Source organism: Schistocerca cancellata, chromosome 1 (genome assembly GCF_023864275.1).
Source record: "Schistocerca cancellata isolate TAMUIC-IGC-003103 chromosome 1, iqSchCanc2.1, whole genome shotgun sequence".
NCBI classification, from domain to species: Eukaryota; Metazoa; Arthropoda; class Insecta; order Orthoptera; family Acrididae; genus Schistocerca; species Schistocerca cancellata.
The window spans coordinates 315,607,308-315,895,665 of NC_064626.1; the positions used below are offsets into that span (position 1 = coordinate 315,607,308).

A 288,358-nucleotide genomic window follows, 5' to 3' on the forward strand; every position below is an offset into this window, starting at 1 on the left:
CGTCAGTGGGGTCTTTACTTAGTTTCCTATATGTTTGCAGATCTAATAAGTCATTAATCTTACTATGATAGTTGGTCACATTCAAAACAGCCGTTGCATTTCACGTGTCAGGGAGAGTGATGACACTATCATCCTCATTCACGCGTTTTAAGGCATTCCTCTCACCCACAGTTAAATTTCTTTTTGAAGCTTTGCACAAGACAATACTCTTACAACTTCTATACTGATTTCTTCAGCCGTAACCTTGTGCACTCTACGATGTCTGCTTCTACACTGGCTATTTTTTCTTCCATGGGTACAACTCGTGGGCTAATGGCAAAATTTCCACCCTTGGCAAGGACAGATGTCTCATTGTCAGATAACAAATGTGCAGATAAATAGATAATGGTGCAGGAAGTGTCTAAGTGGTGGATCCTCTTATTAGGTTGAATTGACAGCCTGTTGCATGATTTTATTAGGAAGTGTATGTTGACAACATCTAATAGACAGAAAAAGAATTTTTATAACTTGCAACCTAATAAGAGGATCCACCTTTTAAACACTTCCCACACCATTATCAATTTATCTGAACATTTGTTATCTGATGACAAGAGATCTGTGCTTGTCAAGGGTGGAAATTTTGCCATTTGCCTATCAGTTGTCCACACGGAAGAAATAAAAGCCAGTGTAGAAGCAGACATTCATAGTGTTACGACTGAAGAAACCTGTATAGACACTGTAAGAGTAATGTCTCGTGCAAAGCCCCCAAAAAGTAATTTAACAGTGGGTGAGACTAATGCCTTAAGATACTTGACTGAGAACAACAGTGTTGTTATTTTCCCTGCAGACAGTGGAAACGCAATGATTGTTTTGAATGTGACCGACTATCATACTAAGATTAATGACTTGTTAGATCCGCAAACATATAGGAAACTAAGTAAAGACCCCACTGACAAAGTTCTTAGAACTGTTATGCAGGTGATAAAGAAGTCCTTTGTCGAACAAAGCATTCAGAAATTTATAATTTATAAAAAGCAGCTACCAGCCACATGAATGGTTTAAAAAGGTTTATTATCTTTATTATCTTTAAACCATTCATGTGGCTGGTAGCTGCTTTTTCTAAATTATAAACCTTAGTACAACAGCCACGTTTCTCAACATGTCGACTTTCAACAAAATAGCATTCAGAAATGTCTGTTCAACTCAGCTGCACTCACAGCAAGACAGTATAGATTGCCAATGGTTCACAAAGAACATGTTCCTTTCGGGCCTATGGTGACTGATAGTGAGTACTTTTGGTTTGATCACCTATTCAATTGCCAAGTTCTTGACAGCATTATTACAACCACATGTGGGCCGATTGGATTCGTACATCAAGAATTTGGCACATTTTATCAGTAAATTAAATGGCATAGTGGTACAGCCGGAGTACATTTTAATTAGTTTTGATGTGGTGTCACTGTTCCCAATGTTGCGGAACTGTTTAAATATAGCCTCAAATGGAATGAGGAGTTCTATGAACAGACGGATGATGTTGCTATAGGGAGCGCCTTAAACTTGGTTATAGTGAACTTGTTTATGGAAAAAAAAAATGAGGAGCAGGCATTGGAAACTGAGAACAAGAAACCAAATATTTGGTTCTGTTACTGGGAGATGCAGAAGCTTGCACAGGATAGAGTAGCATGGAGAGCTGCATCAAACCAGTCTCAGGACTGACGATAGGTTTGTTGTGTGGCAGCATGGCAGGGAGGAACTGCATCATTTTCACAAACATCTGAATGGGATCATTCCGAAGATTCAGTTTACCAAGGAGGAGGCGGCAAACGGAAAATTAAATTTTCTTAATGTATTAGTTTTCAAGAAAGAAGATGGTAGCTTTCCCCACACAGTTTACCAAAAACTCACACACATAGACCGTTACCTACACTGGTATTCAAACCACCACCCACAACAAAAGGGAGGTGTCATAAAAACATTGAACCAGAGCTACTTGACTCACAATTAAAATATCTCACCACTGCATTGTTCAAGAATGGTTATTCGTTCACTGAGGTGAAAAGAACATTAATACCACAGTGTAGAAATCATAGTGATGCTAAAGTGTCAGTGAAAGCGAAAGTTTTCATGCCATTGATTAAGGACGTGACTGACCGCATAGGAAAAATCTTGAGAAAGCGGAAGATAGCAGTAAAATACATACCCATACAGAAGATACAAGATAATCTAAAATCATCCAAGGATGCTCACCAATTGCTGGAAAAAGATGGTGGAATTTATAAGATTCCATGTAGATTGTTTGAGGCACAAATTGGCAAGTCAAGGTTTATCACTGCACCAAGAACAAACAAGTTGAAAATGGAGTTGACAAAATAGTCTCTTCAAAATATTGCAACGAATTAGTTCTTGGATCTGTACTTTGAATACGAATCACTGTCCAGTGAGTAGTCTATTAGTAAAGACATCCAATGAAAAAGTTAAGTCTGTTCAACAAAATATTGCCTTCCTTGGTGTATAAGGAGATGTCTTAATTACACAGGCGAAAACTAAAGTCCGTCTTAAAGTGTGCTTTTAATCTTAAAAGTACACTTCGACAGCCTGAGACAAGTCCGCCGATCAGTTTGGCCAAAATTAAACACCGATGATATACCACATTTCCAGCAGAATGGTGCCCTGGTGGAGTGGGCTGATGAGCGGACGATGCAATGTCAGCCAGTGATCAACTGCGTGGTTGGCAAGCATCAGGAGCTGACTCGAAGCTGCTTGTGGAGATGCAATTTTGGCCCTAAATACACTGTCAGCAGATACATACAGGAATACAATTGAAGCTCAATGTGTTTGTGGAAGTATAATGTAGTGTGGCATTCTCTGACAATGAAGCCTCGTCACGTGACCTCTGTGCTGAAGGGACCATCTGGCACAGCCACTGGCCTGCTGCAGGGGTCAAGTGGTAGGCCATGCATCCTGCTGTTTCAGCAATGTAGCATCAGAACGTAGTCACGACACACCATGAAGTCTCTCTGTTGTGATGATATGTAGAGCCAAGATGTTGTCAAAATGTACAAATAGAATCTTCTGTGACCATAGTATTTTGTAGCTTACTAACTGATAGCCCGTTATTTGCCTACTTCCCTACCCTGCATTTACGCTCCTTTACTGCCAGGCAGGATGAAATGTCATGAAATTGTCAGCTGTTGACCTGCATAGTAATAATGAAATATAAAATTTTATATTTGATTAATTGCTTACGATCAGTTTCTCGTATTCTGACAATGTCATATCTGTTCAATAAAGTAACTGTTTCCAATTTTGTATATGGTATTCAGATTGTAACTGTAAAATTTTACTTTATTATGACACTTATACAAACTAAACCATTAGGTAACAAAATATTCAATAGAAAGAGTACATTTATGAATTTAGCTCATCAATGAAGTTCACGGTGTGCTGAATAGCCTGACACTTTATTGGAAGTCTGTAGGAAATTGATAATGTCCATACTTTTTGCTCATTATATAATTAGATGGCACATGCTTGCATGTGGGGCAGACAAACACTGAATGCCTGTTTGCATTTCCCACTGGACAGTTTACACTTACAGAAATATTTTTTAAGACTGGTAGGCGCTTTGTCCACAGGGCCATACCTTTTTTAGCATGATAAATTAAAATCATTTCACAGTACATTCTTATTTGCTATTAAAGAAATTTGTTATTCACATTGAACTTAATTCTATAAATTTGAACATAATTTTAATTAATTTGTCCCATTGATAGCAGGAAAATGTACATTTGGCCACTTTGAGATACAGGCTGTTGAATGTTTTACATAGCCTTGAAAATCTACAATGAGAGTTGAAGGAATTGTTTCATGTCTAATTTATTGTTACAGTGCATGAAAATGTTATGAATCTCATATCCTAACAGTATTTCACATTGGTTGTTCGGGAGTTAAAAAGTCTTACTAGATTTTCACAAAGAAGCATAGAAGGTCGTAAAAAAACTACGAACAATTGATGGATGTAGTAAAAACTTAGAGTTGATATGCATAGAGAGACATACTGTGAAGAATTTTTAAAAGAAGTTCGATTTGAATTTCAAAACATTTGCTTCTTTATAGGCAATGAACATTACTACTGTTAGCTCCTGGATTTTTGTGTAGAGGTACAAGAGACAGTTCAACAATTGAAAAATAGCAAGGCACAAGGACCCGGAGCTGTCTGCATAGAGTTGTTGAAGGCTGAGCAAAACATATTATTTGAACAATATTGCAAAGCTGTTTTATCTCTGCCTTAGTATAGGGGAAACACCTGCCAAAGTTGAAGAAGTGTTCATCACAAACATATTAAGGGAAGCAAGGATGATTGCACAAATTATAAAGGCATCACAGTTCTCAATTCTATATCAAATTATGAAGTAAGATACTTAAAAGTAGAAATGTGTAAGTATAAGAACTGAGTGGCTTCTGGGCAGGCAGGTTTCCTACTGATAATATTTGCAGCATTAGACATGTGCCTGGCAAGCGAAGGAGTAAAGGTAAGAACTCACTAAATAATTGAGGCACTGGGTTGATGACACATTAACAAGACTCACAACATTGCTAACTTCTCTCCCTCTCCCTCCCTCCCTTCCTCCCTCCCTCCCTCCACCCCCTTTCCCTCCCTCCGTCAACTTAGGCACACATGTGGTTTAAATAGCCTGTGACAGTGTACCATATTCTTGGATGTGGGAAGCAATGAAAACAACATAAATAAATGTCAGGTACAAGCCATTAGAAAGTGGTAGTTAGGTAATAAACTGTTGTCGAAGCAGGGAAGCTACTATCACAGAAATTTAGCAAAGGACTGATACAAGAATACTGCTTAATGCCTACCCTCTGTAGAGTGTTTTTGAAAAAAGCACTGAAAAATTGATTAGGGGAGTACAAAAATGTGGGAATTTAAACAGGTGATCACAATCAGGTCATTTTCAATGAAGAGGGGGAGGATGTATTCATATGTTAAGAAAGTTTAAGGGAAAATATGAGCAGTGAAATATGAAAATAAGCTTTACAAAGACTGAATAGTTTTGTTGTTGGAAGCATAGGAAGAAATACTAACAAAGAGATAGAGGGGCTGGCCAGTACTTACCTCAGCTCAGTACAGCCGATAGATACACACAAAACAAAACCGAAAATTTATGTTCCTAGCTTTCGGAACAAATGTTCCTTCATCAGGGAGGAGAGAGGGGGAAAGAAAGGGAAGAAGGGAAAGGAGATTCAGTTACTCACAACCCAGGTTATGAAGCAACAGGGAAAGGAAAATAGGGAAGGTAGCAAGGATGGAGGCACATGGACAACCATGCCTCCATCCTTGCTACCTTCCCTATTTTCCTTTCCCTGTTGCTTCATAACCTGGGTTGTGAGTAACTGAATCTCCTTTCCCTTCTTCCCTTTCTTTCCCCTCTCTCCTCCCTGATGAAGGAACATTTGTTCCGAAAGCTAGGAACATAAATTTTCGGTTTTGTTTTGTGTGTATCTATCGGCTGTACTGAGCTGAGGTAAGTACTGGCCAGCCCCTCTATCTCTTTGTTAGTATTTGTTTCACATCTCTATATGAGATTTTCCATTAATCATTTAGAAGCATAGGAAGAGATCTTTTTATGGATGATGGATCTATAGCAAAGGTAATTGATCACATAAACATTTTGGACAAGGGTGGTTGCAATGAGGAAATGACGCACAGAACAGGAAAGGGAATGGTAGTAGTTGTGCAGCTACACTCCATTATTTGGAATATAAAAAGTCAAAAATTTGAAAAGGAGGGTATACAAAACTATAGCTGAGAGCATTGCTCTGTGTGGTGCTGAACTGTGGGGTCAACGAGAAGTAGTTAAAGGCAATGAAAATAGATTATGGAGGTGAGGTGAAGTGAAGTAAAAAATAAGAAATGAAGTGCTATGAGAACACATGGGAGCTACCAAGGACAGTGCAGACACAGTCGAAAACAAATGCCTCATGTATGGACAGAGTAGAGATGGTGTTCTACAGAGAAAAAAAAGGAAGAACTGTGCTACATTGGAAAGATGGAGTGAGATGTGTGATCCGGGACAGAGCCATGCAAGAAGAGGACTGGCAAAATAGGAACTGGAAACTTTGATGCAAAATATGCCCCATGAAGTAGAAAACACACAAAAAGGAAGGAAGGAAGATTTTCACATATAACAAGACGTATCGAGATATACTGGAAGTCATTTTCAATTTTATTGCTTCAAAACACTTTTTACACTGCAACAAATTTAGAGAAACCAAAAATTCAGTCAGTGGACAAACTCAGTCTGTATCACAGAACCCTTTTATATGCATCAGAGCATTGTGCCATGGCTGGTTCAGTCAGTGGGTCACACACAATTCTATCACTCAACAAACAGCAATAATATTTGTGGTATTCCTTCAAATCATCTGTTTCTCTCACCTTGTCAGCAGGTGTTAAGTTTTGCTGTTTGAAGATGCCTTGGGAACTGAAAGATGTACAAAGGTCGTCCCTTTCTTTTCAAGGCTGCTCGATTTAATTTTGATTTAGCATACATTGAAATAGGTTTTTTTTTTTTTTTTTTTTGACAAGAGCTGTATTCTACAATAGATCATTCGAGCTTTTTGTAAGCAATCTCCTTTGTAGAGTGATTGCACTTCCTTACTATTCTACCAGTGAACTGAAATCTGCTGCTGTTTCATCTACAACTAAGTCTATGTGATTGCTCCACTTCATATCCCTGCGTAGATAGATTCACCATAAACTGTCAATAGAAAATTATACATTAAAACTACCTGAGAGAAATGGTGCAGTGATAAGCCATTGGACACACATTTCAAAAATAGTCTTACATGTTTAGTTAGTTTCACTGTGAGTGCCAGAGACTAACGTAAATGCTGAAATGGTTCCTTTGGGGGGGGGGGGGGCGGACCAATTTCCTTCCCTAATTACGAGTTAGTGCTCCACCTCTGAGGCCGTCAAAGAGACGTTAAACTCTAATCCTCCTTAACTATGAAACTGCTTGCTGGTCTTCTTGTGAGGAATGTTATGTAATATAACCATATCTTCCAAGGAATAGGCTAACTCCTTCCTACCTCATCTACATCTACATCTACATCCACATCCATACTCCGCAAGCCACCTGACGGTGTGTGGCGGAGGGTACCTTCAGTACCTCTATCGGTTCTCCCTTCTATTCCAGTCTCGTATTGATCGTGGAAAGAAGGATTGTCGGTATGCCTCTGTGTGGGCTCTAATCTCTCTGATTTTATACTCATGGTCTCTTCGCGAGATATACGTAGGAGGGAGCAATATACTGCTTGACTCTTCGGTGGAGGTATGTTCTCGAAACTTTGGCAAAAACCCGTACCGAGCTACTGAGCGTCTCTCCTGCAGAGTCTTCCACTGGAGTTTATCTATCATCTCCGTAACGCTTTCGCGATTACTAAATGATCCTGTAAGGAAGCGCGCTGCTCTCCGTTGGATCTTCTCTATGTCTTGTATCAACCCTATCTGGTACGGATCCCACACTGCTGAGCAGTATTCAAGCAGTGGGCGAACAAGCGTACTGTAACCTACTTCCTTTGTTTTTGGATTGCATTTCCTTAGGATTCTTCCAATGAATCTCAGTCTGGCATCTGCTTTACCGACAATCAACTTTATATGATCATTCCATTTTAAATCACTCTTAATGCGTACTCCCAGATAATTTATGGTATTAACTGCTTCCAGTTGCTGACCTGCTATTTTGTAGCTAAATGATAAAGGATCTATCTTTCTGTGTATTCGCAGCACATTACACTTGTCTACATTGAGATTCAATTGCCATTCCCTGCACCATGCGGCAATTCGCTGCAGATCCTCCTGCATTCCAGTACAATTTTCCATTGTTACAACCTCTCGATACACCACAGCATCATCTGCAAAAAGCCTCAGTCAACTTCCAATGTCATCCACCAGGTCATTTATGTATATTGTGAATAGCAACGGTCCTATGACACTCCCCTGCGGCACACCTGAAATCACTCTTACTTCGGAAGACTTCTCTCCATTGAGAATAACATGCTGCGTCCTGTTATCTAGGAACTCTTCAATCCAATCACACAATTGGTCTGATAGTCCATATGCTCTTACTTTGTTCATTAAACGACTGTGGGGAACTGTATCGAACGCCTTGCGGAAGTCAAGAAACACGGCATCTACCTGTGAACCCGTGTCTATGGCCCTGTGAGTCTCGTGGACGAATAGCGCGAGCTGGGTTTCACATGACCGTCTTTTTCGAAACCCATGCTGATTCCTACAGAGTAGATTTCTCGTCTCCAGAAAAGTCATTATACTTGAACACAATACGTGTTCCAAAATTCTACAACTGATCGACGTTAGAGATATAGGTCTATAGTTCTGCACATCTGTTCGACGTCCCTTCTTGAAAACGGGGATGACCTGTGCCCTTTTCCAATCCTTTGGAATGCTACGCTCTTCTAGAGACCTACGGTACACCGCTGCAAGAAGGGGGGCAAGTTCCTTCGCGTACTCTGTGTAAAATTGAACTGGTATCCCATCAGGTCCAGAGGCCCTTCCTCTTTTGAGCGATTTTAATTGTTTCTCTATCCCTCTGTCGTCTATTTCGATATCTACCATTTTGTCATTTGTGCGACAATCTAGAGAAGGAACTACAGTGCAATCTTCCTCTGTGAAACAACTTTGGAAAAAGACATTTAGTATTTCGGCCTTTAGTCTGTCATCCTCTGTTTCAGTACCATTTTGGTCACAGTGTGTCTGGACATTTTGTTTTGCTCCACCTACCGCTTTGACATAAGACCAAAATTTCTTAGGATTTTCTGCCAAGTCAGTACATAGAACTTTACTTTCGAATTCACTGAACGCCTCTCGCATAGCCCTCCTCACACTACATTTCGCTTCGTGTAATTTTTGTTTGTCTGCAAGGCTTTGGCTATGTTTATGTTTGCTGTGAAGTTCCCTTTGCTTCCGCAGCAGTTTTCTAACTCGGTTGTTGTACCACGGTGGCTCTTTTCCATCTCTTACGATCTTGCTTGGCACATACTCATCTACCATCAATACTAATACAATAACAAGATATACTGAGCAGATATTGGGGAAATGGAAAGTGCTATTGATGTGCAGTTTTCACACAATGGATTGGTAGTCAGGGGCTCGTATTGTTAGCCAATTAACAGATTGCAGTAATCCTTAGGAAGTGTATTTTTTGTCCAAACATACACTTTTTTAAATGGAGCAATGCCTAATGATATTAACATATTAAAACTAGGGCAGATTTGAATGTCAGTGGTGGTTGTTGGAGGAGACTAGTGTGAGTCTTCTGTGAGATATCATACTTTGAAAAGTTCCCACACCAACACCAGTCTGTGCCATTCAACCTGCGTACTTGCTAGGTACGAAGTCATTATGTTTGCTGACAATGTACATGTGATTTCTTTAAGTGTATAGTGATTTGCTGGTCAGTTACTGTGTGATAGTCCAAGCAATAGGTTTTGAGTCGACAACAGGATTTATCAATGCAGAAAAAAAACCAACATGCTCATGGTGTATAGAGAGTATAGGAAGAACGCAGTTCATTCTTGTACGGCATATGTAGCAAGACATCCCAACAGGTATCAACCATCTTGGCAATTATTTACCAACCTCATCAACCAGTTATGTGAAAGTGGTAGTGTACAGACAACATAACAGAAGGAAACAAGTGATGGCGGAAGAAGGGGAATTAATGTTCTTGCTGCTGCAGTTGATCCAAACATTAGCTCCCACACAATCGCAAGAGGAAGTGACCTGAGTCAGGCAACTGTCCTACACATTCTCCATCGAAATAGGTTCCATCACTATCACATATCTCTCTCCATCAAGAGCTGCGTGGAAATGATTATGTGAATCATGTTAACTTCTGTACATGGGCAGTAAGACAGGATACTTCAGATGTGTCATGGCTTTTGTTTAGTGATGAAGCCACATTTATCAATCATGGACAGATAAACTGCCAAAACATGCACTATTTGTTTATTGACAATACCTGTGGGCTTCATGAGATGGAATGTGTGCATTCATGGAATGTAAACGTGTGCAATGGGATTGTGAACCATCAGTTCACAGGCCCGTTTTTCGTAGATGGAACACTGAATATACACAAGTATCAAAGCCTCCTAACAGACCATCTTCCACAGATGTTAGATGATGTTCCTCTGCACACTAGGAGGGACCTGTGGTATCAACACAATGCCTGTCCAATCCATAGTGCTTGAAGTACAGCAGCACATCCTTACAAATTATTTCCAAATAATTTGTATTGGACACAGTGGAGATGTACCTGGGCTGGCTCATTTCTCTCTGTGAATGCTGGTGTTCCACCTGACGAAGCCACTGGGCATTGTCGACAGACCAGCAGTGGATGTTTAGGTGGTTTAGCTGGACATGATTAGTGAAGAGTACATTGTTGGACTATCACAATCATATACAATATTACAAGTATAAAAAAAGGTAAACATGCAGGCGCTTCAGTCTGGAACCACGCGACCACTGCAGTCACAGGTTTGAATCCTGCCTCGGCCATGGATGTATGTGATGTCCTTAGGTTAGTTAGGTTTAAGTTGTTCTAAGTTCTAGGGGACTGATGACCTGAGATGTTAAGTCCCATAGTGCTCAGAGCCATTTGAACACACACACACACACACGCGCGCACGCAGAGGAAAAACTATAAGCAGTGCATTGCCCAACTGCAGGTAGTACCCAAGGAATCACTAGATCTAAACGAAGTGAAAAGGATAGAGTATATCACAAGAGAGAGTGTAATGACTGGACGGCTCACCTTGTGGAAGCTCCCTATATGTCAAAGTACCGGGGTTGGTGTAGATGGACTGAAAACAGCCAAATAACTCAACTGATCACTCAGAAAAAAATACAGAGAACAACAGGATCATAGCAGCTTTATAGACTTTCTGTTGAAGCATTGAGCGATTTCGCTCATCACCTGGCTCCAGAAACACACTCGTGGGGGGGGGGGGGGGGGAGAGTGGCTTTGTTTCTTAATGATGTTGCTGTATAGTGCCGAAGAACAATGGAGCTGTATGTATTTAGTATGTGTATATGTATTTATTTATTTATTATTTGTTTACTTTGGGTCCTTGGCATCAGGCTATATGCCGACTAGCTCTGCAGATGACGAAGAAATTGAAGAAATGTATGATGAAATAAAAGAAATTATTCAGATAGTGAAGGGAGATGAAAATTTAATAGTCATGGGTGACTGGAAATCGTTGGTAGGAAAAGGGAGAGAAGGAAACGTAGTAGGTGAATATGGATTGGGGCTAAGAAATGAAAGAGGAAGCTGCCTGGTAGAATTTTGCACAGAGCATAACTTAATCATAGTTAACACTTGGTTCAAGAATCATGAAAGAAGGCTGTATACATGGAAGAAGCCTGGAGATACTGACAGGTTTCAGATAGATTATATAATGGTAAGACAGAGATTTAGGAACCAGGTTTTAAATTGTAAGACCTTTCCAGGGCCAGATGCGAACTCTGACCACAATCTGTTGGTTATGAACTGTAGCTTAAAACTGAAGAAACTACAAAAAGGTGGTAATTTAAGGAGATGGGACCTGGATAAACTGACTAAACCAGAGGTTGTACAGAGTTTCAGGGATAGCATAAGGAAACAATTGACAAGAATGGGGGGAAGAAACACAGTAGAAGAAGAATGGGTAGCTTTGAGGGATGAAGTAGTGAAGGCAGCAGAGGATCAAGTAGGTAAAAAGACGAGGGCTAGTAGAAATCCTTGGGTAACAGAAGAAATATTGAATGTAATTGATGAAAGGAGAAAATATAAAAATGCAGTAAATGAATCAGGCAAAAAGGAATACAAACATCTCAAAAATGAGATCGACAGGAAGTGCAAAATGGCTAAGCAGGGATGGCTAGAGGACAAATGTAAGGATGTAGAGGCTGATCTCACTAGGGGTAAGATAGATACTGCCTACAGGAAAATTAAAGAGACCTTTGGAGAAAAGAGAACCACTTGTATGAATATCAAGAGCTCAGATGGAAACCCAGTTCTAAGCAAAGAAGGGAAAGCAGAAAGGTGGAAGGAATATATAGAGGGTCTATACAAGGGCAATGTACTTGAGGACAATATCATGGAAATGGAAGAGGATGTAGATGAAGATGAAATGGGAGATATGATACCGCGTGAAGTGTTTGACAGAGCACTGAAAGACCTGAGTCAAAACAAGGCCCCGGGAGTAGACAACATTCCATTAGAACTACTGACGGCCCTGGGAGAGCCAGTCCTGACAAAACTCTACCATCTGGTGAGCAAGATGTTTTAGACATGTGAAATACCCTCAGACTTCAAGAAGAATATAATAATTCCTATCCCAAAGAAGGCAGGTGTTGACAGATGTGAAAATTACCGAACTATCAGTTTAATAAGTCACGGCTGCAAAATACTAACGCGAATTCTTTACAGACGAATGGAAAAACTAGTAGAAGCCGACCTCGGGGAAGATCAGTTTGGATTCCGTAGAAATATCGGAACACGTGAGGCAATACTGACCCTACGACTTATCTTAGAAGATAGATTAAGGAAAGGCAAACCTACATTTCTAGCATTTGTAGACTGAGAGAAAGCTTTTGACAATGTTGACTGGAATACTCTCTTTCAAATTCAGAAGGTGGCAGGGGTAAAATACAGGGAGCGAAAAGCTATTTACAATTTGCACAGAAACCAGATGGCAGTTATGAGAGTCAAGGGACATGAAAGGGAAGCAGTGGTTGGGAAGGAGTGAGACAGGGTTGTAGCCTCTCCCCGATGTTATTCAATCTCTATAATGAGCAAGCAGTGAAGGAATCAAAAGAAAAATTTGGAGTAGGTATTAAAATCCATGGAGAAGAAATAAAAACTTTGAGGTTCGCCGATGACATTGTAATTCTGTCAGAGACAGCAAAGGACTTGGAAGAGCAGCTAATCGGAATGGACAGTGTCTTGAAAGGAGGGTATAAGATGAACATCAACCAAAGCAAAACGAGGATAATGGAATGTAGTTGAATTAAGTCGGGTGATGCTGAGGGAATTCGATTAGGAAATGAGACACTTAAAGTAGTAAAGGAGTTTTGCTATTTGGGGAGCAAAATAACTGATGATGGTCGAAGTAGAGAGGATATAAAATGTAGACTGGCAATGGCAAGGAAAGCATTTCTGAAGAAGAGAAATGTATAGATTTAAGTGTCAGGAAGTCGTTTCTGAAAGTATTTGTATGGAGTGTAGCCATGTATGGAAGTGAAACATGGACGATAAATAGTTTGGACAAGAAGAGAATAGAAGCTTTTGAAATGTGGTGCTACAGAAGATTAGATGTACTGAATAGGATTGGGGAGAAGAGAAGTTTGTGGCACAACTCGACTAGAAGAAGGGATCAGTTGGTAGGACATGTTCTGAGGCATCAAGGGATCACCAATTTGGTATTGGATGGCAGCGTGGAGGGTAAAAATCGTAGAGGGAGACCAAGAGATGAATACACCAAACAGATACAGAAGGATGTAGGTTGCAGCAGGTACTGGGAGATGATGAAGCTTACACAGGATAGAGTAGCATGGAGAGCTGCATCAAACCAGTCTCAGGACTGAAGACCACAACAACAACAACAACAACAACAACAACAACATACGTATTTATTTATTTTTTATTTGTTTACTTTGGGTCCTTGGCACCAGGCTATGGAGTATTCCTTGACCTAATGTCCAGAATTGGCACCATTTTTACTGCAAGGCTTTCAAGGCAGCTTTACCACATTATACAGTATTAAGGTTTACTCAAATGTGCTACAAATATAAGGTTTCATGTGATGTTAGTAGAAGTGGGGGACAGTTTAGTGATGTGCTGTGGCAATTTGCAGTTAATGTGCTTAATTTGCTGATTAATTTTTATATTTAAGCTATAACTTTTGTTTTAAAATGAGAATGGCAGCTGCTGTTTCACATTTATTTTATAAACGAAGTGCTACATCCCCACGTAACATGATCAGTTTTCCAGGAAACATATGATCAGCTTTATTGAAGGAATAGAGTAGAGTTTAATGTCTCATTGACAACACAGTCAGAGATTGCACTCTCGATGTTATGGAAATTTGCGTTGTTGTGCTATCTTGTTGCAATCACACATCAGTTACTCTACTCAGTCCAAAGTTGTGGAATCCGTAAGTATTACGTTGGTGCATAAGTTTGTAGTGCTTTTGGCCTGCATGTCAATATTCTGGTTGCTGTGGGTTTATTTACAGATTTTTTTTTAATTTGTAATTCACTGTTGCTATTTGAATTTACATATGGTCATATTGTAATTTGGAGATAGTGAGTGGAGCTTTGGGCAGTAGAAAATAGAGTGACAAATGGAGAAATCTGAACATTTCTGATTTATTCTTCTGTTTGATTTCAGTAGAGGGGTAACAGCAGTGGAGGGAGCAAGAAACATTTGTGCACTGGGTAGATCAAGGTAAGAAAATGGTTTTATCGGTAGTTCTGACATTAATGACTCTACATGTTCAGGAAGAGCTTCAGCATTTGATGGAGACTGTTAATCCACAATGATCCATGTCAGTGCACTCAAGAACTGGTAAACATGATGAACTGTTATCATGTCACTGTCATGTGACATATGTATCAGCGCTGCATGCTAAAAGCCAAAATTAAAAAAATCAGCATGTGTGCATCTCTGCTTGCTCGTCATCAATTGGTTCATGAACAATATCCACCATTTCTACCTTATAGCGTTACTGGTGATGAGAAATGGTGTCTTTATACTAACATAATGAAAAGAAAGGAATGGTTGAGCCCAAACAAAGTGGCAGCTCCCTGTACAAAGACCTGTGCACATGCACAAAAGATGATGATATACATGTGGTGGAACAATGATGGTGTGGTGTATTATTAATTGCTTCCCTTAGGTGTAACCATCAGTGCTGACATTTTTTGTCAACAAGTGAGACATCTTGCAGACACAGTCCAAGAACAACAACCAAGAATACTAGTTGAAGTGATGCTACTCCAAGAGTAACGCCTGACTGCTTTCTGCTAGACTAACCAAAAACACTATACAGGAGTTGGGTACAGAAGTCATTCTTCATCCAACTTACTCATCTGATCTTGCACCCTCAGATTTTCACATTCTCCACTCTTTATCGAACAGCCTTCAAGGAACTTCCTTTCTGGGAGAAGATGTGCTCCAAACATTGTTTGACGAGTTCTTCACCTCAAAACCACATCTACAGTTGCAGAATCAAGAAGTTACCATAGTATTGGCAGACTGTCATATATAGTAAAGGAGCATACATTATTGATGACTAAACACTCTGTTATGTGTATTTGTTGCATTTATCACACTTATGGAAAAATCCTACAAACTTATGCACCAACCTAATAGTTTTCAAGAGTGACAAGTAGCAGTGGGATTGATCATAACTATTAAACCTTCCTCTATGCCATCTGTGTAAACTGCACAAAAACAGTCAGTGTATCAGAATGCAATGGTCTTTTGGGCATTATTTGGGTATTACAATCACACCAATAGCAGAATGTTTGTTTGTGTGTTTGCACAACCACATAAGTGGAAATACGCTTCATCACGGCACAAAAGGACAGCGTTTGGGGAAACAAGTGCTGCTCATTCGGTTTCGTCACGCAGATGCAGTGCTCTACACTGGGCACCACTTTTCTTGTCCTTCCTCTCTCTTCATTCACCCACTGACACTGCAAAAAATTTTACTGTTTAACATACTGTGCTCATTGCTGATGTCTGACAATGAGAAAAATATAAAAAGTTTAACTTTAAATTCTGATTCCATTAAGGAAACCATCAGCAGTGGAAATCATCATAAAGCTTCAGAAGCATTACAAAAAGGAAGCTTCAAAAGACATTCACTTTAAAAGTGGTAAGAGTATACTTAGAAACTTAGTTTTAACTACAGGTGTATCAAAAGAACAAATCCATATCCTGCTGAAAGGTGACACTCCAGCAGTACGTCAGGAAAGGATATATAACTGATTAAGTGCTATGCACTGAAGTGACAAAAGTCAGGGGACAGCAGTAAGCACACGTGCAGATGGCGGTAGTACTGCTTACCTAAGGTATAAAAGGGCAGTATATTTGTGGGGCTGTCATTTGTACTCAGGTGACTCATGTGAAAAGATTTCCAATGTGATTACAGACGCTTGACAGGAATTAACAGACCTTGAATGGAGAATGGTAGTTGAAGTTAGACACAAGGGACACTCCATTTTAAAAATTCAATATTCCAAGATCTGCAATCTCAAGTGTGTGCCAAGAATACCAAATTTCAGATATTACCTCTCGCCACAGACAACGTAGTGGCTGACTGCTTTCACTTAATGACCAAGAGCAGCAATGAAATGATAATTAAATCAAGACCCTAAGCTGCCAACATGTGTTGATATGCATCAACGGGGCTCGAACCCGGGATCTCCTGCTTACATGGCAGACACTATCCATCTGAGCCACCGAGGGCACAGAGGATAGTGTGACTGTAGGAATTTAAGCCTTACACGCTCCCCGTGAGACCCACATTCCCAACTTAATGTCCACACATTACATTCGTAGTGCCCCTGCCCATTACACTCACTCATTACTCGCTGCAGACAATCTTACCGAGTCCTGTAAGTGATCGAGCAATGCATGTGCATCCGCACAGGAGGAGGTTAATTGCCAGTTAACCTTAAGAATATGAGAATGGTATCTGTTCTTTCAGACATGTCAGAAAGAACAGATACCATTTTCATATATTCATATAAGAGCAGCAGTGTTTGCATAGAATTGTCAGTGCTAACAGACAAGTAACACTGCATGAAATAACTGGAGAAATCAATGTGGGACATATGACAAATGTATCCATTAGGAGAGTGCAGTGAAATTTGATGTTGATAGGCTATGTCAGCAGACAATTGACACGAGTGCCTTTGTTAACAATACAACATTGTCTTCAATGCCTCTCCTGGGCTTGTTACAATATCGCTTGGACACTAGATGACTGGAAAACCATGGCCTGGTCAGACGAGTCCTGATTTCAAGTAGTAAGGGCCAATAGTAGGGTTTGACTGTAGTGCAGACCCCATGAAGCCATGGATCCAAGTTGTCAGCAAGGTACTGTGCAAGCTGGTGGTGACTCCATAATGCTGTAGGCTGTGTTTGCATGGAATGCACTTGGTCCTCTGGTCCAACTGAACGATCATTGATTGGAAATGATTACAGTCAGCTACTTGAAGACCATTTGCAGTCACTTATTACTTCATGTTCCTAAAACACTGATGGAATTTCTATGGATGACAATGTGCCATGTCATTCAAGCGAATGATTTGGCCACACAGATTGCCCAGTGTTAAATCCATTGAACATATATGGGACATAATTGAGAGGTCAGTTTATGCACAGAATCCTGCAGCAGCAACACCTTCACAATTATGGATGGCTATAGAGGAAGCATGGCTCAGTATTTCTGTAAGGAACTCCTTGTTAGGAGTCCTTGTTATTGAGTCTGTGCCACATCGAGCGCACTACACCTGGCAAAAGGAAATCCATCACAGTGTTAGGAGGTATCCTATGACTTGTCACCTAAGTGTATTTTGTACCTGTCATTTTGTCTGAAGAAATGAGCTCAAACAAGTCAGTAAGATACCTGGAAAGTTTCGATATCACCTTAGCGTGGGTAAAATAGGTTAGTCAACCTTGTATCCATAAGTCTATTAACAGATCAAACTACTAGGAAATAATCACACTTCCAAAGATAATGAGCATATGATTGTCAGAACCATTACACAATCTCCTTCCTGCACCTTTACATTAATTTTATCGTTTTTATATCAGTTGTTTGACACATTGACTGCCGTGATGCTGCTGGCCACAGCAGAGCCTCATGCCTAATGCTGAGTGTCTCACCTGGCCTAGCAATGAAACATCTGCCAATAAACGTGTGACAGTCAACTTATTAATTGATGTTCCCACCTGCATCATGAACATTTCATGGCTTACGGTGCACAATCAGTAGGAATTTTGATTAATGGCAATTTGTGTCGAACCATCTTAATGAAATCTTTGTAGGTAGTTTACCAGCTGTCTTTGTTCCTTAATACAATGAAGAGCCAAAGAAACTGGTTCACCTGCCTAATATCTTTGTAGGGCTCCCGCGAGCATGCAGAAGTGCCGCAGCATGATGTGGCATGGACTTGACTAATGTCTGAAGTAGTGCTGGAGGGAATTGACACCACAAATCCTACTCATCTGTCCACAAATCTGTAGGAGTAAGTGATCTCCTCTGAACACCATGTTGCAAGGAATTGCAGATACGCTGAATAACATTCATGTCTCAGGAGTTTGGTGGCCACCGGAAGTGTTTAAACTCAGAGTTTTCCTGGAGCCATTGTGTAGCAATTCTGGACGTGTGACGTGTTGCATTGTCCTGCTGGAATTGCCCAAGTCTGTCGGAATGCAAAATGGACACAGGTGATCTGACAGGATGCTTACATCCATCATGTCACCTGTCACAGTCTTATATAAACATACCATGTGTCCTATATCACTCCAACTGCACATGCCCCAGACCATTACAGAGCCTCCACCAGCTTTAATAGTCCCCTGCTGACATGCAGTGTCCTGGATTAATTAGGTGTCCCCATACCCATACATGCCCATCCGCTTGATACAATTTGAAACAAGACTCATCCGATCAGGCAACATATTTCCAGTCATCATCAGTCCTATGTCGGTGTTGACGGGTCCAGGCAAGGCATAAAGCTTTGTGTTGTGCAGTCATCAACAGTACACACGTGGACCTTCGGCTCTGAAAGCCCATATTGATGATGTTTCATTGAATGGTTTGCATACTGACACTTGTCGGTGGCCCCACATTGAAATCTGCAGCAATTTGTGGAAGGGTTGCACATTTGTCACATTGAACAATTCTTTTCAGTCATCTTTGGTCCCGTTCTGGCAGGATCTTTTCCGGCTGCAGTGACCAGTGACGCTGGAGATTTGATGTTTTACCAGATTCGTGATATTCACAGCACACTTGTGAAATGGTCGTATAGAAAATCCAAACTTCATCGCTACCTCGGAGATGCTGTGTCCCATTGTCCATGCACCGACTGTAGCATGTTCAGACTCACTTAAATCTTGATAACCTGCCATTGTAGCAGCAGTAACTGATCTAACAACTGCACTAGACACTTGTCATCTTACATAGGCATTGCGAACCACTGCATCGTATTCTGCCAGTTTCCGTATCTCTCTATTTGAATACCCATGCCTATGCCAGTTTCTTTGGTGTTTCAGTGTATATATCAGTGTGTTTTCTTTAGGAATGGTAATCAATATAACTGCTCAGTTTATTATGTATTTCTACTCCCACCATGAGCCATGTGGTGGTAAATATGCATACCAATAAAACAGGAGTACAAAATCTGTGCTGGAAAACTTTTAAAAATCTGCAGGAAATTAGCAGTGGCAACTTCTGTTAATAAACATATGCCATCAGGAGGGAGGCATTTCCCAACATGCTGGGGTTTTACTGCCAACTTTGTACCATACATATGATAAATCCTCATCTGCAGCGACTTCAATACCAGAGTTAGTTTCATGACTTTCATAAAATCCTTCAAGCACAGGCAATCAGTCTTCCCTGCCTACTGCATCAGCATTAGATGTTTTAACCACTGCTCCACCTGATACTGTGTTACCAAAATTACCTTCTGTGATGGTAGTAGTGTTTGAAACAGTAGCTACATCATTTGCACAAGTCTTCAAATTCTGAACCATCCATGTGCACTTCTTAATCTCTCCCCAGCTGTTCATTACACAGTCAGCCAGAAGTTCATCTGCCATACAACTGTGCCATGTATTTGTTTGCGGGTATAGCATGTACGTAAACTAGCTGTAAATGTGCTTACCTGTATTGGCTATTCTGTAATTTAAAATGGAGGAAATGTTACTTACTGTGAACTGAACTTACCATTATTTGCATCAGAATTGTAAATCCAAGCTGATCACAAAACCATTTCTGAAGAGAATCTTAAGGACAATTGGTAAACTTTCTTACTATTCCTTACTTGTTAACTGATATCTCAACCCTGTCAACTTAGAAACATAAAAATGGTATTCATACTAATCACAGAAACTATTGTGAATTTATTAATACCAATAAAATTGATTGATTGATTGTAGTAAATAAAGTAACAAACAGCACTGAAGACCAGTGGAACATATAAACCAGTGTCAGTTAAGTCTAATTTTTATTAATACCACATGTATTCCTCATTTCTCTCCACCCTCTGCTTTCACAGACTTTTTTAGGACAGCTGATAATAGTTTTGGTGATAATGGTATCTCCTTGCCAGGGGTTCTTTATTGGTTATGAATTTCTTGTCCTGCTGAAGTCTAATGGAAGCTTTAGCATTTATGTTTTCTTCAGGATATAAAACAGGCATAGTCAGTCAGTCAGTCAGTCAGTCAGTCATTTGTTTCTTTAGGACTTTTAGTACATTTTGTTTCAGTTAGCATGGTCATTGATACAAAAGAAGCTGACAGTGTTCAGGTAGCTTACAACTTTCAGCAGCAGTACAACTGCTGCCCACCAAAAAAATATGCTACCTTTGCTGCAACTGCATAATTTTTGCAAGATAAGTTAAATGATCTTTTGAGTTAGAATTGCAAAGGCATTGCAGTTATATGCCTTACACAGTTGTTAAATTAAAAATACCAACTGTTATTAATGTCACTCAAAATGTTGTGAGAGCTGAGTACCAATGTAAGCAGTTTAGTTTCATGTTTTCCTTGTAGTTTGTTTGAATGATGTACATGGTCAGTTTCAGTGAATAGTTAATTTAAATGGTTCCTTTAGCAGTGACTCCCATTTAGAAGGCTACCAATTTTAAGTCAATGTGAAGTTTAATAGGACATTGTGGGTCAAGTCCTGTTCCAGTATATGAAGACTTGTTACATCAGCTAAAGATGTTCAAAATGTTTAAGTAAGGGGGGGAGGTGAATATCCACAGACCTAATGTACATCCTACAAGGTTGGAATATGAGAAAAGATGCAGTTGCAGTGTACGGAAGCCAAGAGAATGCTGACCAGTTGCTTGGCCTCTGGTATGCAGTCTGTGGACTCAGAAGACGTGCAGAATAAACAGGATTATGGCATATTATGGAATCTCTTAGGAGAAAACCAAATGATGGTTTTTAATGCAACATAAGACAGCTTTTGTGTTGCTGCTAGATAGGGTGCACTCTGTTTGCGTTCTCATAGAGGAAGAATGTATTAGAGTCATGTTAATGGACTGAAGTGTAAATGAAATGCAGTTATCAAATTAACATCTGGAAATGGATGGTTGACAGTGAAAATTCGTGTTCAGTCATCATTTGATAATTTGGTATAGTCCACATGGGAGCAGCCAGAATTACAAGCCAGATTCATCAAAACAAAAAAATAAATTCAACAAAACACTGTGACACACGGCACAGGATGCAAGTGAAATAGTACCAAGTGATACAAAACTAAAGTAATCCAACTAACACAACCTAAAACCCGAACATTTTTTTTTCTCATCTTAAATTTATAACTCAAATGCTGTGGCAAGTGAGTTACCAAGGCTTGCCGTTTATAGAATATGTTAAAGAACTATTAGAAAGACTTACTGTAACTCTGTACACATTTCCCAAGAAGGTTGCTCTTCTTGAAAGGTATAGGATTTATTTTCAAGAATTCATCAATTTCACTGAATCAGTGTTATAAAAGTACAAAAGCCAATTTGACCATTCACAGTGACTGTACATTATATTATGCAACAACTTTATGTTACATTCTCATCTGCACGAACTTAATCATATAAAATTTGTTTTCCATAAAAATTTCATGGGATTTTAGTCATGTCAAATCCCATAACCAAGAAGAAACTGGGTGAGTGGAAGGACAGTCATTTCAGGAACAGCAGTAGTGTTGATTATGGTCTCTGGGAGAGTAATGTTATGGTTACCAGAAAAGCAGAAGAAGAGCATGTCAACACTATCAAAGAATAGGAAGGCTTCACGTCCTGACAAAAAGTACATTGCATTACTAAAACTGCTCATTGATCATGGAACAGCTTCTGACACTGTTCATCAAGGCAAGTTGACATGTGTCTTAGGTGACCTGGGGCTGGATGGTTGCGACATCTAATCGACTGGGAAACTGTACTGGAACCAAAAAACTGGTTTTTTTGTGTGCTTGCATGTTTTCAGCTGTCAGTAGTAGTAGTAGCAGTAGTAGTAGTAGTAGTAGTAGTATTGGTCGTGAAAGGATTTTGCCAAGGCATCATTCTCCCTCCTTCCTCCCCATCTTTTCTGGAAAGGTTTCCCAAGACGCTCTTGGAAAGTATGAAGGAGAGATGATTAATGGAGTTACCATCAGTAATATCAGAGATACTGATGACACTGTCTGATCTGCAACAATGTTGGAAGATCAGCAAGAACTACTAAACACTTACTGAAGAGAGGAATACTATAATGTTACAGTTAAACACCAAGAAGATAAAATTGATGGTTGTCTGCAGAAACCAAGATGAAATTCAGGGCACTCTTACACTCGGTAATAAGATCAAAAGAGCTTCATTATACAAGTATTTGAATATGCCAAAGCAATGATAACTGGGACTTCTCTCAAGAAAATTCATGGCTGAATTTAATAGATAAGAAGTTCCTTGCAGAAAAGAAGACAGTTCTGTTGATGAGTATTACACTTCAAACTCCACTCCTTCAGTGCTGTGTGCTCAGTATCCTACTCGATGGAGCCGAGTTGTGGACACTTGCTGCATTATTAGGTAAGAATTGGAGGTATTTGAAATATGAGTGTATTGTAAGGTATTAAGGATACCATGGATAGATAAAGTCATACTTGTGGCAGTTCTGTAGTGTATGAACATAGGGTTATAAATTCGCAATATCATCATGAGGGGAAAAAAAGAATACTTTGACCAAGAGATACAGCCTTTGACAATTAATACTTGAAGAATTGCCGACATGGTCCAGGATGTAAAAGATTATCCTGGCCAGTGGTTTGAACTGAGCGTGGATTTTCTGTTCAGAACAGCCATGGACAAACAACACGTCATTCTACTGACTGACTGTGCTACGAGAGGAAGAGGCACTTTAAGAAATAAAGTTTACAAATCACTTGATAACAAACTAGACATAGTTTGCCATGTTTATCAGATAGAAATCTCATTCCTTAGAGTTTTGAGAGGTACCATTCTTACAGTTTCAGATTTGCTAATATTTCTCACCGGTACCATGAATAAACATGTTGCCAGTAACCGATTAACACAAAATGTCACCATTTACAACAGAATAAGAAAGGGAAAAACTGAAGTGAAATGGTGAATGGCAGTATGGATGCATCAGTTAATGACGTGCACTTTTCATTTTTATGACGTAACATATATATTCTTGTCCTGATAATTGTGTGTGTATTATGAAGATAAAAACTTGGGGCACATTTTAATTTATACATCACAATCAACACTATCTTGGTGCCAGTTATGAGTTACCAGTTCATGTTGTTGCTGGTAAGACCCTCCTTGATGCAGCTTGCTTGCGGGAAACTTATACCTGAATGTTTTAGATCTGACTTTCCATAATTATGAGAACATGCCAGAAAACCATCTACGTGCATCCTCTAGCAACAACTTAAGGTGATCTGCAACCCTGCACAGCAACAACATAGGAGTATTTTGGTATCATCTGGATGTTCATCACACATCCAGAAGGTAAATGGAAACATTGATCCTAGATGTAACTTTAAAAATATGTACATAAACAATCAGCAAGGTTGTTCCTGGACTTACTTTACTTTATTCCTGGTGTATAATCAACATCAGCATTGTAATTACAGTGGCAACTTGAACTCTCAATTTTTATCAACAGCTGTATAGTCAAATGGTATCAACATGCACACTGGCAACAGCGACAGCACCCTTCTTAATGCAAACATTTTACTTGCTGACCTTTTTAATTTCCTATGATTGCCTATAATTACCACATTTTGTTATATTTGAAAATCCAAACTGCTTTTCCCCCAAGTAAACAAATAACAGAAAATCTGTATAGTTATGTGGTAGCCATGCAGCAGCAGCAGCATTAGAGGTGCTGTAACTCAACTGATGTGTATAGGGTTCATGTCCCCTCCAAACCATATATTTTATATGCACTGTATTGTTTGTTGGTGTGTTCCAAGCATAACAAAAATAGAGCCAACATATGCCGAACATGATACACTGCTCCACAGATGGGCATAGGACAGTCATTTATTCCCAGGATGTCTTGGCACATGCAGGACATTAGCGAGCGTCCTGGCACTCTTCCTGTACGATGGTTTCAATGCACATGAAGCAGCAGCCAGATGCAGTGTTGAACCTCACTGTGCCCAGAAGTGGATCAAGTGGTGGCATGAGATGGTAGAAACTGGCTGTTTTAGAGTGTCTGGTTATGAAATTTGTCGATGCCTCAGGAAGACAAGGTGTTAGCTGGCAACTATATGGAATGTCCATTTTTAAATGTCTTCCAACTCAAGAACAACAAAAATTTCCTTGGATGCTCACAAACTGTTTGCAAACTCTTACAGGGTGCTGGCCTTAGAGTCTCTGCTAATAAAGAGCCCCTCTCTGCTGATCTCGAGTCATTAATCAGCTCGGGGAATGAAGGTCTGGTAGTGGTCTACAGGCCACAGAGAGCACATTATAATCCACAGTACATGGCGCAACATTCGCTCATTAGCCATGTGACAGTTTCTTGCTGGGGGTCTGAACGTGGCACAAGTGTATTAAATTCATGGTCGTCTCACCACAGATCAGTATGTACACATAATGAAACATGTTATGGTGCAAGTTTGAAATTGTGCTATCCCAGTGGAGGGATCCAGTTTCAGCAGTTCAGTTCACACGAGTCAAATCATTCAGGAATGGTGTTCACAACGGGCTGGCACTGAATCAACTGGCCAGTTTGAGTGCCAGACTAGAATCCCACTGAAATTTTTGGGCTAAAATGAAGCTTCATATGGCTTACACTTGCCACCACCAAGCCCCATGTACACCTAACCAACTGTGGGACATAGTGTTGGAGACATGGGACAGTATTAAAGATGGTGAGATGTAGTATTTCTAGAGACTTAATGCCTCTGTGGCTAATTGGGCTCATTTTGGCAGCTGGCCAAATACCATTTGGACTCGCATTTACTCCACTGTTTGCAATTCAACAGGAGTTTGACATACACTATGTAAAGTCATTGTGTCTGAGTATATGCCTAGATACCAGTTGTTCAGAGGCTGGTTTAGCATTTTCCATTGATAACACATTCTCAATCTTGCCACGCCAAGTAACGTCGAAATCAAAACATGGGGTTACTACATCACCTGGGTTATTCGCCCGCTAGGTTTCTATTTTCTGGGGATAATTCATTTTAGATAGTCCCATGAATTCCACACAAGACGTTGCCGTTTATTCATGAAATGGTGTGATAAACACAAGAAGTGGACATGGTTTTCTATTGCTTTCTGTCGAGAGCATATCACAAATGTGACACGATGTCCATCAAGTATTTGCACAACAGCTTCACAAAGTTCACAAAATTATCAAACCACTTAATAAAAACATGAATAAAACCAGATACTAGCTTGACAAGGTAAAGTTATCCTCACATGAGATAGCACGCCCTAATACGCAACAATGTCAAATATTAAGATGCCCATAGTATAATGTAATGAATAAGCCACCTTGGACTAAAAACCTAGTCTCAGTTACATTGCTTTGTTTGAAGAACTGTTCACTGTAGCGAATGACAGACTTTTGTTAAGAATATAATCATAAGAATATTATAGCTATAGCCACTCAATTTCAGATATTACAGCCCTACACGCCAAAGCACTCAAAAAACTTTAAACACAACACTTAAAAAGCAAGGATCCTCAACAATGTCCACCTCCATAATTGTCTTATTGTCACTGCTTTAAGAACTAAGTTCTGATACTTCCAGACGCAGCTGAGCATACACTTTAGTCAGAATCTAGCTCTCTCACATCTGCAGACTCTCCCACAATTGGCACCTTTTCTCTACATTCAAAATTATTTTTCAGTAATGCTATTAATATTTGGATAAATTAAAAACTACATCAAATCAGAACATAAGTAGTAATCACCTCAAATTCTAATTCCACTAAGACAAAGCATAGCGCACTGCATCAGGTGTCTGTAGCCCCAAATAAAAGGGCAAAAAAAAGTCACTTTTGAGCTTGGCGCTCAAAATTTCAGTTTGTAGACTGATAAAAGAAAATACTTCTTTCATTCGTGCCAAGGAATTGAATAATTATTCAAATAGTTATTCTTTCTCACTTTTGAAACCAGAGATTCATAAAAGACAAAATTTTGCTATGAGTCTTATCTATATTCACTCCTCAAAATAATAATATCCTAATAATTCTAATAATAAAATAATAATTCTAATAACAAAGTATCTATAAAAGCAACATCCTTCAAATAACTTGGATGAATCTTTTGTAAATTTTTCTGTTTCCTGATACTATTTTTGTCAGCCTGTACTACAATAGTTCTCTTAAAGACTACAAACAGTGCACAACAGTGTTGCACTAATCAATGCAAGACAAGCTACCATAGAAAGGCCATTGGCATCTACCACGACAAACACAAAAAATATTGGCCAGCTGATGCAACCAACCTCCAATTCAACATGTGCAACCAGGCACTTACCTGTGAGCTACTTGCACGACACTACCACCACCTTTGGATCACATGTAGCACACTGCTGGTTGAATTTGTACATATTTTGCCATCACTGTTGACATTCTATACTTACATGTCTAATGAGTATTAATTTCCAATGTTGTGTATAGTACATCTTGCTAGTTTGATAATGTGTTCCCACTATAACTCAACATGGGCATTAATGGGGTCAAAGTGTTGACAATTTATAATGTGCCTGTACATGCAAAAATGGGCAGTATAGGACTTAGTCATTGTGAGTGTGAACAGGTTTTTTTTCCCCTGAAGTGTACATTTGATCTGTCAGCTGTGAGCAGACACCGCTAAGTAATGTATGTGTGGCCATAGTGTCAATATTGTCATTATACAAATTGCAAAGGAGCAACATCCATAGATCAAGTGGTCAACACATTCTCCAGAATGTTTTCCCTGCTTCAAAAGGGTGCGCAGAGTCCGTGTCGCACACCTTGGCTTCTGAACAAAAATGGCATGTCGACACTTGCCATGACTTGATTGAAATGCAAAAAACAGACAATTCTTTAATGAAAAAATAAATAAAAATAAAAGATTCATCACAAGTGACAAGACTTTTGTCGACAAGAAACTACCCCCAAAATAACACAGTGCAGAAATTCACTTTAAGGGTCAACACCTTGATAACATAACCTACATTCAAGCCAAGATGGTGAGCGACTTTAACAACATCCTAAGGAAGGAATTTTTCCAACACATTCACGGAGTTGTACGAGTGTTCTGTGCATTGTGTTTAGTGGGGGTGGGGGGAAGAGACTACGTAAACACATGAAACATTAAAACCACCATTTTAAATTTTAGTTTATTTTTTTCAAACCCATTCTGGAAACTTTTTGGATTGACAGGGTACATGTTAGCATGTGAAAGATACTCTCATAAAATCTAAAGGGACTCTTGAGAATAGAAACACACTAGTCCCATACCTCAGTTAAAGTTTATTAAGTTTCAAACTTCATTCATGTAAAATATATAGTTTTATGAACTCTGGTGAATGTTTGTGGAACATCTTGATTTTACATCATTTCATTAAGGATTAGTATAGAAGAATTTTAGCGGCCGAGATGGTGTTTTACACGATTTTCTACTTCAATATACTGCATGTACAAAACTTCACTGTCAGTACCTCACTCATTCTGGAGAATGAAATTTATTTTCTATAAAATCTCACCACAGGAAATACACTGAAATCAGCTCAGTAGTTCACATTACTGTAGCTATGTTTTCCAAATTATTGTCTGGTTGAAAAATCAATTTTAATTTTGATTTATTTAAGATTCATAATCGTGTATTTATGCTTCCACTCAACAAATAAGTATTCAAATTTAAAAATAGAATCTTTTAGGAACAAAACTGAATGTAAAATAACTTTGCTGTAGTATATCCAGTTGGTGTAACTTCCAAGTAAAGGACTTTCCACAAGTCTGCACAACACACACTAAGCTGTAAATGTGTCAACTTAAGAAATGTAACAGTGGCACTGCTTGCTCAGTGGCATATGTCTGCCTGAAGCTCATCCCTATTAACTGTTACTGGATACATTTCAGCTGCAAGTAACACCTCCATCACATTACTGCCATGACTCATTAGTAGCTCCTGATGGGGTAAGATTTTACTTGCAGCTGGAACATATTCGCTTCTACAACATTTAACAGTATTAATGAGTCATTGCTGTCTTGCTAAATGGTTGCTGTTCTGTAATACAAGGGGCATTTTAAAAGTCCAAGATATGGCACCACTGGCGCGTATCGAGGTCATGTTAAGTTAGTAGCATCTTTGGAGAACGCACACCAAGTTTCTACCATATTGGTCTATTTGTGTGTGTTTGGCATTCATGTGAGTCATGGATGTCTAGCGATTTAAAAAAAATCGACGAAAAAGAATTGTGTGTGGTGATTAATCATTACTTTATGAAAGGCAAAACGCCTCAGGAGACTAAAGAGAAGCTTGATAAACATTACGGTGACTCTGCACCTTCGATTAGAACAGTTTTAAGTGGCTTCAAAATTTTCAGAGTGGTCATATGGACACAAATGGTGGTGAACATTATGTACACCCTGTGGAGGTTACGACTCCAGAAATAACTGGTAAATGAATGAATGGATACTTAATATTCTGCATAAACATTTGGACATGAGAAAGTTATCCGCAAGATGGGTTCCGCGATTGCTCACGCTTGACCAAAAATGGAATTGTGTGAAGTGTTGCAAGGATGTGTTGCTGTTCAGGAAGAATCTACAGCACTTTAAGCATCATTTTGTCACTGTGGATGAAACACGGATACATTACTATACTCCTCAGACCAAACAACAATCCAAACAACAGGTTACCTAGGGAGAATCTGCACCAAAAAAAAGGTGAAGACCATTCTTTCAGCTGGAAAGATTATTGCGACTGTCTTTTGGGAGTCGCAAAGGGTAATCCCATCGACTATCTGGAGAAGGGTAAAACTATTACAGGTGAATATTATTCATCATTATTGGACAGTTTGAAAACAGAGCTGCAAGAAAAACACCAGCGATTGGACTGCAAAAAAGTCCTTTTCCATCACAACAATGCACCAGCACACACGCTCAGCAGTTGTGGTCACAAAATTAATGGAAATAGGATTCCAACTCTCTTTTACATCCTCCCTATTCTCCAGACTTGGCTCCCTTGGACTACTATTTGTTCCCTAATTTGAAGAAATACCTGGTGGGACAAAGAATTTATTCAAACGAGAAGATGATTGCAGCAACTAATAGCTATCTTGCAGACTTGGACAATTCCTACTTCCTACTATTCGGAAGGGATCAACAAATTAGAACAGCGTTGGACGAAGTGCGAAAGTCTAAAAGGAGACTATGTCGATAAATAAAAAAGGTTACCACAAACACATATGTAGTTTTTATTTTTGCATGGACTTTTCAAATGCCCCTCTTGGATAACTGCTTCAAAGGGGAGTAATAAAGTGCAAGACCATGACCAAATGGAGCTATGTGCATAATGGGTCACAAGATAGATCTTGAGTTGCTTATTGTAATGACAAGGAATGTTCAGTATTATTTGTTTCAAATTATTCATTGTGTAACAGTAAGAAAAACTGTGCAATGAAAACTGAATAGATTTCTCACAAATATTAAAAAATGAATGGCCAGAATTTTCTTCACTGTTGGTGAACCTGACACTTACAAATTTAATAGGATCCAATGTGGAATATATTTTCTTAGTAGGTACAATCAGCATTATTTTAGAAACTGAACTAAATATCGAGCATACCTAGTTCCAACACTGTTTTGTTGGGACATTTTCAGTTATCAGTTTAAATTCTAGTACTGGATCTTCAGATACTTCGATCTGGTAACTAACGTAAGTAACAAATTTGGCTTTAGGTTGACACTTTCTTTCAGAATACAACATGCCATGACTAGTTGAGCTTGAAGTCCATTATAAAGGTACCCTCCACATCCCAAATGGCTTCCCAGCACTTTTCCCTCTAACAATATGCCTTCTTTCACACTTTTGATTTCATGGAATCAAGTCTATGCTTGAAGTACACCAAATGTGGTATTTGGAATTTACTTTGAGTGTTCTTGGCATTGAATCAATACTACCCTCCTTAATACACTGAATAAAGTTCAGTGTACTTATGTTCCTTTCCACGTGGTATGTGTACTGCTTGAACAGCCACAATGATATTCTCTCTTACACGACAAGTAACTGCATTGAACCTTCCTTCAGAAAAAGCTTCAGACAGAACTCATTTAACCACTGTAGTAGTAAATGATCTTGAGAGCAGTTGTAAAATTCTCTAGGACCTCCTTAAACAGTATCTTGGCCATTGTCCACATCTGTAAACACTTATTTCCCACCACACAATATTCATGTTTATTCAGTTTTCTGGAACATGTCAGAGTAAGATTGTTACAAGAGTGAGGCATATCAACAATCCTCTCTCATACACGACACTGATGCTGCAAAGGAAATCTATGTTGCTTGGTACGGAGGGGTATAAAATGGAAAAGAAAATGTACTTTATTTGAGAGTTTATTTTCACTTATAATTTGCAGCTGAGACTCAGGCTAACATTAGTGATTCCAACTTTGTGTATGTTCTCTATTATTCAAAAAACAACAAATAGTGTTTGAAAGAACAGAAAAAACAGGTGTGTAACACTGTCTCTTTCCAAGTGTCCACATTTCAACTACAAATTAAAACAAGTAATATCACAATATAATTACATTCATATTCCAGAAATGATATACAAGTCACAGAGGTAATTATTTTCACAACACAAATCTCAAGCTAACTGTATAATTAATAAATATTTTACATACAGTAATCATTTCTGTTTTGCTCTATATGTGTGTACATCATGTACATCTAAAAGTGCATGTAACTGTCACAATGAGGCTCCTGTGTACTACAGATCTGTTATGTGCCTATCAGATAAGTTTAACAATTGTGGGGAAACATTTTGTGGTCATGGGAAGCTACACTAAACATTAGTATCACATTCAATAGCTACTATTATTCAATATGAATATTCAAAAGACTGTCTCTCTGACACACATACAAGTGATACTAAAATATTTTATGAAGTGCTCATAGCTCAAAGTGTAAGGTGAAGGTACAGTATAAAGGTAGGAACTGATGGAAGGCATTATATTCATCAATCTTATTCTGTGGAGGAAACGCAGCTGTATCTTGAGAAGGCACCAATGAGGTGATTCATTAGAAAATGAGTAGAAATATTTACCTTCAATTGTCAGGAAGAACATCAGTCAGAAGAATATAAAATATTTGGTACAATTTCCTTCAAGTTTAAATTAAAACATAATGCATGAATCAGTCTTCCGAAGTTTGTGAGCTACATTATAATTACAGATGATTGTATGGTTGCAGGTATTCTTTATAAGGTAGAGCTACACTTTCAAGTAATTTATCCACCCCATCAACTTTTTGCCACTCATAATCTCATTACATAAATCTGATGAAAGTCTTATATACACAGTGGTTAACACAGTCCAGTCTATCATTTTCATCCACAGCACCTTTGTCTACATATATTTACAGCCTTCACTAGCCCCAGTGCAGCTGACTTCTTTACCTTCAGCAGGCAGTAACATTGAATTAGCAACTGCTACTGCCGAACTGTTGTGTCTGCATCAAGGAGGGCCAGTACCCACAGCTGAAGTCTCATTCCCATGGTGATCACTATCCACTCCACCAGCTTTAACAAGCCTGCAACAGACAAAATGAAAGAGTTTTAAGAGATTGTAGAGTTTTTATATTGCTATTCAGAGAGTTGCATCATATTGCAATTAGGTTACAAAGCTCAGCTCTAGTTTTGGACAAAAACATATTGAACAGTAGTTCTAAAATCAACAAAACTGAGAAAAGCCATCCACTCACATGGCTGACACATACTGTAGACCCTGCATGAGGGGGCAAAATAGTATACTAACAAGTAATTTGAAACTTATTGGAACTGTGTGTGTGTATTTCAATAATTTACAGGAGAATTATAATTTCCTTATACAGTATATTGTCTATTAAGCCACATAAAAATTGAAGCAGCAGGAAAATTTGAGACTGTTCCCAAGTTCTTTATGTCAGAATTTTATTAAATTTAGGTAGGAGCTGGTCAAGACCTTTGAAGGAATCGCATGAGTATTCACTTGGAAGGGTTTAGGGAAAATATACAGAAAAAGCTCAATGCAACTAGGTAAGCACGAAATTGCTTCCTTCCAAATAATATTCCTAATTTTGCTCAGTCAGAAACAGCCATCTTCTCCAGCTTGTCTTCCATCTTACTGTAAGAATAATATGAGACTAATTTATTTTCAAATAGCTTTACAAACTGCTTCATCATACCCAATTTAGCATTGTCAGTGATTAGAGAAAGCATTTTCAGAAGAGCATTATGACATCTTTTCCCCTCAAAGAAGACAAAATTAACTATCAGACCTGGTTATATTCAAAATACCTGTCAACATTTAATATCTCTGTATTACCTACAAGTACCACAAATCTTTCACCTCATCATTGTTTTCGTCTATTTTCAACACACACTGCTCTTCTTCCATTCATCTTTAACAATGTGATTTTTTTACAGTTAACATAGAGACTCGTTTATTTTACAAAGCTCTCAGTTTTGATGAGAATTTACACAACCATTTCATCATTTGTTGGTATGTTAGCTTAGATGTATCTTGCTGTCAACAAAAGCTACCAGAACATTAACTGTTAAGATCCAAAAGAACAACACAATAATATTAATATGTCCTTTAGTTAGCTAACAGCTGAAGTTTTTTTCACTTTGTACACAATTTGAACACAAACTTCTGTCAATAATATGGTACTTTAGTCAGCAATTTATAATTACTCTTGGGGAATCACTCGAGATTAATGAAGATCTTTAGAAGTGAGTATTTAACACTGTAATAAAAATATTACTACTTTAAACTAGAGAAAAATGAACAATTTGTTACCAAGAGCAAGAAATAAAAATGTAAGGGTTAAGTAGCTGAGAAGTCTGGTCTCACGTAAATTGGTTTGATTTTCTCTGGATTTTTACAGTTAAAAATTACTGATGGCAACAAACCATAGGTAAAAATTAAAAACTTTTGTTTATATTAACTACCTCTTCACAGGAAATGAGCCAGTAAACTTAATAACTATACTCCCTGTGTAAATAAGGCACCTACCTTTACCGCAAATGCTGTTTCATAGCCACCTTTGGATTGCATCTGGTTCTGTATTGCCTGTAAATGGGAGTTTGCAATGTCTGCATCTCCTGAACCAATGTGGCATGTGTGCTGGAAGTTTGTAGGTTCTCCAATCATGGACCTGTCAATTCTTTGTCTTGTCCTCCGTTGTTGCCTCTTCCGCTGCAAGGAAAGGAAACGTTAGTTTATAAGTTTGTAATTTCTGCACAGCACTACCTGACGATCTACAGCTGATATCTATGTAGCAGGTATATTACTTTGCTTGTAACATAAGCAGTGCTGTTACTTTGCTCACTGACTATGGACTACCATCCAAGTTACATCTGTCTAACACATATGCTCCTCAGGCAAGAATATGGGGGAAAAACTGGACACGTATGAGCTGGACTCTCACCCTTAATCACGTATATACTTTGGAGTAAAGGAGAAAGAGTGGTCTCTATTACTCCAAAGTATACTCATGTTAAAAAACCACCAGAACACTTTGAACAACTAGTGATAGGAAATTCACATTCATGGAACAAGTACATTAGGGCATTCTACAGAAACTAATAGCATTTCAGTCGTTGCAGTTTGGAAATGTCCTGTTGCCTAGTAGGCACTGATAACTTCTTCCATGCATGATAACATAAGGTGTTAATAGTGTCCTGTCAAAGCCAACCATGTGGCATTCTGAAGTTCATTTGTGATGCTTGGCATTGGGTCACAGCACAGCACCAATCGCTTCACCATATCCCATACATTTGCAATTGGTGACAAGTCTGGTGGGCCAGGACAAAAGTCTGACATCCTGTGACACCAAAAATGCAGCTACAGGTCGTACTGGATTTTGTTGCTGAAAAATAGAATCTGGAATGTTGTGCAGAAGGGGTATGGCCACAGGTCACAGGATGTTATTCATGTAGGTCACATGGCCCTGGACAGGCACCAACTACAATTTTTGGTTGTACACAATAGCACCCCACACCAAAAGGCCTGGACTTGGCACTGTGTGTCTTGTGCAAATGCAGTCACTTTGATGCCGGTCCCCCTGCCTGGGGCAAACCAAAATGCGGCCATCATTTTTTAACAGAACAGAACCTGAATTTGTGTGAAAATCATATCTAATGCCATTCTTGTCCCCAATGACATTGTTCCATACACCATTGCCATCTAGCATGTTTCTGCACATTCGTCAAAGGCAAGCAAAGAAGTGGACAATGTGCACGTAACTCATGCGCAAACAGCAATAGATTGTCATCCCTCATTTTCTCAGTCTACAGCCTTCAGTGAACCATTCTGCACACACCCATTGCACTGCTGGAACACTTTGCCCTACACGAATAGAAATTTCCCAGATGGATGCATCACATTCTATCATGACAAAGCGCTCTCTTTCAAAATCACTGATGCGATGATACTGTTAACATACATGTCCATGAGGCATCCTGCACGTCTGCTAAATTCGCATTTATCTGTTACCTATGGTTTATAATGGTAACAAGAGCCACATGCACATTTTACCCATAGGTGGTGTTGCACCATGATATCTATGTTCACTCTGAACATGTGGGCCAACATGGTTCAAATGCTACTCATTTATGCAGAACATATTAATTTACATATCCTGCGAATATGAACATCCTATCTCTAGTCGTTCAACCTATTCTGTCTATTCTGAACTTACATTCTACCGAAACTTTCCCAGAAAATTAATAATGGAGGGGAGAAAGAAATGCTTTTTCGGACGATAGTATGCGATAGCCAGGAAGCATTTCCAATATTATTTAGATTAAAAGACTATTCAGAAAATATTAATTTGAGACGAATTCAATATTTCTATGAAACTTAGTAGGCGTAAATACTAATACTTAGAAATTCATAATTAGTGCCAAAGATGTGAAGTAATTTATGCAGCCATAACAACAGTGACTATAGTAAATTCACTTTTTTGTAAAAAAAGTGTGCAGTGCCTTGCATATCTGCTTCCATACAGCTTGCTTAGGATATTTATTACCAATTTTATGAACATTGTTAATGAAGCAATGGAAACAATTAGGTTGCATCTATTCATGGGTAAAGGAGGGACGACCAAGAGCAGCGGTGTTCGCTTAGAGTTGGCAGTGCTAACAGAAAGAACACCACATGAAGTAACAACAAATATAAACATGGGATGTATGATGAATGTAGCCATTAGAGCAATGTGTTGAAATGTGGTATTAATGGGCTATGGCAGTAGATAACTGATGTTAAGTGCCTTTGCTAACAGCATGACATCACCTGTAGCGCCCCTCGTTGACTTGTGACCCATCTCAGATGGAGCCTAGGGAACTGCAGAACGGTGGCCTGGTCAAATGAGTTCCAATTTCAGTTGGTACGAGCTTGTGGTAGGGTTTGAGTGTGGCACTCACAAAGCCACAGAACCAAGTTGTCAGCAAGGCACTGTGCAAGCTGGTGGTGTCTCCCCAATGGCATGGGCTATGTTTACATTGAACAGACTAGGTCCTCTCGTCCAGCTGAACTGTTCGCTGACAAACTGGTTATGTTCAGCTACTTTGAGACTGTTTGCAGCCATTCATAGACTTCGTGTACTCAAACAACAATGGAATTTTTATGGATGACATTGTGCCATGTCACTGGGCCACAATTGCTCGCAGCTGGTATTTGACGACCAATCTGAACAATTTGAGTAAATAATCCCCCAGATTGCTCAACATGAATTCCATCTAACATTTATAGGACATAATTGAGAGATCAGTTCACACACAAACTCCTGTACCAGCATTCTTTTTGCAATTATGGATAGCTATGGACGCAGCATGGCTCAGTATGTCTACAGGGGACTTTCAATGACTTGTGTGCATGCCAAGCCGAGTTACGGCACTAAGCCATGCAGAAGGAGATTTGACACGCTATTAGGAGGTATCCCAGAACTCCTGTTACATCAGTGTAAAACTTAACAAAAACGTAACTGCAATAGGAAGAGACCACTGGACTGTCTGGATAGTTGGGTGGATGGAACAGTAATTTGTAGCTTAATTCCAACATTGACTATAGAAATGGTAAAAATATGACGTGGTGCATCGTCCTGGTGGAATCCTGCTCTGCCTTAGGCCACACCCAATTTTAATTTTGCTCGAGTTGAATGTTCACCATCCAGAATGAAGAGCTGGACTATTAACCAAAAATTCATTCAGTAATTCACATACCTGTGAAGAAACTATGACTGTATCTTGATTGTAAACATGAATTACAAAAGGGGTTAATTTTTCAGTATATTTGTTGCAAAATTTACCATGAAATCCCCCTGCTGCTGACAAATGATCAATGACAAAGAATTTCATGCCTATTTGGTATCTAGTAGTATGTGGGGTGAAGAAAATTGTTAAAGACTGAATGGTCACAACAATACTTTAGTACCTAGGTTTAGGCAGATATTATGGACTACTATCAAGCCACTATCTGTTTCTCTTTAACGAATCCACTTTCACAAATTATGGTGCAATAAACCATCAATGGAAGACGGCTAGGACACCATGGTCCTGAGGAATGGCCCCCATGGTCATCAATTTAGTACCATTAGATTTCTTTTTGGAGTGAAATTACAATTAAATCAATAACATTAACTGCTGATAGGCGTTGAAATACATCAATGGGGACAGTTGAAAATGTGTGCCCTGACCGGGAATCAAACCCGGGATCTCCTGCTTACATGGCAGACGCTCTATCCATCTGAGCCACCGAGGATAGTGCGACTGCAGGGATTTATCGCCGACGCGCTCCCCACGAGACCCACATTCTCAACTTATAGTCCACACACTACATTCGTAGTGCCCCTGCCATTATACCAATTACTCGCAGCGGACAATCCACCAAGTCCCGTAAGAGTTCAGGCGATTCGTGTGCATCTGCACTAAAGGAGGTCATCAGCTGGTTAGCTTTAACAATATGAAGGAGAGATTTCTTTAGAATTGTATTTACATCTCCAAATCCACAATCTTAGGTGACTTCTTGAATTTTGTTGCTCCACGATGCCATTAACTTTACATCATCATCCACAGGTCATTTCAAAGACGCACTGAATTGTGCATTCATAAAAATGAGCACTTGTTTTTAACACTTCATTTAAGTGAACATTCTGCCACCAGAAACCATTGCAGCAAGATTCTGGCCTTGTGTAACGTCCAGTTATCCAACTCTAATATGCTATATCCCTGTGGTAGACACGAACCTTCAAGAGATGCAGATGGTCCACAATAATGTTCATGTAGCACAAAGCGGTCTTGGTGCCTTCAGTTACAGCCGCAGGTCCTATTAAACTGAATCCCCCCCCCCCCCCCCCAGCACAATATGCTATCGACCTGTACCTGAGGTGTAGTCCCCATTTTGAGCAGCCATTTGCCTGGAGGGCTATGTATCCAGGCACAACTATCAACCTGGTGTATCAAGACAGGTTATTTAGTCCTCAAGGTGCTATGTTTCGATTTTTTTTACCATCTAATGGCAGTGCCCACTGCAATCATAACGGACTGTCACTGGATCAGTGAGGGGGGTGGGAGGGGGGACAGGTAGGGAGAGAGGTAGGGAGAGAGGTAGGGGGGGGGGGGAGAGAGAGAGAGAGAGAGAGAGAGAGAGAGAGAGAGAGGCCTATCCAGCTTTACTGAGCAGATAATCCTTTGACCTTCACTTTCTGTGATGAGGCATGGATGTCCAACATCTTGTTGCCTACTTATGGTTTCAGTGCCCTTCACTCACTTTCAGTAGACTCTAAGGACAGGTAGCATGGAACCAACAGATCACCTTCGCTGCTTCCTAGATGCTCGTTCCGTGGCTTCGGGCCGTTTCGTCAAAGTACATTATGTCTACATCTACATCAATACTCCACAAGCCACCATACAGTGCGTGGAAGGAGGAAACCTCTACCACTACTTGTCATTTACCCTCCTGTTCCACTTGTAAATAGAGCAAGGGAAAAATGACTGACTGTACGCCTCCATATGAGCCCTAATTTCTCGTCTATCTCTGTAGTCCTTATGTGCAGTGTGTGTTGGCAGCAATAGAATCATTCAGCAGCCAGCTTCAAATGCCAGTCCTCTAAGTAAGGATCCCAAACACTAGAGCAGTACTCAATAATACGTCACACCGGCATCCTATATTCCGTCTCCGTTACAGGTGAACCACTCTTTCCTAAAATTCTCCCAATAAACCGAAGTTGACCATTTGCCTTCCTTATCACAGATTTCCGCCCCACAAACCATGAACCTTGCCGTTCATGGGGAGGCTTGCATGCCTCAGCGATACAGATAGCCATACTGCAGGTGCAACCATAACTAAGGGATATCTGTTGAGAGGCCAGACAAATGTGTGGTTCCTGAAGAGGGGCAGCAGCCTTTTCAGTAGTTGCAGGGGCAACAGTCTGGATGATTGACTGATCTGGCCTTGTAACATTAACCAAAACGGCCTTGCTGCAATGGTACTGCGAATGGCTGAAAGCAAGGGGGGAAACTACAGCCGTAATTTTCCTGAAGGTATGCAGCTTTACTGTATGGTTAAATGATGATGATATCCTCTTGAATAAAATATTCCAGGGTAAAATAGTCCCCCCATTCGGATTTCCAGGTGGAAACTACTCATGACATCATTGTCTGGAGAAAGAAAACAGGTGTTCTACAGATTGGAGCATTGAATGTCAGATCCTTCATCGGGCAGATTAAAAAATTTAAAAAAGAAAATGGACAGGTTAAAGCTAGATATAGTGGGAGTTAGGGAAGTTTGGTGGCAGGAGGAACAAGACTTCTGTCCAGGTGAATAGAGGGTTATAAAAACAAAATCAAATGGGGGTAATGTAGGAGTAGGTTTAATAATGAATGAAAAAAATAGGAGCATGGGTAAGCTACTATGAACAGATTAGTGAAAACATTATTGTAGCCAAGATAGACACGAAGCCCGCACATACCACAGTAGTACAAGTTTATATGCCAACTAGTTCCCCACATGATGAAGAGACTGAATAAATGTATGACGTGACTAAAGAAATTATTCAGATAGTTAAGGCAAACGAAAATTTAATAGTCATGGGGGACTGGAATACCAAAGTAGGGAAAGGAAGAGGAGGAAGAGTAGTAGGTGAATATGGACTGGGATAAGGACTGAAAGAGGAAGCCACCTGGCAGAATTTTGCACAGAGCTAACACTTTGTTTAAGAATCATGAAAGAAGGTTGTATACATGGAAGAGGCCTGGAGACACTGGACGATTTCAGACAGATTATATAATGGTAAGACAGATTTAAATTTTAAGTTATTTCCAGGGAAAGATGTGGATTGACCACAATTTATTGGTTATGAACTGTAGATTAAAACTGAAGAAACTGCAAAAAGATAGGAATTTAAGGAGATGGGACCGGGATAAACTGAAAGAACCTGAGGTTGTAGAGTGTTTCAGAGTGTACATTAGGAAACAATAGACATGAACAGGGAAATGAAATACATTAGAAGAAGAATGGGTAGTTTTGAGAGATGAGATAGTGAAGGAAGCAGAGGATCAAGTAGGTAAAAAGAAGAGGGCTAGTAGAAACCTCTGGGTAACAGAAGAGATATTTAATTTAATAGAGGAAAGGAGAAAATATAAAATTGCGGTAAATGAAGAAGGCGAAAAGGAATAGAAACATATTAAAAATGAGTGACAGGAAGTGCAAAATAGGTAAGGAAGGGTGGCTAGAGGACAAATGTAAGGAGGTACAGGCATATATCACTAGGGGTAAGATAGATGCAGCACACAGGAAAATGTAGAGACCTTTGGAGAAAAGAGAACCACCTGTATGAATATCAAGAGCTCAGATGGAAAACTAGTCCTAAGCAAAGACAGGAAAGCAGAAAGATGGAAGGAGCGTGTGGAGGGTCTATACAAGGGCGATGTACTTACGGGCAACATTATGGAAATGGAAGAGGATGTAGATGAAGATGAAATGGAGATATGATACTGCATGAAGAACTTGACACAGCACTGCAACACCTAGGTCAAAGAAAGGCCCCAGGAATAGACAACTTTCCGTTAGAGCTACTGATGGCCTTCGGAGAACCAGTCCTGACAAAAAACTACCATCTGGTGATCAAGATGTACGAGACACGCGAAATACCCTTGGACTTCAAGAAGAATGTAATAATTCCAATCCCAAAGAAAGCAGGTGTAGACAGGTGTGAAAATTACCAAACTATCAGTTTGGTAAATTTAACGGCTGCAAAATACTAACACGAATTCTTTACGGACAAATGGAAAAACTGGTGATGCCAAAATCGCGGAAGATCAGTTTGGATTCCGTAGAAATGTTGGAACACATAAGGTAATACTGACCCTATAACTTATCTTAGAAAATAAATTAAGGAAAGGCAAACCTACATTTCTAGCATTTATAGATGTTTCCAGAATGAGATTTTCACTCTGCAGCAGAGTGTGCACTGATATGAAACTTCCTGGCAGATTAAAACTGTGTGCCCGACCGAGACTTGCACTCGGGACCTTTGCCTTTCGCAGGCAAGTGCTCTACCATCTGAGCTACCGAAGCATGCCTCATGCCCGGTGCAATGGTCCCAAGTTCGAGTCTCCGTCGGGCACACAGTTTTCATCTGCCAGGAAGTTTCATTTATAGATGTTGACTGGAATACTCTCTTTAAAATTCTGAAGGTGGCAGGTGTTAAATACAGGAAATGAAAAGCTATTTACAATTCATCCAGAAACCAGATTGCAGTTATAATAGTAGAGGGGCATAAAAAGGGAAGCCGTGGTTGAGAAGGGACAGAGTTGAAGCCTATGCACAATGTTATTCAATCTGTATATTGAACAAGCAACAAAGGAAACAAAAGAAAAATTTGGAGCAGGAATTAAAATCCATGGAGAATAAATAGTAAACTGAGATTTGCCAATGACGTAACTGTCGCAGACAGCAAAGGACCTGGAAGAGCAGTTTAACAGAATGGACAGTGTCTTGAAAGGAGGATGTAAGATGAACAACAACAAAGCAAATTAATGATAATGGAAAGTAGTCGAATGAAGTCAGGTGGTGCTGAGGGGATTAGATTAGGAAATGAGACAAAGTAGATGAGTTTTGCTATTTTGGGAGCAAAATAACACATGATGGTCGAAGTAGAGGGGATATAAAATGTAGACTGGCTATGGTAAGGAAAGTCTTTCTAAAGAAGAAAAATTTGTTAACATCGATTTAAATCTCAGGAAGTCTTTTCTGGAAGTATTTGTATGTAGTATAGCCATTTATGAAAGTGAAACATGGACAATGAATAGTTTAGACAAAGAGAATAGAAGCTTTCGAAATGTGGTGCTACACAAGAACGTTGAAGATTAGGTGGTTAGAACACGTATCTAATGAGGAGGTACTGAATAGAATTGGGGAAGAGGAAATTTTGGCACAACCTGACTACAAGAAGGGACCAGTTGGTAGGACACATTTGGAGGCATCAAGGGATCACCAATTTAGTACTGGAGGGTATCATGGAGGGTAAAAATAGTAGAGGTAGACCAAGAGATGAATACACTAAGCAGATTCAGAAGGATGTAAGTTGCAATAGTTACTCTGAGATGAAGAAGCTTGCACAGGAGAGAGTAGCATCAAACCAGTATCTGGACTGAAGACAAAAAAAAAAAAAAAAAAAAAAAAAAAAAAAAAAAAAAAAAAAAAAAAAAATCACAGATTTCACATGCTCGCTCCACCTCATATTGCTTTGCAACGATATGCCCAGATATTTAAACAACTTGATGGTGTCACGTTGGACACTAGGAATACTGTATCTAAATATTAAGGTTTGTTCTCACCGTCGAGGACAACATACTGGGTTCATTAATTTAAGATACCTTTGAGCCACCTATGTATCTGAGAACTTATTCCATAAGCTCGTACCTTCATTAACAGCATGCTGTGTCTAACACTTTCCAGAAATGTCTGCGAAATATCCTTCAGTGGGTGCTATAAGCTGTGTTAGTGGACTTCTCCATTCGCTGGAGTAATTTCAAATTTTTCTTTGCTCTGTTTATGGTTTTGCAGACAGGAGAAGTAAGGGATACGAAATAGAAACTATTTAAACTTCCAGTCAAATGACCACATCTGGCACTAATTTGTATTGTTCTATACACAACATGCAAAATTTGTAATGGGAAAATGTTTTCAATGAAATGCAGTGCTTACAGCACCCACTGAAGGATATTTCGCAGACATTCCAGAGTGAGTCCAGAATGTCAGAAAAAGAAAGCCTGTACCTTGCAAAAGGTGGGGTAGAAGATTTTATTTTTTTAACTCTTTCATATTGTTGGAAAGGTTAGAAAACCAAGTTTTGCCAACAAAATTTCTCTTGGGAAAACTTTCTGCAGTCAAAGAAACTTTGAAAATTTCGGACTTTTTTCAGTTTTTTCAAACTATCTCAGTTTCATTTGCTTCTATCGCTTTGACGTCTATTTTCTTTTTTAAAGAGTACAAAATTCTGTACAAATTTGATTCTTACCACTTTTTTCTACTCCCAGTATCAAAGGCGCTACAGCTTGGCAAAAAATACCAATTTTTCAAATTTCGAGCAAAGTGGCAAATTACCCAATTTTTGAACACTTATTTCAGTTTCTATTTGTGAGGTATAAACATATTACTCATCATGTTATTCATTGGAATTTACCATCTCACTCTGCTGCAGGGCCAGGACAAACAGCATTATATTCAGTAACTACCAACACATTCACGTCGGATTGCGTGAAGTTTGTGTGTGTTACAATATGTAATATGATTGCATGCAGGTGCCGTACATTTTCTACAGTTGATTGACGTTAATGATCAGTTATAAGAAAAAGTATGTAGGAATTGTTCTTTAGCGGACAAAAGCGTATTTATTCTTTGGCGGGCGGAAGGCGATTATCTCTGGTGACTGTTCACAGCGCGCTGACAGCTATTAGCACACAACAATAAGGGTCCTACAGTTTGGAGTCGGTTCCATTCAGTATATGTTGTGGTGCTGAAAATGAGTATGTCTGACATGAATTTGTGTTTCATTTGCGAAAAAACTGTGGTGAGTGGTGGACGCAATGTGAAAAAGAAAGGACTGAGCACACTTATCGATTGTAGTGCTAAACGCAGGGAGTCTGCTCACACCCGTTTTTGAAAACATTCAGTGAAGTGATGGTGCATGAAGCATGCTACGAGAGGTACATTAATGAGAGAATGATAGCAGCTAGCCTTCGACATCCTCAAAAACCAATAGGTGTGCTACGTCGGTCGCAGGAAAAAGGTCAGTTCAATTTCAAAGAGAAATGCTTCTTATGTGCAAAAGGGGATTCTGATGACTTTTTAACACAGCAGTTAAGATTGCCATATGCCAAACGAAATTTTGTTTACAAAGTAATGAAACTGGAAGTGCAATCGACAGTATTAGAGCAGCCTAAACGACGTGGTGAGGAATTTGGTCAACAAGTGATAGAGCGGATTCAAAATGTAAATGATTTGGCTGCTGCAGATGGGTGGTACCACAGATTTTGCTACAGAAAGTTCTTCCACCGTGTTTCAGCTACTGGACAGAAACGAGGTTACCGACCTGCAACACAAGTAGATGAAGGCATGGAGGCTATATTTGCCTACCTGGAAACCAATACGAAAGAATGTCAGTTTTCTATGGACAAATACCCACATCACCTCGTCCTGATATTCGAACTGTCAAGAACTTTTCCAGAAATATGGTGATGATGTGGTGATAGCTGAAACAGCTTCAAAGCCAGCAGTCGTTATGTTTCAAGAATGTTGGGCACCAACTACTCAATGAAAATTGGTACACCAAAAGAAATTCAGATAATCAGCAAGAAAGACTACGAATCGTCAAAGCAGCTGCAAATATCATATTAGACGATATAAGATCAGTAGTGTAAGATGTAAAACAGTACCCTCCCTCTGATAATTTTTGATGTGATGTAGAGTCTGTCATACCAGAATCTGTAAGATTGCTCTTTGAAACTATAATTTTGAAACACAAGCGGTCTCCCACCTACACAAGATGCTGCACAACATCATTCGTTGCGGACTTACCAACAAGTCCAAAGTTGGATGGGAAACTTGAAACCTCCTGAGAAATGGGGCTGGAACCACAGTGACCACGGTCCAATACCCGTTAAGATCCAGCACCTGAAGCACTTCTTCACATTGTTTCATGCTCATGCAAGCTGAACTGTGGCGGAGCGTGCAGAAAAGCGGGTTTGAAATGTTCTTCAATTTGAAAGAAATGTGTTTGGGTCAACTGTGAAAACGTGCCAAAATTTTTATATGAAGACAGTGAAGATGTTACGGAGGATGTTGAGGAAACCGCTGACGAAATCGACGAACTTGCTGAGGTTGACTCACTGTTTAAAGAAGAGGTCAATCTGGGATCAATTCTATGTACAGACCCTGAATCCGTAACTTAAGGTATTTCTGGTGACACTGAGGAACCTGGCCCATCAAAACGTTGGAAGTGATGCTCATATCTGTCTCAAGTGCGCTGAAGTGCGATATTACAAGTATTACACACCCAGAACTGTCAACATTTTTTAGTAACTGACAATGCATTTTAATTGTAATAAAGCTACTTATTTTTAATGTCAACTGTGTGGCTTTTATATACAAGAATAGTTACCTACCTAATTAGGTTGCCTATTGCAGCTAATAATAGTTCAGTTTCCTGAGAGAATTTATTTTCTCTCTCTCTCTCTCTCTCTCTCTCTCTCTCTCTCTCTCTCTCTCTCTGTCTGTCTGTCTGTCTGTCTGTGTGTGTGTGTGTGTGTGTGTGTGTGTGTGTGTGTGTGTGTGTGTGTGTGTGTGTGTTTGTTAATGACGTATTTTTATATTTATAGTTTTACAAATACCAGGACTGAGGTGGCCCATAGTGAACTTCAGGTAGTGATGTAAGAATCACAACAGTTGGGTGCCCAGCAATCATGTTGCATACACATACACAGAAATTGAATACCTGAAAGTGAGGCGATAAATTCCAACATATAACATGATGTATAATGTATTTATACTACACGAACAGAATCTGAAAAAAATAGTGTTCAAAAATAAGGTATCTTGCGACTATGCTCAAAATTTGAAAAATTGATACTTTTTGAGGCGCTGTAGCGCCTTAGATATTGGGAGTAGAAAAAATGGCAGGAATCAAATTTGTAGAGAATTTTGTGCTCTTTAAAAAAGAAAACAGACGTTAAAGCGATAGGAGCAAATGAAATAGATATTTTGAAAAACTGAAAAATGTCCGAAATTTTCGAAGTTTTTTGACTGCAGAAAGTTTTCCCAAGCTTAATTTTGTTGGCAAAACTCTGTTTTCTAATCTTTCCAACCATATGAACGAGTTGAAAAAATAAACTCTTATACCCCACCTTTTGCAAGGTAAATCTGCTATTTGACTGCACTAAATCTCTTTTTCATAGAAACTACTCGCAGGTAAAGTGGGACTATCTCGAAGTAATATTTTCTTTTAGCTTAATACAGATAACGAATTAGAGAAGGTTTCAAGTTCGTCCTCTTATAGGCAAGGCAGCGGCCGCGAACGGTACCCACCTGTTGCGCAGCCGGCTGGTTTATGCAGCAGGAGAACCATTGCACCCACATCTCCCCCGCCATGTTGCCAGACTGGTAGCCAGACATTGAACACAATTTACCTGCAACAGAACAGATTACGTCAACATGGCAACAACGCAGCTCTTCAGCACAATTGCATCAGTCAAGCCTCGAGCCATTCTTATGCGACAAAGTGGAGAAGGAAGATTAGGATTTAACGTCCAGAACTGCACAGTATCTGAATGGAGAAGCGAGACGCAGCGAGTTAATTGCGGTCTTTTCAAATGATCGGTTCGGGCATTTAGTTCATTCAGTAGACACTCCAGGAGCTAATACCTTCCCAAAGCTTAATTTTCTAAACGTCTTGTATTTTGCATGTAAGTAGTCATTAGTGTAGAACCCAAGTTTTCGTCCTTAAGAATGCTGTGCTTACTTGAGAGCCTCCAGTTTTATCTGCACATATTTTTCCAGAATGTCTCACAACGAACAGTACTCAAGCTTTTCTTGTAGACGTTAAATTCCCTACCGTTTCCACTGGGTGGAATTCTTTTTACGCCAGATACTTACCAAAATGCAGAGCTTGAAAGGGCAAATTTCTTAAGTGCATTTTTAGCACTATAATTTTACAACTTTTTTTTTAAGAGTGAAATTGTACATGCATCTAACGGTCAACATTTATCAACACCGGGTATCCCCGTCCCTCTGCCCGTGGGATTGTGATTGCAGCTTGGTTTGTAAGCTGTCTGACCGCCTCGGTAGGCGCAAGGCCGGCGGTACCCCCCTCCCTCCCTCGACTTCCCACCATCACTGCTGTTAAGCTGCTGTTGAAATCTCGAGTCTTCTCAGAGTACTGCGGCCCTATGCAGCGATATGGATTCAGTACTTCCATATGCATACCCTAACGAAGAACTTCGTTGAAAATGAACCGATGTGGGATAGTCTGTTCAATATAATTAAATAATTTGTCTTCAGTATTAGTGCAGTAGCGCGGTCGAAACGGTTTCTAGTTAACTCGAACGAGCCTAATAATAATTCCCGCAACCATTGCTACGTTTTTTTTTCTGCACACGTAAATTTGTATGCTCAAAAATCTTGCCGCCCGTAAGAATTTGCCGCCCTGGATCCGGGCTCGTGTGGCCCGCGCATAAATACGGGTTACGATGACTACTACTACTACTACTACTACTACTACTGGCTGCGGTCAGACACAAAGCATTAACAGCCTGAAGTCTTCCAATTTCTGCCAGTTCAGAAGTAACGAGTGCAGCGATCAAGTGATTTACGAACACTAAATTTTACGTTGGTTGATTTTAAATAGTGTTGCAGTGTGCAGATCAAAAAAGCGCCGCAAAGGAGAGGAACAATGCACAGGAAGTATGTTTTGTGGATAGTTAGCTTTCTTATCTGAGGAGGAGTTTTAGATAGCACATACGATTAACCATGAATTCCTTCGGCATTCATTATAACACACACACACACACACACACACACACACACACACACACATAAGATCATTCATTTTTAAAAAATAAAACTGTTTCAAGAAAAGTCTCATTCTACAGTTTACATATGTGGTGATAATGTGGGAAAAGGGAGGGGGAGATGCAATAGACAGCGGGACGGGGGGGGGGGGGGTTTACTATCTAATTTCTGATTGCACTCAGGGCTAATAGGGTTCGGAACCAGTGGTCTAGCAGGAAGCAGGCGGGGGTTATCGTGTAGCAGCATCATTTCATTGCGATCTTCCTGGTCGTTCTTCGATTGTGTCTACAATACGTCTCCGTGTTAGCAAATTTTATCAGTGACGGTTACACACCGCGGGAAGCAATGTGTAGTACACCACATCGTCGCTGTTCCACCAGATGCAAGACGTTATCTTTTGCGAAAGTGCGCATGTCTTTGTAAGGGTTGTTGCTGCTTTGTTTGGTCTCAACCATTCCCTTCTATTCCTGATGTTAGCCATAAAGACGCTATTTCTCGTCACCAGAAACGATACACGATGGGAATGGCGGGTGGCGTACACGAACCACCCGATGACGAGGAAGCGGAGATGAACGTACGACCACCCGCTAATTTGTTGTGGTTTTGACCTAGAACATGCGGTACCGATACACCCAATTTCTTAACCTTCCTATCGCATGCAAATGTCGCACGTGGTGCAATGATCAAAGCTCATCACATTTGCCAGTTCTCGAGTACACTGACGTGGATTAATGCGTTTAAATCATCATCAAACACCAAAGGTATTCCTAAACGTGGATAGTTACTGAAGTCAAACCAAGACAACCATTTTCTTGTAGTGCTCTGTCCACTGGCACTGTCTCCACAGAGGTCGCAAATGCTTCTGGCTCCTACTGCTGCTGTAACCCCTCTATTGAACTCTAACAGAAGAATATGTCTGAAATGTCCCGATTTCTCCACACTCCAATGTAGGAGACAATCTGAGTAGCCGTCTTAGATTGTTCGGAGATAATGCTGTCGTTTATCGTCTAGTAAAGTCATCAGAAAATCAAAACAAATTGCAAAAGAATTTAGGAAAGATCTGTATGGTGCGACAATAAGCAACTGAATTTAAATAATGTGAAGTGTTAGGTCATCCATATGATTGCTGAAAGGAATAACGTTTGACAAGGTCAGAGTACTTTTTGTCACAGGAGATAAGGGGGAGAAAGTAGAGAAAAAAGTGGAAAGTGTCAAAACTTGGTTTCCCACTAGAGCGCGCAGCGCAGGCGCAGCGCTCGTCCGTCTCCGCACTACGAGATGGCGCTGCCATAAAGACGGACCAAATTCTGCTTCCGCCGATCCGCGAATTAATATGTAACGCAGTCAATGAGATTGCTGCTAACGTAGAACCTTTTCTCCTCTCGGATCACACTCGCGCAGTGATACCTGAACGCGCGAGGTATAACGAGTGTACAGACCACCTATTAGTCAGTCTGCATTTATCTGCACCTGTCTGCATTAGTCTGTACCAGTCTATAGTCAAGTTTTAGTTTGCGCCTAATAAGATTATCATATACACAGCCATGAAGAGAAATGAATAGACACTTTGTCAAGTATCAGAGATATGTGAGAATAAGATTAGCGTACCAAGACCAAAGGAACTTCAAATTGTCAATTGTAAATAGCATCCAGAATCAAGTTAAGCAGTTTTTATGCTTGTTATTATTTTAATAAATGTGTGTGAAAATTAATGAAGTTCTGTTTAAAATTGGTCACCGTCAATCTGCTACTCTAAGTGTGCAAGTGCGTCTGACCTAACGGCAGAAGATAAACACCGACAAGTCGGATAATCTGATGGTGTGTGTGTACCGAAGGTCTTACAGTACGCACACCACACTTAGCACACGTTCTCTAGGTCACGAAGAAACCACCTACAGACAGCAAACTAAAGCTTCATAAAATTCGGACCTTTTGTAAAGTCCATTGTATCTGTAGTAATTCGTCTAGAGTGGGGTCTAAGGAAAGCAAGGAAGGTTCACCGTGTTGACCATAGTGTTACATCGAATTTATATACTAGTTGCTTAAAAGCAAAGAACTTGAGGACAAACGTACTCCGCTGATTTTGAGATTACGTACGCGTTGGCATGCCCACTGTAAACACGCTCCTTGCAGCGGCGACTGCTAAGCGTCACACATGTGCTTAGGCGACTAGCACACAAATGGCCTTCAGGCAGCCTTCTGCGCATAGTGTTCTATGATATCATCCTTCCGGTGTCTCGGGCGAGGGCCGAACGCGTGTGCGTGGTGCTATTTCTTCGTAAGAGTAACAGCAGGTTACCGCCCCACCATCGTGCAATCCGACTGGCATTTTCCCATGGGTACTTCCCTTCCCCCCGTATAATTTATTCACTTTTGATTCTTGAACAGTATATTTGTTGTTACTAGCAGGAATTTATTGTAGGACAAAGGGGTCTTCCTATCATTCCTACTGCCGAGAAAGTATGCTTCTCTGTCCGTTTTCTGTTTCTTCTCCTGCTATAGCGCCCCAAATACCCACCATTTCTCGATTTTTATCTCACTTTACATACTGAACTACCGTGAAATATCCTAATGTATTTTCACCTTCTGCTCGAAACGTCAGCATGTCGACGTACACTACTGTTGTCGCTTCCATTCTAATGAGAATAATCTCGCTTGCATAGGACTTCAGTCTCGTCCACTCCCAAAAGACGAGTCAGGTATCTAAATAATGTTCCAATTCTCTCGGTGGTAGTATACAAAAAACCCCTTCCCATAACAAGTCATTGTTTCACTGTTAGGAACACCAATAGCCGACGAAATCTAACTCAGAATTAATAAATAATGATTTATTTATCCTTCTGTTCAGATTCCGTCCTTGGTGAATAAAAGAATACTGAATGAAAATTTGTAAAATTCAATTTTTTTCACCTCTATAACGCACTAAATGTTCCGGTGTAATTATATTAAATAGGAAACAATGGCAAATGTGATTTATTCAATACCTGTTTTCCACGTCTGATTGGACTATACGCCCTACTCGTTCCAATTGACTCATGGTGAGGAGATCCTCAAGGTTGTAGAACATGTTAGCAAAGAAGCATACGCAATACATATTTACCTTTCCAAAGTCCCATGGTCTTAATGGATGTCGGTAAGTCACAAAATATTAAACATTTTCATGTAAAAGGAAGTAAATTTCTCACAGAACTTAAATGTACTATACACCGAGGCACTGTACACTGTGGTATTTCTTAGACCATTTTAGTCATACATTATGGAAGAGAAAACCAGTTTACAACACTCAAATTGACCTCATTACTGCACTGCATATGCACGTAAGTCAGATTGTATTTAACTCAATCTGGTTTCCTTGAAATCATGTAGGAGACTGCAGTTTTTGGTGGTGCAGCTGAATCGACATCACACTAAAATTATACGATACTGCAAAAGATTGGACAATGTAAACAAGGCTATACTATCAGTGGATCGGGGTAATACTTACGACTCCTTCCCAGGCGAGCCAATACAGATGGAAGTGAAAACACACATGGTAACTGTTCCTATTAAATTGTGTAAACCAGACTATGATTCATGTAAAGCATAAAGATAATAAATTCTGTAATGCTACTATAAAAAAACCTTTTGTCTTTTGCTTCAATTCTAGACCCTGGTCAAGTATGTATGTATGTATGTATGTATGTATGTGTGCCATTAGCTATCACAGCAACAAATGCTGAAGCACCAATATTAATGCACCATGACTACCGTGTAAAACTACCGGAACATGACTTCGTGGTCGCTGAGAAACATACTTATTCCATCCCCATCCGTTTATGCAGGTATTGTAACAAAGAAAGATGGTCATGGGATACCTGAATCCGTGAAATTCTGGGTCTACATTCGTAGCGTTTCGTAGTTGAAAACAGGACCTCTAACGCAGAGATTCAGACAAATATGGAGTTCCAGATTACCAGCTTTCGAAAAGTTAATGAAAACTCGAGAAGGTTTTATAAATCCCGTGTTTATTTTCACATGCAGTGCTAGTCTCTACGAAAATCCACGACGCAAGCAAGCTATAGTTTCAGCTTTGCCACTTTCAAGGATTTTGACTTTGATGCTATTTACACTGGCAGAAATGCTCCAAGAGGAAGTGCATTTAACAGGGAGGAGCGACAAATAGCGCCGCTTAGTTGCGAACTTCTGGTGTTCAAACATGACTTGGATCTACAGAAACGAAACTTCGAGAGTGCACGCTTTGTGCTAGTTAATACTTGAGCCAATTGGTCATTGACGATTTTCCTGTGGTTGCTGAATACACTGTGCCAACCGATACCATATTGGATATCGTACAGGCTAGGACATTGAAGAATGATACTACTTGGTATGCAAATAACGTACATAAATCAATATTTTTTTAGAAATTTGTTACATAATGCGAGGTTGTCACGTCTTACAGTGTGCGACGATCTAGCCCATGGCTAACATTATGAAGAGGGGTTTCTACTTACAGCTGCTTTAATTAAGTAAGTGTCAGACGGGTATGTACTCATAGGAAATGACTCTGAAGGTAAATTTGGTCCATTCTTACTACAGCTGTCTTTGGATCTCCGAGCGTCTTCGCATTTGGAGCGAGTTCCGTACGATGGCCATTCCCACAGTGTCGAGGCGTACTTTTTTTAAACGATCGTGCGGCATCTGTGGCCAACATTTTCCATCATACAAAGCCACTAACCAACACATGTGATCACATATGAGCCGACAGGAGGTTTTGCCCATCAAGAAGATTCATCCTCAAAGAACTGCGGCTGGACGTACCAGTGAAGTTCTTTGCTTTATAAACGATAACGATCCTATATGATAGGATGAGGATGATGTGGACATATCGAATATTCCTAACATTATCCAAATAGATAACTAAGTGACTGCAATGCCAATCATAAATATAAAGGAACAGGTTCAAAGTCCTTTAGACAAGAAGAGAATAGAAGCTTTCGAAATGTGGAGCTACAGAAGAATGCTGAAGATTAGATGGGTAGATCACATAACTAATGAGGAGGTATTGAACAGAATTGGAGAGAAGAAAAATTTGTGGCACAACTTGACAAGAAGAAGGGATCGGTTGGTAGGGCATACTCTGAGGCATCAAGGGATCACCAATTTAGTACTGGAGGGCAGCGTGGGGGGTAAAAATCGTAGAGGGAGACTAAGAGATGAATACACTAAACAGATTCAGAAGCATGTAGGTTGTAGTAGGTACTGGGAGATGATGAAGCTTGTACAGGATAGAGTAACATGGAGAGCTGCATCAAACCAGTCTCTGGACTGAAGACGACAACAAAGTTATGTAAAACGTTTTATTTATTCAATTTTATAAAAATATTTTATAAAGAAACATTAAATAAACTTCGATGTGCTATGTTAATTTAATAATTTCTAACTTTAAAGCTGCAAAATATCTTGCGTCACACCAGGGGAGGGGGGATCACCTGTGGGGAGGAGAAGGAAGAGATCCAAAAATCATGAAATTCGTGTGACGGAACTTATAGACGGCCCCTTGGATGTGAACTATTTGTAGATTTTGAGTTCATCTTTTCGGCATTTCATGTAAATTTGTATATGATAATCATTTTTTCTTATTCACTTCTTAGGCTTAGCCTGAAAAGCTTGCTTACAGTAATTAGTATAGTTCCGTATGGTTCTTCAGTCTACCCATGCTGATTTACACTGAAGCGTCAAAGAAACTGGTGAAGGCATTCAATAGAATACAGGACTGCGGTCGGCAACTCCTATATGCTCTCAAAAAGTTTCGGAACATATTTCCACAGGATTTGAAACGCCAGCTCGTGCAAGCACTCGTTCTACCGAACCTCCACTATTGTGATGTGATTCAGCAAGGCACGAGTAGTGAAAACAAAAGACGGCTAGAGCTAACCATGAATGCCTGTGTGCTTTACACCTGCAACATTCGCCGATATTATCATGTTAGTGCTTCATACTCCGAGCTAGGGTGGCTGCGGCCGGACAAATTGCGTGACTACCACACTATGTCTACTTCACAGACTCCTCGTCGCGCAAGCACCCCAGTACCTTGCTTCAGAGATTAAAAACCTGTCATGCCATCATAATCTAAACACGAGGTCACTTATTTGGTATCCTAACTGTGCCCACTCACAAAACAAAAACTTTTGCTAACTCCTTCTCAGTTGCCGCTGTCCGCCTCTGGAACAAACTGCCCCTTACCTTGCGCAAAATTCAATCTCCTGCTGCTTTTAAGAAGAAGTTGAAGCATTTCCTACTATCATCTTCATAAAGTTCTCCACAAAATTAATGTACCAGGCCAATCCTCTCATCTGTCAAATAGCAAAGCTAGCGTCTCCTATCTTGCTCCTGAGATGCCTTCCTCTTCATCTATCTCTATTAGCCACGCAATCTTCTTTTCCTTTATATTTCCTTAATTATGTTTCATCATGTCTCTCTATTCTTCTCCTCCCTTCACCATGAGTCTCCCTCATACTCCCTGCTGCCAGCACTCCTATCTAAAATTTGTCTCTTCAATAATGTATAATTATAACAGTACTTATGATCTACGAATATAAACTCTATATGTATGTATTTCTAATTGTTTATTTCACTTTTTGCACTAGATGTAGTTTAACATGCCTACTAAAACGTATGAATGTAAAATAAGTAGAATGCCTGGTTAGATGTAAGAGGGCCTGATGGCCCTAATCTTGCCAGGTTAAATAAATCAATAAATAAATAAATAAATAAGAAGTGTGTGGCGCGGTTGTTAGATCGGTTACTGCTGCTACAATGTCAGGTTATCATGATTTAAGTGAGTTTAACATCGTTTTACAGTCGGCGCACGAGCGATGGGACACAGCATCTCCGAGGTAGCGAGAAGTGAGAATTTTCCAGAACGACCATTTCACGAGCGTACCGTGAACATCAGGAATCCGGTAAAACATCAAATATCCGACATCGCTGCGGCCGGAAAAAGACCCTACAAGAACGGGACCAATGACGACTGAAGAGAATGGTTCAACGTAACAAGAGTGCAACCCTTCCGCAAATTGCTGCAGATTTCAATGCTGGGCCATCAACAAGTGTCAGCGTGCGAACAATTTAACGAAACATTATCGATATGGGATTTCGGAACCGAAGGCCCACTAGTGTACCCTTGACTGCACGACACAAACCTTTACACCTCGCCTTTGCTCGTCAACGCCGACACTGCACTGTTTATGACTGGAGACATGTTGCCTGGTCGGGCGAGTCTCATTTTAAATTGTATCGAGCGGATGGACGTGTATGGGTATAGAGACAACCTCATGAATCCACGGAGCCTGCATTTCAGCAGGGGACTGTTCAAGCTGGTGGAGGCTCTGAAATGGTGTGGGGCGTGAGCAGTGATATGGGACCCCTGATACGTCTAGATACGACTGACAGGTGACACTGAAGCATCCTGTCTGATCACCTGCATCCATTTATGTTCATTGTGCATTCCGACGGACTTGGCCAATTCCAGCAGGACAATGCGACACCCCCCCACACATCTAGAGTTGTTACAGAGTGACTCCAGGAACACTTCTACGTTTGAACACTTCCGCTGGCCACCAAACTCCCCAGACATGAGCATTATTGAGCATATCTAGGATGATTTTGAACATGCTGTTCAGGCGAGATCTCCACCCGTTTGTACTCTTACGGATTTATGGACAGCTCTGCAGAATTCATGATGTCATTTCCCTCCAGTACTACTACAGACATAAGTCGAGTCCATCGCCACGTCGTATTGCGGCCCTTCTGCGTTCTTGCGGGGGCCCTACACGATATTAGGCAGGTATACCAGTTTCTTTAGCCCTTCAGTGTACGATAGGAATATTTACCTGTACGAGGTAAGTTTCATTTTACTGTATTTTTTTTTACAATGAGTATTCTGAAGATATGGTCTTCCGATTTTATTCTTTCTTGCGGATGTTCAATTAGGGACAATTAGGGACAATTCATAACTATTCTCATTTCTCTATTGCTCTTTCGATCTTCCATACATTACAACCGGAAGTAACGATGTTTTGTAAAACTTCAGCAGTGTTCCATTTCTAATTTCCTCTTTGTTACTTTCGCCTGAGAGATATGCTGAACTAAGTGAATGAACTATCTTACGCTGCAGATCAATTTAATCTCGGTGTTTCACGAATATTTTACACGCCTTACTTGCTCTACTTCTTTTCCTCTCTCTCTCTCTCTCTCTCTCTCTCTCTCTCTCTCTCTCTCTTTCTTTCTTTCTTTCTCTCTCTCTTTACCTATTAATTTGCAAATACTAGCTATAACGTTGTTTGGATTTTATTAAGATAAAAGAATAAAATGGTGTCACATTCATCCACTCTAAAAGGATTTCATTTATCCTAACATTAAAACTCTCGGTATGAACAACATCCATTACTTTTCGATGCAACTGAGATACACCGATAGATATGGAAAGTGTTATACTATGGCCACCTACTTGAACACGAAGAAACTGACGCTGGAGTATTGCCATGTCCGTGGAATATTTATGTTAAATTTTCATCCCTATGGAAGGGTATTTTTCAGTATAAAAAAAGGATGCACTACAGATGAACACATGCTGCATCTACATGAAAGCTGGCTTTTCACCGATTTTGAGAAAGGTCGAATCACTGGCATGCGAGCATCAACAAATAGATCACCAGGACGACAAAATGGTTATAGTCGAGTGAATGCTGAACAAGAGGTAAGGTGATGGACCCAGGAAAATAGTGTGGCAAGAAAAGTAAGCACAGGTCCTTCCAGAAGGGCTACAAGACGAGAATGTCGTAGCATTGTTCATTACAGAGTATCGCTACGAAGCCGTCGAGAACACACTTTTTTGAAACTCTGTTGAGATCTCAAGTTGTCATGTGTCGTTTTCCGCCGAAACGCGCCGCAGAAAGCAGAAAAAATCCTCTGGGTGTAGGACTAGTCGAGTGCGACACTAAGTACCATCTGTTTTCGGTATGTGGCAGTCAGGTAGACGCTCGAGTTTCCAAAAAGGACCTGGTGAAGGGTCACGGGGAACAGCGAGTCTCGACGCCCACAATTCTCCAGTTCCTGGGCTCATTGTGTGTGTAGCTATTGCTTACAATGAAAGCTATTTGTTAACTGTTGTAATGAGGCTGAATGCTCGCTAGTTCTGTGGCAAGAATGGTTGTCATACCCTTCATGCCCGGCGTACCAAATGGCGTATTCGAACAGGATAATACAAGACCCCATACTGCAGTTCACACCACAGACGCCCTTAGGAATGTACGGATCCTCGAATGGTCTGCCTGGTTCCCTGATTTGCCATCCATGCGGCGTGTATGGGGTGCGATGGGAAGACATCCTTTCATTATAGCCAGCTACCTTCAGGAACTGGCAAGTGTTATAGGCATAGCAATAAATTAATCACGGTGACATACGCAAGCTGTCTGCTTGCATGCGAAAATGAATTCAAGAGGATACTCGCTGACAGGAGGGTCGCCCCTTACGACGACGACTTCTGAACGGAATGAAACTGTGATACCCGTTATGTGATACACATCTCTACAAGTTTGATAAATATTGGGTTAGTGCTTCACGGTGTAATAATTTGAGGTGCTGAGAACCGTAAGGACCTAAAGCACACCATCGTCGATTTTGAGACTGTAGCATTTATGCATGCTGACATCTGATGACCTTAGGGTGAACCTGCTTTATCAGTTCTTTACCCTAAAGCCGTATAAATGAACATCTGCGAAAAGCTGTCGCACCGATGATATTCACTTACATAAGTGCCCAAATCAAAAATTTTCATTGTGTAGGAACACTCACAGCCTATAGTGACGCCCATTTCTTCATTGAAGCTGGAAGCTGTAGAAGGAACGCCCCATCATGACCTCACGTTCCAGAAGCTTGCAAAATGGTCGGTGAGGATACCAGAATCCTTGAGAGTTACCGACAGAAATACCCAACTAGAAGTTAGTGTTTGTGGTAAAAACATACATTTCGCAAATTTTACAATGGTGAAGTTTCCAGAAGGTCGTCATGAACTGTTTTTTAAAGTAACATCCTTCAATGGAGTCTTGGGAGGTCACCAGTTTTTTCAAGTCATATCGAGGGAGGCCACAAGTTTTAATTTCTCCACAGTTTGTAGATGCTTGTAGAATCAGGTATCCAAATACGTAGACAGAAGGCAAATATCAGCGTTGAAACACGGAGACTTAACGGAAGAACTAGATCAAACATGAAATACACAGAATTAAGGAAACAACTAGATTTGAAGCCTAAATTCAGACAGTTTTATCTCGACCTGAAGGCATGGAATGTAATTAAAATGATGATAACAAAGACCGCGAAGTGTTGCAATAGGTAGTAATTGCGTGTATGGTGCATTTAGTACCTGTTCATTAAGTTATGATTTTGTATGTATTGTACAGTAAGTTAACCGGGGACCTAGAAACGACGGAGAGGCTCCGTCCCCGCCGCAGCCGCAGTGGTCCACATTCCCACGACGACGACCACAGTCCACTTCACCCCTCCGCCGCCACACCCCGAACCCAGGGTTATTGTGCGGTTCGGCCCCCGGTGGACTCCCAGGGAACGTCTCACACCAGACGAGTGTAACCCCTATGTTTGCGTGGCAGAGTAATGGTGGTGTTCGCGTACGTGGAGAACTTGTTTGCGCAGCAATCGCCCACATAGTGTAACTGAGGCGGAATAAGGGGAACCAGCCCACATTCGCCGAGGCTGATGGAAAACCATCCACAGACTGGCCAGTTCACCGGACCTCGACACAAATCCGCCGGGCGGATTCGTGCCGGGGACCAGGCGCTCCTTCCCGCCCGGAAAACCGTGCCTTAGACCGCACTGCCAACCTGGCGGGCCAAGTTCTGATTTTAGTTTCACATTAATTACAAAACAACCAAAAAGACACTATCGCCACTAGCTCATATATGCGGATTATTATTATTACTAATCTTAAATAATAACTGAAATTCAACAACAAAGCGGGTACGTGATTTTTTAATAGGAAATTTAGGATGCTGCGACGTTTTTTAACCAAGTCAGACCTCTAAGACTGGTGACCTGTCTATAAGTTTGATTTTCGCCAATGTATGTTTTGAGAAAAACTTTGTATCTGGGCTTTAGGCCCTTATGATTTCCAGTGCCCCATTTCTATTCCTGTCTATGTCACGCGTAAGGATAAGAAGTTTTAATGAAGACTGTGTGATTCCCTGTTGTAATTTCCTTTTTCTTTTTAAGCCATTTGCTTCACGCTAGTGATGTTAACACAGTCCCCTTCCTCATCTGAACCCTGATTGATTTTCTTTCCTAATGACTTAAACACTAATCCTGACTACTCTCTTACTCTCTTACTCCCGAATTGCTTATCCCCTGCACGAAGGCCGGAATGCAGCGCTAATGGCGGCCCGCCGCACGCCGTGCTCGGGCGCTCGCCGCTCCTGTGTAGTGAGGCGGCGGCTCCCAGTCCGTGCTGTGGATGCAGCGCGGCAGGCTCCGGGAACAATGGCTGTGAGTGACCCGATTACCAAGCCCGGCCTCCAGCTGTGGCCAGCCACCACTAACCGGGCCAGGTCAGGCCTGCAGCTCCCGAGGCCACCGCTGGGCTCCCCGGAATACATGACGACCGCGTGCGCCCACACTTCCCAGGCGGCCAACACGGAGACGATACGAATACAAAGCTACGAGCTGGTCTTTACACAAAACGAGCAATGTGGCACGTTACCCGCCTAATCTAACAGTCCGGATACTCTCCACTTTCTCCAACCAGCCCTGCTCCGTGGCTCAGTAGGCACGACTTAATGTGGCATTTATGATCCGGAGACTTCGTAAGCATCTGCTTTGTTCTCTGGACTCGGTTGGCTGGAAACGTTACAGTCGGTAAGAAGCGTCGTTAAACACCCTCCCCCTCTCCTCCCACACACACTTATTCGATTTCTTATGGTCCAGGGTTTTTCGTATGTTCGATTACATGCTTTGGCTCGTTACAAACATTTGTGAAAGAGTGTGTATCCAGCTGCTGCCAGACCAGTCTGATCCTTTATACTACTCTCACAGGCAGTACGCGAATTGGACCATCGCTAGCCTTATTTCTCTGTAACTCCCGTTTCCGCCAGAAGCCTGCACGAGACAACCACCTTGTCCAACTCCCATTGGGAGATTAAACAATCAGAAAGCTCACTTCTGTAACTCTGCAGTGCTATTATCCAGAGTGGCCTTGGCTAATCTGGTGGTCTTCTCAGTTAGGTCAGTCTTCGCAGGGTGGAAATCAGAATCAGCTTCTATATCTAATCATATATCTTTTTGAAAGTCCTCTAGGGTGGATACTCCGGTATATAAGAATGGTCTTTATGTTCTGCATTTGCTGTTCAAGATGTGCTAGATTTAAAGCCAGGCTGATATTCACCCAGATCAGAATCAAGTTGGTTGGTGAACAGGGCATAACAAGGTCATTGTTATTCATATCTCCCGTATAATGTGATGGATACTCTGTACGGAATTTTGATCTGCGTATTTCCACATCTGCGCTACTATACCAGCTTCCCGGCAATTGACATTCTTGTGCGAAAGCACACGCTATGCCCGAACTCGTACGGGACTTCGTAGATTAATCTGCCACGAGTAATGAGTATGATGGGCAAACATCTAGTAGGCGCACTACGAATTTAGTGGTGTGGACATGTTGGAAATGTGGGCCTCCTGGGGAGCGTGCAAGGGATAAGTCCCAGCAGGCGCACTATCCTCTGTGCCCTCGATGGCGCAGATGGATAGAGCGTCTGCCATGAAGTAGGAGACTCCGGGTTCGAGTCCCGGTCGGGGCACACATTTTCAACATGTCCCCAACGAAGTATATCAACGCCTGTTTGCAGCTAGGGTGTCCATTTAATTATCATTTCATTTATACAAGCTTCACCTGAAGCCCTCCATTTCAATTTCTTCACTGGTTGGTAGTAGAGTGAGTGTTCCTAAAATGGGCGCATGGAAGGCAAGTCTCCATAGACTCCTTTGTCGCACGTAGTGGCCGCGCGGTTTGAGGCGCCATGTCACAAATTGCGCGGCCCCTTCAGCCAAAGGTTCGAGTCCTTCGTGGGCGCGCGCGCGAAGTTAGTTTAGGTAGTGTGAAAGTCTAGGGACCGATGACCGCAGTAGTTTGGTCCTTCAGGAATTCACACACATTTGAACATTTTTGAACTCCTTTGCACCGAGGAACGAAGGCTATTGGTGCAGTCTTTATTTTCTATGCACATCTTAAAAGTTTAACTGGCGTAATGAGTATTCCGTGAGTTTTCGGAATTGCAAACGGATTATGTCTTCGTCTCGCCACAATATTTTTCCTGACAACTTGTCTGAAGAAATATCTTGCCAAGAAGCCGACATTGTCCTGCGGCAACCCCAAAATATCAGATTTATTTAGTCGGTCCACTGTAAGTAGATCCGGGGAGATGTTCCAGGGGATCAGACGTTTATAACATAAGTGACTGATCAGTTCGTTAGGTGTTGATGTTTTGTTTCTCTACTTACGTGCAAAGCAGAAGAATAAATCTACTGGGCCAGCTGGCAACCTTTATACCGCACGAACTTTCACACAGCTGTCTACTAACAGGCCGAGAGAGTACAGGAAGCGAACGTTAACGGTCCTAATCCTACTTACTCGAGGTACGCGGGATGCTGCTTTCGTTCCTGACTATCTCACTCAAAGCGATGCAATTACTTCTGTTTGGTACTAAGTCTTCAACGCAATCGTACATCTGTTGCGATACTGTTTAATCGACCATTTTCTCTGTAAGAACTCTTGCACACAATGTTGAATCAAACAAGTAATTTGCTTGTGTAAAAACAGTCACACTCTGCAATATGGAGCATCTTTTTACCCAAATCTGATCCTCGGCATATTTCGACATTGATGCTCAATATTCTTACTAGCTCCTAGTTACTTGCCAAGGCGGGGATGGTATGTAAGCGGTGTGACGTCAAACAGTGAAGTTTATTCTTCTGGGGACTGCCGCACTGACTATACAACAGGACAACTGCTCACTACTTTTCCTAGCGGTTCGCGATTGGAAGACATTACTCAGAGCTGCTTTCTGATCGAGTTCCTTACTGTCAGAATAACATGCAATATGTCCAAAACTGGACAAAATTTACGCCTGACTTTATGCATTATCCTCTTAGTGATTTAGGAACCATGGAGAACCAGACAGCTATCTGAACTATCCCAACGATGCTAGCTCTTTCGGTGCTGAAATTTAACCTTAACTGCACAGGACCATGCCGAACAGGAGAACCCGATGAAAGGAGCTATTTCAACACAAGTACTTAGACTTAGCAGCAGGGCGTCCATTCTGGATACTGAATAGTTATAAAAACTCTTCTTGTGTCTTTATTCGTTTCTGACGATGACAGTATCTGCCGCCTGCGTGTAGTCGTTTGGTCCAGTAGCAGTGCGCCTCAACTCAGTGTTTTTTTTTATCCCCTCCCCGAAACTTATCACTGTTACAACAGCTGCTAATCTACACTCCTGGAAATGGAAAAAAGAACACATTGACACCGGTGTGTCAGACCCACCATACTTGCTCCGGACACTGCGAGAGGGCTGTACAAGCAATGATCACACGCACGGCACAGCGGACACACCAGGAACCGCGGTGTTGGCCGTCGAATGGCGCTAGCTGCGCAGCATTTGTGCACCGCCGCCGTCAGTGTCAGCCAGTTTGCCGTGGCATACGGAGCTCCATCGCAGTCTTTAACACTGGTAGCATGCCGCGACAGCGTGGACGTGAACCGTATGTGCAGCTGACGGACTTTGAGCGAGGGCGTATAGTGGGCATGCGGGAGGCCGGGTGGACGTACCGCCGAATTGCTCAACACGTGGGGCGTGAGGTCTCCACAGCACATCGATGTTGTCGCCAGTGGTCGGCGGAAGGTGCACGTGCCCGTCGACGCACGGATGCACGCCAAGACCGTAGGATCCTACGCAGTGCCGTAGGGGACCGCACCGCCACTTCCCAGCAAATTAGGGACACTGTTGCTCCTGGGGTATCGGCGAGGACCATTCGCAACCGTCTCCATGAAGCTGGGCTAGGGTCCCGCACACCGTTAGGCCGTCTCCCGCTCACGCCCCAACATCGTGCAGCCCGCCTCCAGTGGTGTCGCGACAGGCGTGAATGGAGGGACGAATGGAGACGTGTCGTCTTCAGCGATGAGAGTCGCTTCTGCCTTGGTGCCAATGATGGTCGTATGCGTGTTTGGCGCCGTGCAGGTGAGCGCCACAATCAGGACTGCATACGACCGAGGCACACAGGGCCAACACCCGGCATCATGGTGTGGGGAGCGATCTCCTACACTGGCCGTACACCACTGGTGATCGTCGAGGGGACACTGAATAGTGCACGGTACATCCAAACCGTCATCGAACCCATCGTTCTACCATTCCTAGACCGGCAAGGGAACTTGCTGTTCCAACAGGACAATGCACGTACGCATGTATCCCGTGCCACCCAACGTGCTCTAGAAGGTGTAAGTCAACTACCCTGGCCAGCAAGATCTCCGGATCTGTCCCCCATTGAGCATGTTTGGGACTGGATGAAGCGTCGTCTCACGCGGTCTGCACGTCCAGCACGAACGCTGGTCCAACTGAGGCGCCAAGTGGAAATGGCATGGCAAGCCGTTCCACAGGACTACATCCAGCATCTCTACGATCGTCTCCATGGGAGAATAGCAGCCTGCATTGCTGCGAAAGGTGGATATACACTGTACTAGTGCCGACATTGTGCATGCTCTGTTGCCTGTGTCTATGTGCCTGTGGTTCTGTCAGTGTGATCATGTGATGTATCTGACCCCAGGAATGTGTCAATAAAGTTTCCCCTTCCTGGGACAATGAATTCACGGTGTTCTTATTTCAATTTCCAGGAGTGTATTTTCGACGCCAATTTAAACGAGCTTATATTAATTTGTCCGTTAGATCTAATTTAAAATTTCATTTTCTTCACCGTAATTTTATTTCAACTTACACAGAAACCCCACTTTTTTTTTTTTTTTCAAAGAAAATTCCGCACTGGCTGTATGAATTTTATTAAATCTGCGACCGGTTTCACACCACTTATCGGTGCATTCTCAGGCAATCTGTACAAAAAATATAGTAAGAGCTCATATAAACTATTCGATCCCCAAATTCTGAGGTGTAAATTAAACTTTTAAATAGCCAGTTTTTTGAATGAAACAAGAAAGTACTTACATACGCTATTTATAACATAGTAACGTTGAACATTGCCCCTGTAGCCACTCCCCACCATTCACGTCCAATATACAGTCATCTGGCGAAAGCAGTAGTTAAAATTTAAAAATCTTTTTTTAAAAAAAATTTTAAAATAATGGGAGCGGCAATGACCTAGAAAATAAAAATAAAATACGATGCTGATAAAAACACCCCTAAACACGAACGACGAAGAGCGAAACATTAGCATGAACAAACAGTGGAATTAGGGCCATGTAAATATAACAGAACATACCGTGCAAGTTGAGAGGAGCCGCGCGGCAGCGGACATGGCCTGACTGGTACGGTGCGAGGAACAGGAAATTTAACTTAAAAGAGGGGAAAAAAAGAGAGTAAACGGGTTATTACATGCTTGAGAGTGTTTACCACGGTTCACCTGGACAGGCAGAGGTGCTTTAAGAGGTCCACTGAGAGGTAAGGTCGATGATACGTAAAGCAGTCGTGTTTGTGGAGGCAGCCGCCAACAAAAGTTCCCCCGTAAAGGCATTTCTTGCGAACTGGCGCTCTGTAAACCCAATGGCGAGCCTTTGTCTTGCCGTGGCTACGGAACTACACTGCTTTCGTCACTGCCTTTTTGAGAACGGCTTTGTCATCACTTTCACATGAAATTCTCTTTTGGAGGTATCATCAAGCAGAAGTTTAATTTTTTAGACACTTTTAATGATTTTATCACAATGAAAACTTTGTGTAACATCTGACATATTGAGGCAGTATTTAAACATCAATTAGTAATACATAATTTCTTACAATCTAAGCTGCTGCAGAAAGCACATCACTGCTACGAAATACTAGTGCCGAAGTATTAGAAGCTCCAGAAGGGTCTTGAAACGCCACTGGACGAAAATGTGAAATCTTCAAAATGGTTCTAATGGCTCTGAGCACTATGGGACTTAACATCTATGATCATCAGTCCCCTAGAACTTAGAACTACTTAAACCTAACTAACCTAAGGACATCACACAACACCCAGTCATCACGAGGCAGAGAAAATCCCTGACCCCTGTGAAATCTTAAAACATTGTCCAGCAACATAACTGAATCTTAATTCAACGCGAATATTTCGTATGTAATGGACCAGTGAGGAAGTAATAATAATTGACCTATATTAAAAGCAATGCACACATATCAATCCTAGAAGCAAACTTTCTAATGCTACTTGTTGCTTTGTACTGTGAAGGGGAAGAGAACGCGTCTTGTTGACAATATAAGAGAGATCTATGTCAAAAGCATATCTGAACTTCATTCCTGAACTGACAAATTATTTTCGCAATCTCCCCCCCCCCCCCACACACACACGTTGTATATATAATGTAATCGATCGAAGATAAATGAAAACAGGAATATATTAAAATTCTATTATTGGGTAGGGCTCTGCAACAAGAAAATGTCTTCAATCGAAAAAAAGCAAATGCCGTTTATCAAACGCACAAAACTGAATCGTTCTTCAGAAAGGAGGCTCTGTTAAAACGAATTTCAGCACACTCCTTATCAATCGCGATAAGCGAATGACTCAATACACCGTCCGCCCAAGACTTCCTTCCCGGCAGCTGAACAGAAGACGGTCACAGGCAACTTCTGTGCTGGACTAAATGCACAAAGCGTATGAAGCCTAACTGCTTGTTAACACATACATTGTTGGATATTTTGTTGACATGACAGCACAATTTGCAGTAGAACCCGTGTAGGAACTCCAGTCTCGATTTCAGGGAAGCAGATATTTGAAACTTGAGTACGGTGCGACAGCTATAGCTCCTACATGTTTAAATATGAAGTTTCTCACATATGACGACCACACAAGTTTCTTTGCAAAACGTTTAGAAGTCGCTCGACAACGAGGATGTCTAACCTTTGCCTAGTCAGTCGTACCAACTAACCATAATGGTTTTTCATTGGTGGAAACCGAAGAACTGGTTTGTACCACTCTCCTCCCTACACTATATATTGTGTGAGATTACCCGTGTACCCTTCTGATCAAACGAAATCGTTTGACACACAACATTCAGTTCAATTTTTATCTTTTTGTTTAGCCATTTTCTTTTGTAGGCTTCTCGCTCCCCTATCCACTTGTCAACCCAGTTCAATAAACACATTAGAAACCATTTGATTAACCTTTCTTCGGCGCAATTTTAAATTATATAAAATATTAAATGAATTATCAGACGGTTTTTCTTATTAAATCGTGTAAGTTTAGTGACGCCTTGACAATGAAGCCACAAGCAACCACCAGAAAAGAAGCTGCCTCAGTTAAATCAAGCAGGGTACCAACATGGTGACGACAGTGACAGGTAGTCGGTGATCTGATAGCTGCACCTGTCACTCACTTCAGATGGCGGTGTGTTTTAGTTTCCGGTAATTGTTTGCTGATACCTGTGATGGCAACCATATTGGACTGCATCAAACAGATGTGTTAATACGTATAGATGTTGTTAAACACTCCGTAAAACTTTTGAAACATTTTCTCATTGATCAGATGAGGTCGTGCACACGTAATCATGGACAAAAGTACATCAACCAAGGTACAGGGGGTGGACCAAAAGGTATGGGAACACCAAAACACACATTACCATGCCTAGTACGGAGTAGGAAAACTGATGGCATTCAAAACAGCTTCCAGCAGTCTCTTAAAGAATAAATATAAGTTTTACGGTTTTGAAAGAAATAATCTAGCATTCTCCTTTCAAAATAGTGGCTAGTTCAGGTAACGATACACACCCTTTTCTCCAAAGTAAACCACCAAGGCTCAATAATACTGAGATCTTGTTACTGGTGGCAAGGGAGGTGCGACAATTCATCCTCGTGTTCACAAAACCAGTCCTAGAAAATGAGAGCTTTGTGAATAGGGACCCCTCGTCTTTGAACTCAGCACCATCATTGAGGAACAAATACTGTACCATAGGATATGCCTGTTCAACCAGAATGGTGACTTAATCCTTGGGAGTAATGCGGCCTTGCACAGTAACCATGGGGCCCCACTTAAATATAAAGATATGGCTGCCCAAAACATACTTCACTCTTTGGGCGCAAATTCGGCCAGAAGTCGAATACAGCGTGAAAGTAGACTGATCCGACCAAATGACTTTCTTCCATTGCTCCATAGTCTAGGTTTTATGGCTTTGTACCACGTTTTCCTCTTACGGGCATTTACGTGACTGGCGAGTGGTTTTGGAATTCCGTCTCGCCCTGCAATTCCCTGCTTATGGTGCTCCCTTCGCGGTGTTTTGGTGCTCATAGGGTTCGCGATTGGGACACTCGTCTCTGCAGTGGCTTCTGCAGCTGGCATCCTCTTATTTTTTGTCAAAATTTTCTTCAGTGTTCATCCGTCACGACCACTGCGCGCGCGCAGTGGCTTCTGCAGCTGGCATCCTCTTATTTTTTGTCAAAATTTTCTTCAGTGTTCATCCGCACACACACACAACACACACACAACACACACACACACACACACACACACACACACACACAAACGCGCGCGCGCGCGGCGCGCGTTCGTTCTGACTTAGCGGTTGATGTTTTTCCGCTTTCCCTGTGTGAGGTATAGATCTTCGACACTGTCTCTAAAAAGCGAACACTTCTGCTACCTCGCTTACGGAAGTATCCAACATACGAACAGGAACAATCTGTCCACGTTCGAATTCACTTCGCTCCGACAACTGCACAGAAGAGTGTTCTGTCCACGACTGACGCTTGCATTGCGCAGGGGCCTCTCGCGGTCAAATGTGGATTTCGTGGTCAAACAACAGCGCAACCTGCATGCATGGCTAGCATCTGCATTTATGTCCAAACATGCATTTCTCGCTGTGTTTCCATATTTTTGTCCACCATTTTCAAGTAGTGATGGAACTCACGAGTTTAGTGTCTGCCAGTAGAGGCTCGATTAAACGTCAGGAAAACCTAGGTAGATCTCAAGTTCAACTGGAAGCGCATCTCTATCAATTTGGGAAAATGGTAAGCGAACTTATACCACTGAGATATCGTGTGCCACGTTAGGTGCGGTTACCGAAAGTATCTTTCCGAACTAACTGTAGGAAATTGCCCAGTAGAATTGTGAATGGGAGGTACGGACGTGTGTAGGGACTCTTCCTTAAGACTGCGGTTTCAGATACTATTACAAGATGAGGTCATACTACAACGTAATTAGCTAGTCCCAGCTTTATGCTGAACTATTCCCAATTATGTTTTCTATAAATATGTGAAATGTTCCTCGTCATTCCTAGTTCGAACGAGTTTTGCTTGTATGTATAGTGTAACGTTACAGAAATTTAAACAATATAAACGATGTCGATCCAACAAAAAAACTTAGTCTACTATCATCTTTGAGTTGCAGTTTGCAAAGGGAAAGAGGTCAGTACTTCTTTGACTGTGGAATATGAGTTCCATGTCAAACCCGCGTTTGCTCTGTCATCCGAAAACCAGTTTTAACGAAAGACTGAACACTTGTGACATTTCAAATCCGCCAGAGTACGTTAACAAGACGACAAAAAGCCCAACTGATTGCGGACACAATTAAAACCTCTGATTAGAAGTGTGTAATCGCATATGTTAGTATAAGCTGATTCATTTTTTATCCGTTTTACATTAAGCAGCGCCTCATTTCTCGTAAGATTCAGTCGTCAGCAAACATGAGCCCCGTCTCGAGCTGTGACTTTTCATTTTAGGGTACACTATGGACCGTGGTTACTTACCTCCACTGCGAAGAACAATGGAACAGTTCGGCGATCACAATCGATGTTGTTGTGATGACCATTCACAAGATATAGCCATATGAGAGATGGAACTTTGTCGTGTGAACAAAGGGGCACTCATAGAACTTGTGAAGAGTGCAAAATGCAAACTTCGTGAATTTACGGTTCTATTCATACACCAATCATAATAGTACACGTAGTACTTTGGAAAATATATAACTTCGCTGAGGACTCAATCATTTATATCATGAACAGAAAGTGAATTCACTCCTGTTTTAGAATAGTCAGAATACTTACGCCTCTGTCCTGTCACGTGTGGGTATCCAGAAGCAAATATTAAGTTGCATTTGGAAGGACCAAGGCTGTTTAGTCAGAGCGAAGAGACTTACAGCCTTTGTTAACTTAGAACTCACCGCTCTGTTATCAGACTAAGCTCGAGATCTTTATCCGTGTTAACAACGGAACACCAACCGGCACTCCAGTTGGTCGTTCACCCGGAATAGGGAACGTGAATATTTAGCGGGGCGAGCAGGGAGGGTGCCGGCGCGGGCGGGCGGATGCTGGCTGTAAATATTGACAGCTGCCGACTGCCTGCGCGCAGTGACGTCACGACGTAGTTCTGGCGCGAGGATGCGGTGACGTCACCGGCGAACGGCCGCCGCTATTCCTGAGAGCAGAGGGCTGGTTGCGCCACCTTGCGGCCTGACAGCTGGGCTGCGGGCGCCCTCGTATCAAACCGCTGGCGACCGCTGCTCGAACAGCACCATGTTCTCAGCTCATTTTACACGCCCTGCCTTAGCCGTAGCCACACCGCAGCTCACTTTACTCCGACGACTCGATTCGTAGTCTGAGAATAACATCGGTTCTGTACTTAGTGAGCATTACGTACACTGCGAGTAACTTGCCTTAGACTGAGACTCTAAACTTCGAAACACAGTATTCTACTACGTTGTCAAACATTTACCACACGAATTGAATGTCCTTTATGAAGAGGATCATTAACGAAAGTAAATATTAAAGTTTCACGTCCCATCGACGACTAGGCCATTAGAAACTGAACACAAGCTGACAAGGAGACGGCACGAGCGTTGGGTCCGGGATTTGTCCGAAATTGTGTGTGGTGAAAGAGAACCCCCTAACACCTCACGTGGTTAAAATATTAGGACGCACTACCCGGAAAATCCCGGGAAAAATCGATTCAAAGTTTCTTAGGTGCCTTATGAGTATAAAATGTTAGTAAATTGCCGAGCCGCCGTCTGGCTTAGATGTTTAGGGTTCGGACTCTTTACGCCAGAGGTTTCGGGTTCTATTCCTCCTCTGGCACTTTTTCCCTCTGTTTCATTTTCTTTTTTTATTCCACCAATTATTCAGAAAGTTTCCCAAACCTATATTATCTTTAACAAATTAGTTACATTATTGAATAAAAATTATTTTCTTTTCGTTCAACAACACAATTCATGCTGGTGGGTTTTCCATTTTTCATTGTAAAATTTTTCATTGTAAAATATATAAGGAGAATCATTGGTATTTAATCAAAATATCAAATTCGATTGGGAAACATTCAATTTTTATACATATATATAATTATAAACAAGAACCGCAGTGGTAATTATCGTAAAAACAAAGCAATAATTTTTGCGACATCTTGCGCAACATATTTGATTTGATTTTTTTACAATCACAGGGCGTTTGCAATAAATCTGTACAAAAATATGCCCCATTAACATTTACGAAAATTTTTTGAGTTTCTGATAATTTTGCGGCAAACCAGGCATATTGAACCATGTCTCGGAATACTGGTGATGATAACTGATGGTGAATTAGAGAATGAATTTTTATACAGTCTTCCCGGGAATTAATTTCACGATTCTCCTGTAACAACGCGCTGCAAGTTTGCAAGCAACAGAAGGAAAAAAAGTGCCGGAGGAGGAAGCGAACCCGAGACCTCTGCCGTAAGGGTTCGACCGCTAACCATGTAGGCCAGACGGCGGCTCGGCAGTGGACTAACATTTTACACTCATAAGGCACCTAAGAAACTTTGGATCGATTTTTCTCGGGATTTTCCGAGTAGTGCGTCCTATTATTTTAACCACATGAGGTGTTAGGGGTCCTGTTTCACCACAAAATTTCGGACAAATCCCGGACCCCATGGTCATGCCGTCTCCTTGTGAGAATGGAGAACGCCATGCTTCTTTTGAACCATCTTGACATTCACCTTAAGCGATTAAAGAAAATCATGGAAAATCTAAATGTGGATGGCCGAATTGTGCTTTGCACCGGTGTCGTCCCGAATAAGAGACCACTGTTTTCACCGCGCAGTATCGCTCAGTACCGGCGCTCTGCTAAGACACTTTATCGGTTTACTATCCTAATCAGCAGGGAAATGAAAAAGAATCTTTAAGGGGGAGGGGTTTTACGAACAATCTCTCCGAATTTCCAATACAATTGTGCAACCATTCAAATATTACTAGATACAGCCTTCCAGTTCTACGACAGATATCCCTTCGAACTACGTTGACTGAAAGAACTGCAAAATCGACTTCGTGTACAATGAGTCACGCTGCAGCTCAGTGTACGTCTGTAAAAAGTACACGAGATTGTGGGTCTGGTCATCAGTAGACGGTTGTATCAGCTACTTTCAAATGCTTTCTTTTTTCGTGCCGAATGACATTTTCTTCGCAAAATGCGAGTTATCTTAAATGTTCACCAAGTGAACGTCAGTTAAGAGCTCATGAAGTTATTGAGTGTAATCTGAGACGTAGCGACTATAGGAGGTTGAAAAAATACTTGTCTCCTTAGTCTGAAATAATTTTAACCATCACTTGCATTTATATCTTCAGCTCAGAGTATCTTAGAGAATAAGGTTTTCGCTTCCCTAACGCCACTTTATTCCAGGAATCATGTTTCATATTACGCCATGTTCATAATTTTTATTTCTGGACCATTTAATTACAACTGAATAATACTACTTTCCTGCCACATGCATTTCGCCTTTATTCTTTGCAACGTATGTTCAGTGGCAGGCTTCGTGGATGATTTTCTACATGATGTGTCTTTGTTCCATTTTTGGCGTTTTATTTTTCTTATAAATGCCATCTGACGTTTTGTTTTTCAGAGTTCACAGCACTAGATTCAGAACACTTGTTTTGGTGTTATCTTTTGTTCTTGGACGGTCCAAAAATAAGAATTATTAACATACCTTGTTATACGCAACTGAGGACGACAGTACAAGAAACACATAAAGATCACGTTTCATGGGTCCACGTTTTTTTTTTCCCTTTCTTTTCCCCGCACCACGAACTGAATGCCAACCGAAACTACTCGCAGCAAATCGTCTTCACCGGAACACCACATATTCTACACACAAACTGATGCTTGTAAAATAATGCTTGGACTGCGTGGGGGCGAATGGCGTGCAAATGGCTCTGAGCACTATGGGACTTAACATCTGAGGTCATTAGTCCCCTAGAACTTAGAACTACTTAAACCTACCTAACCTAAGGACATCACACACATCCATGCCCGAGGCAAGATTCGAACCTGCGACCGTAGAAGACGCGCGGTTCCGGAATGAAGCGCCTCGAACCGCTCGGCCACCGCAGCTGGCGCGAATGGTGTTTGTGCTTTTTTGCGGAAAATACTTGATAGTACATATGCATGTTTAGCGTGCCGTTACATGTGTGGCAGCCTCCCCCCCCCCCCAAAAGAGGGGAGAGAGAGAGAGAGAGAGAGAGAGAGAGAGAGAGAGAGAGAGAGAGAGAGAGAGAGAGAGAGGAGGGCGAAGATCACAACGGCAATGAGGTATTGCTCATCGCTGAACCAATACATTTTACACACGATTAAAAAAGTGTTATGTGACTAAGGCCTCCCGTCGGGTAGACCGTTCGCCGGGTGCAAGTCTTTCGATTTGACGCCACTTCGGCGACTTGCGCGTCGATGGGGATGAAATGATGATGATTAGGACAACCCAACACCCAGTCCCTGAGCGGAGAAAATCTCCGACCCAGCCGGGAATCGAACCCGGACTTTTTTTAATCTCATTTTGTTCGTTTTCGTTCGTTTCATTTGCTCGGGGGCGGACGTCGCAAGACACCCGTTTCAGTTCGTCGTTGATACGTTAACTCAGTTTTTTATTACAGAGGACAGCTAATCCTCTGACCGAACACACTGAGCTACCGTGCCGGCACCGTATCACCCGACGTGTCCCATTCGATTTTATCCTGTGGGGATATCAAGGGCCTTCTGCATGAAGAACTTGTTACATTGCCGGAGGACCAAGTGGGCAAGATTGTTGCGACAGTAGGATGTCTTCGAGATATCCCAGGTACCTTTGAGAGGGCGCAGCGTCCGTGTCAGGTGTGTGTCGATGCATCTGGGCAAAACTTTGAACATCTCCCGTGTTGGGTGTCCATTTGTAGCATACTACTGAAAAACTGCAACGCCATTTAGTAACCCCGGGTGGTCTTTGCGGCCACCCGGTTCATACTTGATTACTGATCCTTGTTGTAAGCCGATGGTTCAAATGGCTCTGAGCACTATGGGACTTAACATCTATGGTCATCAGTCCCCTAGAACTACTTAAACCTAACTAACCTAAGGACAGCACACAACACCCAACCATCACGAGGCAGAGAAAATCCCTGACCCCGCCGGGAATCGAACCCGGGAACCCGGGCGTGGGAAGCGAGAACGCTACCGCACGACCACGAGATGCGGGCGTAAGCCGATGTGCCATGACAGTTTGTCAACGTACTTTCGGATCATCCTTAGCTATAGAGCTATCAGAGGTCCACGTTACGTTGGGAAGGTTGCTTTACCTCGGAGGATGTTTCCAGTAGTCGGAGACGAAACGTCAGGGTTTTATAAATCGACCACGGCCCATCAGCACGGAAGTTTTAAGTGAACTAAGGACCACTCAGCTACCGGGGGGCGGACTTACACACGATGTGGAATTTCCTCCCCAGTCTCAACATGTGTTTCCAGTGCAGGCTCACGCTAGCGTACGGTGAGTAGCAACTAACGTCTTGCCGAACTAGACGTACGCCTGGAGGATTGCGGAGAGTCGTTAACGGCAGAGGGAGTGCACCAGCAGCTTAAGACCGCGCGCATAGCCGGTCGGCAGCTGCGGCGGTTCCGGCAGCTGTGGGTACAGCGGCGGCGGCGGGCAGCAAAAACCGGCGAGCGGAGAGCAGGCAGCCGAGGCGCTAGGAATTCAGCCCGGCGCTGCCCTCGACGCGCGCGCTTGTTACGGCCGGCCTCGAGAGCCGCCCTCCAAGGCGGCCGTCTGAGGAGCCTCGCCAACAGCCGGGTCAGCGCTGCGCCGGCAAGCCGAGCGCCGCGTCCCCGAAATGGCCTCGGCGCCTCCAGCATACACACACCGAATATTACGAACACCGTTTCATCCCCTCCGCTCTGACCTATGAGGTCATCAAAATTGTAAGGAGACAACACATCGTTATGTAACACTCGTAAAATATGTGACGTAACGAGAACTGCATTTATTTTCATGAGATCGAATTCCTTAGTTCGACTTTCCCTGATTGCATAAATTGATAACTTACGGTAGAAGTAAGATACAAATATGAAACTTGTATCGAATTGTTTATAACTAAGTTTTTTTTTCTGTTATAGGTTCGCAGTACGTAAGTAGTGGATGAGGCGCAGTGCCCAAGAAGACATGTTAACCAATCAGGAGAAGGCACAGTGTGTCCTGTGGTACCACGAGACACGATCACCAACCACAGTGCAGAGACACTTCCAGACAACATTTGGAAGTAATCCACCTGATGTCAAGAGCATTAAAGCCTGGTATGAGAAGTTCGAGAACACAGGATCGGTTGCTGACCTTCCGAGGTCTGGTCGACCAAGAACCTCAGCAGACAGGGTGGAAGCTGTAAGGCAGTCTTTTCTGCTAAGTCCGAAGAAATCGGTGCGCAGGGCCTCACGTGAATTACAGATGCCAAAAGCTCTCTCCATGACATTTTACACAAACGTTTGTTTCGTGCATAAAAAGTGCAAATCGTTCAGGCCTTTTTGCCCAATGACAGTACACGTCGGTTCGACTTTGCGGTCGAAATGCGATCACGTATTGAGGACGATGATGGTTATCTCAGACGAATTGCCTTTTCCGACGAAGCGACCTTTTTTGTCAGTCGAGTAGTGAATCGCGATAATGTGCGCATTTGGGGTTCGCAACTCCCTGGCGAGGTCATGGAGTGCACCAGAGGCACTCCAAAGGTGAATGTTTGGTGCGCGCCATTGCACGATCGAATTATCGGGCCATTCTTCTTCGCTGAGGCTACCATCACATCTGCAGTGTATCTGGATATTTTGTAACTGTATGCTGTTCCTCAGCTGCTTCAGTATCACCCCGATGTCTTGTTTCAGCAAGACGGTGCACCGCCTAATTGGCGTTTGGACATCCGTGTCGTGATGGGCCAACGGTTTGGCCTCCACGCTCTCCTGACATAACCCCGTTAGACTTCTTTTTATGGGGTTATGTCAAGAACGAGGTCTACACGTGTACCAGACCTTGAAACCCTGCGGCAACGGATAACCACAATCGTTGAATCGATCCCTCCAGTGATGTTGACTAATGCGTGGAAGGAAATTGAATATCGCCTAGATGCGCTACGTACTACCGAGGGTGCTCATGTGGAAGTTTACTGATGTGTGAAAAAAACTGATAGTTTGTAAACAATTAGACAACTGTTTCATATTTGTATCTTTCTTCTAGCCTGATTTATCAATTTATGTAGTCAGGGAAAGACTTTTCGGACACCCTGTATAAAACTCTACCCTGACGTTTCGTCTCCGACTGCGGGAAACATCCTCCAAGGTAAAGCAACCTACCCAATGTAACGTGGACCTCTGACAGCTCTACAGCTACAGAATGGTCCAAAAATACACTTAAACTGACATGGCACACTGGGATTACAACAAGGATCAGCAATCACACAGGAACCGAGTGGTCGCAAAGGCCACCCGGGGTACTAAACGACGTTGCAGTTTTTCAGTCGTATGCCAAAAATAGACACCCAACATGGGAGATGTTCGAAGTTTTGTCCAGATGCATCGACACGCACCTCACATGGACGCTGCATCCTCTCAACCTGGGATATCTTTAAGACATCCTGCTGCCGCAACAATCTTGCCCACTAGGTCCTCCGGCGACGTAACAAGCGTTTCATACAGAAGGCCCTTGATATCGCCACAGGAAAAAATCGAATGGGGACAGGTCGGCTGATATGGTGGCCATGCGATTCACCCATCGCGACAAATTCAGCGCCCGGAAAGGTTGCCTGCAGATGTGGTCTCACCTCTCTGTTGAAACGCGCACGTGCTCCGTCGCGCTGAAATCGAACGCGGCGACGAATAGGCATGGGAAAATCATTCAGCACGTCCGGCAGAATCTCTCGCAAGAATACGATATACGTGTGACCAAGTCTGTCCAGGAGAATGTACGGCCCAATTAAAGTCGACGACGATTCCAGTCCACATGTTAATGGTAAATTTGCGTTGCAAATGATGCACACATGTAGCGTATGCGTTAACTACCGCCCTAGTGTGCAGATTGTGAACGTTCACTTCACTCTCGAGTAAAACGCCACCTCATCGGTGGACAGGGCACTCGCTATTAAGCTTTGGTATCGTGACCATAGTGCCCTTTCGTGGCGTCTGTGATGCAGGGTCCAATCTGATTACTGATCTTTGTTGCACGTCCAATGTGCCATGCCAGTTTGTAAGCTTTTTTTTTTATCACCTTGTATATCCGTTCTCTCAAGTCACCATAGGATGCATCGCAGACGGTACCTTGTTCCTCTCAAACGGAGCGAGGCTAGAAACGACTGTCTCCATCAGAGCTTTCCAAACTGGATGTTGCTGCATCCTAGCGTCTCTAGTAGCAGCATCAACGGCGTCGGGAGACTAGTTGCATTCAGAATGTCAGTCAAATGAAAAACTTTATAAAGTAATACAAAACACCTTTTTTTTCTTCTTCCAGGGTAACCATGTATTACCATTAAACGAGTGATAGTATGTTGAATTCCACAGTTCTAACCACATAACTTTCCATTGTGGCCTTAGTTGCCTCTACTGCTGCTGTACATTGGTACGCTCCATCGGTCCCTGTCTTAAGAAGTTCTTCGAACGGTAATAGTGGGAGATCACGCATTTTCCCTCTACTCTGTTTCCTTGTTTCGTTCGTGACACGTGTCACTACTATTTTCAAAGTAGCAAAAACCATTGGGACGGTTCTGAAATCAGCTTTGGGCAAGACTGTTAAAATGATAAATTACATTAGGAGCAGGTCTTTCAAGTCTAAACTTATCGCTCATGTATGTGATGAGCTACAAACACAGCATTGTACACCACCTCTCCCATCGGCTGACTATCCATAGGGAGAATACTCATTCGTGTGTATGAAGTTAAGGATGCAATGCTCCAATTATTTCAGCGACAGCTATTTAAAACCCAACTATCAAGAATCAGATTTATACAACTGCTGGATTTCGTTTCAGCAAGATTATCCTCACCAACGTGAAAGTGCACTCATCGTTTTGCTGCAGTTTTTCACAACATATTCGTGTAAAGTGAATCTTCTATTATGACTAATATAATAACAGTTAACGTGCAAGTTTGAGAACAATAGATAACAATAGAATGCGTAACAATTGGTCTTACGTCCGAGACCTTAGGACACATACTTTTAATGCTCGTCAAGCCCATGCGAGTCATTGAATTCATAATAGTATTGGAAAGTCCTGCATCCCTAAAAAGTGTTTAATATGTAATTATAATGTACTTAGAAATGAAATAGCAAATTTACATTTCTTTAGATTATAATTTGTTAAAACATAATCTCTTATTGCCATTAGTAAAAATGTGTCTCGTCAAATTATATGTATTAGAAGGGTGTCGCAATTTGGGAAAATCTAGAGCGCTCTGGTCGCACTATACCCCGACTTCTCTTCTCTTAGCTTTGTGGTCCTTACAATAGATGTATGTCGATGGCAATACTTTCGTTCTGTAGTCTGTCGCAATGGCTGCTTCTCTTACTTTTCTCGTGGTGTTTCGCGTAAACAAAGTCTGCTTGCCTCCGGAGATTCCCATTTCTTTGTACGAAGCATTTCCGAAATACGTGTTGGTAGAACCTACCGGTAACAAATCTTGCACCACGCCTCTTAATTTCTTCGATGGCTTCCTTTAATCCGACCTCGTGGGGATACAAAAACTATCAGCACACGATAACAGGTCGCACTAATGTTCCGGTTGTGATCTCTCTTAATACAAGACGTTTCAGAATTCCTATCACAGGCTGCTAGGGTTTCTAGTCGGGACTAAGTAGACTAAGTTTGGATAGTGAAACCACGTCCGGATGATGATGGTGATTAGTGTTTTAGGGCGCACAACAGCGAGGTTATCAGCGCCCGTTCCCAAAAGTTCAATTCAGAGCCAAATTGTGAGAGAATTGGTATAGTTCAAATTGCAAGATTGGACACAGCACATCAAAACAGGGAGATAAAACTAAAAATAAAATAGCAGTACAAACAGGTAAAAATAATTAATTAACGGAGGCTGAGTGACCACTTACAAATAATGGGTGACCAAACTACTGGACAGCACATTAAGACTTCAATCCCAATATTTTGGGAAGAAGGCCAGACATCACACAAAAACGTAAAACTCTAGCGACACTCGCCTCATTATTAGTTAAAAGAGAGGGTAGGTCTGGTGGGAAACTGAAATCTTCCCTCAAACCCGCATATAAAACACACTCAGTTAACAGATGTCGTATCGACAGCTGTGTCCCACATGTCTGACACGTTGGTGGCTCCTCACGACGAAACAGAAAACCATGTGTCAAAGGACAATGTCCTATTCTAAGCCGTGTAAGGGCTACTTCCTCATCGCGTCGTCGTCGGAAGGAGGTGAGCCACGGTCGGACAGAATCCTTCACCGCTCGCAACTTATTATCCCTCACGTCCAGCCACTGAGCCTCCCACCAACGCATGACCTTCCGAGTCACGAAAGACGTAATGGCCTGCAGGGGGACGGAACAGCGAGCATTAAAACGTTCCGCGTGGATGTAAATGAGTTTGAAGATCTGATCACCTGCAAACCTCCCGCTCCATAGAACGTACACTGTTGAGACACACATGACCTGCGCGCTCTGTAGGAGCCCATGACATTGGCAGTGTTTCGACTACTTGTCGTTGGGTTCTTTTCTACGTGGCGAAGGACGACCTCTTCCAAGCCGAGAGCGCGGTGTACGTCCGTGGAGCACCGCTGTCAACCTTCCTCGTTGCGAACCTGCTAGTTTCTTACAACCTTTTTTTCCTCACTAAAATGGTATGAGATGTCGTAGTTACAAGGTGGACTGACGACAGCGCCGTCTTTGTGTACATGCGGTGATGCGGGAGATTTGAAAGTCATCGGATTTTTAAACTTTTTTCTTATCCAAATGGAACCTTTCCTGACATGTGTTTATATAATAAACTATCTACTAACCCCCCTACTACCACTAGAGGCCTGTAATAGGACTGTGAAACACACTGTATATTAACTACACTTTCCCATAATTCTCCGATTAAATCAAAAACCATCAATCGCCTTCCCTACAACAGATTTAGATTTATTTCATGTCGCTTTGCAGCATCACCTATGGATGTTTGATTTACCTGATTATGCAAAGTAATACTAATTTTCGAACATTACCGAACCGTTTTCCTGCCCGTCTGCAGTAACTTCTATTCCCCCAATTTTCGATAAAGCTGCCATTCATCAGACCAAATACGAATTCTGTCCAAGTCATGGTCTGTACTCAGGTTACTCATTCCGCCTGTCACCTCAGCCTACCTTCCAAAAATACTGAACTCAACTAAATAAATATTTGTCTGTTTTGATCTGACCCGTGAGTGCGTTCGTATGACGTTCCATTCCAAATGATGATTTTGCGGGTCAAAGTCGACGTCCGCTACTGGTAAATTCAACCCTACCGATGGTCTCGTGGACATCTAGGTCCGAGGTAGTGCGCTACTTCAATTGGACCAAGTAAGAGAGAGGTTGTGCGTCACTAAAAATGAACCGAATAGTGACAGTTATAAATAGTGAAGGTAAAAACAGTGACCGGTACAAATGAACATTTCCTCGAACTTATTATATTCCCAGAACTTATTATATTCAGAGCCGGTAAGTGAAGATAGCAAATTCGTAAACTTGCTCATCACTGATTAGGTTGTTTTAAAGATTTAAACGTTTCTAATGGGACGAATAATTGATGGAGTTCCACAACACAGCACGATAGATAGAGACTCCTCTGCATTGCAATAGCAGGTGACAGTCTTGAGTGAAGGAAAATGTGTGTGAGCGCAATGTTGAAGCGATCACTAAGGAAAAGAAATTTAATGTTAATTATCGAACATCTGAGAGCTCGCAGTTTGCACAGCACCGTAGCCAACAAAAGGGAAGAAATAAATAGCAATTTATTTTACAACAGGAGTGACTTTTGTTCATTAACCTCTGCACACCAAGTTAAGCAATTAAATGTTACTACGATGAGACCAAAAAATTTCAACAAGGTTTCTCTGGAGTCTTTAAAACAGTGGCAATCAAACTTTTTTGCCCAAGAGCAAATAGTGACGTTGTGAGGCAGCACATTGGGCCGCATATGTACAATATTAATTGGTAACGCAGATGAATTAGAACGTTATGAACCCCCTCTATAGATTAACTATAATACTGGCGCGACAAGTTAATGGCTAACGATGAAAGTCTCAAAGATAGAAGTCTGTATTATTCCGAACACTTAATGTCGACTGTTCTCTATCTCAGACTCCTTGTGCCCTCAGTGACATCGAAGTTATGACATAATTGCCTGACGAAATTTTGTTGTGTTGTCTGTGCAAGTTTACGTTTGCTTGATTAATAACGGTTATTGTATTTACCATTTAAATGCAGTATGAGTCATAAGTGTTTACTAAGTGTTTTGAACGTCATTTTTCTTCTACTGGTTGCGTTGTCTTTACAATAGTCTTAATTTCACATTCCTAGCTACAAATATGGACCGCATTTGAAGATGATCGTCTCTATTATGTGCTTTCATCATAAATCCACGTTACTCCTGTGTCAAAATTTATGCTATAGCAGCTGATTGGTACGAGTCGTGCACGCCCGTGAATTATTAGTACTGGAAGTCAAACTAAAACAGTCCTCATATTCTGTACCGTGTACTGGCTGCACTAGGTACCTCTGCCACTGAGCTAAACGACGAACTTTCCTCAGCCGGCGGGCAAGTTAACGAACGTCACTTAAAATTAAGCATTTCTTAAACTATTACCGTCTGAGTATTTTTGTTTGCTACTGAGCGGTAAAACTACCCTCTTAAGAAGCTCTTAATGATAGTTGACGATTTTTGCTTCGGCTGCTACGTGCATATTATTAATACCGCGGGCGGCACGAATAACTGATTCGGGCTGCGCGCGGCTCGCAGCTTGACCACCTGTAATATTTCTGGCTTGGAAGCCATCATACTCGGGCACAAGCAGCTCTTTTTAGAGCAGTTGAGAAGGCAGCAGTGGGAAGACGAAACATGGTGTGGTGTGTGAGGTACCGATAAGAGGTGGTTTGTTCGGTACGGATATCGTGAAAGACCGCCTAAATTGTGGTTCTTCTCCGCGATTGGCTGCTGCGTTCGAAAGATGCACGCCAAAATGATATTCTGTTATTAATATTAGACGAACCAAACCGTGTATTTACTTGCATTTCAAATTAAAACATCTTTCAACAGCATGCTATCAATCCATTATTTCAGAAGTATAACAACTAGCAGAATAATAAACACTGCTAAATTAGGAGGTAGACGTAGGACTTCGGTGATCTTCGGATCGCGCCTGATTTTGATAGGGGGCGATGTGGTTCGGCTGTAAAATCTTAGCTGGTATAAGAATGGGGTTTATCATGCGCTCGCATACCCCTACCTACCTCCCCCTCCCTCGCTCCCTCCCTCCTCCTCCTCTTTCAATTTGCCGTACACCACTGCTTTACAAAACTGGCCCTCTATTTACAGAAAGGAGAAGCGTTGCCGTATTTAGAACGACGGATATTTTTGGGAATTTTGTTCGGACGTTCACAACGGAAAGGAAATTGACTGTAGCCGTTCTATAGACATCACATCCCTGCATTAGAGGTTTGGGGGAAAATAACACGGGAAATCTACACCACCAAGGTGGCTGGACGAGCAAATACACTAGCAATGAGAAAGTAATGGGACAACAACGCTAAAAGCGGCACCACGAAATGTTAAACCTCTAATGTCAATATCAGGTGGTGGCTTCTGTCAAATTTGCGCAGTTCGAGCAAAAAATTAGCTGCGCAGGACGAATAGGGGATATTCAGTCTTCGACGTAGTGAATTTTCACGAGACTTCTGAGCATAATGTATCTGGAACATTGTACATAATTCATTGTCATCAAGAGAAAATCAGTAAGTGTGAGGCAATCGACAAAATGTCACCGGAGGCAACATCATATCTTAATGGGAATAGGTGGTACATGAATATTCAGAACGTACTAGTCTAGGTCACAGCGAATTCTTGCTTATTAAGGACAGGTGCAGTGTGGCTCTATATTGGGAATCGTGGTTAACAGTCCAATCGACATCGTGATTGGAGTCTGAGGCAGCGTAGGCTACGCAAAATTGACAGCTAACTGTTAAAACGTTCTGCAGTCTGTTATACTAATGGTTAAATTACACGCGAGTTTTCCTCTCCCTTTAGGCGAATTGCCCTAAGAAACTATTCGACCACTTAACCTCGGGTTATCTTATGTCTTCGAAAGCATCAGCCATATTTACAGGATAATGCACCAGCCCATACTCTGGTTAGCGTTCCGCGCATTTCCTTACAACGGCCTGGCCACTGCAGGCCCGGAACGAGAATATTTTTTCCACACAAGTGACTTCTTATGTGACGTCCATTGACAACGTGAGGGGCTATGTTTAAGATCTGGACCACCTACCGCTCCATCTTCGTGAGATGTCTTCGACCACCTTCCCCTCAAATGACGTTTACCCCACAGTCGGGTGAGAATTTAGTTTGTTTACTTGTTTTGAGCCCTGATTAAACGCTTTACCAGAACGATGTCTTATTTATGAAGTGTATCAATCAGTGTTTCAACAACTGATTTGATTGAAAACATTATTTTAAACCCTTATTTTAAACTCTGACGGACACACAGATACAGACAGACTCCACGAAATTAGTATGAGCTGTTTTGACGGATCTCTAAGAAGAATTGGCCTTTTATTGGTATATTATATACATGAAATGTCACTGCACGATTACTTAGTTAGCAGTCGAAAGACAACATTGTTATTACCTTCCTTCGAACCGCATGATTACGTAGCTTTTCAGTCTTTTGAGTTATGTCATCACTAAGACAGTTGTTGTCGGTGAACTTCAGCGTCTGACTTCTTTCTCGCACTTGTATCGACCTGCCACGCTCCTTAACATGCGAATTGTTAAGGTTTCGATGCAAATTCATGTAGTACAAAATAACATCGGCTTTATATGCGTTGCAGAAAATCGCTACTGACTCGCTGACTGACACGCACTGTTTCGAACGGCGCGGTTGAGAACTCCCAGAATGATATCCGACTCTTGGGCGGCACCTGTTTCATATCCGGGAATCCCAGGTACGCACACGTGTTCAAAAATGGTTCATATGGCTCTGAGCACTATGAGACTTAACATCTGAGGTCATCAGTCCCCTAGAGCTTAGAACTACTTGAACCTAACTAACCTAAAGACATCACAAACATCCATGCACGAGGCAGGATTCGAACCTGCGACAGTAGCAGCAGCGCAGTTCCCGAGTAAAGCGCCTAGAACCGCTCGGCCACAACGGCCGGCTACGCACACGTGTAAAACATTCAGTACAGTTCAGTTCAGAGAGGGCGTAAAGATTGTTGGGCAATACTGTCTATGCTAGGACTTAATTTTATACAACACAAAATGTTATCCGTTACAAAACGTTTATTCTCTTAAATAAAAAGTCGACGTGAGATGTTCATTGCTAACTCCACCTCTCCATTAAATTATTTTACATACAGGTGTTGAGAACTATTGAAATACACAACTGAATGAAAAGTCCAATAGTCCGCTGTGGCTTTAAGTCGGTTGGAGACAGCAGAATATTGGACTTAGCATTCAGTTTTCGATTATAACAATTTTAACTCTTGTATAAAACGCTTGTTATACTGTATGAAATGGTCTATCAATTACGTATAATTACTTTAGCTGTGGCCCGACTAATTTTAAAACTACATTTGAGTGAAAATTGGTGAGATTTTTCCTGATCTCTCATCCCATTTTGAACTCACGTTATGTCCGTTTCCGCGTTCTAACTGTAATGCTGTGCACAAATCATGAACATGGCCTCCTCAGGCAACCTTCGCAACTTTATGCCCCAAGCGTCGGGAGAAGACATTCAAGAACAGTGCAAGTGGAATAAATTAAAATACATTCTGTCCTTTATTTTCAACGACTTTCAAAGTTCCTAGAAATAGATTCAGTGCTGTTATAAATGTTTATCTGAACGAAAGTTCCAAGTAAATTCAATGCAGTTGCCTTCCCGGAAAGATATTCCGGTTTATGACGTCGGTCTTTTAAATGCATGTATGTTACCTACACTGATGATCCAGAACATTATGACCACTTGCTTAACAGCTTGTTTGTCCGTCTTTGGAACGAAATACGTCATTGTGTCAGTGTTTCAGGAATCAGACAGCGTGTTGGTATGTTTGTGGGAATATGTGGCATTAGATAGCTACGCACAGGTCATGTAATTCGAGTAAGTAACGGACCGATGATTTGCGTACGCAGTGATGGCGACCGATACCGACACAGAAGGGTTCCATATGATTTACCTCCGGCGAATTTGATTGCCGAGACATCAACTTGAGTCCATTATAGTGCTCCTCAAACCACTGCAGCTCGATTCTGGCTCCAAGACACGGACAATTACACTGCTGAAAGATTACATCACCATCGGGGAAGACATCAAGGGATACAGGTAGTTCGCAGATGTCGGCGTGTCTTTGATTACTACCACAGGCCTCATGGAAGCCCAGGAGAATGTTGTCCACAGCAAAATACTGCTTCCACCAAACTGCGGCCGGCCGAAGTGGCCGAGCGGTTCTAGGCGCTTCAGTCTGGAACCGCGCGACCGCTAAGGTCGCAGGTTCGAATCCTGCCTCGGGCGTGTATGTGTGTGATGTCCTTAGATTAGTTAGGTTTAAGTGTGGTGTCACCGCCAGACACCACACTTGCTAGGTGGTAGCTTTTAAATCGGCCGCGGTCCGCTAGTATACGACGGACCCGCGTGTCGCCACTGTCAGTAATTGCAGACCGAGCGCCACCACACGGCCTGTCTCGAGAGACGAACTAGCACTCGCCCCAGTTGTACAGCCGACGTTGCTAGCCATGGTTCACTGATAATTACGCTCTCATTTGTCGAGACGATAGTTAGCATAGCCTTCAGCTACATTTGCTACGACCTAGCAAGGCGCCGTATTCAATTGCTATAATACTTCTGTATCAAGAGCAATGTTATACAAATGTGGATTAAAGTTAAATATTCCAGAAGCTACGTACTTTTCTTTATAGCTTTCATTACGTATCCTGTTTCAGACCTCACGCCAGCCTGCGTGAACTTATAGCGTGCATTTCGGCCTCCTCTAAAAACAGTGTTGGCAATTCTGCCGACACTTCAAAGTATTTCTAAGTTCTAGGGGGACTGATGATCTCAGAAGTCCCATAGTGCTCAGAGCCATTTGAACCATTTTTTAACCAAACTGCGTCCGTGGCGCTCTGCACGTTTCGAGCCGCTGTTCATCTCGATAACGGCATTTGTGGAGACAGCCGTCGACCTCGTGTAGTAAAAATGTGATTCACCTGAAGGGCCGACACGTTTCTATTGATCGCCGGTAGAAACCCGGTGGTCCCGAGTCCACTGCAATCTTAGATGATGTCGCTGGATCTACATATGAACACATAGGGGTGGCCTGCTGCGGAGCTTCATGTTCAACACTGTACGATGAACGGTGTGCTACGAAACACTTGTGCGTGCACCAGCATTGTGCTCTTTTGGCAGAGACGCCACAGATCATCTATCCTACTTTACAGAGCAGACAAGCCTCCATCTTCTGTGAAGAGTGGTGGACGTCCAACCATAGCACCTAATGGTGGTTTCACTGTCTTTTACCTCTTTCCGTAGATGCTCGTGACAGTAGCATGTTAACATTCAACCACTTCGCATTTTCGAGATGCTCGTTCACATGCTCTGCGAAATAATGATCTGCCCTTTGTACAAGTCGCTTATCTCAGTAGATTTCCCCAATTCGAGACCATATCTTCGCTACGATGATCGCCAGTCCATGTCGCTTCCGCTTACGTAGTTGCACTAGGTGGCCAAACAACGAGAGAGAGAGAGAGAGAGAGAGAGAGAGAGAGAGAGAGAGAGAGAGAGAGAGAGAGAGAGAGATATTTGGGGTGGGGGGAGGTTTGGAATGAAACAGTTTCAGCGTAGGAGATAGTTGCTTCGAGTTATAGCACTCGTCACTTGCCATTAATAGCACGGCAGATGTGGGACCGTTAGCCTAGTGGTTAGTGGGTGACTTCCACGGCGGAACGCTCCCGCACGCATGGACGAGCGACATGCGGGCTCACAGCTGCGTCACGCGTTTCGCTTACGCATTTCTTTTCGATCCAGCAATGCCGCGAATGTATAGCGTTGGAGGAAGCTAGCTAGTTACGTGCCGTTAGAGAAAATGGTGACATCGGAGAACACGTATTATTTATTGTATCAACACACACTTTTGCAATCTTTTCTTACTCACTATAGGCCCCTTTATGATCACCGCTTTGCGTTCTTTTATTTGTTACCACAGCTCCTCAGATGTACAAGGGCAATAAATAATCGTAGCCGGAGCTCCTTTCTTTCGCGAAGTTCGTGTGATTATGAACAATAGTCCGATTTCTTACTTCGTCCAATGCATCCGCGTGGCCTGTTTTTACGGCTACGTACCGTAGTTCTCGATACCTAAACGCTTATTTAGCGGTGCACTCATCGGAACCGCGCAAGTGCAGCGTACATCTGTCAAATGTGTTCTCTATTCGGTTCGAGTAATAATGTGTGGCTTCATCCTAACGAGTTACCTCAGGTTCTTTTCAATCTTGTGTTATCGAAACAAGGAGGTAACTTTCACACTATACTGTAACAGAGCCATTAAGTTTTGTAAGGAAATGAGTCTCGCTTGTGCTAGACAAACGTACTGCCGGATTCAGCTGGTATATGAACTGTGGTAGTTGTTTCATACATGTAGAAAAACTACTCCAAATTCTTATCTCCCCTCGTGGGGCATAACGTCCTTTCAAACCACTTAATGAGTAAAATTTCTTTCTATATTAATCTTTTACCGACTACTCCAAATGCTGCAATAAAGGTATGTCGATACCTGTCTGCCTTAGCGCAGCCATGTACTGCTGTTCTTCCATCAATACACGCATACACGGGAATAATTTTCATACCTCCACAAACTCCAGGGTGAGGCGTTGCTAGAGGAATTTACTGTTACAATTTCGATAGGGTGCTTTCCTACACAAATCGGGAAACGACTTCATCCTACATACGATGCCCGAATTGACCACGAAGAGATCATAAAAATGAAGAGCTCGTATCTACATCCACATACACACATACTCCGCAAGCCAGCGTAAGATGTGTAGCGGAGGGTACTGTGTACCACTACTGGTCACTTCCTTTCCTGTTCTACTCGCAAACAGAGCTAGGGAGAAACAAATGTTTATATTCGTGGGCATGAGTCCTAATTTCTTTTATCTTCGTGGTCCTTACGAGAAAGGAATGTTGGGTGCAGTAGAATCGTTTTGCAGTCAGATACAAATGGAGGTTTTCTAAATTTTCTCAGCGTTCGAAAGGAACGCCGCCCTTCCTCCAAGGATTCCCATTTGAGTTCCCGATGCATCTCTGCAATACTGCGGCTACTGGTAACAAATCTAGCAACCCGCCTCTGAATTGCTCCGAAGTCTTCCTTTCATCCGACCTCTTTATGATCCCAAACACTCAAACAGTACTCAAGAATAGGTCGGAGGATATTTCGATTTCCTTTACAGGTAAACTACACTTTCCCCAAAATTCTCCCAATAAACCGAAGGCGACCATTCGCCTTCTCTACCACAATCCTTCACACGCTCGTTCCATTTCGTGTTGCTTTGCAACACTACGCCCACACGTTTAAATGACGTGACTGTGTCAAGCTGTACACTACTACTAATGCTGTGTCCGAACATTATGGGTTTGTTTTTCCTGTTCACCCACATTAACATTTTTCCACATTTACAGCTAGCTGCCATTCATCACACGAACTACAAATTTTATTTAAGTCATCTTGTATCCCCCAACACTCAGTTAACTTTAACATCTTACCATACATGACAGCATCATCAGCAGACAACTGCTGACTGCTGCCCATCCTGTCCGCCAAATCATTTGTATGTATAGAAAATAATAGCGGTCCTGTCACACTCCCCTAATGAATACTCTCCGTCCAGAACAAAGAAGTGGGGTCTATAATTTAAGAAGTCTTCAAGCCACTCACATACCTGGAAACCTATTCCATTCGCTCGTACATTCGTTAACAGCCTGCACTGGGGAACAACCCTGCGGATTGCTCTTCATCCATAGCTCGCAGTATATCATGCGAGAAAAGGGCAAGCTGTGCTCGCACGAGGGATGACTTCTAAAAACATGCTTCTCGGCCTCAAGGAAATTTGTTATATTCTAAGTGAAAAAATGTTCAAGAATTCCGGACCAAAGCAATGTTCGAAAGATATTGGTCTCATACGCAAGCTTATTTACGTTTTTATTCCTCTCCTAACGCACCATTTGCGAACTGAGCAGGTACTCGTGGTGGGCGTGTGGCGGGGGTTCGTAGTGGTTCCAGAAGTAAGGTGGCTTGCAGAGTATAGACGTAAATGTACTGATCCATATTTTTACGCGTAGTTCGCATAGTTTGCGGACATCTTACGTCACCCAGTGATTCGAATAATAACTACTGTGCGTCGAAGATGAATAGCAAGTTTCTGGCTATCCTAAAGAACAGACCTGAAGAATAGACGAGAATTCGCCCACAAATACTGCACGAAAATACTTGTGCATAAACAGTGAGACGGCAGCCAAGAAAGGAAGCTTAATCCGGAGTCGCCCTGGGCGCTGTCACAATCAGAAACAAACGAGTACAATGCCGGGCACTGGACAATGGCCTGGCAGAGACGCGCACCTGCGCCATTAAGTTCCCCTCCCCTTAGCCTCCGCAGCTACGGACCGAGACGGCGGCCCGTTACGCGGATAAGGATCTGGGCCAGCGCGTTCCCCGGAAGGCTCCGCGGAAATTGGCGGCGCGCAATGTGGATGGCCTCTGATGAGCCTGGGAAGGTCAGCGGCTCGATCCGCCCGCGTGCAAGGAGAAGCTTCAGCTGTTGAGCAGGTGACTGCCGATGCCTGACTACGCGCACACCTTCAGTATTTAGTCGAACATAAATAAAATACTCACACCTGATATTGGCAGAGCGCAATAGCAAGCACGTTTACAATAAAGTTTATTTCGGTCAAATGCTTACGTAAATTCATTAACAGTTGAACCGGTTTTACTGGCTATTTATTATTAACACCCCTATAAAGAAAATAAAGCAAGCAGACATGAAACAACATTGATAAAATACGTTACTGCACTAGCTATATACCGGGCGATCAAAAAGTCAGTATAAATTTGAAAACTGAATAAATCACGCAATAATGTAGATACAGAGGTAAAAATTGACACACTTGCTTGGAATGACATGGGGTTTTATTAGAACCAAAAAAATACAAAAGTTCAAAAAATGTCCGACAGATGACGCTTCATCTGATCAGAATAGCAATAATTAGCATAACAAAGTAAGACACAGCAAAGATGATGATTTTTACAGGAAATGCTCAGTATGTCCATCATTCCTCAACAATAGCTGTAGTCGAGGAATAATGTCGTGAACAGAACTGTAAATCATGTCCGGAGTTATGGTGAGGCATTGGCGTCGGATGTTGTCTTTCAGCATCCCTAGAGATGTCGGTCGATCACGATACACTTGCGACTTCAGGTAACCCCTCAGCCAATAATCGCACGTACTGAGGTCTGGGGACCTGGGAGGCCAAGCCTGACGAAAGTGGCGGCTGAGCACACGATCATCACCAAACGATACGCGCAAGAGATCTTTCACGCGTCTATCATTTTTTTTCCTAATAAAACCCCGTGTCATTCCAAGCATGTGTGTCAATTTTTACCCCTCTATCTACATTATTTCGTGGTTTATTAAGTTTTCAAATTTATACTGACTTTTTGATCACTCAGTACAATTAAAAAAAAAAACAGAAGTACTTGTTGCCCAATGACCGTCTGAACAAAATACGAATAAATATTCCCGTGAGGCTGCTGCTTGTGGGCTAGAACTAACCATTTTAAGTTCTTACAATAGCTACACATGGTTGTTTGAGCCATTACTCTGATTTAATCCCCTGAGCCAAAATATAACCGTCTGGTTAACAGCACCTATTTTCGTGGGTGCGTGGTATCAGATGCCTACACACACGTTACGCCATTCCCGTAAATAATGGGCCGGTGGCTCGCAGGTGCGAAGCTGGTGCCCGATAGAGTCCCAGATGTACTGCATCGGTTTCACGAGAGGTGTATTCGGTGGCCATGGCATCGGCATCAGTTCATTACCATGGTCCTCATAGCACATTAGCACGATTCTGGCCTCGCGACATGGACAGTTTTCCTGCTGGAAGATGCCGCTGTTGTAGGGGGAAGACATCAAGCATGAAGCGATGCAAGCTGTCCACAGCATCCATGGTGCCTTCGACTTCTACCACCCCCATAGGTCGCCTGGGAGTCCAACGGAATGTCACCCACAGCATAATAATGTCAATGGTGCGATGCATGTTTCGTGCAGCCATTCGCCTGGATTGCGGCGTATCAGGACACTACCATCGACCTTGTGTAACAAGAAACATGATTCAGCAGACCGGGCCATCTTAACTGACGTCAATTGCAGTAGGCGGACCATTATGGAATAAGAGTAACAGTTCACAATCGGTTCCTCTCATACTTTAAGCGAAGAATGTCCTTTTCCACAGCAATGGAAACGGCTATGAGGGGGTCTTTGATTGGGGCATGGTTAAGTACGAGTGTCTCAGAGGCCGGTGCTGAGACTACTACTGTATAACATGACAGGTGATTCTAAAGTATTTCTGTTTGCCGGTCACTAGCCTGGTAGCGACGGATGTTCAGTGCAACACATGCAATGTATCAAATACTACAGTTCAAGATTTAAGTTGTTTGTAGAAAATAAATTTATGCCAAATCACAGCAAGAATGAGTTCTTCCAGTTTCTAACACACAATTCAACTGTAACTGACTTTCTAATTACACAGAATGGGCATATGATTAATGAGTCTGAACAACACTAATTTTTTGGTGTTCTGATAGGTAATTTTAAGGAAAGCCCGTACTCAAGACCTTGTTCAAAAACTGAATGCTGCTCTGTTTAACATAAAGGGAACTCCAATAAGTGTGGATCCAACATAAAATTAGTCAACTTTGATTATTTTCATTCGCTTATGACATACAGCATTGTATTCTGGCGTTCCAGTTCAGAAAAGGTATTTTTGACTCAGAAAGAGGTACTTCGAGCAACGTGTGGTTTAAGTTCGCAAACCTCTTGACACCTGTTCAGATTTCGGGAATTCTGACACCGACCTCTAAATACCTATTTCCTGTAATGTCGTTTTTTGTTAACGTGAACTTTTTACCGAAATAGCAGTTTTCACCAGTTTGGTACAAGCCAGAAATCCGATCCGCATTTAGATCGCACCTTCTTGACCGACAGAAAGGCGTTCAGCATTCGGCTGAAACCGTTTTCAACAATCTACCACAAGAATTAAAATTTCTTGGCAGCAATGCTCGCACATTCTAGTCTAAACTGAAGAATTTCCTAAAGTATCACCACTCATATTTGTCTGTAAGTTTCTGAAAAAAATTAAGTTATTTCCTGCCTTATATTGTTGATTATGCTAATATATACCCGCAGCTTGTCATCGACATAGGATTCATCTAAATTGCATCGTATGTTAATTTCATGTACTGCGTGTTCCATTGTGTGTTCTACAGTGTGCACTGAACAGTCTACTCCTAAACGCTTAAGTCCGTAACAGCAATATACTCTGTCGTCACATCGGCCGTAGCTCGCCGCCTACCAAGCTTAACAAAACGAGCAAGCCTCTGACCATCACGGTCTGTGATTAGGTGTGGACTTTCAACGCTGTCATCTACCCGTGGTTTTGCCGTCCGCTAACGACCTTCCATAGATGGTCACGACAGTAGAGATGCTCCTTCCTATCTGCATTTGTGTCCAGTATCGTCGCTAGAATTACAGGGTGTACATGAAGTACGAGAACACTTTCAATTATTTATTTCACAAGAACCAAACATTGTACAAATATCATACATGTTATTTTGAAGAGAAACTCTGAAAGTTTTTCTGGTTCAAATGGCTCTGAGCACTATAGGACTCAACATCTTAGGTCAGAAGTCCCCTAGAACTTAGAACTACTTAAACCTAACTAACCTAAGGACATATCACACACCCATGCCCGAGGCAGGATTCGAACCTGCGACCGTAGCGGTCCCGCGGTTCCGGACTGCAGCGCCAGAACCGCTAGACCCACCGCGGCCGGCTAGGTTTTTCTCCCATGTATACCGCCACAGGGTAGTTTGGTAATTTGCCCATAGTCAGCGCTAGTCTCAAACATGTTGAGTTCAGGTGCGGAAAGAGCAGTTTCATGAAATGGCCTCCCCGATCACCAGATCTCACTACGTGTGACACATTAAAGATCTGGTGTATGTACCGCTTCTACCACGTGATGAAGCAGAGCTCCGGGAGAGAATACAGGAAGCGGCTGCCAGTCGACGATGCCTTGCTGGGACGGGTATGGCAAGAACTGGATTACCGTATTGACGTCTGCCGAGTCACTCATGGTTCACATATCCAATGTTTGTATATATAAAAAAAAATCAGAGTTTCTCCTCAAAATGCAAGATGTATGACGTCTGTATAATATTTAGTTCTTGTGCAATAAATGACAGTGTTCCCGCACTTTGTGTACACCCTGTATTTCCTACTCTTCTCTCCTCCGCTTATGCGTATACTCTTTAGTTTTTGTGTCTCCTGTGCCCGCAACGCCGGCAGGTGGCATTCAGTCTCGCGGTGGACAGTGGTCGTTATGTTTTGTTTCATCAGTATACTGCATCTGTATCATTTCAAACGAAGACAGAGTAAAATATACAGTATTTTGCAATGGTGTCGAGATGTCTACAGATAATTGATTACGATTAAAAAGGTCGTTACAGGAACGACTAATGTATGGTGGCCCCAGCTGGTGGAATTTCAAAGAAAAAAAGGTGCGCAGTTCCTTTTCTGTAGTTTCGACGAGTCACAAATGATGCCAGCGATGTACTTTGTGAATGTAGTTGGTATTAACTGCTAGTGAAGGGCGTTGCATCTATGCTGTACGGGACCATAACGTTGCTAAGTGACTGCGTCATCAACAGTGCCCTCTGATACTGTTCACAAGGAAGACAATTTCCTCGTGACAGGATTGGTGTCAGTTGCTAGGCAACCTCCGTTATGTTCAGTTGTGTTGCGAGATGATGATGGCATACTATATGGTGATGCCAGTAAGTGTTTATGGTACCACATTTACGTTTGATGTAGTTTAGTTACGTATGTGTTTAGTTTATCAATGTAAAGTTTTAATCGTCGACTCTTAACAGTTTTTATAGCTACCGATAATGAGCCATTCGAAACTGGTTAAGCCATTAAGGAAACTATGCGAGTTTTACACCAAAACGAATCCTGCCAATGAGCGTTTGTTAGTGACAATTCTAACCGAGAACTTAGCGCAATATTTAATTAAATTTCCTTGTCCACACCTACACTCAGCCAATCACTATGTTGTGTGTGTGGTGGAGGACACTTTTATTGTGTCACACACTGGAGTTTCTTCGCGTTCCATTCATGGATGGAGCGTGGAAGAGCGACTGCTTTAACTCCTATCTTACATTCTGAAGATATTCTTCGCATTTGCCTTTATTTGTCGCGCTCAACTGCCACATTTCAGTCTATTACTGTAATACAAACTCTGAATATATAAATTGCAGATTGAATCGTCTCGTCGAAGATCAGCGGCCTGGTTATATCTGTGGGATTACAGATGGATCCATATTTCCTCAACGGGATTATAATGGATGCGCGTTTCTATTCCCTCACATCTGAGTCAATAAAGCCTTCGAACTACCTAAAAGTAGTTCCATAAAAACCCGGCAGAACTGCCGGATGTCAGTAACATCCTACCACGATATTTCGGCGCAGAGTCTTCTGGCCATCTTCAGGTGAGTACCACTGTAGCAGTACTGGCGAACCGGCAGATGTGGCCGAACGGTTCTAGGCGCTACAGTCTGGAACGGCGCGACCGCTACGGCCGCGGGTTCGAATCCTGCCTCGGGCATGGATGTGTGTGATGTCCTTAGGTTAGTTAGGTTTAAGTAGTTCTAAGTTCTAGGGGACTGATGACCTCAGAAGTTAAGTCCCATAGTGCTCATAGCCATTTGAACCAAGTACTGGAGAGTACGCGCTAAAAGTACTTCAGTTTTTACGTCGGAGACGGTGTCATTTTGGGAAAAGCAAATCTGTATCTTCAACTCAGTTCTTAAAGGTATTACTCGTGTTCGACTCCAAGCATGTCCTTAAAAATAGTCAACACCAGAATTAAATAAAACAACCAACCGTTAATAAAGGACTACAATAATTAATTCATTTTCAAATCTCTATATTGCCCAAAGCTTTATATGTACAAATATCGTAAATTCACCCAGTTTTCATTTTCCGCTCTATAAACGTCCTGTGGATGTCCTCATACACGACGAACGCCCAGGCGGTAATCGGGTCCGTTTCAAACCTTATCTAGCAACATCCTGTCAATGGTCGTCACAGCAGCGCTGATGCTTTCTCTGAGCTGTTCCAGTGTTCTCTGCAGTGCCTGCACGTAAACACGGTCCATAGTGAATCCATGAAGGAGAAAGTCGAAAGGCGTTAGACCATGTCACGAGGGGGGGGTCTGGAAACTTAACTTACGCACATCATCTTCGGCTATGAACAATCCAGCGCAAATTCGCCGTTTACGTACAGAAACATCGACGCACTAATGAGAGGGTGTTCCGTCTTGCTGGAAGATTAAATTCTCAGAGACTGTACTTAGTTGTGCAATCAACCAGAACTGCACCATGTCAAGGTAAGAAGTGCCCGCCAGACTTGCCACAGAAGAGAAATGGCCATACACCTTTCGCCCGTCACATTACACAGGAAATACTGAATCTCTGGGAATCTCGTTCACGTACCACAATTTCATGAGGACCTTGAGTAACCCCCCACGTTATGATGCAAAACCGAAGGAGCCGGCCTTTATCTTCCGGCTTTTTTCTTCGTACGTATGAATATTTGTTCCCCGGTGTCTGAAGCCAAATCATACAGAATTTTTATATACTTTCGTAAAAGACTAATTTAATTAAGCCTTTTATATGTACAACTTCAAAAGGAGACCCCAAATTTACTGCGCAAGCTACACACAGTACCGTTTGAAGCGTAACCACAGTTACAAAATCATCTGCACATTTTGCTACGGTATTCGAAGTTCGTGGCTTGCGCGGGCCTCTGATATTTTTGAACAGCGTACGAAACTAGGCCGCAACTTCCGCGCGGCTACACCTGGCACAGTTGCTAGGTCGGAATTTGTGTGTTTACAGAAACTTCCGGTGTCCCAAAATTGTCGATACTATCTCACAGTGCTCTGTGTACATGGAGATTCTTTTCAATAATTTCCTTTGAATGAACGCTGCAGTGTTACAACATAACATCTGACACATTCCAACGCACAAAACTTCTTTTCTTGCTTTGCCGCCATTTTGTCACGGCGCTGCACAATGCAAACACTGAGTTTTCATGCTGCGATCATATTAGTACATGTAATAATTTTCGAAATATGTAACTTTGGAAACGACAGAGTCGTTTATAGAAGCTTGCAATAGCGCTGTATCTTCAATTCGGTCTTTACGTTGGCAGGCTAAGTGCATCTTAAACTAATCGTAAATAACTGTATATCGCACAAAGACAGTTTAGATCCGTTACACGATGTCTCCCACTGTCCGCAAAAGCCAGTTGCCAGATTCGAATACCATGTTACTCTCAAGCCCTGCAACGTAGCTTCTATTCCCCAGGTAACTTTACCATTGCGGACAGGCGCAAATAGGAACTTTGCGGCGGTTATATACACCCATGGAATATAGTATTCCTACACCGTTGTTCATGTACAGTAACTATTAGGACTAAAGAGAAACACCAGACATGTTATTTAGCAGATACACAGTACAGGGTCTCCTTCCTAATCCGTACACATTCAAGGAAGAACTAAATTTGTCTTCTGCAAAAGTAAATAGACGTTCTCTACCAGTTGACTTCAGACGGTGGGAAAGTATTCATACCCACGAAGAAAATCACGATGTACATAAATAGTGTACAATAACAATGTTAATACTTTCTAGGCATTGCTCTTCTACGTATCACTTCCGTTAACCTGTTTGGAACGGAAGGACCCTTTTTTGTCTCTGAGGTATTAAATTGCCATTCTTGTTGCGAGACTGTTTCAAGGCAGTCTTACTTCGTATTTCGTGCTTCCTCACCATTCTTTAAAGCGTACTTCAAGGATTTTAAACTGGATTAAGGTCTGCGCTCTGTGTTGTAAACTTGAGAACAAGGGCAGTATGATAGCACTACCACAGACGAAATATTTCCAGTGTATCTTAGGGTCATTGTCTTGCTGCAAGACCATTCAACTCTTTTTTTCAGTTTTTCCGTCAGGATATTTAACTACTGAAATCCATCCGTGTTACCATCTACAAAAACAAGTCGCCCAACACGAGGTATAGCTAAATATTCCGAAACCATAGTCTCACTAACGCCGTGATTTACTGTGGGTTGAATGTGTGTGGTGTGCAGCTCACTGTTTGGTCGTCTGCACACAAAAATTCTGCATGATTTGCAAATATGCTAAATTTACTTTCATCTGTGTACAGTATCCTGCTTTCGAGCAGAGCGAAGTCTCAATTTCTTGTTGTTCTTGCTGATATATGGTTTCTTCTAGGTACCCTTGCTCCATAACCTGCACTACTTAAAATATAGTGAACAGCCCTTGGTGCTATTTCCTTCCTGAAATCTGACAATTAAGGATCTTTTTTTAATTAGCCATATTAAAGTATTTCGTCCTCTTTGCGTTAGCTTCTGTAGTAGACCTCTTCTTTCGCTTTTTACGAGAGCATTTCTGTCTGCAAATGGCGGTATTATGGACTGCACAGTTGCCCGGCTTCTTCCAATGTTATCAGCTATTTCCCTTTTCATATTGGGAAATAAATATTTGCCTTTCCTCCATATAAGTTTCCTTCCCTTTGAGGCCCATTTTGCTGCTGCACAGCATTCATCGCTTATCAGAACCAACACGCAAGGACCCCATATGTTTAGTTTACCAAATAACATATCTGGTTGCAATCTTTAGTTCTAATAAAGCTTTTCTACGTGAACAGCGGTGTATGATTACTTTTTTCGATGACTGTAGGTACTTTACTTCCCAGCATGCAGTGATGAACGCAACTGACCCGCTCGCCTGGTTCCTCCAGAGCGAGCATAACATGTTTTTGTCACACTGGTTTTTCCCCTCCAACTGCACTGCGTATATCTTCTGTTAGTGCAGCGTCGTTGGCAGTGAGGGAAGGGCTGACCTGGTTTCTAATCGGGTGTCGTTTGAAAGCTCCTTTATCTAGCGGTCTGAGCAGCCTAAGACCTTGCGAGCCTTATTCTGTCCAGATGAAGCATTTAACAGTACAAGGCCCTGTACACGCAGCTCTTCAACCTACGATAAACAGCGAATGGGTAAAAAGTCTTTTCAGGGACTCAATATCTCTGTGGACAGTAGGTCCTTGCGACGAGTGGCCTACTTGGGAAGCCTGAAATAGTAGTTTCATATTTATACTCCACATGTTTTGAGCAGATAGTTTATTATGGTTCTAGGACGCAAAACTGCTAAGGTCATAAGCGCCCATTCTGTGGCTTAGTGAAGTGAAAAAGCAGCAATGGGAGCTGAACTCAAGAAGGAAATCTTAGAAAATCTCTATTGAGATGTCATCTCCCTAACTCAAGAACGCGATCGGCTGAGCGCGCGTTGTCTGCTAAAAGGGAAGATATATAGTGTGGTGTCACCGCCAGACACCACACTTGCTAGGTGGTAGCCTTTAAATCGGCCGCGGTCCGTTAGTATACGTCGGACCCGCGTGTCGCCACTATCAGTGATTGCAGACCGAGCGCCGCCACACGGCAGGTCTAGAGACACTTTTTAGCACTCGCCCCAGTTGTACAGCCGACTTTGCTAGTGATGGTTCACTGACAAAATACGCTCTCATTTGCCGAGACGATAGTTAGCATAGCCTTCAGCTACGTCATTTGCTACGACCTAGCATGGCGCCATTAACAGTTACTATTGATGCTGTAATACATGTACCGTCAAGAGCTATGTTCACCATTTATGGATTAAAGTTAAGTATTCCACAGCTACGTCCTTTTTTGCTAAAGTCTAATTCCCTTGTCCTGTTCCAGACCTCACGCCAGCCTGCGTGAGCCAAAACGCGTGCCTTTCGGCTTCCTCTATTCATACGGGTTGGCTCTCCTGCCAATCCACAACATATAGCAACAGTTGGAAACGAGCGCGTAGCCCACTGAAATAGGGCACTGAAGTAAAAGTTGTCTCCCCGTCCACAACACAGCAATGGGGACAAAGCGGGGGAGGACCGCCACTTGAAACATGTCGATGGCTAAAAAGACAGTGCCCAGTCCGTAGTCTAGTTAAAATTACCTCCTCCCGACGACGAGGCCGAGACGAAGAGGTCCAAGCACAGGGAAGAGGTTTTATATCCCGTAATTTATTATCCTGAAGTGCAGAGCAATGTGTGTACCATAAAAGAGCAACACGACGACATGAAACGCTCTGTAGATCGGCAAAGGCAACCATGCGAACAGCGGGCTAAGGAAGAAAGACAGCAGCCTTTGCCGGTTTATCGGCTGCCTCGTTTCCGCCGATAGCAGTATGCCCTGGGACCCAGAGGGATGCCACAGAGATGCCCCCCCAAGAGGAGCATGTATGTATGTATGTATGTATGTATGTATGAGCAGAAACTGATGCAAGATAGCTGCCGCTATAATTTTAATGACATCGTTGCACACTTTGCACGTGTGAATGAAATAATAGTAAAATGGTACTGGTATAATCTGTAAAGAGATTTTTGTAGGTAGTACCACTCCCTTGACACACAGAACAGCTGAGTCCGCGCATAACCTTTCTTCGATTATTACCGTAGAGGCAGCCCGGATTAACGACCCCATCAAACATTAAATTTATGACAACTCGATAACGGACGAACAATACTCTATGTGAAAGTGTAGCTGCGCAGTGGCCGCGCGGTTTGAGACGCCATGACACGGATTGCGCAGCCCCGCCCGCCGGAGGTTAGGGTCCTCCCCCGGGCATGGATGTGGGTCTGTTGTTAGTTTAAGTAGTTTGTAAGTCTATGGACCGATAACCTCAGCAGTTTGGTCCCTTAGGAATTCATACACACTTTTTTGTGAAAGTGTAATGTAAAAAGTATTAGAGCTGACATGGAGACGGCACTGAAATCAAGTCTATTCTTTGTAACGTGGGTACAGGTCGCGTAAAAATGTGAAACCCTGCGGGATAGTTTCGTTACGACCGTTTGTTGAAACTTAGACAGTGTATGTGCTTCGTTGTAAGAGATGAATTTAAATATGGTACGTTTGCAGAAATCTGATTGACAGCTGCTCGCCAATGGTAAGTCATCCGCAGTTATTAGGCGTCTGCACATACGTTTTGAACAGTTAAGAAATCGGTGGCTGAATTTAACCATGCAGAATTAAAACATGCGGAACATTTCTTGAAAATCGTACACACGAAGGACGTCCCAAAACTTTACAGATTAGAAAATCAAGAAAGTACATAGTGTGGTGTTGGGAATTCAACAGCTAAAAGTGTATGAAGCCATTTGCATACCGTAAGAGAGCGCGCAGCTAATTTTACGTGAATTCAGAACGAGAACACTGAGCAAGGAAGGTGTCTTATTTGTACAATGCTGAAGAAAAGCAAACGCGAAAATTTGTGAGGAATGATTCGATGTTTTAAAATGAACGCGAATTAGTTTATTGGGCTATTTGTTGTTTTGGACAAAGAGGGAAGGAGATCCGCGTTTGATGTCGCCTGGCGACGACTCTCCGTTTGGATTAAGGTAGGGAAGCATCCCGCCACTTCCCGTAAGCTATTAGGAAAACTAACTCGAAATCGGATCAGTGCTTGAACGCTGTACTGTCTAGCTCGGTGTGTTTACAATACGTAGGGGAGGTCCAATACAGCACGCCAAAAATAATTCGACAGCGATCGAGAGAGCCACTGTCCTACCCAAAAAAAAAGGGCAGCCGACTTCATCTGCACATTGTTACGACCATTATCTTCTGGGATATAAGGAGAATTGTTCTTACCTGTTACCTAGTGAAGAGTAAAACGATAACTGGTGAATAGTACGCAGTTCTGATGGACTTATTGGATGAAATACCCGAGGAAAGAACTGTAAATCGGCTTATTGAATGAAATACCCGAGGAAATAACTGTAAAACAAACACACACACACACACACACACACACACACACACACACACACACTGTTCACCTGATTTGAAATCTTATCACTTCCATATATTCAAATTTGGTTTGGAAAACATCTAGACCAATAAAGACAGTATGACAGCTGCAAATGGGTGTTTTTCAGATGTTCCAGAAGCTGACCTCAGAGATGGCATTTATTCACTGAAAAATAGCGAGAGCTTTCGACCTTTTAGTGGCCCTGCAGTCTGGGCTTTCCCTTAGAAGGCCCACGTAAATTTTCCGCATTTTACGCCTTTGTAGGAACGTCACTAGATCACATTACGTTGTATGTATGTGAACGAAGCACGAGGCAGGCAGTTTTGGACAATACTCAATACAGCGAAGAGACCCAACCAAGGTCTATGAGATCACCGGTTCCATAATAATGAGAGCCGAAAATTATAGGAAGTGACGAAGTGGCAACGTCAACGGGACGGACTTAATAAACCAAAAAGAATACATGCTGTAAGAGCGAAAACTGAGGAACCACTAAAAATCACGTTAGTCCTGATCAATGTATACCCGCCAATATCTGTTCGAGATTTTTTAGAAATGTAGAACCGAGTACAGCTCTGAACTCTTGAGCGCTTTGCATTAGTTTGTTAGTGATGGTGGAATTAGGGGAAACGTTTCAGTATTTGTACGACAGTGAAATCAACTTAACTACGCTTCTCAGAGGACGTGGCAGTTTCTAAAATCATTGCGTGTCGTCCTGCCCTTCCTATATGCTACGCAAGTCTCTTTCACGATGTTACATAGGAAAATATTCCAGAAATAAATGTGAATAGTGCACCCGAAGAAAGAATAACCCAGGGAGAACAGACGAGTCCAACACAACAATACACTGATATTGTGATGAATATAATGAGGTGGGGGGGTGGCGGGGGGGGGGGGGGGGCAGCGTACAAATAAAACTACGTCAGCAACGTATTTGTCAGTATATTGTCAATAAAAGTACAAGGTGTATTAAAAAGAATCACCTGATTTTTAAAAAATCCTACCTAATATGTTATTTGAGATACGTTCGTGAACTGTTGGAAACAGCAAACACACTATTTTTACATGGTTCCCACTAGGTAGCAGCAGTGTGCACCCACTTTAGTTCTAATAAATATGATGTCGGGACAACAGAATGCGTTTTGTGTTCTACGTTTTGCACAGTGTGGATCAGTAATAACTGTTCAACTTGACTTTCGTACTGGGTGTGGTGTGGATCCTCCCACAGCACAGAGAATTAGCCGATGACATGAACAATTCAGAGGAACAGGTTGTTTGTGTAAAGGCAAATCGCAGGGTCGTCCCCGAGTGTTTGACACAAACGTCGAGCGCATCCGCCATAGTTTCACAAGTATTCCGCAGAAATCCGTTCGCCGCGCAGCTCGAGTGGTCAACATACCCCCAATACGGTTCGAACGACTTCATTTACCAACAAGATAAAGCACCGCCACATTGGCACTCTGGAAGTGCGAGAATTTTTAAATCGGAGCGTTGCTGAACCATGGATAGGTCGCACTGGACCAAATGATCCAGCTTTACATTACTGGCGTCCAAGTTCACCGGATCTGAGTGTATGTGATTATTTCTTGTGGAGGTTTATTAAAGACTCTTTATGTGCCTCCGTTACCAACAACAATGGACTGACACATCGCATAACAGCAGCTGTGGAAGTTGTACACAAGACACGCTCGCTGCAGTGTGGGAACAATCTGAATACCGTATTGACATATGCCATCCATCTCATGGGGGTCATATCGAACACCTACGGAAAGGTACGGAAAAACTCAATTTCCCGTTCATAAAAAAACAATTCATTGTATGTTTTTATTAGTTCAGAAATATAGTTGTGTCAAATAGGATGATTTGCATGCTAAGTATGCTGGTTTTGACGACGTATCAGAATACACTACAAAGGAGTGGCAATATAGTCTTTCCAAGGCAATCACAAAACTTAACGAATCCATAATAGAAGTAAGTTCAAAGACTCAGATAGGGGTTTCATTCCCTTTCTTTAGTTTGTAATAGGTTTATCCATCCGTTTTTCGACTAAGTCGTCAGATCGTTCCTATCTCAAGGTATTCAGCAAAGAAGTTCCTTTAATTATTATCAACCACCCTCTCCCATGGATGCATCCAGCAGGTGTGACATTTTGACATCTGGTGGACGCACAGTTTATATTACGTGCACAGGCGACCTGGATTCGGTAACATCTATTTGATTAAGTGCTACGTTATGGTTTGTAACCTACGGAGACTCGTGTCTTATTATATGTGTGTAATATTTAAATACGGATAACTCGAGGGCAGGGTCTTGTTAAACTTCGCATTGACGCATTTCATAGTGAGCTATCACTTGAAAATAGCTTAACAGGCTGAAAGCACTATCGTAGTGAATAAATTTAGAGCAGCAGTCCAGGAGGGAAATGTTCCTAAAATATTGCAGGACAGTGGACAAGTAAAATCGAAAACATATCTGGTATTAGGACCATCTGATTTGCCGGGCCAGTCAAAATTGGACCGAGTACCCGAGTATTCGTCAAAGCAGGAAAGACACGGCTGTTGTAATCTTTGAAGGCGAGAGTGTCCACGGCAACTCATCCATGAAGAGGTACAAAAACGGAGCAAAACCTCGTCACCGAGCATATTAAAGAACTCGGTTCACGTTCGTGGTAATAAGCGTCATTTTACGTAAAAAGACGTAAAGCTTTACAGAACTATCTTCCGCCCTGAACTATATCCACCAAACACCGCTGGATTGACTTCACATTTGGCCATCGGTACGTTCTGCTCCTTGCATCATTTGAAAACAAGCAAAATCGTGACGCGCCGGACCGCACCAACTGTTCGGTTTCTGTATTTTGTACTGTTTCTCCTGGATCGACATGAATGTGAAATGTATAGATTACATGTTTTTACGAGAAGTATTGTATGAGTAACTTGCGAGTTTTACCAAGGAACAATATATTATGCTACAATGTATGCCTATTCCATGGAATTGAGATTCTGTGTTTGAACTCTGACCTCTTTTGTCATTACTATTCTTCTTCTTGCTTATGATCTGGACGCGAACCGTAAGGAGCGTTGAACGAAGGTTCATCTTGCTGTATCAGTCAATGTGAGTTATTAACAAAACTGAAAATAGTTGATTGTGACTTAAAAATTGTGTCCGTGTTGAAATCATTTGCAATCCTAAACCTTGCTTCTCTAGAGTAGGCATTGGCCTTAACAGACATTCTTCATTGGTAGGCGCCATCTTAATAATTAAGAACTTTCTTTTAGGTCATCGTGGAGGCGTGCCGCCGGTTAGGAAACAACCTCTCTTTCAGATTCAACGAGCCTGGCGGTCGCTGCAAATAATTTAATAAGATTCACTTTCAGATTTTCTCGAAGTTGCGAGATAACATCCCAGGCAGGAAAGCCTGGTCACAGGATTCTAGTTATGGTATAAGATTTCATTAGCAGAAGCTACGCTTGTTATCTTACATTGAGAATCAAGACGAAAACACGATTTTGAGTTACGGAATTTATTGTTGTACAGTGAAATATTCTCTGGTGCTGTAAGCACACGACTTTTAACTTGTCGACTAGGCATATATTGAGGAATATCTGTGATGTTTTAATAGTTAAATGAGTATGTAAAATTCCGTAGCCCCTGAACTGAGCTAGTTTACTTAGTGCTTATACGCGTCGGGCTAAATTAAACAACATATTACATTGTTAATAATATTCCTGCATTAGCTACTTCTCTTTTATGCTGAGCCATTGCATTAATGTGTGTTTCTTTTCATGTAAGTCACTGCTCATTCATTCTATTACACTGATAAAGAAAAAGAGTCAACTTGTTTTATTTTATTACATTACAATTTTTGTCCCATTGACTCGCAACTTTAAGTGCAGCCGTGAACAATTGTTTTTAGACAGACCTGCATTCACTGACAGAAATTTCTGTCGAGTTCGGAACAGACTGCCACTAGTCAGGTGCTACTCTTCTCTCGCAACTGCCAGTTAGGATCTTTTTACCATCACTGTTCTTACGTTAAATTACAAGGCTTACGAATGGTACACCACACCTTGTAGGTACGATAGCCAGTCTGCTTTGACATATTAAATAATCTGCCAAGTTCATTCACGGAGTAGTCATGGCGAAAAACGATAGCTCCTCTCTGCCGTTTAGTCGAATCTCCGCTTCTACCCCTTTCATTATGTTGATTCCAAACAACCGTTTGGAAGATACACACCACTTTAATGACATTACTTGAGTCAGAGGTGGAGTCATATGATCGCCTGTTATCAGTTCTACACGGGTAAGTGAAAGTTGTGCAATTTGCGATCACAATTCCTGCGAACTACGTTACGACGTACCATCACCCTGAGCGTTCTCGTACACTGGGAAAAGCCCGCAGCAACGTGCCGTGCTGTGTCGTGTCGCCCTACCCGAACCGCCAGCAGCGCGAACTCCTGCTGCCGGGAGACGAGCGTTATCAATTATCGACATAACGTTCAACGATATGCCCTGTTGTACACGATGTATCGTAATTAATAGGGTAAACGCTTACAGTTAAAAGCAACGATACTAGAAGCAAAAGTCTAGTAAATATAGGCTCTAAAATGCATATTGTAATGTACGATGGGCGTTTGAAAAGTCCTTGCAGAGTCTGAGAGATGGCACCAATGGCGCGTATCGAGGACTTGTTTAGTTAGTAGCATCTTTGGAAAGAACGCACACCAAGTTTCAGCCATATTGGTCTATTTCTTTGTGTTTGCATTCGTGTGAATCGAGGAATTCGAATGATTGTTAAAATATGGACGACAAAGAATTAGTGTAGTGATTAAACATTACTTTATGAATGGCAAAACGTCTCAGGAGACTAAAGAGAAGCTTGATAAATATCACGGTGCCTCTTCACCTTCGATTAGAGCAGTTTATAAGTGGTTTCAAAATTTTCGGAGTGGCCATATGGGCACATGTGATGCTGAACGTTCTGGACGCCCTGTGGAGGTTACGACTCCAGAAATCATTGATAAAATCCATGATATGGTGAAGGATGACAGAAGAGTTAAGGTGCATGAGATTGCTAATGCTGTGGGCATCTCGAATGAACGGGTACATAACATTTTGCATAAACATTTGGACATGAGAGAGATATCCGCAAGATGGGCTCCGCGATTGCTCACGCTTGACCAAAAATGGAATTGTGTGAAGTGTTGCAAGGATGGTTTGCAGCTGTTCAAGAAGAATCTACAGGACTTCAAGCGTCGTTTCGTCCACTGTGGATGAAACACGGATACATTACTATACTCCTGAGACCAAACAACAATCTAACCAACGGGTTACCAAGGGAGAATCTGCACCAAAAAAGGCGAAGACCATTCCTTCGGCCGGGAAGGTTATGGCGACTGTATTTTGGGAGTCACAAGGGATAATCCTCTCTGGAAAATGGTAAAACTACTACAAGTGAATATTATTCATCATTATTGGACCGTTTGAAAACAGAGCTGCAAGAAAAACGCCGGCGATTGGACCGCAAAAAAGTCCTTTTCCACCACGACAATGCACCAGCACACACCTCAGTAGTTGTGGTCGCAAAATTAATGGAAATATGATTCCAACTCGTTTCACATCCCCCCCCCCCCCTATTCTCCTGACTTGGCTCCCTCGGACTGTTCCCCAATTTGAACAAATGGCTGGCGTGACAACGATTTTATTGAAACGAGGTGGTGATTACAGCATCTAATAGTTATTTTGCAGACTTGGACGATTCCTATTAATCGGAAGGGATCAACAAATTAGATCAGCGTTGGACGAAGTGTACAGGTTTAAAAGGAGACTACGTCGAAAAATAAAAAAGGTTTAACCCCAACACGTAAGTAATTTTTATTTTTGCACGGACTTTTCAAACGCCCCTCGTAACTTGCCTCCTCATAACTTTCGTACTTCAATTGAAATGTTCGATTCCGTATAAATTTCGGCCCGACTTGATTAATTTTTATACTTTAATTATATATTACACATCGAAGGATAATTTTGCATATACTCTGATTACCAAAACACTATTTTTCTGGTAATATAGTTTTATATTTCATTATTAGTAATCACAATTGTAGACTTAGGACAAACTAATATTTTTCCAGAACGAGATTTTCACTCTGCATCAACGTGTGCGCTGATATGAAACTTCCTGGAAGATTAAAACTGTGTGCCGGACCGAGACTCGAACTCGGGACCTTCGCCTTTTGCAGGCAAGTGCTCTGCCAAGAAGAGCAGAAGAGCTTCTGTGAAGTTTGAAGGTAGGAGACGAGGTACTGCTACAATCGAAGCTGTGAGGGTGGGTCGTGAGACGTGCTTGCGAAGCTCAGTCGGTAGAGCACTTGCCCACGAGAGGCAAAGATCCCGAGTTAGAGTCTTGGTCCGGCACACAGTTTTAATCTGCCAGGATGTTTAATGTTAATTTTGCTCAAGTTTTCATGTAAACAAAATTTGTTTCCATTTTTAATTTTTCAAATTTTATTATTGCTAGTTCAATCGGCATTTATACGAAGACAGGAGCCGCAAGGGATTAGCCGAGCGGTCTAAGGCGCTGCAGTCATGGACTGTGCGGCTGGTCCCGGCGCAGATCCGAGTCCTCCCTCGGGCATGGGTGTGTGTGTGTGTCCTTAGGATAATTTAGGTTAAGTAGTGCTTAAGCTTTGGGACTGATGACCTTAGCAGTTAAGTCCCATACGATTTTACAAACATTTGAACAAAGACAAGAAGTTATTAGTACTTATATTGTCAAAATTTGCAACCTTCGTCCTTAACGGCGCATAAATCCTTAACGTAAATTGTATCAGAAACAATTTCAGTTGAGACAGTCGTAATAAATTTCATTTGACCTACATTCTATTCTAGAAGAATCTGGAAGCAATGTACGTAATACTTACAGAAATTTTAGGTACTAAACTCACTATAATAGTTTCACTTGTTGTCAAGATTAGACAATGTAACAATTAAGTCCATGTGTTGGAATGTTGCACAATGTGCTTAAAAAGTGGTACTGCAGAAAGTGTCAAGAATTTATAAATAAATACTGACGTCAAAAATAAACAACATTCCAGCGACTTTTACTGAAACAAAAAAGCCTTGGCGCTGTTAATTGGAAAGCATAAACAGGAACCGGCACCTAGACAACGAGACAGCCATAGGGAGGTAAGCGACATTTATCTGCTAATATAATATTTCTGCTCTTATGTAATTATATAATGTTGTCAACACTAGAACAGTGAGTTCAACGTAGGATATTTACTGTATGCACATATACGAACATCTTGATAGTACGGGAGACTTAACGCTAATATCGTAAGAGCTAAGAGCAGTTTTCCTTCAGAAGAAACGTGTTTCACCGTATCTACGATGAACCTACGCCCATAGCTCTTGAGATAGGCATTTTTAAAGCCCATTTTTATTACACTTTTTGCTTCTAGTACCCTCCAGTATCAACTGTATGCGTTAACGCCATTAAAGATGATACACCCAGTATAATCGTACTGCATTGATTCTAGTTGTTTGAATGTTTGAATGTTTGAATTCTGCTTTGCATTTTTTTCTTTCACGATGGTTATGCCACAATATAAAAGGTCACGTTCTTGCGTTATCGCCTTGAAAAATTTATTACTGAAGTTATTTTATGATGCATAATCTAAAAAAACTTTTTACATAGCATACAATCTTATAATCGCCATTTATCTTTCACTTGGCAATGTCGACAATGGTATGCAGAATCCCAATTATAAAGAAAATTGTTTTCTATGTTTTTGCATCACATGGAGAAGACGCCGGTATGTAGCGCTATGGGTGGGAGGAGAAACTAGGTACAGCTCACGTCACCTAGAAACGCCATACTCCACGGCTATTAGCATGGCATGGAAACGCATGTTATGTCCTCTACATGTACCATATACTGATCGAGGAGTACGACCCATATTTTGTTTTATACAATTTTTGAGAAATGCTTTGTTAAGTACAAGAAATAATATTCTTAAATTTCGCGTTTGTAATGGACATGGAAATCACCGTCTGAGTTGTAAAGATTTTTTCTTTTAAATTCACTTGCGGTTTCTGGCCAATAAATGCCAATCATCAGGTGCAATTATTTTTAATTTAAATCGTCTCTTTTGGTTAGTAAAAACGTCTGACTTGCTCACTAATAGCTGTTTTCATAATATGACGAGTATAACGTAGTGAGCTACCAGTAATTCTACTGAAAAGTCTGATAATATTGGAAATCAACTTCTATGAGAGATACGTTTTGTTAAGACTGATGGCTATTAGTAATAGTCTCGTGCGTAAGTTCAAAAATTTACAGAATGTTCCAATTGCCCTGCACGAGGCTTGTCCGCGTTTGTGATTGGCGTTTTATGTTTTCCCTTGCAGTTTCTCAAGATCTGGTAGTGAATACAAATTTTGTGACCGCATGAGACGGAAAAATAAATAAATCTTAACTTCTTAGCATTACAGTCCTTGTCCGGACACGTCCAGTCCTCTTGATCAGTACGCAACGTAATAGTCCTCGGGTCTTCGATATTTCTCACAAGTCGCGGAGTTTCGGACAGAGGGGTTCGTGGACGTCACCTACAACTATAAAGTACTCCGTCTTCAGACCACGAGTGGCCTACCGGGACCATCCGACCGCCGTGTCATCCTCAGGTGAGGATGCGGATAGGAGGGGCGTGGGGTCATCACACCTCTCGCGATCGTTATGATGGTATTCTTGACCAAAGCCGCTACTATTCGGTCGAGTAGCTCCTCAACTGGCATCTCGAGGCTGAGTGCAACAGCGCATGGCGGCTGGATGGTCACCCATCCAAGTGCCGGCCACGCCCAACAGCGCTTAACTTAGGTAATCTCAAGGGAACCGGTGTATCCACTGCGGCAGGGCCGTTGCCACCACCTGCACCTATATAAGGCGCGAATTTCACTGGCCGCAGTTAACAGGACACCGCCCTACATCATCTACAACGCTCCGTGACAAGTACGGTCTTTTAACGGTGGTGCGACTAATATTTTGACTGGGAAGATTGATAAGCCTTCTCATCGTACATATGTAAATTTTTTCTTCCTCCAGAAATTACGTAACTATAGTCATTTATAATAGATGGCGACAGACCAACACCGACTCAAAGGAAGGCCTCGGCGCTTGTTGGTGACGTCACGTCAGCTAGGCTTCGCGAACGCCAGGTGTTACAGGCAGAAACGCCTGGGCGTGCTTGTCACTATAAATCTCTTATTTTTGGACAAAATGTTTGGTATTGTTTTGGATTCTACGGTTTTATTTAGATGAAAGATTTTCTTACTATCGTAAAGCTACAAATGATCGTAGTTCTGTATTACTGAATCCTGTCGAAACAAACGTAGATCAATATGAGAAGATGCTTTGCCCCATTGCAAGCTTCGGAAATTTTACATTCAAGTAACTATATTTACTTGATCCATTTTGTTATCGAAACTTACCCCAACCCCCCTACAATTAACTCGTTTCATTTATTTATTTATTTATTTATTCTCGTTTGACATCGTCACTGGAAATGAAGTAATGTACATGTGTAAATGTCCGACTGTTGCCAGTCATTAGATTACAGTCGTTTTCAACGAAAGGAATTCTAAACAGGAAACAAAATAGCTTCATACATCGAAAATACTTTTTTAAACATGCACATTAGAAAAGATAAATATTCCCCTCTTGCAACTGAAAGGAAATTTTATTTGATAAAACAATTATCTCTCTTTTGCCTCTTCTTCTGTCCCCCACCCCATCCCCCAACGTGTACAATCGCAAGATATTTCATTAACATTCAATGCTCCTCACCCCATAGTCAACCAAGATACCTAAAGAAGAGCACCAATATGTTCACAGTTTCTTGTAAAAGCAACCCAGTACAAACGTAACTTCCTCAGATTTACAAATAAGGTAAAGAAGCACGAATTCTGTTGCTGCTGGACCATGAAGTATTTTTGTATGTCAATCCTTAAAACAGGTGGAAATTTGAGTTCAGGAGTACACTATTTGTTAAGAAGTGAAATGAACTGCACAATTAATTGATTGCAGAAATCTCTCAGAACAATGTGTGTTGGTCAACTACCCCCAATAGTTTCACATTTTCCTGTGTCAGAGAGAGAGACACCACCATTATGAGTATGCCTGCAACAGACCTGGCGTTCGCCGTGCCTAGCTGACGCGACGTCACCAACATGCGCAGAGGCCTGCCTCTGAGTCTGTGTTGGACAGACCCGCTTGGTGTATGAGGAGAGCCTCTAGTTTGCTGGTGAGCACGTGTGCTGGCGGTCGGCGCTCGCCTACCTCCGAAAGTTAAGTGGCCGGCAAGGCGGCGGCGGTGCGCCGAGGCACGCGGCCGGCAAGCGGCGACTTCCGGAGCGCGCTGACCCGCGGACCACACGCGCGCCGACACTCGCCTCGCCCCGGCCAGCGCAGTCCCGCAGCGCCCGACACGGCAGGCTGCGGCCTGCGTTTCAGCGCAGCTATTTATAAGCGCGGCGTGGCGCGCCGGGGGCTCGCAGTTTCCGCGGGCCGGCGGAGGCCGCGACCATCTGTCAGCCCCGGGCCTCTGTAAATATTGGGGACGCCTGCCGCAGATCCGATAAGCAAGGCTGTTCCTCTCCATCCACAACTCCTGCCTGGTTCTGACTAGACGGTGCTACGACTGTTTCGTCTTTCTTACAGATCACGTGTATTTATTTCCAATCATCCGTCTCCGGACCTGTGTGTGTGTGTGTGTGTGTGTGTGTGTGTGTGTGTAACCAACATATTAATGGGAAGGATTAGCAGCAGGTATTTTCATCGAGTCTTCTGAAGCAAAGGCATTTCGCTACGCTCCTTTACGCCCACGGCGATGGTTCAGATGCGTGGACGATACGTTTGTCTACAGACGTTAAAGTAACCTCTGGCGTGTCACAGGTGTTACGGGACCATTGCTTTTCACAATGTATATAAATGACCTGGTAGATGATGTCTGGAGTTCCGTGCGGCTTTTCGCGGATGATGCTATAGTATACAGAGAACTTGCAGCGTTACAAAAATTGCAGCGAAATGCAGGAAGATCTGCAGCGGATAGGCACTTGGTGCAGGGACGGGCAACCGACCCTTAACATAGACAAATGTTGCGAATAAAAAGGAAGAAGGATCCTTTATTGTATGATTATATGATAGCGGAACAAACACTGGTAGCAGTTACTTCTGTAAAATATCTGGGAGTATGCGCACGGAACGATTTCAAGTGGAATGATCATATAAAATTAATTGTTGGTAAGGCGGGCGCCAGGTTGAGATTCTTTGGGAGAGTCCTTAGAAAATGTAGTCCATCAACAAAGGAGGTGGCTTACAAAACACTCGTTCGACCTATACTTGTGTATTGCTCATCAGTGTGGGATCCGTACCAAGTCTGGTTGACAGAAGAGATAGAGAAGATCCAAAGAAGAGCGGCGCGTTTCGTCACAGGGTTATTTGGTAAGAGTGATAGCGTTACGGAGATGTTTAGCAAACTCAAGTGGCACACTCTGCAAGAGAGGCGCTCTGCATCGCGGTGTAGCTTGCTGTCCAGGTTTCGAGAGGGTGCGTTTCCGGATGAGGTATCTAATATATTGCTTCCCCCTACTTATACCTCCCGAAGAGACCACGAATGTAAAATTAGAGAGATTCGAGCGCGCACGGAGGCTTTCCGGCAGTCGTTCTTCCCGCGAACCATACGCGACTGGAACAGGAAAGGGAGATAATGACAGTGGCACGTAATGTGCCCTCCGCTACACACCGTTGGGTGCCTTGCGGAGTATAAATGTAGATGTAGACATGACCCAGCTACACAGATTCACGGATATTTGAACAAAATGCACGGCAAGATAAGAGTTCACGCTCGAGGTAGATAGGAATGGCGCTATTCCATTCCTAAAAGTGGACATGTGTACTGAGGTGACAAGTCATGGGATATCTCCTAACGGACCTCCTTTTGCCCGGCGTAAAAGTCTGTGGAAGTACCCCACAGAAATAGAGCCATGCTCTCTCTACATCCGTCCATTGCGAAAGTCTTACCGGTGCAGGATTGTGCGTGCGAACTGACCCCCAGGTCCCATAAATGTTCGATTGGATTCAGGTCTGGCGATCTGGGTGACCGAATCATTCGCTTCGGCTGTCCAAACGTTCTATCAGATCAATCGCGAACAGTTGTGGCTCCGTGAAACGGCGCATGCTTGTTTGAAAATGAAGTCCACGAATGGCTGCAAGTGGTATCCAAGTAACCGAACATAACCATTTCCAGTCAATTATAGTCGGACCCAGCACGTTCCGTGTAAAAGCAACCCACACCATTATGGAGCCACCACCAGATTGCACAGTTGACAACTTGGGTCCGCGGCTTCGTGGGGTCTCCGCAACACTAACCCTACAATGAGCTCATACCAACTGAAATCGGGACTCACGACTTTCCAGTTGTCTCGAGTCCAACTGACAAGGTCACCAGCCCAGCATTAAGTGAAGGCCGTCCGCCACAGCACTGTCCAGTCTGACGTAATACCTGAAATTTTGTACTCTCGGCGCACTCTTGACACTGCCGATCGGAATATTTAAGTCCTTAACGATTTCCAAAATGGAATGTTCGATGAGTCTAGCTGCAACTACGATTCCGCGTTCGAAGTCCTAATTCCTGTGGTGCGGTCATGATCTCGTCGGACATCTTTTCGCATGAATCTGAGTACAAATCACAGCTCTGCCGACGCACAGCCCTTTTACACCCTGTGTACGCGACACTAATGCCATATGTATATCGCTGACGTTTGTCACTTCAGTTTACACGACAACGGACTCTCGCAAGCCTATACATACGAACAGGCATCTGCCTGCCCAATCCGACCACTAGCCAGCGCAGAACGACTCAGTTATTCGTTCTTTGGCCATCCACGCACAGCGCCTAAGCGAAGCTCAAAACTTAATAAGCAACTCTCAAACATAACCCATGAGCTAAGGCTACGTACAACGTTCGTGGCCACGGCTGCAATCATAAATCGATACGAACAGTCATGGCAACCAGCAAAAGAAAGCGAGATATGCAAGAAATCGACACACTGCAGCGGGCAGTGCTCTTACCGTATGAGAAAAATGTCACTGACAGAATTGGTGAACTACTTCGCCGATTGGTGTCCGGCATGTCTACCACAAAGCGCTAGGCTCAACGAAGTGTAAGATATATGCTTTACACACTGCACGTGTGAACAAAGTGGAATGTCAGTGTGCGTTAGCAACGCGCGTATGAGAACACGAGCGCCTCTTTCGTCCGGTGCAGCACAAGTCTGCAGTGGCCGAACACTGGCAAGACTGTAGCAAGAAAAGCAAATTTAACGAAACCCGCGTACTGTGTGAGCAGCCAGCCTTGATGAAACGCGAGATTTGTGAAGCCGTAGAAATAATAAAAACCCTAGCCACATTAACAGAGGGGACGGATATGGGCTTGCCACATCCTGGCCGCCAGCACTCAGAATCCAACAGGCAGTACCGAACAACACGTGACGCGAGCTCTAACGTCGCGCGGCCTGCGTCCAGCAGGAGGAAAACTGGAGCCCACGCCTCATTCGCTCATTAGCACCAAATATAGCAGACAATGTGAGAAGCAACAGACCACAGCAGATCCCCGCTTCCTCCACTGTACCAACGTATTATTATAAAGTTCCCGCTACTTCCACCTCAACTGACCAATCATAATAATGACCTTTTAAAACTGACGTAAAATCATGCTCAGTGAGCAGCAGTGACAAAATATGACTACACATCTACACCACACCAGTACGCCCGCAAGAGGGCCACTGTAACCGAGGCCGAAACGTTGCTTTCTCCAGCACAGTTTTTTTTTTTTTTTCTCGTTATGACGCGGTACGATACTCCAGGAAACTTTTGTGTCAATCCACAAATAGTTAAAACACAGCTTGTTAATCTACACGACGGCACCTAGACAGGAACAGACGTTTTCCGCCGGATATTGTTAGCCTCCAAACACGAGGTGCATTCAAGTTCTAAGGCCTCCGATTTTTTTTCTCCAGACTGGAAAGAGATAGAAACATGCGCATTGTTTTAAAATGAGGCCGCGTTCATTGTCAATACGTCCCAGAGATGGCAGCACCATACGGCAGATGGAATTTTACCGCCAGCGGCGAGAATGAGAACTGTTTTAAATACTTAAAATGGCGACGTTTTCCTTACTTGAACAGCGTGCAATCATTCGTTTTCTGAATTTGCGTGGTGTGAAACCAATTGAAATTCATCGACAGTTGAAGGAGACATGTGGTGATGGAGTTATGGATGTGTCGAAAGTGCGTTCGTGGGTGCGACAGTTTAATGAAGGCAGAACATCGTGTGACAACAAACCGAAACAACCTCGGGCTCGCACAAGCCGGTCTGACGACATGATCGAGAAAGTGGAGAGAATTGTTTTGGGGGATCGCCGAACGACTGTTCAACTGATCGCCTCCAGAGTTGCTATTTCTGTGGGTTTTATGCACACAATCCTGCATGACGACCTGAAAATGCGAAAAGTGTCATCCAGGTGGGTGCCACGAATGCTGACGGACGACCACATGGCTGCCCGTGTGGCATGTTGCCAAGCAATGTTGACGCGCAACGACAGAATGAATGGGACTTTCTTTTCGTCGGTTGTGACAATGGATGAGACGTGGACGCCATTTTTCAATCCAGAAACAAAGCGCCAGTCAGCTCAATGGAAGCACACAGATTCACCGCCACCAAAAAAATTTCGGGTAACCGCCAGTGCTGAAAAAATGATGGTGTCCATGTTCTGGGACAGCGAGGACGTAATCCTTACCCATTGCGTTCCAGAGGGCACTACGGTAACAGGTGCATCCTACGAAAATGTGAAGAACAAATTTCTTCCTGCACTGCAACAAAAACGTCCGGGAAGGGCTGTGCGTGTGCTGTTTCACCAAGACAACGCATCCGCACATCGAGCTAACGTTACGCAACAGTTTCTTCGTGATAACAACTTTGAAGTGATTCCTCATGCTCCCTACTCACCTGACCTGACTCCTAGTGACTTTTGGCTTTTTCCAACAATGAAAGACACTCTCCGTGGCCGCACATTCACCAGCCGTGCTGCTATTGCCTCAGCGATTATCCAGTGGTCAAAACAGACTCCTAAAGAAGCCTTCGCCGCTGCCATGGAATCATGGCGTCAGCGTTGTGAAAAATGTGTACGTCTGCAGGGCGATTACGTCGAGAAGTAACGCCAGTTTCATCGATTTCGGGTGAGTAGTTAATTAGGAAAAAATCGGAGGCCTTAGCACTTGAAATTACCTCGTACCACTGCTGACCGGAAGGCACTCAACGCGAGTTTTCGCTTTAATTGACAAGAGGTATTTGCAGAATAAAAACGAAGTCCAAGAAAATCAACGAACTCACGATTTCGAAGGACACGGAGATTAAAGATATAGGATAAACTGAACGTAGCTGAGGATAACGCAGGATTGCGTTAGTACCATCATTTTAGCGAGTGCTTGTATAATAACGGAGTTAGTAACAGAATGGAAGCTACTAACGAATAATGCCAAGGGGGGCAACTAAATTTTGCAGAACATTAGGAATGAAAAGCTCCTAATATGCAACATGTGACTGCTGGCTGTCATGTGAGATCATCTGCTGGCAGACCTCTTCGGACTTTGCTTGTGTGCGTAATCCATGATGAACAGTGCGTCCGGTTGGTAGCCGCTAGGCCACGCTGCTACCAACCATCCCTGCAGCACACCGCTTTCAACGCACGCAGACGTTGCGTTTCTCTTAACACGCGGTGCAGAACTCACGCAGCAGTTGCGACCCCGACACGCTATACGTACGTATCGCCTCTTAATGATATTTACTACAGCATTCCTGTATTACGCACCTCTGTCAATGACGCATTTGTCTTTAAGTAATAACTAGAACCCAGGAAAAAAACCTTGACATCATACCTAACAATAGTTATACTATCGTTTTCTCATCTGAATTGTAAAATGCAATGGAAATGCATCAAATGTAAGTAAACGTTATCTATGGGCCAAAATAGAATATTTTGTGGAAATGAACTGTATCTTACTTTGGGCGCATTTCTGCAGACGTCAGAACCAAATCAATTATATTTTCGTTCTTTGTTTAGCATTAATGAGAAAGAAAAAGTAACCAGGAGATACCGCTCAGTCAGCTGATTTCTAGAAAAAAAATCGGTAGATACTCGGGAAAAGACAGTATCTATTATATGTTACTGCTGTGAACTACAGACAAAAAGGTATGTTTTGTAATGTTAGAATGAACCAGTTCTCAGAAAGCCGGGTTACACCACATTTCATAGCAATGTGACACGTGAAGGGGAGATTTGTCAACGTGAGACTTATCAGCGGCACATTTGACTCAACAGCCCAAGAAAAAATGTTGTGAAGTACTGGCGGAAGTGTAACTATGAAAGGAGGCAATGTAATTTCTGGCACAGCATATTGGATATTTTCTTCTTTTCTGGCTCTCTCTCTTTCAATCGTTACAATACCTCTGCCATTGCTGTTTTCATACTGAGAACAGTATGGTTCAACTACTGGAAGTTGAATGTTTAATCAGATACAGTAAAAGATACAAGACTTAACACGTAGGTGTGTGTGTGTGTGTGTGTGTGTGTGTGTGTGTGTGTGTGTGTGTGTGTGTGTGTGTGCGCGCGCGCGCGCGCTTTCACAATATACAAAGTTTGAGGGACGAAGCGGAGTAGCAAATAGACCAGTTTCATATATGTGACCCTGACCCAGAAACGACAGACTGATGTTATAAGCAAGAGAGAAAAAAAATCAAATTTATGGTTGGTCTTCGGCCCGCGATAAAAAAAAATTGTAATAACTCGCAAACCTTTTAGGTGTTACTTTCACAGCTGTTTGAAGTTCTGTTCCCCGTCCAATACATAGACACGACATAGCACTACGTTCTGTCACACCCGTCAAAATAAAGTCGCAGTTTTATGGTTGCGTAGTTATCGATAGTCGAAATCAGTTTGGTACACCATTTTGACTAATACGCCGAGTTGTGTTGAACACTAAGAAACTACAAAATAGACTATTCGACCACCTTTCCAGCGGCCCTTACTCTGTGACAAAACTGCACTTAATGTCGCCTGGAAGAGAGCCGCTGCTGAACAGTCGAAACACCGTGTTTTTGGTTTTTTATCATTCAAAATAGCGTGCCTTCCTACTCAATGTTTTTATTCAGAGTATGATGTAGGACGATGTCACAGGCAGCGAGAATTCTTGACAGGAGATCCTCTTTAATCTTGACAGGAGATCCTCTTTAATCTTTTTACATGACCCATCCAGGAGAAAGCAGTTGAGGGTTAGACAGTGTGAATGTTTTAGGGACGACGTAGAGCTCCATATGATGTACGCCTATACTGGTCAGCTTTATTTACCTCAGACTAATTCGCACCTAACTTCACCATAAATCGATTCATTACATGCTACGTAATACATACAGACGCATCTTGCAGAGAGAGTATATCTGTGACCATTCGTTTTGACACGGATCTTCGGTACCCGTGTTACCGACGATTGTCCGGTCCAACTTCCTTGCGCGTTTCAGGGACTCCAAGGACAAAATTCAGAAAAATGAGATACAGATTAATTTCATACGTCACTTTGAATGCTAACAAGTACGGACTTTGCGGCCAGCCTAGGTCAGCGCCAAGTATCAACAGACTTCCCTGAGCTCTTAACAGGATTCACTGAGTAGTTACATGTGCGCGTTCGCCAAAACATTACACAAGTTGTCTCTTTCCTTCCGTTTGTGTCTACGCTTTTAAGACTATTATAAACGTCTCCATAACAAGACAGTGTCCTCCGACAGCTATCGAATTACAGAATCTGTATGCTCCATTGAAATGGCGCAACTTACGTAGGCATTGTGCGAACGAGATTACTAACTGAAACGTTTATGGGTCCCGGCCTAGATGCGTTATGCCTCCTTTATGACAGCACCATCTAACGGTGGAACTGAGAATGACACACTAAGTGTCCCAAAACGATCCCCGAGCACAGACAGTCGTCTTATTTGTAAGACTTATCTACAGTGCCTTTGACCGAAGCCTATTTGTTGAGCTTCTTACTGATACCGACACTGGGAACTGTTTGCACACAGAACGAGGGCGCGGACGAGAACTACTACAAAGAAAAATCCGTCTTCTATTCTCACAGAAGTGTGTTCACATTAGCTCTGCAATTGAATAAAAGACCATTTTTTGCACGCAAGAAAGAAAGCCATTTCTGCCGTCTGCTGATATTCCAAACGCAAAAAGATGTCACAGTAGTAATGGGAAGGGGCCGTTAAAGTTTCTCGGCATATCCAGGTTCAGATTTTCAATTGTTGCTGTAGAGCACTTAACGCGGATGTAAGGACGCCTAATTAGCGGGCCGCGTAATTTGCGCTGTAGATAGAGAGACTGCTACTTCTTTAGTGCTGTGCGTCACATGCTTCTCGTCCCGACGAGACGCGTTGCAGCGGCAACCCGACAAATGCAGACGCTGTCACTGCCTCCCGCCGTGGCGGTTTTTAAATACACTGCGACCCGGAGAGCGCATCATCAGCCTCCGAAGAGAGCGGTAAGCGCTACGCGCCGAGCTCCATGTAACACTGGCAAAGCCAACAGAGGCAGCATGCCAGAGTGGGTAATCACACTTTTAGAGACTTCCCTGATAATTCCTGGTGTTAGGAGAAAGTTTAACGGTGAGCGGAGCAGTAGGGGATAGATTATTTTTTGTGGTTTTAGGTTCAAATGGTTCTGAGCACTATGCGACTTAACTTCAGAGGTCATCAGTCGCCTAGAACTTAGAACTAATTAAACCTAACTGAACTTAGGACATCACACACATCCATGCCCGAGGCAGGATTCGAACCTGCGACCGTAGCGGTCGCTCGGCTCCAGACTCCAGCGCCCAGAACCGCAGGGCCACTCCGGCCGGCGTGGTTTTAGGGCGCACAACTACAACGGGGGGGGGGGGGGGGAGAAGCATACCACAATAATGACTTTTCTTTTTACCTCCACTGAGCTGTGTACCGGCTATAAGCAGCACTGCTAATTTATATGGAATAATTTCACGTGATTAATACCTTTTGAAATACGAATATTCTGAAATTTGTAATTTACGAAACTAAATAAAATTCAGTTTCAGTGCTAGGTTAGAATTCCTTGAGATTTCCCTTATTTTTCCGGTAAAATTTAATTCGCTGCGAGTTCAAGGTTTTACAGAAGAATCGGCCACCCTGCATACCCACGATAAAGGCCAAGTGAGCACCCGCTCTATTCCCCCCACCTGGTTTCTAGACGTGTACAATCCGAGCCACAATTTGCGCAGACTCAGCAGGCGAGGCAGCAGATCTACCGGTGGCCCCATGAAAACTTCACTTCTAAGGCTCAAAACTGCCGCAATGCTTCGATTGAGCGAACAGCAAATTCTCAGTCTCGTAGCTAACTGATGTGTTACAGTCGATTAGGCTGAAACTACCCTTTATTAACGTCAGTATGGCTTAGTAAGTAAAGAAGCTAGTATGGCAATTGCGATACTATCACTTAACATTGCAAATAATATTTCCACAGTGACTCAATAATTATAGAGAATTGCAAATCTGCTAACCTTCAAAAACAATCAGGTGTCTTTCCCCATGACCTCACAACGCTATGTAACTGCTATAAAAACAAATGAATACACAACGACCCAAAACATTGATTCCGTATTCTTACATTTAGTGTAGCTCAGCTAACCTGAACTAGATTGGGACGTCTTTATAGTTTTATGGTTTTAAATAAGAACGTACGGCTGTCATGAAACAGATTCTGCCATTCTGTGTAAATTACATCTTTTGCCCCAATAAAAACCGAAACGCCAAATCAATACTACTACGAATATAAAGAGAAGAAATAATTGGTTACACAAATTCAGGGATTCAGGTAACAAAGTGAAACTCATAACCATTCACTCCGAATATTTGCACCAATTATAAGAACACTGAGTAATAAGCGATTTCATTTAAGCACAATCACACACAAACTAGTCCAGAGCAGAACTCTGAGCAATGCAATTACACATCCTACAAACTGCGTGGGGAAGAGGAATAGTGTCAATCGATATACAGGTCGCGCGAGACTTCTTGATTAAAACTTCGATACGTATATCGATTGAAAATGATTCATCTGCGAAGGATTTCCGATCATTTGCCAAAGAGACAAAGGGCAGGTTTTCAAAACAAATGTCTCCGATTTGACGATAATTAGCAAACAATCTGGAGGCTGGAGAAGGTGGAAAATCTGAAGTCACCCGCCTAAATCGATATACTTACCACGTACGGAATTGTTCCAGGTGGTTGTAATTAACCTCACTGACAGTGTCCCGAGTGCTGCAGTGCGGGCTGTATACACAACACGACGCTGAGACACCACAGGTATGTTCATTAATCGGTGCGCTCGCGGATCATGGTGAAAATATAGTTCCACTTACTCCCGCCAGGTGAAAATATGGCGCTGTAAGCTACCACTGAAATATTTCATACGTTGACGCCAGTGTACTGTTTATCGCTTGGCAGATGATTTCTTTTGTGAAGTAACTGTTGCAGTAAAGGGTTAAGGTAGTTGAATCTTTCCGTATGAAACCGAATGGGTACTGCGAAGTACGTCCGTGCGCATCTGGTGAACTTGTTCAATCAGAATGGAAGAAATATCAGCGCTGCACTACGATAATATCGCCGACAGAAACAGCTGCGAAGAGGCCCCATGTCAATAAATGGGCTAAAGAATATCATCAAAAAATTTGAAGGAGGATGTGAAATAGACGGTGCAGCAGGGAGAGGAAGGCGACCCATTCCCGTGGCAGTTGGTTAAATTGCTGTAGCTATAGCCTAGCATGCAGCTCTTGCCTCGTTCTGAAACCAGTGCTCGAGCTCTATCGCGGGATGTGTGTGTCCCCTCGTCAACAGTTCAAGAGACTCTGCAGTGTATTTCACACTGGTGTTCCGACAATGTGCATTAAATGACGCCCCAAGCAGTGACTGTCCGTAGTTTTTTTGGCACGCATGGAAATGGATGACGTGTAACCGGGGAATACTTTTGGGACGGACGACGCGCATTTTACTCTGCACAGTGCCGTGAATGCACAGAACTGAAGCATTTAGGGTTCTACTCCGCCACATGTGCAGGACCATCCACGACACACTGCGTATGTTAGTGTGTAGCGTGATTTTACAAGCTCCTTCATTCTTTGTCCGTTTTTCTGCAAGGGCCTATTAGGTGTACGGTGACGTCTGCACGTTATAAGGACCTCCTTGCAAGCTTTGAAAGAACGTAACTGTGTAAACCGCCACTTTCATACAAGATGGTACATCAGCTGTCGCTTGCCAAGTGGGAGATTCGCTTCGAGATATATGCGGTAATGACCGCATCATCGCTAGGCAGTTTCAAGATTTGTGGTTCCCGACAAATATACACGACTTCTGGTTGTGGGGATATCAGAAAGATCGTGTCTATCGGGAATGAGTCTTGTTTCTCCCGAATCTGAAAGACAGGATACGACGACGTATTCCTCCGATTACACCGGATATGTTGCAACTGACGGGTCGCCATGTCACGGATGCAGCACGTTCCCGAGTCGGGAGAACATACTTAACACGTAACTTGCGACCATATCCTAATAAACACGCCAGAACCATCGTTATCGTGTGTGTTTTTTCGTTTTGGTTTTAGGGCGCAATACTGCTATGGTCATTAGCGCCCGGTCCGGGACTTAAGAAACAGTAAAAAACCGAAAATGGAAACCAGCAGCAATGGGAACGAAAGTCATAAAATTGGAGAAACTAAAAACAGAAGGAAGGCTTAAAAATCCACTACAGAAAAGGGTTGTTATCGTGTGTGTGATCGGTCCTCCCACTTTCCTGCAGCATATCCCCAGTACTTACAGCGACATTTTCATCTTGTGGCAGAAAGTGTAACTATTATTTTCTCACCTTAATGAACATACCTACGGTGTTTCAGCGTCCTATGTACAAAGCCTGCACTGCAGCACTCTCAACACAGTTTAATTATGACTATCCGGTTACAAGAAATACCGCTCATATGATTTTTATGTGTACCGCTAAGGTCGCAGGTTCGAATCCTGCCTCGGGCATGGCTGTGTGTGATGTCCTTGGGTTTAAATAGTTCAGAGTTCTAGGGGACTGGACCTCAGATGTTAAGACCCAAAGTGCTCAGAGCCATTTGAACCATTTTTATCTCTTATCTTCAGGTACTTCTGATTTACATTTGATCTGTCATATCTGCGTTGCGAGGTGACTCGGCAGGGCGCACTACGATTGCAAGAAATGTCAGTGATATCCCACTTCGAAAAAAAAAGATTAAACCTTAATGTCTTCTCGGCGACGAGGTTTAGTACCCCGTGCGCATATGACAATTTCAGAAGGCACGATCATAATGATATTTACAACAAGATAGGGCTGGATTGCACGCAGCTGATGTGTCTTATTGGGTTCTATAGCATACAGACACACACTTTTGGAACCGTAATGCGGTCAAAATTTTCTACCAACTATTTGATTCCTGCAGAAATTTATTTTAAAGAGTGGTTATTCAACGTAGAGGTTGCCTGCAGCATGTCACCTTGCGTCCTTGTAAAAGCACAGTAAGCATTTCTTTGTAAGGCTTACAGGGCGAAAATGAAGACCTATTTCTCTAAATCATCAGCAGTCACACCTTTATTATTCAACAACGGTGAAGACTATATTCACAAAGCGGGGGGGGGGGGGGGAGAGGGGCGGAGAGCGGGGTAGGTGGAGGGGGAGGGGAGGGGAGGGGAGGGGGAGAGAGAGAGAGAGAGAGAGAGAGAGAGAGAGAGAGAGAGACTCCGGAAGAACGCAGCTTGCCCTAGCAAACGCTCTGCCGCAGCCTACTACCTTTACACAAGGCCCGCCTTGTTCAACATCGCTGACTGGACTTCCGTCACTGCAGTCATGGCTAATGTCCCCGTGCGGCGGCTGTGAGTCCCGTGCTCCTGAAATTATCTGAGTTTGGTCTTTCTCCATTCCGTTATCTTCGGGGACTCGCTTTAACGCAGGCGTGGAACTATAATCACTTCTCTACCGAGAAAATTTTTTCTCACTTTTATAACAATTTAAACAAGCAGTTGATAAAAACTGACGTACAGTAGCTCCAAGCTTTTATGCTGACTACCGTACGCTGGAGAACTGCGAACATAGCACCAGCACCACCACCACCACCACCACCACCACCACAAATTCTACTAGAGAACTTACCGATAAAGATGAGTAACGGGTCTGTATGTCTTTAACACAGATGCACTCAGACTGTTTATGGGCGAAGACTCTGCTTCTAGACGGTGTACTCCGAGCAAATCGTCTCTATGAAAACACAAAAAATAAAATCAATGCTCAAAAGCTAGCCGTATGCAAGGTAATTCCCAGTTCATGGGCAGTTCATAAATACTTTAAAAAGAATCAGTGTCATCCGTGAAACGCATGAGTGACCTACAAAAAATGATTTAAGAAGAAAAATCTTATTTAATGGTCCACGCAAGTCTTCTAATTGCTGCTGATATCTAATATTCCTGGAGAGCGTAGCGGTCTTCCCTCGTAATTCCTTGGAGGAACACGCAACTGCTTACGTAGCGTTTTATAGCAATGTTCATCTATACAGAATATTCTGATAGCATAAACCATTACATTTATGTTCAGGGAGTAGCTGCTCACGAGAAACTACTTCGCCTAGCCCAAGTGTGAGGACTATGTTCCCGGTAAATTAACAGAAACTTTACAAAAGAATCACTTGAGATTTTTGTTAGGTGTACGACTGTATGCTGTGCACATGTATCATTTCTGTTAACTTATATTCTCAGGTTAGGTCATAGAGCGAGCCCGTGCATACATTACTCGGACGGCTCACCTAGAAAGGAAACCTATTTTGGAAATGCTTCGAAGAGTAGCCAGAATTGTTGTTCAAATGAGAAAGACTGTCCCGCAAGGATGCCTCCCATGTACATTTATAAATTTAGTTTCCACTTACACTTTAAGTACTTTACATATGGAATACACAGGACGGTGCACTTATTTCTGTAAAATACATACTTGGCAAAATTTTCTGTTACATAGAATGCAGAAATGCCTTACAATTACTGCCGTGGAAATACAACAATTCTAAATTTATACAAGGCAATAAGTGATTTTACGTTACTTTGTACATTTTAAAACAATCTAAAACACGTGAATTTTAATAAAAAATAAAGGAATTCATGCTCACTAGGAACCGTCGTCATAGTTTTTTAGGTTACCGGAAGAATCATTTTTACTTCAGACATGAAATTAATCTACGAGGGTAATCCCAAAAGTAAGGTCTCCAATTTTTTTTAAGGACAGAACACTGTTTGTGTGGCAGTTGGTCACACAGTTATGAAGAGTGCTTCACGCGCTGTGTGTAAACATGCGAACGCCGCGCTGAGGCGCTCAGTCTTGGCTTGGCAGCCGTTGAGAATGGAGATCCCGTTGGATGTTACCGCCAAGAGGAAATAGTCGCAGTTATTCGGTTTTTGAACGCAAAGAGCACTGCACCGATTGAAATCAATCGCCAATTAAAGTGTATGGTGAGACGTGCTTGGATGTCAAAAATGTTCGTAAGTGGTGTAGAGAGTTTGCAGCTGGTCGGACCGAAATTAACGACGAACAAAGGAGCGGAAGACCGACAATTTGAGGAGACAGTGTTGAAGGTTGAGCAAAGCATGCGTGAAGCTCGGCGAATCACCCTGGATGATCTCTGCATGTTGGTCCCCGAGGTCTCCCGAAGCACCGCTCACAGAATTTTAACATTGAACTACCGGAAGATGTGCGCAAGATGCCACGCACGCTGACTGAGGACCACATGCGGCAACTAGTTGATGCTTCCCGCGCATTTCTTCACCTCCTTGCAGCCGAACAGAACAACTTTCAGCACTCAATTGTCACGGGTGACGAAACATTTGGCCGGAAAGCGATTCAGCTCCGACGACGAGGTGGAAGAAGACGTTCATAAATTTCTAAACAGCGTGGCGGCGAGCTGGTATGACGTGAACATACAAAAACTGCCACAGCGTCTACAAAAATGCATCGACAGAATTCGTGATTATGTCGAAAAATAGCTAAATTTTCAAGCTGCAAACTGATATAAACCATTGTAGAAATAAACAAAAAATAGGAGACCTTACTTTTGGGATTACCCTCGTATTTCTAGGTAACTAAACGTCACAGGCAGCCTTAATCCCTGCAGCAACTGTATTACGCATAAATGACCGAGATCCCGGCATTATTAGTTTTTCAGACAGTATTCCAAGATCTTTGATTGCAAAGGCTTTGGCAATGAGAGGACTCTAGTGCTCGGGCGTTAAAGGCACACACTGCCTGAATTCTGACAAATTCGTTTTTTGTCCTGTGTTTGTGTTGTGCGGACCGTATGTTATAGTTTTATAACATTTTTATGCAGCGACAGCAACTGATATTGTTCATATAAGAATATACAGCATACAGTTGCAGGTTAACTTTATCGTTTACCTAGGTTTCAACGTTAGTAATAACGTCTTCTTCAGAAACTGCAAAAAGTTATTATAATGAGCTAGTAAATTATATTAGATATGGTCATCCTATAGGATGCAACGTGTAGTACTTACTTACATTTTATTTAAATGTTTGCCTAAAACAAGCCATGTCTTAAGTCAACTTTATAAAACTTGATGCATAACCATAAGGTTTTGTCACTTCTATTAAACAAGCTGTAGCAAATTCACTTTAAGCCAGTTGTATGGGCCTCTTCGTGTGGCTACAGAGTGCGGACCGCGAGGGCTTCGCGGTCTGCCCCACAGAGGGCGACGCGCATGCGCGAGACGTATAGAATCAAACTAATTACGCACGCGTCAGATAACATTTTTTTGCTATGAATTAATTTTATACTTCACTATTGTAAGTTAATTACAGTATCCAGCATAACTACGTTTTACATTCTACTACAGAGCCTTATAAACTGACCAACAAATCTCGTATGAACATCTGTAGGAAAGGTTACACAAACTGTAATGGCCACATGCATTATGAATTATTGTAAACCTAATATAGGCTGGAAGCCTTCGAAGTATGCCCTATTTTTTAGATACAGTTGATCGTTCAGTTAATTGCCTCTATCTGTAATTAGGTGTGCATAAATTTGTAGTTCCTCAAGCGTGTCGAGTCTATATCCCTTAACTTCATGATGTAGTAGCTGTATGTCACGTAAAGGTTTAGGTGTATGAGCCATTTGCACCAGATGTTCCGCAAAGGCTGACCCCCGTGTTCCTACGCCCTTTATTGGAAGATGTTCTTTAAACCTTACTGCTATAGCTCTGCCTGTTTGACCTATGTAATAACATGGGCAATCATCACACATAATCTTATATACGGCTGATTTCGCTGACTTATCACAGTCTTTCTCAAGGGAATGAACCAAATTTTTCTTTAAACTCGTCGAGAAGGAAATTTTAAAACATGAATTTTTCAACAGGCGCCCTATCTTGTAGGAGACATTACCTATATAAGGAATCGACAACCATGTTATAGCTTTCAGCCGCGGGAGGCGCACAGCTACGAAAGCGCACTGGTGCTATTGAGGGTCCGCTCCGGAAGGATCGTGGGTCCTTACCGGCTGAGCTAGGATGGGACGAGCACGCTGAGTGCCGCTACCCAAATGCGGCCGAGGGCCAGGCCACGTGTGACTCAGCAGACGAGTTAAAAAGGTGTCACAAAGCACACGGCTGGCAGCCATAAATTACGCCGCCTCGCCGGCCAGGTCCGGCCTCAACATCCGGCTTACTCGAGACTTTCCCGCCACTGGGCCAGCCAGACGCACCGCGCAGTCTACAAGCAACGCCGAGTCTTCTCCAACCACACAGCAGCAGTGCAGCGTGTGATGTTACAAAATAAAAGCGATGCTGTTATTCAATGGAAAGATGGAAATTGAGATTTAGCGTACTGTTTTATCAATCACAATTGGCGTAAGAATCATGGATTGACCATTGTCATAAAATATTGCATTATGAGATGTGATTAGTTTTTACTTGCAGTTTCGCGTGGCTTGAGGCAGTCACAACTAGCGTGCTATTGATTAAGAAATCTCATTATCATCTTTCTAATTACTTCATGATCGTAGATACGATCACACCCAGTTGTGAAGTTATTGTTATGACAAAACAATTTCCTAAGGGACCAGAAATTTCTTAAGGGCGCAAAAACAACTGTAACATCACACAAAAGGGAAATTCAATATTAAAGCTGATGCAAGAAGACGATAAAACAGTTTTTTATCAATGTAACACGCACATTGGACTGCTGATCTTTGTGTCTGTAATATTAGCAAAATGCCTAATTAAAATGAAAATACTGAGGAGATAATAGAAATGAGCACTGCTAAATGATTCAGTATTCCTAGAACAAATATTTATTATAACTAAAACATATATCGTACCTTAAGCTTAATACTACAATGACGGTAGATTTTTATTTCCGTATCATGTCCATTGAGCGCTCTTTTATATAGCCATTGTCTTCCTTGAGTCGCTCGTGCGTCGTCACGGTAAGTTATAACAGTTCTTTACACTTCACTCAAACTTAGACATAACACGTTTATATACATTTAGTAAAAATTAGATCAGACTACCACAAATCTGCGTCCGTCTTACTCGAGAAAAACAGTACAATTCTTTTTTTAGCGCCCAAGGCTTCATTTGTTCTCCAGCGAACAAAATAGTGAAGGATCGCATATCTATCCGTATTTTTCTGTTTATATTGCCGCCCAAAGACGACGAATTACATTATTTAGAAAATTCCACCGTCGCCATGCGACGCCTCATTATACATTAATCATTATTTATAAACAATTATTTGCCTTCTGGCTGAAAGTATTAACTACTCGTATTTGCTGTTTTAATTACGTCAAAAATAGCGAATATCACAAGAGCCACCGCCATACCGGGAACCACCGTTGTTGATATTTACTGTACAATTGTAGTAGAAGAGTGCGAATACAGGGTGTCCCAAATCTTTCGTGATAAAACAGATGATACTGGTCCACACTAGATTATACTGAAATAAGGAAGCAATGGTCGGAAACGTATATTTTTGTTATGGAGATACACAGCGTACACCGCATAACAACGCAGCTCACAGAACGTTGTCTGGTGCCTCGCCACTTGATTGATCAACGTTACCTGGTGCTCCTGCGATATGTACAGCCACAGTTCTTGCAGACTGTACCCTATATTGATCGCGAAAGAATGTTTCAACACGACGATGCATCATCGGCCCACTTCGATGTTACTGTCAGCGAGCGCCGACCAACAAGCACTCATCTTTGGACTGAAAGGGGAGAGATTCTGTCCCACGACCACTGCGATCGCCAGATCACTCACTTCTGGGCCTTTTCCTCTGGGTAACTCAAAACGTTCGTGTATAGAATTCCCGTAGGAACGGATGTGAAGACCTGCTTGACACGGTCCAAGCTGCCTGTTTCCTGGTACAACAGACACCACGATCCTTGAGAGAGTGCAGCGGAGCTTCATGCTTCACTGCCATGCATGCATTCACTGAGACTGGTCGTCGTCACATTGAACAATTACTACGTCCAATGTTGTTGCCCTGCGGTGTACGTTGTGTATGTCCATTACACAAATATACTTTTTCCAGCATTGCTCAAATGGCTCTGAGCACTATGCGACTTAACTGCTGTGGTCATCAGTCGCCTAGAACTTAGAACTAATTAAACCTAACTAACCTAAGGACATCACACACATCCATGCCCGAGGCAGGATTCGAACCTGCGACCGGAGCGGTCACGCGGTTCCAGACTGAAGCGCCTTTAACCGCACGGCCACACCGGCCGGCCCAGCATTGCTGTCTTATCTCAATATTATTGTGGACCCACTATCACCTGTTTCAGTTTGACCCGAAAGATTTGACTCATCCTCTAAATGTATGTGCCACATCATCTCTTGAACCACTGGACTAATTTCAAAGAAACTTGGTACTCAAATAACTTACTGTCTGAAAAAAATCTCCGTGGGCTTCGGAACAACCTATCTATCGATGAGGTAGGGGTAAAAAAGCAGTACAGACCACAACGCGCGAATATCCCTACTTCATTAATCCAGTATTGGAGACTGACAGCACTGTGACTTGCAACGAACTATAAACATAATTTCAAACCTCTACGAAACTTTTTCTCACTGACAGCCCCACAAAAATGATGAAAGGAGAAAATTTATCGTTTACTACATTTTCGCTGTTCTTGCATCAAAACTGCAGATGAAGCATAACTTTTTATTCTGTTACTTCTTTACTCCTAATTGCAAGGGCGACACATTTTGCAGGCAATGTTCACATATGATACTGAGATGCGTGAGAAATTGCTGCATCACAGATGACGTTTTAGTTTATTACTTCTTTATTACTGACTTTATTCACAACCTATTTCGCAGACAGCCAAAATAGCGGATGCGACTGCCGCAATTATATCTTTGTACGTCATATATACTGAAGCGACAGAGAAACTGGTATAGGCATGTACATTCAAATACAGAGATACGTAAACAGGCAGAATTCGGCGCTGCAGTCAGCAACGCCTATATAATACAAGTGTGTGGCGCAGTAGTTGATCGGTTACTGCTGCTACAATGGCAGGTTATCAAGATTTAAGCGAGTTTAAACATCGTGTTACAGTCTGCGCACGATGGGTGGGACATCATCTCCGGGGTAGCGATGAAGTGGGAATTTTCACGCACGACCGTTTCACCAACGTACGGTGAATATCAGGAATCCGGTAAAACATCAGAGCTCCGACATCGCTGCGGCCAGAAAAAGATCCTGCAAGAACGGGGCCAACGACAACCGAAGAGAATCATTTAACATGACTAACGTGCAACCCTTCCGCAAATTGCTGCAGATTTCAATGCTGGGCCATCTAAAAGCGTCAGCGTGCGAACCATTCAACGAAACATCATCGACATGAGCTTTCGGAGACGAAGACCCACTCGTATACCCTTGACTGCAGGACACAGTTTGCGCCGCGCCTGGGCTCGTCAACACCGACATTGGACTGTTTATGCAACACCGACTCAGAGGAAGGCCTCGGCCCTTTTTCATGACGTCACGTCAGCTAGGCACGGCGAACGCCAGGTCTGTCGCAGGCATACTCATAATGGTGGTGTCTCCCTCCCGACACAGGAAAATGTGAAACTATTGGCGGTAGTTGACCAACACACATTGTTCTGACAAGGGAACCTCCCCATCGCACTCCCCTCAGATTTAGTTATAAGTTGGCACAGGGATAGGCCTTGAAAAACTGAACACAGATCAATCGAAAAACAGGAAGAAGTTGTGTGGAACTAAGAAAAAAATAAGCAAAATATACAAACTGAGTAGTCCATCCGCAAGGTATGCAACATCAAGGAGAATATGAGCTTACGAGCGCCGTGGTCCCGTGGTTAGCGTGAGCAGCTCCGGAACGAGAGGTCCTTGGTTCAAGTCTTCCCTCGAGTGAAAAGTTGAATTTTTTTATTTTCCATTACCAAAGTTCAGGCACTCACACATAATCAACTTCGCTCTCCAAAATTCCAGGACATGTTCAGATTTGCTTGGACGTATGCAGAATTTGACGGTCTACACACGGTAACATTTGAAAACGTAAAAAACATATGTTTTGACAGAGCACAGGGAAAACTGTGCGACTGTGAAACTGTTGCATTCATTTGTTGCAGTTTATGTGACAAACTCTTATGTTTTCATCACTTTTTAGGAGTGATTATTACATCCACAAGAAAACCTAAATCGGGCAAGGTAGAAGAATCTTTTCACCCATTTGCCAGGTGTGCAAGTTAGGTGGGTCGACAACATATTCCTGTCATGTGACGCACATGCCGTCACCAGTATCGAGTAGAATATATCAGACGTGTTTTCCTGTGGAGGAATCGGTTGATCTATGACCCTGCGATCAAATGTTTTCGGTTCCTATTGGAGAGGCACGTCCTTTCGTCAACTAACAGCACGGTTTTGCGGTGCGGTAGCAAAACACAGACACTAAACTTATTACAGTGAACAGAGACGTCAATGAATGAACGGACAGATCGTAACTTTGCGAAAACAAAGTAAAATTTTCACTCGAGGGAAGACTCGAACCAAGGACCCCCCGTTCCGCAGCTGCTCACTAACCACGGGACCACGGCACTCCTCAGCTCAGACGGTCCTTGATGTTGCCTATCTTGCGCATGGACTACTCAGTTTGTATATTTTGCTTATTTTTTCGTAGTTCCACACAACTTCTTCCTGTTTTCTCGATTGATCTGTGTTCAGTTTTTCAAGGCCTATCCCTGTGCCAACTTATAACTAAATCTGGGGGGGGGGGGGGGGGGTGCGATGGGGAGGTTCCCTTGTCAGAACAATGCGTGTTGGTCAACTCAACTACCGCCAATAGTTTCACATTTTCCTGTGTCGGGAGAGAGACACCACCATTATGAGTATGCCTGCAACAGACCTGGCGTTCGCCGTACCTAGCTGACGTGACGTCACCAACAAGCGCCGAGGCCTTCCTTTGAGTCGGTGTTGGTTTATGACAGGAAACATGTTGCCTGGTCAGATGACCAGTTTCAAATTGTATCGAGCGGATGGACGTGTACGGGTATGGCGACAATCTCATGAATCCATGGACCCTGCACGTCCGTAAGGGACTGCTCAAGCTGGTGGAGGCTCTGTAATGGTGTGGGGCGTGTGCAGTTGGAGTGATATGGGGCTCCTGATGCGTCTAAGTACGACTGACAGGTGACACGTACGTAAGCGTCCTGTCTGATCTCCTGCATCCATTCATTTCCACTGTGCATTCCGACGGACTTTAGCAATTCCAGCAGGACAATGCGAGACCTCACACGTCCAGAATTGCTACAGAGTGGCTCCAGGACACTCTTCCGAGTTTAACCACTTCCGCTGGCCACCAAGCTCCCCAGACATGAACTTTATTGAGCATATCTGGGCTGCCTTGCAACGTACTGTTCAGGAGATAACCCCCCTCGTACTCTTACGGATTTATGGATAGCCTTGCAGGATTCGTGGTGCCAATTTCTCCAGCACTACTTCAGACATTAGTCGAGTCAATGCCACGTCGTGCTGTGGCACTAATTCGTGCTCACGGGGACCCTACGCGATATTAGGCAGGTGTACCAGTTTCTTTCGCTCGAGTGACGAAGTGAAATGTGTGTACAAATGTGTGAAATACGTGAAATTTGTGTGAATTACATCTGACGTGTCGTTACGCAGGCAAAGCTATGGAAAGCGGCCTCACCCTGAACCCCTGGAACGATTTCAACCAAATTTGTTATACATTAGTTACGGTCTGGAAAGAAATGCTGTGGAAGTAAAAACCACCAGCCTCCTATTAGGATAGGGATGATAAGGTGGACAGAGAAATGGGAGGAGGAGGACATTAACTGAGGAGAAGGTAACAAGGAGATCGTGAACGAGGTCGTCAGTTAACACAAAACTAAAGTAAATAAAAAGCGGCTCAACGCCAGGTACTCATTCTTACAAACTACTGGTTTTTCCGTCTCATGCTTGCCGCAATTTAAGACAGTTCTTCACTGAATGGGTTTTGCTTTTATTTCTACGTCATGTTCAGTGGTCATTGTTTTTTTACCTCTTGGTTTACATGTTTTGGAGTCGACTGTTTCTTCCTTTGTTGTTGGGTTTAATTCGAAAAAACTTGGTTGAGCATTAACTTTTCGTAATTTTTGGAGGTTTATGTACCCGCTTTTTCTTACGCTGTGTTTATTTTTTCGCTTAACTTAACTTTTAACTTTCAGAAGAGATTATTATTTTAGTTCGTGTTCAGCACTCGGCCGAGAAAAAATAAGTTACTCATCCATAACGTTAATTAATTTTGACAATCAACTTCTGCGGTGGGAGTGTTATTGCACTGACAACTTGGCAACTGTATTCATAAACCACACAACTGAATATAACTACAGTACAATTTTTTTTCTATTTCATTCGGATAGTTCCTGGTCGGGGGGAGGTGGGGACGTCGACAGACGGCAACACAGATTACTGGAGGGAATAGAAGAACCAACGGGCCGAGGTACGAGGGCTGCAGCCTTGCAGCAGCAGCATCAGTACCCAAGAACTACACATAAAAAACTGCTTACATACTTTAATATCATGGATGACTTTGATTAGGTTATGCATAAAAATATATCTAGACACAAAGGAATTAACGAGATTAGGGGAATGGTTGCAAATTTATGCCAGACCAGGATTCGAACTGTCATCGCAACTGCACGCAATACCCTACCACGCCTCCCGTCACACTCAAGGTATCATCTTATCCACACTACTGATGTGGTGCCCTTTGCCCACTATCCTGCCGGCCGGAGTGGCCGTGCGGTTCTAGGCGCTACAGTCTGGAACCGAGCGACCGCTACGGTCGCAGGTTCGAATCCTGTCTCTGGCATGGATGTGTGTGTGATCCTTACGTTAGTTAGGTTTAATTAGTTCTAAGTCCTAGACGACTGATAACCTCAGAAGTCGCATAGTGCTCAGAGCCATTTCAGCCCACTATCCTCTTCAATCGCGACAATGCCCAAAGGCAGTTGATGTCACTAATTCCTTTGCCTCCTGATTCATAGCGGCTGCAGGATCAAAAATGGTGCCCTTTCGGACAGGTCTGAAAGAACAGACACTAATGTGATGAGATGCTAGAAACTAGGTGCGACTTGTTTAATTAAGAAATTAAATTGAGATCGCATAAATGACAGCTTGTTTTGTGACTGATACTGGAATTGCAAAAACAATTTTTAGGTTTTAGTTCACTCTCTCCATCAGAGAGGGTATCAGGATGACGGGAATGAACGTACTAGTATTATGCTGAATTTCGTAACTTTTAAGCAAAAAAAGACTTCTCCCCATCGTCCCCTCTCCAGTGCAAAATTTCTCAGATTCAGTCCACCATTCGCGTGTAGCACATACCAGTAAATCATCGGAAAATATCAAAGACGAAACGAATCTACCGAAGATTACCTCGACTGGCCACTTAATTTAGTTTTATCTGCTCTTCACTTATTAATGGGCAAACAGACTTTTGAGACGTTGCGCGTCAAATGTACTCGCTAAATGCCAAAGAGTCGCACTACTCCATGGATCTCGTTAACCTCAATTACTGCTGGGCTCGCGCATGTGCCACGAATTGATCCGACTGAGGTCTACTAGCACATCACTTGAGTCTCATTAAACTCTCTGCCACAAGCGTCACTTTTCGAGCAACACTAATCGTCGGTCCGCTTAAACTACACAACTGTCAGTCCCAACTCCATGCGAAAAAAATTCGATTAAGCGGTACTAATTTCCGTTTTGAGTACAAAGTAGGTCATAGTAACTTGGCACATTTGAATCTATTCAACTGCGTATTACACGACAAAAATAATGTTCTTAGCACTATCGTTAGTTTACTCTTGCCAGCTGGTGGGCAGAAGGTGTGGACGAACACCTTTCACAAATTCGGAAGCGTCAAAGACGAGAGCAGGAATTCTGCAGTGTCCTTTCCAGCATTCAGCCTGGTCGGTTTAGCGTAGCTACAGAAAACCTGTATCTGGCTGGGTAGACAAAGGGTTTAACCCCTGTACAATGTTAGCTACCACGCTCGATGCAGCTTTCCCAAAAAACAAAAAAAAAAAACAAAAAACAAAAAAAAACTGAGCACTATGCGACTTAACATCTGAGGTCCTCAGTCCCCTTGAACTTAGAACTACTTAAACCTAACTAACCTAAGGACATCACACACATCCATGCCCGAGACAGGATTCGAACCTGCGACCGTAGCGGCCGCGCGGTTCCAGACTGAAGCGCCTAGAACCGCTCGGCCACCATCGGCCGGCTCCCACAACTTAATTGGCCTTTATCGTCAAAAAGGTATAACCGTAGTGTTGGCATGACTTGCTGCCCAACAGAGGACTCTGATGGTGCTTTCAAGCGAATGTATCATGCCACGTTCTGTCGGCACTGGCGAGGTGAACGTCATAATGAATCTGAGTAACTTCGCACTCAAATATCTTTGGAACACTTGAGACAGTTATTTAGTATTTTGCTGCCCTCTAGTTCCCCATACCGTGAGTTCGTTATGGCCATGTCTTTTACTCACACAACATTCGAAAGTCAGCCTGAATGGCCTAGTATAGATTGGTATCCAGGCAGTTTAAAGCTGTAGGAGACGAAGCTGTTCTTATTAACTGTTTTAAGAAAAACAAGAGAGCCGACAGTTCAAAAACTGTCCCATCGAAAAGAAGTGTCATAGTAAATTCAAAACGCACCTGAATGACCAGCTGTTAAAGAGTTTTGGCTTTTATAATTAGTCCACAAATCGCATATAAGGCAGTTCCTCAGTAACTTTCCAGTTTTCTTCTTGTTCTGCTCCAATATTTGACGAAGCTGTTCTGGACACATTGCTTCTCATAAACTGCATTGACATACGTGACTGTGAATGACTCAACAATACGTACAGTGTGTCCAAGGTTCCAAAGTCTTAACTGTATATCTGGTTCATGAAACTTGCGAAATACGCTTCCATCCTTTACTTGTGTCCTACGGAAACATATCAGCACTTCTCTTCCTCGTAGTTGTTAACTTGACGAAGCAGGTATCTTTGGTCTAGTACTATTAACGAATATATATTTCTAGAGATGTTTTTGTGATATGCGAGCCGCCTGCAAAGCATAATTACGTACCCACCAGTTCCGCTCCATGGTTAAACAAAAAATTGCCTGGGTATGTATTTAGTTCAGTCTTTTTTATTAGACCCTTCTCTCTCCTTTCCTCCTAACCTCTCCGTTGCCTCCTCTCCTCTTCTCTCACCATCTCGCCGTCCGTCTCCTCTTCTTTGCTTCCAGCCTCTCCCTGTCAGACTCCTCCACCCCCTCGGCCTCCCCCTATCTGTATCCACCTCCTCCTGCCCCCTTTTTTCCGACGTAATCACTCGAACCCAACAGAAGCTGGTAGTCTTACCCCCGAAGTATTTCTTTCCAGACGGCAGTTAATGTTCGAACCAAATTTGGCTGAAATGGTTCCAGGGTTTCCGCATGAGTTTCTTACCCACAGCTTAGCTTGCGTATGCACATATCAAATTATTTCACACGCATTTAACGAATTTCACACATTTTGTACACGCATTTCGCCAGTATCTCTATCTAATTTCTCCCTGCAGTTCTGTTTCACACAGCTCAATGTTTATGACGCCATACCTTCTGTGTGTTAACACTGCAAAATGTGTCGCGAATACAGTAAGTAGTAAAGAAGTGATAAATTAAAACGTGATGCTTCATACAGCAGTTTTACTGCATGAACAGCGAAAATTTAGCAAGCGATAAACTTTTTCCAACCATTTTGTGGGGTTGTCAGCGAGAAAAAGTTTTGCAAAAGTTTGACATTATGTGTAAAGTTTGTTCCAAGTCACTAAATGCTGTCTTTGTTAAATACTGGACGGATAAAGAATAGGTACCCAGCGCGTCGTGTGCTACATTTCTTTTTCGCCCCCACCCCTTTGATAGGTAGGTATACAGGGTGGTCCATTGATCGTGACCGTGCAAAATATCTCACGAAATAACCATCAAACAAAAAACTACAAAGAACGAAACTTTTCTAGCTTGAAGGGGGAAACCAGATGGCACTACCATAGGTCAAGCTGATATCAACTGCGTTTTTTTTTTTAAATAAGAACCCTCATTTTTATTACATATTCGCGTAGTATGTAAAGAAATATGAATGTGATAGTTGGACCACTTTTTCGCTTTGTGATAGATGGCGCTGTAGTAGTCACAAACACACGGCTCAATTTTAGACGAACAGTTGGTAACTGGGAGGCTTTTTAATTTAAAATACAAAACTTAGGTACGTTTGAACATTTTATTACGGTTGTTCCAATGTGATACATGTACGTTTGTGAACTTATTTCTAAGAACGCATGCTGTTACAGCGTGATTACCTGTAAATACCACATCAATGCAATAAATGCTCAAAATGATGTCCGTCAATCTCAATGCATTTGGCAACACGTGTAACGACATTCCTCTGAACAGCGAGTAGTTCGTCTACGTCATGTTCGCACATGCATTGACAATGTGCTGACGCATGATGTCAGGCGTTGTCGGTGGATCACGATAGCAAATATCCTTCAACTTTCCCCACAGAAAGAGATCCTGGGACGTCAGATCCGGTGAACGTGCGGGCCATAGAATGGTGCTTCGACGACCAATCCACCAGTCATGAAATGTTGTTGTTGTGGTCTTCAGTCCTGAGACTGGTTTGATGCAGCTCTCCATGCTACTCTATCCTGTGCAAGCTTCTTCATCTCCCAGTACCTACTGCAACCTACATCCTTCTGAATCTGCTTAGTGTATTCATCTCTTGGTCTCCCTCTACGATTTTTACCCTCCACGCTGCCCTCCAATGCTAAATTTGTGATCCCTCGATGCCTCAGAACATGTCCTACCAACCGATCCCTTCTTCTAGTCAAGTTGTGCCACAAACTTCTCTTCTCCCCAATCCTATTCAATACCTCCTCATTAGTTACGTGATCTACCCACCTTATCTTCAGCATTCTTCTGTAGCACCACATTTCGAAAGCTTCTATTCTCTTCTTGTCCAAACTAGTTATCGTCCATGTCTCACTTCCATACATGGCTACACTCCATACAAATACTTTCAGAAACGACTTCCTGACACCTAAATCTATATTCGATGTTAACAAATTTCTCTTCTTGAGAAACGCTTTCCTTGCCATTGCCAGTCTACATTTTATATCCTCTCTACTTCGACCATCATCGGTTATTTTACTCCCTAAATAGCAAAACTCCTTTACTACTTTAAGTGTCTCATTTCCTAATCTAATTCCCTCAGCATCACCCGACTTAATTTGACTACATTCCATTATCCTCGTTTTGCTTTTGTTGATGTTCATCTTATATCCTCCTTTCAAGACACTGTCCATTCCGTTCAACTGCTCTTCCAAGTCCTTTGCTGTCTCTGACAGAATTACAATGTCATCGGCGAACCTCAAAGTTTTTACTTCTTCTCCATGAATTTTAATACCTACTCCGAATTTTTCTTTTGTTTCCTTTACTGCTTGCTCAATATACAGATTGAATAACATCGGGGAGAGGCTACAACCCTGTCTCACTCCTTTCCCAACCACTGCTTCCCTTTCATGTCCCTCAACTCTCATAACTGCCATCTGGTTTCTGTACAAATTGTAAATAGCCTTTCGCTCCCTGTATTTTACCCCTGCCACCTTCAGAATTTGAAAGAGAGTATTCCAGTCAACATTGTCAAAAGCTTTCTCTAAGTCTACAAATGCTAGAAATGTAGGTTTGCCTTTTCTTAATCTTTCTTCCAAGATAAGTCGTAAGGTCAGTATTGCCTCACGTGTTCCAACATTTCTACGGAATCCAAACTGATCTTCCCCGAGGTCAGCTTCTACCAGTTTTTCCAATCGTCTGTAAAGAATTCGTGTTAGTATTTTGCAGCTGTGACTTATTAAACTGATAGTTCGGTAACTTTCACATCTGTCAACACCTGCTTTCTTTGGGATTGGAATTATTATATTCTTCTTGAAGTCTGAGGGTATTTCGCCTGTCTCATACATCGTGCTCACCAGATGGTAGAGTTTTGTCATGACTGGCTCTCCCGAGGCCATCAGTAGTTCTAATGGAATGTTGTCTACTCCCGGGGCCTTGTTTTGACTCAGGTCTTTCAGTGCTCTGTCAAACTCTTCACGCAGTATCTTATCTCCCATTTCATCTTCATCTACATCCTCTTCCATTTCCATAATATTGTCCTCAAGTACATCGCCTTTGTATAAACCCTCTATATACTCCTTCCACCTTTCTGCTTTCCCTTCTTTGCTTAGAACTGGGTTGCCATCTGAGCTCTTGATATTCATACAAGTGGTTCTCTTCTCTCCAAAGGTCTCTTTAATTTTCCTGTAGGCAGTATCTATCTTACCCCTAGTGAGACAAGCCTCTACATCCTTACATTTGTCCTCTAGCCATCCCTGCTTAGCCATTTTGCACTTCCTGTCGATTTCATTTTTGAGACGTTTGTATTTCTTTTTGCCTGCTTCATTTACTGCATTTTTATATTTTCTCCTTTCATCAATTAAATTCAATATTTCTTCTGTTACCCAAGGATTTCTATTAGCCCGCGTCTTTTTACCTACTTGATCCTCTGCTGCCTTCACCACTTCATCCCTCAGAGCTACCCATTCTTCTTCTACTGTATTTCTTTCCCCCATTCCAGTCAATTGTTCCCTAATGCTCTCCCTGAAACTCTCTACAACCTCTGGTTCTTTCAGTTTATCCAGGTCCCATCTCCTTAAATTCCCACCTTTTTGCAGTTTCTTCAGTTTCAATCTGCAGTTCATAACCAACAGATTGTGGTCAGAATCTACATCTGCCCCAGGAAATGTCTTACAATTTAAAACCTGGTTCCTAAATCTCTGTCTTACCATTATATAATCTATCTGAAACCTGTCAGTATCTCCAGGCTTCTTCCATGTATACAGCCTCCTTTCATGATTCTTGAAATATGCTATTCAATACCGCTTCAACCGCACGCGAGCTATGTGCCGGACATCCATCATGTTGGAAGTACATCGCCATTCTGTCATGAAGTGGAACATCTTGTAGTAACATCGGTAGAACATTAAGTACGAAATCAGCATACATTGCACCATTTAGATTGCCACCGATAAATGGGGGCCAATTATCCTTCCTCCCATAATGCCGCACCACACATTAACCCGCCAAGGTCACTGATGTTCCACTTGTCGCAGCCATCGTAGATCTTCCGTTGCCCAATAGTGCATATTATGCCGGTTTACGTTACCACTGTTGGTGAATGACGCTTCGTCGCTAAATAGAACGCGTGCAAAAAATCTGTCGTCCCGTAATATCTCTTGTGCCCAATGGCAAAACGGTACACGACGTTCAAAGTCGTCGCCATGCAATTCCTGGTGCATTGAAATATGGTACGGGTGCAACTGATTTTTATGTATCATTCTCAACACCGACGTTTTTGAGATTCCCGATTCTCGCGCAATTTGTCTGCTACTGATGTGCGGATTAGCAGCGACAGCAGCTAAAATACCTACTTGGGCATCATCATTTGTTGCAGGTCGTGGTTGACGTTTCACATGTGGCTGAACACTTCCTGTTTCCTTAAATAACGTAACTATCCGGTGAACGGTCCGGACACTTGGATGACGTCGTCCAGGATCCCGAGCAGCATACATAGTACACGTCCGTTGGGCATTTAGATCACACTATCCATACATCAACACGATATCGACCTTTTCCGCAATTGGTAAACGGTCGATTTTTACATGGGTAATGTATCACGAAGCAAATACCAGCCGCACTGACGGAAAGTTACGTAATACTATTACAGCGCCATCTATCACAAAGCGAAGAAAGTGGTCCAACTAAAATATTCACAGTTCTTTACGTACTACGCGAATATGTAATTAAAAATGGGATTGCTATTTTAAAAAACGCAGTTGATATCCGTTTGACCTATAGCAGCGCCATCTAGCGGGTCAACCATAGCGCCATCTGGTTTCCCCCTTCAAACCAGACGAGTTTCGTTCTTTGTAGTTTTTTCGTTTGATGGTTATTTCGTGAGATATTCGGCCCGGTCGCTATCACTGGGCCACCCTGTATATAAGGTGGTCTTTGTGCTGATTCAGAGTATAAGCTATACCATTCGAAATTTCATCCAAATCTGTCTAGCCGTTTCAGCGGGAAATAGTAAAAACACACATTTTTTCATCTATGATACATAAAAGATTCGTAACGATATTCCACATTTGTCTGTGTGTGTGTGTGTGTGTGTGTGTGTGTGTGTGTTAGAGAGAGAGAGAGAGAGAGAGAGAGAGAGAGAGAGAGAGAGAGAACCGTACGTTAGTTACTACTCCAGCATCTAAATGACTGCCCAGCACCTTTATACAATTTTGAGTCTTACTGCCGATTACTTTCGGCTTGTTCTGATTGCAAGTTCTGCGAGCCTCCATGTTCCTGCGAGCCCGTCACGAGCGCGTGGAGTACGCCGCTTTACTGCGTTAAGCAGCAGAGGGCGAGAACTGTAAACGGGAGCACAGGGCGGGCGCCTGCCGACACAGCCCGGAGTCCGGCCAGATCGAACGCCGGCGCGGAGATAGCGCGGCAAACACGCGTGAGTCATCAGTTGCGCAAACAGAGCCTTGAAGCTGGCAACCAGGACGGAACCGCTCATCATGGGACCCCGCCGGGCAAACCCGATGTCCTCTTCAGGACAAACTAGCTCCTATCGAAGCAAGCAAACAGTCGTTGACGCACACGGAAGAACGGCAAATCGTATCTGCATTTAAAGAAATGCTATGACACCCCCCCCCCCCCACACACACACACACGTTATTTAATGTCGACGTGCACAACTTAATAACGTTGTCGACATCAACAACTTCCACTGTTCCTACAGAATGAGTTCTTACAGCTGAGCCATGTATTAATTCAAATGCACTACCGACTGATTACGGCCCACCTCCCCTAAGACCAGTACTATTGATCTTAGCTCTGCATCCACATTGTGGTAGTGATACGTCATACTCCGCTTTAACTTTGAAGATTAATGAATGCAATCTAAATTACACGGCTCCGGTCAATGTGAAACTTCGTTATTAAACCACTTGGCAATAATGTAGAACTTCCCAATCGCCCTCGCTACTCCACAATAGTCGAATTTCACTTTAATTAATCACATTCGTTATACATACTGGTCCTAACTTTAGACAGCCTAGCGCCCATTACATGCCCGTGTGCTTTGCCACCGCAGCGAGAATTTCGTAGCGTTGCTTGCTTGAACACTAACGGGAACTCATTTTTTGTTATTTCGATCTCGAAACCAAGATCATAGAGCTACTTAGGCAATTTGCAGCTGCTATTTTTACAATTTCTGCACAGCTCTAGTGGCATGTGAAAGTCAGCTTAAGTAAACGTTCGGGCTCGAGTCAGTTTTTATTTCCAGGGACTTCACAATACCGACAGTGCTATTTCCGAAGCTAGACTATGTCCAGCTGTAAGGGGGCAAGTGTATTTCAGTTACTTGTTACTTCGGTAAATATAGGAAACAGGGGCGTCGTTGTACAGTACTGCATTTACACCTATACCTCGAAACTAATTCGCGGTGAGTGGCTGAGGGTACTTCTGCTTACAGGACCCAACAATTACGCCGTGCAATATCGCCGGTAAACCTTTTGACAAAGATGCAGCTATCTTCCTTGTACTATGTCAATTTTATAACATGTTTTGTGCTGCACTTTACACTCTCATACGAAAGATGCGATTTCTTTATGTTTCGAACTCAACACTACATCCCGTACTCTTAGCGACCCTTTCTATTCAATTCTGAAAATTTCTTCAGCATAAGAGGAAGTCGTCCAACGAAATTTGCTTACCCTCCACATATAATACAGTACTTATTCGTTTCAGACACGCTCTCATCCTTGTTAACTGAATCAGTAGAAAACTAAGGAAATGACTCCCTGTCAAATAAGTGATCGGTAATTTTACAAGACAAAGCAGCACTAACAAAATTTCGGCGCACTTTTTTTAGGACGCAGGAAGAACTGCGCCCATGTCATAACCTTGCAACAACAATAAGAAAAATCTAAAAGCGACTACACGTTAAGCCTAATCGATGGAAGGAAGGAACTAAAAGCAAGAACTACTAATTGGAGAAAGATCCACAAAATACGTCGTAGAGACAGCGGGGGTCCAGAACCAAAGATTAAATGTCCGCCATGTTGCTACGAGGGATAAAAAGTATAACAGGGTCGAAAGTCCGCGCGTAGTTCGCTAAAACGGTCGGTATCTAGAACGGCAAACATACGCTGGAACTTAAGTGGCTAAAAAAGGGCATTCTGTCAGGAAACTGCGAACCGTCAAAGGTTGACGACAAATAGCATAAAGTGGTGAGAGATCACCATTTAACAAATGGCGATGGCTGAAAAGACAATACGCAACCTGGTTAAAAGATCTTCTCGCGGCGCGAGGGCAGAGAGGTTTAATTCCCCGGTGCTTGTTCAGTGAACAGACGACCAGTGGTGACGCCAAAGTGACACCACCTGCCGACAGACGGCAACACGGAGATCGTCCGAAGGAATGGAAGAGCTAGCAGCAGTCAAGAAGGTAGGACGACTGCCGCATTGGCAGCAGCGCCAGAGACCTCATTTCCCATCAAAGCGACGCGACCAGGAACTCTTATGAACAGCACAGTGGTTCCCTTAACAGCGCTGTGGCTGAGCGGTTCTAGGCGCTTCAGTCCGGAACCGCGCGACCGCTGTTCGAATCCTGCCTCGGGCGTGGATGTGTGTGATGTCCTTAGGTTAGTCAGGTTTAATTAGTTCTAAGTCTAGGGGGACTGATGACCTCAAATGTTAAGTCCCGTGGTGCTTAGAGTCATTTGAACCAAGTGCAGGACTTTGATGTTCCGTCCAGCCTTCGGCTTGACGATACTTTTGCTTACTGCGAGCAGTCTAATTTATTTCAGAAGCAGTGAGTGTTTTGTAAGGTATGGTAATGCAGGCACGATAGGCAATGCAAATACATATTTAGTGTCAGGTATTATTTGGTAAAGAAGAAGTTCATGTAACAAAACTTGGAAAGCGTATAGTGCGCGTTCTAACAGTTATGCGATAAAACGCAATCATGACAAGCCGGATGAAGAGAAAGAATGAAACAGACGTTACACACTAGTGAAATTGTGTTGATAACTTTCTATATACGCAGCATAACGCACTTCATTTTCTACTGAGCTGCTTCAATATTTATTGCGCAACATATTGAAGAAAGTTGCAAAGCTTTAAAAATATTGACAGTCAGTCATACATCGTGACGTGTGAGGGTGCTGTGGTATTGCGCAATGCACGGCAGTTCCCGTCGAGACCTAGAGAAATTCAATTCTCTTCGAACGACTTTTCGTGAAGAAATGAAGAAGTAAATGACAGAAAATCACAATTTTTATGAAAGTGCCATGCAGAACTTTGAGATTGATCAGGAAATAGCAGATACCTCGTTGTCCACAACAGCAGAAGAGAGAAGATAAGGGTGTAATGGCAGTAAGGACGATCGTTAATTTTACTCTTACCAGGTCTCAGAATTGACAAATAAGGCAAGCTGCCAGTGAGCATAATTTTCTTGTAACAGCTTTTTTTTGTGGTTTTAGGGCGCACAACTTCAATGGTCATTAGCGCCCTGACTACTCTAAGAATGCACCGCGAGGCACAAGTTGACAACAACAACTAAAAGGGAAAACACGATAAAAGACAGACTGACAGGCATAGGATTAAAAAACAACATCATCAAATGTCCTTAGCGAGGTTTGTCAAATTGATAAAACAAAGAACACGAGCAGCTGCTCGTGGGTCATCCGCTAAAATGGCATCGAAAGTATTAGGCAGGTTAAGATCGAGGCGCAGTGTGTTAAGATCTGGACAGGACATTAAAATGTGTGTAACCGTCAGCAAGTGCCCACATGGGCAGAACGGCGCCGGCGCAGCCGTCAGCAGATGGCGATGGCTGAACCGGCAGTGTCCAATTCTTAACCGGGCTAAAACGACCTCCTCCCGCCGAGAAGGGCGTGAGGCGGACGTCCAAGCCACGGGAAGAGGTTTTAACGCCCGAAGCTTGTTGTCGGTAAGTGCAGCCCAATCGGCATGCCACAGCGATAAGATGCGCCGGCAAATCACCCTGCTAAAATCGGACGAAGGGACACAACAAGAAGCTGTCCGAGGCTGGAGGACCGCAGCCTTGGCCGCGGCATCTGCAGCTTCGTTCCCAGGGATACCAACATGGCCAGGAACCCACATAAAGCTAACCGGAGAACCGACATCCACCAGCTGCTGAAGAGAGCGTTGGATCCGGTGTACGAAAGGGTGAACCGGGTACGGATCACTGAGGCTCTGGATGGCGCTCAGGGAATCTGAGCAGATGACATAAGCAGAATGTCGGTGGCGGCAGATGTAAAGAACAGCCTGGTAGAGGGCAAAGAGCTCAGCTGTGAAGACCAAACAATGGCCATGGAGCCGGTATTTGAAACTTTGTGCCCCGACAATAAAGGAACACCCGACCCCCTCATTGGTCTTAGAGCCATCTGTATAAATGGAAGTCATGTTGATGAACTTCGAAGTTCCAAGAAACGGGAGTGGTAGACCGAACCGGGGGTGACCTCTTTTGGGAGCGAGCTGAGGTCAAGGTGAACGCGGACCTGAGCCTGGAGCCAAGGTGGCGTGCGGCTCTCGCCCACTCGAAAGGTTGCAGGGAGTGAAAAATTAAGGTGTTGAAGGAGGCGACGAAAGCGAACGCCAGGGGGTAGCAGGGCAGAGACATACAACCCGTATTGACGGTCAAGAGAGTCGTCAAAAAAGGAACGATAAGACGGATGGTCGGGCATTGACAGTAGCCGACAGGCATACCGACAAAGCAGTATATCGCGCCGGTAGGTGAGTGGCAATTCGCCAGCGTCAGCATGAAGACTCTCTACGGGACTGGTATAAAATGCTCCGATCGCAAGTCGTAAACCCCGATGTTGTATGGAGTTGAGGCGGCGTAAGATGGATGGCCGTGCAGAGGAGTATACGAAGCTCCCATAATCCAGCTTGGAGAGGACGATCGACCGATATAGACGAAGTAGGACGGTTCGATCCGCTCCGCACGACATACCACTGAGAACACGGAGGACATTTAAAGAACGGGTACAACGGGCGGCCAAATATGACACATGTGGAGACCAGCTAAGTTTCCTGTCAAGGGTAAGGCCTAAAAATTTGGTTGTCTCCACGATTGGGAGAGCAACGGGACCGAGTCGTAAGGACGGTGGGAGAAACTCTTTGTAGCGCCAGAAGTTAATACAGACAGTCTTCTCGGCAGAAAAACGAAAGCCATTGGCGACACTCCAGGAGTAAAGACGGTCAAGAGAACGCTGAAGACAGCGCTCCAAGACACGTGTACACTGCGCGCTGCAATAGATGGTAAAATCGTCCACAAAAAGGGAGCCTGATACATCAGCTGGGAGGCAATCCATTATTGGATTGATCGCGATGGCGAAGAGAGCGACGCTCAAAACTGAGCCCTGTGGCACCCCATTCTCCTGGCGAAAGGTGTCGGACAGGACAGAACCCACACGTACCCTGAACTGTCGATCCATTAAAAAGGAACGAATAAAAAGAGGGAGGCGACCGCGAAGGCCCCATGTATGCATGCTGCGGAGAATGCCCGCCCTCCAACAGGTGTCTTAAGCCTTCTCCAAATCAAAGAACACAGCCGCGGTCGGGCGCTTCCGCAAGAAGTTATTCATAATGAAGGTCGACAATGTAACCAGATGGTCAACAGCAGAGCGGCGCCTACGAAATCCACATTGTACATTGGTAAGTAGGCGTCGAGACTCGAGCAGCCAAACCAATCGAGAGTTAACCATTCGCTCCATCACTTTACAGACACAGCCGGTAAGCGAGATAGGTCGATAACTGGAAGGCAAGTGCTTGTCCTTCCCCGGCTTAGGAATCGGGACAACAATAGACTCGCGCCAGCATGCGGGAACATGTCCCTCAATCCAGATGCGATTGTATGTACGAAGAAGAAAACCTTTACCCGCAGGAGAAAGGTTCTTCAGCATCTGAATATGAATAGAATCAGGCCCTGGAGCGGAGGACCGTGATCGGCCAAGTGCGGTTTCGAGTTCCCGCATGGTGAATGGGGCATTATAACTTTCACAATTCGAGGAGCGGAAGTCAGGTGGCCTAGCCTCCGCTGCCTGTTTGCGGGGGAGGAAGGCAGGGTGGTAATGAGCGGAGCTCGAAACCTCTGCGAAAAAGCGGCCGAAGGCATTGGAGACAGCCTCAGGGGCCACAAGGACTTCATTCGCGATCTTCAAGCCAGAAACTGGGGAGTGGACCTTAGTGCCAGATAGCCGGCGCAGGCTACCCCAGACAACAGAAGAAGCAGTAAAACTGTTGAAGGTGCTTGTGAAAGCAGCCCAGCTGGCTTTCTTGCTTTCTTTAATAATACGACGACATTGAGCACGTAATCGTTTATAATTAATACAATTCGCCACTGTAGGGTGGCGTTTAAATGTGCGTAAAGCACGTCGACGAGCACGTAAAGCGTCTCTACATGCTGCGGTCCACCAGGGGACCGGTACGCGACGTGGAGAAGAAGTAGGGTGAGGGATGGAATATTCCGCAGCAGCGAGAATGACTTCCGTGAGGTGTGCGACCTGACGATCGCAGCTTGTGAAGGTTTGATCCTGAAAGGTCGCCCTGGAAGAGAAGAGCCCCCAGTCTGCCTTGGAGATGGTCCAACTAGAGGAGCACGGAGAGGGAGTATGCTGCAGGAGATGGATAACACACGGGAAGTGGTCGCTCGAATATGTATCAGAAAGTGCATACCACTCAAACCGGCGTGCAAGTTGGGGAGTACATATAGAGAGGTCTAAATGGGAATAGGTGTGAGATGTGTCCGAAAGAAAAGTAGGGGCGCCAGTATTGAGGCAGACAATATTGAGCTGGTTGAAAAGGTCTGCTAACAAGGAGCCCCTCAGGCAGGATGCTGGAGAGCCCCAAAGGGGATGGTGGGCATTGAAGTCTCCAGTTAACAAAACTGGTGCAGGTAGCTGAGCAATAAGTTGCATCATGTCTGCCCTGGTAACGGCAGATGACGATGGAGTGTAAACGGTACAAAAGGAAAACGTGAAAGTGGGGAGAGTAATGCGGACGGCAACTGCCTGCAGGCCGGTGTCCAACGTGATGGGATCGTAGTAAATATCATCCCGGACCAGCAACATAACCCCTCCATGAGCTGGGATACCTACCACAGGGGGTAGGTCAAAACGCACAGAGGTGTAGTGTGCCAAGGCAATTTGATCGCATGGGCGTAGCTTCGTTTCCTGGAGGGCTACGACGAGCGGACGATGCAAGCGGAGCAGCAACTTCAAGTCCTCTCGGTTGGAGCGGATGCTGCGAATATTCCAGTGAATAAGTGCCATCGTAAGAAAAGGAAGATGAAAGAAGGGGTCACCTCGAAGGCCACTGAGGGCCTGGCTTCGAGCGAGCACTGCCGCCGCTATCAGTAGGCGGACAGTCATCGTCCATGGGGTCTATAGGGTCATCGGCCATCTCGGGAGGATGGCCGGGAGGGGGAGCTTCCTCCGCCGGTGAACGGCCAGATGTACGGCTACCAGCGGTGCGGCCAGGCGAAACGGATGACGGCCTGGGGCGGCAACCGCTGGGTGGCGCAGGAGAAGAAATGCGCCGTGGCGGAGGAGGAGAACTGTGCTTCCTATGCGCCTTTTTGGAAGGACGTTTGGTGGGAGTACCGGTCGAAGGCTGGGAGGTCGAGGGACGGAGGAAGTCTGCACGGGATGGTTCCTTCTTGAAGGCCCGTGCATCTGACTTCGGGGTCTTCGACTTAGCAGAAGCTGAGGAAGTGGCTGGTGTCTGTGGGGTGATGGGAGGAAGAGGAGACGTCGACCGCGCGATCTTAGCACTGGCCGAACGGACGACCGTGTCTTGAAGGTCAGATCGCATGTCTGGGTTGCTACCTCCCGGGTAGTCCGAGGAGAGGCGAGGACAGTGCTGTATTTCCCCGCTGGGAGCAGCGTGGGCTTCCTACTAGCCAATAGCTTGCGAGCAGCCGAGTTGGACACTTTTTCTTTGACCCGAATTTCTTGGATACAGCGTTCTTCCTTATAGACAGGACAGTCGCTGGAGGATGCGGCATGGTCACCCTGACAGTTCACACAACGAGGAGACGGAGGTGGACAGTCACCCTCATGGGCATCCCTGCCACAAGTGACACATTTAGCCGCATTGGAACAAGACTGTCGAGTGTGATTGAAACGCTGACACTGGTAGCAGCGCGTAGGTGTCGGGACATAGGGGCGAACAGAAATAACCTCGTAGCCCGCCTTGATGCGCGATGGCAGCTTAACACTATCGAAGGTCAAGAAAAGTGTCCGGGTCAGTACAAGGTCATTGTTGACCTTTTTCATGACCCGATGGACAGCCGTCACGCCCTGCTCAGCGAGGAAAGATTGAAGCTCCTCGTCAGTCAATCCGTCGAGGGAGCTAGTATAGACTACACCACGAGACGAATTCAAAGTTCGGTGGGCCTCCACCCGGACAGGGAACGTGTACAGGAGGGTGGCCCGAAGCAGTTTTTGTGCCTGAAAGGCACTCTCAGTTTCTAGTAATAAGGTGCCGTTACGCAACCTGGTACAAGATTTGACAGATCCGGCTATGGCATCTACGCCCTTCTGAATAACGAAAGGGTTGACAGAGGAAAAATCCTTTCCATCCTCAGATCGAGAAACTACGAGGAACTGTGGGGCAGGCGGTAGTACTTTTGTCACTGTTGGCTGGTCACGTTTCCGTTTTTGGGTCGAAGTCAGAGATGGAGTAGAATCCATTGCGGAGGAATCCCCCATGATTGCCAGCGTCTCCGATGGCGCGCTCCTTCCTTGTGGGGACCCTCTCAGAGGGCACTCCCACCTTAGGTGAATGTTTACACCTCAGGTCACACCTCCCGAGAAACAGACGGAGGGACCAATCGGCATGGTCAGAAGGTATCAGCTCAGGCAATCACCCCTCCCCGGGCCTGGCCTTTACCAGGGGGTACGCGCGTGCCTTACATGTCTACCCAGGGCGGGGACTTACACGTTACCCCGTCACCGGCTACGCGTGCGAACGCGTGGGTCGGCCTTCAGGCACGCACAGGGAGGAAGGAAGAAGAGGAAAAAAGAAGAGAGAGAGGGAGAAAGAAGACAGACTGTCTCAAACGCCAAGGCGGAGACATAAGAAGGCAAGGAGAAGAAGGCAGTGAGAAGGCAAGGAGAAAAAGGCAGTGAGAAGGCAAGGAGAAAAAGGCAGTGAGAAGGCAAGGAGAAAAAGGCAGTGAGAAGGCAAGGAGAAAAAGGCAGTGAGAAGGCAAGGAGAAAAAGGCAGTGAGAAGGCAAGGAGAAAAAGGCAGTGAGAAGGCAAGGAGAAAAAGGCAGTGAGAAGGCAAGGAGAAAAAGGCAGGAGAAGGCAAGGAGAAAAAGGCAGGAGAAGGCAAGGAGAAAAAGGCAACGAGAAGGCAAGGAGAAAAAGGCAACGAGAAGGCAAGGAGAAAAAGGCAACGAGAAGGCAAGGAGAAAAAGGCAACGAGAAGGCAAGGAGAAAAAGGCAACGAGAAGGCAAGGAGAAAAAGGCAACGAGAAGGCAAGGAGAAAAAGGCAACGAGAAGGCAAGGAGAAAAAGGCAACGAGAAGGCAAGGAGAAAAAGGCAACGAGAAGGCAAGGAGAAAAAGGCAACGAGAAGGCAAGGAGAAAAAGGCAACGAGAAGGCAAGGAGAAAAAGGCAACGAGAAGGCAAGGAGAAAAAGGCAACGAGAAGGCAAGGAGAAAAAGGCAACGAGAAGGCAAGGAGAAAAAGGCAACGAGAAGGCAAGGAGAAAAAGGCAACGAGAAGGCAAGGAGAAAAAGGCAACGAGAAGGCAAGGAGAAAAAGGCAACGAGAAGGCAAGGAGAAAAAGGCAACGAGAAGGCAAGGAGAAAAAGGCAACGAGAAGGCAAGGAGAAAAAGGCAACGAGAAGGCAAGGAGAAAAAGGCAACGAGAAGGCAAGGAGAAAAAGGCAACGAGAAGGCAAGGAGAAAAAGGCAACGAGAAGGCAAGGAGAAAAAGGCAACGAGAAGGCAAGGAGAAAAAGGCAACGAGAAGGCAAGGAGAAAAAGGCAACGAGAAGGCAAGGAGAAAAAGGCAACGAGAAGGCAAGGAGAAAAAGGCAACGAGAAGGCAAGGAGAAAAAGGCAACGAGAAGGCAAGGAGAAAAAGGCAACGAGAAGGCAAGGAGAAAAAGGCAACGAGAAGGCAAGGAGAAAAAGGCAACGAGAAGGCAAGGAGAAAAAGGCAACGAGAAGGCAAGGAGAAAAAGGCAACGAGAAGGCAAGGAGAAAAAGGCAACGAGAAGGCAAGGAGAAAAAGGCAACGAGAAGGCAAGGAGAAAAAGGCAACGAGAAGGCAAGGAGAAAAAGGCAACGAGAAGGCAAGGAGAAAAAGGCAACGAGAAGGCAAGGAGAAAAAGGCAACGAGAAGGCAAGGAGAAAAAGGCAACGAGAAGGCAAGGAGAAAAAGGCAACGAGAAGGCAAGGAGAAAAAGGCAACGAGAAGGCAAGGAGAAAAAGGCAACGAGAAGGCAAGGAGAAAAAGGCAACGAGAAGGCAAGGAGAAAAAGGCAACGAGAAGGCAAGGAGAAAAAGGCAACGAGAAGGCAAGGAGAAAAAGGCAACGAGAAGGCAAGGAGAAAAAGGCAACGAGAAGGCAAGGAGAAAAAGGCAACGAGAAGGCAAGGAGAAAAAGGCAACGAGAAGGCAAGGAGAAAAAGGCAACGAGAAGGCAAGGAGAAAAAGGCAACGAGAAGGCAAGGAGAAAAAGGCAACGAGAAGGCAAGGAGAAAAAGGCAACGAGAAGGCAAGGAGAAAAAGGCAACGAGAAGGCAAGGAGAAAAAGGCAACGAGAAGGCAAGGAGAAAAAGGCAACGAGAAGGCAAGGAGAAAAAGGCAATGAGAAGGCAAGGAGAAGTCAAGGGAAAGAGTAAGGAAGACAGTGAGGTGGAGAAGAGCAAAGAAAGGAACCAACAAAAGGAAGGAAGAGACGAGAAGTGAAAAACCAAAAAGACCACGATTATAGGTCGTGGAACCGTCTGTCTCCGGACGCAGGCGCTAACTACCCCCGTGAGGGGGATGGACTCCTTTTAGTCGCCTCTTACGACAGGCAGGAATACCTCGGGCCTATTCTAATCCCCGGACCCGCAGGGGGATTGTAACAGCTGTCACACTACAGACAAATTATCATGGAACCTTACCAGCTGCCAGGAAGTAATTGTTTTATTTAGTTTGCAACAGTTGTTACAGTAAAGAAATATAGCACATGCACACGATAAATGATACGGTTCACATACTTAACTTTTAATTAGTAGCAGTAGGTATTTACAAAACTATGCTCCCGTGAATGAGCCCTCTGACCATTCAAATGTTCACTGGAAGCTTTTCAGACTTGGTTCGTCCGTTCTGCGCAATTTTTGCTTGTGTTTTAGCAAAGCAACCTACTTAAACGCAATATGTGTGAGTTCGACAGAGTCGAGCGCCGGCATGTCCGCTAAAGGCAGTGTTCTAACTGAAGCTTCCAGAACAAAAAATTGCGCAATGTTATTGTGCAGTCCTTGGCTTCGTACTTTCGCGCAATACACTGACAGTATTAATGTGTCAATAATATTGAGCTTTCACGGACGCTTTCTTCCATTACATCGTCCTTCACCAATTTCGTTTTATGGACATGCCGTGCTCTAAGGCGCATTTCCATGCCCAACGTTTCATCTGCTAGTGAGACATCAATTGCTATACTCACAAATCGAACTATAACATTCTCATCATGATTAACTGTGTACGTATCCACGTAAAGGTCACGTCGTGACATCAGACTGCTGTCTAAGACGGGGGATACGAATGAACAGTTCGGATTATTGAGCCTGTTCAATTCAAACTGCTACCTGAGTCGTTACAGCCTCTGCTCTTGCCTCCAGCACTGAGAGACCAAACGTTGGGCACAGAAGTAAGCCTTTGACCACGGCCTAAAGTTCATAAAATAAAACTCGCCAAGCCCGCAAATACTGGCCGTGAAAGCTCTCTGTACTTTGCCACTAGTTGAATAAAAATTACAATACGTGCCGTGTCCACTTAGTAAATAAGAAACAAGTGCAGTAGCAGTTAATACCATATGCAGCCTATAATAAAGACATCAGATTTCAGAATATATAGCTATAATATTAAAACATGTATCCATTAACGTGGATAAATGGATAGAATACCGACATTATTCTCTAGTTCATGCAAATACAGCACTACCTTTACATATTTCTTGAAAGTCATGGTCGAAAAATAGTCAAAATGGCTTCAAATTCTTCAAATTTGCACGATTCCCATATATTGCCTCACAATATATTATGATTATTTTGAATATCAGGGAATGCTTTTGTCTTATGTAGGTTATTCCAGGAGGAAATGTCACTGTTTAGGGATGGCAGGAGCGATCATTTGAAGGAAAAATGTCCAGTAAACATGGACTCTAACAATACATACCTTAAGGGCTATGATCATTACTTCGTCTTCGGTACTGCGAAACAAATCTTTTCTACTGCAAGCATTTTGTTATCCATGCTTTGAGAGGTGATATAGACCATAACAAGAAAAGATGTCCCGTTATAATGAAACATGAACCCTAAAATGCAACCTTAATAGCTAGGAGCACTTATTCAGCTTTGCTAATGTGAAACAACTTATCTTGTGTTGAGCAAGTGCTCTGAGCTCCAGGAAGAGAACGTTACGAAAAATCTCGAGAAATTCTAGGCAGATTCACGTTAAATATTGTTGCTCTACTAAACATTTTGACGGATGTAGGCTATATATTTTCTTAAACAGCCATGTACGGGTTTTCTATTAAAACTGCCTGCAAGGAACAACATGCTGTGCTATGAAAATGTCAGTTTCGTTTTCTTTCTCGCAATCTGCTTTAACAGAAGACGAGAAAATTGTATTAATGCCCTATCGGCATCTGAATGGAATACTACAACGGAATCCGCATGGTCTGAAACTTTATCATCCTATCCGTTTACAGATTAAAACTATGCGAAATACTGGCGTTGAAGCTACTATCAACACAGATCCAAGCGGTTTAACGTCCCGTTGACATCGAAGTCATCATTGATCGAGCATAAGCTCGAAATGTTTCAAGGAAGTGGACGGAAATCGGCTGTTTCTTTTCAAAGTAACCGACTCGGCAATAGTCTAGAGCGATTTAGAATCGCTGGAAGGGATTTGAACCGTTGCCCTCCCGAATGCAAGTACAGTGTACTACCCACTCCACCACGATGCTCGGTTTACAGCTCCAGCAACAGGAGAGGTCTCCCGTATCTCGTTTGCCGATGATTCAAACCAATTTACCCATTAATTACAAGCAACTTCAGTTCTCAATCAAGGTTTCGTTCGCAATAACAAACATAGCTCAAAGTCAGAAAGAGGGGAAAAGAGGAAAAGAGGAAAAATGGTTCAAATGGCTCTGAGGGCTATGGGACTTCTTCTGAGGTCATCAGTCCCCTATCACTTAGAACTACTTAAACCTAACTAACCTAAGGACACCACACACATCCATGCCCGAGGCAGGATTCGAACCTGCGACCGTAGCGGACGCGCGGTTCCGGACTGTAGCGCCTAGAACCGCTCGGCCACCCCGGCCGGCGGGAAAAGGAGACGGACAGAGAGGGGGAGAGGAGGAAATGGTCACAGAGGTGGAGGGGGGGGAGGAGGAGGAGGAGATGGACTGAGAGACGAGGAGAGAAGGAGATTCGGACGTATATCCAATTACGAATCCTTTAGCAGTTGTAAAGCATTCCCATATTCGCTAGTAAACAGCATTTATAATTACACGTCCAAGAACTACGTTGAATAAATTGTTATGAGACACCAACTTTGACCCAGCGACCTAAAGCTGTCAATATAAAAACATAGGAATGTCAATCCACTCCGCAGTATTTAACAGACTGCCACTGAGACTTGTTAATTGTATTGGCAAATTCAAGCCTCACGGTAAACTGCAATCTCTTGAAGTGAACGGGGGTGATCTGTCTGAGGCAGGGTATCCGTGAAAGGTACACTATTTCATTCTTTCCCTTTCCTGTTCCGGTGATAGCCTCAAGTACATTATCCAACTTCTTCCTAGCACACAGCCTTGTGCCACTGCATAGGTTTGGCGGATCGAGATTTCGTAGTAAAGTTTCTGTACAGTGGGCGCATCTGCTTTGCATGTCTACAGCAATTTTGGCAAAACTTCATAAATCTATGGACGATCACGGTTTTCGCCTACAGCCCTTTGCACTTCGCAGTTTAAAGCTGTCAAAAGCGCTGCCAGATGGCAGGGATTTCCATATGTAGAGTAGGCTGTACGAGTGTCTCAGAAGTAGACAATAGATGCATTGAAACTTCATTTGTGATACGCCATTTTTTCACGCATTTCCGTGCTCATGCCGCCGTAAATCCTAAACTATATGATACGTTGGTCTTTCATACCCCACAGCGACTGTTGCCATACACACATACAAAATTAATATCAATTTTTATACTACGTACGAATATCAATTTGGCCGACGAAAACTTATATTCGAAAGTATTTCTCGTATCTTCAAGAAAACGATTTATGAATTATACTGGTAGCTGAGCTCCGTTGCTGAGGTTTGTATTACTTCACGAAATGTAGCAACCAGCCACTGTTTATGTATTTTTATTAAAAACACACAAGCAATAAATACCTTACGATTATTCGTATCTATGCGGTATTGGGATCTATACTCAATATCTGGTTGGTTGTTTGAGGTTTAAGGGACCAAACAGCAAGGTCATCAGTCCCTTGTTTCAAATAGGCTCCATTCCGCTAATGGGACATCTCAGTAAAGTCAGAAAAATAAAACGGAAAAGGTAAAAACGTAAAAGGGCAGACATGTTGTCATTGGTAAAAAACAAAATGAGGGAAGTCGGCAAGAGAACGAACCCAACACTATGCCGAAGTAGCATAGGCAAGACCACCTGTGACGTAAAACGCACAACCGCTAGAATGAAGAAAGTACGTATGGGAAAGAGAGACTAACCAAGCCTTAAAAAAAAAGGGTAAAAACAGAGTAAAAGGGGAAGAAAAGAGGATTTCGGTCAGGGAGGGGAATCGGGAATCTCCGAACACTGCTTACAGTTATACTCCATGTCTGATCGAAATGGGTTGAAGTTGCTAGCTGTATGAGAATCTACCGAAATCTGGGCAGTCAGAACATTTGCCTCACAATCCAGACAGACCACGCGATACGACATAGCTCCGCTCCTTGTTGGGAACGGCAGCGGGACTGTCACTTCCGCTTCCTGTTCGCCACCTTCCCAGCCCCCCCCCCCCCTCTGCCCCTCCACACACAGACGGCACCTGTTCCCACCGGCGACACTGTTCTCTGCGCTGGCCGCGCCGTATGAAAGAACTCCACTGACGCCTGCTGCTACAGGCGTCTAAAGCTAGCGTAATGAGGGATGCTCAACTACTGGACCTACCGATAGATGGCTGTACCAGCTGATTACTGTCGTCTGTATTGTCGCCATATTCGAATATGGCAAGAAGTTTATCTCCGTCTGTACGGTGTATAAGGAATTACGGATTATCGAAATGGTGATTTCTTGCTCCGCTTTCAATTGTACGAAGCGATGGAGTAAGGAAAATGACTTACCATTTCACAGGTAATAGGACTACCAATACAATACGATAAAAATACAAACTTAGTGCGTTTGCTAACTCCATGTTTTCGAACAGGTTTCCTCTAAAGCACCCAGAGCTGCTAAAGAAGTGGATTACTTCCGTGAAGCGGAAAGGTTTTAATCCTACGTCTTGGAATTTTCTTTGCGGAAACCATTTCCGACTAGATGATTACGTAGTGAGCCCTGGAACGTGGAAGAAACGTCTCAAACCCGAAGCAGTGCCATCAGTTTTGGACTTTCCGACACATTTGATACCACCAAATAAACAGCCCCGATGACATGTTATGATTTTTAGTGACAACGATGCTTCTCCATTTGAGGTAGCTAATTTCCTTGCTGTGTGTGTGTGTGTGTGTGTGTGTGCGCTTTTTACTTTTGTGAATTTATTTCGTACGGACACAAATGGGCTACATAGGTCTAAGCAATGTTGTAATACAGGTCCATATTTTTGTTTTTAGCGTTCTGTCATGGAATCCGTTATCGATTTGGCCACAGCAGGAGCTACAGATTGCGTAGATAATGTTGTCAATGAGAATTCTTCCGTGGAAACTATGTCCCATTTATCCAATGCAGAAGCTGCGAATTGTGTCGAAAACGTTAGTATAAGGATGTTTTCACACCCCCAAAGGTTTCTTATAATATTTTTTCATCAAGCCTTGAGTTATTTCAATCATATATAAAGAAATTATTTCTTATTTCAGAGAACAGTTGGTTCTTCAGTAACTGATTGTGGTACACAGTCGAAAGTAGAAATGGAAGACAAGGCGACCGAAACTTGCAATTTTTTCTCACACATTGTGCACGAATTAAAACGTAAACTGAACGCCGTATGAAAGAACTCCACTGACGCCTGTCCTCCTGCTACTCTACGGAACGAAATCATTCCACACCGTGCAGAGAAAGGGCATGGTCGGTAGCACAGCTGCACGTGAACGTTTGCGGCCTACTGGTCGAGACAAAATAACGGTATATAAAAGAATTAGAAGGCGACAGGGATGACTCCTAAACGCTAGCAGACACCTTCGTTGAAACCGTCCTGCAGATAAAGTTACAGATCTTACAGTCTTAGTAAGGTAGATCGTGACGATAAAGCTAGTTCAATGCGCTCTAGCACAATCGGAGAATTTATTAATACAATACTTGGATTATGCTACTGAATCTTAACTTACTTCCAAACCGTTCATTAAAAGATTCCCCACTATGCACTAAGTGGAGTTAAACCTGCACAGAAATTCCTCCAGATTACGCTTTACCTAATATTCTACTTCTTGATTTTCGTGCTCGACCATGCGGCGAGTCGCAACACACAGCCCTGTCAGGAAAGCCGTCGTGCACTAAACAAATAAGTAACAGTGAAGTGAAAGAATCTAAACTACTTAGGAATTCTTAGGTAGAATAAATGTAGTGCACCAAAAGAAATACATTAAAATTACCTGCCATGAGTAATGAGTATTAGGTGCACTACAAATGTAGTGGTGTGGACATGTTGGGAATGTGGGTCTCACGGGAAGCGTGCAAGGGATAAGTCCCTGCACGCGCACTATCCTCTGTGCCCTCGGTGACTCAGATGGATAGAGCGTCTGCCATGTAAGCAGGAGATCCCGGGTTCGAGCCCCGGTCGGGGCACACATTATCAACATGTCCCCGATGAAGTATATCAACGCCTGTTTGCAGCTAAGGTGTCCATTTAATTATTTCATTCTAGCAAAGTTGCATGGTCATCAACGGTAACTGTTCTTTCGGGAACAGATACTACCGTCACATATAGTTAAAATTACAATTGCTAATGCTGGACAGGAGTCACGACTCCGCTCTGTAGGAAGTCTACTCTGTACCCCGCCAACGACTGCGTTGTGTGAGGCCTAGGGCATACACCTTACATAAAACCTTTTTCCATTTCTTCCTGTGCATGACGCGCTGAGAAAGGGTGTAGGTATGACTCAGTATAACATAGAAATTCTATAATTCTACCCTGGAGATTATGCGAGATGTATGTTGCAGGAACTTACAATGTTTCTTGGATCGAATTAGGATATAGGCGCTTTCGCGTGGAGATTGTGCGAGGGCTTCTAGCTGAATAATCAGTGACGAAAGTTGCAGTTCTTTGAATCATATTCATTCTCTCTCTATCTCTCTAGTTAATTCACCGACGAACAGTGCTCAGGAATTGGCAGAACGTGGTTTCTGTAAGTTCGGTAGAAAGTTTTATCGTATAGAAACCAGAATGAAAAATGGTCCTATGATAGCACAGAAGAAGGCAATTACGTCCTCAGAAGTCTCTCTCTCTCTCTCTCTCTCTCTCTCTCTCTCTCTCTCTCTCTCTCTATCTATCTATCTATCTATCTATCTATCTATCTATCTATATCTATATATATATAATCTCAGAAATAAAAAATTGTTTTAGCGTCCACCAACTCCCGCCCCCAAAGGAACAAATCCATTCCCTGAATATTAACCCCCCCCCCCCCCGGAAAACTTTATCTATTACATGTATGCTCTGTTCACTATGGCTGACGAATCGTCTGGATTTTGGGCACAGAATCAGGAACTTGAGTCTATAAACTGCAAGATGCCGGTGTGCCAACGCATTGCAGCTAAGAAGCTCATTGCACTGGGGAAGTAGAGTTAACTAGTGAAAAAGCGCAAATATGTCAAGATGTTTTGATTTAAATGTGCTAATTTAAATGTTTCTGAAGCTGCCAAATCGAAAATCTAGTTTATTTTATTTTTTTTTTTTACATCCCTAACTCTTTCCAGAAGATATTCGCCTTTTTCTGCTACGACAGGAGCATTTTTCATTTTTGTTCCCAACTTTTACTGTACCATAATTTCGATATTAGACCGCCATAGCTTGGCAATCGAAGATTTCTGTGGGGGCGCGACTGATCCGGAAAGGTATTATTTTACTGCCTTCGAACCATGTTGCTTATACCGTAGCAACGGACGGAGGTTTCACAAAACAGGACGACCGTTAATGACACGTATTTATCTGCCACCTTACAAAATTTTAACCGATTCGCTCAAGTTTGAAACATAGAAGTATTGCGCTTCAGAAACATCCCAGAAAAATTTCTTGTTGTACGTAAAATGCGAACGGAGCAAATACAAATGGCGCCAATAATTGAGAACTTATTTCAGTCGAATTAAAATCATTAGCAAAAGAAATTAATGGAGCGCACCATTTGCCTGGACGCCAGCTCCGGTGCACCGTTCAAAACTTGCTTCATCAACTGTAACATAGCAACGGTAAGGTATGTTCGAATGGCTATACAAATGGCAGCTGTTCTGGTCTAAACAAACTTTTTATCCACATTGCCTGTTCATATAGGAACCGAGCACCAAGACCCCGCACGGCGATTTTGCGTGCGGCCTTTTCATAGTTCTTTGTTCAGTGACAGTCGTGTACATTGCACTTTTTAATGAGGAAATATATACGGTGGTTATAATTAAACTTCGCTACTTGAGAGGCCTGCTTGAAAGAAGGAAAAAATAGTGTAACCAGGTATTTTTCTTTCAAGAAAAGCATTTAAAAGTCGGTGTTACACAGCTCTTTAACAGGGTCAGAACGAACTTTTTATGGTTACTCGAAAGTACCCATTCGTCTTCCAAACTATTAAAAATATTCCATATCCCCAGATTTACGCCGCAATAAAAATTATCGTATGGACGCCGTTGGTTCAGACCCATGTTAGCCGCCTACAGCTGTAATGTGAGACCGGAGTTTCTCCTGGCGTAAACAACTTTCAAATAACTTCCGGGAATTCAGTGAGGTAACACTTTAGCGACCGCCGATATTTCGGCCGGAGAACACAGCGCCATTTTCAAGGCAAACTGCAACGGACAGGCGACGGACAAGCAAATTTAAAACATCGGTTCACGGACTGATGCAGGGAAGATAACACACACAATGAACAGTAGTGCCATCAAAGATGACATAAGTCAGAGATGTCGATAGTGAGACTACGAACTCGCAGGTGAGGTAGCATTGACTCTGTCCCTCTGTCGTTTCCGACGCTGAGACTTTGCCAGCTGAGCTGTCCCATCTTGAAGTTACGTTTCGTCAAAATGGTTATAGTGACAGACAGATTGAAGGTGCACTGCGCTATCGACCAACTGTACATCGGGTGATTGATGATAATTCTGAGTCTACACCTAAGTGTACTGCCTTTTTGCCATACGTAGGAAACACTTCCAACAATATCGGTCGTATTTTATGGAAATACGATGTGAAATGTGTTTCCGACCTCCATCTGAAATCTTAGTGCTTTTGAGTTTTGTTAAGAATGATCTTGGTAAGGCGGGTGTATATCGTAGCATTCATTGTAGCTGCGGCATGGCATATATTTGTCAAACTATCAGGACCCTGAAGGATCGATGTACTGAGCATAAACGGCACACACGATTACAGCAGCCAAGTAGATCTGCTACTACCGAACACTGCTTGGATACTGGTCACCCCATGTTATATAATAACACCGTGTTACTGGCATGCACGTCCAGCTATTGGGACAGCTGTTATTAAGGAGGCAGTTGAGATTAAATTAGCGAGAAACCTCGTTAACAGGGATGGAGGTTTTTGTTTAAACTCTGTTTGGAATCCGGCTCTCTGCCTTGTGAAAAACAGAGGGACCGAGTCAATGCTACCTCACCTGCGAGTTCGTAGTCTCACTATCCATATCTCTGACTCTGGTCATCTTTGTTGGCACTAGTGTTCAGTGTGTGTGTGTGTGTGTGTGTGTGTGTGTGTGTGTGTGTGTGTGTGTGTGTGTGTGTGTTTTTTCTTTCCTGCATCAGTCCGCGAACCGATGTTTTAAATTTGCATGTACGTCGCCTGTCCGTTGCAGTTTGCCTTGAAAATGGTGGGGTGTTCTCCGGCCGAAATATCGGCGGTCGCTGAAAGTATTACCTGACTGAATTCCCGGAAGTTATTTGAAAATACAGCTGTAATGCTCACTGATGCCTGTGTTTCAACCCCCAATCACCGTACCGCTATCGGCGAGTCATGACACTAACACCACTAGCAACACAAATCCTACACCGCGCAGTATGAACATGCCTGTGACTTTACAGTTGAAATTGACCTTTCTGAGACGGCACCACTGCTCACTTTCTGCACAAGATCGTGAATATGAACGTTCCAAAACAGCTTTGCATTTGTCCTCAGTCCCAAGAATTGACAATCTGACTTCAAACCGATATTTGATTTATCTCTTAAATAAATGAGCAAATCCAAGACCAATGTTGTTCTTCAGAAAACCAGAAATATGCAAATCGCACGGGGAGAGATCGGGACTGTATGGAGGAAGGGTAACGGCTTCTCAGCTGAACTTCCGCAGTTTAGTATAAACAACCTTGACACAATGTGGGCGGACATTATCCTGCAACAGAGTAATGCCGTACGTCAACATCCCTGGGCGTTTGGTCTTTATCGCGCGCTTCCATGTTTGCGAAGTGCCTACGTACTAGGACTGTTGGTATTTTAAAAAATATCGGGAACCTTAAGTACGAGGGTCGTCCACAAAGTAAGTTCCATTTATTTATATTAAACAAACGTGTACAGACATAGAAAAAATATCGTACAAAAATCTACAGCTGTCCAACTACTTTTCTACGTAGCTTCCGAAATTTTGTAGGCACTTGTCATAGCGTGGCACAAGTTTGTGTATGCCTTCTATGAAGAATGTTGCCGCCTGTGTATTCAACCATGTGGCAACATGTTCTTCCGGCTCGTCATCATCGTTGATATGTTGACCACTAAGGACAAAATTCAAATGGCTCTGAGTACTATGAGACTTAACTTCTGAGGTCATCAGTCCCCTAGACTTAGAACTACTTAAACCTAACTAACCTAAGGACATCACACACATCCATGCCCGAGGCATGATTCGAACCTGCGAGCGTAGCGATCGCGCGGTTCCAGACTAGCGCCTAGAACCGCTCGGCCTAATCGGCCGGCCACTAAGGACAGATTTTAGGTATAAGAGGAGATGGAAGTCGCTAGGAGCGAGGTCCGGGCTGTACGGAGGATGATCAAACGCGTCCCAGTGAATGCCCTTAAGAGTTGTTTGTTCGCCGTGTGAGGTCTGGCATTGTCCTTCATTGAACAGTCTGACAGTCTGACCCATCTTCTAACCATTGAATCACTCCTAGCATTTTGTCCGTAAACCTCGCAGTTTTGCCGATGAATTTCCTTTGGTTCAACTTTCTTTAAAATCAGAAAACTAATCACAGATCTGATTTCACAGGCGGCGGCATTTTCAATTACGGCTGACAAAGTAGCACTACAAAGCACACGTCGGCAGCAGCGATCTGAAAATGGCGTACATGTCTTCTCCTTCAGTCAGAGTAACTGAGGCGCATGCTCGGAACTGCGATTGTAGCGCTACAGCGGGTAGAAATAGAAACGGAACTTACTTTGTGGACGACCCTCGTACCTATATTTTAAAAAATATATTATCGGCCGTCAATATATCGATGAAATTATCGAAATATCGACGGAAATAATATCGACGTACCAGCCAATAAAAATATCGGCTGCACATTGTAAATATACTGCCAGTTTTAGAGCTGTATATTTACGTATTGATCTATTATTGACGGCCAGTGTGGCCGAGCGGTTCTAGGCGCTTCAGTCTGGAACCGCGCGACCGCTACGGCCGCAGGTTCGAATCCTGCCTCGGGCATGGATGTGTGTGATGTCCTTAGGTTAGGTAGGTTCAAGTAGTTCTAAGTTCTAAGCTTTGATCATATTGTCTCACAGTGGGATAAATGCGTGAACAGTTACGACGATTACTTTTGAAATAAACATTTTGCTTTTATTTGTCTCTTTTCATTTGACTGCCCGTTATATACGAACAATGTTTCGTGATTCGGCAAATTGGAATGATGTATGTCACTTTCCCCCATGACACATTTAGATATGGTTAATACCTTGATAAATATGATCGGCATTACTTCTGAATTGGTAAAAATATGACATGGTCTGTCTCAAGAATTGTGATGAAGCGAACATTAAGTTCTTTATAGAGGGACTTAACCACCACCGAATTTCAGTAGTAAGGACACTATCTTCACAGTACAGAAATGATTGCTCATCTTTTTGCAACACTTTTTAATATTCGTGATATAAACCACTAATATCAAAAAGGTGTTGTCCTTATACGGTGTTAGACGTCGTAGTTTCAGCGGGCGAACCTTTCTGCACAATGGAACCGCCGGTAGCAGAGGATGGAATCAACGTTCACTTTTTGGTGACTGTCCACCACTATTCTACGCCCTTAGCCGTAAAAATATAGTAGTTCGACCTGCGACACACTCACTGGTGTGAAATTACCGCAGGAATCCAGCGACGAGAGGCATACCCAGGTAAGATTTACAGGAAGAATCCAAAGAATCTTAAAGCTTTATTCACGAATGTAGTCGCTTACAGCACCCTCCTTCGACTAATTATTGAACATTCATCCGTCTTGTCTCCTTACCGAGTCGCATGACAAGAGAGCTGCGTTTCCATTTCGTTAGCCTGAATGAGTCCAAGTAATGCCCGACCAACTCCAGTAGACAACGCTACGATGTTGGTGTTGAGCAACACGGAAACATGAAGTCTGAGCGCTCACGTTCCAATAGACGTCAAAAAAAAAAAAACTTACGCTCCCTCCAAACAACAATTCTGATATAATGAAATTATAAAACAATCTTTTACAGTGGCAAACAAATTTGATTCGTTTTGTGTACAATCCGCGAATAGGAGAGAGAGGTGAGTGGTAATTGCGAATGTGGGTCTCACGGGATTTCGGTCAGCGAGCTGGCTGGCCTCCGTAATAAAAAACAGAGGGTCAACAAAGAGTATCAATGGCTGTCATGTGACGTCCGCTACGACCAAATAGAGAGAACACAAAAAAAGATGGATAGAGCGTCCGCCATGTAAGCAGGAGATCCCGGGTTCAAATCCCGGTCGGGGCACACATTTTCAACTGTCCCCGTTGACATATCAATGCCTGTATGCAGCTAAGGGTATTCTTTTCATTGTAAGTTTGTTTATATAATTGTAGAATTTCTGTTTTCATGCCGTAACTTTGTTACTTCGACAAAATTTTTCTCTGGTTATAAGCTCCTTACTACTCCTTACATCAGATGGGAGAGAACACTTTGAACACCACCGGGCTTCAACTTGGCGTTTTGGAACAGTATTCGATAGTTCAGTTTTCAAATCCTTTTCATAGTTCGAATCAACAAAATGTATTTAGCACAAACAAGCGTTACCAACTGAAAGCTAATCAGCACGTTTACAAGCTTCTATTGTTGTTTTGTCTCTCTGCTCTTAGGAAGCGTATAAATTTTCATTCCTAACTATATTCGTTGTTTGCAGGAGTTAAAGAACTCGCGCTCTCACAGCAAACCACAATTTTTCACTGAAAATCCAAAATGTAACTCCCAGAATCCCTCAGTCCAGTGATAACTGCAGCGCAAATGTGCTCTTGATTGTCAGTCACGGATGACGCTGTTGTATAGAGAAGTCGCAACGCTATAAAACTGCAACGAAACGAAGGAAGGCCTGCGAGGGATCAGCGCTTGGTGAAGGGACTCGCAGATGGCTTGAAACAGAAACAAATTTGACGTACTGTGCATAAATAGGCAGAAAGACCTATTACTGTAGTTTACACGTTTGCAGAACTATCAGCTCAATCTCTCTGTTCCTTAAACAACCTTCTGTTCACCAAAAAATGCAATGACAACGCAATGGGTTTCGGCAGGGGCGGGCTACTGAGAAGTGGCAGGGTAGCTGTGACGTAAGCGTCGCTTCATATTACTATGATCCCGACTGTGCAGTTTAGTGGGTGGTACTTCCGAAAGCAAGCTTCAAGGGATCCAGCAACAAGCTATACTGAGGTGACGGAAGTCATGAGTTACCTCCTATTATCGCGTCGGACCTGCTTTTGCCCGACGTAATGCAACATCTCGATGTGGCATGAACACAAGTCGTTCGAAGTTCGCTGCAGAAATACTGTGCCATGCTGCCTCTATTGTCGCCCATGATTGCGAAGGCGTTACCGATGCAAGGTTTTGTGTACGAACTGACCTCCCGATTATGTCCCATGTATGTCCGATGCGATTCGTGTCCACATCATTCGCTCGAATTGTCCAGAACTGCGGACATCTGTAGCCCAGTTACATGACATTGCCTGGGAACACTAAGTCCATGAATGGTTGCAAATGTTTAAGTAGTCGAACCTAACCATTTCCAGTCAATGATAGCAGGCCAGTTGGATCAAGGATCCAGTCCATTCTATGTGAAACTGCCCATACCATTGTGGAGCCACCAGGAGCTTCCTCTGGGACTTTTTGACAACTTTGTTCCATGGCTTCGTGGGGTCTGCGCCGTACTCTAACCCTACCATCAGCTCTTACCAACTGAAATCGGGACTCACTTGATTAGGCCACTGTTTTCCAGTCTAGGGTCCAACCGATATGCACTCAGCTCGGTCATACGCTTCCATTGCTGATTATCGCCAAATTTCGCCGCACCACCCTGACATGTTCGTCGTTAAGTCCCACACTGCTTCTGCAGATATTTCATACATTGTTGCTTGTCTGTTAGCACTGACAATACGCAAACGCCGCTACTCTCTGTCGTTAAGTGAAGGCGGTCGGCCACTGCAACGTCCGTGGTGAGAGGTAATGCATGAAATTCAGTATTCTCCGCACACAATGAAGACTGTGGATGTCAGAATATTGAATTTCCTAACGATTTCCGAAGTAGGTCTGATGCGTGTAATTCGAACTACCATTCCGCGTTCAAAGTCTTTATTCTCGTCGTGCGAACATAAACCTTTTCAGATGAAAAAACTTTAGGACAAATGACAGGTCCGCCAATGCACTGCCCTTTTATACCTTATGTAAGCGACATAACCGCCGTCTGAGTTAGCATATCACTATTACTTGATTTTTGTCACCTCAGTGTTATACCATCCTAGTTATCTGTTCCATCCGAGAGTGTTTTCGAAGACAGCAGATAGTGATTATTTTCCGTATACGAAGCCTTTGAGCCTTTCGAGAACAGATATCGTTTCGGGATTATTTAGTCTAAGTGAGAGGCTCACGGAGGTGCTAAACGAACGCCAGCGACAGAATACGAGAATAGCCGTTTAGACTGCAGTTCTTGGGGGTATCAGTGTCGCATAGTACGCGGAATTCCCACCTACTATGCCAGGACATTGCCGATACATCGCAACGCCATTCTGAAGCCTGCTGTCAACGGAAGTTGCTCTAGCTGGCGGTGGCTGGGGACAGCGCGTCGCCAGAGGGAGGCACGCAGTAAACAAACGGCGCGGAGAAAGTGCGGCAGCCGCCCACGCGCACCGACCGGTTCGGCGCGGCGCTGGTGTGGTGCTGCCTGGCAGACCGGCCCGCGATCTCGACCCGCCGCGACCTTGACTCTGCCGCTGCTTACGTAACCAAGCGACGGCCGGAGGCTGATCGCCGTTTTGGCGGCTCAACGCGCGCGGCCGCAAGCCCGCGGTCGCATGTCGGACAACGGGGAGCTAAGCGCTGCCGTGCCGCCTTTTTGTCAACTGCCGGCTAGTCGGCGCGTCGTGCGAAGAGACACGCTCAAAGTCGTCCTCACACGGGACGTGTTCCTCAACGCAAAGCACGCCAGACTGGTGTCCATCACGGTTGCTGCTCGCTCTGACGCGACATGCTGCATCTCTCGGAACATAACGTCGTTTTTGCGAGAGCAGCGCTCTCCTGCGGCAGTCCTCGGCGCGTAAATCACGCAACTGCTTTACGAAAATGGACGCGGGTAAGACTGTCAGCGATTGTCGAATAAGAGCGGAGAAAACTGCGGTCTCGAACCGTCGATGGCTTGAACAGCCAATTGCTGATAGAGGAACACTGCCTATAGTATGATTAAAATTACTTAACCCTCTAACAGTAAGGTTGGGGTTGGATCCGACCCCAGCGAGTCTGTTTCGTTTATAACTCCCCACTCCCTTTTCTGAGAGCGCTGTGGTTCCAGCTACCCTACCAGCCAGTTCGTCCCGAGAACGCCGAGGAGGCCACGTCAGTCTGGTGAGTGACCTGCAGCTACCCTCTCTATCCGAAATCTACATTACCCGCGCTCGGGTTGGATACGACCCCACCTTACTGTTTACGTCACACTTATTAGTTTCTTTTGTGGGGAGGATTCAACCCCATATTGATGTTTATATCACATCTAAGTTTTGTTTTCTCTTCTAGTATCTTACTAAAATGGCGCATCAACTCCTTAGAACTCCTGAGGAGATATACAACGAGTTTCTCCGACAGGAGGCTGAGTCAGAGGATGGCGACAATATCGATGCAGAAAACTGTTCAGAAACTGAGGATGATGTATTATCTAATACTGATGACGAGGATGATGTATTTCATTGTGGGGCAGGAGCAGTCGAGTTTGATAATTCTCAGTCGGGTGTAGAATATGAGAGAAATTTTGAGCTAGGTAAAGACTTCAGAGACAATATGGACCAACAAACCAATCCATTCAAAATTTTCTAGGACACCAGCGTCAAATATTACTCATCTCCCTGGTCCACGTGGGGAAGCAAGGGGGGGTCACTAGTGAATTGGAAATATTTTTATTATTTATAGATTCGAAAATTATAGAAAAAATTGTTTTGTACACAAATCTTGAAATCTAGGCAAAAGTACAAGACGGTCCAGTGGTTTCATTCACCAACAGAGAGCGTTGAAATAAAAGGGTTGATGGGCCTTCTCTTCATGAGTGGTGTCCTAAAAAATTCTATGCTCAGTGTAGATGAGATGTTCTCAGCAACCTATGGACCTCCGGTATTCCGTTGCACTATTTGCAAGAAAAGGTTTGCATTTCTTCTAGAAAACCTCCGCTTCGATTATAAAGCCTTGTTGTTATAACAAATATTGTGTGTTTAATTGATAATAAAACTTTTTCCCATTGTTCATTTTTCATTTTACGCCGAAAAATCGATATTTGGAGGGGTGGGGTCTGATCCAACCCCACCTTACCATTTATGTCAGGAAACTTCACCTTATCGTTAGAGGGTTAAAGTTTCATGTGCTGGAAGTGTCTTCCTCCGATCGGAGGGCTCAACGTCACGCCTGAACTGTTCGCTGTTGCCAAACTGCCATAAACGGTTAACTCACTACCAATTCCTTGTCTGGCTTTTTTTCTTGTTGTGTTTGGATCCTCAGTCCTGGGTCCGGCCCTTTTATGTAGCGTCTCATCGCACATGGTAGACACACCCAAAAACGATGGCAAGGAAATAATGCACATTTCGTACACACACTAGCCAAGCCTACTGGATTCTTCCGCACAAGACGTGATTCGGCTTCACATATTCAATTATCCCGGAGATCGACTAACAGTAAGTAAACATACGACACGGGGTTAAACTATTTTTATTTTAGTTATTTATTTGAAAGCAGTAAACGATCGTTGCAAATGGTTCTATGGATGTAATAATGCGAGCAACTTCAGTAGTTTAGTGGTACAGCTACAGTTTGAGATGCAGAAGGTTGAGAGTTCGAATCACGTTGGAAGATTTTTTCACATCTTTATCAAAATGACTATTTTCAATTAATTGGTTTCAACGTATTTCTTTTATTTTAATCTTTTGTCGCATCATTTTCATCATCATACTGACTCTCTGTAGTGTTTTTCTTCGCATGATTCTTTTTTTCATTTGGTATCGGCTACTGTAGCCTGTAAGATGTAAATGAATTCCATCCGGGACTGTTCATCTGTCGGTGTCGCGTCAGCTCGCTTAGCTCCCATTTCAGCTTTTAGAGCTGAAACTGATTTTTTTCTGTCTCGAGTTTGCTCTTAAAGGTCAACTTTAATTGTCGTTAGCAAAGAGAACGTGATCAATAGTTCCACTGAAGGTTGCTGGCCGCCGTTTCCTCGGATACATTGCAAACCAATCGGTTGGTGTTAGTTTAGGACACGAGTGTAGATTCAGGGCTACAAAATGCGTTGTCTGCCTCAGTTCAATGATTTGTCACTAAAAATCAGCTGCTGACAGAGCATTTCGCGTTCCCGCCATACCTGATGGTAGCAGCTTTCATCACCGCTCCCCGTTACACGAACAGCATCGGCACTTGTGAACTGATCCGCCGTGTTTGCGTGTCGCCTTGAACCGAGCGCTAGCCGATGTGGCAACATTGCAGAGCCAAGTGACACACGTCAACTATGAAGTAATTCGAAACGGACTTTCATCTCCACCTCATTTGCCGTTATATTGAATACAGCTAAAGAGTCAATTTGCACATGCACAAAATCCATATTCTCGATTTTGTATTGGTTACAATCACTCTGAAGTACGCGCTTCACACATCTCGAGGTTGGGATTCGTTTCGAAATTATATTTAAACGGAAGCAGATTTTTTGAAGCTGCTCACCATCACTGAGAATTATAGTTACCGGTAAAACAAACATGAGGCCCTTTGTGCATGACGTCACATGTCTAATGGGCAACGGTTTCTAATACCAAACAATGGTGTGAATCAACCGTCAACAAAATCGATCGTTTATCTTTCTGAAGTTTCAACACTACCAACGAGAAAGCGCTGACAAAGCATTGTGTATCCTGTTTCCTCTTGCAGCTTCTCTTCTTTCCCAATTTTATATCCATTATCAGTTGTTTCAATTCAGGTCGGGATGTGTTAAATCCAAAAATGCAGAGTCCATCTTAAACTGTAGGTCCCACTATACTGGCAGGGTGGTCAAGTCAGTTGACAGTCAAGGGCAAACCACCTGGAGTAGGTTCGTGTTTAGTAAAGCACTGCGCTATTCAAAGCAACCTACGGCTGATTTTACTACAAAGAGAGATGACATGAGACTAAACCTAAGATCAGAAAACATTCGTTGTGAAAGAGAGAACCTCCGAAGGAAATCGCGTAAACTACGCTAGTGCGACCAATTCTAGAGTGCTTCACCGGCGTTTGAGGCTATTTCCAAGTACACATAACGGTACGCAGACTCTAAACAAATTATAAAACGCCCTGTTAGCATCGTGACATGTCAATACATTCCACACGAAACTGAACGAGATAATTCGAAAACTTGAATAGAAATCTTTGGAAGAAAAATGTTCTCGTGGAACCCTGGTAGGTAAATTTAGAGAAATGGCATCCTAAGAAAACCTTACGGCAATTCTGTTGCTATCACCGTACATCTTGCGTACTGGTCAAGAGAATAAAATAAGGGAGATCCGGACGAGAACTGAGGCTTGTACTTATTTTTCTTTTGCTCGATTCGCGAATGGCACAGGAAATATTATTTATATATATATATATATATATATATATATATATATATATATATATATATATATCGATACGAAGTACCCTACGCCTTAAAGCAGGCACAACTATTCGCTGCTGAGAACAACGTAAGCAACATCAATGGCGAAGTAATTTAGGAGTACATAATACTCTGGTAAAAACATTTTTGTTCAAATGGCTCTGAGGACTATGGGATTTAACATCTGAGGTCATCAGTCCTCTAGAACTTAGAACTACTTAGACCTAACTGACCTAAGGACATCACACACATCCATGCCCGAGGCAGGATTCGAACTTGCGACCGTAGCGGTCGCGCGGTTCCAGACTGAAGCGCCTAGAACCGCTCGGCCACACCGGCCGGCAAACATTTTTGTGAATACCATTGTGGAAGCATTGCAACTACGAGTCGACGTTCGAGCGACGTAAATATACTAAACGTCTTACCTGTTTAGGGTGCTGACACTTCTGAAATTATATCACCAACATTCTTCGTTTTTGAGTGTAGAAAGAATCAGTTGCTCTTGTATAAATAACGGTATATCGTAAATAGCAACTGAAATGCTTTTTCGTTACAAGTTTTTTTTCTTTTTCTCGGTTAAAACATTGCTAGTGGTAGGGTTTCATGACCCTTTCTTGCCCGCAGTGGAGATGTTACATTTGCGTTTACATTTCACTAGACTGTTCCCCATGGCAATTATGGCGTAAAAATGGTATACCATAAACGATGAACAGCTAAATCCAACAATACTAACACTGAAGTCTAGTAGTAAGGACATTTTTCGCACAATCAGTAACAAATTGTATGCAGTCGCGGGTCAGAAGTATGCGATCATCCGTATCTTCGTTAGAAGTGTTATAGAGTGTGCTATTTGTATGCTGGAATGCTTTCGGTTGAAAACCAGAACTTTCCAGCACTACATTCTTTCCGACACGAATTGAGAGCCGACGTATTTTACTTCAAAGAAACATCTTTACTAAAGCTGGAGTCACGAACGATTGCGGGCGAGTTTAGGCTTCTTCTGCGCACCTCTATCACGTATTCTGCGACAGCGAATGAGCGTATAGTAGTGTTCCGATTCTGAATGTCGCGGCCAATGCGACGACTAGCTCTGTCATTGCCAGGAAGGAGGGGGGGGGGAGACTTCGCGCCCACTTATTGAAAATAGGTTAACTTAGATTTCAAAAATTTGAAAACTAACGTGACTTTTTAATTTTTCAGTTCAACTTAACCAAAAAATTTAAATCTTAGTGATTTGTTACTTCCCAATGACAAATGTTATATTCATTATTTTCCCTTTCAGGTCCTTACACACCTTTAAAACGTATGTTGTAGAGTATAAGTTCAACACAGTTAGCGAAACGACTTTTTTTTTAAGGTGGGCATAAATTGGCCCCCTCCCGGCAAATCTGTAATGCGCGTATGGGAAATGCTCTTATTGCTAAGGTTAAACACGATCTTAAACAGTTTTTTAGTTCCAAAAAATGGTTCAAATGGCTCTGTGCACTATGGGTCTTAACATCTGAGGTCATCAGTCCCCTAGAACTTAGAACTACTTAAACCTAACTGACCTAAGGACATCACACACATCCATGCCCGAGGCAGGATTCGAACCTGCGAGCGCAGCAGTCGCGCGGTTCCGGACTGAAGCGCCTAGGACCGCTCGGCCACCAAGGCCGGCTACAATTGCTTAGTCAATCTTTCACCATTTGTTGCGAGTGGCGATAAGCGACAAATTCTACATAGCAAGCTATAGACGTACAATACACGCTTTCCTGTAGCGCAAACCACGTGTATGCGCGTAGCACAACTGCAGCTTGGAACCAACAACACTGCATTCCCCATCGGTGCGTTCACCTGCGTGAACACCCTTCGTTTACGAGTCTGTATCAAACTAGCCACCAGAAACAGGAAATGTCTTTCTCAGAAGGCAACTAACTTTACCACACATGTAAAAACATCAAAAGCGGGACCACTGGTCAGTATACGTGTGGGGTGTCAGGATGCGGTTACTCCCTTCTTGCGCTAGTTTGTGATGCCGCGCCATTTGCTGCGCATTGGTGCAGACGGCGGTTATTACTCAGTGCAGAGCCTCCTCAAAGACACCGCCGCCCTTCTGGGAACGCGTTAACAGGCCGTCTGCAACACGGAGTGCGTGTGCGCGGGGCTGGCGATAAACAGGAGCGCCAGCAACAGCAAACAGGCAGCCTGGCAACGCCAGCGCATTCGCGGCCACGTTCAACAAACACAGGCACGCCGTTAACTCGGCCCGAACACTACGAGACACCTGTCCACGGACGCGGTTCCCGGTATCTCAGCTTACACGATGGCGACCGGCCGTGCCGTAGCTAAACTGCATTGCCGCTGCAAAAAATATGTCAAGACTTCAGTGCAGAATGCCGATTACAATTAGGCGAAGGTACCAATACTCATGTTCAACATTAAGCACATGCCTGTCAGTTTTGGTTACAAACTTGTTTTGGGATAGATTCTGCTTTGGGCAAACAACTTTTACTTCTTTTCTACACAAAACGATCTACGGTCGAATCCTGGTAAACATGCTTCCTATCCCAATCTGCCCAGTCGACACCTTTCTAATTCACTAGTTATCTGTCAATCAATCCTTCCAACTTGCTAGCTCTGTCTAGCAAGTCAAGAAATAATCAGATAACCAGATGACAATCCGAAAACCGCCGTCCCAAACAGCCAAACTGATACTAGAACTCAGACGGACCCTGAAGTCCTACGATATACGAAACACAACCAGACACTGCCTTAATCAGCGTCTGCTGATTACTCTAACTTCAGCAAAACATGTATGGATGGAAAAGTTAAAAAAATTGTGTTGCTCAAGGCGGAACATATCCAAAAAGAAATGTACCACTGTTTATGTATGTGCTGTCTACAAGAAATACATGAGTAAATTATTCCATCTGGAGTGAAAGATACCTGAGACAAGCAAAATAATATTTGACTATGTAAATGTAATAATTCTAATTCCAAAGAAGGCAGGTGCTGATGTGTGTGAATATTATCCTACCACCATGTTCATAAATCACGGTTGCAAAATACTGACACGAGTTATTTACAGACTAATGAAAAAACTTGCAAAGCATCTCCGAGGAGATTAAATGTGGCCTCGGAGAAATGTGGGAACACGTGAAGCAATACTGACAGTCGTCATTCCATGAGAGGGACAAACCTTTATAAATTTAGAGAAAGCTTTCGGCAATGTTGACTCGACTACACACTCAAATTCTGAAGTTGGCAGGAAGAAAACAGAGTGCTAAAGGTTATTTACAACTTGTACAGGAACAAGACTGCAGTTGAGCAAGGACATAAAAGGAAAGTCGTAACTGAGCAGCGAGCGAGAGACAGTTGTAGCCTATCTCCGATTTTATTCAGTCTGTACATTGATCAAGTACCAATTTGGGAAAGTAATTAAAGCTCAAGCAGAAGAAAGAGACACTGAAGTTTTCTGATGACATTTTAGTTCTGTCAGCGATCACAGGAGGCAGAAAATCAGTTGAATGGAATGGGTACTGTCTTGAAGAGAGATTGTATGATCAACAGAAGTGAAACAAGAGTAATGGAATGTAGTGTAATTAATTTACGCGATGCTGAATGAATTGTTTTATGAAGATGAGACACTAAATCTAGTAATCATGTTTGCTGTTTGGGCAGCAAAATAACTGATGACTGAAGTGGAGAGAATTTGAAATGGAGGCTGGCAATAGCAAGAAAAGAACTTTTGAAAAAAAAAATCCAATATAAATTTAAGTGTTACGAAGACTTTTCTGAAGTTATTTGTATAGAATTTAGCATCGTACGGTAGAGAAACGAGGAAGTTAAGCAGTTCAGGCAAAGAAAGACTTTTGATAGGACAACTAGGGGCGAAATACTGAACTGCGCAACTTTACATGCAGCACAACATCCGGAAAATCGTCTTTCGCTAACAACTTAACGTGTTTAACGTAATTTGCCTCAAACATCGGTTTTTCGATCATCAGTTCTTTTCCACTAATGGCCTCCGCAGAAGAGCTGTTCCGGTTTCAGATTCAGTCTGCACTATGGCTGTTCCTCTTCAATTAAAAACACAGAAGGTCCAACATTTCTTCTTCTTCTTCTTCTTCTTCTTCTTCTTCCCCTCCTCCTCCTCCTCTGCACGAAAGTCATTCTGTGTAGATGAGTCAAAATTTTTAAAGGGAAAGGAACCTCGCAATCGAAATTGGTAGGGCGTTTAACATTATAGCAGATATGGGCTGGGGACAGGGACATTCGACAACTACAGCCGCATTTCGAAAACCAGGATTGATTCTTTACACGACCCACCGGAAGTAATTTTGGAAAATCTGTTCACTAAAACCTGCATTCGGCCCCAAAGGAAATTCAGTGAATGTATGAACACGTAGCGGAAAGGCCAGTTGCAAGGCCAGTTTGTCAATTATGACAAAATATCTGCGCATGATATTATTCTTGAATGCGTTCTAGTGAAAAATGGCTAAGCGGGGTGTTTTTAGCCCACTTGGATGTATGTGTGAAGGCTGAAATGTGATGCAATTTTTCAAAATCCATGGCTGTTTGTATTACACTCTAAGGAAGCAAGGGATGATTTCCTCAAAAGAAAGGTTGAAAACAGAAGCGTCCTCAAGAAGAACCAGGGTAGGAAATGTGGAACGCAAACACAAAGAGATACCACATAGCCCCTCAGGACAAAGTGGACATCAGTTATAATGGACTACGCTCTCACTGCTAGAGAGAGACACTGAGGTGACAAAGGTCACGGGGTATAGATATACACACACACCGATGGCGGCAATATCGCGTACGGAAAGTATAAAAGGCACGTGCTTTGGTGGAACTGTCATTTGTACTCGGGTGATTGACGTAAAACGGTTTCTGACGTGATTATGGTCACACGACGGGAATTAACAGGCTTTGAACGCGGAATGATAGTTTTGCTAGACGCATGGGGCATTCCATATCGGAAATGGTTTCGGAATTCAATATTCCGAGACCTACACGGTCACAAGTGTGCTGGGAATACCGAATTTCAGGCATTAACTCATCACGGGCAACGCAGTGGCCGACCACATTCACTTAATGACAGAGCAGCGGCGTTTGCGTGGAGTTATCAGTACTAAGACAAACAATACTGACTGAAATAACCGCAGAAATCAATGTGAGACCTACGACGAACCTATCCGTAAGGACAGTACGACGAAATTTGACTTAATGGGCTGTGGCAGCAGACGCGCGACCCAAGTGCCTTTGCTAACAGCAGGACATCGCCCGCAGCTTCTCTCCTGAGCTCGTGAAAATATCGGTTGGACCTTAGATGGGAAAACCGTGACCTGGCCACGTAAGTCTTGACGTCAGTTGGTAAGAGCTGATAGTAGGGTTCGAGTATGGTACAGACTCGACGAAGCCATGGACTGAAGTCGTCAAGAGGCACTGTGCAATCCAGTGGTGGCTCCATAATGTGGCGAGATGTGTTTACATGGAATGGACTGGGTCCTGTAGTCCAACAGAACCAATAATGGCTGGAAATACGGTTATGCTCGGCTACTTGGAGATCATTTGCAGACATTCATGAGCTTCACGTTCCCAAATAAAGATGAAATTTTTGTAGATGACAAGGCACCACGTCACCGGCCCACAATTGTTCTCGGTTTGCTAGGAGAAGATTCTGAACAAATGAGGTAGCTACCCAGGCAGCCCAACATGAATAACATCGAACATTTATGGGACACAATCGAGAGGTCAGTTCGGCACAAAATCCGGCACCCGGAACAATATCGCCGTCATGGACGCCTATAGAGGCAGTATGCCTCAATATTTCTGCAACAGACTTCCAACGACTTGTTAAGTCCATGTCACGTCCAGTTGCTGCAATATGCCAGGCAAATGGAGGTCCGACACGGATTAGGAGGTATCCCACGACGTTTGTCACTTGAATATAAATCTAGTACGTATTTGAGTGGGTAGCAGTAAACATCGGTCGCAGAGGAAACACCCATCAATTGCGACGTAAGATCTGTGGACCGATTTTCATCTTGAACGCGTTTTAATGAAGGAAAAAATGCGGATGAGCAGAATGTTATTCGGTCCACAATGATGTGTCTGTGTAAATGTTAAAATAAAATTTTACAAAATCATTGCTATTTACACGACACTGTATGGATATAAGGGGTAACTTACAAAGATAAATTAAAATGCCATCGGAAGCATACTCAAAAAGCAACGGGCTACGAAATGTGGAATTACAAAACACAAAGATAAACCATTCAGAAACCAATGGACATCATCACTTAATGGACCACGTTCTTAGTACTAGGCAGATACACGGCCCAAGGAAATGAAAGCATTGGGGCACCTCAGGAAAAATCCAATACACAACAAGTAGTACAAATCTCAGAGGGTTGCACAGCAGTTTATGGTTGTTACTGGACCACTGGATGTAGTTAATAAATTGATTAGCAAGTAAAAAATGGTTCAAATGGCTCTGGGCACTGTGGGACTCAACTTCTGAGGTCATCAGTCCCATAGAACTTAGAACTACTTAAACCTAACTAACCTAAGGACATCACACACACCCATGCCCGAGGCAGGATTCGAACCTGCGACCTAACGGTCGCGCGGTTCCAGACTGTAGCGCGTAGAACCGCAAGGCCACACCGGCCGGCCAATAAGCAAGTAAATCAAGTACTGTAATGTTCAACTACATTCTTCACTGACTAACATGAAGTAGTTAGATTGTTAGTAACGATGGAATTCTACGTTTCGTCAACGCCGATGTCTTTGCAAAATGCCTCAACTGAAAAAGGAACACGCAACGGAGAGGGGGAGAGGGCAGTGAGCGATCGAGAACTATTCCACATTCATTCATGGCGCTGCGGAAACCATGAACCAATAGACGTGGACGTGCAACTGAACCGTGCTTCTACATTGTACGAGTTGGACTATTAACGTCGTCTTATACTAACGACTTACACGCGCATACCACCACGCATTTTCTCGCTTTTTCTTCTTTTATAGTAGCACAATAATAAATCATATTTAGGGGTGAGACCAATGTCAATTTTGATAGTTTCCGTACACAGCAACAGATGGCAAAACTTGTCTCATTTGTGAGTTAGCCCGTTTTTCCGCGTATGTCTTCAATTCAGGCCTATACTGTTATTTGTCATTATCCCTTAGCGAAAAGGCGATACTGCGAATTCATCACAATTTTTCCGACAATGTTCCCGGACACACACACACACACACACACACACACACACACACACACACACACAAAAAAAAACCTCCGTTCCCAGAGGATAAATTTAGTTCTGCAACTGAAAGGTGCATCTGAAAGTTTTACAAAAGAGACGGGCTGGCTGGAGAGGTGCTGACAAAGCTGAGTCGGCCCCCGGCAAGACGGGTCCTCAATGGTCGCTTTTGATGGGGGAACTGCTATCTCCGCGTCCCCGCTACGCAACTATCTTGCGAAGCTATTTCCGTCCTGTATAAGAGTGCGAGGTTGTTCCGCTTTTCAAAAGGAACCGTGGCGGAAATGAGACCTGTTTCTAAAGACACATTCTATACCTTCGTTCGGGCTGCCTATCTTCAACCAAGCCCCACCAGTCGTGCCACACTTCATACCTCTAGATCCTACCCCTATCACTTTCTCAGGTCATTACTCCGTTTCCTTTGATACGAATGACGAGAGTGATTCTAAACATGAATTCGTGCGAGAATGCTGTGTAGAGCAGGGAAGAACAGCTGGCAGAGAGAGAGAGAGAGAGAGAGAGAGAGAGAGAGAGAGAGAGAGATATTAACAGTCCTACACAAAACGAAATATATTTTATGGTAACGCTTTAATGAAAACTGTGTATACTGTTCCCTTGGAGTATATCAGCTGTCGTCAACTGACTAATGAATCCTACAATACTCAGCAAATTTATCAGCTAAATTTCAATCCTCAGTGTGAGCTAACCTCGCGAGATTTTTCATATCAAACACTAAATATTCGCCATTTTACTTCAAGGAAGTAGTGTCAGTTACGATCAATATAACACAAAAAGGCGAAGACAGCATTTACCCTCAGCTACTGATACGCAGTAAGTAAATGTCAGCATTCTTCAATTGCGCTTTCTACGGCTTCTATGTTGATAACTGGACGCGGTACATATGCTTTTTCATAAGGATACCTGCACGGTTAATTTGTAGCAACCACTTTTACCAGCAGCGTGCAATCACTAATACTTGTGACCCCATAACTGGACCACTATTACCGAGCACATTAACAGGAGATCAACTGTCAGCAATAGTTGAAACTAAAGTTTTCGATGAGAGTGTCTCGACTTTTTCTGACCGTGGGACAAAGCTAAACGTTTCCAACTCTAATATTACAGTAACCCCTGTTCCGTAAAAACCGGACTGCACTCTGATAAATTCTGAAATACAATAATTTTATTGTAAACATATGTTAGTATCTCACGTTTGCCCGACTACTGGTACTCTGCACCACATTCGGCAACCTCAACATAGCAGCCTCGGGATTCCAGTTAAAAGACTTAAATGTCAAAGTGCCACATCCATTTCAAAAATTTACGGCTCCACAGACGTGACTTTACTCTCGCTTTAACCCGTATCACACCTGAATTTTTCTGTAGGAAGGAAAATTTTTCTTGGTGTGGTAAATGCTCTTAGGTGATTTTTAATAATTTTAGATGCAAGATTTGTACAAAAATAAGTACCAGTTTTCGAAACGTACTATGTACACTTGGTTTCATTTTATGGACTAAAGTAAGTAATTACCAAATGTTTTCTATTGTAAGAAATAGTAAAGTGATCCATAATTTCCATGGAAATTAATATTCAATTTTACGTTATAGTGAAGCAACGGTATCCGTGTATTCTGAGGCTACGAGCTGCTGCGTACTGCTACAATGACTTGCTGATGTTTTCATAGTGATGCCCAATGGTTGACAGCACTGGCGCACGGTGAAAAGGCTGAATATTCTCAAATGTTAACCTCAGGTTTCCCTTGGGCAAAAAAATACTTCTCTTGCAACTAAGACACACAAACTCTATGCACACAATCGTAGCCAAAGCGTCTGAAAAGGTTAATTATTCTCGTCAAGGCTGCTTCTCCAACCAGCATCTTCTCCAGATAACTCTTAGGCTCACGGAATTTCTACACCCGAACAGTCTTGGGTTACAGCAATTCAGAGTTGCAACTGTCCAACAGTTATTACTACCATAATGACGCATGCCTGCGCTACATGTCAAGGGTCGTCGACGGAAATCTGACTTTCCGATAACACACACCGTCCTGCTCTGATGGACACGTTTTCTTCCTCCCTCCTCCTCCCTCCCTCCCCCCACCCTTACCCAATCCCACAGGTCTCTCAACCGACTCGCCAATCCCGCAAGTTCAGAGAAATTCTATAAGACTGATCAATTTTGTGGTCTTTCGGACAGTCAGCGCTTTGGCTGAAAAATGATTAACTCGTTTCTCACCCTTGGGCATTCCCATTAGTTCCAACAAATGACCATCCGTTTTTATATGGTTTCTCAACCTTTTGTAGAACCTCGTTCTTCACAGGAGTCACTATAATGACTGCAGGATCAAAGGACCGGTATGCCAGAGACGCTAACTTCGGTGAAATAATAGCTCAAGAATGTATCTGCTAAAACGTTACTTTGTGAATAGTACACATTTTACTTCTCCAACGCTTTCAATCTCATGAAAAAAGTTAATCGCCGAATGAATGTTAGGCAAAGTGGTCGTCAAATTTGGTTTGAAATGTCTGCATTATGACCAAGGCGAGGCATGGTCTCAGTGGCAGCACACGGTGTGTGTGTGTGTGTGTGTGTGTGTGTGTGTGTGTGTGTGTGTGTGTGTGTGTGTGTGTGTGTGTGTGAGTTTACAACATAATGAATAGTTGGCTACGAATACCACATAAGTATAGCTCATGTAATTTTCGCCACACTTAACGATACGGAATACAGATACGTATTATGACGCTTAAAGGCTCTCTCACAGAGTCGCATCCCCTAACTATTCTGCGTGGGATCAATCACTGAACTGATTGCAACTGCTATGATCCGCAGCTGGCAGCCATCGTGTATCATGTGCTTTGGCAGCGGATGTTGCACCGGCCGAGCGAAGAAGTGCTAACGAATGTTTCGCCATGTGTGGCTACGAGTCTACTACTCAGGTCGTAACTGACAACGGATGTTTTCCACTGTTTAATATTCCACATTCGTCCACCAGCGAGAGAATTCCTAGTGAAGGCACAAGGAGCTTGGATTGGGTTGTTTTGGGGGAAGAGACCAAACTGCGAGCTCATCGGTCTCGGGAAGGATGGGGGAGGAAGTCGGCCGTGCCCTTTCAAAGGAAACATCCCGGCATTTGCCTGGAGCGATTTAGGGAAATCACGGAAAACCTAAATCAGGATGGCCGGACGCGGGATTGAACCGTCGTCCTCCCGAATGCGAGTCCAGTGTGCTAACCACTGCGCCACCTCGCTCGGTAAAGGAGCTTGGAGTTGGGCTGTATTTCAATAACAAAAATATACCTCTTCTATCAATCATGTTATGGGACCTGAACATTTATCAGTACTGAATAACACAATTAGACGAGACGTTCCTGGAGAACTACAGCAGTCGAGCATGAACAATTTTGCTGTATTAAATTAGTTTTTCTTTCAGCAAGCAAGGAATGAAAATTGGAGTAACTTTCATTTATTCATTTACAGCCAGTTTTGCACATGGTAAAGACAGTTCGTGAAAGAAATACAAGTGCTAAAAAGTCCGCAGTTCAGAAGACTGCACTAATTTCTGATTTCTTATACAGAAACCTGACAAATCGATTTCTTCCGTATCAATCTTCAGATTTAGTCTTTCAACACGTAGGGAGTAAATACATTCACGAGGTTGGTTGGTTTGGGGAAGGAGACCAGATAGCGTGGTCATCGGTCTCATCGGATTAGGGAAGGATTGGGAAGGAAGTCGGCCGTGCCCTTTCAGAGGAACCATCCCGGCATTTGCCTGGAGTGATTTAGGGAAATCACCATTCACGAGGCTTTCATCATTGTGATTTTTACGGTTTCTGGTACCAAAGCGTAGTATGGAAGGTTTTCCGTAGTTACTTCGTTAGGTCTGTCTTTCCAGGTATATCCGACAATATCCATCTCGTTCATACGCACTTGTTACAGCCAGTCACTTCCGGATCACATAATGCTAGCCAAGTTCATTGCAAGTCGTAAAAGTAAATATCAAAAGGAAGTTTGCTAGTAAACTGGACCATACTCAGGCCTTTCCCCACGTAAATAACTGTTTAAATACAGTACGTCCCCATATTTCGTGTAGTAAAAATTACTTAGGGAAAAAATGACAGCTATGTGTGTAAACGTATTTACAACTACGAAACATTTAGGTACAACTCTTTCCCCTGGTGAAGTTTTTATAGAATGAGAATCATCTTACGTTACCATTTATGTAAGGAGTCCAGTATACTGTCCTTTTATACAACAATATTAGCGTTTATTTTAGGAATTGCGGACAGCAGTAACTGAAAAAGGAAGATCCAGAGAACAGTCCTTCCGTTCCAACATCGGACATATACTAGGCAAATATGGTCTGAGGTCAGTGTTCAGCAACAGTCATAAATTGAGGAAATGGTGTATCTTGTGACAGAAGACTTTGAATTAAGGATTTCTGACGTATGCTACATGCCACGTCAAAGGAGAGAAAATTACACTGGGGAAAAATCCGCATGGTATCCACGCACTGATTAAAAATGACAGATCTCTTTCAGAAACTTTGAAAAGTTAGCGATAGCGGGACACTACCGTACGGAACAGCTTTGCAGGCACGAGGACCCCGTGTCCTACGTTTCGTATTACTGTAACTTTATAGACAAGCGGCATTGGTAAATGTCTTGGTGGGAACTGGGAAGGAGGTGCAAGAGACAGAACGCCCCCCCCCCCCCCCAAAAAAAAAACACGCAATATCGAAGGGGACACGCTTATGCTGCAAGCGGTCTCTGGTCTCCAACCACTCCATAATGCCGGCCCGCGAGGGAAGGGATAGTGTGGGGTGGGCGTAGGCAGTTATTCTCTCTCCACTGCCAACTGCATTTCTGCGTAGCTATAGTAAGCCAGAAAGTCACTAGTAACAAGCGCACATTAATCCTAGCAGTCAGTCATTTGACAGCGGAGATGCTACAAATCTTCGAAAGCTCGAGTTTCTACTCAAATCTAACTCGGAGATTCAACCCTACAAAAAACTTACATGACTGAATGATTTGTACGATTGATTTAGGAAGATGTCACGGAGTGGTACCGTGTGATTATAGCCTGACCGGGTCACTCAGATTATTAGTGCAAACCGCACTCCATGGAATAGAGGCATTCAGAATACGTCAGTCATATTGGAGCGATTTTCCAACAAACTGACAGCCACATTTTCACATACTTTCTTAAATGTGTAACGATCTTACAACAGAGACGGATATTTATCATCTTCTGACAATTTTTCAGTGTGTCTTATGACTGAAGGTAGTCAGAGTTACAGGCATGGGGCATTATATTAGTTTGCAGTAAATTCAGGCAGCACACTGCACACATGGCAATTTAGATCTAACGAACGCGAGTTGCGTGCCTTATCAAAGCGCGATCTTAATAACGCGGTGCAATGCGTGTTGGTGTGGCCACAAACTGTCCAGACCAGTCCCGCTCACGAAGAAAGGGAGCCTCAAAAAATTAATTTCATATTTTCAATCGCAGATTCAGGTTGCCTGTAAAGCCCCGAGTTCATTGGTAGCAATAGCAGTGCGGACGGATCAGTAACTGGAAAGTCAAAACTACGATGAACATTTAATTAGTAATGCAACATTTTCTCGGTCAATTTTGGTTGAAAATGCGAAATTTGTTGTGGGACATCGTGAAATGTTCCCGCTTCAGTCCCTATAGTTTCATGAACTTCGAGTGAGTGGGGGAACGCTATACCTAGCATTCGGAATGGCGTCTGTAACGGAGGAGCGTTTCTAAGCAGTTACGATCGAGTTTATTTTGGTGGAAAACCAGAGCATCGCAGGTATTCACAGGCTCCTGCAGAATGTCTACAGAGTCCTATGGCACTGAACAAAAGCACGCTGAGTCGTTGGGCGACGCGCCAGTGATCACCGCAAGAGGTCTCGCAAACCTGTCCGATCTCCCGGGTGCCGGCCGGTCGCTCATGCAGTGACTCCTGCATGCTGGAACCTGCTGACTCATTCCAGGTGATCGACTTCGCTGCAGAACTGGACATCTCTGTTAGGAGCTCTGACACTTGTCCACTAGTTGGTGTACACCTAAGTGTGCGCCCGCTGGGTTTCTCACCTCATAGCAGCAGATCATACAGAGCAACACTAAGTACCACCTGTGCGGAGTTGCTTGCTCATTATGAGTCTGATCGTGACAGTTTCCTTTTGTCGAACGTCGTCACAGGCGACGAAACACATGTTCATCACTTCGAGCCAGAAACAAAACAGTAATCCATGCAGTGGCGCCACACCATCTCTCCCCCGTAGAAAAAGTTCAATGCCGCATCCTTAGCCGGTAAAGCCATGGCAACGGTCGTCCGGGACTCTGAAGGGGTTATTCTGTTTGATATCCTTCCCCAAGGTGAACGATCAACTCTGAAATGTATTGTGCTACCCACAGGGAATTGAAGAAACTACGTCAACTCGTGCGTCGTCACAAAAAAAGCAAACGAACGTCTCTTTCTCTATGACAATGCAAGGCCTCGCACATGTCTGCACATGCGAGAGCATCTCACGAAACTTCATTGGTCTGTTCTTCCTCATCCATCTGACAGCCCGGATCTTGTACATTCTAACTTCCAACTGTTTGGCCCAATGGAGAACACACAGCATGAGAAACAGTACGTGGATGATGGGGAGGTTATTGATGCAGCATGACGCTGTCCCTCTCTGCCCCCCCCCCCCCCCCCCCCCGCACATCGTCCATTGTGGTGGTACCATGCGGGCATACAGGCCCTCCCAGTAAGGCGGCGTAACGCCGTCGTACTGAACTGAGATTACGTTGAAAAATAGAGTTTTGTAGCCAAAAGAGTGGGGAATAATATGGTCCATTGGAATCCTGACTAAAACCAACCTGCTTTGAGAAGCCCTTCGTAACTCAATCAGTTCATGTAATTAGAATTATTTTAATCAAACAATGGGTACTACCGAGGGCGTGTCTGCGTGGCATTGGAGGGAGCTACGTGATTTCCCCATTCGCCATTTAATTTAGGAAATACAGAAGACTACGAAAGTTTGTAAAGCTCCGGGCAGTTGCGTTCAAGCCACACCACCGTGCAGTCTCTCGGAGAACTGGCACTCAAACATCGGTTCCGCCTCCACCTCTTATGTTGGCTATAGGAGTCTTTCCCGTGACTGCTGATGCACGCACTGGCGCGACGTCCGAGTGTGCAGAAGGTAGACAGCCCTTCTGCCCCATTCGGTTGCTGATCCTGGACGTTTTCACATCACAGACAGTAGTACTGCGGCAGTCAGCGCGACTTTGATAACCAAGTGTTGTCTCCCGTTGTCTGGGGAGCAGCCTTCTGTTGAGACTATCCGGTTAGATCAGGATTATTCACGATAGAAAAGTTGCAGCGGCCACACTGATTGCTGCTGTGCATCCACGCAGTTTGTATGGCGAGCATATGGCATTGTGGTTCCACCGACCGTAATGTAGTAAGGTTTATCGTTCGGCCCTTGTCATTGTACTAGTATTACGGAACTTACGGCTACAAAAAAAAAAAAAAGCTCAAATGGCTCTGAGCACTATGGGACTTAACTTCTGAGCTCATCAGTCCCTTAGAACTACCTAAACCTAACCAACCTAAGGACATCACACACATCCATGCCCGAGGCACGATTCGAACCTGTCCGCCGCTCGTGGTCTCGCGGTAGCGTTCTCGCTTCCCGAGCACGGGGTCCCGGGTTCGATTCCCGACGGGGTCAGGGATTTTCACCTCCCTCGAGATGACTGGGTGTTTGTGTTGTCCTCATCATTTCATCATCATCCAGGAAAGTGGCGAAATTGGATTGAGCAAAGACTGGGTAATTGTACGGGCGCTGATAACCACGCAGTTGAGCGCCCCACAAACCAAACATCATCATCATCATCACGATTCGAACCTGCGACCGTAGCGGTCGCGTGATTCCAGACTGAAGCGCCTAGAACCGCTCGGTCGCAACGGCTGGCCCCCATGACTACCATTTGACTGACTTTATTCATTTCGATTAAACATTCATCGTTCACTCTAGGCACTGAACGTAAACTCGCTTAGTTTTCATTGTGTTAGATGTACTTTACATTTCATTCCTTGTCCTCCTGAAGGAAGGTGGCAGCTCGTTAGGTCTTTCAGAATAATTGGCCAGAATAATTGGTGCACGCTATGAAACAGTAACAGGAATACCTCACACATTTGTGTGTTTTCTACAGCACATTCCAAAGCGAACCGTACGAGGGGAGTTCAGTACTAATGCAACACTTTTTCTGGAAGCAAGTTTTATTCAGGATTCCAATGCCCCGTATTATTCCCCATTCTTTTGGCTACAAAAACTAGTTTGCAACGTAATATCCGTTCAATGCGACTGCCTTACTCCACTCTACTGGTTGACGTCGGAGCCGAAGTTTTTCTGAATCAATAATCTCCCCATCCACGTACTGCTTTCCATGGAGTGGATCTTTCATTGGGTCAAACAGATGGAAGTCGTATTGCGCGAGATCCGGGCTGTAAGGTGGACGAGGAAGAACAGTGCAATGAAGTTTTATGAGCTCCTCTCAGCTGTGCAGAATTTTGAGTGGCCCTGCGTTGTCACGGGCAAGTTAGTTTGCAATATTGTGTCGACGAGAACGCCAGAGTCCTTTCTTCAGTTTCTTGGGGCAGAACAATACACTCCAGAGTTGATCGTTGCACCTTTCGGACATCAAACAAAATAATCCCTTCAGAGGGCCAGCACACCGTCGCCATGACTTTACCGGCTGAGGGAACGGCTGTGGCCTTTCCTTCGGAGAAGTAGTGTGGCGCGACACTCCACGGATTTCCGTTTTGTTCCGGTTTGAAGTGATGAACCAATGTTTCATAGCCTGTGACGATTTTCGACACTAAATAGGCGGCGAGTAACTCAGCGGGTATACACCTTTTGGACGAATGTGTCAACACTACCGCCTGAGGCGTGCAGCTGAGCAGCGAGGTGTTTGATCCGTCGAACGAGTGTCAGCACGTTACAACATGCAGGCCGGCACCCGGGAAAACTGACAAGTTTGCGCGACCTTGTTGCGATGCTGATAAACTCATCGCCCAACGACTCACTGTGCTTTTGTTCACCGCCAAGCCTCCCTAGATATTCTGCAAGCAGCTGTGAATATCTGCGATGTTCTGGTTTTCAATCAGAAGAAACTCAGTGACAGCTCTCTGCTTGGAACACAACTCCGTTACAGACGCCATTTTGAAGGTTACGTACAGCGCCACAACCTATCGGTACATCATCAAACTACAGGGGGGCTAAATCGGGAATATTCCACGATGGCCCATAGCAAATTTGCATTTTTTCAACCAAAAAGAGCCTAGAAACAAACGTGTTGCTTTACTCATTGAACGATCTCTTATTTACCGGCTGTAACTGATTTGTAGCCTTCGCCCTACCCCTCTCTCTTCAATTAAACCAATTTGGCGACGAAACGCCTGCAGATGAAAGCACCACAACGCCTTCACGGTTGAAGGACAGAAGAGTAGCAGGTTAGTGTAACTTCCTGCCTGATAAGTATGTGCAGTACATCCCAAACCTTTCATCCCCTGTCGTTACGCCGTTGTGGCCGAGCAGTTCTAGACGCTTCAGTCTGTAACCGCGCTGCTGCTACGGTCGCAGGTTCGAATCCTGCCTCGAGCATGGATGTGTATGATGTCCTTAGGTTAGTTAGGTTTAAGTATACTACTGGCCATTAAAATTGCTACACCACGAAGATGACGTGCTACAGACGCGAAATTTAACCGACACGAAGAAGATGCTGTGATATGCAAATGATTAGCTTTTCAGAGCATTCACACAAGTTTGAGGCCGGTGGGGACACCTACAACGTGCTAACATGAGGAAAGTTTCCAACCGATTTCTCATACACAAACAGCAGTTGACTGGCGTTGCCTGGTGAAACGTCGTTGTGATGCCTCGTTTAAGGAGGAGAAATGCCTACTATCACGTTTCCGACTTTGATAAAGATCGGACTGTAGGAGATCCAATGACTTAGCAGAATATGGAATCGGCGGGTCCAGGTGGGTAATACGGAACGCCGTGCTGGATCCCAACGGCCTCTTATCACTAGCAGTCGAGATGATATATCTTAACCGCATGGTTTTAACGGATCGTGCAGCCACGTCTTGATCCCTGAGTCAACAGATAGAGACGTTTGCAAGACAACAACCATCTGCACGAACAGTTCGACGACGTTTGCAGCAACATGGGCTATTAGCTCTGAGACCATGGCTGCGGTTACCCTTGACGCTGCATCACAGACAGGAGCGCCTGCGATGGTGTACTCTACGACGAACGTGGGTGCACGAATGACAAAATGTCATTTTTTCTGATGAATCCGGGTTCTGTTTACAGCATCATAATGGTCGCATCCGTGTTTGGCGACATCGTGGTGAACGCACATTGGAAGCGTGTATTCGTCATCGCCATACTGGCGTATCACCCGGCGTGATGGTATGGGGTGCCATTGGTGACACGTCTCTGTCACCTCTTGTTCGCACTGACGGCACTTTGAACAGTGGACGTCACATTTCAGATGTGTTACGATCCGTGGCTCTAACCTTCACTCGATCCCTGCGAAACCCTACATTTCAGCAGGATAATGTACAACCGCATGTTGCAGGTCCTGTACGGGCCTTTGTGAATACAGAAAATGTTCGACTGCTGCCCTGGCCAGCACAGTCTCCAGATCCCTCACCAATTGAAAACGTCTGGTCAATGGTGGCCGAGCAACTGGCTCGTTACAATACGCAAGTCACTACTCTTGATGAACTGTGGCATCATGTTGAAGCTGCATGGGCAGCTGTACCTGTACACGCCATTCAAACTCTGTTTGACTCAATGCCCAGGCGTATCAAGGCCGTTACTACGGCCAGAGGTAGTTGTTCTGGGTACTGATTTTTCAGGATCTATTTACCCAAATTGCGTGATAATGTAATGACATGACAGTTCTAGTATAATGTATTTGTCCAATGAATACCCTTTTATGATTTGCATTTCTTCTTGGTATAGCAATTTTAATGGCCAGTAGTGTAGTTCTAAGTTCTAGGGGACTGATGACCTCAGATGGTGAGTCCCATAGTGGTTAGAGCCATTTGAACCAACCCTGTCGTTACAGACGGGACGACCGCTAAGACATCGTATCTTTTATCTCGTCCACCATTCCACCAGGCGTTACATGCTAGTTCGGTGCGGTCAGTGGAACGTGTTAATAACCGGCCACAGTGTGTATGGACAGTGGTGTAACGAAAGATCTCAAAATTTTTAAGAGTTTGTGCATTTGTAATGGAAGAGGGCTTTAGAGTACCAGATACACAGTTTCGAAGAAACAAGGGGCCAATGCTCACATTTGCAAAATTTCATTCTGATAATACTACTAACGAGCTACAGTTGACTGTGATTTAGCTCGTGCTAAGAACAGCACGGTCTCCAGTCTCTCGTACCTCACGGTGGAACGCTTTGAGGCGACTAGCTGGAAGACGGCACTGCGGCAGCGCACGCCAAATGGCGGCAGTGTTTGCCGGGAGACTTGGCCAGCCCGGGCCCTCCGCGGCCGTGGGCGGGGCAGCGGCTGGCAGCGCGCCACGGTACACACCCGCCACCGCGTGTGCGAAAACTTTAATCGCAATGCTGACGTCAGCCCGCGCGCCCTCCACATAAACTCTATTCCAGGACGCAACGAGCTATCGACAGCTGCAGCACGACTCTACCGGTCACGCAGGCCGGTCCCACGTTTGTTGCTACCATCTTGCAGTTCCAGTGCTGCGGTGGCGCTGTGTACACCATTAACTGCCCCCCCCCCCCCCCATACCCACACACATCGCACCATCTTACAGCAAGCGACGGACAACTAACAGCCAAAAGTTAAAGATAATTGCGAAAAGAGGGGAAAAAATCTGAAAGCACGCACGCTGATGAATCCGTACTCCTTGACTTCCAGGAGAATCTCAATTCAACACTGTCGATAAGTGATCAAAATTTGAGCTTATTACCAGAGCTGCGGCTGAATTCACGACTTCCAAAGAGATACAACAATTCGTCGTTCTTACCGGGACAAAAACATATGTAATTTTTTAGAGTACTCCAAATGAGTGATAGAACCTTTATCCTTTACAAGTTTCAATGCATACAGGGTGTCCCATGATGAATGGCCAATATTCAGAGAAATGACAGGAACGATCATTAAAAGAACAGAAGTCTAGCAAATATGGACGGTAAATCGCATATACCTCAGAGCTGTAAGCACTTTTTCATCTTCGCTACTGTGAACCATCTCTTATACTAGACTCAGTTTTACAAATTGCAGTTCTCGGCGACACACACACACACACACACACACACACACACACACACACCACAGAGAGAGAGAGAGAGAGAGAGAGAGAGAGAGAGTTACCGGAACAGAAGTGCCTGGCCTTAAGTACACGAAGAGATCGAACATTTATTTCTATTTATTTAAATGAAAACAAATGCAGCAAAGCGAGCTTATATACTGGACCAGTATCTAATAAAAGTTAAACATTTATTCCATTTTAACTTCTATTCCTACATGCATGGTTTTACATTTAAAGAAACGCATATTTCTGATTCCTGTTGTGTGATTTAGTACAACGGCTTATATCATGGATACCTCGTCACATTTTGTCTATTGATTTGCATGTATTTTGACTTTTTACTTTATGTATCTTCCAAGTTCTTCAGGTAGATGTTTTATGGAACACTTGCTGCTTTTCCCAGTTTACTTCCTGGAGGTGATCAAAATGGTTCAATTGGCTCTGAGCACTACGGGACTAAACATCTGAGGTCATCAGTCCCCTAGAACTTAGAACTACTTAAACATAACTAACCTAAGAACATCACACACATCCATGCCCGAGGCAGGATTCGAACCTGCGACCGCAGCGGGCGCGCGGTTCCAGACTGAAGCGCCTAGAAGCGCTCGGCCACAAAGGTGTTCAATGGATGGCTAAAACCAGTCATAATTATAAACATCGTCTGTGATTGAGCCTAAAAGGAATGTATCATATGTCATCACATTCACTTTTTTTTGGCGCGAACATTTCTGTTAACGGGATCCAGTCCTATGACTATACCTGGTTTTCAAATCTGGAAACTACGCTCGAATTAAGAAAAGTAAATGAAATCAGGGTACGAAAGAGGATGTTCACAAATCACCTGCAATATTCTTGAGACGCGCGGCTTTGTAGAGCCCATACTAAAGAGCACTAACAGCGTATACTGAACGTAAATAAAGTGAGAGCTGCGCGAATGGTCACGGGTTTGACTTCCAGGGAGCGTCGCGGAAATGCTGAAAATACCTGAATTGGCACCCGCTTAAAGACAGAAGCAAATTTTCCCACGAAAGCATACTTACAAGTTTCGAGAAACAGTATTCAGTAAAGAATCTAGTGATTCTTCATGGTTCCCGGTCTAGTGATTCTTCATGGTTCCCGGACGGACCGCGAAGACAAAACGAATATGTAAAAGCATAGAGGTATTGAAGCATTCTTCCCGCGATTTGGAGTGGGACGGTACCCTGACATGGCTGCATTTTAAGTAACCTCTGCCACGCACTTCAGACTACGTCTGTAAATTGATATTTAATTAAGAGTTTGATACATAAAGTAGATTAAAAATGAAATTCCACATGCGACACGACAGTAAAAATGTCTCGTCAAACGGCAACAGATCCTATTGCAAGCCAGGGCGTGGAGTTATTTCTACGGACACCTACAGCTCATGTTAAACATATAGAACTAGAAGATGGCTAGGTAACGCTCGACTGGTGTGCTGTGAGATCAAGAAAGAAACCAATTCACAAGTAATTACCTAGCCAGCCTGTAGTGAAGCATACAAATGGGCAGACTAGGAGAAAAAGCGAAAGCTACGGTAATCTCACAGGATATCTGTGAGACAACAAGAAAGAGGCGTCAGACTACTCCGGTGCACAGCGAGATATTGACGTCTCGTAAGTTGTGAAGATCCCGAAATCCTCCGCCTGACGTGAAAGGCGGAGAAAGCTTTTTAAAGCAGGTGGATACTGATGCGAGGAAAAGTCGACACGCGCCTTGAATGTCACAAGATTGTCTGCGTCAATACATGTGAGCACAGTGACATCAGCACAATGGCGAGTACGTGCGCGCGTTGTTCCTTGCAGGCATTGTTGAATGGTCAATTTACTTTCACGTTCAGCTGTTGCCTGCATATGCGGCTGATTATCTAAACTACCGTACAATAAAACGTCGTGTTCTCGGCACAGGCTGGTTCCTCCTCATGTGTTAAACGCGCCTGGGTTCATTCTCTCCTCGCGTTACTATGGACGTAGGAATTGCATAGCGAATTACTCGTCATGGTTTCACTTGGAGTAACACATCCAGACTCGTGATGAAGTAACTGACATGGAAACTGACTATTGCGACCGATCTGAGACAACACCTATCTTCTGTGTTTCCAGCTCAGTACACAACTGTTCAACATAGGGACTGAAGTTGAACTGCCTCAGAACTGAAGCATACTTAACATTATGCAACGGCTGTTCAAGGTACTGTTGAGAATTTTCCAATGCATCATGGCAAGTGTTCTTTAAACTGTCACCCCCCAGGAAGCTGAAATAAGCCTTCTTGTTAATGTTACGATAACGATCGTAATTCCTGCTACCACAGGCAGCTAGCATTGCGAATTTGGGAACTTTCTGCAGCCCTTCACCTGACTATTTCGTTTTCTAAATTAATTCGGGCGGATTTTTAATAATCTCTTTGTGGAACTACCGAAGCCAGTAACTCGTAGAATATTTTCTTCTAGCAAGAAAGTTCTCTCTCTAGCATACTCACAATTAACAAAAGTCTGCCGAAATGCATCTTTCCTGATTGTCATTCGAATACTAATCATTGTTAGATATGAAACTTAGCGACTGAATTATAGGCGACTCCCTGACGTTAACAGATTTGTACCAGGAAGAAAATAGTATCCTTTCAGGCATGATTTTGCGCATGTACAAGCATTACTCGATTTCAGCTACTGCTATCTATTTTCTATGCAGTTATATCCAAGCTGATGATTCGTCGTAAATAAAATCGCACATAATACCACATTGACACTGCAGATGAACAGTAACTCTTGCCGCGGATTAAAACAGTGATGTAGTGACCAAGTCACAGCTTGCGAAACTAGTGCCTTGCCAGGATTACGACAGAGTCAAAACGCTCTGTAAACTGAAGCAGCAAATCAACACCGTGATCTGACGATGGTCATTTCTGACCGAAGCTGGTAGTCTCAGGATCAAAAGTTTTGCCAACACTTATGGTAATAAGACCTTTACTCTGTACTTCCTAGATCACGGTTCTAATCCGCGACCTTGTCGCCGCCAGTGAAATCGTGAAACTATAGCACAACTTTCAAGATTCCTTCCAGAATTATTTCGTGTATTTTATTTAATTCACAAGTTCGAGATTTACAAGTTGAATGAAGCTTAAGAAAACAGAGTGAAATTATTTCACTATTGTTTAAATCAATTTTTACGCCATTCCATCTTCTATAGAGGAGTAATTCAGTTTTATTATATTTTAACTTGTTTGTGATTAATTGTAGCAGTCGTATTGAAATATACAGTGACCTGATTTTTAAGAACTGGTGGAATCCAAAAGTCTTTAATCGCAGTTTTTTTATGATCGTTTTCGACTCGTTGGACCATATGTTGTTGTTCTTAAAATAGAAATTTAAGAAATTAGCAGCCCAGATAGGCGCCGTCAAATGATATGAAAACTTGATAATACAGTGACCAATCACAGAATTTTTTTTTGTCTCGACTGTGACTATTTTCGTTGCAAGTTTCTCGTATTTTTTGTTTACTAGTTTAAGGAGACAGATGCACCGTACGGTTTAACCAACCGAAACTTTTCAAAAACTTTGCAATGCATTTCCAAGTTCGAGTTTTTGTTTAAATAATGAATAAGACCAAGAAAAAGTCATTAATTTTATTATCTTTTTATTTACCCTAACATCTTTGTTGCCATCATCTTTTTAGAAGAAAATGAAAATAAAATGTTTTTATTTTCATTTTAAATTCGAAATGAGATTACCTCGTTGTTCTTGCATTACGAAAATGGCAATGAAGTCATACAGAGAAGGGAAATAAACCAGCAAACGAAGAAAGGAGGCCCTAAAAAAATACAACGATCAAAAGAAACCCGAAATTCCAGGATTCAATCATCATTCTGTCCTCGGTCTTTTTCGTTTACAAATTCTTTCATTAACTATGGCAATCATTTTGTAGGTGGAAAATACCAAATTCCTCTTTTGCTTGGATTTCACGTTAGTCATGATGGGCTGGATACGTCAGTTCAAAGACTGGACGAACGCAAGGAAATTAAAGTAGCACTTCGAATAGGACCATATCTTGTAAGTATATGAAGATGGTATCTGTTCTTTCGCACATGTCTGAAAGAACAGATACCGTCTCCATATAGTTAAGGCTAAACGACCATTGACCACCTCCTGTGCTGGATGCATACGCCTTGCCCGAACTCTTACGGGACTTAGATTGTCTGCCGCGAGTAATGAGTGTAATGGGCAGAGGCACTACGAATGTAGTGTGTGGACATTAGTTAGGAGTGTGGGTCTCACAGGGAGCGTGCAAGGGATAAATCCTTGCAGTCGCACTATCCTCTCTGCCCTCGGCGGCTCAGATGGATAGCGTCTGCCATGTAAGCAGGAGATCCCGGGTTCGAGTCCCGGCCGGGCCCACATTTTCAACTGTCGCCATGGATGTATATCAAAGTCTGTCGACAGCTTATGGTCTTGATTTAATTATTTCGTATCTTGTGAGGGTGGGTTGGTCAGGGAAGGGGCTGAGGAGACGAAGTTATCAGCCCCTCAGCCCAGGGGTAGTCCATCTGGAGTTAGTGACTTCCGGCGTGAACGCGTTATTGTTATGAAACTTGCGAATTGTAAAGACTGAGTCAGTATACAGGTCGGAGCAGATGAGTAATCTCTTAGCGCTCATGCATGGCGAAAGACACCCCATCCGAGTACGACCACCCCCAACCCTACGAAGGACGAAGACTGTTCAGAGTAAAGAACGCCTTCTAGTTGAAAGATTCAGAACAGTGAACGTGAGAAGCCCTGTTACGCAATACGGTGTACAAACCGACCCTCACGTTGGTGACAGATTTGCCCTTGGCACGGAAGGCATGTGAGAACGATGTCTGACGATTTAAGCCGTATTTGTTAAAACAGTATTTCACGCACGCTGTCAATTATTAATCACTTTCAACAATCATTGTCAGCTATTCTTAAATGAAGAGCAGCTCTACGCTGGATAGTGACATTCTTCCTATCCTCCTAACGCAGTTACTGTGGTCTGTGAGATGACAACCGTGCAACGGCGTGCTTCGCGGTTCCTTGCCGTTTGGTCTTGCTGCACAAACATCCAACACTAGTATTAGAAAAAGAAGAGAGCCGCGCAGTTGTGAAAGTGCCCTTAGGGAGAGTATTGCAACGTCTTGAAGCGGTGAAAATCCGCTTTACTCGCTAAATTCGCGGCACAACAGTGACCTTTCCCGAGCAGTACGGCTTCAGATCGGCACAGCATCATTGGCTGCAGCAGCGGTTCTCTTATTGAGGTCGCCGGGACTCTTCCCTTCTGCTTGCGCTCGATCTGGTCAATCAATCGCGTTAGGGCTAGTGGAGCGCACAACGTATTCCACTACGCGCCGGCTGTGCGCCCCAGTTGAGGATTTTGTTGTTGGTCTCACGATATAACGTCTTCCAGGGAAATTACACCATAATTATTTTTTCCCTGCTAAATATTTCTGCTGAAGTATCCGTACTTTAGCCCTTGACATGGTCTGATTGTATCCACGTTGATCGTTTCGGAATATCGTGGGTGATTTTCTGAGCAAAAGGCTCTTCCGAATGATGTGGGTTCGCCATCGTAATTTGCCACTATCCCGATGACTAGCAAACAGCATATTACATTTTGTGACGGAGAAATTGTGAAAAGCAACTGCATCGTATGAAGTCGCTAAACGAAAGTTGCGGAACAGGCAGATCGTGGTATGACATCCTGCATGAGCATGCTTCCATTAGTCGTATACTACATTCTACAGGTCACTAAGGTCCGTAGGATTAAGAGTACTTTTCATCACACCATACAGTGATTCGCCTCAATCCGTTTACTTCAGATTGCACAACTCACGTGTACTGACTCTGGAGTATATTCCCAGGATACAATGATTATACGTTGCTTCGGACTGCCCATCCGTGTAGATGGAAATAAGCTATGGGAGGTTTAAAAGCGAACTTCTGTTCAAAAACTATGTTTTGACGTTGAGGCAGGAAAAAACAGTGTTCCAATGTCTCATTGTAAATAATTACAAGTGCGTCAGAGCTAAAATGTCAACATTAATACAAAAGGTACCACTTAGTGCAGACGTATGAGGACCTAGAATGAAATTTTTACTATATCAGCGCACACTCCACTGTAGAGTGAAAATTTCATTCTAGAAACATCCCCCAGACAGTGGTTAAGCCATGTCTCCGCAATATCCTTTCTTTCAGGAGTGCTAGTTCTGCAAGGTTCGCAGGAAAGCTTCTGTAAAGTTTGGCAGGTAGCAGACGAGATACTGGCAGAAGTAAAGCTGTGAGGACGGGGCGTGAGTCGTGCTTAGGTAGCCCAGTTGGTAGAGCGCTTGCCCGTGAAAGGCAAAGGTGCCGAGTTCTAGTCTCGGTCCGGCACACAATTTTAATCTGCCAGGAAGTTTCAGTATTTGGATCCATTACAAGAGAGGCCCACCGTTGTACCCCCCAACTTTATTATACGAACGGATTCGGCACAGCACTTTGCGGTCCAAAACCCCAAAATTACCTGGTATATAAAGGCGTGGAAACAGATATAACAGATGTTTTTTTCCCCGTAACTAACTCTAGCGATTGATCGGTGAGAGGATACGGAAAGGTCTAATGAACTTATGCCCGGAAATGCGTGGTTCCCATGCTAGAGACCATTTACTCAACCATATATTGTTACAAGACTGCGGTCTAATACGCGCTGCATTATGCAGCCACAGTTACAATATGCGTTGAAAATGGATTCCATGTGTCTCAACGCATGCGTGTATGCGTTCTGTCACACACTGGCTTCGGCCAGGCTGCATCCGAACAGTGTCAAAGGCAGCATGAATACGTTGCTCCAATGTCTCCACATCTGGAATGCTTTCTGCGCACACGATACTTTTGAGATGGCAACATAACCCGAAATCGTACGGGTTGAGATCCGGTGAACGAGCAGGCCATGCAACAGGATCCCCTCGCCCGATCCATCGACCAGCGAAGACAAGACAGAGATGCGTCCGGGGATTGACGACGAAGTGGGTTGGAGCACCATCAGGGTGGCATCCATACAGCCCGTCGAATCCAATGGCACTTCTTCAAACACTGGGAGGCAAAGTTACACGCAAGAAACGCCGATAGTTCCGGCCTGTTATGCGACGTGAAACTAAGGCTGGTCCCAAAATACAGTCGCCCATTAATCCCGCCCACACATTCCGGCTGCACCGATGCTGGTGATCAGCTGTCACTATCACGGGGGTTTTGCATACTTTCCCCACAGATGACTTATGAAAGTTGAAGATACCACACCATTGCCGTCAACACCCACTGCCTGAATCTACTTGCTTGTAAGTTATCTTTATTACTCTATTCTTCACAGACAAATATTAACTTTTTCTGCTGTAACTAGCACTGTTTTACCGTTTCCGTATTAGCTACTGCTAAGTTTTTAAGATTCCGTACGAAATGTATGATCTCTTGTAACCTGGGCGGGCGATATAACGAATGCAATGAATAAATAAAAATATGAAAAATGTCTGGTTGGATGTAAGATGGCCCCTAATTTGGAAGGTTACGTAAATCAAATAATCACAACATACGCAACACGATCCTAATGGGGCGGGGGCGGAAGATTCATACATTTCTTACTTGCTGCTTCAGCAACGAGAAGGCGCGTTTGTCAAACGTCTTAACAACAAATCCTAAGCAATTTGTAACAGTATTCAGGAGTCAAGCTGTTTAACATGCTCCTTGCGGGAAACAACATTTGAGTATGAAGCCGGCCACACACGTAACTGCAAGCTTGGAAAGTATGCACGTGTGAGTAACACAAACCCCTTTCGGTTCCATACAGTCCAAGCACGCTTGCGCAAGCATTAGTCTGTGCTTGGAATACTTGGAGGTCTGATGACGATTTGCTCATTTTGGCCAGTTTTGCTGTTGTAAAGTGGAAAAGTGATATGTCTTATAAAAACTGGTCATTGAAACCAAAAATTTACTCCCCCGTTAAGTAACTCAATGAATAACATCCAGATGATCGCTGTAATATCCTTTAGGTTCAATAGAGAAATGTATTTGAACCTCCCACTTTAAGTAACACGCCATTGACCAGAAAGCAAGTTACAGTCTTGAAAGAGGCTATTACATCACATGAAAAACTGACAACAATACTGCTATTCTTCACTAGCTGCAGGGGCTATGAAACCTCTAGTACACGTACACTCTCATCTGAAATACAGAAGTGTTCGGTTATCTAGATGCTCATATTTCCCTCCCCAGATTAATAAATGTCGTTTCTTTCCTCCTGTAGTTGATTATGGGAGACTTTTTAATAACGACATTCCTATATATTGCATGGTCAACTCCTTTGCTAACTTTAGTATAACGTATGCAACATCTCACCTAGCCTCACTGTGGTACATTTTTGATTTAATATACATGAATGAAAGGTAGCTTTCATTTATTCCCTGAAACTCTTCCACCAGTCTGCAAATGATCTTCACATCGCTCCACATACGTGGTGCCGCTACGAAGATCGTCAAATTATCGATGCGCACGTTTAAGCATGCGTACATGCTGGTATGCTAACACAGCTTTACAGAATTGAAAAACCGATCAAACCTCGAGCAGCTTTAACAGCCAGAATGCTTGCGCGAAATTACATCTATATATGCTACGCAAGCAACTGAAGCGCACCGCAGAGGGTACTTGGCATCGCATCATATGCGACTACACAACTGCATCCTTGTCAAGCACATGCGCAGGCATGCTTGATCATGCATTACTCAGTGATTTAATTTTGAACTTACCCTGTTAAATTATATTCTGTACAACGGTTGCACTGTAATGAAGGATAAATCAAAGAACACAATATTAGACGGAGAAAAGAAGAAAGACACCAATGCTGTGAGACAGGTTCCGTAACGTATCTACCGCGAATTGTTAATATTGGAATAATATTTTTCTCTCTTTAACCACTCTTTACTCCACATAATATAACGTTTCCTTTTGTTTCTTTCTTAACACAAGCAAAAGGACTGCCAAAGACAACGCATCGGCGCCTGACACCCGAACCTCCAGACACATCGGTACCAAACGTTGCATGAAGATAGAATATCAAACAAAGCACCGATTTAGTTCTGCTGTGTGCTGTCGTCCAGTGGAACTCGCGTAAACGGTAATTAAAAGTAAACCCAGATCTACGGAGAACGTAAAAGGCATATCTGTGAGCGATTGTTTTGAACATCTTGTGTGCTGAATTTGTATAACGTGAGATCGTTGTACCATTATATGGGAGAATCTTTGCTGACATGTAAAAAGATTTTTCGGAGTTTGTAGCAATGTTCTTTTGACAGTCTGCTTTCGCTTCGTTAGTTGAAAGCAGCAACCTGTAGAGTATATTTGTGTAGATGGGTGTGGTGTACTGTTTTACATATGCGGCAGAATATCACACACACCTGTACAAATGTTCTCTATAGGTATCTACTTTCAACTGACAAAGCGAAAGCACATCAAAGAAACACTGCTACGAACTCCGAAAAGTACTTCTACATGTCAGGAAAAAGTTTTCCCATATAAAAATTTCACGCGTAATCACTTAAGAAATAGTCTTCCACGGGGTTTGTATGCGGGACCTTTGGAACAACGACCTCAAACTATCAACTCACCCACTAGAGATCTACAAAACAATCACCCACAGATATGGTTTTCCTGCGCTCCGATGTTCTGGTGTTACTTCTAATTATAGTTTATGCATATTCTACTGGACGACAGTACACAGCACGGACTAAATCGGTGTTTTTGTTAATACTATCGATATACAACGTTTAGTACCGATCTGAGGGTCTGTCATCTGGAAGTGAGCTGCACTGTTTCTGTAAACAAACTGATGCATGTACCAGAATGCTTGGGCTGTGTGATGGCGTGAGGAGTTTGTGCAAGCTATCTTGCACAAGCGTTCGCCTAATATTGGAACTAAGTAAGTAAGTTGCGTCCATCTTTAAGTCTTTGCCACCTCAGCAATCCCGCGAATCAAACCTGTGTCGATTCGTCCCGCTGTTCCCTATGTATGTTCAACATCCTAGTATTCTTGTTAGGTATGGGCAATATTCTAATACGGGACGCATAAATTATTTGTAAGCAGCCTCCTTAGAGTGAGTGCATTTTTCCATATCCTAAATGAACAGAAATCTGCCACCTACATTACCTACTATTGTGCCTATGTCAATTTCATATCCAAAAGAACTGTTACACCCAGGAATTTATGAGCTGACTGATTCCAGTCATTAAATCCCCGATATTGTAGGCGTATGATACTAGGCGTTTTGTGAAATGCACAATATTAGATTCGTGTACATTTAAAGTAAGCGCCACCCTCTGTGTCAGTTCGGTACCTTATCAAAATCTGACTGAACATCTGTGCGGCTTTTCTCAGTCAGTTACTATTAATATCGTGTCCTAGGTCGTTAACATACAAGAACAAGGGCCCCCAACTTATTTTCCTGGGGCAGGGTTGCTAGATGTTTTGCACCCGAGGCCAGAACTGGAAAATGACGCCTTGTCTTACTACCATAGGTCTCCCTGTTACCACCACCACCACCACCACCACCACCACCACCACCGTCAATTTCCTATTACACTTTTAATCATTAAAATAAGGTGACCGCAGGTCCTCACTTTTTCGGGATAGTCCTCAATCTTCATGCTTTGTCCCAACTTCCTTTAAAACTGATTGAGGACAAGAAATGTCCTCAGTTTATTACTCTTTGTCTTCAATTTTTGAAGTTTTCCAAAATAATTGAAACAGGGAGAATGTGCTGAATATTTTAAACTATAACTGAATATATCATTGCAGCTAAATTTGGCAACATAATTTTATTTCATTGCAGGAAAATGAACTAATAGAGGTATGAAACTATTTTATGATGCGAATGAATTTTTCCTTGAAATCAGAAATTACTCTGTAATACGTCATCTGGATAATCGTGGAATTATTTAGTTTCTATTTTAACTGAAATAGTTTTAGAATGGCAATTCTCATCGTTTTCAGCAACCACTTTCGCCAAAGTTAGTAAAGACTTACTACGTAACTGTTCCGTATGATTTTGAAAACAATTATGTGGGGTAATTTTTCCTCTTGCATTTTTTTTCTCCTGATTTGCTCAATTTTTTGGCTGTTTTATTTGAAATTTTTCCGCCCTTTGCCACCCCTAAAATTTTGCCGCTCTAGGTGGCCGCCTAATCTTGTATAATGGTAGAAACGGCCCTGCCCTGGTGTACATTTGAGTCGGTGACTTTTCATCCAGGGTATGTTGCCTCCTCTACCAACAAATCCTCAATCTTGTCACAAATTTTGTTTGATACACCGTGTAACCTCTTTTTTACTAATGAACGATGTGGGAACATACACAGAGCTTGTAGGAAGTCAAGATATACTGCATGCAGTACGTAACCTTGATCCATGACTTAAGGTGGCAGTTATCCTATTGATGTTGAAGTACGCTTGCATGATGTGCGTTATCACGCTTGTAGTCACCTGAGCGATCAGCTTAACATTTCACTGAAGACCTGGGGTGGAGTGGGGAGGGGGGGGGGCGCACTGGACGCCGGGGGGGGGGGGGGGCGCACTGGACGCCGGGTGCGGGGTCTGGCCGCGGCAGCGACGCCGAAGCATGTGGCGAGCAGCGGACAGCAAGCAGGGAGCAGCTAGGCGTGGCGTAGCTCGCCAGGTCTGCCTGCCGTCCCCCACCGCTACGGTGTTTGATGATTCACGCCACGGCAGGCAGGCAAGCAAGCAGGCGGGTGAGCGGCCTGGCGAAAGTGGTTGTGCTCCGCCGTCTCCCATACGACTGCTGCAAGCGAGAAACTGCTCTGCTCTCTCTCAGATCGTTCGTTACCTGTCCACTTATTCGTCAGCACACACGCTTACATCGCTACCTAATTGACGAAGAAAGTAGTCTGTTCCCGTACATGGCGTAGGTCAAAACACTTGGGTTTATTACGTTAAAAAATTTTAGATTCATGTTGTGACTGACGGGTTATCTTTAGTAAAATGTAAATACGCAACGTAGCAAGGATTTCCTTAGTTACAACTAACAACCGCACAGAAATGGAAATAGGAATAGAAGTAGGCAACCAGCCGCGGAATGTACACTACGTAAAATCATGGGAAAAAGTCCAGAATGAGATTTTCACTCTGCAGCGCAGTGTGCGCTGTTATGAGACTCCCCGCAGATTAAAACCGTGCCGGACAGACTAACTCGGGACCTTTCGCGGGCAAGTGCTCTACCGTCTTTTTTTATCTCATTTTTTACTATATTGTTCGTTGACTTTGTTCGGGGCGGACGTCCGATGACACCCGTCCAGGTTCTTTGTTGATCCGTTCACTCAGTTTTTTTTTTTATTATAGAGGGGAGCTAACCCTCTGACCGAGCACGCTGAGCTACCGTGCCGGCAACTTTATTTTGTTCGATATTGCTCGCTGCGTTCGGTCTGAGCGGACGTCACAAGACATCCGTTCAAGTTGATCGTTGATTCTTTGACTCAGTTTTTTTATTACAGAGAGCATGCAGCCCTCTGACGGAACACGTTGAGTTACCGTGCCGGCGATCGTCTGAGCTACCCAAGCACAACTCACGCCACGTCCTCACAGCTTTACTTCTGCCAGTAGAGCACTTGCCTGTCTCGGTCCGGCACACAGTTTTAATCTGCCAGGAAGTTTCATGGAAAAAAGGTATTCATACATCGTGCTTTCAACGTGTTCCATGTTCCAGATCCAGCTCAGCATCTGGTTATTTCCACACCAAAAGCTTGCCATCATTTATGTTTATGTTAAATTTGTTTTCATCTGTGAACCTTGACCCAGAAATTTGTATTTTTGCTTATACGCTCTCGAGCAAATTCAAGTTTAAATTTTTCTTGTTCTCGCTGATGGATGGTTTCCTTCTAGGTACCACTGCTCCATAGCCTATACTATTCAATATATAGGGAGCAAACCGTTGTGTGATTTCCGCAGCAGGGGTGGCCGAGCGGTTCTAGGCGCTATAGTCTGGAACCGCGCGACCGCTGCGGTCGCAGGTTCGAATCCTGCCTCGGGCATGGATGTGTGTGATGTCCTTAGGTTAGTTAGGTTTAAGTAGTTCTAAGTTCTCGGGTACTGATGACCTCAGGAGTTAAGTCCCATAGTTCTCAGTCATTTTTTGTGATTTCCTTCACGAACTGATGATTAACATGTGTAAACAATGCAGAAGCTGTCAATTTATAATCTTTTTGGCCATCCTTATTACCATATTTAGTTTTCTTTGCGTCAGCTTCTCTGGTAAACCACTTTTCTTTTTGTGAATCTCGATATTACGGACTGCACAGTTGCTTGTTTCTTCCAGTATCAGCGATTTCAGAAAATTGTTTTCCTTTTCATATTGGGAGACAACAATTTGCCTTTCCTCTATAGTTGTTTCCTTCTCTTTGGAGCCTGTTTTGCTGTAGAACGGCATTCACCACTTATCAGAACCAACATACACGATGTGCAGCTTGCCACCTAAAGCACGCATTTCGTTAGTCATTTGTATGTTTACATTTCTGGTACAGCGTGAACACTTTTCCCCTCACTGTGTGAAGGAAACTGGTACAGAATTTTCATTTCCTTTTTACAGAAGGTTAATTTAGTTAATCCTTTTATAAATGCAGATTAGGAAGGAAACCCCATACTGTTAGTTTACTAAATAACATCTCTGGTTGCGATCTTTAGTTCTAATGAAGTTATTCTACATGAACAATGGTGTATGAATACTTTTTCCTTGACTATATTCCAAGATCATAACACTTGTAGGCTGCGATGAGGACTTCGCCCATCTCTTCACATTTTGTGCCTCTTTTCTTAATAGCTTTCAGATTTTTTCCAATTTCGTGGTTTTTATACTTTTTTACGGTTTGCAGCAGTAAGCTACCCAAGCCACTGGTACAACTGTTATTCTCCATATAATATGGTACTTTTAAAAACAATGTACCGATATAAGAACTGATTAAATGAGGGAGTTCGAAATGACTACTTTTACAAAGTTGAGGCTTGCTTTGTTGATGTATTGCCTGTTTTCTGCCTCAATTTTCCGCCGATGTTTAACAACTTTCCTGACAATTTTAGTACTTAATCTACGTTAGTCTTGTTAACAGAAGGTACGGTCGGTCACAGTATATAGAAGGCGCACCCTGAAGTTCTCGCAGCAAATTAATAATGAACAGAGTCAACTTCGCTGTAACGCAATGCCATCTCTGATTAAATACTGAAGTACCGTAAATGTTTCTCTGCTTCTGAGGCAACTACACATAGCATGAGTCGTTACAGGCTATTTCTCTTCTATTTTTGTGAAGTGCACCAATTTAATGCGCCGAAGCAATGCAGCGTTACGTTTCTAACGGTAAAATCGTTAGTCTATACCAGTAGTAGTGCCGTTGTTTGTGTTTCGCGGAGAAGTGTTGCCAGCACACACTGAGGTATAGTGGAAATACAAAAATGTGCATCAACATTTGCTCTTAAGTGATCCAACAGGCAAATTGCATTTTTCGCAGCAAAAAGTTGAAGAAACTGTGCCAAATCCTACTAGCAATGCAACGTACTTTAAAGAGTTGTCGAACGTACTTTAAAAAGTCTTGATCCTAGAAATTTGAAAGATATTTGCCATAATGAAAATAATTTTGTGGCTCATGTACAGGCGAAATATATGATCTTTTCACTAACTTTAGCCGAGCTATTTCTCTTAACAAATTTGTTTCAGAAACACTATGGAGCTGAACTACAATCTTTGTTAACAAAAAGAATGTGGAAGCTGTAGTGGTGATAGTGGAGAATCTCATGACCCGAAGTACTGTAAGGACAGTCCAACTTGACATTCCGCGCGAGGGATGCTGAAAGCGGTTGAAATAGGCAGTCCATTCCGCCAGCCCCATCGACCCCTGCGTGGTGTGCTACGTTTGATTGTGCGTATAACAACTTTAGCTTTAAGGAATAGCTAATTTGGTAACGGAGACGTATGTGGGAGGGTAAAGTACTACTACTACTACTACTACTACTACTACTAAAAAATGGTGCGAAAAACATTCTCCCTAATTTAAAGTTCAAATAAACAGATGGATCACAATAAAGACTATTAACATGAATTGTATCTATGGGGTGGTGAGTATTGTTTACATGTGATGGAGAGTTAAAAAAGAGGAAGGCCACAGTGTTCAAACTCAAGAATACATTAATACTTTAAGGCGTCAGTTACAGAAGTCTCCAAAGGTAAGTGCCCGGAAACACGCTAGAGCTCTTCAGTTATCCGATCGGAGTGCGCATCGAAACGCGACTTGCTCTTTCATCCGTACAAGATAGCGTTCAACAACTGTTTGACCGCGGTGATGACAATCGTGAGAGCTCATGTGCGAACATACTTAAAAATGTGCCTGACGGTGCTCTGGTCCTTTGCACTGATTCACAATTTCATTTATGATGCAACAATCCTCAAAATTTCCGATGCTGGAGTGAACAGAACCCTCGTAAACTTCATGATACACCACTAGAGTGACCGTGTTACTGTATCGTGTACGGTTAGAGGAGTTCGGATAACTGGTCCTTACTTCATTAAAGAGGATGTGTGTGCGCTACTGTGAAAAGTAAGCACTCAATGATACACTGACATGACCAATACTTTTTGCACCAAGATTCAACGCGCAGGACGGAGTCGCCTCTCACATCTCGGTTTCTACATCTGCATCACATCACGGTGTGTGGCGGAGAGTACTTCTAGTACCACTAACTGACAAGTATTAACTGACAACACCCCCCACCTCCACACACTCTTCCCTATAGAGCGCGTGGAAAGAATGGTTGTCGGTAAGCCTATATTATATATTGGCTCTTAAGTTCTCGAATTTTCTCGTCCTGGTCATTTCGCGAGATGTATGTTCGACTCTCCCTGAAAGGTGCTCTGTCGAAGTTTCGATGGTAAAACTCTGATGTACAGCGTCTCTAGTGTAACGACTGCCAATGCAGTTGGTTGACCATCTGCGTAACGCTCTCGCGCCGACTTTACGACCCCGTGACAAAATGCACCGCTCTTCGTTCGATCTTCTCTACCTCTTCTATCGGCACTACCTGGTAAGAATCCCACATCGGTTAACAATACACAAGAATCGCTCGAACAAGCACTTTATAAGCCACTTCCTTCGTGGAAGAGATACATTCCCTGTAAATTCTTCCTGTGAATCTCAGTCTGGCCTCTGCTTTTCCCATCATTTGTTTTATGTAGTCATTCCACTTAAAGTCGTTCTGGATAGTTACTCCTTGATATTTTACGGTAGGTACCGTTCCCAGCAGTTTCTCATCAATAGCGTAGTTTTTACAGTAGTGGCTATCTTTTCCTATGTACGCACAATATTTTCGCTCAGGGCCAACTGATAATAGCCTGTACCATTCAACAATCCTCCGTAGGTCATTCTGAAAATCGGTAGTCTTCTGGCGTTGCTACTTTGCTATAGACAACTACATCATCTGCGAACAGTCTATGAGCAATCGACGATTTCCATTAGATCATTTATATACATTGCAAATAATATCGGTCCTATCATACTCGCTTCCGTACGCCGGAAATTACTGTTACGTCTATCGAGTTTGTTCATTTAAGAGCAACGAGCTGTTTGTCTCAAGCGCTGGGACGGATCTTTCCCGACGCCTAATTTCTTCATGTGGCGACATCCCTTGGCCAACACCATCACCGGACCTTACAACCAGCGTTTTTTTCCCCTGTGGGGTCATCTGAGGTGTTCAAACAGCAGCCGAGGACTTAGCCAGCCATAAAGAAATGCAATACACGAGAAGATTTGATTTATTGCTCAAGAAATGCTCGTTAGAGTGGTGCAGAGCTTCCAAAGTCTGCTTTCAACAACCCACTTTTAGCGGCGGTCACCACTTGGGTGACATTAAAAAATGAAAAATTCCCACTGTACAGTTACCCATTAATACAGTTTCTTTACTTTGAACCAGTTTTTATTTGAACTTTGCTGTATTACAGCGGCACTTCGGTCACGACGAAGGAGATCCTTATCGAGCACCATGTGTTGCAAATCCTAAACGATGTCTGTGACGTGGACAGTGTATAGCAGTCGGCCAAAAATGGTTCATATGGCTCTGAGCACTATGGGACTTAACATCTGAGGTCATCAGTCCCCTAGAACTTAGAACTACTGAAACCTTACTAACCTAAGGACATCACACACATCCAAGCCCGAGGGAGGATTCTGACCTGCGACCGTAGCGGTCGCGCGGTTCCAGACTGAAGCGCCTAGAACCGCTCGGTCACAGCGGCCTGTGCAGTCGGCCACGACGGTAAGGAAACAATGACTCAGACTGCCCGTGGAAAGAGTAGCAGTGCGGGGGAATAAACCCCGCCTGTCTCGAAGGACTGCCATCCTACGTCCGCGTTCTGTGCACCCATGGAAGCAGAACTGACAAAGCTCATAATGATAGCTGATTCTTTTTCTTGTGATGAGAGTCGCATCCGAATCCCTTTAGGCATCACGATTAGTCTCTTCACTCATTTCAAAATAAGGAAAAAACAACGCAAAACAAACTGGAATACACAAAGCATTTGGCAGTGACCACAGTGCAACTTTACTGCGGCTGGCAGTGGTAGTTTAGGCCCGATCTCCACCGGTATCTTACGCGACCATAGTTCAAAATACCCCCCACCTAAAACCGCCACGATATAGTGTCCGCATAATAAGAACAGGCACACAGAAACACGTGTTCGCGAACATAGCTGTTCCTGTGTATCAGGAGGCATGACACTGAACTGCACCTGGAAACCTAACTCTAAACACCTACCGAGCGAGGTGGTGCAGCGGTTAGCACGGTTCTATCCGCGTCCGGCCATCCTGATTTAGGTTTTCCGTGATTTCCCTAGATCACTTCAGGCAAATGCCGAGATGGTTCCTTTGAAAGGGCACGGCCGATTTCTTTCCCCATCCTTTCCTAATCCGAGCTTGTGCTCCGTCTCTAACGACCTCGTTGTCGACGGGACGTTAAAACAGCAATCTACTCCACGAAACATCTGAGTGTCGAGAACTGTTTAACTGATCACGTTTCTACATTGCAGTAATTCAGTGGTTGTCAACGAAGAATTACAATAAAGTGCCGTGACTGAGCCATTTTCCTTTACTCTCAGCTCTCTTTTTAGGGTTCAGCTGAACAGACTGTGCGCTGGAACGTGAGGTTTCTGCGCTCACTACTTGCAAACGCGCATTCTCCCCGCCGCAGCAGAGGAAATGGCTGTGCGCCTGCAAGGTGGCTGGATGGCTGCGCTCGAGCCGGCTGTACGATCCCCCTGGAGGCCAGGTGTTGCCTCCGACCCCGGCAGCAGCCTGCCAGACCTGGGAACTGGGTCCCATTGTCAGACCCTACCCGGTTGCGCGCAGCTCCGCCACTATAAAATAACGCGTTGCCAAACGCGAACACTGCCCGCGGGAACCTGCCCGCAGCAACCACAGAGTCTGAAACTTCGCAACAGACGGCTGGAAAAGAAGCTCCATTTTGCAACGTCGTACTAATTGTACCGGTAACCTGTACCCAGCATTTCTCAAGAGCAAAAGAAAAGACAAGTGTTGCAGCAGATGGGCAGTGATCGTTGTCCATTATCCTGCCTTACTGAACAACGAATCGAGAAGTAAATAAGGCGAATCGGCGACTGACGCAGCGATAACTTACAATAGACGTAAAAAGTCTGACGTGCGAGGGCAAACAGTTTAGCTGACAAGTTTACATTATCGTTTGGAACGATTTATTGGAAAGACTGACGCATCTCAGACCCACGCCGATAAAGTGACGCAATCCTATTACGAGCATCTACTTATCTTTAACTTACTTCGACGCAACAGGCCACAATATAGAAAGTTACAACTTAAAGTCAGGCAAATGAGAAATCTTGCTTCGCCTGACAACATATTGCCTCATGTTTAACACTGTTGCTTCCCGCATCCTAGTTTCGACGAAGCAAATGGTAACTGGTTTCGACAAATGGGGAAATGAAATATCTTTGCAAAGAAACGTTCCCAGAATTCGGCAAAAATTATAATACGAAACAGTGGAAAAACCATTACGGAAATCGCTCGATTACAGTAACACGAGGGATCAGCTAAGAACTCAGTACAAACTACAATAGCAAGAAAGAGATGAAATGGAGTGAAACGATCGCAGCCACTGTGTCTATGCTGCCACAATCTAGCGGTCCCGACGGGACCAGGTCACGCCAACTTTATTATATGTAGACTTATGTCAAGGACTGTCATGGCGTCGCGTCACCACCTTTCCATGTAGCAGGGAGTTTGAATCCAACGGAAACCATTTTTATTCCGTCAGGAACTGTCGATCCTTCAAGGGCTTTTTAAAGGATCGAAAGCATGATAACCGCATGGGGAGAGTCCATGGCTATAGGGCGGGTGCTCGAGCGTCACTTGAGTTGGCGCAACTTCTGCTATATGGGAACCTGCGTTATGAAGTAGCAGCGCCTCTTGTCTTGGACCATTCAAAACCGGTGGTTTTCGACAGACATGGTGCCCCCACACACATTCTTGATCTACGACGGACGTGTACTGGTGTTTCTCCTTCAGCAGCCAAGGAAAGAACAACGCTAGTTGATCCTGTTTGGACGCACCATGTAACAACGTCTTCTCGGTCCACATTTACGCTTTTTCCACACTAATCCCTTGCCGGCCAGTCAGTGCTTATATACATGCATCGGGCCGCGCTACGTTGCATATACACTGCAGAAACACCATCAAACTTTCACTTCGTTATGTGGAATGATTCTACTGCTTGAAACTGTAAACGGACAGGGTGTCCGATTTGCTAGTTTCCTCTTTCACCAGCACTGTCACTACAACCGAGAACTGCCAGCACGTTAAGCGTGCGTGGACTTTTCACACACTATGCTGTCAAACACGACCTTTTTTTAAAGATAGTGCTACGCCCTAGCTTTTATAGAAAGAAAGCTATGATAAAAGCACCCCTGTACACCGGCAAATATTATACAAAAGATCTAACAAACTTTTATTACAATGGCTTAAGGCCTTAGGGAAACGAATTTCGAACACATGTACAGGAAACAACTGCTGACGGTAATTCATCGAGTGTCTGTTGCTAAAATCTTTTGTAGCTGTCCAGCTACACGCAGCAACGGGAACACGCAATCTGCCACACCAATCTCGTTACCTTAGTGATTAGTGGAACCAGAGCAACAAAGACACGTCCCCAGCTGGACGAAGACGGAGCTCTGTCTATAATGGGTACTAGGCAATTTTATTTTTCGCCTATAATTCTAAAGTACGAAGCTGAGTCGTGCTCAGAAGATTTTTGGCTTCTTCATCGAGGGCAATCTTCAATTAGAAACGAGATTTTTTTTCGTTGTTGCTTCGCTTCTCCACCCCCGTATCTCGCTATGACGGTCATGAACCATTTACCGGCCCGTGACCAGCGTCACTAAACTGTACCTAATGATAAGTTCAACGGCAAAATTGGTTGAGAGGCCCACGGGAATTGTAGCCGAAAGACGTTAATATAATAGCAATGCTTGCGGTGTCCACACTAAATAGCTTGTATGCTGTGACAATTTCGTGTTACTATTTCAGCCACATCGGAATACCGTGATATTAGAAAAACATTTACATAAATTCGTTACCGTATTAGCTTGAGATCTGAATAAACAATCTAATTTAGTTTATAAGACTACTTAAAACACGCTTCGTTTCGATTCACTTTCACACCTACGAAACTAAGTCTGAAGATAGGGCGTCGATGTGTAAGTACACTACACATTAAGAATTTATCATGGATTTCAGAGAGCTTGAACGACATTTCGTGCAGCTGTCATATATATATATATTTGAAACATATATATGGACAGATAACGCACCGTACGTTTGCGACAATAACATTGCCACCGTTTCTAGCACTTCTACACAAGACACTGCGCCTTCAAGGCGGAGCCGTTGACACGCTCTACAGTAGTTTCAAACTTCCTGCTCACGCATGGTAATCATTTTAAGAAACAAATCCTCGTATTATTTACACAAACATAAATATTTCACTGGAAAAGAACAAGTATGTTCACTCTACAGCGCAATCGTTTGAATACTGACCAGCAGATCCGGTTCCTGACCATCTTCCTGTACACTCCTGATGAGACTGTAGCTTCCGAAACTCGTTCTACACAGAACCTCCCGCCACGACGGCACTGCCACAACTGAAACCACAGAGCAGGCCCCTAGCTGCCGGCAGCTGGCAGCTAAGGCCGCCACGGCCATCGCGCATGCGCAGTGCGCGCGCAACAATAGCGTGCTGCGTCTTGTGCCTGCTCATACTTGATACTGTTGAGGCAAAACTGGCGTGCATCACAAAGAGATTGACAGACGTTATCTGTGACTGTCTAGAAGATGTGGTGTAAAGTACGTCACTTCGAATATTTCATTTATTTTTAATCAAAGACAAAAGATTTAGAATAAATGCAGGGAACGTACACTCTTTCATATTCCAAATTTCTTTATCTATTTTCCAGTAGTATATTTATGGTATTTTGAAGTGCACAACGACGTCAATCGTTTTTCAATAATTTCAGTATTCAATACACTGTTTATGACGGCGAAAAACATTTTACTTGCTTTCTGTACGTACATAGTATCCGTAAGGATAGGATGTTTAGGTTGAACGCAATGGACAGTGTCTTGAAAGGAGGATGTAAGATGAACATCAACAGAAGCAAAACGAGGATAATGGAATGTAGTCGAGTTAACTCGGGTTATGCTGAGGGAATTAGATTAGGAAATGAGACACTTAAAGTAGTAAAGGAGTTTTGCTATTTGGGGAGCAAAATAACTGATGACGGTCGAAGTAGAGAGGATATAAAGTGTAGACTGGAAATGGCAAGGAAAGCGTTTCTGAAGAAGAGAAATTTGTTAACATCGAGTATGGATTTAAGTGTCAGGAAGTCGTTTCTGAAAGTATTTGAATGGAGCGTGAAGTGAAACATGGACGATAAATAGTTTGGACAAGAAGAGAATAGAAGCTTTCGAAATGTGGTGCTACAGAAGAATGCTGAAGATTAGATGGGTAGATCACATAACTAATGAGGAGGTACTGAATAGAATTGGGGAGGAGTTTGTGGCACAACTTGACTAGAAGAAGGGATCGGTTGGTAGGACATGTTCTGAGGCATCAAGGGATCACCAATTTAGTATTGGAGGGCAGCGTGGAGGGTAAATATCGTAGAGGGAGACCAAGAGATGAATACACTAAGTATGTAGGCTGCAGTAGGTACTGGGAGATGAAGTAGCTTGCACAGGATAGAGTAGCACAGGGAGCAGCATCAAACCAGTTGCAGGACTGAAGTCCACAACAACAACAACAACAGGATGTTTAGATTATGATTATAACTATTTCATGATCGTGTGCTTATTTTCGTCCAGTTTCACATTGTCGACTAAGCCTGTATTTCTTACCTAATGTAATATAATAATACATCGAGCCTGGGATGCGTCGTTAACAGCGCTGTACACTCATTTCTTATTTATTGCGTGGAACCTCTGACTACAAAATCAGCCTTTAGTTACTTCCACAAATTATACTGGAGTACTGAATTTATGTCTTGATCTTTTTGGTGAAGGATGCTAGACCTTCGTCACCTGCTTTATGCGACACTTATCGTCATAACGGCACAGGCTGTGAATGACACATTGTTTACTAACTGCACCACATATTTATGGCGTTTAAATACATAACACAAGTGGAGTCCGTGACTGAATTCACAGCACGCTGTAAAAAATTTACAGCTTGGAGGAGGGTTCTCTGAGCAACTAAAGTTTAATACCTTCATTTCAAACAGATGTACACGTATTTGTAAGTTCAATGTTCCTCATGACAATGTCAATGTCTACAACAATAAGATACGAGATATTTCTCTCTTCCAACAAGCCTCAACAAAGGGAAGACTCCCACTGCCAACGTGACATTGTTGAGGTGTACTGTTAATTTGACAAACATCGAGAGAAACTCTTACTATTAACACACTGGTTTCTTTCTTCGTTTTGTACATGAAAGGCCAGTGTAATCGTCATCGCACGTTCGCATAACACACAAGACAGCTTACTGTGCTTTTTCTGAAGGGATGAGACGCAGCTTCAACCATGTCGCCAGTTCAAGCGACATGCAGAGAGGATGACGATCTGTCATTTACGAAATGGGCACTGTTCATGTTGCGAAACTCAAAGTGGCTCTGAGCACTATGGGACTTAACTTATGAGGTCATCAGTCTCCTAGAACTTAGAACTACTTAAACCTAACTAACCTAAGGATATCACACACATCCATGCGCGAGGCAGCATTCGAACCTGCGACCGTAGAGGTCTCGCGATTCCAGACTGTAGCGCCTAGAAGCGCTCGGCCACTCTGGCCGGCATGCGAAACTCACGCAGTTCGTCTCGGAGACATTTTCCAATACTTCTGTTAGACACAAATGGTTTCAACGTTGATTGGGTTAGGAATCGATAAATCACAATAAATAAAGAAATAAATCCAAACCGTTACAAGTGCGTAATTAGACATCCTTCTTTTAATCGGAGTCTTTCTTGCACACGAAAAATGTCGAATATCGGAACTTTTGTAATGCGATTTCCCAGATGTAATGTTGCTAGACACCGATGCATTGATGCTAAATGCAGCAGTGGATTGAATGTTTTGCAGATGACATAGGGTAAGCAAAGAAGACAATCCCAGCTGGAAGTATAATGACACTGACGTCCGGAGCAGAAAAGTGTATACAAAAATTATTTGGATTTACGTTTTCTTTCCTTCAATACTTGAGGAAGAGAACGTACACTGTCAGACACCACAAGTAAACAAAAGTAAACTTCTTCTTGTAGCGAAATACAAATTTAATCAAGTGAATTGGACTGGAGAGTCTATTTCCGCTAAAATCGTCATGTTCATGATCATCCATTTGATACATACTGCTGGACAAATGCCCCGCGAACACTTTTACATGCATCTGGACACAACCATGCTGCTCCTGCACGCTTTCTAAGGTGCACTATCCATTTTCCATTTGTTGTCATTCGGGATTTTCTTATTTCAAGAAATCCAGTTAAGAACTTCCATCCTTTCATTGGCACACTTCCATTTCAGTTTCTGTATTTTCAAGTTTATGTTTCCCATATACGAGGGTTGAAACTTAATTAGTGGCAACTATTTATTCACAACCGACACAAAAGAGTTACATGTTTGCACCTATCACTGTCCTTCAAAGTAGTCTCCAGCGTTGTGTAGAACCCGTTACCAGCGATGTGGAAGGCGAAGTATACCGTTAGCAGAGCCTGTTCTGTTGATGGTGCGAATGGGGCGGTCTAAAGTTACAGTGAGTCTCGTGTACGACTGTGATGGTGTTACCCTAACGCATTACGTTCCTCCACGGCAGACCGTCAATGCACAGTATTACTGTTCTTTTTTGGAGCATCACCTGCGCCAACTATGCGAAAGAAGCGCCGACACTGTCTGCGCAACCCACCCATCATTTTGCACGACAATGCGTGGGCGCATACAGCGCAAGCTGTGGCTGTTTTGTTCGGTCGATAGGACTGGGAAGTACCGTACCAACCACCATACTCCCCGGACTCCTTGTGACTTTGATTTGATTCCGAAGATGAAGGAACCACTTCGTAGGACTCGCTTCAGAACTGTTCCAGAGATTCGACAGGCAGTAGACCGCTCCATTCGCACCATCAACAGGACATGCTCTGCTAACGGTATACTACGGCTTTCACATCGCTGGAAAAGGGTTCTACACAACGCTGGTGACCACTCTGAAGGACAGTAACAGGTGCAAACATGTAACTTTTTTTGTATCGGTTGTGAATAAATAGTTGCCACTATTTAAGTTCCAACCCGAGAGAGAGAGAGAGAGAGAGAGAGAGAGAATATGTTGCATTACGCTGTGGTTCAAAATGGTTCAAATGGCTCTGAGCACTATGGGACTTAACTACTGAGGTCATCAATCCCCTAGAACTTAGAACTACTTAAACCTAACTAACCTAAGGACATCACACACATCCATGCCAGAGGCAGGATTCGAACCTGCGACCGTAGCGTACGCTGTGGTCAACCACCTCGATTCTTGTCGGGATTTAGTATCCCGTACACAGTAGCTACATTTAGGATAGGCAGTTGCTGAATATCAGGAACCGAGAAGAAATGGTGAATGTAATTCTCATGTGGTAACTCAGAAAAACAATGATAAGACTTGATTGTGATACATTCATTTAAGCTGATTTTTCCCAAGTGTAAGTCACTACAACGAGATAACTACAAGGAAACAGAATTGGAGAAAGGTAAAGCAAATGAGATTAAAACTTCTTCGGTCCACAGCAGTCACGAGAACAGTATTAAAAAGGGGGACATGGCAAACATAGCTTTTTCGTCTCTCAGCATTTAAGGCGAAAATCTCTTGAGATATTTCACCAATGCTCCGAAAATGGTTCTCATCCCGGGCAATGAACCTCAGCGGAACGGACCTTCGGAGCATGTAATATTTGGTTGTAGGACTGTAGTAACAAACGTACTGGCGAAAGTCCTCAATTTCAGATGCAGCTTTGTATTTCCAGTCGTTACTCGTTTTGTTTCATCGCTTTGCTCGTGAACGCGGCAGGCAACGCAGTGAAAGAAGTGTGGGTAGAAAACAAAAGAAAAAAAGATGCTATCCCCAAAGACCAGGAGACTCCCCATTGAGGATGCGCGTCCCCTAATATGCATATGAATACGTCGACACAGTTAAGGACGTCCGTGGCCTACGTACGAAGGTCCTCCGAAGCAAGTTCAGTGAATGCGCAGTTATGTTAATACGTACGACGTTTTTCTCAAACTGTCTGCATCTGTAGACCCTCACTCCCAAAAACTGTTCCTACGGAAATATACTGCTGTTCTAGGCAGTGAAGTGTACCGGAAGATTTGACGATAAAACGGACAACAGCAACAACAATTACTAAAAGAATCTAAAGCTTCTAGTAGCGTAGGAAAAAGTCATCTGAGCTTAAAAGGGCTGTCCCTGGTTTCATAGCCGTTATTGGAACAAAAGGAAAAAATACTTCTGTTTCAGACCTGTACCTGAATTTTTCGTGCAGCACAAACGGATCTTGCGGTATTAATAAATTTATACGCACCTGCGTTTAGCATTAAACTGTCTAGAGCGATGATCTGTGGCGGAGTGTTATACTGGGGAAGGACTACGAGATTTTAGGGGGAGGAGGTGGAACGAAGAAACGCAATTTCCGCTTCATTTTCTCAGATGCTAATATTACAGGAATAATTTCCCGTAAGTCAAGTAGTCCATATGCGCTAATAGAAGATTTTAATCGCCCGATTCAAAACAGGCGAATCAAATGCCACCACGGGATCGACAAGAAATCGCCACTATTTCGTTGCATGCTAACATACATCGCAAGGAAATTCAGCATATCCTTCGGCCGCTGCTGTCGAGGAATCGCTTGTAACTAACAACGCAATTTTTCTCTGCCTTGGTGAATCATTAATGGATAAATAATGAAAAATTTAGCATGTGTCGTATTAATGCGGTAAAAGCACCAACGGACACATCCATATTAATGAATAGGTTTGCAACACCAGTTGTGGGTCATTGTTTGCAGATGAGGCACCTGTCTGAACGGCGCTTCGGAGTAACCTGTTCTAGCATTACTGAGATACGGATGGAACGGAAAACGTCATTAAGATTTAACGATAAGGCGATGACAGTATGCAGACAAAATAAAAAGCTTAGCGGTAAATTAAGGAATGTCTTTGCAGGCAGCGCTTTGACACTTCAGTTTCCAGCACAGAAAAAAATTTCTTCCAAATCACTCGAGAAAGGTAACGTAAATACTGAATGCGAAGAGACTGAGGAGAAACGATGCTGATAATTTCAAGTGACAGCCGGCTTAGAAGCATTTTACGGGTCACTACAAGCGAAGTGCCAATTATTGTTACGCTCTCACTACATTACCAGTTATCCCACCTCCGTCAGAACGAGCTTTCTCTACTGTGTCTATAACTAAAAGATAACTGTGACGGCTTTGACAATGACTCCGTTTCCGTCGACTGTTGCACGTCCGAGAGAGCCAACAGTGGCATCAATTCTAATCTCGTCGCACTTCGACAAATCGCTGTTACTGGAATCTTCCATTGTTCGGCGCATGCGCACTCAGTTGCGGTCAGACTCGGAGCTGAACGGGAACATTTCGAATTACTACTTTTATTATTCTGTCTACAGACGAAGCGTTTTGAACACTCTTTCCAAGAAAGCAAGTCCTGGTGTATTCACTGAGTGCTTTAAGAAGACTCACAAAAACGCAACAATTTGAAGAGAGTAAATTTAAAAAACGTGAAAATAAATTTTCGAAGAACCAGGCATTTGCTCTACTCTCTAGTCACTTTCAGAGAGATCGTCCAAACTCGACAGCTATTTACTTATTACTATTCTAGATGTAGTCACACAAGGATGCTGCTCCACTGATAGTTCTTGAGACCTAAAGTCATAACCAATAACAAAATCCCCCGTAACCAAGTAATAGAAGCAATTACACTGTCAGTGTCCAACGTGCAGGACTGCTTTTATTTCTTTAAATAATCCGGCAGTGATACATAACGAATCCTTTTTACAGTTACGAGCGAAAATAATTTCACAACTGCATATTCTGACAGGCAAAAGCGATTATGTGAAATACTGTGCGTGGAACAACAGCGAGAAAATAGCATCCACTCCAGAGTCCGCAAGGCGTTTTCATTAACAGCAACAAAAAGAGGCAAGAAAAGTATGTCTGCTGGCAGTCACATTAGAGTGCTACATGAAATATTGGTTTTATTCGACATTTCTTAAAACACGGGAATTATTCTCACGAGGTGATGAGTGCTGTCGGCAGGGGACGTCAAATTGATTCCATATTTTTAGAATTGGTTGGCTCTGAGTACTATGGGATTTAACATCTGTGGTCATCAGTCCCCTAGAACTTAGAACTACTTAAACCTACCTAACCTAAGGACATTACACACATCCATGCCCGAGGCAGGATTCGAACCTGTGACCGTAGCAGTCGCGCGGTTCCGGACTGAGCGCCTAGATCCGCGAGACCACCGCGATTTTTAGAATTCCAGAAGGCTCTTCACCATTCCTAAGAAGCGACTTCTAATTAAATTACGTACCTATGTAGCATATTCTCAGCTGTGTGACTGGATTCGTGATTTCCTGTCATAAAGGTCACAGTTCGTAATAATTAATATTAATAATTAATATTAATAATTAATCAGAAGTAATATCTGGCGTTCTCTAAAGAAGTGATATAGGACCTCTGTTGTTGCTGAACTACATAGCCGGCCGCGGTGGTCTAGCAGTTCTGGCGCTGCAGTCCGGAACCGCGGGACTGCTACGGTCGCAGGTTCGAATCCTGCCTCGGGCATGGGTGTGTGTGATGTCATTAGGTTTAAGTAGTTCTAAGTTCTAGGGGACTTATGACCTAAGATGCTGAGTCCCATAGTGCTCAGAGCCATTTTTTTGAACTACATAAGCGATTAGGAGACAATCTGAGCAGTCCTCTTAGATTGTTTGCTGATGATGCTGTCATTTAGCGTCATGTAAAGTCATCGGATGATCAAAACGAATTGCGAAATGATTTAGACAAGATATCTGTATGGTGCGAAAGTGGCAATTGACTATAAATCATAAAAAGTGTGAAGTCATTCACGTGAGTACTAAAAGATATATACTAAATTTCAGTTTCCCTATAACAATTCTAAATGCTGTAAACTCAACTAAATATTTAGGGATTATAATTATGAATAACTTAAATTAAAACGATCACATAGATAATTTTGTCCAGGAAAGACTACAATTGTTTGGCAGAACACTTAGAAAATGTGACAGGTCTTCTTGAGAGACTGCTTGCACTATTCGTGGCCGCCCTCTTCTGAAGTACTGCCGTGCAGTGTGGGATTCACATCTGATAGGATTGACGGATATCGAAAAAGTTCAGAGAAGGACAGCTCGTTTTGTATTATCTAGGAATTGAGATAGAGAGTGTCACGGATATGATACACGAATTAGGGTGGTAGACATTAAAACAAAGGCGTTTCTCGCTGCGCCGGGGCCTAATCATGAAATTTTAATCATCAACTTTCTCCTCAAAGTGTGAGAAATGATCATGATAATAAAATGAGAGAAATCAGAGCTCGCAAGGAAAGATTTAAATGTTCGTTCTTCATGCGGGATGTTCGAGAATGGAACGGTGGATAAGAAGCTTTTTTTTTTGTTGATGTTCATCTTATATCTTCCTTTCAATACACTGTCCATTCCATTAAATTCCTCTTCCATGTCCTTTGCTGTCTCTGTCAGAATTACAATGTCATCGGCGAACCTCAAAGTTTTTATTTCTTCTCCATGGATTTTAATTCCTACTCCGAATTTTTCTTTTGTTTCCTTTACTGCTTGCTCAATATACGGATTGAATAACATCGGGGATAAGCTACAACCCTGTGTCACTCCCTTCCCAACCACTGCTTCCCTTTCATGCCCCTCGACTCTTATAACTGCCATATGGTTTCTGTACAAATTCTAAACAGCCTTTCGCTACCTGTATTTTACCCCTGCCACCTTCAGAATTTGAAAGAGAGTATTCCAGCCAACATTGTCAAAAGCTTTATTTAAGTCTACAAATCCTAGAAACGTACGTATGCCTTTCCTTAATCTATTTTCTAAGATAAGTCGTAGGATCAGTATTGCCGCACGTGTTCCAACATTTCTGTTGAATCCAAACTGATCTTCCCCGAGGTCGGCTTCTACCAGTTTCCATTCGTCTGTAAAGAATTCGTGTTAGTATTTTGCAGCCGTGGCTTATTAAACTGATAGTTCGGTAATTTTCACATCTGTCAACCCCTGCTTTCTTTGGGATTGGAATTATTATATTCTTCTTGAAGTCTGAGGGTATTTCACATGTATTTCGCCTGTGTCATACATCTTGTTCACCAGATGGTACAGTTTTGTCAGGGCTGGCTCTCCCAAAGCTGTCAGTAGTTCTAATGGAATGTTGTCTACTCCCGAGGCCTTGTTTCGACTTAGGTCTTTCAGTGCTCTGTCAAACTCCTCACGCCGTATCATATCTCCCATTTCATCTTCATCTATATCCTCTTCCATTTCCATAATATTGTCCTCACATGTTTCTTTTTTTTTACTAATAAGCGAGTAAAAAAATCGAAATATCAATTAACCATAGGAGAAGTGCTAAAACTTTTGATTTTTAAATAAACGTTTTTGAAAAACAGAGTAGTTTTTATCCATAAAATGTGCATTGGCTTAAATACAGCAGGTAGCAGCAGGAAAAGGCAGTTTTATTTACAAAACAAGTATTTATATGCTTGCTGCGGAGGATGGCCACGCAAACAAACTTGTCAATCAGATAAATTCTGTGATAAGTTCATTTTAAATGAGTGTGGTTTGTTCTCTCTTAGCAAACCATCACAACCAACTCACGAAGAACGTGTAAAGTGAGGGTTACTCGGGCTATATTTTATGGTAATATGTGACCTCAGTGGTGTTGCCGTCAACACTGCTGCCATCTGCGTGCAATGCAAGGCAATAAAGCGGGATGGCCGTATAATATTGTTGATGGCTCAGGAAGACAAAAGATTGTCAGCAGATAGCAGCAGGAAAAGGCAGTTTTATTTACAAAACAAGTATTTTGTCCGAGTGCTTCAGGCAAACTGCGGTAAATGGACGGTTCGAAAAAATTATGAAACCGGCTCCTCATTCAGCCCCGAATGTTGTTGATCCAGAACGCTCTGACCAAATACGAGAGCTCCATTTACGCTTCATTTCTTGAAGTTGCAAATTCGAAGAAATGTATGCTGACAAAGTATTAGTTGGACCGATAAGTAATGTATTTTTTACATTAAATACAAATACGTAAATTGTTAACAAGTTTCTATTTGTAATCAACGATGTAATCACCCTCGACATCAACAATCTTTTGTCTTCTAGTTAGGAAATTTTCAATGCCGAATCAACAAAAATCAATTGATTTTTGAGTAGAATAACTGGTGATGACATATTGGACATTATCCACATTTCCAAATGTTTTGCCACTTGGAAATCGTTGTAGCGATCGTAATAAATGAAAATTAGATGGAGCGAATATGATGGGCGAGGCAATACCTCCCACACAAACAGGCCGGTGTGGCCGTGCGGTTCTAGGCGCTTCAGTCTGGAACCGCGAGACCGCTACGGTCGCAGGTTCGAATCCTGCCTCGGGCATGGATGTGTGTGATGTCCTTAGGTTAGTTAGGTTTAAGTAGTTCTAAGTTCTAGGGGACTGATGACCACAGATGTTAAGTCCCATAGTGCTCAGAGCCATTTGAGCCAACCTCCCACACAAATTCATTAATTTATTGTTTCCACGGTTCGTTTTGCGCAGTGCGGTCTTGCATTATCGTGTTGCAGAGTAGCGCCTTTTCTGTTGACGGTCGCTGGGTACTTTACAATTAAAGAGTGATTTACTCGATCCAACAGTCCATAGCAAAGGCTTGCATTCATAGTTTGTCTATGTATCAGCCAAAGTGAGCGACACCGCGAACAACAGCGGTGGGGGGACGGCCAGACTTGGGGGGGGGGGGGAGGGGGTATGAAGTATTTCTTACAGTTTCGAAGAAGAATGGCGGCTTGTAAGTAGCCATAAAAATGTTTCAGTTCCGACAGTCTTAAACCTGCGTATTACAGGCTTTCAAATCGTTTTCTTGAAAGAAAAACATCTCACTACGCTTTATTTTTTCTTTCCCAAAAAAATGGCTCTCGGCACTATGGGACTTAACTTCTGAGGTCATCAGTCCCCTAGAACTTAGAACTACTTAAACCTAACCAACCTAAGGACATCACAACATCCGTGCCCGATGCAGGAATCGAACCTGTGACCGTAGTGGTTGCGCGGTTCCAGACTGTAGCGCCTAGAACCGCTCGGCCACACCAGCTTATCTTTCCCTGAGAGCTACGAGGCGGGGGGCGTCGACCCCCTCTTGTCGCCGGCTACGGGTGCCCTTGATCGCAACTAATCCACCAGACACATAGAAGCGTCTTTTTGAGGTGTAAACCTGGTTTAAATGTGCAGGGTGACTATAATTAAACTTTCAAAACGCTGTAGAAATAACACCACTGGTCAGAATAACATCAAATTGCAACGGAATATTATCGAATGAGGGGGAAAACGTATGGCAGAAGAAAAAAAAGAGTGTAAATTGATCAACAGATAGCGCTGTATGTGTCAGAATACGTAAATGGAAACACCTGTAATGTGCACGACCCATTGAAGTTGGTATAAAAGCGCCGAGTATACGGTTATTCCTCCTTTCGCGTCTGCGACGTTCGCCATGACTGTCTCAATGCAGGATCGCACTCTGCTTGTAAAGCTGTTATTACTGTGCACACGTAGCTCTGCAGAAATTCCAGACACTGGAGGGTTTGAAAAAGAGGCGTTGGTCGGATGACTGCCGTGGGCCTGAAGAAAATGATTCGGAAATTCGAAATGGGTCAAATGGCTCTGAGCACTATGGGACTTAACATCTGAGGTCATCAGTCCCCTAGACATAGAACTATGTAAACGTAACTAACCTAAGGACATCAAAAAATGTTCAAATGTGTGTGAAATGTTATGGGACTTAACTGCTAACGTCATCAGTCCCTAAGCTTACAAACTACGTAAGCTAAATTATCCTAAGGACAAACACACACACCCATGCCCGAGGGAGGACTCGAACATCCGCCGGGACCAGTCGGCCTAAGGACATCACACACATTCATGCCCGAGGCAGGATTGGAACTTGCGACCGTAGCAGCAGCGCGGTTTCGGACTGAAGCGCCTAGAATCGCTCGGCCACAACGGACGGCTCGCAAATTCGAAAAGACGGTTGTTTTGGTGTGCAACCTGGTAGAGGAGGGAAACGAACTGATTGGACGTCAGTGCAAGCAGTGGTCACAGCTGTGCAGGAGGAGACGAGTGTGCAAACGTGTAGTGTACGGGGAATTGCCCGAACATTGGATATACCCGGTGCGTAAAATCCTACGAAACATCCTTCTTTGCTATCCATTCAACATTACCCATGTGCACGAGTTGCATCCTGTTGACCTGTCTGCAACAGAGATCTTTGATTTACAATTTATTGTTCGGGTGTAAGTGGACAATGATTAGCCGTGGAACATTTTGTGGACAGACGAAACCCACTTCCATCTGACAGGACATGTCAATACACAGGATTGTCGAATATGGGCAACGGAAAATCCACACGCAAATCAACCAGTACCACTTCATTCTGAAAAGGTCACTGTGCGGTTTACGGCATCATTTATCATAGGGCCATATTTTTTCGAAGAGACAAGTGTTACCAGTCCTGTTACGCCGCGCGGAGTGGCCGTACGGTTAGAGGCGCCATGTCACAGATTGCGAGGGCCCTCCCACCGGAGGTTCGAGTCCTGCGTCGGGCATGGGTGTGTGTGTTGTTCTTAGTATAGTTTAAGTAGTGTGTAGGTGTAGGGACCGATGACCTTAGCAGTTTGTTCTCTTAGGAACTCACACATCTGAACATTTGGTCCTGTTACCTGTACCGTCACTGTTAAGCGCTATGGGTGTCTTTTGCGCAACCACGTCATTCTAGCTCTCCAACAGCGTGGATGTGTGTATGGGATCATTTTTATGCAAGACGTCGCACCTCCGCACATTGTAAATCCAGTTAAGCAGCTGCTGAAGCTCCATTTCGGAAATGCTAGAATTATCAGCCGCCATTTCCCTACAGCCTGGCCGTCCCGATCACCTGGGCTTAATCCGCGTTACTTCTGGCTGTGGAGCTATTTGAAAAATGTGGTCAGTGTTCCGATTGCAAACTTAGCTGCATAGAAGGCACGCATTGCGCAACACATTCTGAACGCACCCCGGAAACTTTTCAATCAGTTGTGGAACATGCTGTTTCTCGCTTTCAACTTGTTGCAGAAAATGGTGGACAGCGTATTGAACAGGTTTTGCGCCAGTCACATGGAAATTAATAATTCGATTTGAATTTGATTCATGCTTTTTATGCGGCTCTTGGTGCCAGGACAGTTAAAAACCGACGTGATTGATGCTTTTTATGCAGTTTTTGGCCTCAGGACACTTAAAAACCGACATGATTGATACTTTTTATTCGGGTTTTGGCCTCAGCACAATTAAAAACCGATTTTTCCCGTCCAATGTGATATGACCTTACTGTAGTGGATGGGCTTACGTAACTAACAGTATCACACCTGTACACCCATGCACATTCAGTAGTACAGCTTGTTTAATGTCAAACGTACACCTTAGGCATTTTTTTATGATTCAGTTGTCATTTGCAGTCGACCACTATCAAATTATGATGCTTACAGCGTCATCTATTGCTACATTTTATAGCTATTTATTTTTCTTCTGCCATGCCTTTTTCCTCCTTCTCCGATAATATGCCGTTGCAATTTGACGTCATTCTGACCAGTGGTGTGATTTATACAGTGGTTGGAAAGTTTAACTTTAATTATAATCACCCTGTACTACGTGGCGACTCATTCGGAGAGAGCCAGTGCCTCTTGGGTTTTCGACTATCACAGAGGACCTATTTTTTATCTACAATAATCAAATGAGCAGAACACGCTTTAGCGCTTTGCCGCTGAAGCAATAACTTGCATATGGTGGAGCGGTTAGCTTTGTTCGTCTTTACCAATCTGCTGCAAATGTTTTTGGACGGTCGACCAAGGCTGGTTAAGTATGTCTGACGGTTCCTCGTTAGTCTGACACGGATTTGCTTCCACTTTCGCACCTAAACATGTCATTTCCTGAAGCTGCTGATATTCCTTCTCAATACGAGTGGGAAAGATCAAAATTGCAGGATTTGAACTTAGAAAACGATCTCTGCACTTAGATAAACATTGCAAATATTCTTGGTAGCAACTGTTGCGAAACGGTGTACCTCTTTGGTATCTGGCTGGTCATTTGACCATAAACTGCAAAAAAAGATTTAATTTTTTAAAGTAAACATATCATTCTAACCTTAAAGTGTCTTTGACACCATTTTGAAGTACACAATGAGCTAATAAATCACAAACGAATATCGACATGGCAGAAACATTACTTTGCGGTCCCTCTAATATTTTAACAAAAATAACAGACAAGAGTACCTTCTAATGGACAGCAACGCAACTCGAATATTAGAAACCCCTCGAAAAACTTTTCCCAAGAAAGCAGTTAGTAAAGGGGACATATTGGAATAGCTTTGCTTAAAATATCCGTAAAAACCGGATCTTGCTTTGTTAATAAATCATTTCCGAAAATATGTAACAAACCTACGACGGTTCTCTACGGTATAAAGATGGAATAATAACGACTCGTTTAATTCGGAGGAGACAAGTCATGCAACAGTTTTAAATATTCTAACGACTATACAATACAACTTGCAAGGTTGGCGACACGACAAGTTGACGAACGCTGTTTCGCTAGGAAACCGACATGGTTCACTAAAATTGACAAAGACAGGAAAAACACTGAAATTAGAACGGACATAATGGATAACAGAATGTGTTTAGAGGATTCCAGGCAGAATTTCAGGAAAGAAAAGTATGCAAATGGAAGGGTTTCGACCGAGGAGGAAAAGGACGACACTCTCAAAGAAAGAAGGAAGTCTGGGACTAACGAAAACTAAAGAAAGCTCTTGATTTATCGTAGCTTCCAAACGGGTTTTCCGAATAAATACTAACCAAATTTTGTGATCTAGTTTTCCTACTTCTCGAAAGTGCTTCTAGCACATTCTTTCTTCGCTATTGACGTCTTCTTCGTGTTCCCAAATTATTCTTCCAGGACGTTTACTGTATTTTGAAGAAGATGTCGTCCGTCTGCAGTCTTCTTTAAAACAATTTAATTAATTGTTTTTAGAATAGTTCAGAATATGAAGGATCCGTGGCCTCCTCAACGCAAATGTTAGTTTGTTATCAACTACATACCTTTTACCTATGTACTACCTCAGGGAAACATAAGAATGGCGGTATACACGACTAGAAGAAGAAAAAGAAGAAAGATGCTTTAAATTACTAGTAATAATAATAATAATAATAATAACATTCACATCTAACTAAATTATTTAACAGTTACATTGCAGACCCATACACATTCCCTGATACACTTACACATGGAATAACTTACCTGAAACCTAAAGATCAAGCAGACACAGCAAACCCAGCTAAATATCGCCCCATAACATGCCTACCAACAATATACAAAATATTAACTTCAGTCATTACACAGAAATTAATGACACATACAACACAGAACAAAATTATAAATGAAGAACAAAAAGGCTGCTGCAAAGGAGCACGAGGATGTAAAGAGCAACTGATAATAGATACAGAGGTGACATATCAAGCTAAAACTAAACAAAGGTCGCTACACTACGCATACATTGATTACCAAAAAGCTTTTGATAGTGTACCCCACTCATGGTTACTACAGATATTGGAAATATACAAAGTAGATTCTAAATTGATATAGTTCCTAAACATAGTTATGAAAAACTGGAAAACTACACTTAATATCCAAACAAACTCTAATAATATCACATCACAGCCAATACAGATTAAGCGTGGAATATACCAAGGAGACTCATTAAGTCCTTTCTGGTTCTGTCTTGCTCTGAACCCACTATCCAACATGCTAAATAATACAAATTGTGGATATAATATTACTGGAACATACCCACACAAAATCACACATTTGCTATACATGGATGATCTAAAACTACTGGCAGCAACCAATCAACAACTCAACCAATTGCTAAAGATAACAGAAGTATTCGGCAATGATATAAATATGGCTTTTGGAACAGACAAATGTAAGAAAAATAGCATAGTCAAGGGAGAACACACTAAACAAGAAGATTACATATTGAATAACCACAGTGACTCCATAGAAGCGATGGAAAAAACAGATGCCTATAAATAGCTAGGATACAGGCAAAAAATAGGAATAGACAATACAAATATTAAAGAAGAACTAAAAGAAAAATATAGACAAAGACTAACAAAAATACTGAAAACAGAATTGACAGCAAGAAACAAGACAAAAGCTATAAATACTTATGCTATACCAATATTGACCTACTCATTTGGAGTAGTGAAATGGAGTAACACAGACCTAGAAGCACTCAATACACTTACACGTTCACAATGCCACAAATATAGAATACATCACATACATTCAGCAACAGAAAGATTCACATTAAGCAGAAAGGAAGGAGGAAGGGGATTCATCGACATAAAAAACCTACATTATGGACAGGTAGACAATTTAAGAAAATTCTTTCTAGAACGAGCAGAAACTAGCAAAATACACAAAGCAATCACTCATATAAATACATCGGCTACACCACTGCAATTTCATAACCACTTCTACAACCCTTTAGATCACATAACATCAACAGATACGAAGAAAGTAAATTGGAAAAAGAAAACACTACATGGCAAGCACCCGTATCATCTAACACAGCCACACATCGATCAAGACGCATCCAACACATGGCTAAGAAAAGGCAATATGTACAGTGAGACGGAAGGATTCATGATTGCAGTACAGGATCAAACAATAAACACCAGATATTACAGGAAGCATATTATTAAAGATCCCAATACCACAACAGATAAATGCAGACTTTGCAAACAACAAATAGAAACAGTAGATCACATCACAAGTGGATGTACAATACTAGCAAATACAGAATACCCCAGAAGACATGACAATGTAGCAAAAATAATACATCAACAGCTTGCCTTACAACATAAACTTATAAAACAACACGTTCCCACATACAAGTATGCACCACAAAATGTACTGGAGAATGATGAATACAAATTATACTGGAACAGAACCATTATAACAGATAAAACAACACCACATAACAAACCTGACATCATACTCACCAATAAAAAGAAGAAATTAACACAACTAATCGAAATATCTATACCCAATACAACAAATATACAAAAGAAAACAGGAGAAAAAATTGAAAAATACATCCAACTGGCTGAGGAAGTCAAGGACATGTGGCATCAGGATAAAGTTGACATTATACCAATTATACTATCAACTACAGGAGGGGGCCGGCCGAAGTGGCCGTGCGGTTAAAGGCGCTGCAGCCTGGAACCGCAAGACCGCTACGGTCGCAGGTTCGAATCCTGCCTCGGGCATGGATGTTTGTGATGTCCTTAGGTTAGTTAGGTTTAACTAGTTCTAAGTTCTAGGGGACTAATGACCTCAGCAGTTGAGTCCCATAGTGCTCAGAGCCATTTGAACTACAGGAGTCATACCACACAATATCCACCAGTACATCAATGCAATACAGCTACGTCCAAACTTATATATACAATTACAGAAATCCGTAATTATTGATACATGTTCAATTACCCGAAAGTTCCTAAATGCAATATAACATATACCGTACAGTTAAAAGGAAGTCACGCTTGATGAAGGTCCGCGTCACTTTCCATTTTTAACCAGGCCTAAGGTCTGAGAAAAATAGAAATAATAATAATAATAATAATAAGCATTATTATTATCATTATTATTAAGCCTGTTAATCTGCGTAAGCGATGGCTGGTATACTTTAACCGAATAGATGTGTTCCGGATACCCGCTATGGTCACACGTCTACCTAATCAGATGAGGATGATGATATTTGAGTTGTGGGGCGTTCAACTGCGCTTTGGGGTTGTTTGTTGTTTTTGGGGAAGGAGACCAGACAGCAAGGTCATCGGTCTCATTGGATTAGGGAAGGAAGTCGGCCGTGCCCTTTCAGAGGAACCATCCCGGCATTTGCCTGGAGTGATTTAGGGAAATCACGGAAAACCTAAATCAGGATGGCCGGACGCGGGATTGAACCGTCGTCCTCCCGAATGCGAGTCCAGTGTCTAACCACTGCGCCACCTCGCTCGGTCAACTGCGCTTTTATCAGCGCCCGTACAAGTGCCCAGTCCAGTTTCGCCACTTTCAGAATAATGGTGAAATGATGAGTACAACACAAACATCCGGTTCCTCGAGCGTAGGAAATTCTCGACGCGGCAGGGAATCGAACCCGGGACCCCATAATCCAAAGGCAACAACACTAGCCACTAGAGCACGAGCTGCGGACACTTTAATCAGAGCTTTAGTTGCCTACATGATGGCGTGTATTAAGTGCCAGCAGTGACTATGCAGGATGCTACCCACATTACCACAAATTCCTGTCTTTGTCTCTGCTTCTGTAACTAATGAGGTTTACAAGGTACCCATTCACGAAAAACACAAAAAAACTTCAAACTCGTGTACAATTAAATAACCAATAACCATTAACTAGACAACTGTTCCTGCCGTCCGGGGTGGCCGAGCGATTCTAGGCGCTTCAGTCTGGAACCGCGCGACCGCTACGGTCGCAGGTTCGAATCCTGCCTCAGGCATGGATGTGTGTGATGTCCTTAGGTTAGTTAGGTTTAAGTATTTCTAAGTTCTAGGGGACTGGTGACCTTAGATGTTAAGTCCCATAGTGCTCAGAGCCATTTGAACCATTTGAACAACTGTTCCCACAGCTGTCTTGTGCTATGGCCTTCATGCAGAGCTACTCTCGCATCATTAACGTGGATGTAAAATTCTACGGTAAAAATTTGTCAGGTGAGACATGCCAATATGTCGTTAATAGATTATAATTTATTAACATTAGTACTGGAAAACGACAGCAAACACAATGAAACTGAAATTCAAGACAATATAGCAGACTGACACAGCTGACTGATGCGGCAAGCGAGAAAGTAAAACTAAAAGGAAAAGACGATGGACAATCCCAGAAAAGTTTCCCCGATAAATTTGAATCCTGTTTAACAGAGCGAGACCAGTGAATTTCTGAAACGGTAATAATCAATTTTATATGTGAGAAAACGGTTACATGGTGGAACAATGCGACCAGTAGCGCACAGATAAGCTTGAAATACCGTGAAATTAAAATTCTTAGCATCGATTCTTCCAAAGCATTTAAATGAGTCGAAAAATTCTTTTAAACAGGCGTTGAATGGGCTCCAAAGGTAACAGGCCTCAAGCCCGAGTATCAATTAACAATGAACTAACTAAAAAAGAATAGATAACGGTAACGTTAAAAAACGCGCAGTTACCTGTTTATAAGAGTTGTTGGAAGTGATGGCCAAGGGCATCCAGGCATCGCTGACTTCGTGTGACGATGTTGCCAGCAACACACAGTAATTCTGTAGGAGTGATGTTAATGCCTCTAGTAACGTTCCGTAATGTCGTCTGTTACGACAATTGTCAACGTACACCTTGCTTGCAAAGCGATATGAGATGGAACGAGCATATGGTAACTGTGGTAGGGAAGGCGAATGGTCAACTTCGGTTTATTAGGAGAATTTAAGGAAAGAGTGGTTCACCTGTAGAGAAGACCGCATATAGCACGCTGGTGCGACCTATTCTTGATCTTCCTCTAATCTGCATTAACTTAAATTTTTGCCTAGCAAGTGGATAAAGGATGGAAAAGCCCCACCGTGGTTTAATAACGAAACTCGACGGATGCTGAGGAAGCAGAGGCTGCCGCACTCTCGGTTCAAAAGGGAACGCTTAAATGACGACAAACGAGGGATAGTAGAGATTCGTGCGTCTGTGAAAACATCTAACCGCACGGCATACAACAGCTACCACCGTCACACATTAGCAAAAAATTCTGGCAGAGTACCCGAGAAAATTCTGGTCGTATGTAAAATCTCTAAGCGGATCTAAGGCTTCCTTTTAGTCCCCTATTGATCAGTCTGGTGTGGCAGTCGAAGGTAGCAAACCAAAGCCAAAGTTTTAAATTTCACGTTCAAGAAGTCTGGTGTGGCAGTCGAAGGTAGCAAACCAAAGCCAAAGTTTTAAATTTCACGTTCAAGAAATCGTTCACACAATGCCGTCATTTGACTATCGGACAAACTCCCGTATGGACGACTTAGTAATCAGCACACTTGGCGTAGAGAAAACACTGAAAGATTTGAAAGCAAATAAATCACTAAGTCCGAATGGAATCCCACTTCGATTTTACAAAGAGTTCCCTGCGACATTGATCCCTTACCTAGCTTGCATTTATCGTGAATCTCTTTCCCAGGACAAAGTACCAAACGACTGGATGGTGGTGGTGGTGGTGTGTTGGGGCTTATGGGCGCTCAACATCGAGGTCATCAGCGCCCTGACACACATTAAAAGGAACGAATGTGGACAGACCTAAGAAAACTAAAGCACACACTCAAAGAAAGCAGGAAAAGAAGGAAAATGCTACATAAGAAAGTAAAACCTAAGGAAAGGGGAAACATAGCAACAAAAATGTCACAGGAAATTGTTATTGGCTGGCCACTTACATAAAAAGCGCAGGTGACTCCAGAATATAAGAAAGGTAAAAGAACGGATCCGCCAAATAACAGACCAATAGTCCTAACTTCTGTTTGCTGCAGAATCCTAGAACATATTCTCAGTTCGAATATAATAAACTTTCTTGAGATTGAGCAGCTTATGTCCACAAATCAGCGTGGTTTTAGAAAGTATCGCACCTGCGAAACTCAGCTTGTCCTTTTCTCAAATGGCGTACTGTGAACTATGGGGCTGTTAGATTTGTTGCCGGTAGGTTTTTCCATTCGTCTGTAAAGAATTCGTGTTAGTATTTTGCAGCTGTGGCTTATTAAACTGATAGTTCGGTAATTTTCACATCTGTCAACACCTGCTTTCCTTGGGATTGGATTTATTATATTCTTCTTGAAGTCTAAGGGTATTTCGCCTGTTTCACACATCTGGTGAGCAAGATGTATGAGACAGGCGAAATACCCTCAGACTTCAAGAAGAATATAATAATTCCAATCCCAAAGAAAGCAGGTGTTGACAGATGTGAAAATTACCGAACTATCAGTTTAATAAGCCACGGCTGCAAAATACTAACACGAATTCTTTACAGACGAATGGAAAAACTGGTGGAAGCCGACCTCGGGAAAGGTCAATTTGGATTCTGTAGAAATGTTGGAACACGTGAGGAAATACTGACCCTGCGACTTATCTTAGAAAATAGATTAAGGAAAGGCAAACCTACGGTACATGCATTTGTAGACTTAGAGAAAGCTTTTGACGATGTTGACTGGAATACTCTCTTTCAAATTCTGAAGGTGGTAGGGGTAAAATACAGGGAGCGAAAGCCTATTTACAATTTGTACAGAAACCATATGGCAGTTATAAAAGTCGAGGGGCATGAAAGGGAAGCAGTGGTTGGGAAGGGAGTGACACAGGGTTGTAGCTTATCCCCGATGTTATTCAATCCGTATATTGAGCAAGCAGTAAAGGAAACAAAAGAAAAATTCGGAGTAGAAATTAAAATCAATGGAGAAGAAATAAAAACTTTGAGGTTCGCCGATGACATTGTAATTCTATCAGAGACGGCAAAGAACCTGGAAGAGCAGCTGAACGGAATGGACAGTGTCTCGAAAGGAGGATATAAGATGAACATCAACAAAAGCAAAACGAGGATAATGGAATCCAGTCGAATTAAATCGGGTGATGCTGAAGGTTAGGAAATGAGACGCTTAAAGTAGTAAATGAGTTTTGCTATTTAGGGACCAAAATAGCAGATGATGGTCGAAGTAGAGAGGGTATAAAATGTAGACTGGCAATGGCAAGGAAAGCATTTCTAGAAGAGAAATTTGTTAACATCGAGTATACATTTTAGGGTCTGGAAGGCGTTTCTGAAAGTATTTGTATGGAGTGTAGCCATGTATGGAAGTGAAAGGTGGACGATAAATAGTTTAGACAAAAAGAGAATAGAAGCTTTCGAATGTGGTGCTACAGCAGAATGCTGAAGATTAGATGGATAGATCACATAACTAATGAGGAGGTATTGAATAGAATTGGGGAGAAGAGAAATCAGTGGCACAACTTGACTAGAAGAAGGGATCGGTTGGTAGGACATATTTGAGGCATCAAGGGATCACCAATTTAGTATTGGAGGGCAGCGTGGAGGGTAAAAATCGTAGAGGGACACCAAGAGATGAATACATTAAACAGATTCAGAAGGATGTAGGTTGCAGTAGGTACTGGGAGATGAAGAAGCTTGCACAGGATAGAGTAGCATGGAGAGCTGCATCAAACTGGACTGAAGATAACAACAACAGGTTTTAACAACACATAAGTGTTACGGAGATGCTTCGGGAACTCAAATAGGAATCCCTGGATGGAAGGCGATGTTTTTTTTTCGAGAAATCCTCTTGAGAAAATTTAGAGATCCTGCATCTGAAGCTGGCTGCCAAAGGATTCTGCTGCCGCCAACATACATTGCCCGTAAGGACCACGAAGATAAGATACGAGAAATTAGGGTTCGTACGAAGGCAAGCCGACAGTTATTTTTCCTCTCTCTATTTGCGAGTGGAACAGGAAAGGAAATGATAGGTGATGGTCAGGGAACACTCCACCATGTACCGTACGGTGGCTTGCGGAGTGTCTATGTAGATGTAAATGTTAAGTCCGGGGACCTTGGTGGCCAGAGATCTCTACTGACAACTTTGTCTTCAGGGAACACGCTGGTGATCTGGCTAAACTTCAGTTGAATGTGTGAGGGGTTGCTCCATCTTGTTGGAATACTGCACACAGCTTCTCTGCATCTGTTAAATGTGCATAGAACGAGTCACAGATCTCTGGCGCTGTTTTTTTAAGTTGTAATTCAAAAATATGGGGCCAATAATGCACATGCCGGACAACGCCCATCAAACACCTATCTGCTCTTAGTGGAGAAGTTCTTCATGCAGAATATGTGGGTTGTCCTGTGACTAGTTTCTGCAATTGTGAAGTTAACGTAACGTGATAAATGAATCCAGGCCTCATCTGATATGAAGTAAAGCAAGAGTTCCAAGTGAACGTTAGTCATTGACGTTGACAGCCAGTTACAATAATGAACTTTTTTTTTTTTTTGCTCAAATTTTAACTTTTGCTCCACACTCTTAGGATAGGATTTTAATTTCATGATCTTTTGGTATCCGATAAACAATGTGCGATATACATCAACCTGATGCGATGACCTCGTTACCGACTTTCAGGGACTTCTCGTAATATCCACGCAAATTCTGTCCACAGTTTCAGGGATCCTCACTGTCGGTCGCCTATTCCCATGCACATTCTGAACGGATCCTGCAGCCCTCCGTTGCTTGTACAGATCTTGAATACTGCTCTGCGTCGGGAGTTTCCTGAAATGACATTTCGCTTGTAATATTTCTTGATGGAGCTCGTCTTTATGTAACACTCCACAATATTTTTGCTGTCCTAATACAAACTGCACCATTTCTGTAACAACTCGACAATACGAGCTTGTCATAACTGACGCATGGACACAGCGGTACTCAACTTTACGATAAAACGCAGTGTAGCCAACTTTCGAGACAGTGTTGCCACTTCATAAGCAATTCGACTAGAGATGATTCACTAGTACACGAGGCGTACCGGTTTTATGTAGAACACGCCGAATTTTTCGTCTCATTTAAATGCTGTTTTACCTACCCATGCTTACATTGATACTGCGCCAGATTACATTTCACAATGCATTATTGTCGTTGAATCGCGTTGGAGTGGTTTTAACGAGTATCCACAACGACCTGATAGTGCACAGACCTGTGTGTTTTGTCTTACTTAATCTTGTGAATGTGCACTGGGCCGCTTAAATCAAAATGACACGAACGTACACAGTTTCAATGATAGCACACACGGCAGGAAATCTGTAAATTTCCTTTGTGTAAATATTTATTTGAAATATATTTTTGTTATTTTGTATCAAATGTAAAATTTCCCTGTAAATGAGCGAAGCCAAAAGTAAATGAAAATGTGGATATAGAGTAATGTTCGATACGGGCGTCGGGTTTCACCAGTGACACAGGGAACACGGGGATAACGCCGTAAACAATATGGCGACTATAACGTGATGCTATTGGCGATTTTTTCAAACGGGCAACGCTATAGATCAGTCTGTGACCACAATTAGTTTTTTTAATATCAAATTCGTTGGCTAACCTAGACAAAGCTACAGAGGAGTCTGAAACTACAACTGCATTTATTTAGTTTCACATTCATTGGCTCCGCCAACTCACAACAAGTGTCACCTTCCAACCTAACCTACACCTAGTGCTAAGCTACAGATCAATCTGTTGCCGCAACCAGCTTTTTGTCTTCATATTTGTTGGCTTCGCCAGCTGACAACATAACTGCGAATATGTGCAACAAAAGATGACAGTACAGCAGTTATTAACGTAATGTCAGTGGCCAAAGCCAGTAACTCGTATCGAACATTCCTCTTGACCAGAAAATATTTTGGCTAATATCTGACATTATAGCCGAGGAAGATAAGATATAAAATGCACACAGGCAATAGTACGAAAAGCATTTCTAAAAAAGAGGTGTCCGTTAACACCTAACATCAGGTTGTGTGCTCGGAAGCCTTTTCCGAAGGTATTTGTGTGGAGTGCAGTGCAGCAAACGCGGAAAAAAACCGTTCAAACAAAAAGTGAATTAGAAGCTTTTGAAATATAGCGCTATAAGATTGCTGGTTATTTTACGGGAGATCGAACTACAAATGGGGAGGCACTGAATCGAACTGGGCATAACGTGACTAAAAGAAGGGATCGGTCGACTGAAAACATCCTGTGGCTTAAAGGAATGGTCAATGTGGTAATGGAAAGAAGTGTAGAGCGTAAAAAATGTAAAGGGAAACCAGATGTTGAATATAATACGCAGGTTCAAATGGATGTTGGTTGTAGCAGTTATTCAGAGAAGAGGCTTGCACGGGTTAGACTAGCACGGAGAGTTTTATCAAACCAGTCTTCGGACTGAAGACCACAACAACAACAATAACACTGGAAATGAACCCAAAAACGAGAGACAGATAGTTGAAGTCAGGTCGGTGAGAAAGACGGAACGTGTGTGAAGACAACAGTCGTACTGGTGTCTTCTTTTTTGTGGCATTTGTTATAATAGAAATCCCGGAACTGAAAGGCACATTTGTTTAATCGAGAAATACATGTAATAAGTAAGAGAAAGTATGTTTTCTGACGCAGAACTCAGTGCCGACTTAAAAGTCTGGCTATGCAACTCCATGAACACGTATGAAAGGTAAATATTTTCGACTGTTTCGGCTACGAGAAAAGCGACGGGAGCACCACTTATTATAAAACTATGGTGAGGGCATATTCGTGTAATTTATAAATGTGTTTTTTGAAATTAATGCACATATTCACGTTACAAAATTTCAGTGTCTGTGCGTATACCAGATACTTAAATTTGTAAGTCTCCCAGTTTTATACAGAAAACTTACCGCTTATATCCCGAACTGTGACTCCGTTCGACCGTTTTCAGTTTTCAAAAGTGTGAAATTCGTTGCCTGCAGAAGGTTTGTGCACAGGAGTTGAACTAACAAATCATATTTTTCACTCACTGGAATTACGGTGCTGGATATCATTGTTGGTCAATGAATCGACTGCCCAAGACGTTTTATGAGGAAGCAGTACAGCGATAATGGCGTTCATCAAAGAAGGTACAATAGCGCGTCTTGCAACTTAGTTGAGTAACACAAATATTCCACCAACGTATTTGATTCCGAAAAATGAAAACTAGTCAGAGATGTCGAAAAACAACTGTACTTGGCTGCGTGGGACGCTCTCTGCTTTCAGTGTTACCACACCCGCAGTCCGCCACACAGACTTCGACCATAGATACTAGTAGACTGGCCTTGCTGTGCAGAAGCTATGGGGCTAGTGTGGCTCCAACATAAACCACGTGACTGTTGGCAAAACGTGGCGGGATTTCAAATCAGCGGTCTGCCATCCTATGTTTGTATCGGATTTTCCCCACATTTCTCAATTGACTGCCAAACGCTTCCAACAAAAACTACTTTCTTATTTGTGAAAAATTATGCCAGAACTACATTTGACCTGGATTTCTTCAAAGTACCATTTATAAAATCTAACAAATACATCGAACGCCACTCTGGTGGGCAGCGGGACGAAATTACTATAAACTATCAATTATAGTAAAATGTCGTTAAAATTCTTTTAAACAGTAAGAGTGGGCTCGTGTCAAAACTTTAAACATTGTATTCGCCACGTTTCGAGCTTTAGTCACTTATAAAAGAAAATGGGCTATGGGAATTATGTCAACTATAGGTGTCAAAATTGTTTACTTTAGGAGCAGGTCCATTTTAGAGTATCAATTTTAGGTGCACTTCAAAGGTTCAGTTCCCACTATTTTTACAAAAGTTTAAACTATCAGTTTAAAAAAAAATGATATTTTAGATGAAAGGTGAGACTTTGCAGTTTCAGAAAATAATTTTGGAGCGTAGGTTTAAAAATGACAGACACCGTAAATACAAATTATAGATATACATTGTAAATAATAACTAACCTATCAAAACACTTCTCCTCGAAGTGCTTCGAGCAAAGGCGCGTATGTGCAAACGGCTTAAAGTTTTTCCGTTTCAAGGCCAGTATCCAAAGCTGCCTTCGGTTTTCATCCTTACAGAACCTATGAGTAGGAACGAGAAACGATTATACTTACTTCTGTAACCGAATTATCACAGATACTTTCCAAAATGTAATATGAGTCTGACTTTACAGGCATCACTTTCAACACTTTAATTTACGTGATACTCTATTTCAAGTGTAAAAAACATATAAAAGTCACTTCAGCAGATTTCAATAAACGCATCTGCACTATCTTAGACACACTTACACGTGAAATGTAATGCCATTTCCCCGACAAAACGCTGAGTACAGCCATAAGCGCAACACGAAACAACCATGTTTTGCCAACATTCACGTGACTTCAGCCCAGAGATGTTGGAGCCACGAAAATGACGTCGGGGCCAGTCTATTATATTTATGGTCGAAGCACACAGCCTACCGCCGGATAAGCATCGTGTACTAAAACATACTAAATTAAAAGTCTATCGGGTGAGTGTGGTGCAAGAGTTGAAATAAGAGGATCAACAAAAAAAAGTTCATTATTGTAACTGGCTGTTAACATCAATTACTAAAGGTTACTTGGACCCCATGCTTTACTTCTCGTCAGATGAGGCCTGGTTTCATTTGTCAGGCTATGTAAACTCCGAGAATTGCAGATACTGGTCGTAGCATGAAGAACCTCTCCATTTTCTGCATGAAGAACCTCTCCACTCAGAGAAGATAGGTGTTCGGTGGGCGTTGTCTTGCATGCGCATTGTTGGTCGCATGTTTATCAATTACACCTTAAACAGTGCCAGATATCTAGCGATCTTTCACTCTTTCTATGCACGATGAACAAATACAGGCAAGCCGTTCGCAGTATTCCAACAACATGGAGCAGCCGCTCACACATCCAACAGAAGTATGGCCCACATCACCTACGTGTTCCCTGAAGATAAACTTATCAGTAGAAGCTTCTCTTAACGCCGAGTTATTTTTATTTATGGGGCACACTAAAAAGCGAAGTGTGTGCTGACAATCCTCGCATAATAAACGATGTACTAGAGAAATTAACATCACGCCTGCAGAATTACAGCGTGTTGCTGGTAACGTCATCACACGAAGTCGGCGATGCATGGATGCTCATGGCCACCACTTCCGAAATCTCTCACAAACAGGTAGCTACATGTTTTTTAACGTTATTAGTATCTACTCTTTTTTAGTAAGTTCATTGCATCTCGAATCTTGAATATGAGACGCAACGGTATTATGTGAGACACTCTGTATAGTTGGAGAATTTATTATTACGCGATACCCATTGTATCAACGCTGGCGTTAAGCGTTCGTAACAATTAGACCGGCGCGGCTGAAATTTCGGTCGACGCGGCTGGTGTCTCACTGTTTCGTCCTTTTCTGATTTCTTGTAACTGTAAATTCTCTTTTTCCATTGTCGACTTGATTTACACGTGGGCGCGTTAAGTCCGTAAAATCAGTACCGTGATCGTGAAACAGGAATCCACACTGCAGTTACTGTTTACGTACTGTAGTTAATGCACACGAAAATTTTTGCAGCACACTGAATAGCTTCATCAATTATTAACGTCCATGGCTTTGCTCGGGAACACAAATACTGCATATACTATTACCATACAGAAAACCGAAAACTAAGAGTAAACAATTGGTGATGTTAGAAACACAACTGCACTTATACCTCCATGGAGGTAAAAAAAAAAAAAAAGGAAGATGACGCTAAGGACTTATCTTCGACCATAGATACTAGTAGACTGGCCTTGCTGTGCAGAAGCTATGGGGCTAGTGTGGCTCCAACATAAACCACGTGACTGTTGGCAAAACGTGGCGGGATTTCAAATCAGCGGTCTGCCATCCTATGTTTGTATCGGATTTTCCCCACATTTCTCAATTGACTGCCAAACGCTTCCAACAAAAACTACTTTTTTATTTGTGAAAAATTATGCCAGAACTACATTTGACCTGGATTTGTTCAAAGTACCATTTATAAAATCTAACAAATACATCGAACGCCACTCTGGTGGGCAGCGGGACGAAATTACTATAAACTATCAATTATAGTAAAAAGTCGTTAAAATTCTTTTAAACAGTAAGAGTGGGCTCGTGTCAAAACTTTAAACATTGTATTCGCCACGTTTCGAGCTTTAGTCACTTATAAAAGAAAATGGGCTATGGGAATTATGTCAACTATAGGTGTCAAAATTGTTTACTTTAGGAGCAGGTCCATTTTATAGTATCAATTTTAGGTGCACTTCAAAGGTTCAGTTCCCACTATTTTTACAAAAGTTTAAACTATCAGTTTAAAAAAAAATGATATTTTAGGTGAAAGGTGAGACTTTCCAGTTTCAGAAAATAATTTTGGAGCCTAGGTTTAAAAATAACAGACACTGTAAATACAAATTATAGATATACATTGTAAATAATAACTAACCTATCAAAACACTTCTCCTCGAAGTGCTTCGAGCAAAGGCGCGTATGTGCAAAAGGCTTAAAGTTTTTCCGTTTCAGGGCCTGTATCCAAAGCTGCCTTCGGTTTTCAACCTTACGGAACCTATGAGTAGCAACGAGAAACGATTATACTTACTTCTGTAACCGAATTATCACAGATACTTTCCAAAATGTAATATGAGTCTGACTTTACAGGCATCACTTTCAACACTTTAATTTACGTGATACTCTATTTCAAGTCTAAAAACATATAAAAGTCACTTCAGCAGATTTCAATAAACGCATCTGCACCATCTTAGACACACTTACACGTGAAATGTAATGCCATTTCCCCGACAAAACGCTGAGTACAGCCATAAGCGCAACACGAAACAACCATGTTTTGCCAACATTCACGTGACTTCAGCCCAGAGATGTTGGAGCCACGAAAATGACGTCAGGGCCAGTCTATTATATTTATGGTCGAAGGGACTTATCCTGTACGTTGTTTTCCGGCCTACCGCCATTATAAGTAGCCCATAACATTAGCAGACTACTGTTTAATAAGGTTGCTCCGTGCTCATTATTTCTGTCGCGTGCGAGCAACAACTGTTTAAAATACTAAAAATTACAGTGCTTACATGAATAATATTGTGTCAATAAGGCAATTTCGAAGGTTTTTCTGTCCTTAAATGCGTATTTGTATTAGTAATACTACACATTTGGCCTCGTTAATGTAACTTGTTTTTTGATATTTCGAATAATCAAGAAGAGAAGGAAGTGATATGGAAAACATGCTTTTGTAACCCATTTAAATCCTCTTTATTGCATTTGTGTCGATAGCGATTGAAGCTGGAACTCCGAAACCAATTCTTATTTGCTTACTGGTACTGCTTCTTGTTCATTACATGTTCAGCTTTCAGTTCGTATGCACAACATTTTTAATGTTTACGTTTTTAAGTAACTTATCTACGTGTGCTTCGTTAGCCTATAAACGCGTGCAGTGAGAAAAGAAGCAAGGGATGCTATCGTATCTTCTGCATATCGACAAAGTGAACGATTATTGAAATTTCAAAGAAACATAACTGTTTGCATAATAGGGTTTCTCGTTTTATTAGATTGCCTGTGCATTTGTCTCACTGTAGTTTACACATGTTCTCACTTTGAAAACTTACCTATGGTGCGCCATTCAGTGTGTGGCCAATAATTGCGGTTTACAGAATAAAAAACGATTCTTTTTTTAAAATATGTTCCAGCGTTATGCAATTCTACAAATGTGATAAAGGGAATGATTTCAAACGCCTAGACCCCGTAAAATGGATATTTTGCTTTAACATGTTCATATGGCTCTGAGCACCATAGGACTTAACTGCTGAGGTCATCAGTCCCCTAGAACTTAGAACTACTTAAACCTAACTAACCTAAGGACTTCACACATATCCATGCCCGAGGCAGGATTCGAAACTGCGACCGTAGCGGTTGCGCGGTTCCAGACTGTAGCGCTTAGAACCGCTCGACACGCCGGCCGGGTTTAACATGTACGTAAGTCATTTTTTAGTAATGGTGGCCTGACCTGAGTAGCATGTAACCTACCTTTCCAACAGTAGCCTTTTTGCTTATTTTTCGGAAATATTTCTAGCCAGTAGCTCTGGCGTTTTTCAAAAATAACCGAACATGTCACACTTGGTATGCACGTCAGCTTTGATCATTTGCTTGATTCTACTTTTGAATTTCATTTTGAGGTTTTCAGAGTATAGGAGTCTATACCATACTTTGTGATATATTAGCAGTTGATTAGTTACTTGTCGCGCGGCATTAGCCGAGCGGTCTATGGCGCTGCAGTCATGGACTGTGCGGTTGGTCCCGGCGGAGGTTCGAGTCCTCCCTCGGGCATGTGTGTATGTGTGTTTCTCCTTAGGATCATTTAGATTAAGTAGTGTGTAAGCTTAGGGACTGATGACCTTAGCAGTTAAGTCCCATAAGATTTCACGCACATTCGAACATTTTTGATAAGTTACTTAGGTAGTCTCACGTTCCATTATCATTTGCAGGATAAATCGTAGTGATAAGGTAGGAGTCATTATACATTGACGTCAATTTTTTTCGCAAATATACCTTCATGCAGATTTATTAGTTTTTACGTTTTTTAATTAAAGACAGACATGTTAGTCAGTAATTCCTACCCATCACCTTTTACTCAAAACACTAATAGATAATCTTCCGCAGAACAGGAGGAGTTGTCAGAGAGAAATGTTTTTAGTTTAGTTTCAAATTTTACTTTGCTGTGTGTTAGGCATTTTTTACCAATGTGTAAGTGATCAAAATTTTTTGTTGCAAACAAAACTTCATGAGGGAATAACTATTGTGTGAAACGTATAGATTGTTACTCATAAGCCGAGCACAAGGTAGGTGCGACGAGAAGTGTGTTTGAATGAATTTTCAGTCAAAGCCTTCTTCAAAAGGAAGCAAAGCACACATACACATTCATACAATCATACACACGAAACTCACACACACGTGACCGCTATCTCCAGCTGTTCTAGCCAGAACAGAAATATGAACAACGAGTAATAATTATCGGTGAGAGAAATTTTGGGCAAGAGATGCTACCCCAACAATCAGCGCGGTTACATAGCCGTGTGTTGTGCGATACTGCTGATCCAATGTGGCTTGGATGTCGGAGCATTTGCGACTTGGAAAGCAATGAAAAACACAGGAAAGAACAGGAAGAATGCACAGTGAGTAAAACAAAGCAAATCTAAAATCAAATTACAGAAATAAAACCACTACAATAAAAGTAAACCGTGTAACAATAATTCATGTATACAAAAGAAAATATTGCTTGCACGGCTCCACTTACGAATGAAATGTGATTCCTTTAAACTTCAGATTACTATCGGATCGATTAGTACACTCGTAAACACCGCAAGCTGGCATTTTTTATGCAACAAGCACGTCTCCACACAATTAAAGCATCCTACACGGTCGAAACCGGGCACGGGCACGTCAAAGTGACGTCACGGGGAAGTATCACCGCGCGATGAGCTATGGACTGTGGAGGTATGAATGCGGCGAACCTAATGTTTCGAGCTAGTTAAGATGGCGGACATTGGCTTCAAATTTGTGACATAATGACACCTCTCTTCATTTTTTTGCCTCCTTGTCTACCTCCATTTGTACTTCGCTGCGTTGGAACCTTTCTGCTTTCAGTGCTGCCAAATCGATTCACCGTCGTCTTCCACATTCTAAACATAACTCCCTCACCCTACGAATACTAATAATAATAAAACGAGAGCTTAGTAGTGCAAAATGAAGTTGCCAGTCATCATCTAAGGGATCGAGTTAGTATTAAAGGAAATAATGAGGAAAAAATTTTGTACAAAAACATGAACAAAGTTTGAACTTACGAAGATATTATGACATTATTCCAGTCAATATAACGATGCTTATCTTAGTTACTATTGTGTGAGTGACGTATTTGGTAAAATGGATAGATAAAGTAGCTTAGCATTAGAGCACCACAGCAAATTCAATTTTCTCAGCATCATTCATCCATTCAACTGCAATCATCCTGATTGTAAACTAACCGTTAGAAAGTATTTCACTGAATTCCTTAATTAGTTACGAAGGTGAAAAGTTAAACTCAGCAAGAAACAAACTTCGAACTGTATGTGAATTTTACTCGAAGTGATGACCTCATGTCACATTTGCAAACAGATTCAACTGTTATTATTCTTTTTTTGAAAAAGAAAAATCTGTATGTAATTTCGAAAACCATGCACATTTATCTAGCACTGTGTTACTTTAAGTCATCCATGTCTTGTGGTAATGGCGTTGTATTGGAAAAATGCTTTATGGGGACTTTTTGTGTGAGGCTCGTGTGCTGTAATTTCTTCATCTAGGCAGAAGTAAGGATTTATCATGCGAACTGTTGTCCTTCTCAGACTGATTCGGAAATGAACTCAATATTTTGACTGTCGCTATATTCAGTAGTCCAAGTGCTGAACAACACATGTTTTGGGCATAAAAGAATATGTTGTTGTTGTTGTGGTCTTCAGTCCTGAGACTGGTTTGATGCAGCTCTCCATGCTACTCTATCCTGTGCAAGCTTCTTCATCTCCCAGTACCTACTGCAGCCTACATCCTACTGAATCTGCTTAGTATATTCATCTCTTGGGCTCCCTCTACGATTTTTACCCTCCACGCTGCCCTCCAATACTAAATTGGTGATCCCTCGATGTCTCAGAACATGTCCTACCAACCGATCCCTTCTTCTAGTCAAGTTGTGCCACAAGCTCCTCTTCTCCCCAATTCTATTCAATACCTCCTCATTAGTTATTGATCTAACCATATAATCTTCAGCATTCTTCTGTAGCACCACATTTCGAAAGCTTCTTCTCTTCTTGTCCAAACTATTTATCGTCCACGTTTCACTTCCATACATGGCTACAAATATTTTATAAAATGCTGATCTGTTGAATAATTTATCAGTAAGCATAGCATTTTAGGGGCATACCAATTCAAAATTAGTTTTGTGATAAGTAAAACCTTGTTAAATAATCGGGAAAGAAGCGTGTACGGTAACTGAATGGCAGAAAATGTTGTTTTAATATAGACACGTGCTTAACTGTGTCACTCTGTAGCTAGTTCAGAAACAGATTTTGAAGCAAACTATGCGTATTTCAACATCGGTAAGAATACCGGAGATATTAGCTGACACTGTACCAGAGGGTGACAAGCAATACAATTTTGACGAGCTGATATTCCTATCAGGTTCTGCAACACTGAAGAAGCATTCTGCAATCGCTTCAGGAAATTTTCGACTGTTTGCGCAAACACCGCTGCTCGACAGCTGGCGCTTGTGTATGATATTCAGTAAACTCGTAAAAAACTGAACCGCTCTAGACAATGCTTGAAAAGTGCAGTTAGTAGTGCAGTATTTGTTTCCTACAGTGATGAGAAATACGAACAAATTCGATGGCTCTTTGGGTGTGTACTTCTCTTGCAAGACATAGTGAATGACTGTGTGCCATTAATGTTTAGTTTCCCTGAAGATGATCGAAGATTAAAAATATAGTAACAGGAGAGAAATAGGGGGGTATTTCATCCTTAAAATATTTTAAAGCGAGCTCATAGATATTTAGGGAAATTTGTTTTTATAGGGAGACTAAAGGATGGTACCTCTATGAAGCAATAGCTGCGCTAGAGGTCCGTCAAGAAGTTGTAACCTTTCTTCCTACGAAGCTATAGGCAACCACACTGTCTGACTTGATTTACCATAGTATCATTCCATAGTACGCTGAAGTTTTCTCCATGGGATATGGAAACAGAAGGCACACTATATAGCTGCCGTTAAGGCTAAGATCCCAAAAATCTGGACGTGTAAAAGAATCTCACTGTCTCATTCAGTCACCACTTTCACTTCATTAACACGTTTGCACCAGGAATAAAACCATGCGGCAACTAAAGAGCGCCAAATGGGGACCACACCTCGGCGTTCTTCAGACATTACTTCACGCTTCCCGCCAGGCGTTATGCTACGCCCATCTGGAGGGGTCCCATCCTTGCTCGTCAAGCTGATGTCACTGTGTGACAGGGTGCTGAAGATCAACATCTGTCAAAGGCTCAATCTAGGGCGCCAAGAGTTTGGACTTCAGTCTCATCCTTCGACGAGACATCACGTGAAAGTCCACAATAGCAACATCTTCACCTTCAGTTTCGTCTGAGGTCGGTTGTGTCGAACTATGGAGCAGTAGAATATTTGGATGACAAAGAAGTTAGATAGACTTCGAAGGTTGGTTACGTTTTCGTATTTGGAACATGAAAGACTCGAACGTCGCCGAACAATCGTGAATAAAACAGAGGCAACACTGAAGTAAGTTATTTGTATAATTCTTGGGAAGTGTTGAAACCTTAACACCACGTGATATGTAGATGCCGCAAGGCAAAGGTATTTTGGTTCATTTATTTTGCTGTGAACGATGAACATTATTTTTTAGATTAATTTCATGTTATGTAACGGACATAGAGTACAGTAATGGAATCGGAGTCATCACCAAGAGTAAAGTCATCAGTAAGGGAAACTGTAAACAAAGTTCAGTGAAACTGTAGAAGTAGTGCTATTGTAATGTGGGCTTTTTCTGGACGCCGAATACTATGAGCCTGTCATTAATTTATTCGGCCCTCAAATTCCGCTAATGCAGGAATGAAATTTGTCTGTAAGAGAGGAATAGTGTGACATGCAATAGGAAACGGCATGATTCTAGAAACTAATACTAAAAAGACCCAGGTGAGCACATATCAGTATGCAGCTATCTGCAGTCAATTAATTAATATTTGCCATACAATCCAAGACAAAAAATACGAACGACGCATCACGGAGGAGTTATGCAGATTGGTCACAAACTAGTATTCGTACAGGCAGCCGTACTTTGGCAGCCGATGGATGTATGTGTGATGCTGCAGCGCAATTTCACCGCGCTGCTGGAAGGGTAGTAAACGGGACGTATCGAAACATGGGCATAAAGTATTCGCGAGTTTCATTCCGCGTACTCAGTTGGATAGTTATACAGTAACTGTGCCTCGAAACAGGCGCGTGAACAATATACGCAGATGTCAGCATTTGAGAGAGGACATGCAGCTTGGCTCAAAGAACTCGGTTTGAGTAATTGGCGAATCGCTCGACATTTGAACAGGAGAGACACCACTGTTCGACGATGTTGGCCCAAAATAGCGTCAACAAGGAAGCGGTTGACCTAGAGAAACGACACAACGCGCGAACCGATAAATCGTCAGAGAGGCACTCAGATCACCGGATTCATCATTACCATCGATCCGACGTGCAACTGGTGCTTCAGTGACCACAAGGGCCATTAACAGGCGGCTCACAGAATGGAGGCTAAGCTCACGGCGCCCCTTAGGCCGACCACCACTGGTCTCTGTACACCAGCAAGTCTATCTGTAGTGGTGTCGGGCAGATTCGGCCTGGAATCTGATTGACTGGAGCAGAATTGTCTTTAGCAATGAGTCCCGCTTCGAATTGAGCCCCGATGAGCAGCGAAGACGTGTCTGGAGGTGCCCTGGACAGTGGTGGGATGCCAACCTGACCGTCGCCCGCCATACCGCCAGACAACAAGGAGTGAAGGTTTTGGAGTGCCATTTCATTTAATAGCAGGGACGCTTTGGGTGGCATCCGCGACACCCTTACAGCACATCTGTACGTCAACGATATTTTACGCTCCGTTTTGTTGCCCTTCATGGTAAGCCTTCCTGGGGTTACATTTCAGCAAGGTAATGCCCGACCTCACACGGCGAGACTTTCTGCTTCTTATCTTCGTGCTTGCCAAACATTACCTTGGCCAGCAACGTCGCCGGACCTGCCTCCAGTTGAGAACGTTTGGAGCGTTATATGCAGAACCTGTAAGTAGGCTGTTTAGGTTTTGATGTCGGTAACGCCACCTAGTGCTCTGTATGAAAATCGCTGACTGCGCTGTGTGCAGTCTGTGGCTGGTTGGACTTATTGTTGGAATATTCGCTAGTGTAGCATTGGGCAGTTGGATGTAAACAGCGCGTAGCGTTGGGCAGTTGTAGGTGAGCCGCCAGCAGTGGTGGATGTAGGGAGAGAGATGCCAGAGTTTTGAGAGGTTACTATGAGCGGACGATCTGGACGTGTGTTCGTCAGAAGAAGGAAATTTCTAACACTGGATGTCATGAACTGATATATATATATATATATATATATATATATATATATATATATATATATATATATATATATATATATATATTTAATGACTTTTGAGGGCTTCAAAGGTAAATACACTCCTGGAAATTGAAATAAGAACACCGTGAATTCATTGTCCCAGGAAGGGGAAACTTTATTGACACATTCCTGGGGTCAGATACATCACATGATCACACTGACAGAACCACAGGCACATAGACACAGGCAACAGAGCATGCACAAAGTCGGCACTAGTACAGTGTATATCCACCTTTCGCAGCAATGCAGGCTGCTATTCTCCCATGGAGACGATCGTAGAGATGCTGGATGTAGTCCTGTGGAACGGCTTGCCATGCCATTTCCACCTGGCGCCTCAGTTGGACCAGCGTTCGTGCTGGACGTGCAGACCGCGTGAGACGACGCTTCATCCAGTCCCAAACATGCTCAATGGGGGACAGATCCGGAGATCTTGCTGGCCAGGGTAGTTGACTTACACCTTCTAGAGCACGTTGGGTGGCACGGGATACATGCGGACGTGCATTGTCCTGTTGGAACAGCAAGTTACCTTGCCGGTCTAGGAATGGTAGAACGATGGGTTCGATGACGGTTTGGATGTACCGTGCACTATTCAGTGTCCCCTCGACGATCACCAGTGGTGTACGGCCAGTGTAGGAGATCGCTCCCCACACCATGATGCCGGGTGTTGGCCCTGTGTGCCTCGGTCGTATGCAGTCCTGATTGTGGCGCTCACCTGCACGGCGCCAAACACGCATACGACCATCATTGGCACCAAGGCAGAAGCGACTCTCATCGCTGAAGACGACACGTCTCCATTCGTCCCTCCATTCACGCCTGTCGCGACACCACTGGAGGCGGGCTGCACGATGTTGGGGCGTGAGCGGAAGACGGCCTAACGGTGTGCGGGACCGTAGCCCAGCTTCATGGAGACGGTTGCGAATGGTCCTCGCCGATACCCCAGGAGCAACAGTGTCCCTAATTTGCTGGGAAGTGGCGGTGCGGTCCCCTACGGCACTGCGTAGGATCCTACGGTCTTGGCGTGCATCCGTGCGTCGCTGCGGTCCGGTCCCAGGTCGACGGGCACGTGCACCTTCTGCCGACCACTGGCGACAACATCGATGTACTGTGGAGACCTCACGCCCCACGTGTTGAGCAATTCGGCGGTACGTCCACCCGGCCTCCCGCATGCCCACTATACGCCCTCGCTCAAAGTCCGTCAACTGCACTTACGGTTCACGTCCACGCTGTCGCGGCATGCTACCAGTGTTAAAGACTGCGATGGAGCTCCGTATGCCACGGCAAACTGGCTGACACTGACGGCGGCGGTGCACAAATGCTGCGCAGCTAGCGCCATTCGACGGCCAACACCGCGGTTCCTGGTGTGTCCGCTGTGCCGTGCGTGTGATCATTGCTTGTACAGCCCTCTCGCAGTGTCCGGAGCAAGTATGGTGGGTCTGACACACCGGTGTCAATGTGTTCTTTTTTCCATTTCCAGGAGTGTACATTGTTTGTTCTCCAGTATTGGCGCTTGCTGTATTACAGTAGATCGAGTAACGAAGATTTTTGTGAGGTAAGTGATTCATGAAAGGTATAGGTTATTGTTAGTCAGGGCCATTCTTTTGTAGGGATTATTGGAAGTCAGATTGCGTTGCGCTAAAATATTGTGTGTCAGCTTAGTGATGATCGGAATAAGTAAAGAGACAACTGTCTGAGCACGTTCAGTTTTGTGCAGCTGTTTGAAAATCAAACAACTTAAGAGTTTTTCCAGCACTGTCATTCTTTACATACAAAGGGGAAGTTTGAAGCCCTCCAGTCAATTCGGCATTTTGATGATCTAACGCGTCAGTTACACAGAATTTCCCACAATATCCGTCAAGAGGACATCCAACAACTTTTGTCAATCAGTGTCAAGCAGAATAACTGATTGCATAAGGGCCACCAGACGTGGACCAACGCGTTATTGACTTTCTCAAGTAGTGAAGCTCTTTCTGTTGAATAAGCCATCCAATTTTTCTGAAATTGTAATCATTTGTTTGTCTGCAAATGTAAGTCACATGTACTGACTTCCGTCCCATTCGGATAATTCTTTCGTAACGCGTGGTCCTTTTTTTTGTCATTGGAAAAGGAATGGACAAGGTACAGGGACACAGTACTAGAAGTGGCTAAAGAATATCTTGGAACAGTAGTGTGTAAAAGTAGGATGAAGCAAACAGCTTGGTGGAATGATACAGTCAAGGCAGCCTGTAAAAGGAAAAGGAAGGCGTATCAAAAATGGCTACATACCAGAACCCAGGTAGACAGAGAAAGTTATGTTGAAGAAAGAAACAAAGCCAAACAGATAATTGCAGCATCCAAGAAGAAATCGTGGGAAGACTTTGGAAACAGGTTGGAGACTATGGGTCAAGCTGCTGGAAAACCATTCTGGAGTGTAATTAGCAGTCTTCGAAAGGGAGGTAAGAAGGAAATGACAAGTATTTTGGACAGGTCAGGAAAACTGCTGGTGAATCCTGTGGATGCCTTGGGCAGATGGAGGGAATATTTTGAAGAGTTGCTCAATGTAGGTGAAAATGCGATCAGTAATGTTTCAGATTTCGAGGTAGAATGGGATAGGAATGATGATGGAAATAGGATCACATTTGAGGAAGTGGAAAAAATGGTCAACAGATTGCAGTGCAATAAAGCGGCTGGGGTGGATGAATATAATACAGTGGAATATAATACAGTGGAATGTCAGGTCTTAAATGGCTACACAGGATAATTGAAATGGCCTGGGAGTCGGGACAGGTTCCATCAGACTGGACAAAAGCAGTAATCGCACCAATCATTAAACATGGAAACAGAAAAGATTGTAACAACTACAGAGGTATCTCTTTAATCAGCGTTGTGGGTAAAATCGGCTCAGGTATTGTTGAAAGGAAAGTGCGAGTATTAGTTGAGGACCAATTGGATGAAAATCAGTATGGGTTTAGGCCTCTTAGAGGTTGTCAGGACCAGATCTTTAGCTTACGGCAAATATTGGAGAAGTGTTATGAGTGGAACAGGGAATTGTATCTATGCTTTATAGATCTAGAAAAGGCATATGATCGGGTTCCTAGGAGGAAGTTAGTGTCTGTTCTACAAGATTATGGAATAGGAGGCAAACTTTTGCAGGCAATTAAAGGTCTTTACATGGATAGTCAGGCAGCAGTTAGAGTTGACGGTAAATTGAGTTCATGGTTCAGAGTAGTTTCAGGGGTAAGACAAGGCTGCAACCTGTCTCCACTGTTGTTCATATTATTTATGGATCATATGTTGAAAACAATAGACTGGCTGGGTGAGATTAAGATATGTGAACACAAAATAAGCAGTCTTGCATATGCGGATGACTTAGTTGTGATGACAGATTCGATTGAAAGTTTGGAAAGTAATATTTCAGAGCTAGATCAGAAATGTAAGGACTATGGTATGAAGATTAGCATCTCCAAAACGAAAGTAATGTCAGTGGGAAAGAAATATAAACGGATTGAGTGCCAAATAGGAGGAACAAAGTTAGAACAGGTGGACGGTTTCAAGTACTTAGGATGCATATTCTCACAGGATGGCAACATAGTGAAAGAACTGGAAGCGAGGTGTAGCAAAGCTAATGCAGTGAGCGCTCAGCTACGATCTACTCTCTTCTGCAAGAAGGAAGTCAGTACCAAGACTAAGTTATCTGTGCACCGTTCAATCTTTCGACTAACTTTGTTGTATGGGAGCGAAAGCTGGGTGGATTCAGGCTACCTTATCAGCAAGGTTGAGGTTACGGATATGAAAGTAGCTAGGATGATTGCAGGTACTAGTAGATGGGAACAATGGCAGGAGGGTGTCCACAATGAGGAAATCAAAGAAAAACTGGGAATGAACTCTATAGATGTAGCAGTCAGGGCGAACAGGCTTAGATGGTGGAGTCATGTTACACGCATGGGAGAAGCAAGGTTACCCAAGAGACTCATGGATTCAGCAGTAGAGGGTAGGAGGAGTCGGGGCAGACCGAGGAGAAGGTACCTGGATTCGGTTAAGAATGATTTTGAAGTAATAGGTTTAACATCAGAAGAGGCACCAAAGTTAGCACTGAATAGGGGATCATGGAGGAACTGTATAAGGGGGGCTATGCTCCAGACTGAACGCTGAAAGGCATAATCAGTCTTAAATGATGATGATGATGATGATGATGTCTTGGAGCGTATATCGGGGAAGTGCATATGTCCTTGTCGTCCTTCGTTGGCTTGGCACCACTGCAGTGTGAAACCTTAGTTCTTTTCGTTATTCAACTCTTTTTGTTCAGTTTGGAGTTTGCGTGTTGCAAACAGCGGTTTGTTTGATGTTAACAGCTCGTTTTAGCCATTTACAAGGCTAATCAGTATGTAGTGTCAAGCAGAGAAAAATGAACACTCCCGACATATTTTACTCTTCGCGGATCTAGTGCTGCAGGAACCACGTGAGAAATTTGTGGTGTGTACGAGAGGGAAGCATTCGCTCAGAAGATAGCACGAAAACGGTTTTCTCGTTTCCGAGAAGGAGACATTCTGCCGTTTACTAGATAGTAAAGCAAGTATGCACTGAAATCTAGAATGTTTTGCACCGCTAGATAAGACATTATCTGAGTCCTGTTAACACTGAACCAGCTGAGCCTGTCGTAGCCATAGGGACATGCACTTCAGTTCCTCACAACGCAATTAACTGCAAAGGAAACTGTGTCGCATTTTCAGTAAGGGGCATTTTCGTAAGCAACTGTTCCAGTAGTATCACTTTTGAATAAGTGAATATCTTCAAAGATAATACAACGCTGCGAAACTACATCGAATGTGCAGTTTTTATTTCTCTGTTATCCACATGCACATTGAGGTGACAAAAGGCATAGGCTAGCTCTATCCACATATATAGGGTGAGTGACTAACTACTGCCACCTAGAATAACACCGAAAGTATGATATTAGCTGAAAAGTTTGTGAGAGAAATGTTGCATGGGACAACGGGGGCCATAATATGACGTTGGTTTTTTGTTGCTAGGTGGGGTCGCGCCAGAGATATGAAGTACAACTTTTTTTTAATGGGATGCTGTAGTTTGGTACTTATTTTCTGATAGCGGCTGTCGAGAGGAATCCAGTGGTGTCTAATAGTAAGGTCACAAAGATGGCATAAACGTCCATTTACAGAAGGTGTTGGAAGGAATTACCACTGATATCACTGCAGTGCTGCAATCTTCTTATCTTGGGTTGAGTGGTATTCCTTATCACTTCGGCACTTATCGAAGCACATGCTCTGACAATTCTCTCTCGTATATCGTGCAAATAGTAAATATTCGCCGAATACGGCGTATCCATCTAACGTGCCATTGACTCGTAAACACCATTCGACGGTTTCGCAATACAACAGTAATAGGAACGGTAAGACTAGTATCGTCGAATCAAGTGAACGTGAATGATGTAGTCCTTCGAAGAACAAGTCGATTTGCTTCTCATTTACGGAGAATGCCAACGAAATTCAGCAAGGGCTAGAGACTTATATGCTGAAAAATATACTCACCCTACACGTCATACATTTAAATATGTGTGTGATAAATTGAGAACAACTGAATCTTAAACGCATCGGAAACGTACCCGGCAAAGGAAAGTTATTAACGAGGAAACGGTAATTGGTACTCTTGCCATTGTGGTTCGAGATCCTTGTGTTAGTTCGTGTCAAATCGCAAGGGAAACTGGCATGAGCCAGAGTAGTGTTGTTCGTGTTCTGCATCGCCATAAATATCATCCTTACCGTATAAGTCTCCACCAAGAATTAACTGGTACAGATTGTATGCGTCGCATTGAATTCCTCCGGTGGGCTCAACTTCAGATTTTATTTTCTGACGAGGGTAATTCCACGAACCACGGAAATGTTAATTTGCATAACATGCTTCATTGGGCAGCTGAAAATCCATGTTGGCTGCGGCAAGTTGCACACCAAAAACCGTGGTCAGTGAATGTGTGGTGTGGGATTCTGGAGGACAGAATTATAGGCCTGTATTTCAACGAAGGAAATATTAATGGTTTGGATTCCTGCAAGAAACATTAGGTCTGTTATTGGAAGAAATACCTTTAGGAACAAGGAATAGAATGTGGTATCATCATGATGGGTGTTCGACACATTTTTCGCTGATGGATATAAATGACTTGCAGAGACAATTCCCAAATCGATGGATTGGACGCCGAGGAGATGTGTCGTGGCCGGCTCGATCGCCAGACTTGACGCCACTGGATCCTTTCTTGTGGGGATCCTTAAAAGACATTGTTTATAAAGAAGTTCTAACTACACCTGAAGGTACGCGAGAGAGAATTGTCAGAGCATGTGCTTCGATAAGTGCCGAAGCGATAAGGAATACCACTCAATACATGATAAGAAGATTGCAGCACTGCATTGATACCAATGGTAATCACTTCCAACACCTTCTGTAAATGGACGTTCATGCCATCTTTGTGACCTTCGTTGACCTTCAAAGAGCTTGCTGTTACACGTAATTGGATTCATCTTGAGCCGGCCGTGGTGGCCGAGCGGTTCTAGGCGCTACAGTCTGGAACCACGCGACCGCTACGGTCGCAGGTTCGAATCCTGCCTCGGGCATGGGTATGTGTGATGTCCTTAGGTTAGTTAGGTTTAAGTAGTTCTAAGTTCTAGGGGACTGATGACCTCAGAAGCTAAGTCCCATAGTGCTCAGATCCATTTGAACCATTTTTTAAAATTCATCTTGATAGCCGCTATCAGAAAATAAGAACCAAACTATAGCATCCCATTAAAAAAAAAAAAAAAAAACAAAGTTGAGCTTGATATCTTTGACGCTGCCCAACCTAGCAACAAAAAGCCATAGTCATATTATGGCCCCCGTTGTCCCATGCAACTTTTGTCCCACAAACGTTTCAGCTCCTATCATACTTTCGGAGTTATTCTTGGTGGCAACAGTTAGTGACTCATCCTGTATAGTACGAGGGTTGCCCAGTAAATAATGCCCCATATTTTTTTTCTCCAGAAGTATTTATTCCACAACAATCAAATTTACATATGTGAAAGACTGATGTTTTGTCTACTTGCTTTATTTTTCCACATAATCTCCTTCAAGTTCGACGGCCTTTTTCCAGCGAGACACAAGAGCGTGTATTCCCTGCCGGTAAAAATCTGTACTCTGCCTACGGAGCCAGGTTGTTACTTCGTGAATCACTTCTTCGTCATCGGCAAAACGTCTTCCACGAATGAAATTCTTCATTGGCCCAAACAAGTGAAAGTCTGAAGGAGCCAAATCGGGGCTGTAGGGTGGATGGGGTAACACTATCCAACCCAGTTTCGCGATGTGTTCACAAGTCCTCAAACTTGTGTGAGGACGAGCGTTATCATGCTGAATCAAAACATCCTGTGGGTTAACATGACGCCCAAGGCGCCGGAAGCGCTGCTTAAGTTTGTCTAATGTTTTGACATAAGCCTCTGAATTTATGGTACTGCCTTTTGGCATCACATCAATGAGAATTACGCCCTCGCAATCCCAAAACACAGTCATCATGACTTTTCCGGCTGAAGGAACTGTTTTGAATTTTTTCTTCTGTGGAGAATAAGCATGACGCCATTCCATCGATTGTCTTTTTGTTTCGGGCTCAAAATGATGCACCCAAGTTTCATCACCTGTCACAATCCGTGACAAAAAGGCCTCCCCGTCAACGTGAAAGCGTCGCAACAAATCGAAAGAAATGTCTTTTCTTTGGGATTTGTGATCGACAGTAAGACACCGAGGAACCCATCTTGCACACACTTTTGAGTATCCAAGCTGATTGATAATCACATCCACACTTCCTTTGCTTACTGACAACTCCAGTGCCAATTGTCGAGTCGTAATGCGTCGATCCCGTCGAATGAGAACATCAGCCCGCTGCAACATGTCAGGCGTGACAGCCGTGGGAGGCCTTCCCGACCGCGGCAAATCTCGGAGCTCCGCAGCACCGCCCTCTGATGCTTTCACCCTCTGTGCCCAGCGACCAACAGTACTCCTATCGACTGCAGATGTTCCGTAGACTTTGCACAAGCGTTTATGAATATTGCCCACGGTTTCTTCCTCTGCTACGAGAAATTCAATCACTGCACGTTGTTTATGACGGATGTCACCTGCAGACGCCATTTTAGAACATTCCTACACCACCGCTCTCTGTCGGAGGAAATTGAAACTTTGCGTACACACGCGGGAAACTTCAAATAACTCGCACCTAAAGTGTCACATTTCTAATATTTTTTATTTCGGAGAAAAAAAATATGGGGCATTATTTACTGGGCAACCCTCGTACATATGGCGGCAGTAGCGCGTACGCGAAGCATAAAAAGGCAGTGAATGGGTTAGAGCTGTCATTTGTATTCAGTTGAATCGTGCGAAAAGTTTTGCGATGTGATTACGGCCGCACGACGGGAACTAGAAAACTTTGAACGTGGACTGGTAGCTGGCGCTAGACGCATGGGACATTCCATTTCGGAAATCGTTTGGGAATTCAGTATCCCGAAATCCACAGTGTCAAGAATGTGCCGAGATTACTGAATTTCATGCATTACCTCTCACAATGGACAACGCAGTAGCCGACGGCATTCATTTAACGACCGAGAGCAATGGCGTTTGTGCAGTATTGCCAGGGCTAATAGACAAGCAGTACTGCATGAAATAACTGCAGAAAACAGCGTGGGACGTACGACGGATGTATCCGTTTAGGACAGTGCGGCGAAATTAGGGGTTAATGGGCTATGGCAGCAGACGACTGACGTGAGCGCCTTTGCTAACAGCACGACAAGGCCTGGAGCACCTCCCCTGGGCTCGAGACCATATCCGTTGGACCCTTGACGACTGGAAAACCGTGGCCTGATTAGATGAGTCCCGATTTCAGTCGGCGTGAGCTGATGGTAGGGTTCGAGTGAGACGAAGACCCCACAAATCCATGGACCTAAGTTGACAACAAAGCACTGTGCATCCTGGTGGTGGCCCAGTAATGGTGTAGGCCATGTTTACATTGAATGGACTGTGTCCTTTGGTGCAGTTGAACCGATTATTGACTGGGAATGGTTAGGTTCGGCTACTTGGGGACCATCTGCAACCATTCATGGACTTCATGTTCCCAAGGAAAGATGGAATTTTCGTAGATGACAATGCGCCATGTCACCAGGCCACAGTTGTTCGCGATTGGTTTGAAGAACATCTTGGGCAGTTCGAGCGAATGATTTGGCCAGCCAGATCGCCCGCCGCTCGATATGAGTCCCATCGAAAATTTATGGGATATAGTCGAGCGTTCATTTTCTGCACAAAATCCTGCACTGGCAACACTTTCGCAACTATGGACGGCTACAGAGGCAGCATGGCTCAATATTTCTGCAGGGACTTCCAACGACTTGTTGAGTGCATGCCACGTCCAGTTGCTGCAATAGGCAGGGCAAAAGAAAGCCCGACACGATGTTAGGATGTATCATATAACTTTTGTCACCTCAGTGTATTTTCCCTTGTCAGTGAAGGTGGCCGTGCTTTTTATTTCCATTTTCTACTTATTGTTTTTCGTTTTGATTGCATTGTTATGTACGTACTTGAAGCCTTTTGTAATATGTACTGTTTAATTTCCAGTTCTTAATAGTACACAGTATTTCAGTTCATTTTATGTAGTTATTGCATGCGTGAAAACTAAAATCTTTGGAAAAATGTGTAACATTTTGATCCCTTTCGGCTGCTACGTGCTTCCGTGTTTTTGTCTTTTGCAAATGTTCCTGTTGTCTAAATCACCAAGATTTTGTACTTCCTCACCTCGTCGATTGCATGGACTACGTGCTCACCGACACAGCGAATCTGTCGATCGCCCGCTGCTGCCTCAGATCACAGCAGTTTAATTGCGGCTGCAGGTGCACACTAGGACTGCTAATAGTTTTAAAAATATCGGGAATCCTATACATCGATATTTAAAAAGGTACGACATCCGTAGTCGATATATCGCGAAAAGTGTCGATATATACACTCCTGGAAATTGAAATAAGAACACCGTGAATTCATTGTACCAGGAAGGGGAAACTTTATTGACACATTCCTGGGGTCAGATACATCACATGATCACACTGACAGAACCACAGGCACATAGACACAGGCAACAGAGCATGCACAATGTCGGCACTAGTACAGTGTATATCCACCTTTCGCAGCAACGCAGGCTGCTATTCTCCCATGGAGACGATCGTAGAGATGCTGGATGTAGTCCTGTGGAACGGCTTGCCATGCCATTTCCACCTGGCGCCTCAGTTGGACCAGCGTTCGTGCTGGACGTGCAGACCGCGTGAGACGACGCTTCATGCAGTCCCAAACATGCTCAATGGGGGACAGATCCGGAGATCTTGCTGGCCAGGGTAGTTGACTTACACCTTCTAGAGCACGTTGGGTGGCACGGGATACATGCGGACGTGCATTGTCCTGTTGGAACAGCAAGTTCCCTTGCCGGTCTAGGAATGGTAGAACGATGGGTTCGATGACGGTTTGGATGTACCGTGCACTATTCAGTGTCCCCTCGACGATCACCAGTGGTGTACGGCCAGTGTAGGAGATCGCTCCCCACACCATGATGCCGGATGTTGGCCCTGTGTGCCTCGGTCGTATGCAGTCCTGATTGTGGCGCTCACCTGCACGGCGCCAAACACGCATACGACCATCATTGGCACCAAGACAGAAGCGACTCTCATCGCTGAAGACGACACGTCTCCATTCGTCCCTCCATTCACGCCTGTCGCGACACCACTGGAGGCGGGCTGCACGATGTTGGGGCGTGAGCGGAAGACGGCCTAACGGTGTGCGGGACCGTAGCCCAGCTTCATGGAGACGGTTGCGAATGGTCCTCGCCGATACCCCAGGAGCAACAGTGTCCCTAATTTTCTGGGAAGTGGCGGTGCGGTCCCCTACGGCACTGCGTAGGATCCTACGGTCTTGGCGTGCATCCGTGCGTCGCTGCGGTCCGGTCCCAGGTCGACCACTGGCGACAACATCGATGTACTGTGGAGACCTCACGCCCCACGTGTTGAGCAATTCGGCGGTATGTCCACCCGGCCTCCCGCATGCCCACTATACGCCCTCGCTCAAAGTCCGTCAACTGCACATACGGTTCACGTCCACGCTGTCGCGGCATGCTACCAGTGTTAATGACTGCGATGGAGCTCCGTATGCCACGGCAAACTGGCTGACACTGTCGGCGGCGGTGCACAAATGCTGCGCAGCTAGCGCCATTCGACGGCCACCACCGCGGTTCCTGGTGTGTCCGCTGTGCCGTGCGTGTGATCATTGCTTGTACAGCCCTCTCGCAGTGTCCGGAGCAAGTATGGTGGGTCTGACACACCGGTGTCAATGTGTTCTTTTTTCCATTTCCAGGAGTGTATATAGCCGGCAAAATAGTGACGTAGAAACCTACAAAAATATCGGCTGCACATTGTAAATACTGCCGATTTTAGAGCTGTGTATTTAAATATTGACTTGTTATTAGATAGTCAGCAAATCAACAAGCTAGCAGCCTGCTTATCCCTCTGAGAGCAAAAATTGACGGGGAAACGATGCACGTTCGCGCTTGTCGATAGCCACTTTGCTAGCAATTGTTAATGGACGTAAGTGACACAATAAAAGTTGTCCGATTTCGTCACTTATCGGTTTTGTCCGGAACACGACATGTCGACGTTCCTGTTTTTTCATTCCTGAAAATGCCAGCCACCCAGCACTTGTAGTGTCAGAATTGCGTGGTGAAGTTAAAATGTTCCCGTATCTGTTAGTAGCGCCGAATGCCGTTTACGTCATTTGCCCTCACACGTCCCCAAGACCAATTTAGATTTTTCTTCATCATTTTCAGCAACTGTTTTGGAAGAATGCCGATGTGACGAAATAGCATACTAGTAGCGTCAAAAACTGTATTCTAACGCAACTGGTGTGCTATTTCTTCACATCGGAAATCTTGTTATTCCATTCACGCCGCCAACCCCAGAGCAATCGGACTTCTTCGTTGTGTCACCTATGCTTGCTCCACGCAGTCAAAGAGAAAGACTGAACGTGATGAAAGCTCAAAAGTTAGTAAGACTCCTTCACACACTGAAAGTAAAATTATTTTCCACTATAATTTAAAAATATGAATTGCAAATATTTTTCTGAAAATTGCGAAAAAAATAATATAACAATATCAGTACTCGATATTGTCGTTTAGATATCGATATATCGCGACATATCGGTTGGTAAATCTCGTCGATGCATAATTTTTTTTTTTTTGGAAAATGTTTCGGTATAACGATGTTTTTTATCAGCAGACCAGGTGCACACAGCCAATGGCGCGTATCTGTTCTCTGAGACAACCTGGCTCTTGACGCGGCCGCAGGCCTTTGGCCGCCACGTCAAAGCCGTGTGTGTGGCCGACACGGACGCTGCCTTATCGTCGCGCGGCCAGGTCGCGTCCTGTCTGGCCTGGCCTTCAGCTGAAGGGAAAAGAACCACGGACAGAGCATTAACAGATTTCAACATCTGGCTAAGAGCAAACGATTTGGACATATCACTGAGCAAATTGTTTGCCAGTAGCAAAATTACAAGACACAACAAGAGACGCAACAAATTAGACTCGGTCCTTGTAAGACCCCAATACAAAGGTGGTAGAATATCTGGGCCTCTACATTGACATTTAGACGAAGTTGTGCTCCACATGCTGCATGGTACCTACTTTCCGCAAAGCCTTGGCAGGCATCCTCAACTTGAAAATGGCACCTGTATCTTTTGTGAAAGACGCCTACGACCGTTTGCATGAGCAAATACCACTACAAAATTTCTGATTTTTGTTTAACTTTAAATTGAAAGTTTGAATAACTTAACTGGAATGGTAACAGAAATAAGGCGTTGCTGTGAGACAAAGAATTTTATATAACAACAATATTTTATTTAATAAAATCGTGAAAATAACTCCTTGATCGCTCACTTTACTTAACGGTACGGTTATATGGAATGCTGGCCCGTCATCAGTGATACAAAAAAAAAAAAAAAAATAAATAATAAAAAATAGCAATTTTAAGCAACCTGACTATCTGTCCTAACTAAGATGACTATAGGAGTCATCACGCAGAGCGTCTAAACTCACCGAAGTCTCAGCAGGGAATGCCTAACCGTCTCCCCTTGACCGGGGTCCACACACGGTGGCCGGAAGGGCTCAGAATGTCTGCACAGCGGCTATTTGCCAACTTAACGCGCGGGGAACTTATGTCTCTCTGGTCCAGTGCTGTCGCACTCTACTTGATACAATGGTTGGCTAAACTGCATCTACACATTCAGAGAACCCACAGCAGACAGCACATGCATACGTCAGCAGACGGCCGGCCAGTGTGGCCGAGCGGTTCTGGGCGCTTCAGTCTGGAACAAGTGAACAGTTCATCGTTTGGCTTTGCTGCTCGTGTATTGGCCGTATTTGGAGATAAAATTGTTGGATGTAAGGTCCGCCTGTTATGCAAAACTTTGTTTTTTCACATAGACCCAAGCATTTTTCTTTTGAGATGCAAACATGTTTTAAGCGATAAATAATCTACGAAAACAAAGCGTATAAAACTTTCGTTATTATTGTCGTTAGCTTCATTTTACATTACAGGGTTACGCAGGACCCTCAGTACATTATCAGGCACTATTAGTTGGCCATCTGCAACAAAATGATATGCGAATTTGGTTGCCGAGTTATCATGTCACTTGCAATTTTATACCTTGTGTATATTCTACCTTCGTATAACAATTGCCGAAAGACTGTAATTTACATATATCAATGCATGTCGCAGATGTATGTAAATATGATCTCAGAAATAATAAATGACAGGTAATGTAGACTCTCTGACCTGTCAGTTCCATGGGTACACTGTATCACAAATATAGCGTGACTAACAATTGTCACTGCCTCATGTGTGACAGCAGTAACCTACATAACAAACTGTGTTCAACGTGGTAGGTCAGATTCCATATCTTGTAGTATTAAGTGACACACATACAAACATACACACACACACACACACACACACATTCCTAGTGCAGCTCATGGTGTATAGAAGATGTCCTTCAACAAACTTCTTACAGCGGTGGAGCGCCAAGCATTCAAGATTTTTAAAAGAAAGAGTACGGTTTAACAGCCCATCTATAATGAAATCGCTAGAGCCGGAGCAGAAGCTCGGATTAGGGGAGGAGTGGAAAGGAAATCTGGCGAGAATATTCATAGAAACCATCCAGAAATTGTCTTAAGAGATTTAGGGAAATCACGGAAAACATGTCAGGCGTGGTGGTCTAGCTGTAAAGAGCGTCCGTGAAAACCAAGAAGTCGTGGGATCGAATCCCGGCCCGATAATGGAAATTTTCAGTCTGTCTTTATCTAGCCTTCCTCTCTCAATGATGTGTGGACTCACCAGGAATGACGATGGGATCGGATTCCAAGTTAACCTTAGGTCCCCTTTCCGCAGTTGGATGAGTAGGGTTGCAAATCGACGAAGAGCTCTCCAATCGAAAGACTTCCACTCGGCCATTGAGCGACACGAAATTATTATTATTATTATTATTATTATTATTACGGAAAACATGAATCTGGATGGCCAAACGGGGATTTGAACTGTCGTCCTTCCGAAGGCAAGTCCAGTGTGCTAATCACTGCGGCAGCTCGCTCGGTTTTCTGTCGTAATAAGACCGTTGGCTGTGACTTATCTTCGAAGTTGGAGCCGTTGTTGTTGCAGAAGGTGGTAGCTCTCTGTGCAAAATTTCGCACCCGGCGGATCCTCGTCAGCAAATATTCTCACTTATTGTCTCAACTATATTACATGTGCACAGTAAGCGAAGTTTCGATATATGATACCTTTCATGGTGTTACTGTGTAATGGCTGGCAGTGTATTTTATACCTGCCTAGCTTAGCACCCACTGCATCGCTCGCGTAGACTCTATGGTCTACACATTTTTTTTTCTTTAATCTAAATTTTAGTTTGTTTGCAAAATGCACCACCTTCTAAACTTTTCACGCTAATAAAGGCCATAGAACCATGTACCTCTGACCAAAAAGGGATTCTGGTAGCTAAAGTCCAAGGCTATCGTTAATCATCCCCATCCGTTCTTGTGGTGATACTTCCACAAAAACTTTCATCTTATAACACTCCTTTCTTTATATCTAAGCGAGAAGTGAAGTAAGAGTTTTTCGTAAATATAGTTTTAAATTTGTTCCAATATAACGACATATTTTCAAGATTTTAATCTCCTCTTTCACCCTCTGAAGTCCCAAAAACATTGATGGAACCCATATTTTTTAAATTTCTGGCCGAGAAGACAAATAGCAATTTGCATAGATGTAGCTTTAAAAATGCTGTACTAGTTCTTTTCTAGTTCTTCTCTAATTGCATGCGGTGAAAAGTTGCTATTTCTTCACACGCCGACTTCCCACGCAGCGTCTCTCGTCACCCGGGTGGTCCGGTGACAGGCGGGCTCTGCTGATCTTGAAAGGGTTAAGCCGATGGGTGTGAGGGAGTCAAGTGAATGCTTTCCAGACGCCGAAATTGTCATAATAGCGGCGGAGACACGCCCACAGAGGCCTGAAGGAGCGGCTGGGCTAGAGGTTCCGTTACTTCGCAGAAACTTAGCGAAAACACTTTCTGGTGGGCTACCAGCGAGGCGTGGGAATGACTTGTGTACCCAGGCAGTCTTGTCGGGCTAATTCCCGCGTTTTCTGCAAAATCGTAACTGTGATTGGCTTGCTCAGGGCATAGCTCTGTGACGTAGCAAAATCAGCGCAGAAATTGGCGCCAAGAATCTCCATTGGTGGAATGGTAGTGCTTCGGCAATAGAGTGGAATTTTCCGCCGGATTTCGTGTTGCTAATTGGAACGTTTAAACACGGCCACTGTCATGGGGGGTGGGAATGTTCTGTGTTCGGTTTGTACGGGTGCTCTTGTGAAAGTCGGCTCTCGCCTTTCGGTCGGGGTAGGTTACAAGACTGAGCTCTCGCTGCTCTGGACAGTCTGCCTTCCGTTGGCTGTCTAATATACTCTTATTTAATTGTAACTGTTTGACGAAGTTGCTGAAGGTCCGACTTCAAGGTAACTCTCCGAGTACAGTTGGCAATTGAGCATTCTGTGTACAAGGGCCTATGTTGTCTGTCTTGAGCAGTTTTGGCTGAGACTGATGACCATAGATGTTAAGTCTCATAGTGCTCAGAGAGAGCCAGTTTTGGCTGAAGTTGACTGTATCGGAGTTACTGTGTGACTTCGCTTGTTAAAATCAATCACTGTACCATCAGTGATTGTGTGGTGAGCCTTCTTCGTCTCCCTCAGAGGTGCATTTGTTTTGATAGGAAGTCTTTAGTCTGGAACAACCAAACCAGGACAATTTGTTTCGGGCTATACTCGTGACATTATCATCACCACGACCTGACGTCGAACCAACCAGACATCGCTTCCGGTACGCCAGATCGTGTCCTTGCAGTTAAGAAGACAGCTTGGTAATCTATATCCTCAGCACCGGCAGACTAGGGAATTGGCACTGTGATAATCAGAGCTCAGCAGAGTGCGCCTGTTCGTCTTTTCTAACTGTGTTCTGTCTTGGGTGTTCATTGTCTGAGTTATCACTACTGTAGCAGCAATTAATGTTGAGTTGGCTGGGTGTTTCTCTTAAGATTTGAGTTGCAAGGAATTGGCTCCACATACCACTTCGTCATAAATGTCACAATCTAGTTTATGGACAACTTCACCTTCACAGCATTTATTTGAGTATCCAATTTGATCCAATTTGAGGTATTGTAAATGTTTCATGTGTTTTGTTTATGATTTTGAGTTTATTCATAATAAATCAAATTGCTATTTTGGACAGAACTTTTATTCTATTAATCGGTAGAGCAACCCTTTCATTTCTCACTACGTTACTGAAACTTTCCTTTATTTAATTAATGTCTATCAAATTAAATTATTGCAGGTGCCAAACTCTTTTCTACTCCACTTGCAGGATCGATTACAGTCAGTTCGTGTTTCTTCTTAATCCATGTGCAACAGCAAAAGTAGGAGTTAGAAAAGGGGGGGGGGCTTAGAGCATCATTTCCATATGAAGATTCGAGAAGAATTTAGTGTTAAATACACTGCTAGCCCCGGCACCTCGCACTTTAATAATTATTTAGTTCAAAAAAACCTTCGCCTACTATTTTATCTTTTAGTGGTTGAATTTTCAAAAATGCTGAAACACGTATTTTTTTATTTCTGACTGACAAATCAAATCCCCTTTACCGTAGCTCTAGCTTCAAAACTGCCTTAATAACGATAAATTTTAAAAAAACGTTTCATCCCCTATTTCATGCCCTTAAGAATGGAATGTCGATCAATCACTTCTTAAAACGATGCCTGAAGTATAAGATTGACACCCTTTCCAAATTTCAAATTTCTGTCGTTAGAGGTTTGATCTGGGCGATGATGAGTCAATGAAAGAATCAGGCCCTATTTCATCCCCTTAGGAGTTGACTTTACAAAAACAGTAAAAGAAATATTTTTTCATTTCCAACTGAGAAGCCAAATACCAGTTTTCAAAGATTCAGCGTTTAAAATGCTTTCACAATGAAATATTTTCTTAAAACTTTTCACCCCCATTTCACTCCCCCCCCCCCCCCCCCCCCGTCACAGGAGTTGAATTTTCAAAAACAAAGAGATGCGTATTTTTTTTACTTCTAACAGAGAAGCCAAACACAAACTTTCATAGATTTAGCTTCAAAGACGGTTGCATAATGAAATATTGCCAAGAAAACTATTATCCCCTGTTTCACCGAGAAATCAAATACCTATTTTCATAGACATAGCTTTAAAAATGCTTTAGTAGTACTTTAGCAATGATATTTTCAAGAAAACATTCATTTACTATTTTACCCCCTTAGTTATTGAATTTACAAAAATGCTGAAAGACATTTTCCTTCAGTTCTGATCAATTATCGTAGTTATTGCTTCGAAATTGCCTGAATAGAGAATTATTTTCAAAAAACCTCTCATCCCCTAGGGGAGGAATTTCAAAAAATCCCTTTTTAAACGAGTATACGATCAACACCTTTCCGAAAATTCAGGTTTCTGTCCTTAATGGTTGGTGGTGGCGATGATGAGTCAGCCAGTCAGGACATGGCCTTTTTTACAGGGTGTTCTAAAATTCCCTTACAAGCTTCAGGGATTTACAGAGGGGACGGAGTGGATAATATTTGGAATTGGAGTCCATGTCCAGAAATTCACTGTTTCCGAGGTAAAACGATTTGAACACGTCTTGGTAATGCGGCGACTTTTACAAGTAATGTATTAGGTGTCATCCAGTACATCAGTTGTTTTACATTTCCATTCATTAATAACGATATAAGCGAAAAGAAAAGTTATTCAGTTTTCACAGACATTATTGTTTACAGTTAAACCGTTTTTGTTCGTTTTAAAGGAAGGTTAGCATTCTGATCTCTGCAAGTAAGGATCGATGTGGCGGCCACCAAGTTTGGTGCACAGATTGTACCTTTGAATGTTGTTGTCCTACACACGCTCTATAGCACTTTGTGTCTCTGTAATCTGAGCTTCACCATACTGAAGGATGATGTCGGTGTATACTGTAGATGTGTACTCAGCCATGTTGCTCTAGCACTCACAGGCATGTGAATGAGGCTCGAACCAGGTCAGAGAGTTAGGATAGACATCAAATGACATCAGCCGATCCGACGTAACCACTCCCCATCACGACTGCCCTATTGGATGCCTACCCAGCAAACTGGTTTTCAAACGGCTGTAGCATGGAAACCGTACGTTTCCGGATAAGGGTTCCAATTCAAATTATTATCTACTCAGTCCCTTTTACAAGTCCTAGAAGTTTGTAAGGGAATTTTGGAGAACTTTGTGTAGCCTCACCCTCGACCTCCACCTCACCTGGACTCCCCATCTCCATACCATCCAAAACAAAGCTCACAACAGACTCCAACCCCTGAAACTCCTTTCCAGTCGTACGTGGGGTCTGCATCCTTCCACCATCCTTCACACCTACAAATCCTTGATCCGCCCCATCCTCTGTTATGCCAGTGTAGCTTGGATTTCCGCCCCTCCCCAGTTCTATAAAGCCCTCCAAATCCTCAAATGCAATGCGCTCCGCCTCTCCTTCCGCATCCACCTTCCATCCCCCATGCGCATCCTCTACAACCTCATCCCCTTCCCCCACCTTCTCCTTTTCCTTGAACACATCCTCACACTATATATTGTCTGCCGCCTTGATCCCCCTCAGCCCCTGGTGTCTCCATTCCTCTCCACCCCCAACCCGTTGCCTCGCCTTTACTGCTGTGTCCACCCTATCTCCACACCCTCCGCCTCCTTTCCCATCGCAACTTCCAACATCTACCCTCCTGGATGATGAGCTTCGCCCTGACATCTACCCTTCCTACCAACTCTAACCCCCTCTACCTGCCTCCTCCTCAGGGCTCCCTCTTCTCCCCCTCCATTCTACTGAGCGGCTTTCCCCTCCTACTCCCCCTCGCTCTCTTGTGCTCCCCTTCAGTGTCTCTGCAGTCCCTCCTGCCTTGTCTTCTCTCTTCATCTCCTGCCCCACCAGTCTCCTGCCTCTTAGTGTACCCACTGACGCCCCTACTCTCTTCATCCTGCCGTCTCCCCTGCTGCTTCTTGCTCTCCCCTCCTTTTTCATCTTCTCTGACCTCTCCCTCCACAGGCTCCACCTGGCAGTTTTATACTTCACCGTGTGTGCTCCAAGTGGGTTTTAAGTGTGTTGTTATGGAGTTTTTTTAATACTGTGGCCGACTTTTAACCTGTGCATGTGCATTCAGTGTCTTCTTTGTGTTTTAGGAGTCGCCAACTGTGTTTTATAACTTTATGGTGACTTTTTTAATTGTCCCCCCATGAACGTCTCCCTGTCAGTGTATTTTTACCTCTATTATCTCCCCTTACTCTGTTTTATGTTCCCCTTTTTTATCGCCTGATACAGGGTGTTACAAAAAGGTATGGCCAAACTTTCAGGAAACATTCCTCACACACAAAGAAAGAAACTATGTTATGTGGATATGTGTCCGGAAATGCTTACTTTCCATGTTAGAGCTCATTTGATTACTTGTCTTCAAATCACATTAATCATGGAATGGAAATACACAGCAACAGAACATACCAACGTGACTTCAAACACTTTGTTACAGGAAATGTTCAAAATGTCCTCCGTTAGCGAGGATACATGCATCCACCCTCCGTTGCATGGAATCCCTGATGCGCTGATGCAGCCCTGGAGAATGGCGTATTGTATCACAGCCATCCACAATACGAGCACGAAGAGTCTCTACATTTGGTACCGGGGTTGCGTAGACAAAGCTTTCAAATGACCCCATAAATGAAAGTCATGAGGGTTGAGGTCAGGAGAGCGTGGAGGCCATGGAATTGGTCCGCCTGTACCAATCCACCAGTCACCGAATCTGTTGTTGAAAAGCGTACGAACACTTCAACTGAAATGTGCAGGAGCTCCATCATGCATGAACCACATGTTGTGTCGTACTTGTAAAGGCACATGTTCTAGCAGCACAGGTAGAGTATCCCGTATGAAATCATGATAACGTGCTCCATTGAGCGTAGGTGGAAGAACATGGGGCCCAATTAAGACATCACCAACAATGCCTGCCCAAACGTTCACAGAAAATCTGTGTTGATGACATGATTGCACAATTGCGTGTGGATTCTCGTCAGCCCACACATCTTGATTGTGAAAATTTACAATATGATCACGTTGGAATGAAGCCTCATTCGTAAAGAGAACATTTGCACTGAAATGAGGATTGACACATTGTTGGATGAACCATTCGCAGAAGTGTACCCGTGGAGGGCAATCAGCTGCTGATAGTGCCTGCACACGCTGTACATGGTACAGAAACAACTGGTTCTACTGTAGCACTCTCCATACAGTGACGTGGTCAACGTTAACTTGTACAACAGCAACTTCTCTGACGCTGACATTAGGGTTATTGTCAACTGCACGAAGAATTGCCTCGTCCATTGCAGGTGTCCTCGTCGTTCTAGGTCTTCCCCAGTCGCGAGTCATAGGCTGGAATGTTCCATGCTCCCTAAGACGCCGATCAATTGCTTCGAACGTCTTCCTGTCGGGACACCTTCATTCTGGAAATCTGTCTCGATATAAACGTACCGCGCCACTGCTATTGCCCCGTGCTAGTCCATACATCAAATGGGCATCTGCCAACGTCGCATTTGTAAACATTGCACTGACTGCAAAACCACGTTCGTGATGAACACTAACCTGTTGATGCTAGGTACTGATGTGCGTGATGCTAGTACTGTAGAGCAATGAGTCGCATGTCAACACAAGCACCGAAGTCAACATTACCTTCCTTCAATTGGGCCAACAGGCGGTGACTCGAGGAAGTACAGTACATACTGACGAAACTAAAATGAGCTCTAACATGGAAATTAAGCGTTTCCGGACAAATGTCCACCTAACATCTTTTCTTTATTTGTATGTGAGGAATGTTTGCTGAAAGTTTGGCCATACCTTTTTGTATCACCCTGTATATGTAGCATTTTATTCTTGTTTTATTTGTCATGTAGTTGGCTGTGGATCGGCGGATTGTGCCGCTGACAGCCCTCCCCCGCCCATATGGGGCAGGGGAATGAAATCACAGTAAAGAAAAAAAAATTGTGTATAAAAATAACAACTTCGGCAGCAAGTGCGGAAATGAATCACTTTCACTCAGAGAGGCACGTTGATGAACAGAATGAAGGTGACGACAGCGGCGACAGGCAGAGAGTGGCGGCCAAGCCGCAGCAGCGAGACCGCAGGGACACAGGCGGGAGAGCGGCCGCCGCAGTCTTGGCCAACGTCTGGCGGGCTCGGGGCGGTCTCGCTGCTGGCTGAGCTGGCGACTCCCGCGTAATAACTCGGCGGCCCGCCGCTCCGCCACGGCCCAGATCCGCGCTACGTGCCGGATGGCGACTCCATTACGCCGTAATTCCTCCTCAGCCGCAGAAACGAGGGACTCAGCGGGGCACGTCCCGCTGGAATGGACCTCTGTGCCGCTACGGTACTACCTGCACCTTGCAAGCGACAGTACAGCGTGCGCGGAGGGTGCAGAGTTATGAAACGTCTCCTTAGAAAAATTGTACAAGACTATGCTTAAACTGACACATAATGTTTTTAGCGCAACGCAATCTGACTTTCAGAAATCCCTACAAAAGAATGGCCCTGACTAACATTAACCTATACCTTTCACAAATCACTTACCTCACCAAAAATCTTCGTTCCTCGAACTACTGCAATACAGCGAGCGCCAATACTGCCAGCTAAATAAGAGATTCAAACTACTGAAGGCACTAACTACTGATGGGCATAGTTAGCAAATGAAAGATTTTAATAGAGAACAAACAATGTATTTACCGTAATAGTCATAATAGATATAGCATCCAGTCTTACAAATTTCAAATCTCCGCCATCTCTCCCCCCACATCCACCACTGCTGGCGGCTCACCTCCAACTGCGCAACGCTACGCGCTGTTCACATCCAGCTGCCCAACACTACAATGGCAGACAACAATGCAAACTAGCCACAGACTGCACACAGCACAGCCAGTGATTTTCGTACAGAGCGCTACGTAACGTTGCCAATAAGAAAACCTAAACAGCCTACTTATATAGTCAAGCGCCAGAGTCGTTTCCCTTCTTCCCTCTTCCATCTAAGGAGAATACAGAGGAGGGTCCCCTGATTGTAGGAGCGCCGCCCTATCCCTGTATATGCCCGCATTTCTTTAATTTTACTGTTTTCCAACAAATACTCTGCCAACTGGATTTAAATGGGGGGTATATAGGACTTATACCTTTTTTGCGTCTGTAATATAGTCTTATTTAGAAGGGACACGTGTCACCTTTATTTAAAGCATCTTCAGAGGTCACTGTAACAATTTATCGAGATCATACACAGTTTTCATCTCTGAAATTACTTTTTTACCTTCTATATTATTCCCAAACGATCTTCTACATGCAGTCTACTAAACTGACAATATTTTCTCGTTTCCATCTTGTTATCTACCCACGTTGAGCTCATGTGTACTTCTGTCGTACAATGCAAGAGTTCTTGGTCGGTATTTGCGTCCTAGGTGATTTTTGTTTTATGGCCTTCAGGCCGTGTTCCAAAGCATATTTTTCAGCATAATGTTTCGCCTCTCAGTCATAGAGATATCATCAGGGACTATAAAGATCCCACAGAATAAGATTGTCTTTTGTTTCGTTTTTGTGATTCTGGCAGTGTCTGCTTTTCCTCTACCTATTTCTCTATATCCCCTATGTGTTTAGCTCTCTCTCTCTCTCTCTCTCTCTCTCTCTCTCTCTCTCTCTCTATATATATATATATATATATATATATATACAACTGTTTGCAAAAAGTGAAACACTCAGAAGCAATGTCGTCGCCATGATAAGAGGACCTGAGAGCGGTGGAAACATAACAAGTAATTTAAATGGCGGGGAGGTGGCATTCGCATAGGCCCAACAGGGCCTTCTTTTGTGTGACCATACAGGTGTGTTGCCAACGGCCTTGCCGCAGTGATAGCATCGGTTCCCATCATATCACCGAAGTTAAGCGTTGTCGGGCTGGGCTACCACTTGGGTGTGTGACCCTCCAGTCTGCCGAGCGCTGTTGACAAGCAGGGTGCACTCAGCCCTTGTGAGGCAAACTGAGGAGCTACTTCATTGAGAAGTAGCGGCCCCGGTCTCGTAAACTGACATACGGCCAGGAGAGCAGTGTGCTGACCATCCAATAGCGCCTGCCGTCTGAGGATGACACGGCGGCCGGTCGGTACCTGTTCGGGCTCAGTTTTTAGACATGTCAGTGTTACACAACTTCCAGTGCAGAGCCATCATACGAAGTTGAAACTTGTAACCAAGTGCCACTATGCCTCGTCACCATCACAGGGTGGAATATCGATACGTGAATGCGTTCAAAAGGCACAGAATGATTGCTCTACTGGAGGCAAGCCTGTCGTTCCATAACACTGGAGCTGACACAGGGCATGCGGCTGCAGCACTGATCCATGTGTGGAACCAATCGAGAGATGAAGGCCGACACAGTGCTGACAGGTTACTGGACAACACAATTGACCACAGTGTGAGATGACAGCCATCTTGTCTGCTTGGCTGTAGTGGACAGAAGAGCTTCGTCCACAAAGTTGGCGCAAAGTTGGAGCACTGCAGTGGGTATGGACATGTCTGTGTCAATGGTTCACCGCAATCTTCTGTGGGCTGGACTGGTGGCATGTATGCCATCGCGTTGGCTTCCATTGAGCAAAACGCACCACCAATGCAGACCGCAATGGACACATGAACAGCAGACCGCAATGGACACATGAACATCGACACTGGGATGCTGTGTGGCAAAGTGGAGTGTTATTGGAAGAGCCCAGCGTCACATTGTCCTACAGTGATGGCCGCAAATGTGTTTCATGCTGCTGTGGTGAACATAATCACTCAGATTGTATTGTTGAGGGACAAAGTGGACAAACGCCTGGCCGATCGGTTCTAGGCGCTTCAGTCCAGAACCGCGCTGCTGATGCTACAGTCGCAGGTTCGAATCTTGCCTCGGGCATGGATATGTGTGATATCCTTAGGTTAGTTAGGTTTAAGTAGTTCTATGTCTAGGGGGCTGATGACCTCAGATGTTACGTCGCATAGCGCTTAGAGCCATTTGAACCATTTGGACAAACGCTAAGTGTGATGGTTTGCGGTGCTATTGCTTGTGACACACAATCTCGCCTCCTACATCTTGGGGGCAATCTGAGCAGCTACCACTTCATCAAGAAGGTTTAGAGTCTGAGGCACTGACGCTTCTACAGGCCATTCCTCATGCCATGTTTCAGCAGGACAGTGACCGGCCATATGTCGAGAGGAACGCACAAGCCATCTTTGAAGAACTATGGCTACCACTGCTTCCTGTGCCTGCCCATTCGCCTGAAAGCGTACATCCACTGAGTGCGGCAGCAGTCCACAGCCGTTTTCACAGCTGTGACTCACGCAGTCGATACGGTTTGCACCCCATGGCTGCCGTGGTCGAACTTGCCGCGCGTTGATCTGACAGCGGAGCGGTCAACTGTCCCACTGCAAAGGGATTTCAGAGTGCTGTGCTCGTGCAGTCGATACAGTAGTTCTGCCTTTCATGTGTGGCAAAAATGAAAAACGAGACGTGTCCCTAATAGAGCCCTACAAAGCAAAAGAGGTGTTGTGGAACCCAATGAAAAGAGACCATCACAACAAAAATACACGTGAGGACGCATGGAAGTACATAATCAGCGAAATAAAGATGCCGATTCAAGAACGGAAAAAGAAAATGACTTCTTTACTGGCTTCTTACAGAAGAGAGAAGTCTCGAATTAAAAAACATCGTACGACAAGTTCTGGTATGTACAAATTTCAATGAATTTAATTTCTAGAGTGTACACACCTTGCCGCGCGGATTAGCCGAGCGATCAAAGGCGCTGCAATCATGGGCTGTGCGGCTGGTCTCGGCGGAGGTTCGAGTCCTCCCTCGGGCATGGGTGTGTGTGTGTGTTTTTTCCTTAGATTAATTTAGGTTAAGTAGTGTGTAAGCTTAGGGACTGATGACCTTAGAAGTTAAGTCCCATAAGATTTCTCTCACATTTGAACATTTTTGTACACACCTTGTATTATTTGTAATTACGTAATTGTGAGAATACTGTCACAAATACTGATAATGTACTGCTTTATTTTACCTGTCAACAGTTACTAGAAGGTGTTTTCCATACTGCATTCTTTGGCGATACCATTTATGATGTTATCCATCAGTATCAAAGCAGCCACTGTATGTGACGTATTCGTGGTGTTCTCAAACACCTGCCGTGGAATGCAGTCGCGTAGCGGTTGAGAGCAGCTGCCATGTGCGAACACGCATAGATTTGCCTCACACGAACTGTGACATGTGGCAGCCTTGCTCAATGGATATGCAGCTTGACTTGTCATCCATCGAACATGTCTAGGACACAGTGAGTCGGCAACTTGTTCGTTCAGGTCTTCCAGTTGCCACAGTTGATACTTTGTGGTTGTGCCTACAAACCGCGTCGCAGGGTATTCCCAAAAAGCATATACAGGTGCTCTTCGATACCATGCCATGACATCTAGTAGCTCCGATTGCAGGACATGGTGGCGCTGTTCTGTAATGAATTACCACAGTTACAGTGCATGTACTCCTCTTAATGCCAATCATTTGTGTAGTGACATGTCCCTAATCAGGGGAATAAATTTCGTTGTGATCAGATCTCTCGGTATTTGTGTTTCACTGTTTCGATTTTCCCAGACAGGATAGAAAATAACCGCAGTACCAAGAAGGAGTTGCGCGATGTAAACTAAAGTGGGTAGGCATGTCCCTACATCAGATTTCGTGATATTCGCATAAGAGTGGCGCTAGTAACGCAACTATGGGGATGTAAATCAGGCTGCCTTTAAATAGACGGTACAATGGTCGTCAGCGTTAGTTAAGTTTGAGATTGGACATGGTGAGTTGATTTTAGTCAAGAACGCCTTTAAAGGCGACAAAGACGCCATTATCAACCAGTCTCTGATTTGAATGAGTTCGTGTAATACGGCTACGGGAAGTTAGATGTTACTTCTGCGTTACTGCAGAATGATTTAGCAGGAATGCACTGTACACGACTGCAGGCAGTGGTGGTCACTAGAATATATGGTCACAAAAAAAAAGACCGGGATCTCGACAGCCTCGTGACACTGCCGAGAGGGAAGACCGTCGCGTTCAGCATATGGTTCTGTCAGATAGTACTGCATGTACAGCAGCAGTTTGAGCAGCAGTTGGCACCTCAGTGACACGATGAGCTGTTACAAATTGGTTATTTTTGAGGATAGCTCTGAACCAGATCCCCTGAGCCGTGCATTCCACTGATCCCAGACCACCACCGTTTGCGGCTTCAGTGGTGTCAAGTGAGAGCTCATTGGAGGGTAGGTCGTTTTCTGATGAAAGCTGATTCTACCGCAGTGCCTGTAATGGCCATATGTTGGATATGAGGACGCCAGGTGAGCATCTGCAACCAACGTGGTGCGATTTTGTATGGCATAGGAGTGTTCTCTTGGTTATCCCACACACACGACTGTAAAATTGTATGTCAATCTGGTGATTCGACCTATTGTGCTGCCATTCATGAACGGCATTCCAGGGTGTCTTTTCCAACAGAATAACGTTAGTTTAGATGTTGCTGTTTTAAACCAACATGCTGTTCAAAAGTGTCGACATGTTGCCTTGGTCTGCTCGATCACCAGATCTGTCTCGAATCGAGCACATATGGGACATCATCGGATGACAACTCCAGCATCATCCACAAACAACATTAACTGTCCCTGTTATGACCGACCAAGTGCAACAGACATAGAACTCCATCTCAAAAACTGACATCCGGCACGCTTGCGTGCTTGTATTTAACTTTCTGGCAGTTATGTCGGATTTTAATGTACCAGCGTTTCACATTTGCAGTGTCTAATCTTGCTCTTACTTTAACTTGTGATGTTGCAATGTTAATCACTTAAATATGTTACCTAGACAAAGATAATCCTGACATTTCATTATTGTTCTATTAACTAACTTTTAATACATGCGGTGAATCACCTAAAACTGGCGCTGCAAATATTGCTGAAATGGAAAGTGCTTTTGATGCGCAGTTTTCACAGAATGTCACAGAATGGACTGGTAGTGAGGGGTTCGTGCTCTTGCGTATTGTTAGCCAATAAACGGTCCGTAATAATACTTAGAAAGTTTATTTTTTGTACAAACTCACACATTTTTAAATGGAACAATGACTACTGACATTAACAAACAAAAAGTAAAGTAAATTAGAATGTCAGTGGTGTTTGTTGCAGGACTGTAGTGCGACTTGGTTACCAGATATCGTATTTTGAAATGTTGCGACGCCGATACTTGTACAATACCTGCTGTAGCACACACTAAAGAACAACACAAGTGCATACGCTTGTTGTATGGATTCTGACCAGAAACATGGCAACTGATCATCACAGGCTGTGTTCATAATGGCAACTGGCAGCAGTAATATATGCTTCCAGTCTGGTATGGAACGACTGCTGCACACGTGCTAACATTTCAGCGGAGATTCCGAGCAGGTAGCGTTAATTAGTCGTTGCATATCTTCGGGTGTAGTCGGTATGTAGACAGTGCCTTTCAGGTTTCTCCACAGAAAAAAAAGGAATCTATAGGCGTCAAATCTGGGGAACTGGCCGGCAAAGGTACAGATCCTCTGCCTCCATTCCAGCGATCTGGAAACAGTTCGTGAAGACATGCTGTAGTACTTTGTGCAGTATAGGCTGGAGATACAGGTTCCTCCAAGTCTGTAGAAGAACATCTTGTAATATCGGTGGAAATGGTCTGTATGGAGGATCCAATACTTGCGCGCTTTCAGAGTTCCGTCTATGAAAAACGGGCCTATGAGCTCAAGGTTCTTTGTCACACACTACGCGTTTACAATCCATATACGCTGACGTTCCACCTGACAAAGCCAATGGGGATTGTCAACAAACCAATAGTGCATGTTTCGGCTGTTTGCCTGGCCACGATTGGTAGATGTGACTTCATCACTAAACAAGATACATGATACATCTGAAGTATCTGTGTTAATGCCCATGTACAGAAGTTAACACGATGTTAATAATCGTTTCCATCCAGCTCTTGATGGAGAGAGATGTGATAGGGATGGAAGCTGTGTCGATGGAGAATTCGTAGGGCACTTGCCTGGCTCATGCCACTTCCTTGTGTAATTGCGCGTGAGCTAAGGTGTGGATCAACTACGACAGCAGCAAGAACATGTATTTCCCCCCTCGTCTGTTGTCATTTGTTTTCTTCTGTTACGTTGTCTAGGTGTTACACTACCACTTTCACGTAATTAGTTGAAGAGGTTGATACATAACTGACGAGATGGTTGCGGTGCAGGTTTCGGGTGATTCACTATACGTCTATAAACAAGGAAAAAAGTATAGTAAACATGGGCTCTAAAATGAATATATTAAGAGCTATGAGCACTTTTTCATCTTAGATACTGCGGAACACATCTCTTCTACAACGATCTCTTTGCTTTCCACGTTGTGGGGGAGGTATTATGGACGTAACAAAAAAAAGTCCAGAAATTATTGCTGTAAAATGAATACCTTAAGAGCTATAAGCACTTTTTCATCTTCGCTATTGTAAAACCCATCTCTTTTACTGAACAAACGCTCATAGCTCATATTGGCTTTTTTTCTTGTTGTCGTCGATACCAGCACATCTGAAAGTTAGTTGGGAGAGTTCTCGTTCACCGTATGTATAATGGCTGTTTGGAATGGCTGGGGAACGGGGTAACATCTCTTAAGTCCTAACTTCTGTGTGCCTGTAAGTATGTGCGATATTTTTTCTGTAGTGGGGGAGGATGGGCGGGGGGGGGGGGGGGGGAGGGGAGGGGAGGTTTAGAGTGATATATCTGTGTGTGTGTGAGTGTATGTGTGTGAACTGTTTATTATGGTGCTGGGGTTGGTGTTTGTGAAATGGGGATGTTGGTTGGTTTATGTGATAATATTTATGTGGTGGCTGCAGGAGGGGATTATTATTTATCTACTTATTTTTACTGTCTGCAGTAACATTTGGCTGCTAATGTTTGTTTGGTAATTTGGGTAATATGAAATTCGAAACTAAATGACGAATCAGGCTAGGAGATTACGTATCACAGTCTAACTTTCGAGATACTTAAACTGGGTAAACGTAGAGCAAATGCATATTAATGGAACTTACCTGAAGCTTCTGCGTTTTGCTGATGAGACTGTACTGTTGGCTTCTAATCGAAGTTAGCTTTATTAGCGATTGGAGGACAGAGTTTGAGCTGGAAGTCTGTTGTAGTAAAACTAGAATAATAAATAGGCAACGTACTGGAAATAAAATCGTGCAACTTACAAACAGATTTCATAGACACCACTGTCATAATTCGTTGTCAGTTTTATTACATTATTTTATTACTTCGACATTTGCAGAGGTACGATATCAGGCAAAAAGTGTGAAACAAAAACATTTGACCTGAATGCACAGCTGGTCATAATGTAATAGTTCCGTGTCTCAGCGTGTATTGTAGACTTCCTGTGATCTCTATAAGACTTGTTCACAAATTTTAACAAACACACGGTCGAGCTACATCCAATTTATCTATAAGATATAACAGTTTCCCTGCGTACACAGAGTTCGTATCACCACATTACGACGATATGACTACGGTGATTGAGAACGCCAACCACATATACTTTGGCTTCCCTAGACAAAGGTATGTAACATACTGCCTACTTACGGAACTAAGAAATAGAATTGTCAGCAGCCAATATAAACATTTATTCTTGTTAAAAATTACCATTAAAGAAATTCATGGAAGGGGAAGATTTTGCCTTCAGTGGAAATCTAATGGTGAAAATAAGTGTCTGTGCATGTGTTCTCAAAGGCCAATAAACAAAAAAGAAGTCTTACACCAGGTTGATAGTTTTCGTTTTTAGAGCAGTTACGAAAATTACTGGGTGAATAATAAACGAAATACACTAAGAGTAAAATGATCAGCAATTCTTTTAGTAAGGTAAATAGGGCTTTCAAAACTAAGCTTTAAACCCATCTGAAACGGAAGAGATTCAAAAAATGTGTATCGAAGGTTTTGACGTACTGCAGGCAGTACAGGGGCTGTCACTGAGAAACCCCTTCAAAAACTGAGGCTGCATCAGGGGAAAAATAGATGCACTTGATGAATTACTTGGACAGAAAAACAAACTCATGGCTCAAGGAATCAACTGATGGGGAATACTGAATCATAGCTGTGAAGAGGTTATGGGGTACATACCAAGGCGCATAGATGATAGATGGACCAAACAAGTTGTTGCGGGATTCCAAGAGATAAACGACCGAGTCGACGAGCTAACGAATGGAGGGAGATGACTGTAAAAAAACCTGTAGGAGAAGTGTGAAAGTTTATAGTTCAAGTGGATAACACATAACTTGAAGTCCAAAGCTCACCTCTATGCTGCATGAATGTATGATAAGGTGAGAGGAGCCATCGGTTAGGACTTCAGCTCACGGTTGGTGGTAGTTCCAATCTGATGGCACAACGATACATCAGGGACGTCATGTTGTGTTCTCATGTATTACCTATCATACGACAGTACTGTGGTGCCATTTTTAGACAGGACTATGGTCGTTCACACATGGCAAGTGTATTTATGAAATGTCTGCGCGATTTTGAAGTACACCTGTGGCCAGAAAGATCCCCAGACCTCTCCCCAATACGAGATATGTGTGACCAGCTTGGACATCAGTCCCAGTGTCCAGGATATCAAGGATGGGAGCCGCGGGCCAGCTTGGCCCAGAAGAGGATACAACGGCTTTACGACACACTTCTCAACCGAATCTGTGCGTGCACCCAACTCAGAGAGGCTGCAGCAACGTCGTACTGATAAGTGGGCTCGTACTGCCAATTACGTTGTAAATTTGAATCGATTTTGTAATTGCTAAAATAACGTGTCATACCTTCTCAACCCATGAAATTTTTCTTTTGTTTCTTTCTACCACCTCTGAGTGTTTGACTTATTTCGTCAAGTAGTGTATTTGATAATGCTGTTGTTCACGTACAAAGCCTATCAACTCGTCATAAAACTTTTTATATCTAGTTTTCCAGTATATTTTAATAAAGTTGTCCGATATTCACTCTGCAAAATATGAAAATACCTAGTTTCAGATAGATCAGTTAAATAATGTTCAAACAATATTTATTGAAATGTAGTGTATGGTTTTAAACTAATTTTATCGTGAATACGATTTGATACGTAAACGCGCTGGTTATTCACAGTGTTATCTATGACATGTAATTGCACGATTATTTTCAACAAAATATAATGTTGCAAGACTATATTGTAGAAGTATTACTACCTATCCCCTCCTTATGAGTGTTAAGTTTGAAGTTTGAGAGTAAACATACAGGGCTATTACAAATGATTGAAGCGATTTCATAAATTCACTGTAGCTCCATTCATTGACATATGGTCACGACACACTACAGATACGTAGAAAAACTCATAAAGTTTTGTTCGGCTGAAGCCGCACTTCAGGTTTCTGCCACCAGAGCACTCGAGAGCGCAGTGAGACAAAATGGCGACAGGAACCGAGAATGCGTATGTCGTGCTTGAAATGCCCTCACATCAGTCAGTGATAACAGTGCAACGACACTTCAGGACGAAGTTCAACAAAGATCCACCAACTGCTAACTCCATTCGGCGATGGTATGCGCAGTTTGAAGCTTCTGGATGCCTCTGTAAGGGAAATCAACGGGTCGGCCTGCAGTGAGCGAAGAAACGGTTGAACGCGTGCGGGCAAGTTTCACGCGTATCCCGCGGAAGTCGACGAATAAAGCAAACAGGGAGCTAAAAGTACCACAGCCGACGGTTTGGAAAATCTTACGGAAAAGGCTAAAGTAGAAGCCTTACCGTTTACAATTGCTACAAGCCCTGACACCCGATGACAAAGTCAAACGCTTTGAATTTTCGGCGCGGTTGCAACAGCTCATGGAAGAGGATGCGTTCAGTGCGAAACTTGTTTTCAGTGATGAAGCAACATTTTTTCTTAATGGTGAAGTGAACAGACACAATGTGTAAATCTGGGCGGTAGAGAATCCTCACGCATTCGTGCAGCAAATTCGCAATTCACCAAAAGTTAACGTGTTTTGTGCAATCTCACGGTTTAAAGTTTAAAGCCGCTTTTCTTCTGCGAAAAAAACGTTACAGGACACATGTATCTGGACATGCTGGAAAATTGGCTCATGCCACAACTGGAGACTGACAGCGCCGACTTCATCTTTCAACAGGATGGTGCTCCACCGCACTTCCATCATGATGTTCGGCATTTCTTAAATAGGAGATTGGAAAACCGATGGATCGGTCGTGTTGGAGACCATGATCAGCAATTCATGTCATGGCCTCCACCCTCTCCCGACTTAGCCCCATGCGATTTCTTTCTGTGGGGTTATGTGAAATATTCAGTGTTTAAACCTCCTCTACCAAGAAACGTGCCAGAACTGCGAGCTCGCATCAACGATGCTTTCGAACTCATTGATGGGGACATGCTGCGTCGAGTGTGGGAGGAACTTGATTATCGGCTTGATGTCTGCCGAATCACTAAAGGGGCACATATCGAACATTTGTGAATGCCTAAAAAAACTTTTTGAGTTTTTGTATGTGTGTGCAAAGCATTGTGAAAATATCTTCACGTCCTCGTTGTCCTGGAATCTCTTCCCATGTAATGCCTCTTTCAGTGCACCAAACAAATGGAAATCACTAGGTGATAAATCAGAACTGTAAGGGGGATGAGGCAGTACTTCCCAGCTCATTTTGTCGATGGTTTAGTTGAGCAATATAAGGACGTGCGATGTCTTGCTGGAGAATCACACCTCTCCTTTGAGACCCAAGTCGTCTCTCTGTCATGGCTGTCTTTACCTTGCTTAAAAGCAAATCCGAGTGGTATTGGCTCTTCATTATACGCTGGTCGTCGAGATAATCACAAAAAACTGGACCTTCAGCATCCCAAAACACCGTCAACATAACTTTTATTGCTGATGCTTGGCTTTTGAATTTTTTCTGGAGAGGTGAGTAGGTGTGCTTCGTCTTTTTGATTCTGGCTCATGATAGTGAACCCAAGTTTCATCACAAGCTAAAATTTTGTTGAGGAAGTGCTCACCTTCTCTCTCATAACGTTCCTTTAGCTCTGTGCACACTCTCAACCTTGTTTCCTTGTGTAGCCGCGTCAACTAAAGGGGACCCATCTTGCACATGTTTTGCGGTACTTCAACTTGTTACAGATAATGTTATGAACTGTACCAGTACTAACTTGAGCCTTATTAACTATCATTTAGACACTCATACGGCGGTCGACACGAATAATGTCATCAATTCGACTTTCAAGTGAGGGAGTGGAAACTGCAACTGGTCGGCCAGAATGGTGTTCGTCAGTCACTGAGTCGCGACCATTTATGAACTGCTCTACCCACTTGTATAATTAACTCAGCGCTCGAATTTGGAGACAATTTTGAGCGAGAGCCGTCAACTTACTTAACCTACAAATATGTCTCTCGGATTTGACGGAGGACGATCTTGGGATTTCGCCTGGTGTTTAGCATCTGCAGAAATCACGGATAAAGTGGAACGGCTGACCCGTATGGACTTCTTTGGTAGGCGTGTGTTTTGAATAGATTGGTAGCAGTTAATCTAATTTTAAAATTAAGCCATCTACAATGCGATGACGAAAGTAATGGGATAGCGATATGCTCGTGTACAGTTGATGACTATCGCATACGCAAGGTGTAAAAGAGCAGTGCATTGGTGGAACTGTTATTTGTACTCATTTGATTCACGTGAAAAGGCGTCCGAAGGGATGGCCGCACGGCCAGAATTTACAGAGTTTGAACGCGGTATGGTAGTTGGAGCTAGACGCATGGGACATTCTGTTTCGGAAATCGTTAGGGAATTCAGTATTCGTAGCCCTATAGTGTCAAGAACGTGCCGAAAATACCAAATTTCAGGGATTACCTATCAACACGTTCAACACGCTGACCGACGGCCTTCACTTAACGACCGAGAGCAGCGAGCGGCGTTTGCGTTGAGTTTTCAGTGCTAACAGACAAGCAACACTGCATGAAATAACCACAGAAATCAAACTGGGACGTACGACGAACGTAACCGTTAGCATGGCGCGGCGAAATTTGGCGTTACTGGCCCATGGCATCACACCACCAACGCGAGTGTCTTTGCTAACGACATCGACTGCAGCGACTCTCCTCGGCTCGTGACTTGAGTACCGATTTCATTTGGAATGAGATGACGGTAGGGCTCGAATGTGGCACAGACCCCATGAAGCCATGGACCCAAGATGTCAATAAGGCACTGTGCAACCTGGTGGTGACTCCATAATGGTGCGGGCTGTGTTACGTGGAATGGACTGCGCCTGGCGCAACTGAACCGATAATTGTCCATTTGCAGCCATTCACTGACTTCACGTTCCCAAACAACGATGGAATTCTTATGGATGTTAATGCACCGTGTCACCGCGCCAAGTCTGGGCACTTCGAGCGAATGATCAAGCCACCCAGATCGTCCGTACGAATCCCATCGAACATTTATGGGATATAATTCAGCGGTCAGTTTTTGCACAGAATCCTGCATTACGCAACACTTTCACAGTTATGGATTGCTTCAGGGCAGCACGGATCAGTATATCTGCAGAGGCTTCCAATGACTTGTTGAGCCCGTGCCATTTCGAGTTACTGCGCTACGCCAGGAAACAGGAGGCCGGACTCGATACCAGGTGGTGTCTCATGACTTTTGTCCCATCAGTGTACATTGTTACCTGTTACTGGTCGATTATTTATGAATGGTCAGAAGATAATATTTCTCTGGTCAACATTTCCACGACGCTAATCCAGGCGGGTGTAAAATGATTGTGCGCAACGGAAAATAATAAAGGCTAAAAAGAAGATTTGGCCCTGTGTGACTATTCCCTGAAGCAGATCTTAGGATCTCTTAGTTCTATAAATTACAATTTAAACATAAACGAATGATGAAGGCAACTAATCCTACTAAATGATAAACGTTGATCCTTGTTATATATTTATTGTAGATAAAAGAAAAACCTTTATATTACAAACTTTACATTTCCTAAGTGAAATTATTGATCAATTGCCGAACTCTGCCCCTTATTATGACTGCGGTCTAATATCAATAACGCGAAATGACTGACATCATCTATGTACCAAACACTAGAAGACACTACTTTCAAAGATGATCTACAGTGGTTCTGAATCTCAGTGGAAATAAACTAACGTAATCACAGCTGTTTAGCTTTATAGATCTAATGAGCCGAAGCAATTTGCGATATCATCGTATGTACTGCGTCTGGTGCGTCAAAGTGATTGTTTTCGTACTCGTCTGCGACGATGGGAGAACTCCAGCCACAAATAAACTCTTTGAAACACTAGGACGGCAGATGGCGGTCCTCTGGCTAATGTACTCTAATACTGTCTTCTCCTTTCTGTGTTCTACAGACGAGAAACGCGAACTCCCAGCCACACGGACGGAGTTCAGATAACGTCTCAACGTAAGTATAGGCAGAGGAAGTGCTCTCAATTATTGAACGCTGCGTACTCAACGACGACTTCCAACTTGCAGGTTACGTCCAGAATCGTATAGGTTCGCAATAGTACAGTGCCTAACTGTTCTAACTATAAACTCTCCTGAGGGCAAAGACAGCAAGTCCATCTTTACCAACAAAGCTGATACCGAGCGACCGTCACACACGGGCGCTCACAACGGAAGACCTCGTCTCTCCACCGCTGGCTTCCTAGCAAGGCTCAGCTCCCCACCATCGTAATTCCGAAAACGAATCATATTCCCGAAACCACGGAATATTCTCCCTCTCTACAGATTCTTCCGAACGCCGACCAACCATATTTTATCTATTGTCGTCCAGCGCGGAAAGTTTGCGAGGAAAAACCTATACTCGTGCAATGGTACGTTTCTGAGTAAAAATCCTTGGCAATAACCCAGCCTGCATGGCTTCTGAGGTGCCACTTCTTCGTTCCTCTCACCTGCGTCCAAGATTTTCGTATTTCCGAAGTATAATCCTTCCGGTTCGGCTACAACACTGTTCATCTTATATCCTCCTTTCAAGACACTGTCCGTTCCATTCAACTGCTCTTCCAGGTCCTTTGTTGTCTTAAACAGAATTACAATGTCATCGGCGAACCTCAAAGTTTTTATTTCTTCTCCATGGATTTTAATACCTACTCCGAATTTTTCTTTTGTTTCCTTTACTGCTTGCTAAATATACAGATTGAATAACATCGAGGATAGGCTACAACCCTGTCTCACTCCCTTCCCAACCACTGCTTCCCTTTTATGTCCCTCGACTCTTATAACTGCCTTCTGGTTTCTGTACAAATTGTAAATAGCCAGTACACGAGCGCTCCGCCTGTTTACTGAAGTCTGGAAGCGCCTCCAGTACTGCTGGACACGCCCCTTCGCTTGCGGCTCGCGCGCTTCACACGCAATTAATTAATGCGGACCCGCGAGTGTGGGCCGCAGATGTAGATATAATGTGACTAACAGGAAATGAGGACACGCCGCTATGAGCATCTTCACGGGGGAACCGCCGAGCGCTTATTGAGAGGCAGCCTGTAGAGTTCATTCACCTGCAGCTCTCGAGCTAACTGTAACGCGAACCGCAAATTAAAGCAGTTCACGCGACGAAATCGTGAAGTACTTCTTCATTAACTCCCTTTGCTGAGGGTACAGAGAGATTATGAGTGTCAACTGCAATCTGCGGTAATACTCAAACAAACGGAACTGTTTTTCTTATGGTTGGTTCCACAATCATCAACCATTGACCAAAAGGAGTCATGGCTGTCTGTCATTTGAATAAACTGTTTTATTCGCCACTATCGGCCTGATTTGGTCACACTGTCATTATCAGTTCTTATGTTGACACATGTGAAAATTACCGAACTGTCAGTTTAATAAGTCACGGCTGCAAAATACTAACACGAATTTTCTTCAGACGAATGGAAAAACTGGTAGAAGCCGACCTCGGGGAAGATCAGTTTGGATTCCGTAGAAATGTTGAAACACGTGAGGCAATACTGACCCTACGACTTATCGTAGAAAATAGATTAAGGAAAGGCAAACCTACGTTTCTAGCATTTTTAGACTTGGAGAAAGCTTTTGACAATGTTGACTGGAATATTCTCTTTCAAATTCTGAAGGTGGCAGGGGTAAAATACAGGGAGCGAAAGGCTATTTACAATTTGTACAGAAACCAGATGGCAGTTATAAGAGTCGAGGGGGCATGCAAGGGAAGCAGTAGTTGGGAAGGAAATGAGACAGGGTTGTTGCCTCTCCCCGATGTTATTCAATCTGTATATTGAGCAAGCAATAGAGGAAACAAAAGAGAAATTTGGAGTAGGTATTAAAATCCATGGAGAAGAAGTAAAAACTTTGAGGTTCGCCAATGAAGTTGTAATTCTGTCAGAGACAGCAAAGGACCTGGAAGAGCAGCTGAACGGAATGGACAGTGTCTTGATAGGAGGGTGTATGATGAACATCAACAAAAGCAAAACGAGGATAATGGAATGTAGTCTAATTAAATCGGGTGATGCTGCGGGAATTAGATTAGGAAATGAGACACTTAAAGTAGTAAAGGAGTTTTGCTATTTGGGGAGCAAAATAACTGATGATCGTCGAAGTAGAGAGGATATAAAATGTAGACTGGCAATGGCAAGGAAAGCGTTTCTGAAGAAGAGAAATTTGTTAACATCGAGTATAGATTTAAGTGTTAGGAAGTCGCTTCTGAAAGTATTTGTATGGAGTGTAGCTATGTATAGAAATGAAATGTGGGTGATAAATAGTTTGGACAAGAAGAGAATAGAAGCTTTCGAAGTGTGGTGCTACAGAAGAATGCTGAAGGTTAGATGGGAAGATCACATAACGAATGAAGAGGTATTGAATACAATTGCAGAGAAGAGAAATTTGTGACACAACTTGACTAGAAGAAGTGATCGGTTGCTCGGGCATATTCTGAGGCATCAAGGGAACACCAACTTAGTATTGGATGGCAGCGTGGAGGGTGAAAATCGTAGAGGGAGACCAAGAAATCAATACACTAAACAGATTCAGAAGGATGTAGGTTGCAGTAAGTATTGGGGGAGATGAAGAAGCTTGCACAAGATAGATTAGCATGGAGAGCTGTATCAAATTCTGAAGGTGGCAGGGGTAAAATACAGGGAGCGAAAGGCTATTTACAATTTGTACAGAAACCAGATGGCAGTTATAAGAGTCGAGAGGCATGCAAGGGAAGCAGTAGTTGGGAAGGAAATGAGACATGGTTGTAGCCTCTCCCCGATGTTATTCAATCTGTATATTGAGCAAGCAATAGAGGAAACAAAAGAGAAATTTGGAGTAGGTATTAAAATCCATGGAGAAGAAGTAAAAACTTTGAGGTTCGCCAATGAAGTTGTAATTCTGTCAGAGACAGCAAAGGACCTGGAAGAGCAGCTGAACGGAATGGACAGTGTCTTGATAGGAGGGTGTATGATGAACATCAACAAAAGCAAAACGAGGATAATGGAATGTAGTCTAATTAAATCGGGTGATGCTGCGAGAATTAGATTAGGAAATGAGACACTTAAAGTAGTAAAGGAGTTTTGCTATTTGGGGAGCAAAATAACTGATGATCGTCGAAGTAGAGAGGATATAAAATGTAGACTGGCAATGGCAAGGAAAGCGTTTCTGAAGAAGAGAAATTTGTTAACATCGAGTATAGATTTAAGTGTTAGGAAGTCGTTTCTGAAAGTATTTGTATGGAGTGTAGCTATGTATAGAAGTGAAATGTGGGTGATAAATAGTTTGGACAAGAAGAGAATGGAAGCTTTCGAAATGTGGTGCTACAGAAGAATGCTGAAGGTTAGATGAGAAGATCACATAAC

The 288,358-nt window shown here is 43.1% G+C and overlaps 2 protein-coding genes and 1 non-coding gene across 3 annotated transcripts; 2 read left to right on the forward strand and 1 right to left on the reverse strand.

The window, feature by feature from the left end:
* Positions 1–30,853: 30,853 nt before the first annotated feature.
* Positions 30,854–212,252, reverse strand: LOC126172915 (CDC42 small effector protein homolog). Its single transcript, XM_049920916.1, has 4 exons — positions 212,145–212,252; positions 46,106–46,206; positions 33,533–33,715; positions 30,854–32,066 (listed from the first exon to the last, which is right to left on the reverse strand). The coding sequence occupies exons 2-4, from the start codon at positions 46,190–46,192 to the stop codon at positions 32,058–32,060; spliced, it is 279 nt and encodes a 92-aa protein (XP_049776873.1). The 5' UTR covers positions 46,193–46,206; positions 212,145–212,252; the 3' UTR covers positions 30,854–32,057.
* LOC126173622 (axoneme-associated protein mst101(2)-like) lies at positions 59,012–209,445 on the forward strand. The gene is made up of 3 exons (XM_049920975.1): positions 59,012–59,324; positions 150,744–152,191; positions 209,269–209,445. The coding sequence occupies exons 1-3, from the start codon at positions 59,012–59,014 to the stop codon at positions 209,443–209,445; spliced, it is 1,938 nt and encodes a 645-aa protein (XP_049776932.1).
* On the forward strand, positions 158,611–158,685 carry Trnat-ugu (transfer RNA threonine (anticodon UGU)). Its single transcript has one exon. It is a non-coding gene; the product is annotated as a tRNA-Thr (tRNA).
* Positions 212,253–288,358: the final 76,106 nt, after the last annotated feature.

Excerpts from the sequence above, each read along its gene's own strand:
- LOC126172915 (XM_049920916.1), bottom strand. The coding sequence starts at position 46,192 with ATGTCTGGCTACCAGTCTGGCAACATGGCGGGGGAGATGTGGGTGCAA. Across the intron at positions 33,716-46,105 it reads ACCAGCCGGCTGCGCAACAG|CGGAAGAGGCAACAACGGAG; the intron begins GTGGGTACCGTT and ends CTTTCCTTGCAG.
- LOC126173622 (XM_049920975.1), top strand. The coding sequence starts at position 59,012 with ATGGCGGCCCGCCGCACGCCGTGCTCGGGCGCTCGCCGCTCCTGTGTA. Across the intron at positions 59,325-150,743 it reads CTTTACACAAAACGAGCAAT|GCAAGGAGAAAAAGGCAGGA; the intron begins GTGGCACGTTAC and ends GGCAGTGAGAAG. Across the intron at positions 152,192-209,268 it reads GAGAAAAAGGCAACGAGAAG|CAGAGGAAATGGCTGTGCGC; the intron begins GCAAGGAGAAAA and ends TCCCCGCCGCAG.